The sequence below is a fragment of the Rana temporaria genome, chromosome 13 (genome assembly GCF_905171775.1).
Source record: "Rana temporaria chromosome 13, aRanTem1.1, whole genome shotgun sequence".
Classification (NCBI taxonomy): domain Eukaryota; kingdom Metazoa; phylum Chordata; class Amphibia; order Anura; family Ranidae; genus Rana; species Rana temporaria.
The window spans coordinates 69,412,892-69,679,660 of record NC_053501.1 but is presented as its reverse complement, the minus strand read 5'-3'; the positions used below and the strand labels follow the sequence as shown (position 1 = coordinate 69,679,660).

General features: G+C 45.3%; 2 protein-coding genes across 5 annotated transcripts; both read right to left on the bottom strand.

The window, feature by feature from the left end:
- Nucleotides 1-23,448: 23,448 nt before the first annotated feature.
- Nucleotides 23,449-192,895, bottom strand: LOC120920285 (serine/threonine-protein kinase PAK 6-like). Of its 4 annotated transcripts, none has more exons than XM_040332274.1 (10): nucleotides 192,456-192,895; nucleotides 101,404-101,519; nucleotides 46,876-47,096; nucleotides 43,806-44,420; nucleotides 36,329-36,793; nucleotides 32,369-32,502; nucleotides 31,429-31,555; nucleotides 29,101-29,226; nucleotides 28,645-28,779; nucleotides 23,449-24,807 (listed from the first exon to the last, which is right to left on the bottom strand). In XM_040332274.1, the coding sequence occupies exons 3-10, from the start codon at nucleotides 47,077-47,079 to the stop codon at nucleotides 24,640-24,642; spliced, it is 1,974 nt and encodes a 657-aa protein (XP_040188208.1). In that variant the 5' UTR covers nucleotides 47,080-47,096; nucleotides 101,404-101,519; nucleotides 192,456-192,895; the 3' UTR covers nucleotides 23,449-24,639. The 4 variants fall into 4 exon arrangements, with proteins under 4 accessions (XP_040188208.1, XP_040188209.1, XP_040188210.1 ...); XM_040332275.1 differs by lacking the exon at nucleotides 192,456-192,895 and adding an exon at nucleotides 130,113-130,202; XM_040332276.1 differs by lacking the exon at nucleotides 101,404-101,519.
- On the bottom strand, nucleotides 126,518-128,257 carry LOC120920060 (piggyBac transposable element-derived protein 4-like). The gene has a single exon (XM_040331974.1). It carries the CDS (start codon nucleotides 128,255-128,257, stop codon nucleotides 126,518-126,520), a length of 1,740 nt encoding a protein of 579 aa, XP_040187908.1.
- Nucleotides 192,896-266,769: the final 73,874 nt, after the last annotated feature.

Genomic DNA, 266,769 nt, shown 5'->3' with positions numbered 1-266,769 from the left:
GATCATTTTGAAAAAAAAAAAGAATATTTTTTACTTTTTGCTATAATAAATATCCCCAAAAATATATCTAAAAAAAATGTTTTTTCCTCAGTTTAGGCCGATACGTATTCTTCTACCTATTCTTCTAAAAAAAGCGTTTATTGATTGGTTTGCGCAAAAGTTATAGCGTCTACAAAATAGGGGATAGTTTTATGGCATTTTTATTAATATTTTTTTTTTACTAGTAATGGCGGCGATCAGCGATTTTTATCGGTACTGCGACCTTATGGCGGACACTTCGGACACTTTTGACACATTTTTGGGACCATTTGCATTTTTATAGCGATCAGTGCTATAAAAATGCATTGGATTACTTTAAAAATGCCACTGGCAGGGAAGGGGTTAACACTAGGGGGCGAGGAAGGGGTTAAGTATGTTCCCTGGGTGTGTTCTAACTGAAGGGGGGGTGGAACTGAATTGGGGAAATGACAAATCGCTGTTCATACATTGTATGAACAGACGGTCAGTCATTTCTCCCCCTGACAGGACCGGGAGCTGTGTGGTGACGGGACCGGGAGCCGCGCGCGCCCTGATTGGCTGAAATGCGAGATGACATATAGCTACATGATCTCGTGCAGCCGAGCTGACCTGCCGCTGTATAACTGCAGCGGCTGGTCGGCAAGTGGGTAATCTGTGTAGTTATATTGTTCATATGACAGACACCCTTATGCCTTTTGGGTGTTTCCTATATACTACCTATAATTGTACAGCACTAGAAACCTCATGACTTCTTTAAACACAAGGCCTTATTTAACAATACAGTTGAACCTCCGATTACGAGCATAATCCGTTCCAAAGCGAGTTTTACCATTGAAGTCAATGGAAACGAAAATAATTTGTTCCGCATTGACTTCAATGGGATGCAATAGCGAATGCGGCCAGAGGTGGGGGGCGCCAGAGAGCGCCGAAAACGGCCAAAAAGACCGAGGACACTTCAGGCTTGTTTCCTGCGCCCCCGTACCTCAGGTCAAATCAGGTACTGCAGGCCAGTGTTTGGCTTTTATCGGCTCCTGCGCCCCCGTACCTCAGGCCAAATGAGTTACTGCAGGACTATTTTCAGCTCTGCTCGGCTTCTGCGCCCCTGTACCTCAGGCCAAATTAGGTACTGCAGGCTTATTTAGTCAACACTCGCTAACCGAGTCAGAATTTAAAAAAAAGGTTGCTCGCAAATCAAAACGCTCTCAAACCAAGTTACTCTTAAACCGAGGTTTCACTGTATAACACAAAGAGGAATGGTGTACAGTTACTCGTTTTTATCAAAGTCCTACCTGATAGTGGCATCACAAGGTGTTTAATGCCTTTATTAGCCAACAAGTCCCTCCTATGTCCCTTTTCTAATTTTGGTTTACTTTGATACTAGGAACCCAAGTCTTTTAACTTTGTGTTGAACCCTTACCTCCAGCCACCTTCCCCATCCAGTAAGAGTACTTCATTGGCCGTTGGCTGTGCTCTTATTGGACAAGGAGCACGTAGTGGGGTTTATGCCAAAGTCAGAGAAGTCTGACCCAGTATCAAAGTGATTTAAAAAGCAGCGGTGTGTCCCTACCACAGGCTATAGTGCTGCTTACAAGAAAGGGCCTGGCACATTTTATAAAGCACAGATGTGTGCCTTAGAATTGTACTTAGGATTCTGCAAGTTTTGGAATTCTAGGGCTTATCAAGTACAGTGGAACCTTGGATTACGAGCATAATCTGTTTCAGGAGAATGCTTGTAATCCAAAGCACTCACATATCAAGGCGAGTTTCCCCATAGAAGTCAATGGAAACGAAGATTATTTGTTCCGCATTGACTTCTATGGCATGCAATACCGCATGTGGCCAGAGGTGGGGGGCACCGAAGAGCCTCGTAAATATTCGGGACAGCTCGGCTGATCTCGTAATTCTTCGGAAACACATGGGACTGATTCAGAGTATTTCCGAACGGCTACCTCATTTTCGAGTGACACCGGCGCCCCCACACCTCAGGCTAAATGCGGTACTGCACACCCCATTAGCTTGAATTCGTTTTGCGAGACAACACTGAATTAAAAAAAAAAGTTGCTTGTCTTTCAAAACGCTCGTTAACCGGGTTACTCGTAGACCAAGGTTACACTGTAGTTCTTTTTGCTGCATTAAGCAGGCAGAATTCCACAAGACACTGCTGGCTCTGTGTAATGGTCTGCATTTTATGAATGGACTGTAAAATGTAGGCTGTGGTGTGAAGTAACCTTGTGAAATATAATGATATCCGCTCTCTTTTATAAATTGGCCCCTAAATCAAAAAGGCCCAGAGTTGAGGTCTTTCTGGTTATTAAGGGTAATGGCATAGATCTTGTATCTACTCCCAGGACCCATTCACACTATTGTGTGTTGTGCTGTGCAGTAATGTGCAATGTGTTGAGGCCGCCCATTCATTCAAATGTGCTGTGTAACAAAACCCCAAAAATCTTTGGCAGCACAGGATAGTACATTTCCTTATGCTGTGCTGCAAAGTGCATTGGGAGTGGCACCACATTGCGCATAAGGCATGTTACTGTGCATCAGTGTTGCCAACCATCCATATTTTTACGGACAGTTCGTAAAAACTGGCACTTTTTCCCCCCATTCATAAATATCCGTGGTTGCGGGAATGTGCCAGTAAAAATCGGTTCGTCTTGGAACTGCGCATGGAACTGCGCAGCCGGCGCATGCGCAGTGGGTGCCCGGCCGTGAAGCCGAAAGCTGTCACGGCCGGGTGCCCACACTCAGGATGAAGACGCCGGCTGGGGGGGGGGGGGGGGGGAGAGGAGCGGAGCCCCGGCCGGCGAGTCGCTGGAACGCTGGAGCAGGTGAGTGTCAGTTTATTAAAAGTCAGCAGCTACACTTTTTGTAGCTGCTGACTTTTAATAAATGTAAAAAATGGGTGGAAAACCCCTTTAAAACACATTGCTATTTGCCTAGCGTACTTGTTTGTAGCCTAAATACTGAAATTTGCACCTAAAAAAATAATTTAGTAACTTTTGGGAAATGCCAGTAAAAACGTGGCTTCGCCAGTAAATTTCGGGTGTCGTGCCAGTAAATTTCAATCTAGTAGGTTGGCAACACTGGTGTGCATTGTGTTAATGCAAAATTGTGAATGGGCCGTTGTGTAGGATTAGTATGTGTAACAAGTCGAAATGACTGATAAGTAAACTTTGTATCTATGTAAAGTAATAATATTATATTTTCAATTTGTTTTCATAAAACTGTTTATATTTCTTTGTGTTTTATATAATCAGGCTGCCTGGTCTTATGCTGCATATCTCCTACAGACATTGTTCATTGCCGCTCTTCAGTGAATTGTACACTTAGAACTTTTTTTTTGTTTTGGGATATCTTCCTAAATGCAATTCTTATAGGAAAATATTTTATACTGATTTGCAAAGTTAAAAGAGAAGTTTAGCCATTGCCAAAGCTTTTTTGCCATACTTCTCTTGTGGGTGACAGGAATGCACTTTTGTTCTCCTGTGACCCAGAGTCAGCTTATTGGGAGCTGTTGCCTGTTATCAGCTGATGTCACTCCAGGCTCTAGGAAGGATCCCGACCATATTGTCGGGATCCACCCAGCTGCATGATTGGCAACTGGCTCTTGCATGTGGCTGAGCGCCAAAGACAGCCATGCCCTCTCCTGCCTGGCGCTCCGGTGAGTGCTGGAGGAGCAGAACGGAGAGGGGGACCTCCGCTTTAATTGAAAAAGCTGAAGTTAGAAGCTGATTGGCTACCATGCACAGCCGTACCTGGATTTTGTACTCTCCAGTTTTAGTAAATCCACCTCCCTGTTTTCATTGAAAATCAAACATCTCTTTGCTTGGTGTGTGTTCTACTTTCTGCTTTGTCCGGAGTTGGTAATTAATCTGTAATTTTAGTGCCAGGCTACAAGACCAATATAATATACAGTCAGACTGGCCACATGGGACCTGCTCCAAATGTGTTAGACTCATACAGCGAACCACACTATAGATCTCTTATTACACAGCAATACAGAAGGGGCCCTTAAGGTACATTAGGGTTTATTGTATGTATCCTAGATCTGAGGAAATTCCACTAACAATGTGGTGTCTATGAATGTTATAATGCGTATGGTAATACAGCAATGTGTATATATAGATATGTAATGCACCAAAGTGATGTATGTTAAGAATATATAATATACACTTAATTTGTTAACAATGAAATATATGATGCAAGAGGTACAATATATTGTAGTGGTAATAGAAGAAAATAATCACAATAATACAAACAAGTGTGTTAGTTGTCACAAATAGTAAATTGTTCAAAAATAAACACAGTCACGTGTTATATGTTTTATGCCGATTCGGTTTTTATTTTTATTTATTATTGTAGTGCTTATGAAGATCACCATTACATCATTGGAAATCATCGTGATTTCGCTTTCTTCTGTTCAGTAGAAGGCTGATAGTATTCTTGAGATCGGAAATGTCTTTATTAGCCATTGGGGGTTATTTACTAAAACTAGAGAGTGATAAATCTGTGGCAACACTCCACTGAAACCAATCAGCTTCCAGGATTTATTACCAAAGCTTAATTGAACAATCTTAACTTAGAAGCTGATTGGTTACCATGCCATTTTTAGTAAATCCCCCCCATTGGGTCTCAGTCTTCTTCATGCCTCTTGCCTGCTTAGTGACGGTCGGCAGCCAGGGACTCTTTTTTCTGGGTGCCGGCACTGAATGCTCCCCCCCCCCCCACAATTTCTCTTTTTGCCCTCCCTTTCATCATCAATAAAGTATGTTTCACCTACAAATGTTTTAATGTATGTGCGTTTAGTCTAGTTTAGTTATTTGTAGTTTTGTTTATTTTGAATTCACTAAGACCCCTTTCACATTGACACGTTTTTCAGGTGGTTCAGCGCTAAAAATAGCGCTGCTATACCGCCTGAAAAAATCGTGCCCTGCAGGCTTCAATGTGAAAGCCCGAAGGCTTTCACACTGAAGCGGTGCGCTAGCAGGACCGCTCCAAAAGTCCTGCTAGCCGCATCTTTGGAGCGGTATAGGAGCGGGGTGTTTTCCTGCTCCTATACCGCTCCTTCCCATTGAAATCAATGGGAAACCGCGGTAATACCGCCCGCAATGCTCCTCTACAGAGGCGCATTACGGGCGGTATTAACCCTTTTTCGGCCGCTAGCGGGGGTTAAAACCGCACCGCTAGCGACCGAATATCGCGGTAAATACGACGGCATATCGGCGCTAAAAATCGCGCCGCTATACCGTCACCGCGCCTCCACTGCCCCATGTGAAAGGGGCCTTAACCACTTCCATACAGGGCACTTACGCACCTTCCCGCCCAAGCCAATTTTCAGCTTTCAGCACTGTCGCACTTTGAATGGCAATTGCGCGGTCATGCTACACTGTACCCAAACAAAATTGGCGTCCTTTTTTCCCCACAAATAGAGCTTTCTTTTGGTGGTATTTGATCACCTCTGCGATTTTTCTTTTGCGCAACAACTAAAAAAAGACTGAACATTTTGAAAAAAAAATACGTTTTTATTTTTTCTGTAAATTTTTTTGTAAATAAGTACGTTTTCTCTTTCAATTACGGGCACTGATATGGCGGCACTGATGGGCACCGATGAGATGGCACTGATGGGCACCAATGAGATGGCACAGATGAGGTGGCACTGATTGGCGGCGCTTGTATGCGGCACTGATGGGCACACATAGGCGGCACTGATGGGCACACATAGGCGGCACTGATGGGCACACATAGGCGGCACTGATGGGCACTCATGGGCGGCACTGGGCACTCATAGGCGGCACAGATGGGCACTCATGGGTGGCACTGATGGCTACTTATGGGTGGCACAGATGGGCACTGATAGGTGGGCACTGGGCATGGATGGGCACTGTGGGGTGGCACTGATGGATACTGTAGGGTGGCACTGATGGACAATGTGGGGTGGCACTGATGGACACTGTGGGGCGGCACTGATTTACCTATGTTGCCAGTCAGTGCCCATTTGTGGGCACTGATTGGCATCTTTTTTTTTTTTAATGCTTTTTTTTTTAGCCTTTTTTATTTATTTTTTTTAGGCTTTTTTTTTTTTTTATCTGCCCTTCCCTGGTGGTCCAGGGTGGGCTTCCCTGGTGGTCCATGTGGCGATCCGAGGGGGGGCTGCGCTGATAAACAATCAGCGTGAACCCCTGTCAGGAAAGCCGCCGATCGGCTCTCCTATACTCGCGTCTGTCAGACACGAGTGAGGAAGAGCCATCAACGGCTCTTCCTGTTTACATCGTGATCAGCCGTGGTTGGACACGGCTGATCACGTGGTAAAGAGTCTCCGTGAGAGACTCTTTACCGAGATCGGTGTTGCGGGGTGTCAGACTGACACCCTGCAACAACGATCGCCGCGATGCGCGCCCCCGGGGGCGCGCAGCGGCTCAGAATCCCGAGGACGTCATATGACGTCCAGTCAGGATTCTACAACCACTTTGCCGCCATCAATCTGTCATTGGCGGGTGGCAAGTGGTTAAAGCGGGGGTTCACCCTAAAAAAAAATTCTAACATTACATTGAGCTGACTTCTGACACTATGCTGATCTTTTTTTTTTTTTTTTTGCCGTACATACCGTTTTATCGCTATTTTACCCCCCGGCTTCCGGGTAGTGAATCCCGCGGGAGTGGGCGTTCCTATTCACAGGCTAAGTGATTGACGTATGACAAAAGCTTCCCACCGGCGCATAATGCGCGTCACGAGTTGCCGAAAGAAGCCGGACTGCGAGTCGGCTCTATACGGCGCCTGCGCACAGACGTTCAGCTTCTTTCGGAAACTGGTGACGCGCATTATGCGCCGGTGGGAAGCTTTTGTCATACGTCAATCACTTAGCCTGTGAATAGGAATGCCCACTCCCGCGGGATTCACTACCCGGAAGCCGGGGGGTAAAATAGCGATAAAACGGTATGTACGGCAAAGAAAAAAAAAAAGATCAGTATACTGTCAGTGTCAGAAGTCAGCTCAATGTAATGTTAGAATTTTTTTTTTAGGGTGAACCCCCGCTTTAATGCGTTGATCCTGCCAATCCCCACCTTTTTTTTTTCTTACTTTTGGGGCAATAAAGATTTATTTATTTTTTTATTTAACGTGCGTTGGTCTCACGAAGGTTGAGAACCACTGATTAGAGGTATAACTATTTACAAAATAAATAAAACTCACTCCACCCAAAACGATCTTTCAGTTCTAGGTGGACACTACTACTGGTTTGACTCTCTGGCAGCTTCTTATAGTATATCTAAGGCTAGGCTTGTCCGTGGTTGACCAGTTTTCAGTTTTCAGAGGCATTCGACAGGCAACTTTCTCAGCATCTGTTTTAACCCTATATATGGGGGTAATTTTTGCCCCAGCCACAATGATACAAACCTTTCCCTGGCCATTGCAGCTTAAGAGAGTGGTAAAACACAGTTTAACACAGTTTGACCTCACAAAAGGCGCTTCTGGAAGAATGGTCAAACATTCCCATAGATACACTCCTAAACCTTGTGGACAGCCTTCCTAGAAGATCTGAAGGTGTTATAGCTGCAAAGGGTGGGCCAACTCAATATTGAACCCTATGGACTAAGACTATGAGGCCATTAAAGAGGTTGTAAACCTTGGGGGGGGGGGGGACATACCCTGCAAGACAAAGGCATACTAGCTCATTATGAAATACTTACCTTAGAAGGATGTCCTGGATTGGCGTCAGCCCTCCCCGAGTACAGCGTGGACATCTTCCACCCGAAGTTACATCCAGGTTCGCAGCTCTGGTGCTTTGATTGGCTGAAGCCGTGATAATGTCACTCCCACACATGCGCAGGGGAGCCGCCGATCACAGCACGAGTCCTGAAGAAACGGCACCAGCGACCTGTTTCTTCAGTGCTCATGCGCCGATGACATCAGCAGTAGCACATATACTGAATATCTTCTAAACTGTGCAAGTTTACGAGATATTCAGGGTGCCTATAGGTAATTCTTGTTATAGGCGTACTTACCTGTAGGTAAAAGTGGTGTAACAGGGTTTAAAACCACTTAAGGCCCCTTTCACACGTGCGGACTGTATGTCCGCTTTTTCATCCATCCGCTTGCGGATGAAAAAGGGACATACATTGATCCCTATAAGATCACGGATGTCAGCGGATGAACATCGACACCCGATCTCGTCCGCCTCCGCAATGATCCGATTCTGCAGACGGAAGAAAACCTTATTTTTCCTTCCGTCTGCGGATCGGATGAACACGGACATACGTTCCTTTTATATCCGATTCCCCATAGGGGAGAGCGGAGAAAAGACAGGGCGGTCCCTGCACAGTGTGCGGGTACCGCCCTGTCATCCGCCGGCTCAGCGGGGATCAACCGAGCGAACCCGCTGAGCATACGGAGGCGGATCATTACTGATCTGCCCCGTGTGAAAGGGGCCTTAGGCTGGTTTAACACTATTGCGAATTGGAATGCGGAATCTCTGCATCCAATTTGCAATAGCAAGAGATTGTGACCGTCTCACTATAGAACTGGTTCACATATCTCCAATGCAGCTTCGGTGCGAATTTGCACAGGAGCCCTGTGCGTCTTTTGATCCTTTTCAGGTCTGAATTCAGCCAACAATTAGGGCTGAAATCAGACCTGAAAAGATGAAACAGAACGCATGGGAGCCACATTGGTATTAGGTGTGAACCGAGCCTTAAAGTTCATCTGTGTGTAAAGGCAAGTGTCCCAATACTTTTGAAAATATAGTATATATATATCAGTCAGTTTTTTACTTTAGTGTTTTCTTTGTGAGTGAGCGAGTGAGTGACTTGTATAGCGCTACAAATGCGAACTGAATCGCCTCAAGGCGCTTTGTCCAATTTCGTCCAGGTCCTTCAGAAGAGTGGGGTCTTAAGTTTTTTCCTGAAGGCCCGATGGTTTTCTTTCATGCGGATGTTCGTGAGTAGAGCGTTCCATAGCCGTGGTCCTTGGACTGCGAATCTTCGTTCCCTCTTTCGATTTGTAACGGGACTTGGGGATGTGGAGGAAATTTTGATTTGTTGATCGGAGGGCCCAATTAGGGGTGTAGTGTTTTATTTTCTCACATAAATATTGAGGCGCATTTCCTTGTGTGCATTTGTGGGTGAGGCAGAGGGTCTTGAATGTAATCCAATCCTTTACGGATAGCCAGTGGAGAGTCTTCAAGGCCGGGGTGATGGATTCCCATTTTTTTCCCCTGTTATCAGTCTTGCGGCTGTGTTCAGGACGACTTGTAGACGAGAAATCTGGTATTTGGGTAGTCCTAGGTAGAGAGAGTTTGTGTAGTCGAGTCGGGAATTGATGATTGTTCCAACTACTGCGGCTGTGTACTCTTCCGGGATGAACGGGATGAGTCTGCGCAGCAAGCGGAGAAGATAGTGACATTCCAGGGGTGTTTTTGGGCCGTAAAAAAATAAAAACAAGCGCGTTCCGAGAAGAGTTTTTCAGCTGTAAAAACGCAATAACGTCAAAAAACACAGTTAAAGGCTAAAAAACACAGCTCACCTGCGGTTTTTAACATTTTTGATTCAATTGATTAAATAAAAAAAAGCTTAAAAACGCTAATGCTACAAAACGCTGAAAACCGCTATTGTAAAAATGCTGAAAAACTGCAAAGCTACTGGCATTATTATAACGTCCAGTGGGCATGAGGGCTTGATAATAATCACAGCGGGCAGCACTATCCTTGGGACACGCAGGCCCAGATTCACAAAGGACTTACGACGGCGTAACTCCACGTACGTCGTCGTAAGTCCGAATGTGCGCCGTCGTATCTATGCGCCTGATTCTTAGAATCAGTTACGCATGAATTTTGCCTAGATACGAGCAGCGTAAGTCTCCTACGCCGTCGTATCTTGGGGTGCATATTTACGCTGGCCGCTAGGGGTACTTCCGTATATTTCCGAGTCGAATATGCAAATGAGCTAGATACGCCGATTCACGAACGTACGTGCACCCGGCGTATCAAGATACGTCGTTTACGTAAGGCGTCTGACCGGCGTAAAGTTACCCCTCATAAAGCAGGGGTAAGTCATGTTAGGTATGGATGTCGGAAAAGCGTTGTATTTTACGTAGTTTGCGTAAGTCGTCCGTGAATGGGGCTGGGCGTAGGTTACGTTCACGTCGACTAAGCATTCAGCGGGCGTAATTTACTTTGAAAATTCGACGTAATACTGAGCATGCGCGCGCATGCGCCGTTCATTAAGCGCGTGATTTACGTGGGGTCACGAATCATTTACATACAACACGCCCCCTACCAGCCTAGTTTGAATTAGGCGGGCTTACGCCAGCACCATTTACAATACGCCGCCGTAACTTAGAGCGCAAGTTCTTTCTGAATACGGGACCTGCCGCTCTAAGTAACGGCGGCGTAGTGTATCTGAGATACGCTACGCCCGCCTAAAGATAGGCGCTTCTTTGAGAATCTGGCCCGCAGTGTTTAGAAAGGACCTTGCACATTCTATTATAGAGGTTTGGATCCAGCTGGAAGTTTTCTAGCGGCGGTGGAATGTGGATGAAATCTCCTAATCTTTCATGGACTTCCTGTCTGCGTCTGAAGGCTGCAGAGGTTTATAGAAGACAAATGATTTCTGGAGAATGTCTTCATCCAAGCAGAGGTCTGGCTCAGGAAATAGGAACTGGGGACAGGCAGATTCTAAACATTCAATTCATACAATCAGATAGGTGCAGGGGCCTTGACAGACCATCAAAGCTTTATTAAGAAAACATTTCTGTTCAAAGTGCTTGCTATGGAAATAAGAACATTTGACAGCAGCAGCAGCGCGGGAGCCTTATGCTTTCCAATGAGACAGTAAAGCTGGAGATTTATGGTGTATTTCCACTTCAACTATAGGTTTGTTATGTGTTCCCGTTCACACAGCATGCCTAAAAAATTTTTTTTAATAATTTTTACATTTTAGATGTTTCCCAGGAGAAGGTGTCATGTCTGGCTGCACGTTTTTTCTTTTTCGAACAATGTTATGCCCCGTACACACTGAAAATCATACGACAGATCATCTTTTTTTTTTGCATGCTAGTCGTATATCGAACCTGAAGAGTTTACTTAAGTAAAAAAAATTCTCATACGACAGAATAAAAAAAAAATCGGAAGTGATGTTGTGTTGTAGTGTATTTGTATTGTATTTTCGGACAACAACTTTACTGGTTAACCACTTGCCGACCAGCAGCCGCAGTTTTACTGCGGCAACATGGCTCGGATGGGCGAAATTAAATTATGTTACGTTGCTTCACCCTGTGGCCACTACCCAGCCACAAAAAGGACCCGATCGCCTCCGGTCTTCGCCAATGACTCCAGTAAGCGGCGGGAGAGCCGCGGGAGGGGGGCCCCCGCTCCCGCCACCCATAACGGTGATCTTGCGATGAATCCACCACCATTATTGTAAACCGGACCGCCGGCTGAAGAGATGAATACCTGGGTTATGGCAGAAAGCTGATGCCATAACAGAGATATCCCTCTTCAAAGTGCCAACGTACAGTGCCTTGCGAAAGTATTCGGCCCCCTTGAACTTTGCGACCTTTTGCCACATTTCAGGCTTCAAACAAAGATATAAAACTGTAATTTTTTTTGAAGAATCAACAACAAGTGGGACACAATCATGAAGTGGAACAAAATTTACTGGATATTTAAAACTTTAACAAATAAAAAACTGAAAAATTAGGTGTGCAAAATTATTCAGCCCCCTTAAGTTAATACTTTGTAGCGCCACCTTTTGCTGCGATTACAGCTATAAGTCACTTGGGGTATGTCTCTATCAGTTTTGCACATCGAGAGACTGACATTTTTGCCCATTCCTCCTTGCAAAACAGCTCAAGCTCAGTGAGGTTGGATGGAGAGCATTTGTGAACAGCAGTTTTCAGTTCTTTCCACAGATTCTCGATTGGATTCAGGTCTGGACTTTGACTTGGCCATTCTAACACCTGGATATGTTTATTTGTGAACCATTCCATTGTAGATTTTGCTTTATGTTTTGGATCATTGTCTTGTTGGAAGACAAATCTCCGTCCCAGTCTCCCGGTCTTTTTGCAGACTCCATCAGGTTTTCTTTCAGAATGGTCCTGTATTTGGCTCCATCCAACTTCCCATCAATTTTAACCATCTTCCCTGTCCCTGCTGAAGAAAAGCAGGCCCAAACCATGATGCTATCACCACCATGTTTCACAGTGGGGATGGTGTGTTCAGGGTGATGAGCTGTGTTGCTTTTACACCAAACATAACGTTTTGCATTGTTGCCAAAAAGTTTGATTTTGGTTTCATCTGACCAGAGCACCTTCTTCCACATGCTTGGTGTGTCTCCCAGGTGGCTTGTGGCAAACTTTAAACACTTTTAATTGATATCTTTAAGAAATGGCTTTCTTCTTGCCACTCTTCCATAAAGGCCAGATTTGTGCAGTATACAGGGACTGATTGTTGTCCTATGGACAGAGTCTCCCACCTCAGCTGTAGATCTCTGCAGTTCATCCAGAGTGATCATGGGCCTCTTGGCTGCATCTCTGATCAGTCTTCTCCTTGTATGAGATGAAAGTTTAGAGGGACGGCCAGGTCTTCGTAGATTTGCAGTGGTCTGATACTCCTTCCATTTCAATATTATCGCTTGCACAGTGCTCCTTGGGATGTTTAAAGCTTGGGAAATCTTTTTGTATCCAAATCCGGCTTTAAACTTCTCCACAACAGTATCTCGGACCTGCCTGGTGTGTTCCTTTTTCTTCATGATGCTCTCTGCGCTTTAAACGGACCTCTGAGACTATCACAGTGCAGGTGCATTTATACGGAGACTTGATTACACACAGGTGGATTCTATTTATCATCATTAGTCATTTAGGTCAACATTGGATCATTCAGAGATCCTCACTGAACTTCTGGAGAGCGTTTGCTGCACTGAAAGTAAAGGGGCTGAATAATTTTGCACGCCCAATTTTTCAGTTTTTTATTTGTTAAAAAAGTTTGAAATATCCAATAAATTTCGTTCCACTTCATGATTGTGTCCCACTTGTTGTTTTTTCTTCAAAAAAAAATTAGTTTTATATCTTTATGTTTGAAGCCTGAAATGTGGCAAAAGGTTGCAAAGTTCAAGGGGGCCGAATACTTTCGCAAGGCACTGTATATAGTCGTGTGGCATTCCGGAAGTGGTTAAAAGAGCAGTTCCTCCTTTAAAAATAAATAAATAAATGCACATATTTTGCTGGTAAACTTGGAGCCTGGAAAGCATTGCACTGATGATCAGCAGATCGCAAGTGCCATGCGGGACTCCTGCAGACTTCTCAGTGTATCTGCTCGTACAGGCAGGCAAATACAACACTAACAGGAAAAGAGAATGAACTACCAAAGTGCTCAACAGTGCCCCCTGGTATTCATTGATACTATAAGCTGACAGCCACAAAGGCTATTGGGACTTTAAGTTTCCCATTTACAGAGGACTGTGAGCCCACGTTCACATTAGCGCGATCTTAAACATTGCATGTGAATCGCACCCACACTGCATGTGCCGATCAAATGTGATGTCTGAGATGCGAGTTCAGCCATACAGCTGTATGGCTGAACTCGCATTAGATGATTCGCAAGAAAAAAGCACAAGGACTCCCCCTCCCCCCAGCACTGAAATCAGATAGCATGGGTGTTCTCACCTATGCAATGCGATTCCTGTGCAAGTTCATAGTTCGCACTGCGATCTGTGAACCAATCTGGGGTGTCATTAATTTTGTAATGACACCCGCAGCGGTTCGCAGAGGGCAGTGTGAACTGCCTGCGAAGAGGTGCGATGCGGGAAGTAGCGCTCTAATCGTGCTAGTTCCCGCATCGGATCAGTGTGAACCTAAGCTTAATGAATAATGTGGCTGAGTGGGCCACGTTTTTTTCAAATCGTGACAGCGGGCACCCGGAGAAGATGACTGCCCGCTGTCACTTGGGAGAGGCTGTAGCTGCTGGAACAGGCATTACACCTGTAAGGGCCCGGTGACCTCGTCTGACTTTAACAACTCGCGGCAGGAGAGAGAAGAAAAGACTTGAGTTGACTTTGCTTTGTTCGTTAGCACCAAGTGCTGATACCAAGTCAACTGTAGGTTCTAAAGCCTCGTACACACGACCGAGAAACTCGACGGGCAAAACACATCGTTTTGCTCGTTGAGTTCCTTGTGAAGCCGTCGAGAAACTCGACAAGCCAATTTTCTCCATTCCCATCAAGGAAATAGAGAACGTGCTCTCTTTTTGGCTCGTCGAGTTTCTCGACAGTTTCCTCGACGGAAATGTACACACGACCGGTTTCCTTGGCAAAAAAATATCTCCCAGCAAGTTTCTTGCTGGTTTTTGCCGAGAAACTCGGTCGTGTGTACGAGGCCTTAGACTGTTGGCATTGAAAAAAAATAAAGTTTTTAGGGTTACCAGCCCATTTAGGAAAGCATCTTGGAGGCAGAGTAGCAGACCACATCCTTCTATAGCTTTGGTAATATCACAATTCTCTCTTCTTTTCCGTTTATAATACAGAAAGAAGTAGATGTGAAGACATCATTAAAAATGACCCAATTTGCCCAATCTTCTGATTAGCATCCATACGCACAGAGATCAATGATCTCCAGAAGAGTCCCAGTCTACTGTGTTTGTGAATTATATATTCATTCAATTTATTTTAAAAGAAAAGATAATTTGTCCAAAATTTAGGACATAGCAGGACGTAGTTTCAATTGTCAGGGATTAAAGTCCTCACAGTTTTTTTTACATTTGTTGAATCAAAAGGGATTACAAAGTTGTTAGGTGTTTTGTTTTTATATATATTCTTAACTTTTGTCATGTAGCAACAGAAGACAGGGCGATTTCTTGCTCTTAAAGAAAAAGGCCATTGTGGACATCTATTATTGGTATACACAGTGCCATTGGGGTCAATTCACCGAGTTAAATAACGGACAAAAAAATGTGGGAAAATAACACTTGCAGGAAATCAGTTGTGAAAGTGAAATTCACCAAGAATTTTGCGTTAAATGCTGAATGCAGTATTTGTTCGATATAGTGGTAAATTACGGCACTATTTAATGCAGTAATTTACCGCATTGAGCTAGTTGCTAAGGAGCAGGCCGGCAAGCCAGCCGCCGACCCCTTAACAATGGATGAATCATCAGCTGTCAGTGGGTTGCTGTGTCTGGTATGGTTTTTAAGGGGAACCAAGCAGAGAGCCCTCCTGCCCCAAACCACCCACCCCCCCTCCCCATATTGAGGGCATGGGGCCTAGTATGGTTCGGGGGGGGGGGGAGTTCTCACTCTTCCCCCCTTTCCTGACATGCAAGGCTACATGCTTGGATAAGGGTCTGGTATGGATTTTGTGGGGGGACCACACCTTTTTTTTCCTAACCTGTTGGGCTGCATTTTCGGATAAGGGTCTGGTATGTATTGGGGGGGGGGGGTGGGATCCCATTATGTTTTTTTCCCCATCATTTTTAAATTGTTGGCATTGTTTTTACATTCAACTGTCAGTGGGGAAGCCCGCCGACAGCTGATGAGACATCCGTTGTTAAAGATGCGGTGGCCACCTTCCCGACCCACTCATTAGCAACCAGCTATTTGTCAAAAAACAACATAGGGGTTTCCTGACCCCCACGCTGTTTTCTGCCAAATACCGCATGTGATACCAACAGCAAAACTCTGGTGGTAAATATTGCATGTTTTTTTACTCTCTGGTCCGTTTGTGAATTGGACTGAAGAGCTTTTTAAACAATATTTACCAGCACATTTTTCATTTTGCGGTAAATGCCGCATAATCGTTATTTTAATTTTTTTGGTGAATTGGTCTTTTTTTTTTTACCACATGCAATAATTTATGCAAATGAGTCAAGTGACAGCGTTATCACATGCTGTAAAGTTTAGTAAATTTACCTCATTGTATTATTGGAGGATCCATCATCTACACTTAATATCACCAGCAGTTGGTGCTGCTCACACAATTGTAAATAAATTGCTATATATATTTATTTCACACAGGTGAAACTCGAAAAATTTGAATATCGTGCAAAAGTTCATTTATTTCACTAAACTTAAAAGGTGAAACTAATATATGAGATAGACTCATTACATGCAAAGCAAGATAGTTCAAGCCGTGATTTGTCATAATTGTGATGATTATGGCTTACAGCTCATGAAAACACCAAATCCATAATCTCAGAATATTCGAATATTACATGCAATTAGTAAACAAGGATGGTACATAGACCAATATCGGACCTCTGAAAAGTATAAGCATGCATATGTACTCAGTACTTGGTTTGGGCCCCTTTTGCAGCAATTACTGCATCAATGCAGCGTGGCATGGAAGCTATCAGCCTGTGGCACTGCTGAGGTGTTATGGAAGACCAGGATGCTTCAATAACGGCCTTCAGTTCTTCTGCCTTGTTCAGTCTGATGCCTCTCATCTTTCCCTTGGCAATGCCCCATAGATTCTCTATGGGGTTCAGGTCAGGTGAGTTTGCTGGCCAATCAAACACAGTAATCCCACAGTCATGTGACCAGGTTTTGGTGCTTTTGGCAGTGTGGGCAGGTGCCAAGTCCTGCTGGAAAATGAAGTCAGCATCCCCATAGAGCTCATCTGCGGAAGGAAGCATGAAGTGCTCCACAATCTCCTGGTAGACGGCTGCGATGACCCCGGACTTAATGAAGCACAGTGGGCCAACACCAGCAGATGACATGGCTTCCCAAATCAACACAGACTGTGGAAACTTCACACAGGACTTCAAGCATCTTGCAGTGTGTGCCTCTCCATTCTTCCTCCATTCTCTGGCTCCTTGGTTTCCAAATGAGATGCAAAATTTGCTCTCATCAGAAAAGAGGACTTTGGACCACTGAGCAACAGACCAGGTGTGTTTTTCTTTAGCCCAGGTAAGACGCTTCTGATGTTGTTTGTTGTTCAGGAGGCTTGACAAGTGCAATACGACATTTGAAGGATCCGTCTGTGTGTGGTGCTCTTGATGCACTGACTCCAGCCTCAGTCCACTCCTTGTGAAAGTCCCCAACACTTTTGAATGGCCTTTTCCTGACAATCCTCTCCAGGCTGCGGTCATCCCTGCTGCTTGTGCACCTTTTTCTTCCACACTTTTCCCTTCCACATAACTTTCTATTAATGTGTTTTGATACAGCACTTTGGGAATATCCAACTTCTTTTGCAATTACCTTTTGAGGCGTTCCCTCCTTATGGAGGGTGTCAACGATGGTTTTCTGCACATCTGTCAGGTCAGCAGTCTTTCCCATGATTGTGATTCCTACTGAACCAGACTGAGAGACCATTTAAAGGCTCAGGAACCCTTTGAAGGTGTTATGGCCTAATTGGCTGATTAGAGTGAGACACTTGGGCCAGATTCACATAGAAAGGCGGCGGCGTAATGTATCGTAGATACGTTACACCGCCGCAATTTTTCATCGCAAGTGCCTGATTCACCAAGCACTTGCGATGAAAACCTACGCTGGCGGCCTCCGGCGCAAGGTGGGCCAATTCAAATGGGCGTGTGCCATTTAAATTAGGCGCGCTCCCGCGCCGGACCTACCGCGCATGCTCCGTTTCCAAACTCCCGCCGTGCTTTGCGCGCCGTGGTCATTTTTTCGAACTGCGAAAGCGTAATTCCGTATTCCCGGACGGCTTACGCAAACGACGTTATTTTTTAAATTTTAACGCGTTGGACGGCCATACTTTATACAGCAATACGATTGCTGTGTAAAGTTAAGGCACCAAAAAAAAACGACTAACTTTGCGACGGGAAACTAGACTAGCGGCGACGTAGCGAACGCGAAAAACCATCGGGAATCGCCGTAACTCCTAATTTGCATACCCGACGCTGGTTTACGACGCGAACTTCCCCCAGCGGCGGCCGCGGTATTGCATCTTAAGATCCGACAGTGTAAAACAATTACACCTGTCGGATCTTATGGCTATCTATGCGTAACTGATTCTATGAATCAGTCGCATAGATAGAAACAGGGATACGACGGCGTATCAGGAGAAACGCCGTCGTATCCCTTTTGTGAATCTGGCCCTTTGAGCCTAGAATATTGCACCTTTTCACAATATTCACATTTCCTGAGATTGTGGTTTTCATGAGCTGTAAGCCATAATCATCACAATTATGACAAATCACGGCTTGAACTATCTTGCTTTGCATGCAATGAGTATTAGTTTCACCTTTTAAGTTGCATTAGTGAAATAAATGAACTTTTGCACAATATTCAAATTTTTCGAGTTTCACCTGTGTGGGTATATATATATATATATATACACACACACACACACACACACACACACACGCACACACAGTATATAGCAGCAGGAAGGGTTTAGGGAAAATATTTTAAAAACACTTTCAAACTGACTATACAGAATTATTTGTATCTGTAAAGGACCTATACTTTAGAAACAAGAAATCTGAACTCAGTTCGTTTGTGCATTCAGGTCACCCCCCTCATTCTACAAACAAGAAAAATAGAATATACTGCGCTACTAAACACATCAAAATTTAAATGCCGCAGCTCATAATGTAGGACCATACATAAAAAAATAAATAAATAGAGCTGCGCAACACAAAAAATTATAAAGTGAACTACCATGAGTGCCAAAGCTGACAAATCAATAACCAATGTGATGTGAAACAAATAAAAAAACATATAATATATATGTAGCGCCCCCTTACTTTCAGTATGGGCACTACGCTAAAGTTAGTGGGGAATGGGAGAGTTACCTTGCTCCCATTCACTATTTGTTCAAATTGTGGGACTTCTGTCATTCCAGAAATGTCCACTGGGTCAGTCTGTGGTCCAGGGGATGCAATATCATCCCTGGCCAGCAGTTGGCGCCAGAGGGGTTCTGGCAGAGTAAGTTTCTCCAGCAGCCAATCAGAGGAGTTTTTCCCTCAGGGGGCGTGCTGGAGAGGAGTATATCTGTGACAGGTGTCATGTGTTCTAAAATCTTTGCGGAGTCCCGTTCCAGATGTGGCATGCACCTTCAGGGTGCGCACATCCATGGACCCCGCCGGCGTGGCCCACCTGGCCATGATTGCAGACTACTTGGGACCTCACCCGGAGGTACCAGGGGGCCCCAGCGACTTGCTGGGTTCCCGATTTTACTGAAAGGATCCCAGGCTGGGTGCCGTTCCATTGGGGAGTCGGTTTGAGGGGGACCCGGAGGCAGATCGTCCAACAGAGCCTGAACAAACCAATTGGGGATCCGGTGACCAGAGTACTGACTGGTATGTTTGCTGTCATCTGGTAACCAATGCAGAAATCTACTGGGAGGATTCGCTCCATCTACCTATCTAGCTCAGTTATTGTAATTGGCCTGTGGCAAAGGCCCGAGCCGGGCCTGTAAGAGTGGCCTGTTCCTCCCAGAAATCCTAAGTGGCGTCTCGGCTGCCAGGCCTGCAAAGAAAGGTCTGTCCGGGGGCACTTTACCCACTCAGTTGGAGTGGCGACCAGTTACAAATTGGTACTATGCAGAGCAGTACTGACTGCTCTATTTAATATTCAGGCCTGATACTGCAAGGTTCTTCCTCTCTCTCTATTCATCAACTTTGTCCTTTCCAATTGATGTTGATGTTGGCCGTGTTGGCCTGGAAAATAAAGCATTGGAAAAAACCTTTATTCACTGTCTGGACCTCCGCTCACGGGTTGTCTCTGAAATTGCACCCCTAGACAACGCCAGGGTAACTTAAATAGGCCGATCCCAAATTCAATCAGCGGCTCCTTCGGGGGTAGCGCTATATATATATATATATATATATAAATCACAGTGCATATATAGTCCATATGTGAACCAACACAAAAGGAAAAATGAATATCCAATCACTGATGAATCGATATGATAGTCCTATAGTAAGTTACACAGTGCAGCAACCAGTGAGCAAATAGAAATCCTGTGGGAGGAAACAGCAGAACCACAATGTGTCACCAATCACACCTGTGCACCACCACCTATAAAGTTGTATGCTTACCAGAGGTAAGCTGTAATGGGCCAAAAAGCATTGGACTTGTTCCCAGTAGATAGCGGTCTCCAATGGCAGGGAAAGCGAGCGATCAGATGGAACGAACTCAATAGGCACAAAGGCCGCGAAGCTCAGCGTGGATACCCAAAATGAAGAGAGACTCACATAGTGTGTATCGTATGGTGAATCAGATTTAATAACCAAAATGGCAACTTACAGTTTAAAAGAGTACCAAACATCCATATAGGACAATGGAGAGCCGGCCGGCATGCGATCTCCCGTTCAGAGCGATGACGTCAGCACGTCTACCTCCCGACGTACGTTTTGCTATAAGGTTATTTTGGGTATCCACGCGGAGCTTCGCGCCCTTTATGCCCATTGAGTTCGTTCCATCTGATCGCTCGCTTTCCCTACCATTGGAGACCGCTATCTACTGGGAACAAGTCCAATACTTTTTGGGCCATTACAGCTTACCTCTGGTAAGCATACAACTTTATAGGTGGTGGTGCACAGGTGTGATTGGTGACACATTGTGGTTCTGCTGTTTCCTCGCACAGGATTTCTATTTGCTCACTGGTTTCTGCACTGTGTAACTTACTATAGGACTATCATATCGATTCATCAGTGATTGCATATTGCTTTTTAGTTGGTTCACATATGGACTATATATGCACTTTGATTTATATATATTATATGTTTTTTTCTTTATGTTTCACATCACATTGGTTATTGATTTGTCAGCTTTGGCACTCATGGTAATTCACTTTATAATTTTTTGTGTTGCACAGCTCTATTTTTCTTTTTTTTACTCATTCTACAAACCAATGACAGTGCAGCGCAACCCAGCTCTGAACCTCAGTATGTGTCTAGGATGAGGAGGGCTCTAAGGGCACACATTAGAAAATGTGACTATTTCCCATTCGTATTCAGCACCAACATACAGTATTAACCAGCACTTTAGATAATGCATAGAACCATTTACACCAGTCCCTACCAATTGTATACAGACTCCATTGTCTGGTAAGATGCCAACTAGTTTAGGAAGCATTTCAAGCATTTAAAATAATTTAATAGTTAAAATTGAGGTAAGGGGGACATGTAAACTCCATGTAGGGGTTGTCCTTGGAGGAATTTTGAATCCCAGAGTTCTATTTAAGACGGGCAACAATAAAAGAATAATGGCTAATTATAAAGTTATTAGTAGACACCTTGTGGTTCCTGCAAAAAAAAAAAAAGCGAAATTCCACCTTTGTAATTCAATGTATGGTAAAAATTGGTTCATAGCTTACTTAGTTCTTGGTTAAATACCACACCTAGTGGTTCTTAAAAGAGAGAGAGCTCTCTTTCCTGTGATGCTGTGGGCACACCTAACGTACAAGGACTCCAAAATCTTGGACACGACAGGATGGATCACTCCCAATGCCAATTTTTCATCTAGGTAGTGGGGAAGCCAAGCTTGGCATACAGGTATAGCATTTCAACTAAGTATCAGTTTTATGCACTGAGATAACTTGACTGCATAGTACATTTTATTACAAAGGTGAACTTCGATAGAGGGCATTTCTCAGCTTTCTTTAAGTTATGGTTAAGTGCTGTTATCTGCATGAAACGCGTTAACATATTTATCCCCCGGTGCTCACTGCGCTGGATATGATTTCAATTGTTGATCACTACAATAAAGATGATGGCATCCTTCCGGAGTGTGCAGACATTCATCTATTTTTCCCCAAAGGTGACCTTCGCCTTTAAACTGTAATGTTGGGTATGAATTGTATTTGGAAGTGACATTCCCAGTTTAAAAGAGAACAGAGAGAACAGGCAACATATAAAGATTTATGAGCACGAATGCAGGATCACTAATGAATTTTGATTTTATATAATGCGATGCTAAAATAACATGAACCGTGTCATTTTTAATTTATAAATATTATAAATTCTGACAATATTTTATGTTACTCATATAAACACTGATAAAACAGTTTGTGTGTAATAATTCAGATTCAATACATCACTGAAGTCTGCCAGGCAGTTATGCAAACAGTGGCTTACTCAAAGCAACACAAAAAGCAACAATGTATAGTAACCCATGGTACCTAGTGAAATCCTACGTATCATGTTAAAGCAGCCATTCTCAGCCAGCGTTCTGTGGAAACTTGGGGTTCCTCCAGAGGTTGCTAGGCATTTAAGATGTGATTGACTTTCTGATGATGCCTGCATCGTTCCGGAGCGAACTCCCCTTGGCAAAGCCAGCAGCATGACACCAGAGATCTTTATAGCTATCTGTAAGTGGGGCATTCTTTCAACTGGCCACTTAGATAAAGGATATTTTCCAACTGGCCACCAGTGTTAGGAACATTCTTCCCTCTGACCACCATTGCAAGAGGCATTCGTCCAACTGCCCACCAATGTAAAATATTTTATTAAAGTAGCCACCAATGTAGAGGACATTCTTTCAACTGGCCATTATGGTAAAAGACATTCTTCCAACTTGCTACCAATGTAAGGGACATTCTTTCAACTGGCAACTATAATAAGGAAAAAATGTCAGACATATTCTTTCAACTAGCCACTAATGTAAAATACATTCTTCCAATTGACCACCAATGTAAGGGACATTTTTCCAGCTGGCCACCAATGTAGGGGACATTCTTCCAGCTGGCCACCAATGTAAGGGACATTTTGCCAGCTGGCCACCAATGTAAGGGACATTTTGCCAGCTGGCCACCAATGTAAGGGACATTCTTCCAACTGGCCACCAATCTAAGGGACATTTTTCCAGCTGGCCACAAATGTAGGGGACATTCTTCCAGCTAGCCACCAATGTAAGGGACATTTTGCCAGCTGGCCACCAATGTAAGGGACATTTTGCCAGCTGGCCACCAATGTAAGGGACATTTTGCCAGCTGGCCACCAATGTAAGGGACATTTTGCCAGCTGGCCACCAATGTAAGGGACATTTTGCCAGCTGGCCACCAATGTAAGGGACATTTTGCCAGCTGGCCACCAATGTAAGGGACATTTTGCCAGCTGGCCACCAAAGTAAGGGACATTTTGCCAGCTGGCCACCAATGTAGGGGACATTCTTCCAGCTGGCCACCAATGCAAGGGACATTCTTCCAAATCTACAACAATGTAAAGGATATTCTTCCCACGGACCACCAATGTAAGGGGCATTCTTCCCATTGATCACCAACATAAGGGACATTCTTCCCATTGATCACCAACATAAGGGACATTCTTCCCATTGATCACAAACATAAGGGACATTCTTCCCATTGATCACAAACATAAGGGACATTCTTCCCATTGACCACCAGCGTAAGGGACATTCTTCCAACTGGCCACTAATGTAAGGGGCATTTTGGTTTTTAGCTGGAGTTCTGAAAATGATTTCAAGGGTTCTACTACGGTAAAAAGGTTGAGAAAGGCTGGTTTAAAGCATCAAATAAATGAAAAATGTGTGGTTATGAGTGGCTGCATACTGGTTCTGCTTTATTAGATAAGCCTAAACATGTGGAACATTTAAAAAAAAACTCAACTTTGTACAATGTTTTCAAGTATTAAAGTGTGAAATACCAGTGCACTGGACCACCACAGACTTGAATACATTTGTCTACTTCTAAATCTTAAATGCCACATGGATGTTTACCAAAACAGACCACACACATAACAGCTCCACAATAGGAGCAGACATCATAAGGAAAAGTGCAACAGATTCATATTGTGTTATATGTGTCACAAATCGGATAATGGTTACTGGCTTTGATTCATCAAGCTACGGAGTTGCCTCTCAAGCAGTTTTTAATCATTTATTATTGCTCGAGGGGCTACTTTTGCATACCTAAAATGCTTAAGCAGCTTGATGAATCAGCCCACTGTCAGAGATGTGTCTTCACAGCTACACATTATTTGTGTTGTTCAGTTTGCTGTTTAATGCTATAAATATGAAGAAAATCTCTTTTAAAACTAGACTCTTATGAATTGACAGCTGTCACCATAGTTATTAAATGGAATCAAATGTGGCTTTTCAATGGAAAATGTTTGCAGCCAACATATTTGTTGCTCTTGTATAAAAGTCTGTCAACAGCTATTAGCTCAGCTTGATCTTATTTTGGATTGTCTAAAAATGCTGAAGTAAACAGCACACTGCACATCCCAAAGGTGTTATTACTGATTGTCATATAGTGTTTATGTCTGTGTAACCATCCCCCTCTGCTGGTTATCTGAGGAAGTGCGGCAGTACAATAGCAGCCAGATGCTGTGTTTGGGTATAAGAAAATAAGGTGCCTCTGCTCTCGTCCATTGTATGTCTCTTGTTTCCAGTGTAAAAATAAATGCTTTACCATTTTCTGTCAGCAATAAAGTTTGCCCATTCCAGCAGTGAAATGGTTAGTAACAATTGTAAACAATCACATTTAACCCTGTTGAACGGAGGGGGGGACTTGTGTTCTCCAGTCTCGGAAGTCCAAGCAGCTTTTCCACCATCATTCCGCAATAGAATTGTTATTTACGTGGCTGCATTTACACTTTGGAAGTCTCTCTCCTGTCTCTGCACACTGGGGAGTCAGCTTTTAGCAGTCCCTTCATTGCTTAGAAGGCAAAGACAGTGTAATACATTATAAAATGAAGCAGAATATTGACTTCCCAAGACTAGCAGGTAGAGTTCCTCTTATGGTATTGCTGGATCAGGGGCACCAGACACTCTGGCAGGCCGGCCTGAAGGAGGAAGAAGTGGTCTAGAAGTTCCTTGGCTGTGGCACGTTCTGCGGCCTCCCGTGTCAGCATCCGATCCAGGAAATCTCTGAGAACCGGGGAAACCTAGGAGAAACGTAGGAGCAATCAGTGCTTAAAAATTATCTCATCCACTGCTTCATCCTGAAGCTTGTTATTATCGTCACTTCAATATACATTTTCCTGCTTAAAGTGGAACTAAATTTGCATTACTCCATTGCCCAATCCCGGGCTTTTTCTCTCACCGGCATAAACTAGCCGCATACCTTTTATCGCTGCCAAACGAACAATAGCAAGGGCCTGGAAAAAAGCGTCTGTCTCATTTTCAGAGGTAAAGAATACCTTGACGACCCTTATGGTTCATTAAAAAATGTCCAGCGTCCTCTACGACTCCCATGCAAAATTCCTTGAAGGGGTTGTAAAGGTTAATTTTTTATCTTCATTTTCATTTTTTATCTTCTAAATAGGTTCCTTTAAGCTAGTGCATTGTTGGTTCACTTACCTTTTCCTTCGATTTCCCTTCTAAAAAAAAATCTTTCTTTGTTTTTTTTTGTCTGAATTTCTCACTTCCTGTTCCTCCTCAGTAAGTTGTTCTGGCTGACTAACCCCCAGCCAGAACGGCTCGGATGATGGGGGCAATCTTACTGAGGAGAAACAGGAAGTGAGAAATTCAGACAAAGAAAATAAACATTTAGAAGGGAAAATCAAAGAAAAAAGGTAAGTGCACTAGCTTAAAGGAACCTATTTAAAAAATAAAAAACACAGCGCGGAAGAAGCCGGGAGGAAACCACCGAGGCCTTAGACGAACGCCGGACCGGACAAGGCCGCCGATGGACGCCGGGCAAGACACCAAAACTGTAAGTAGTAAAATGTAATAACATTTTTTTTACAGGAAAAACGGGTCAAAATTAGGGGTGCACGATATACGCCGGAGCGCGCAATACCCCAATAAATACGGTAGTTTGAAAAAGAGACACAAGTCTATCCAAGTCAACTACTAGAAAAAATAAATAAATAGAAAACCTCCATATACAGGACCCTATAAACATGGTTGATCCAGAGGAAGGCGAAAAAACGATATGAAGCATGGTCCAATTTGTTTCAGTGTGGGGGAGAGATTATTTCTGATCACCAAAGACATGAAAGTATAATGATCACTAGGCAAATAATGTGCGCACAAAAATAAAATATGTGATGGAACCTAACTATGCAGTACACACAGTAATGCCGCGTACAGACGACCGGACATTTCAACAACAAAGCCGTGGATTATTTTCCAACGGATGTTGGCTCAAATTTGTCTTGCATACACACGGTCACACAAATGTTGTCGAAAATTCCGAATGTCAAGAACGCGGTGACGTACAAGGCGTACGACAAGCCGAGAAAAATTAAGTTCAATAGGCAATTGCGGTTCTTCTGCTCGATTCCGAGCATGCCTGGAATTTTGTGCTTTTGAATTGTGTACACATGATCGGAATTTCCAACAACAAAACTTGTTGTCGGAAAATTTGAGAACCAGCTCTCAAATTTTTGTTGTCGAAAATGTCCGATGGAGCTTACACATGGTCGGAATTTTCAACTTTAAAGGTCAATTAAATCATTTTACTGACAGCTTTAATGGGAAAAAAAATAGATAAGATGAGAATTAATCGTCTATTTTGACCATGCTCCTTGCTTTATTGTTTTTTTTCTGTTTGTTTTTTTGCCTTCCTCTGAATCAAATGTGGGTATAGGATTGTGTCTATGGAGTTCTATTTGTTTTTTTTGATGGACTTGTGTCTTTTTTCAACCTGCCTAGCTTTGTAACTATTTAATGCCAATCCAACTGTAAGCGATGTTTTAAACATTTCCAATATCTATTGTTCATTTTGTGACCTTATGCCACGTACAGACGGTCGTTTTTTGTAATGAAAAAAAACAACGTTTTAAATCATGAAATAAAACGTCGTTTTTGAAACTTAATTTTCAAAAACGACGTTGCCTACACACCATCGTTTTTTCAAAATGCTCTAGCAAAGCGCGGTTACGTTCAGCACTCTTTTCCATTGAAGCTCGCTTCATAACTTGCTTCTGAGCATGCGCGGGTTTAAAAACGTTGTTTTAAACGTCGTTTTGCCCACACACTATCATTTTAATTGACACAAAAAACGACACAAAAAATTCAAGCATGTTCAAATTTTTTTTTTGTCGTTTTTCAGAAGACATAAAACAACGTTTTGCCCACACACGGTCATTTTAAAGGACGTTTTCAAAAATGACGTTTTTTTTCATCACAAAAAACGACCGTCCGTACTCGGCATTACTGCCTGGAAACATGATACACGTGTGTTTTACATACATTTGCACTTAATGCATATTTGCATGAGCAAAAACTGTATCCATTTCAACCCAAGTCAGAGGTGACTTAAAGAATAACTCTGCTTCTGTGAAAAAAAAACTACAGCAAACAAAAAAAAGTATAATAAAGCATAAACACGTGCTATAATAGCCATATTGTATACCTTCCCATTTTAATCTGCAGAACTGTAATTTTCTCAAAAACAAAATTGGCGTCCTTTTTTTCCCCCCACAAATAGAGCTTTCTCTTGGTGGTATTTGATCACCTCTGCGTTTTTTTTTGCGCTATAAACAAAAATAGAGCGACAATTTTGAAAAAAATGAATATTCTTTACTTTTTGCTGTAATAAATATCCCCAAAAATATATATAAAAAAATATTGTTTTCCTCAGTTTAGGCCGATACGTATTCCGCTACATATTTTTCGTAAAAAAAAAACGCAATACGCGTTTATTAATTGGCTTGCGCAAAAGTTATAATGTCTACAAAATAGGGGATAGTTTTATGGCATTTTTATTGATATTTTTTTTTTACTAGTAATGGCGGCGATCAGCGATTTTTATCGGTACTGTGACATTATGGCGGACACTTTTGACACATTTTTGGGACCATTGGCATTTTTATAGCGATCAGTGCTATGAAAATGCATTGATTACTATAAAAATGCCACAGGCAGGGAAGTGGGTTAACACTAGGGGGCGAGGAAGGGGTTTATTATGTTCCTTGGGTGTGTTCTAACTGAAGGGGGGTGGGACTGACTAGGGGAAATGACTGATCGCTGTTCATACATTGTATGAACAGACGATCCGTCATTTCTCCCCCTGACAGGACCGGGAGCTGTGTGTTTACACACACACTGCAACTTTTCTCATCAGAACAGAGTACATGAGCTGATTATAATGAACCAGCCCGCCTATTCAGAATCAGTATGCAAAGGACATGGTCAATCAAACAGATATTCCTTCAGAGAAGAAACAGGTAGGAATCTGTAACAAGATTTTTTAAATCCTATCCTAATGTACATTGATTGTTTTTTTTGTTTTTTTCTTAACAAAAGTGGAGTTACTCTTTAACCGCTTCAGCCCCGGACCATATTGCTGGTCAATGACCGGGCTCCTTTTTGCGATTCGGCACTGCGTCGCTTTAACTGACTGGGAGCTGTGTGTTTACACACACAGCTCCCGGTTCTCGCTCTGTAACGAGCGATCGCAGGTACCCGGCGGTGATCGGGCACGCGCGTCGGCACCAGGGGTGAGCGGGGGGCGCGTGCCCCTATTGGCTGAAATGCGAGAGGACATATAGCTACGTGATCTCGCGCAGCCGACCTGCCGCCGTATAACTGCGGCAGCTGGTCGGCTAGTGGTTAAACCTGTGCAATATAACAAGCTGACCTCCCTAGCTTACAAATCTTTTTTACCTAATTACATATTTAAAATGTCCCTCCCCTTGTGTATGTAAATATAACCCTTTTCCTGAAAAACAAGATTGTACACATACAAGTATTAAATTTAAAATAAGTCTTAATATTTCTGATATGACATGCATATGTAAATATTTCGGATCCAATCAAACGATATCACTTACTTTGTGAGAGTTCCTCATTTTTGGAGGTGGGCTGTCCCGCAACCTTTTCATGGCCTGCACAGGAGAGTCACTGAAATAGGGAGGTTCGCCATCAACCATCTCGATTACCATGATTCCCAAAGACCAGATATCCACCTATGGAGCCACAGAGGAAATTAAGGGCTAGTGTATACAGGAGCAAGTCAAACCCAGGAGCAGACTTGTAGTTGGGAGATAACACACATGCATCTAGATTGATTTGTATGAAAAAATAAATAAAAGCAAAGCAACTTAGTGCAAAGCAAAAACAGCATCATTCCATTAAGATGCCCTTTACCTTAATCCCTAAAATATCTTATGCTTCACAAACATCAAGCTACTAATCCTACAAACAATTGGTACTACTTCCATTTCTAAGATTTCTAGGAACCTATCTAATTAAACACCCCAAGACAGTTAAGTCTTATATGAATTTACCTCTGTGCCATATGCAGTCCTCAATATGACCTCTGGTGCCATCCAATATGGAGTACCCACCAATGACTTCCTCTTAGGAACATCTTTGCTAATTTGAGCACAGAACCCAAAGTCAGAAAGCTTCACCTAGAAACAAGAAAACATTTCCTCAGTATTGACTGTGCTACAAAACATTTTTTTGTGTTTTTTTCAAGCAGAAAATGTGTTAAATTTGAACTAATTATTTGTATTACACACGTACATTGGTCCAGCTTTACAAGATGTAACCATATCTCAAACCTGATGGTTTGCTGGGAAAGCTGAGAAACCACTGTAGTATTATGTGTAGTCACAATCTTCAACTTGTTCAAAGAATTAGTTATATTCAATGAAAGAACCCAAAGTGCTCTATAAATGCAGGGGGCTGAGCAAGTGACCCCCCTGTGCTCTGTGTGCAGAGGAGAAGTCCCTCGAGCAGAGCACACATTGGACCGGAAGACTGCGGCTATTGCTAGTAGCGCTTACTACCTACAGTGGTTTTCAGCTTCCCCAGAAACCTATCGGGTATGAGATATGCATACTTGTATAATAGACCAATGTAAGTATGTAATTCAGATCATTCCTGAAGTTCAAAGCCCAATTGAGCTTTCAGGCCCCGTACACACGACCGAGTTTCTCGGCAGAATTCAGCCAGAAACTCGATCGGAGCTGGATTAGTGTCAGTGTCGTGTGTACACTTTTCACCGAGGAAGCCGACGAGGAACTCGTCGGGCCAAATAGAGAACATGTTCTCTATTTCCTCGTTGTTCAATGAGGAAAGTTGGCCCGCCGAGATCCTCGGCGGCTTTAACACAGAACTCGACGAGGAACTCGATGTGTTTGGCACGTCGAGTTCCTCGGACGTGTGTACGGGGCCTCAGTTGAAATCAGGTAAATACAGAAGGACACTTGTTGTGTGAAATCAATGGTCTCCTTGCAGGGGTCCGACGCACCCATCTACTGAGTCAAAGATAGAGCTATCCAATTAATAGGGAACTATAATGTCCGACAGGCTTTTTTTCCTCGGAAAGTCCGGCCGTGTGTAGCCTCCATCTGACTTTTTTTTGTCAGAAGTCCGACGGACCTTAGATAGAGGATCTGTTCCCTTTCTTTCTGTCGGACTTCCGACAGACTCACAGCTGACTTTTGCACGGTCAAAAGTCCGACCGTGAGTACAAGGCATTAGTGTAACTCAGTGTGACTGATGCATGTGACAGATAGAAATGAAAATAGGTTCTGGTGAATCTACCATAAAGTGATTTTTTTCTTCAAAGATGCAGATCCATGGTTAAAATATAGCATAGGTGGACCCTGTTCTGGTCCTAAGCTGCTACCTCTCTGATAGCGGCAAAGGAAGTGCTTGCCAGATGATACATTTTTGGATATGTACTGAGAAGAGCCTGGTACAAAAGTTTGTTACAGTTCAAGGACTTTTTGGAACATTTACTGGTTAAAAGCTTTAAAAACAGCCAATGTGTTTTGAGTAGTCAATGGTAATAAAAGCATGAAAGAATGCATTAGGGGACCTGTGTTAACCTTTTAAATGTTTTAAAAAGCCTTTTGAGAGGGTCCTCCTCTGCAACATGCAGGCAGTGGATGGGATTTTGTACTCAGGCCGTGGCTCATTTCTAAAGGAAAACAACTGCAAGACTTTGTAGTTCTTTTGTTACAAATATGCAGGAATGTACTTCACTAATTAAGGCCCCTTTCACACGGTCGGACCGTTCAGGTCCACCTGTCAGTTTTGTTGGCGGACCTGAACGGCCACTCCATGCAAGCCTATGGAGCGCTGGCATGGCGCCGACATTCAACCCGATCCGCCAAAATCAGACGTATGGTGATACGTCGTCATCCATCCATGGCGGATCGGGCGAGATCTGATGAAAACGGACATGCTGTCCGTTTTCATCAGATCTCTCTATAGGGGACAGCTGCGTCGCACAAGCCCCTCCCCGCTCAGTGAGCAGAGAGGGACTTGTCATCTGCCGCCTCAGCGGAGATCAGCGGAGAGATCTCCCGCTGAGCTGGCGGACTCATTAGCGATGGAGTCCGCCTCGTGTGAATGAGGCCTTACACTGAAAGTTCAAGTTTACTATAAATAATTTCCAGTATACAGCATACAAAAATGGCAAAGAATTACTGAAAGTTCTTCCTGGGTGTAATTCTGTGTCCCATGTAATTTATCTCCCTGCTTACCTAAAACATCTGTTTCTTAAATAACTAATAAATATATTCTTGTTATTAATATTGTGTTACAGTTATAAAATGTATAATGTAATCCTAAAGCTGAAAAACGCAATGGCTGCTCACCCGTCCATCCAGTGTAAGAAGGATGGAGTCACTCTTGATGTCTCGGTGTATGACCCCCTGGGAGTGAAGGTACTCAAGAGCTTGCAACACAGACTTACAGACAGTAGCAATTTGCTCCTCATTCAGCCTAGAATAGAGAACAAAGGTGTAAGACCTTGTTTAAATGTACAAGTGGATCATATATTATAATGTATAACGCATTATAACATAGAACGTCAGAGGTAACAAGCATTGCTTATCGAGTAAAAAGAAATACAATAGGATTGGTCACCAAGGCTAACAACTCTCTTTTCCCATCCTCTTTTTGTCCAGGGATGGACTGGCCATAGGGACTACAGGGAGTTTCCCGGTGGGCCTATGGCTCAGTGGGCCGTTTTTTAAAACAGAGATGCTGCTTGGTGGACTTTTTTTAATGCCCTGGCAGCGCCCCAATGTGAAAGCACTCAGGCTTTCACACTGGGACTGCAGCAGAAGCGTTTTTCGGTCGCTTTACAGGCGCTATTTTTAGCCCAAAAGCGCCTAAAAAACGCCTCAGTGCAAAAAGGAGTCCTACACTCACCCCCTCTCTTTTACACTCACTCTCTTTTTCTTACACTCACCCACCCCCTTTCCCTTAACCCTTCCTCTCTCTCTCATTCCCCTCTCTCTCACCCTCTCATGATATACAATAATGGATGTAGGGGCCTTTTGGTGGGCGTGATTTTTAGGGGGGGGGGGTAGGGGCAGCATTTTATTGAATTAAAGTGGGCCGGTCTGGATGAAGTCCAGGGCCAAATTTTTGTCCCAGTCCAACCCTGTTTTTGTCTCATTTTATTTAGCCAGATAAGTATATTTCCTTAATAAATTTCCAGATAAAAGATCCCATGCCAGTCCTTGTTCGGATAGATTTCAAACATTCTCAATGCCCTAACAGCAAATGTATGTATGAGCTTTCACATACCTGGTCTGTGACACAATGTCTGTCAGAGCACCACCTTGCACATACTCCATCATGACCCATAGTTCTTCTCCTACAAGATAGCTCTTGTACATTTCCACAACACTGGAATGCTGGTAGTCCCTCATGATTACAACCTGTGTGCCACACAAGGAACAAGATTATGGCTCCAACTCCAGACCAAAACATAACCATAATTATATAGCAGCTGTCCCGTATGGTAATCACAATAAGGAGAACTTGAATATTTAAACACAGAATTAAAATATGTTAATTTACTTAATTAAGTCTACATAAAACTAAACAAATACTTCTGGTAACTTTGGCAAGGTTTCCCAATAAAAGGAAATAAAACAATTAAAGTTGCTCAGATCATTAATACATTCTGACTGTAATTTTCAAATTTCATTGAACTCATCTGAAAATAATTTTTTTTTTTTAAATGTTTTAGCGTTGTGGATTAAGCCTATTATGTTTTACCAATGATATTGTAGGATGCCAACTGCAGCCCAAGCTAAAGACGTTAATAGGTGAAAAGTTGGTATATGTAGACTAGAGATGCACCAATACCATTTTTTTACAATGAGTACTTTTTTTTTTAGCACTCACCAATATCCATTACCAATACCTACCGCAAAGGTTTTGTTTTCACTTCAGCTGTCAGCAATGGTACAAAGCGTTGAAAAGTGATTTACAAATGAAATAAACATTTTATTTTTTTATTTTGTGCTTTTTCAATGTGAAATGTGAAAATATATGTTAATATACAGTACAGACCAAAAGTTTGGACACACCTTCTCATTCAAAGAGTTTCATTTATTTTCATGACTATAAAAATTGTAGATTCACACTGAAGGCATCAAAACTATGAATGAACACATGTAAAATTATACATAACAAAAAAGTGTGAAACAACTTAAAATATATTTCATATTCTAGGTTCTTCAAAGTAGCCACCTTTTGCAGCAGACACATCTCTAGAACTGGTAAGAGGAGACTGTGTGAATCAGGCCTTCATGGTAGAATATCTGCTAGGAAACCACTGCTAAAGAAAGGCAACAAGCAGAAGAGACTTGTTTGGGCTAAAGAACACAAGGAATGGACATTAGACCAGTGGAAATCTGTGCTTTGGTCTGATGAGTTCAAACTTGAGATCTTTGGTTCCAACCCCCGTGTCTTTGTGCGACGCAGAAAAGGTGAACGGATGGACTCTACATGCCTGGTTCCCACCGTGAAGCATGGAGGAGGAGGTGTAATGGTGTGGGGGTGCTTTGCTGGTGACACTGTTGGGGATTTAATCAAAATTGAAGGCATACTGAACCAGCATGGCTACCACAGCATCTTGCAGCGGCATGCTATTCCATCCGGTTTGCATTTAGTTGGACCATCATTTATTTTTCAACAGGACAATGACCCCAAACACACCTCCAGGCTGTGTAAGGGCTATTTGACCAAGAAGGAGAGTGATGGGGTGCTGCGCCAGGTGACTACCTCTTGAAGCTCATCAAGAGAATGCCAAGAGTGTGCCAAGCAGTAATCAAAGCAAAAGGTGGCTACTTTGAAGAACCTAGAATATAAAATATATTTTCAGTTGTTTCACACTTTTTTGTTATGTATAATTCCACATGTGTTAATTCATAGTTTTGATGCCTTCAGTGTGAATCGACAATTTTCATAGTCATGAAAATAAAGAAAACGCTTTGAATGAGAAGGTGTGTCCAAACTTTTGGTCTGTACTGTATATGTGTAAAAATATTCACTAACAAAGCAAACATTTTTTTTTTCATTGTTTGGCATTTATAAAATAGTCGTGAACAAAAAAAAAAAAAAGAAAGAAAAGCAGAAAAATAATAATTCAATGGAGGAGAATAGGGAGCTAATTAAGGCTGATTAGAGTAAATTAAGGGTTAATAAAGGGGTTAAATGAGGAACATTTGTTCTTTGATCTGCAGATGAAGAAATAGAAAGATACAAAAAGAAACAATGGTGGTTATTTATTAAAACTGAAGTGTTGTTAAAAATCTGGTGCAGCTCTGCATAGAAACCAATCAGCTTCCAGGTTTTATTGCCAAAGTGAACAAGCTGACGTTAAAAGCTGATTGGCTACCATGACAGCTACAACACATTCTCAGTGTACCAGTTTTAGTAAATCTCCCCCAGTTTCTTTTAAAAGCTCCAATTACTAAACTTCTTTAACACTTTAGCTGTCAACAGGGGAGACCCACCGACAGCTCAAAGAACCAAGCCTGAAAACATCGGTTTTAGGTTTCGGTGCATTTGCACGAGTACCGATACTTGTGCAAATACTCGGTATTGGCACCGATACCAGTATCGGTGCAACCCTATTGTACTTCAACAGCTCCACAAGACAAAGAAATTTTGTTTGATGGTCACATGACTGCAATTTAGGAAGCAACTTTAAAGCCTTTAGAGACACTTTTCTCCATCAGGTTTCCTCCAGAGGTTGCTAGGTGTTCCGTGGGCGATGAGCAATTTCTGCCTCTCACTTATTCCCATTGACCATATATTTAAGGAGCATTCTTCCCAGTGATCATCACACTAATGTGCCATGAGCTGTATATATAGTATTTGTTTTTAAGGGTTCTCTGGACCTGGAAAGTAATTTAAGAGTTCCTCCAAGTTGAAAACATAGACAGTGAGCAGATGCTAATAAATGTTAAAACTGAGGAAAAAAACGATTAGATGTAAACAAATATATTCAGAAAAAAGATCTATTCACTAGATGGGTTTACATCATAGTAGGTCATTATGATATTCCAATCATGTAGTGAGGAAAGTACTGCATCAACAAATATGGATATATAAACGTATTTTGGCAAAGTGCAGCAAGGCAACTTGAAATATGCACCCAACTTTAAAGGCCAACAAGAAGATGATGGCACTATATCTCTGTCCCAACAATGTATAAGATACTTTGGAGGGTTTAGAGAATAAACCTATGCAGTATAAAATTGGATGTCCAAAAAAGTGTTTTTCATGTGTTTGGTAATATTTGGATTAATATTTTGAGAAGATACCAAGTACTGTATTTGGTGGCGTATAAGACTACCTTTTACACTTAAAGAAAAACTGGTCAAAAAGCAGGGGTCGTCTTATACGCCGGGTCAGCTGCTCGGATGCCTGCTGGAAGTGTGGTAATACTGTATGTAACTTTGGCTACATACAGTATATACCGCTTAGCCAATCCTGATGAGCGATGTATTCAAATGAATACAGAGCCTGCTCGGATTGGGGTAACAACCTCTGCCAATCCAAGTGCCTACATACAGTAGCCTGCTCGGATTGGCTTTGAGAGTCAGAGAGGCGTGGGCTGATGATGTTACAGCTTCTGCCAATCCAAGCAGGCTTTGTATTCATTAATAGAATACATTGCTCGCCGTAATTGGCTCCAGCTCCAGCAAGAATGAAGAATATGGCTCCAGAAGAAAGAAATATGAAGCATCAGAATGGGGGTCTTCTTATACGGCGAGTATAGGCAAAAAATCTTAAAAAAAACTGTATAATTAGGGGGTCGTCTTATTTGCCCGGTCGTCTTATTCGCCGGCAAATACGGGTATATATGCAACAGTAATATTTGCTTTGGCATAGGTTCCAATTGCCTGATTACAAGGTGGCCACCCATCAAAATGTTATGTAGGAGGAGTGTTTTTAGAGCAGGCTTTTTCATTCAGTATGCCCAGGGTGCACACCTACCAATGGGTGGTTTGTCACAGAATATCTTTTGGAGCCTTGAGCCTCTAGAAATTCTTTGCCGTTGCAGAACTCAGGCTGCTGTTCCTTTATTAACTGTTATAATTGTGAAATACGGTATGATGGCAGTTGAACACTAAACAAGACTAGAAATACTAAGTTCTACAGCATTTTGTAAGTACCACACAGGTGTTTAATACATATAAAATGCCTGAATCCATCACATACCCACATTGCCGTTGAAAAACTCACCTCATTAAACAGTAGTTCTCTACGTTGCTGTTTTCTAAGATCCATCATTTTAACAGCTACTTGACGCCCACTGTGCTTTTCTCTAGCAATGCAAACCACTCCGGTAGACCCTTCACCTATTTTCACATAATCCTCTAATAGCAAACGTGGATCTCCCTTGTCTACCACCATGCGAAGTGCTGTTTTGAATTGTTCATGAGTCACTACCGTAGTGTCCTGATTAGCTAATACGTTCTTGTTGAAGGAGTCCTGACACAAATGGAGGTTGGAGGAGCTGGTCTGGATGGGACGGCTGCGAGGAGAACCTGCTGGAGAAGGTCTACTAGGTCGAAGAGGGGAGATCCGCTCTGATGGTGTCCCTGAAATTACCCTAGAAAAGTCTGGAGATAAATGGTCTGGTGGAAGAGAAGCCGCTTTAGTCAAAATCCCCCGAGCCGTCAATAAGGGCCTCTGATAGCCCTCATTCTGAAAAAAAAAAAAACATATTTTCAGTGGCTTATCATTGTAAAACAATTTATTTAAATTGGCAAAACAAATCTAGTGGCATTTAAAGGTCGATTCTGCTGACGAAACACCCTTTCAGAGCAAATCAGTAGACATGGTATATTTTGTATTGGTAGGTTTCTTAGCTTAAAACTATGAATGGAGACCTTTTATGAAAAAAAAACACCTTTGGAATGAATTTGAGTGGAATCTGCGAGCCAGACCTTCTTGTCCAACATCAGTGCCTGACCTCACAAATGCGCTTCTGGAAGAATGGTCAAACATTCCCATAGACACACTCCTAAACCTTGTGGACAGCCTTCCCAACTCAATGTTGAACCCTACGGAATAAGACTGGTCAATACTATGATGTTTTCAATGCACCCAATGGTATCAAACCATACTGCTAACCAATGATCCCTTAACTTATGTATTACTTTCCACTCAAGTCAAAATGGTATCAAACCATACTGCTAACCAATGATCCCTTAACTTATGTATTACTTTCCACTTAAGTCAAAAATATACTTCATACTATATTGACTTTCTTTCCTTCACATGCTAGTTGTTGACCCGACTGCCATCCATCTACTATATACTTATTACGGCTTATCCTTAGACCTAGTACCATCAGTCTGTTTTCAAACTATACTAACAAGTGGTTTACTGTCATTTTTATTTTCTCTCACTGGCCAAAAGTTGCAGTCACTTGTATTGTTAACTGCATTCTCAAAATTAAAAAGAAAAATACATATATTTAAAAAAAAAAGGAATCACGTTAAATATGTTTTCAGCACCATCTATCAGTCAGGACATACATAAATACCAGCAAGTCAAAAAAACTCTAATGTTGTACATCAACACAATTTTTGAAAAATTGTTGTTATTTATTCAACAAGCCTGCAAGGTCCAAGGTCCCCAATAATGTAAATAGGTGTCATGAAGGACATTTTGAAGCCTTGAGGCCTTATCTGTCTGGTGCTGGATTCATAACACAGCTGGAGCCGCCACTTTGCAGATTCCCTGACGGGATTCAAGGTGCTGTGTATTTTGTGCAATTTATTTTTAATTAGCACAGTTTGTTCAGCATCCTGACTAAAAGTAGCTGGTACAGAAGAGGGTTCTTCTTACCTGCCTGAACTAGAATAGTGTAGACACCTGCCTGCCTGTCTATACTGGAAGAGGTGAGGCCCAATAGAATGCCTTCCCTTAGGATAGGTCTTTATAGTGCAAAAGCAACATATTTCTTTATGTCAACGGCTGTAAAATGCCATGCGAGAAAAAAATTCCTCAAACGTTATTTGTTGTAATATCCCGATACGTTTTTTCACCGAAAGGCACTTTCTGTCAAGCTTACATAAGAGAATAGTAGTAAACGTTGACTAGAGGAAAATACAGATACATACATTCAATATTCGTTTTCCATGTATTTCAGCATATTTTTACACACATTTTGACTGGAAACTGCGAATATATATTTTTTTATATCAGAAAAAGGTGTTTAGAGAAAAACCTAGTACTATGACAAACAGCAGCATACATATGCTGTGCATTACATTGTGGCATGTGTGTGCTGTTACCGATACACATTACGTAAGTAACTTATAGAAAATGGCCCATACACACGATCACTTTTTGTGATGAAAAAAAAATGACATTTTTAAAAACGTCATTTAAAATGATCGTGTGTGGGCTAAACATCATTTTTTGTCTTCTGAAAAACGACCAAAAAAAAATTTGAACATGCTTCAATCTTTTATGTCATTTTTTAAAATGTGATTTTTTGGTGGGTTCCCTGGGAGAAATCCAAAACCTATCAAATAATTTGCACGCCATGTAAAGTAAGCGCAATATCATCACATATGCATTTAGAATTAAATATATAATCTTTCAGAGCTCCCAACAGACAGACAACAGGAACTTTTTTTCTGGTAATTGTAATCCTGGGATATTGTGGATATAATCGCCGTCCAATATCGAAACAGCTTTGGACATCTCCACAACATGTGCAGTAGGTCCCCATGTTCTCGTTGGCACTTTGGACATAAATAACTATCTCCACAACCCCACTTATGCAGCTGCTGAGGTGTCCTGAAAGCTTTGTGGAGCAAGAAAAGATGAGATAATCTCTGTGTGGCCAACACTGACACCAAAAGGAGCAGTGGATAGGCAAGCTTCACATATATCACCATCTATAGTACCCACATCTCTCTCCCATTCCCTCCTACAAGGCAGGTCCATGTCACCAAATGCATCAAGCTTTAGCAGGCGTAGCCTTGAATCTCAACATAGCATGCTGGTGTGAACATGGTGGATTTTTACAGGAACTTGCTTTTTGATGTGGTATCAGCGCACATGTATGTCATGCAGGAAGTGCACAAGATAATCTGCTCTCTACTCAGCAACTTGTAACAATGTCAGTGTCAAAACATTTCAGCAGATTGAGGTAGACGTGCACACTGAAATATTTTGTTTCGGATTCGTTTTGTTATAAAATGCATTAGTCCGAAAATCCGAATTAAGGTCGAATCTGTCATTGAAGGCTTAAGGTGTCTGTCGAATGTTCTAAGAAGATTCGACGGAGCAACTAAACTGTACGACGCCGCAATCATACATTTCCGGTCGAATGTTCCGCCCACAAGCTATAGAAGAATTCTAATGTTGTATGACACTAGTAATAATTATATTTATAAATTATTATTACTAGTCAACTAACATTCAAATTCTTCTATAGCCTATGGGCAGAGGATTGCGGCGTCGTACAGCTTAGCTGTTTGCCGAATCTTCTTAGAACTTTCGAGAGACACCATAAGCCTTCAATAAAAGATTAGACGTTTGTATGTTTTTCTCTGCTTTGTTAAATCTTCGTCGTTCATGGCGAATGGTCTACCCCAACACTGTCTATAATGTAGAATCTTTTCTCTTTATGTCGACTCTTTCCTCTCTATGTAGAATAATCTTGTAGCTGGATTCAGGATGGCGGGCGCATAGTTGCGGCGGCGTAGCATATGGCATTTACACTACGCCGCCGTAAGTTTGCAAGGCAAGTACTGTATTCACAAAGTACTCGCCTGCAAAGTTACGGCGGCGTATCGTAAATGGTGCCGGCGTAAGCACGCCTAATTCAAATGAGGATGTGGGGGGCATGTTTTATGTATATGAAGTGTGACCTGACGTGATTGGCATGCGCCGTCCCTGTACATATCCCAGTGTGCATTGAGGCTAAGTACGCCGCACAGACGTATTGGTTTCGACGTGGACGTAAATTACGTCCAGCCCTATTCACGGACGACTTACGCAAACAACGTAAGACGGCCATACTTAACATTGGCTACGCCACCTAGCGGGCATGTTTATCTTTAGGCGGCCTATCTCTTACGGAAACGGCGTATCTTTACTGCGACGGGCAGACGTACGTTCGTGAATAGGCGTATCTAGTGAGTTACATATTCTACGCCGAACGCAATGGGAGCACCCCCTAGCGGCCAGCCTAAATATTGCACCCTAAGATAGGACGGCGCAAGCCGTCGTATCTTAGATAGGTTTAAGTGTTTCTCTGTTTGAGAATACACTTAAACTTAGGACAGCGCAAATTCCGAGTTAGGTCGGCGTATCTACTGATACACCAGCCTAACTCTTACTGAATCCAGCTATTGGACTAATAGAGTTAGGTTAGGCACATTCAACCACAGGTTCGATAGACACAGATTGCCATTGTCAGCGTCATGTCGAATCTCCCATCTAAAATGCATTCGGAGAAAACAAATGCACATGTCTAGATTGAGGTTCATTTTATTTTTGCTCAAAGAAAAAGAAAACTGATATCCAAGAGTCAGGTCATTTTTCTTATAGACATCATTTATGTTTTCAAGCTGAACTCTTCGGACCTTCAGCCTTGCACAGCTGTACTGACTTGGTCCTACTTCTGGGGATCACAGGAGTGCACTTTTTGTGCACTACTGTGACCCATATTCAGCCTACAATGGGCTAAGCCTGCTGTCCGCTGACATTACTAAGCTGGTCCCCACTCTAGAGAGATCTCAACCTTCATGTCAGGATCCATCCATATGCCTGACTGAGAGCTGGCTCAGCCTCTTAGCGCTCTGCTGAGAGACTGAGCAAGCCGATCCCCCCTCCTTCAGAGCCCAGCGTGCCAGTGAGCACTGGAGGGGAAAAGCAGAGAGGCAGTGTCTAAAAATCTACCTCTCTTCTTGGCTGGAGGACATCCATAATTATATCTTATTTCCTCACAAGCCTGGTCGTCTCTGGTCCACCCCTTTCAATCATTGGAGTTTATTTTTTTTTAATCATGAAGGTTCAGTATCATATGTGGGCTTGTTGTTTGGGAAGGAACTAAAAACAAACAAACAATCGATCAAACTGAGGAGTTGCCTTTGAAATGTATGGTGTGTCTAGAAACAGATTAGGGTCATCAAGTTGAATGAACATCACATTTCTTCAGTTCGCCAAAGATGCCCTTTATGACTTAAATAGCCACTTAAATAGCCTATCTTTGTATCACCTCTACACTGGGGAAGTGGCTAATTTGACATGTATTCAACACGATCCTGATCCGCTTTTAGACACACCACACCACACATTGATACGGGAGCCTCTGCAATTCGATCGACAGGACATTTGTTCCTTCTTAACAAGCCAAATATTCCCCCAATGGCTTCTTCAAGGACCTAGGACCAGGTCCCAAGGCATTGAGAGTAACCAGCCCTATCCTGCATGGATGAACCACTCGGTGTGTCCAACATCTGTGGCTTCAGCAAAGTTCCCGATCCTCCATGCCGTCCTGAAGCACTGGGAGTCGATCTCTGGCAAGATGGTCATTCGGCTTCCAAAATCAGCATGGAGCGCAAGCGGGGGGAAGCGATATCACAGGACAGGGGTCCCAATGCTGTAGAATGGCATGAAGGATTGGGAACTCTGCTGAAGCCATAGACGTTATACACATTGAGCGGTCTGCTTAATCTGGTGAGCCTTTACACCGTTTACATTGTGAATGTTTTTAACCCCTGTTGCTTTTAATACATTTTTGCACTTAAAAGTGCTTTTTTTTTTTGTACACAGACATGAATCAGTGGAAGCAGAGATGGTCATGGATCATTTTTAACTTCTTACTCATACCCACTTCTACACCCCTTTTTTGCAGCCAACTACTTTTCTATATACAACACATAAAATATAGTATATTACTTCTATACACTGACTTAATTAAATATTGTGGTCAAAATCTTTATGTCTTGACATTATACCAATGTTGGTTTATATTCACAACTTTTTAATAAAATATTGCCCTGGAGGATGATTGCTCTAACTCATAGCAAAATACCTTTGTCATTTTGAAGACACCAGCAAGTCACCATTATTGTAGTAAAAAAAAAAACTAAAACATGTCTACACAAATCGAATTTTTAGGTCTTGGCGTACATTCTTGTTGATAGCCGCAAGAAGGTAGGCTGATTTACTGAAAACAGGCTTAAGGCTAGATGCACACTCCGCACACGCTCCTGCTATACACAAAAACAGCCAGCCCTTTTGCAGACATGCAGTCATGCCATTAATTCTTAATTGCATCCCCGTCATCCTGATAACGCGCACACCAAATCACATTGTAACTATGCGTTTTGGTGCAGCATGGCTTTTTTTAAAGGGTCATGCACTTTCATGACTTTTTGCACAAAGGGCAGTCCATCATCAAAATGAATGAGCTGCCCTAAACAAAGCACTTGAAATTTCACAAAAATGTGTATACTCCATTGCACTCACACCCAAGAGGAAACATATATATTGCCGCATACCAGTCCTTAGATGTGGTGGCTACATTAGTGTTCTTTTGTGTTTGTTTTTTTAGTTTGAAGGAGAAGTTTAGTCAAAGCTATTTTGGCTGTATTTCTCCTATGGATCACAGGAGTGCAGGTCGTTCTGCGCTCCACTGACCCGTTCCAGCCAACAGCAGGCCAAAGCCCACAGTCATGTGATGTCTCTCAGCTGGTCCAGGCTTTGCATCAATTCTGAATTTACAGTTTGGATCCATCCAGATGCCAGGACCAGCAGCTGGCTCAGCCTCTCAGCATGTCACTAAGAGCGTGGGCCAAACACTTCTGCCTCCTCCACAGCCCAGCACTCCAGTGAGGATGTAGGGGCAGAGCAGAGAATGGGTGACTGACAGTCACCGGCTCTCTGCAGCCTGAAGACATAGATGAGCAATCATCGGTCTTTAATTGCTCAGTTCATGGTCTTAGAGGCAGCGGTGAAAAGCAGGATGACAACGCTCACTCATCTTACTATATCTATGGGAAGCTGCATTTTCACCCTAGGACAGAATTACAGAACACTTCCCTCTCTCCATACCATAGGGGCAGGTGTTACATAGTCTGGTGATGTGTTCTTTAGTCCTCAGAGATAGCTGGGAACAGTGTAATTATTAACAGTCTGCAGGCATACAGAGCTCAGGTATATTTCATGTATCAAAAATAAAGAAAAAAACACTTTTAATAGTTTAAGACACCAAAAGGGAACAAATAAAGGACGTTCCCTTTTAGAGTCCCACTCTCTAAAAAGTAAATAAACAGAATATTTCAAACAACATGCATACGGAGAGATTGACTTTAGTGTAAATAGCATGTCAGACTCATCTGTAGGGCTAGTGGCAGCTAAAATTATATGCAAATCTTGGCTTTTCCTGTTGTGCCTCCACTCAGAGCCTCATTATTGGTTCTCTAATGTGAAATCTGGCCTAATTAACCATCAAGATGACTTAGAAGGTAAAAGGGGATAAGCTAAATACTTTACAGGGAAAGTCAAGAGTTGTACATAGATTGAGCTTCCTATATTTTTGACTTATTAATTGTTTTTACATTCAGTTTTCTGTAAAGGTAACCTATGCTGATGAATGTTCCATCATCTGCTCAGTTTGAATTGCCCAGGTTTATTACAGGTAAAATGTAAATAGAAGTATAAGTAGTGAGGAAAACAATCAAACCTTTATCTTTTGTGCTGGAATAGGCTCTTCTGAACTCTTCCCATCAACTGAGGATGTGAAATAACTCTGTAGATGTTCAAGTTTTGAAATGTTCTCTGCGGGTTTTGGCACAGGTCCTTCTTCTAGGAGTGTTTCGTGGGATAACTGTCTCCTTGTTGATGTATGTGCACGTGTGGTTTCATCAAAGCTACGACCTCCACTTATGATTTTGTGAAGATTACCAGGTGTTGTTTTGGCCTGGGAAATATGATCCACTGTATCCTGAAAGTCTCCAGGATCTAGAGACTTTGCTTTGCAAACAGGACCATTGGGTTTGGATGGGCTGTCCTCTGTAGGTTTGTAATCAGGCCACATAGTCTGCCGCCTGATAGCCTTAGAGTTACCATTACAGTTGACATAATTGCCATACTTGTCCGATATGTTCTGCTCTGTAATAATATACTGTCCATTGTTTAGCCTTTCCTCACTTAGAACTCCCAAAGATTGAGCTCTCCTTCTCGTCAAAGGGCTTCGTCCTCTCAGGGTGTTGGAACTGCTTGCAGAAAGTTTTTGAATGTCATTTAATATCCCTGAGATATATCCTTCCAAGCAGATGGTACTACCACGGACAACAGTCTGTTTAAAATAAGAGAGATATTAATTAATGTTCTATCTACTATTTACAAAAACGAAGGCACATAATACAGAACACTACTAACACACAACTGTTACCTATTTGTGAACTGCAGGGGGGCATTGGGACAGCTGCTTGCCTCAATCTAATGCACTGAGTGTGATTTATGTCTGCAATTTGGCCCCTCTGCTATGTGTAGGAGTCATTTAGGAGAGACTGTGCTGACTCCAAGGGATTTACGGGGAGGGGATCTCCAGCACACTGCAGATGATTGACAGCTTCAGTTGTGCTTTTTTACATATAAGACTGAGTAGAGGGTGGTGCGTTCATTCCCTCCACTCTGGTCTCAGATTACACTCAGCTCTCCTCTCTGAGCTACAGTATGTGCCATCAGATCCCCATACCCTGCCCCTGTAAGCTCAGAAATCTATGTACATTTTGTGAATGGATGAAGAAAAGAGTAAATACATATATCAACATTAAAAAACAGTAAAATTATACAACTTGAGGATCCTCTAGGCATGTACAAAATTGGAAAACTTGTGACTTAAGCAATAAAGTGCTGTCATAAAAGGTTGGGTCTAAATTGAATAGACATGGGAGGGGGACACATTAAGAGGTTTGAGCTTTCCCATGCCACTCTAGCCTGTGTGACCATTTCTTGGGAGATTGAGTGAACATGCGTTCATAAGAGCCATGGGTACGAACAGGGCTGTCTTTAAGGATGGGCAAAATGGGAATCTGCCCTGGGCCCTGTCATTGTTGTGGGGCCCAAACCAGCTGCCTTATACTTGCCAACTATCTTAGTTTAAATTCCCTTGTCCCTTGAAGTTTTAGTCCTTTGCTGTGTCCTGATATCTCAGTGTGAAGTGCTGCTACTAATGCTGCCCAGTTCTGCTCTATTGTTGTGTACAGATGACTCACCTGCAGACCCCTGTGTTTACATGTAAATAACCATCATTCATGTAAATAACAGGATCATTTATATGTAAATATCTTTATTTCATATGTAAATAAAGGCAGCATTCATATGTATATCATGCCCCTCTGCAGTGAAGAGATGATGTGCTGTAACCTCTAGCAACCAATCAGTGAGCAGTATTACTGTACAGTAATTTCTAGCAACCAATCAAGAAGAAATCATGTGCTGTAACCTCTAGCAACTAATCAGTGAGCCGTAATGTGTGCTGTAACCTCTAGCAACTAGTCAGTAAGTGGTAATGATATATTGTAACCTCCGGCAACCAATCACAATCACTGCCTGATCCGATACAGTAAACTGATTTTAAGTCTAGCTGATATTTATAGTATGTCTCAGAGCAGGTGGAGGGCAAAATTGCATGGGGGGGCCCCCCCATGAAAATTTTTGCCCAGGGTCCAATCAACATTAAAGATGGCCCTGGGTATGTACAAAAGTAACAGTAGTTACAGTCAATGCAATTTTCTCTTGTGATGCTGGTTGCTCTCTTAGTTGAAATCTGAAGTTCTCTGCCCCCCCCCCCCAATACCACCACAAATGTGGACACATCTCTTTATAGCCATGATAGCTTTCTTACAATAACCCATGTTGATTGTGCATATTGTTTTCATTCATGTGACATTACCAATTGTTATTGCATTAGGCATTATTTCAACGTAGTCTTGGCTGTAACCAAGATTTGGCTGAATGATCCTCGTTTTAAACCTCTCATCTCAAACAAGTAAAGTCAGAGAGAGTTGAAACTATTTGCTTTGTGTCTGTGTGTCATTTAAAAGGTATATACAAGATGTCTGAACCCAGAGTGACAGAGGGGCTGGAGAGTTCACAGGGTCATGGCGGTACAAGAGTACATGCATTATCAAGCAACCCTTGAGGGGGCAATGCTACATATATATTAATATATAAATGTATTTTTTTTTATGGCAGACAGAAGGGATGTTGGACAAATATTCCTGCAATTTCTATAGCTTTTTCCATCAAGATAAATCAAAATCTCTACACTGGATCAAAGAACAACGGCTTGGGACAGCCCCGCCTTTTTCAAATTCAACAGGTGTTAACTGTTAGAATTGAAATGTAGCAGAAACAGCCATACATGCATAAATACATACAAAAACACTACACCATCCTGGGTTTCAGTGGTTAAAAAAATGTCTATTATGATCATTTTCGCAAAAAGGCAATTTATTTCTTTCCGTGCAAAAGCTATTTTGAGTATTTGAGTCTTTTATGATCCTTATAGCCTCTCAAACAAATATTGTTTAAATTATAAATGATGGATCTTATTAAGCCAATTTCCCCAAGAGTGTTAGCTTCACTTTTGCTGAACCATGGCATAGCAGTTAATGATGTATTTAGGTTTCCAGGTATCAAACATAATAATTTATCTCCTGTACAAACCTAGTACACACTGAGATATCTGACTATTATGAAGGCTGTGAAAAGTGATGTTGGAAAATGCCATTCCCACAACTCACCTTCATAGGCTTTAGCTGCACTTGAGTGATCCTGGAAGGGTCCACTACAGGTTTGGGACGTCGAAGGGTATCCAGTACATTTTGCCATTGTGCAGGTAAGCCAACAAACTTCCCTTCCTTGGCATCAAAGGAGGTATGTACACGATGCTGAAAGTTCAGAGGAGCAGAGATCTCCGGTCTTTTCTTTTTCTTCTTTCGAAACATGATCTCAGACTGAAACGCTAAAAGCAAAAACAGGTATAGTTGGTGAGCAAACAGTCTTCTAAAATCATAACATAGCATGTATCTGAGCAGTTCTAATCAAAATCATGCTTGAATTATTATTATTATTGTTGTTGTTGTTATTGAAAACTAAAGCCTAGTAAATGGGCCAAATGTCAGCCAGCATCGGGCAGTTCAATAGAAACCAGTCAATATTCGGCCCTGTGCATATGGCAGCTGGTCAGCCGGCTTCTGTCGAAGGCTCGCAAACAAAAAAGATCTGCGGACTGGCTCCCAATCAGCACTCTCAGCCAATGGCTGAGAGTACTGACCGGACTGTTCTGATGGGGGGGGGGGGGGGCGCCACCCTGTCAGAACACAAAAGCACAGCAGAAGGTGTATGCCTTTCCAAATGATGTCCAATCAATTTATGTAATTTACCACAGGTGGACTCCAGTCAAGGTGTACAAAGATCAAGAGAAATTGGAGGCACCTGAGCTAAAATTTCATTATGGGGTACTGAGTGTAGATAATTAAGAGAACAATATAATTTAACCTCTTGCCGACCAGCCGATGTCATTATATGGCAGCAGGTCGGCTCTCCTGGGAAAACTGTTGTAGGTGTACGTCGGTCTTTGCACAGGAGATAGCAGGTGCGCGCTCAGTGGGGAGCGTTCCCGGCGGACATTGAGTCCCGCGAAACCCGCGATTGTGACGTACAGAAGTAGAATAGGAAAACTGTGTGTAAACAAGGCGATTCCCCGTTCTACCAGACGACATGTCAGAGATCTACAGTTTCCAGTGATCGGGAAAAGCGATCTCTGTCATGTCCCTGGTAGCCCATCCCTCCTACATTTAGAACACACCCAGGGAACACACTTAACCCCTTGATCGCCCCTAGTGTTAACCCCTTCCCATTTGGGGTCAGATTTGTCCGCCTCAAAGTTGCAGTGAAAAGAAAGATTACTACCTACATTCTCTGGAATACATTTGCACATCTATGGCCAGTCTAAGAAGAGAAGGGTAAGAAGAAAGAACAGAGTTTCACCCAGGGGCGGATCCGGGGGGGGCAACAGGGAAATTGACACCCCCGAGAAATTGGTGGTAGTTGCAGAATTGTGGCGCCTAAGAGTCTGAGCAGGCGGTAGTTGCGGAACTTGCGGCGCCTGAGAGTCTGAGCGGGCGGTAGGGGCCACAGGATTCAGAAGCTAGTGGAGATCATTTTAGTAGTTAAAGTGGATGTAAATCCTCCATACACCCAATTTAGTGAACAGCCTCAGATGATACACAGATTAACCAAATCTCCCTACATAGGTTTTATATGTATATCTGCTGTGTTCACAGTTATATACAGTTTAGAAAGTTGAGATCGTGTTAGGAGATTTTCTCTTCCTGGTTAACACAGAGTGTGATTTCTGGGCATACAGCAAAGATAGCTAACATTGCTCATTGGAGGAAAGGCACACACCCCCTCTCATCATAGGCAGAGACTCTCAGAGCTGTTTTGTAATAGGAGCTGCTCTCTGCTACTCTATTTTAGCAACCTCTTTTGACAAAAGATTCAGGCTGCTTTTGTCTAAAAAGTCAAAAAATATGTCAGGAGTTCTCAGGCTGATAACAGAGGAACCGGTCAGAAGAGAGCTATAAGACTTAGCTCATTGAAAAGAGATAACAAAATACTGCAGATATATGTGCCCAGCTCAAATTTCATGAATCGGGTTTACATCCACTTTAAGCCTACTACAGTGATAACCAGTTTCATCCTACAGGTATGGTATATGCAGAGTTACATTGGTCCAAGCTGGATAAATGTAACTATGTAAAAATATCCATTCCTGGAATTCTTTAATAAATTTGTGACTCGGGACTTTCATTTTACAGGAAAATATAGAAAAAAAAATTCTAACAGCCTACTGACCTTGAGTTAAATGGTTTCAAATGTGAGTATGAATGATACTCACAGGCTATTTGTATGAACTAATCCTATAAAAGGCAAACAAGAGTTGGTTATAGCTAAAAAAAAAAAAAAATATTCCAATGTTTCAAACACAGTAATTTGTTGCTAAGACATAATGAGGACTAATTAAACCTCATACACAATTCATAACCATAAAACAATACATTGTTAAAACAATGCGTCACAAAAACATTCTAATACTTTAATGAACCCCACATTATAAAAGTTTATTTATAGTGATAATAATTGCTTAATATTCAACATTAATGGTCAAAATATTCAAGGCATGAAAGTCCAGTAATAACCGAACACGTCCACCAGCTAGAACCTCTCATTATGCATTATTTATGTAGGGTCAGCATAATTCACTATACTTTACAATTATACTTTACAACAGTATAGCAGGAATGCAATAATAACAGTACAGAATCAAGACCCCCAAGTTCTCTGTGGACTGCAAACCTACCCCTAGGTTACAGAGATGACAAGAGGGGTTTGTAGTCCAAACCAGGAAAGCAGGCGATGGGGACAACTCTAATCCACCATAGATGAAGTACAGTGAGCGGTGTCACCCTATACCAGGAAGTGTGTTACTGACAGGGTCACCAAGTGAAAATAAAAATAAATAAGTGCATAAATGAAGAATCTACCACATCTAAAAAGGAATGGTACACAGTGACCTGCTCTGACAGCTGTCAAAAAGACTGCCAACAAACAGTATTCTGTGCCATTACCTAATGCCTCGGGATGACCTCTACGTGCTAGGGCAAAGAGGGGGAGCAGTAAAATGTTTCAAAGGAATCCCTTCATTCTCAGACCTGTTCTCGAAACATGTTATCGCCCCGTTTCCACCAGCATGTAGAGGTCGCCATGAGGCGCAGAACGCTGTTTGTTGACAGTCTTTTTGACAGCTGTTAAAGCAGGTCCCTGTGATGCCGGGCAAAGAATCTGGAGCTGCCATTCCCGCACACAGTCTTGCTTTGTATCCATCTTGGCAATTCCTACTACCCATGCTGATTTTTAAGAAATGTAATTGTACATTTTGCCATTTTATTCTCTCAATAAATGGATGCGGTCATGCTAATGAGGATCCTGCTCTCCTGTTTTCTTGTTTGAACTGCCTTGAATCATCCCAGATCTCCTCTGGAAGCTGCGAGATCCTCTCATTAGAAGCCCCTTGATCATCTTACTGATCGGATTGAATTTTATTGGTGTTACTGACAGTGGACGTTGAAAGCTGGGACTTGTAGTGCACTTTGCTGGTTTGTGGATCTACTTTTACTTTTGGCCCTTCCCATTTAATTGGAACAACAAATCCACTGGTACTCGGCACACAAGAAGAAGGTTATATTAACATTTCTCACAATAATAATTCAATATTCCAAGTATTATTCCAGTAGGGCCCCGTACACACGAGAGGATCGATCCGCTGAAATTGATCCGCGGATCGGTTTCAGCAGATAGATCCGCTGGTGTGTACGATCCAGCGGATATTTATCCGCGGATATATTTGGGGCCGACCGATTTCCAGCGGATAAAAATTTCTTAGCATGCTAAGAAATCTATCCGCTGGAATCGGCTCCAGCGGATCGATCCGGTGGTCTGTACAGACTCACCGGATCGATCCGTCCGAACCCATCCCTCGCATGCGTCGTAATGATTCGCACAAGGGTCCTGTGCGTCTTTGGCTCAGTTTCAAGTCTGAATTCAGGCATAAATTCGGGCCAGATTCATCCCAGAAACTGAAAACAAGAACACACTGGACACCTGTGATCCTCATCTGCATACAGTGTGAACCCAGCATGTGTACAGGGCTTTATAACTGGTTGGGTCTAACCAATTTTTTGTCACGCACGCAGATGGTTAAACAGAGCCATTATCCGGTTTTCAAAATAAGTTTTAAAGTGTATTTACTTAAATGCTTTCATACAATAGAGAAACAATTTCTTAGATGTCTATAGTTTCACAGTTAATGAATGTGAACGCCAACACGTAGCTATAAAATTGCATTAATGGTAGTGAGAACGTAATAGTTTGATGGATAAATTAATTGGAAAATTTAGCATGTCAGCCAATGTTTGAGGATTAAGTGTCTGAGCAACACACACAAACCACAGATGCTGCAGGCTAAAGCCCAAAGACAAAGAAAGGTGACTTCATTGTTTTATGAGTTGGAGAGAAGTCACTTCCTCGTTCCATGATGAATCAGCCATGTGATTACATTAAGACTAGAGGCAGTACAACGGGTGATACCTAATGACTACTTTTCTAAATCGCTGTGCAAGTGTACAAATACCAGCACAGAGCACCTCTTTGGGTGGAATCTTCTTTTTTAAGTGTTTTTACAGTTATAATTTGTACCGGTTTTGGAATTACTTATTTACTCTTATGCTGCGTACACACGATCAGGCTTTTGCCTGTCCAAATCACATCGGAATTCCATCGGAGAAAAATAGAACATGTTCTATATCTAAACGGATGGAATTCATTTTCCGATGAAAAAACTCAGATGGGGCTACACACGATTGGAATATCCAATGGAAAAAGTCCGTCTGACTTTTTCCATCGAAAATTCCGATCGTGTGTACAAGGCATAAGAGTCTAAGGTGACCTACAGGCTACATTATGAAATGTTGGAATATGATTTTCACATAGAAACAGCAGTTGAAATTGTTTGCTATAATGCACCCTAGATGTACAACTAGTAATAACACAAGATTGTACAAAACCAAGCCGTCAAGCATGCCAAGGACAAAAATACAGCCCTACCATTACACTTTCAATTTCACATTTTGTATCCTCTTGAAATGCTAGTCTAATGCTACATGTTACAATTAGGAAAACATTCTTAAAGAAAATCAGAGTGCAAGTGAAAAGGAGATTAAATAGATAAAAGCATGTCTAAATCCAAATGCAAAAAGGTAAGGTGCTTACATTCATTTTTAATTTTCAGGCTGAGCCTGCACCCACTCCACCAGTCCAGCGCCCTGTTACCTTACTCCCATTAACAGCATGGGCTCCTACCGAGCACATAGCATGGACCACATGTCTGCTCATTAACTCCTTCCTTCCCTTACCTTGTGATCATGCCTGAGATCTCCGTAACGCTAGTCTGCTCCGGTGACCATGGGAGATGGACTGCAGAAGAGGGAGCCAAAACACCGACCCAACCGCTGCCGTAGGATCTCACACCTACCAGATACCAGGGATGGACTGGCCATCGGGACTTCCCGGGTTTCCCGGTGGGCCAATGGCTCAGTGGGCCAGCTTCAGTGACAGCAGACCGACGCGCCGCTCAGCTCCTCTGGCTCTCCCTCCCCGCAGCGCTCATCTCCTCTCCCTCCCTGCAGCGTTCACCTCCTCTCCCTGGCTAGTTACCTTCAGCATGACTGAATACAGACATGCTCCTCGGGAGTCGCACTGAGAAGCTCATCATACGATCCGGAAGGACGGCGGCCACACACAGCTGTGACATAAGCTTCCTCGGCACTCGTTCTCCTGGTCTTTCCTTCCCCCGCTCTCCATATAGATTCTTCGCTGCAGCAGACAGCAGGTTGGAAAGCAGGGGAAGGAAAGACCAGGAGAACAAGTGCCGAGGAAGCTTATGTCACAGCTGTATGTGGCCGCCGTCCTTCCGTTTTTTTCCGTCCGCCATGGGAGAGACCTGTCAAAGTGGGCCAGTCTGGATGAAGTCCAGGGCCAAATTTTTGTCCCAGTCCAGCCCTGCCAGATACCGCACCTAACATATGGTTGCTTTTTAGTGTGTTCTTCCCTTTGGTTACCCATGGCAACTTCCTCTTTCTTGTCTTGCCAAGTTGACCTCTTGTAGTGAGGTCATACCCCATAGTGCTTTACAGACCCAGGTTCTTTGAAATACGCCAGAACCAACATGCACCCCTTTGAATAACTTCAGACCAGGCTCAAAGTGGTTGAAACAACTCTACTGTTGGTTAACAAAACAGCATGACAGGCAAAAGTCCTTCTCCTATCCAACCTTATCCGGGGGAGGCGGTAAAAACATTCCACCTTCCCGCTGGCTAGAGCAGACAAAGCTGACTAGCTCACAGTAGGCAACCTGCCTACACGCTCGTATCCGTCAGCAAATTTATGGCCTTTTGACCCAATAAAGCATACCAAAGATCTTCACTGTAGTGCCGGATTATTTCACCTTTTTTATATGGTACTTTCTTTGGACTGGCTTATGGAGGGTAAATTTGTGCACGGGTATTCCCCGCCAAGTTGTTTGGATGAGGTGATCGAGCACTGCTTTCCTTTTGCTTAGCTGACTGGATTACAAATATGTCTACCTTTGTTTTTTATCTACTAATCTCTATTACATGGGGTATGAGAAGATTAGTAGTTTAGAGAACACATTCAGTTCAACTCACAGGAGGTGACAAGGAAACTGCATTTCTGGCAAGATCAACAGCTATTTTTTGTACTTGCTGAAAATGTCCTTAATTTGAAGGCAGAAAACTAACTCAGCCACCACATCTAAGGACTGATAAGCTGCAAAACATTACATTTTGTCCTTGGGCTCAGTTACTCCTTAACCACTTCCTGCCCATGCTGTAGCTAAAAGACTACAGCACGGGCTTAGTTTGCCGGGAGGGCGTCCAGGGACAAGGGACAATTCTCAGCAGTCCTTTACCTTGTGATCAGCTGTGTCCAATGACAGCTGATCCCAGGATGTAAACACAAGCCGATTATTAGTCGATAGGCAGCTTGTTAACCCTTTCGCTGACGGTTTCTTACAGCATACGGACCTGACAGCAGCGGGTATTACACACAATTCGGTAACTGCAACCATCGGGACTGTGTGTGAAACTGACAGGCAGACTCATGCCTGTCAGGTGAGAGCATTCGTGTGGTGGCGCTGCCACGTGATTTCTCTCAAATACCCCTGGTGCCAGCGACATCTCCCGTCGCTATGCCCTGCCATGCTTACCGGGCTCCGCTGGTCCTTATGTGGGCCCGGAAGCACCATGGCGGGTGCCGGTGGCTGGAGGGGAAGGAGAAGAGCAGATACATGTCCACTCTCCTTCCCTTCTTCTTGTGACCTGACATTACTTCCGGGTCAAGCTCTCTGTGTCCCTGGCTAGCTCAGCCAGGAAATAATGTTTTGCAATGCATTGCAAAACATTTAGTAGAGCACAGGGAAGACATGCAGGGTATATTTCAATAAAGAGAATCTGTCACCAAAAAAAGAAAAATAAATCACATTGGGAATTTTGTGTCCCCTATGTGATGGGAAAAAAAAGTAAAAAAAACAAACGATTTTGCAAAAAAAAAAAAAAAGTTACTCTAGCACATAAAAATCCCCTCCCCCAAACATTTTGAGGCCCCCACCCCTACATATACACACGCACGTAAGTGCATGCGTTGAGGGCGCCTATGTGTGAAAACATTAATTGTGATACACGTTACATATCGCCGCACACGCTTGAGTGAGAGCAATAATTCGAACACTAGACCTCCTCCGTAAAAAACACTAAACTGATACCTATAGCAGGCTTTTGAAGCGTCACCTATAGAAAATATAGTGTACTGAAGTTTGACGCCATTTCACAGGCGCAAAAAAAGTAAGGTTTAGCATGTTGGGTATCTATTTACTCGGTGCAACCTCATCTTAGATTTTACCAACAATTTGGGTAATTTATTGTGTTTGTTTGTCCTAAAATTATTGTGCTTTTTACTGAGATTTTGAGTTTCCCAGGCCTTGGCGGTAATATGGTGCGACAAAGAAAAAAATCTGGAACTACCACTATTTTATTCTCTAGGGTATCTGCTTTCAGAAAATATATAATATTTTTCTATAATATTTGTGGGTTTGTGTAATATTCAGGCCTAATTTTTTTTTTAAACAACATGTGTGCAAAAAATGCAAAAACATTTCTGGCAGTGAAAGTTGAAGGGAAATCGGCACTGATTATCAGTGTCCTGATTATCTGTGTAGTGCCCACCAGTGCTGCCAATCAGTGCCTCCTAATGAGGGTCACCCATCAGTGCTGCCTATTAGTGCCCATCAGTGCAGCCTCTTCAGTGCCACCCCATCAGTGCAGCCCATCATTACCCATCAGTGAAGGAGAAAAATTACCTGTTTGGTAAAAAATGTAAATATGATTTCCATCTTTTTTTGTTTGTTAAGCAAAAAATAAAAAAGCCCAGTGGAGATTAAAAACGTTCAAAAGAAAGCTCTATTTGTGTGAAAAAAAATATAACTTTATGGATACAGTGTTGCATTACCACGCAATTGTCATTCAAAGTGTGACAGCGCTGAAAGCTGAAAATTGACCCGGGCAGCAAGGGGGTAAAAGTGGGCAGTAGGCAAGTGGTTAAAGAGCAAAATCCAATATAGCAAAAAAAACCATATGTACCATTGTCATGGAATCAGCAAACAAGATATACGCGACACTACACCAGATACTTAATCTAGCTGCTGTCACGAGAACGGAGTTGTTGCAAATGTACACAGATGGCACAGCTCAACTGTAATCTGGTGTAGACAAACATGTGTGTGTTTTCATATGTCACCATCTCATTGTTTATGTTCTGTTGCAATGCTGTCCAACTTTAGTGCTCATATGCTGTGTACAGGCCAGAAAAATGAAGGAAAAAAGCATTCATTTTATATGGTGTACTACTCCTGTCTTCCTTGCTAATTGAAGGCACTGACATCTAGGTGGATTGTGACCCTGGGGGACTGAGTTAGACAATGATGCTTTAATAAACAGAGAAACAACAGTGTGCGATCAATAATATTGTGTTCATATACAATGCCTTGGGATTCAGGATCTGCTATGGGGTCTCCATTATCTAGCTGAAAAATCTATCACTGTACATCTTCCTATATCTGTGCTGCATTTATACCTGAAAAGATTTATAGAGGACAATTATTATGGTTACAAAACATCTTCCTGAAGATATAGTAGCTAAGGATGTTTGTCCACCACAAACACCCTCTAATTGGCAGACCTGGTAGAGTCTAGCGTTCATTATTATTGAGTATTCGGCTTAACAGTTGCGGAACGGTAAACTTACTGACCTTCTTTAATTTCCTCTGTGCACTTTCTCTCCTCTCTTTTATTCCTGCATCAGTATGACAACATATGATAAATGAGCTGCTTACACTACAATTTCCAAAGTTCACTATTTCCGAGTACCAATGTAAATGAAGAGAAATGAGGAAGGGAAAAATATAGCCCAATAAATCAGCATTATCGGATTGGGATTTCATAGGTTTGTACAGAATGATACAAACAACATGCTGCACAGCATACGCTGAGTAGCATGATCAAATGACCCTTGTGATTTAACACCCAAGATCCCTATTGCCATGTTTTGATCGTATAGGTCAGTGTTGCCAACCGTCCGTATTTTTACGTACAGTACGTAAAAACAGGCACCTTTTTCCCCCGTTCGTAAAAAATTTCAGTGGCTGCGGGTATGTGCCAGTAAAAATAGCCGAAATCGGTTTGACTTGGAACTGCGCATGGAGATTGGAGGCAGGGGGTGATGGTGGCTGCAGTGGTACCACAGAGGGGGATGGAGGCAGGGGGAGATTGGAGGCAGAGGGAGATTGAGGGCAGGGGGTGTTAGTGGCAGGGGGTGTTGGTGGCACCGCACAGGGGGGTGGAGGATGGAGACAGGGGTTGTTGGTGGCACCGTAGAAGGGGATGGAGGCAGGGGGTGATTGGAGTCAGGGGGCCTGGGGGAAATTGGAGGCATGGGGAGATTGTGGCACTGCAGAGGGGGGTGAAGGCAGGGGGTGATGTGACTAAATAATTTGCCCTTATTATATCGAAAATAACAAAAATATGTTTTTTTTACCTTCATATCTACCTTAAATCACATTGCTATTTGCCTAGTGTACTTGTTTGTAGCCTAAATACTGAAATTTGCACCTACAAATTTAATTTAGTAACTTTTGTGAAATGCCAGTAAAAACGTGGCTGCGCCAGTAAATTTCAGGTGTCATGCCAGTAAATTTCAATCTGGTAGATTGGCAACACTGGTATAAGTAGAAGTGGTGGAAAGGAGGTTGTCCACAGGTGGCTGGCCTGGTGTTTCAGGAAAATAGATAACGGTCATCTGATCAGAGAGATTCTGACAAACTGAAATGATTATTGACAGACTCCACAACTGAAGAAACTATGACCTTTTTAATTAAAAAGATATACACAGAGAAGCTAAGCCCAGGCAGAAATAGCCTTAAGCCTTGTATACATGCACATTTTTCTCGGCCAGAAACAGCAAGAAAACTGCTGGCAGAGCTTTCTTGTCAAGTACACCGTGCGTGTGTACGAGGCTTTGAGGTCTCTCGTCGGGAAAACTGTCCAGAATCTCGACGAGAAAATTAGAGAACCTGCTCTCTATTTTCTTGTTGTGATTCTCGGCAGTGTTTTCCTGCCGAGAAACCCGATCGTGTGTATACTAACCTGTCTCCATGGAAACCCACGCATGCTCGAAATGACTGACGCAATCGCGTTAGCTTCCAAGGCATAGGTAGGGTGAAGCAAGATGACAGGGACGGCATCCTGACGAGAATCCCGGCTGTGTGTAAAGGGCTTTATACAAGATTCTTGAGAGCAAATTGAAAGTTAGCAGAGATGCAAACACCAAAATACTAAAAAGAAATAATCAGGTATAAAGCCTACACACCTAGGAGATGCTTGCACATATAGAAGCTTTCATTGCCTTCCCCTATGCCCACCATTCTGATCGGACAAAGATTCAAAGCTTCTGTTGAAGCTTGCCTGCTTCCTTCCATTCCCTCTAGATGTTTTTACTTTATATATGCTTAAAGCTCTTATTTTCTACACACGATCGAAATTTCCGATGGACTTTTTCCATCTGATTTTCCGATTGTGTGTAGCTCCATCAGAGTTTTTTCATTGGAAATTCCAATGAATTCCATCGGAGTTTAGATATAGAACGTGTTCTATTTTTTTTCGATGGAATTCCGTCGGAATTACCATGTCATTTGGCCGGGCAAAAGCCCGATCGTGTGTATGCGGCATAAGGGGACCATTTATAACAGGGAGGGGGTCTTGCCATCTGATCTCGTTATACACCGCAAAGATACTTCAAATCAAAGTCTGAATTTCATGTCCCAATTACCGGTACATGCAGGCTGCAGTGTGGTACCTTAGGTGTGTTTCAGAGTTCTCATGGCCTAATGCAGAAGACAACTGTAACTGGAAGTGAGGCCATCACATGCCTGACAGGTTATGGGATTAGACTGAATCTGTATACTGACTGAAAGCACTTGAGACAGATTGGATCTCCAAGGGGTTATACACACACCTTAGGAATTCATACATTCCGGTTAACAGTTGCCCTCAGAATTGGTTACACTCTGTTCCGGGTAGCCAGTTTTTAAGATTGCGACGTAACTGTACTAAACTTCATGACTTTGAAACACAAGCAATTACAGTTCAGTAAACATTTTTAGAAAAGGGATACCTCCCACTAGATCTTGATTTAGAAATTGATAAAATATGTGAGCTAGATAGAAGTGAACTATTCCAGAACACTTCGCTGCATAAAAACAGCAAATCCAAAGACCCCAAGTGGCCTTTACATCTTTTTCAATTCAGCATTGTAAAATCAAACATATTTTCATTACGCATTGCAGAGTCTTGAAGAATGATTGTGTCATAGGACCACTATTGCCCGACTAGGCAGATGTTATATATAAGGGTGCTCCATCACTCCAGATGAAAATCGCTCCCAATATCATTAAACCCACCTTCTAGGCCCACGTTTTCACAACTTAACAGTGTACTATCCATGTAAAAAAAATTAACGTATGCCATCACAATACTCACGGGATGAAGAAAACAATCTTTTACATCAAATGTTACCCAATTAAGCCGTTTATTACGTGCGCTACAACAAATGTAGTCTAATAACTTGCCCTTGTGGTAAACACTATGTGGGCAGGACTGAGTTTTTCCACTAGGGTTAACGAGCACATTTCAAACATAAAAAAATGAAAAAGAAAGTGTTGTCAAACATTATGCTCGATTTCACCATAGAGATCCAATGGGTACCCAGTTTTTGGCAATAGACTGATATGTTCCACCCTGGCGTGGGGGTTCTGTCATGATTGGAGACCTATTGGATGTACAAGCTCAAATCCTATTTCACCCATGGTATGAACGTGGAGTGGGACATCAATGCCTTTATCACTAGGGCTTGATGTTCCCATTCCATGTCGACCTACTGCCTATTTATTATCAGGTCGGTGCTCGTTATTTTCAATTAATGCTTGGTTGTACCTATAATCCTTAACCTTGTTACTCGGAGGGGCATGTGAGTAGTCTCTTGATCACATGCCCCCTCTGGCTTTTATCCATTATAAGGCATGGAGCACATGGTGTTCCAAGGAGTCTCTTTTCTGATTATCGGGAAAAGACAGCGTGACGTATAGCGCGTGCTGCTGTTGGGCTGACGAGTCTCGGCCCAGAACGAGGCTTAGACCACATTGTGTCACATGTCCTTTCTACGGCTGACAATAAAGCTTGAGCCGCACTGCGTCATATCCCCTTTCTCACCCGTTTACAGCGGCATTTGAAGGTGAGGTGTGGAACGCATGCCAGCGCCATATTCGAACACCCTCCGGGAGGGAGGGTCCTGGGTTTCCGTCCTGGGTTTTCTGGCCTTATAGGGGGCATGCAGACCACATCGCTCGGGACCCGATTGCCCGCGATCACAGCAGGACCATGGATTTGTGTGTGTAAACACACAGATCCATGTCCTGTCAGAGGAGAGGAGACCGATCTGTGTTCCCAGTACAGAGGAACACACATCGGTCTCCTCCCCTTGTGAGTCCCCTCCCCCTACAGTTAGAAGCACTCCCTAGGGAACATATTTAACCCCTTGATCACCCCCTAGTGTTAACCGCAATGTCACGGTCACAATAAAAATTGCAGATCGCTGCCATTACTAGTAAAAAAAAAAAAAAAAAAATGCCATAAATCTATACCCTATTTTGTAGATGCTATAACTTTTGCTCAAACCAATCAATATACGCTTATTGCGATTTTTTTTTAAAGAAAATTGTGATATTTATTAAATCAAAAAGTAAAAGATATTTATTTATTTTCAAAATTGTCGCCGTCTCTGTGTGTGTTTGGGGGGGATTCTTAGTGTTGGCTTTGGACAGTGTGAAAGAGAGTTTAACAGACACTCTCAGCTTAGACAACAGCAGCCAGCAACCCTGCTGGGAAGCCATAGTCTGGTCTGAATAATGTGTCCGGGAATCGGAATTCAGGCGGTCTGAAACCCAGACACATGATTCCAAACCCGAACTGTCCGGGTGAACCCTGGACAGGTGGCAACCCTAGGTGTAGGAGCGCTGAACCTTACGGTTAAAACATGATGAGTGGTGTGCGGTTCTAGAAGCTGCTGACCAGCAACCGTAGTGTCTTTCTGGACATTTGATTCAGTGAGCAGCATTTGATCTAGCCAGATAACTTGGTTCCCTTCTGCTAAGCAGCAGCCAAAACAAATGACAGAGGACCCTCCAGAAGAATGCATATTAACAGATCCAGTCCAATGCTAAGAGAGAAACTGCAAGGTAAAATAAAAATGTAGAAGAGAAAATAATTTTAGATATGAACAAAAATTACTGTAAATCACAAAACCAGTCTTTTGCAAGTAACTGCTATTTTTCTACAATGCAGGTGTTCACAGAAAATGCTAAAGATGGTTCCTGAAGGTCAGTGGTTCAGAAAAGTGGTACATAGGAAAGATGTCCTAAAATAAGAATTGCAGGGCAAACTCTTAGCTTAGAGAGTGAAGTTAAACAGATTTTAGGAAAAGAGATGTTCAAAGATAAGAGTTAATATGATAGTTTTTTAACGTGTTGCAAAGCTACTAAGACCCCCCCCCCCCCCCCCCGGTGAGTTCACCGCTGCTAATGCGCCCTACCAGCACACCGCTCCAGTGTGAAAGCCCTCAGGCTTTCACACTGGAGTGAATAGAGCAGCTGTTTAAGGGTGGATTGCAGGCTCAATTTTTAACGCTATAGCGCCTGCAAAATGCCCTCAGTGTGAAAGGGGTCTAATGCCGCATACACATCGGCTTTTGCACGGCCAAATCACATCGAAATTTCGACGGAATTCCATCGAAAAAAAATAGAACATGTTCTATATCTAAACTCCAATAGAATTCATCGAAATTTCCTCTGAAAAAACTCAGATGGGGCTACACACGATTGGAAAATTCTAAGGAAAAAGTCAGATCATGTGTATGGGGCATAAGTGATGGAACAGGGGCAGTTCCAGACCACAGCGTAGAGATTATATTTCAGAGCATACACGGTAACACCTTGAAATAGATAATAAACAGCTTAAAGCGGATGTGCCATGGGAAAAAAATATTAAAAGCCAGCAGGTACAAATACTGCAGCTGCTGACTTTTAATATTAGGTCACTTACCTGTCCTGGAGTCCAGCGCCGATCGCAGCAGAGGATGAGCGATCGCTCGTCTCTCTGCTGCTCCCCCCGCCATCCACGCTGAGGGAACCAGGAAGTGAAGCGCTGCGGCTTCACTGCCCGGTTCCCTACGGAGCATGCGCGAGTCGCGCCGCGCCCGCCGATTGGCTCCTGCTGTGTGCTGGGAGCCGAGTGTTCCCAGCACACAACGGGGGGCGACGGGATGTGACGGAATGCCCGTCTTTTGCCCGTGAATGCCGGGCCGGAAGTGGGTGCAAATACATGTCTGTAGACAGGTATCTGCACCCCCCTCCCCCCTGAAAGGTGTCAAATGTGACACCAGAGGGGAGGAGGGTTCCGATCAGCGGGACTCCACTTTAGGGTGGAGAACCGCTTTAAGTTCAAAATTAATTGACATCTGGAATAAATTGCTCAGTCCCCACTAGACCCAGTGCATGGAAGAGAAGAATCATCAGTGATTATGATAATAGAGATCCTTGCACTGACCTGTGCAGAGAAGTAAAGACTTTCTTAGGGTGGCTTGATCAGTACATGAAAGGGAATCAATTTAATATGTAACACTATATCTGTGAAACTATGCAAAAGGCACCAAAGAAAAAATTATATCTGATCTACACCCATGGGAGACACAAGAATCTTGTTCAGCAGGTATGTTAATGAACCAGTTCAGTATCTTATAACCTGAAAATTAGATGCCCACAAGGTCAAAAACGGAATTGTTGGATTTGTATACAGTTTGCAGTTTAAAAAAAAATCGCAAAAGTTGTATAGGTTTAAGACCAGCAGAGTTAGGCAGAGTTGCAAGATCTGAAGAAATTATTTCTTGTTGAGTAAAATAGTTTTTCCATTTTTGTGAAATTTTATTTTTACATACCGTATTTATCTCCCTATTACGCGCTCTGGCATATACCGCGCACCCCTAATGTAGCTCTGAAATTCATGAAAAAAAAAAAAAGTTTTATACTTACAGTTTTGGTGTCTTGCAGGGGCGTCCATCGGCGGCCTTGTCCGGTCCGGCGTCCTTCTGCGGCCATCGTGGTGTCCTCCCGCGCTGTCTCCGAGTCTAATCCCCGCTTCCCGCGCTGTGTTTGAACCACTCCGCCGACATATACCGAGCGCAGTACACTCGGGTATAGTCGGGCAGGCTCGGCTCCTCTCGCGTAAAGGACGTACAGGACGTGACCGCGAAAGGAGCCGAGCCTGCCCGAGTATACCCGAGTGTACTGCGCAGTGGTTCAAACACGGCGCGGGAAGCGGGTATCAGCGTTCATCGCGCACCCTCGATTTTGCCCTGATTTTAAGGGCAAAAAAGTGTGCGGTATACGCCGATAAATACGGTATATGATATATGCATACACACATAACAATGTAGTAACATATAAGCACATTAAAAATTCAAAACATGGAAACTGCATCAGGTGCTAAAGTAGACCTAATTCGAATGTTAACATGTATGAATCCCAACAATTAATATTTCATTTACTACATTTTGGCCTGTTAAATATACCATTTGATGTGTTATGTTATCTGTTGGATGAGTGCAAAAAATACCTGTTGATCATGCCAGGAATTCAGAGCTGTCCTGTGTCTTGCAATGAGTCTAATTAGCCCTCCAAGTTCTTGCCTTGACTAATTAGGGTCTTTGATGAAGAGGATTTGAGTAGTTTAACACAACAGGAATTTAGGAGTTGAGTGCATTTCTGACAAATCACTGGAAAGGTTTCCGCACTTGCGTATGTGTAGCGGTACCCCCGTAGGGGCTGCTAAGTAATGTGGCCCACCTGTCACCCTGCCCAGCCCGGTGTTCACTCCTCGGTCTCAGGCAAAAAACATTTCTTATTTTTTATTAGCGAATTTAACTTGGATGGGGTAAGGGATTTATGAGATGCCCAGAAAATTGTATATCAGTCAATTGGTAGATGGTATATTAATCAATTTGTAGATGGTATATCAATCAATTGGGACAACTATATACAATTCTCTGTACAAGTTACTAATCCAGTCTCCTCCAGCACCTTCCTTGTTTACAGACTATTCCTCTTCCTTTTATCTCCCAGGAGCAGATAGAACATGTTTAGGCCCGACACTGGCTCAGCCAGGCCTTAGCAATTGCCTTTTGCAGGCAGGGACCGCGGGCCCCTATGGTGTAGCAATAAATTAAAAGTCCTTAGCACTAGCTGTCCTACTGCTCCCAGTTAGCCCACTTAAGGCCCTGCTAGTCCTCCTGGCTGCAACTGCAACTGCCCAATTCCACTGCCCATGACATTGCAGTACTCCTCATTGGCTCTGCACCCATCTCTGACTGCATGCTCCCAGTCCTCTAATGCAGTGGTCATCAACCCCCGGTCCGCGGCCCACTACCGGGCCGCAGCCCTTCTGCAGCCAGGCCACGTGTGCGAGCAGGCGGCATGAGACTTTTCTTTCTCCTGCCGTCGCTCTGTAATCCTCACAGAGCCGACAGCGGGAGGTGCAACAATTCTGGGTGGAGGGCGGAGCTGCCCGAGGTTATCAAACAGGCGATTGGCTGCTAGGACTGTCCTTCATCCTAGCAGCCAATCACCTGTTTGTTACCTCGGCCCTCCATCCAGAACTGTCCCGCCTCCCTCCTTGCAACGCCTCTCCTCAGTCTCCTGTCCCTATCCAGACATGCTGTGCACAGTCCTCTTCACTGCCCACATCGGCACCGCCTCCTTCGGCACAAGCAGGGACTAGTGTGACTGTGATCTCTCGGCGGCATGGAGAGGGTGTGACAGCAGCAGGGACATGGTCGTCTGGTGTCTGTTCTGTGTACCTGCTGGATCGGATCAACGGCTGCCGACCGAGTGCCCGACTCCTCACCCATAGCCCGACTCACTGAGAGACCATACACCAGAGGGTGTGAAAGGTAAAGAAATAAGTCACACAGATGGACACTGATGAAGGTGACAAGTGAAGTTACTGAGGGGAAGGTTATACAGGGGGACATGGGTGGCAAGTGACATGGCTGCAGGTGGCAGGCTGTGGTGGCAAGTGACATGGTGGCAAGTGACATGGTGGCAAGTGACATGGCTGCAGGTGGCAAGTGACATGGTGGCAAGTGACATGGCGGCAGGTGGCAAGTGACATGGCGGGAGGTGGCAGGCTGTGGGTGACAGGCTGTGGTGGCAAGTGACATGGTGGCAAGTGACATGGCTGCATGTGGAAAGTGACATGGCTGCAGGTGGCAAGTCACATGGCTGCAGGTGGCAAGTCACATGGCTGCAGGTGGCAAGTCACATGGCTGCAGGTGGCAAGTCACATGGCTGCAGGTGGCAAGTCACATGGCTGCAGGTGGCAAGTCACATGGCTGCAGGTGGCAAGTCACATGGCTGCAGGTGGCAGGCTGTGGGTGGCAAGTGACATGACTGTAGGTGGCAAGTGACATGGTGGCAGGGGCAGGCTGTGGGTGGCAAGTGACATGGCTGTAGGTGACAGGCTGTAGGTGGCAAGTGACATGGCTGCAGGTGGCAAGTGACATGGTGGCAGGCTGCAGGTGACAAGTGACATGGCTGTAGGTGGCAGGCCTGGAGTGTGGGGGGAGGGACTGGGGACTGTAATGTGGGGGGGCCTGAAGAAGTTAAATTGGTGTGACCAAGAACTGTCGTGTGAGGGGGCTGAGACAATTAAAGTGGAGGTTGGGAATGTAATGTGGGGGGTAGGCTGCCACTGATTCTGCATTATGGTGGGTTTAACTATTTCATTTATTACTACAATGTAATAGAAATAATGCGCTGACAAATTGCCCGCGAAAAATCGCTTAACCCCTGCATGCCATCCCCAACCTCCCCCCAACCAGGCCTTGGCAAAATTTTCTTTCACACAGCCGGTCCCCGGTGCCAAAAAGGTTGGGGACCACTGCTCTAATGTGTGCCTCCCCAGTCCTCCTGACTGCACATGTCACTCATTAGCCCTCCTGGCTGCAACCAGTGGTTCCCTTCTGAAGACTTGTCTGGCAGTACTAGCTCATGCTGTCCTCTCTTGCTCCTCCTGTACAAAGCCTTAATGCTTTCCTGAAAGGCTCCGTCCTGCAACCGAGCCCAGGCCCAAGGTCACCCCCCCCCCCACAAACTGGGGAGCTGCCTCAAAGGCCCAGACAGCCTAGTACTCCATGTCCAGTTCTTCCACCTGACAACGTCTACAGCTAGGCCTGCTTAAATTTGCCTACACGTACAAAAAAATGAATCTAGCACCTACCTACGGGTGCTACACATGGGTTTACACATTACAAACATTTTAATTGACATTAATAAAATAATGTTTTATTACATTTTTGATTATGTTTTCTCAGATTCATTGTACAAAAACCTACAATATACTATACATGTATAAATCTGAGGATCCTTGCTTCTTATGCTTTACCTAAAGAACCTTCTGTTTTATCCTTATTCTATAGTGTTATGTAATATTTGATTACAGGTCTAATATACTGTAAGGTTAATGAGCAAATATTAAACACACATCCTCCTGCTTTCCATATTATTGGTAAGTGGGTGTTCTGCAGGCAAAGGGTTTGCTGGTTAAGTAACCCAGATTTCAGGGAATACTAAAAGATACCTGCAGGCATTTTAAGTATTTGAATGTAACTTCTGCCATTTAGAACATTTAAACTTTTACAGTCAAATTTGAGAAAACCTCTACTATACAGTTGGTTTGTTTGTTATGTGTTTCCTTTTCACACAGCATACCTAAAATAATTAAAAAATTTTTTCCCTTTCTAGTGGTTTCTTCAGAACAGGTTTATACATAGGACTTTATAGTCAGCTTCTATTGTTTAGAATAGCTTGCAATGTGCAATGGGGGGGCCGAATGAGGGATATTTTAGAGTCCCTCTTTGTTAGGAGACACAGGGGGTTCAGTGCAATTTCAAGTGCACTTTGCACTTGTAGTTTGCACTTGTAGGGCAAAGTGGATTTGCCTTTCGTACATAAGCCCCACAGTGTGCACATCAGTTTACAACCGATAATGAGATCCGATGACTGGATTAGAAAAAAGAAAGCTAGGTAGAATTTTTTAAGGATTCCAGCTATGAATATTTTTACATAGTTACATTGGCTATTGAGCTTGGATCAATCTATGTATGCATATACTATACCTGTCGGAACACTCTAGAACAGTGATGGCGAACCTTGGCACCCCAGATTTTTTGGAACTGCATTTCCTATGATGTTAATGCACTCTCCAGTGTAGTTGAGCCTCATGGGAAATGTAGTTCCAAAACATCTGGGGTGCCAAGGTTCGCCATCACTGCTCTAGAAGCTGGAAATCACTGTAGCAGACGCAGCTTCTCCAGTAATCGCCATTAGCTTCCAGGTCCTGTGCCCAATGGTTGCCCTGCTGCATTTCGATAACAGGAGTTTGGTCGCTGGACATGGGCGCCATTTAAAAGGATGCATTGCACTTCCTCAATTACTGCACAATGTTCTCTGATTGAACAAGGTAGAGAGAATCAAATAATATGTATAACAGCGCCACAACACTCACTAAGTAACCTAAAACTGTAGAACTAAGCTGGACATCCGATCCCCTAATTTTGTTCAGCCATCAAATCATAATCATATACAGCAAAAGGCAGCGCTATTCAAACCACCCCCCTCTAATCCATAAACCCCCCCCCCCCCCCTACACACACACACACACACACACACAATTAGATTAGTGTGCAATGGCAAACTATAAAGTGCTAGTGCAAAGAATTGGCAAATATTGCATCAAAAGAATTGTGCAAACATAACAGGTTTTATATATATATAAAAATGTGCTGAAAATACAAGGTAATGTGCCAAACAATTTATAAAGTGCTAAAGTTCAATACACATTACAGTAAAACCTTGGTTTGCGAGCATAGTTTGTTCCAGAAACATGCTTGTAATTAGGGTTGTCCAGATACCGATACCAGTATCGGTATCGGGACCGATACCGAGTATTTGCGGGAGTACTCGTACTCGCGCAAATACCCCCGATACCTAAATAGAATACTTCCCCCCCCCCCACCGCCGCATCGCGTCGCCGCATCGAAAGCCGCCGCATGGGTTAAACGCTGCGCGGGAACACCACAGCTTTCATTTGAATAGCTATAGTGTTCCCGCGCGTATAGACACTCCCCCTTGCCCGGGATTGGATGGGTGATCGTGATCTGTCCAATCCCGAGCAAGGGGGAGTGTCTATACGCGCGGGCAAAACAGCTATTCAAATGAATGCTGTGATTTTCTCCATACGGCGGCGGCGGCTTTCGGCGGCAAAGGTATGGGGGAAATGGCTGGAGGGACATGGCTAGAGGGACATGGCTAGAGGGACATGGCTGCATATGTGAGGGACATGGCTGCATATGTGAGGGACATGGCTAGAGGGACATTGCTGCATATGTGAGGGACATGGCTAGAGGGACATGGCTGCATATGTGAGGGACATGGCTAGAGGGACATGGCTGCATATGTGAGGGACATGGCTAGAGGGACATGGCTGCATACGTGAGGGACATTTCTAGAGGGACATGGCTGCATATGTGAGGGACATGGCTAGAGGGACATGGCTGCATATGTGAGGGACATGGCTAGAGGGACATGGCTGCATATGTGGGGGACATGGCTAGAGGGACATGGCTGCATATGTGAGGGACATGGCTAGGGGGACATGGCTGCATATGTGGGGGACATGGCTGCATATGTGGGGGACATGGCTGGGGGGACATGGCTGCATATGTGGGGGACATGGCTGCATTTGGGGACACATTTAAAAAAAGTATCGGTATTCGGTATCGGCGACTACTTGAAAAAAAGTATCGGTACTTGTACTCGGTCCTAAAAACAACCCTACTTGTAATCCAAAGCACTTGTATATCGAAGAATTTTTAATAGTTGCTAAATGTTGTACCTTCATGAAGTATAACCATATTGCTACACTTAGAGGCACCTCTCTTCTTTTTTATACTCCGTTGTGACATGACTCTACTCTTATATCAAGACATCGCTTGAATATCAAGGCGCTTCCGTCGAATTCCACGTGGAGTATGCAAATTAGCTAGATATGCGAATTCCCGAACGTACGACCGGCCGACGCAGTAAAGTTACGCCGTTTACGTTAGGCTTTTCCCGGCGTATAGTTGCCCCTGCTATATGGTGGCATAAGTGAGGCGTAACAATGTTAAGTATGGCCGTCGTTCCCGCGTTGAAATTTGAAAAAATTACGTTGTTTGCGTAAGTCGTCCGTGAATGAATGAATGAAAACTTATATAGCGCAACACATGCGAACTTAATCGCCTCTGGGCGAATGGGGCTGGACGTCATTTACGTTCACGTCGAAACCAATGACGTCCTTGCGGCGTACTTTGGAGCAATGCACACTGGGAAATTCCACGGACGGCGCATGCGCCGTTCGGGAAAAACGTCAATCACATCGGGTCACAGTACATTTACATAAAACATGCCCCCCTGATCCAAATTTGAATTAGGCGGGCTTACGCCGGCCGATTTACTCTACGCCGCCGCAACTTACGGAGCAAGTAAATACAGCACATGCCCGTCTAAGTTGCGGAGGCGTAACGTAAAGCGGATACGTTACGCCCGCACAAAATTACACCTCTGGATGAGAATCTGGGCCATTATGTTTATATACTATATGTTGTTGGGACTTCATTATTAGTAACAAGGACTCTTTTCATTTTTTTATTTTTAATACGTTATGTGTATTGCACTTTATAAATAGTTTGGCATATTACCTTGTATTTTCAGCACTTATAAACACACACACACACACACACATATATGTCTTTTGATGCCATATTTGCTCTACCACTTTATTTTTTGCACTAGCACTTTATAATTTGTGGGTGGTATGGATTAGAAGGGGGTAGTTGGAATAGAGCTGACTTTTTCTATATATGATTATAAGGTAGAAAGAATGATGGTATTGCCCCAGGGATATCCCAAAAATATCCATACCTAGAATTCCTTTTTTAAGCCAGTTAAAAGGAAGCTGCAAATTTTAACTATTTTGCTTAAGTTATGCAATTTGCAAAAGCGGAAATAAACTTTAAGTTTAGCACAGGTTTGCAGTAATTATGCTGTGCTGAGCTAGACAAGTGACATCAGATCCAGTCTATCAGGCAGCAAAGTTGAAGGACAGGCCCTGAAGCTAAAAGAATCAGTAGGAGATTATGTGGCAGATCTTGTGTCATGTCTTGTATAACCACCTTTTTGCATTTGACGTTGCAAGTCCAGTACACAGTCATGATTTCAATACAGGTTCATTTAGTGGTTATCAGAATGTGGGAAAATATTACTACCTTGCCATTTCTTTGTTATCATACATCTAAACCCCCCCCCCTTTTTTTTTTCCTGCTAGAAATGGTAAAAACTGTTTAGATACACTATTATTGTTACAATTTTTTTGGGTACATTCTATTTTTGTCTGAAACCTCTAATGCAGCCTTTTTCAACCTTGTTATCTCAGAGAAACCCTTTAAATATTTTCAGGTCTTGGGGAATCCCTACAAAAATATTGTTCAGTCCATGATACATTACCATTATCACTAAATTGTGAAACATTTTATTATAAAAATATATAATATGGTATGCCTAGCATATTTCACACTCTAGGTAGGCAGATAAGTTTGACACCCCGATACCCATGTTCTCTTTTTTTCTCGTCGAGATCCACCACAGTTTTCTGGACGAAAAACATACACACAACCGTTTTCCTCTGCAAAAAAGCTCTGCCACCAATTTTCTTGATGGATTTTGTCGAGGAAAATGGTCATGTGTACGAGGCCTGAATCTTCCTAATGGGTACAGACCAAAAAAAAAAAAGACAGATGCTCTAATCCCTCTCCATTCTATCCCAAAAAAAAGAAAGGAAGATATTTTGCCTTTAGTTTACAATCTATAGTTTTTTTTTTTCAAGTTAACACCAGGTGTGAAAAAAATGAGCACACAAAAAAGTGCACCTAGACCCTGGCCCTCTGGGCCATAAGAATCCTAATGGGGACTGGGGTATTTATGGTCCACCTGGCCGAAACAAGACGGTGCTCATTTTTCAGGTGACCTGCCAGAGCAAGGTCCCTTTTATGTGCGAAGTGGTGTTCCCCCAATAGAAGACCCCATAGGAGGGTGAGAACCTAACCAAAAGGCCACATGCTCGCTAGTCTGGAGAACTACACCCTACTAATCAAGAGCATAGAGCTGAGCAAAACATACAAACATAACAAAAGGGAATGGGGATAAAGGTAAATGTGATTCAGGTGCCAATGTGCTACACAATGGCTGGCCTTCTGGCTAGTATAAAAATTCCTCCAGTCACGGCCAAAAATCCCAGCTCAGGAGGCAGTGTGAACAACAAAAAAAAAGAGTTTAATTGGTGATATGACCAATGTGCCATACTAAAATAAAAGGGAGCTTCCCCAAAGTGAGTTGTTTGGGCACTCCTGGACAGCCACTGCAGGGGCACAAGCACCACAGGCTAGTAATAATTTAGTAACATTTACCTCCCATCCAATACCTATTAGGCACTGCTATTGAATTGGTGGCAGAGGGAGTCTGGTTGGGCTCTACTTTTTTATATCATGGAGCTCTACCAATTCAGCGCTCCCAATTACTTATACATTACCCGAGTATGTTCAGAAAAAAAAAAGATAATAAATCTGAGGTAGTCAAAACAGCCACAAGAGGTGGACATGCTCTTTAAATCTGCTGTTTGAAATTCTAATAAGTACCTAGGAACACTGACAAAGGGAGTATTTTATGCAAATGTCTAGTTCTAGATTTTAACAGCACAAAGACATAGCATTGGCTTAGCATTTATGACCATGCATCACCATAGCAACAGAAAAGTACATGTGGAAAGAGGAAGCGACTTTATCATCTTTACTGATGACCTTGAGAAGGTTAGACTATGCATTGCTCCAACTGCAATAACCAGGGAGATGTATTGTTCCAGAACTCACACGGAATGTATGCACTGTACACTCTATTAGGAAAAACCTTCTCACAGATAAGACAAGACAGAAAGGTACATTGTACAGATTATTACTATACAGCTGCCTTATCTAGGATTGCAAAGTCTACCTGTACAGTCTTTCTATAATGTGACCCAAATCAGCCAGCTTGTATTTTCATGATGATGATCTAGATACCTTGTTACTGCCCTAAATGCTTAATCATCAACTCCAATTACCATCTTCTATTATTTTTTTATTGTGACTAATAGCAATGTCAGGTAAAGAGCAAGCAAGACATGAAGCATGCGTATCTTTATCCTGTCCCAGAAAAGTCACACATGCTAATTTTCTTTATGTGGGTGAATGCATTGTTCCCAACTGTCCTTAATTTCCACCGACAGCCCTAGATTTTCATGATTGCTTTTTGTTTTTTAAAATCACTGACCAAATGTAGCAGGAACCTTTTTTTTATTTATTTTTTACATTTTATCTTCCCTCTTCATAGATGCAGGACTATATAAAAAATTAAAGCATATCCAAGCTCAAATGCAAAAATATAATTACATTGTATTACCATACCTTAGATGTTGGGTTGCGTTTGTTTTTTTTTGTTTTTTAAAGCTAAATAACGTTTTAGACATTAATATCTGTGTGTTGAGTTATTTTGAGGGGACAGCAAATTGACACCGTTATACTAACTGTACACTCACTACTTTACATTGTAACAAAGTGTCATTTCTTCAGTGTTGTCACATGAAAAGATATGATAAAATGTTTGCAGAAATGTGAGGGGTGTACTCACTATTGTGAGATACTGTATACACACACACTAAATTTATTTATAATATATATATATATATATATATATATATATATATATATATATATATATATATATATATATATATATATATATATATATATATATATATCCATTGGAGAAATTTTACCATCAAAATGCACCACAAAAAATAAATAAAAATTCAACTATATATTGACTTGTCTGACTTGCTTTACTTACAATTATTAAACATTGTAAATGCTAAAAATGCCCCTTGGTCTTCCAAGACTAGTTTACTTGCATTCACTTGGTGGAAAAGCCTTTGAATATTACTGAAATGTAGCTCAGCCTGAACAAACTGAATTTGTTAGCGTTACTAAATGTTACACTTGTAGTGTTACTAAACTTGTTACTATCTGAATACAATGACTAGGAACACTTTCCTTTGTTGCATCCTTTGCCTGTAAGCCAAGCCACTCATACTGAAATAGGGACATCCAATGACATTAATTACAACTGTCACAAAACACTTTATAAAACATGATTGTTGTTGTATAGTTAGGTCATAAATAGCAAACATGTTCATCCTATAAAAAGAGATAAAAACGCAACAAATGCACAGGCGCTAAACAGGGATAACAAAGTTCCTTGTAAAAGTAATTGCTTAATTAGTTCATAAATTAGGTGTTGAAAAGATGAACCAGAGCTGCGAAAATAATGGTACCCAGAAGTACCGATACAACAAAAAATACACCAAAAATCGCGCTCATGGCACTCAAGAGTTCATAAAAACAAGGATTTGAGATGAAAAATATTATGTAATAAAAAGGTCCATTTATTGTAGATAAACTCCAGATATATCTTTAAACAGTCCGTATGATATATAAAACAGCTTAAAATACTGGCTCCACAGACAACTATCATAGAGCTCAAGAGGTTAAAACTCTCCCAATTCCAGAGAACAATCCCTCTGATGGAAGTAACTGTTACAGTACCTTTAGAGGCAGATGGTGAGGTAGCAGTGATGGGGAGATGGCGGTAGGATCCTTAGGCAAAGCCTATCTCCAAGCATTCCACATGGCTGGTGAATACCAGAGGGGAGGGAACATCGGGGTTTTCCGATGAATAAACCGATCGGGGCCACGACCCAGCTAGATCTAAAGAGAGGCGTGCAGCCGCTCGTTCTGTCCGTCAGGGATGGCGTCACGCGCCACCGCTGGGTCTGGAGGGAGGCGTACAGCCGCTCGTTCCATTCGTAGGGGATGGCATCACGTGTCACCGCTGGGTCTGGAGGGAGGCATACAGCTGCTCGTTCCATTCGTAGGGGATGGCGTCACGCGTCACCGCTGGGTCTGGAGGGAGGCGTACAGCCGCTTGTTCCGTCTGTCGGAGGTGGCGTCACACGTCTGAGACTCCGCTCTCCTATCGGGTCATAACACAAGCCGAAGCTGACAGTGTCGAATGTACACTGTCAGAGCACATACGAAGCTGTTGCTGCCCTCTGGTGGAGAACCATAAATCCTGAGCTAAGATGTAATATGGTAAATGAAACCACTGGAAAAGTCAAAAAATTAAGTGATGAAGTAAATCTTGATGAATTGAGCAATGGGTAAAATAAATATTAAAAAGGTAGTAGTAGCCTTGACGACGCGTTTCGCGCTTCAGAGCGCTTTTTCAAAGTCCTTTCAAAGTAGCCTTGACGAAACGCGTCGTCAAGGCTACTACTACCTTTTTAATATTTATTTTACCCATTGCTCAATTCATTGCTACAATAAATTGACCTTTTTCTTACATAATATTTTTCATCTCAAATCCTTGTTTTTATGAACTCTTGAGTGCCATGAGCGCGATTTTTGGTGTATTTTCTATAAAAAGAGAACTTGCATCCTTAGAAACCTTAACCCATAGCTGAACCAGAAGCAAAACTTCAAGAAAAGTGTGTTTTGCTTCTGACCCGATTCCCAAATACTATCAGATGGCTACCTGGAACAATCCACTACATATTTTTTTAACAACTATAGACCAGGGGTATAAAAAGTCATGAAGGTCCAGTCAGTAAAATTTTCTTCCAGCCGAGGTCCAAAACATATGTTTGACACTCAATGGCACCTCTGCACGATGGCAAATGTGGCGCATTTTTGCAAGTGCCACAGCTTGGTATGGCGCAATAAAAAAAAAAGGAAAGGACTTATTTTTCTGCGTCTCTTTTTATAAGGCAGCCCACTGCAATAAAGGGGCCGCCTACACACAGTACGCAATAATGTGAAGCTAGCCTCAGATCCTTCACATCACAATCCTTTTTATTACATCAGTGTTCTCAGTCCCCCTGCACATCACTCCCGCCTCACATTACAGTCCTCAGCCCCCCTTACATACTTGTTGGTGATCCCCCTTTATATTACCCTCTCCTTCCCATTGCAGTCCCCAGCCCCCTTCACATTCCTGTGCTCATGCCCTTTATAGCACCTCCTTCACATTCCTGTCTTCACCCCCTTCATAGTTCCCCCCCCCCCCTTCACACCGCAATCCCCAGCCCCCCTTCACATTCCTGTCCTCACCATCTTTATAGCACTACCCTTCACATTCCTGTCCTCACCCCCTTTATAGCACCCCCTTTACATTCCTGTCCTCATCAAATTATGAATGGCTAGACGACTGGATGTCTATAGCGTCACACCACTGCTAAGGAGTTGAGATACAACTCTATTCTAATAAAAGCCAGGACAACAATCCAAAAATAATCTAACATGTTTCAAGGGTCCAAAAACACCCCCCTTCATCAGTGCTTTGGGGATTGATAACAATGTGAATGGACTAGAAGTCAACTGGACCTTTAATGTAATTTCATTGAGTTGGACTACAAGCACAGGCCTTGTCAGCAGCTGGCTTGGCTGCCATTTACCTTTTTGGATTGTCCCTCTGACTTATATTGCAATAAAGTTGTATCTGGACCTCTTAACAGAGGTATGGTGCCTCATTGTCCATTTTTGTTACCATAATAAATCAGTATGCATTTTCTTAAATGGTTAAATGGTCTCCTGAAATTCTGACAGCTGAGTCCGTTGTATTTTTAACCATTACAAGAACAATTCTGAGCTCAGGGCCTAGACACCGCCTCACATTTCCTAACTGTCCCTAGATATTTGGAGGTTGTCTGAGAAATACAACTTTTTGAAATAATGCTACGTTGATGAATATGAGTCTGCTATGTTAACATTCCAAGATGACACATATCAAGTGATTGCTGGCAGTGCTGCTCGCTCTGTTACTATAATTACATTATAATTACAATTTAGATAGGATGTTTAATTACTCTGCCAGAAATAATTTTAGGAGGTATATTTAGTGAAACTGCTTTCCTATTTTTTTTCTAAATAGGTTGTATGAATTCAGCTTTAAGAAATGCTAAGTATTCGTATAACAAAATAATAACAAAGCCATATGGGTTCTTATCTTCAGCTTTAAATTACCAATTACCAGTTGAACCTAATCATAAGTGCCGGTTCACACTGGGGCGACACTCAGCCGCTTGACGAGTCGCGTCCCATTCTATGCAATAGAACTGTTCTAATAGGAGTGACGCAAGTCGCTGCGACTTAGAAAAAGGTTCTTGTACGACTTCAGGGGCGACTCGGGGCGATTTGCATTGAAGTCATTTGGCTAATCGCCTCTAAAGTCGTCTTTAGGACGACTTGCAGAGTCGCCCCCGAAGTCGTGCTGCCGCAGTGTGAACCGGCTCTAAAGCAAATTTGTTTAGTAAATACAAATTAGGGCCCATTGAGATAATGGTGAGGTTATGTTGGGTAAAACGTATGTTACCCAACATGCAGTGACATATGTGTTGCGGTGCCACTCATCTTAAAAATGGCACCCTCATGTGTTGATGTGAACACAGGTGTGTGTGAATGGACCCTAAATATACTTTAGATTTAAAAATATAAAAAAAATTGTACATGAACCCTAATAAACTTCTATTTGCCACTTGCCGACCGCAACACGTATAAAGTCACTTCGCGGTTTGCAGGTGGTTTACCAAGATTATGGCTTAAGATATCAGCCATAAACCCGATACCGTTTTATTCAGCAGGCATACGGTTTTCTCATGAAACCTGTGCAAGCAACTCATATGCTGCTAAGCTGGTTTCAGAAGTGGCGCTCTTTGATCGACTATGGCCTTGGAGGACTGGAGCAATGTCATGACATGAGCCGCTGGGCTGGTTTCAAAAGTGGCGAGAGCGCTGGTGCTTCTTGGGCTTACCATTACCGCCAGTTCACCCGAGAAACCATCCAACGGTGACGCGATCGGCTCCCATAGTAAAAATTATAAAAATAAAAAAAATGTAAACGCCTTATCCCATGGTGCAGAAGCAAATGCATATGTAGGTCATGCATGCATGAGCGAGTCACGCTGCACATCCCAACTGGTCCCCGCTGTCTTCTGTGACCTGTGTGTTTCTCAGAAGACAACGGGGAGGGGACAGGGGTGCCAAATGTGACATCGGAAGGGGGGGGGAAGGTTCCGAAAAGTGGAGGTTCACTTTTTCTGTGGACCGCTGCTTTAGAAGTGGCTAAGCAGAGTACACAGCAACAGAAAATCGGACAGTTCAACAGGAACTGACTGAACTTTGCTCTGCTAAACCCCTTTCTGTTTAACAGAACACAGTCAAAACCTGCTGGTTGATTTTTTTTTTAAAATAAACTCAAGGTATATATACAGCTTTAGTCTGATAAGTAAGCAATTGAAGACATTTTGTTTTGTTGATCATGGCCGTAATCCAATGCTTTCCGGCATCTTGTGCAATTTGCAGTGTTATCCCAAGTACTCTTTTCAGTTCTACTCAGTTCACCTCTGTGCACTACAGAACACCTAGGCACTATGTTATAAAGATAAGGGAGAGGGGGTGGGTTTTGTAGTCTGAAACACTTCCTGCCCTAAGGTGGCAATGCAGTCTTAGGCGCCTTTAGCTTGCATCACAAAGCTAACTGCACAGAGCTTCAGATTGTTTGGTAGGCCAAATAATTTCTCTATATATTTTAATTTTGTATGTGGCTGCTTGTCTGGAGTTGAGCTTTAAATCCAATTGTGGACAGCAAATATCCATTAAATGCTTTGCCCTTTCTTCTTCCTTTTCTATTTTTGTTAAAGTTTTAAAACAGCATCTCCCCATCTCCCCGAAGGATACATGTAGTGCTATGGCTACAAATAGGTTTAGGGTTGAGGATAGATTCCATGTTATTGGCAAGTTTACGGCGAATATAGTTACATGGGGTATTTCTTTTTGGCTGTGCCATAGCAATTTGTGATGCCCTCTTCCTTTAACATCACAATGGAATAAGTTTTCATGACATACTAGAATTTACATAGTTCTTGTTAAAAAAAGACACACGTCCATCTACTTCAACCAATAAAAAGGGGGGGGGGCAGGGCCGATCCGCCCTATAGGCTCACTATGCAAGCCGCTTAGGGCCCCGCAAAGTTGCGGAGGACCCCCCAAATTACTAGAGGTGAGAAGGCATTTTCGGCCCCTCACCGGCTTCTCAACTCGCTGGCTGCATGGGAGAAGAGGTAAGAAGTCAGCACCCCCCGCTTCTCACTTTAATGTAAGATGTAATTTCCGACAGCAGAACACCCCCCGCCCCCCCCCCCGCTTCTCAACTTTAACCTTTAATGTGACATGTCACTGTCGGCAGCGACCCCCCCCCCCCCGCACGCTTCTCAACTTTAATGTGACATGTCATTTTGCTTAGGGCCACACGGAGGTCAGGATCGGCACTGGGGGGGGGGGGGGATGGACACAAAACAATCATACAATCCTATACCCACATTTGATCCATAAAAATGCTCCAGCAGGGGAAAAAAATCCTTCCTGATCCCCCGAGAGGCAATTGGATGTTCCCTGGATCCACTTTACCTATAAGGCCCCGTACACACGACCTAGTTTCTCGGCAGAATTCAGCCAGAAACTCGGTCGGAGCTGGATTCTGGCGAGAAACTCGGTCGTGTGTACAGTTTTCAGCGAGGAACCCGTCAAGGAACTCGTCGGGCCGAAAAGAGAACATGTTCTCTATTTCCTCGTTGTTCAATGAGGAAAGTCGGCCCGCCGAGCTCCTCTGCGGCTTCCACACTGAACTCGACGAGGAACTCGATGTGTTTGGCACGCCGAGTTCCTCGGTCGTGTGTACGGGGCCTAAATGTTAGTATCCAACTTAACCACTTAAGAACCACCTCCTGCACATATACGTCGGCAGAATGGCATGGCTGGGCACATGTACGTACAGGTACATCCTGTAGTAGTACCCGGTCACGGGCGCGTGCCCACGGTGCCCTCCCGCAACCCGGTCTGAAGCTCCGGGACCGTGGGACTCGCGGACCCGATCGCCGCTGGAGTCCCGTGATCGGTCCCCGGAGCTGAAGAACGGGGAGAGCCGTGTGTAAACACGCTTCCCCGTTCTTCACTGTGGCGGCACTATAGGGGGACACTATAGGGGGACACAATCGATGACGTCACACCTACAGCCACACCCCTCTACAGTTGTAAACACACTTCAGGTCACACATAACCCCATCAGCGCCCCCTGTGGTTAACTCCCAAACTGCAATTGTCATTTCCACAATAAACAATGCATTTTAAATGCATTTTTTGCTGTGAAAATGACAATGGTCCCAAAAATGAGTCAAAATTGTCCGAAGTGTCCGCCATGATGTCGCAGTCACGAAAAAAATCACTGATCGCCGCCATTAGTAGTAACATTTTTTTTTTTAAAAATGCAATAAAACTATCTCCTATTTTGTAAACGCTATAAATTTTGCGCAAACCAACCGATAAATGCGTATTGCGATTTTTTTTACCAAAAATAGGTAGAAGAATACGTATCGGCCTAAACTGAGGAAAAAAACGTTTTTTTTATATATTTTTGGGGGATATTTATTATAGCAAAAAGTTTAAAATATTGAATTTTTTTCAAAATTGTCGCTCTATTTTTGTTTATAGCGCAAAAAATAAACCACAGAGGTGATCAAATACCACCAAAAGAAAGCTCTATTTGTGGGGAAAATAAGGACGCCAATTTTGTTTGGGAGCCACGTCGCACGACCGCACAATTGTCAGTTAAAGCGACGCAGTGCCGAATCGCAAAAAGGGGCAAGGTCTTTTAGCTGCATTTTGGTCCGGGTCTTAAGTGGTTAAAAAAAAATAGAACTCACTTCCTGTGCTTTAAATCGAACTAAAGGCAATACTTGTGTTTTCTTGTTGATGGAGGAGAGAGGAATCATTTTTTTAGTGCTGTCTGTTCCCTGATTAGGAAAATTCACCCCATTTGTCATTTTTACCATTATCTCAAAGTGAAAGAAAATCCTACATTTTGGGTAGAACTCTGACTAGTAATAGAGGGGAAATCCTCCAATGAGGACACTAGTTCTGGTGACAACTAGGGATTCCCTCACTTTGAAGACATTTCCTCTAACTTTCTGTTTTGGCTATGGGACAGGAAGTGATGGAAAATCTCTTCAATGGTACACAGATTAGAAAAAAAGATATGTTATGGCCTTCCCTTGTTCTATCCAAAACGGGAAAAGAGAAGATTTGCCTTTAGTTCTACTTTAAATGTCTGAATGATACAGCTTTATAAAATGCTGTTAAAGAGGAACTGCAGTCTGCTCACATAATCTGTAATAAAAACATCTTTGTCATTCTGAAGCTGCCCTCCAACCACTTTGCATATTATTTTATATATACTGTGATCCTGTACTTGCCAAATGTGCTGCAGAAATCTCCATCCATGGAGTCTGGCTGCGACCGTTTTAACTGTGGGCAGCTGAAGCTGCTGCCTGTTCATTTCTTGGATTTACACAGACACACACCTCCAGCCCTGCAGCTTTCATTGGCCCTCTTGTGACTCACCCCCCCCTGCAAACTCTGACGAGAGTGAGAGAGAGCTGTGCATGATGTCATAAGTCTAGGCTAATGACCAGACAAGAAGCAGGAAGTGGGCTGTATAAGGTATTTACTGGCAGAGAAAAAATGTTTTACTATCCAAAGTTAAAACAAGGGCAGAAGATTTAATAGATGGAAAGTTGAACAAACTATTGAACTTCCGCTTTAAGGTATTAAAGGGGTTGTAATGGAAACATTTTTTCCCATAAATAGCTTCCTTTACCTTAGTGCAGTCCTCCTTCACTTACCTCATCCTTCAATTTTGCTTTTAAATATCCTTATTTCTTCTGAGAAATCCTCACTTCCTGTTCTTCTGTCTGTAACTAACCACCGTAATGTGAGGCTTTCTTCCCTCCCCCCTCAAGCCTCTTGAGGGGGGAGGGGGCAGGAGTGTCAGGACGCTCACTAACACACAGCTCCTTTCTTTATCTGCAAAGTAGAGAGTGTCCTGACTTGCCTGCTCGCCCCTCCCCCCTCAAGAGGCTTTTTCCACACCAGGGAGAAAGCCTCGCATTACTGTGTGTAGTTACAGACAGAAGAACAGGAAGTGAGGATTTCTCAGAAAAAATAAGGACATTTAAAAGCAAAATGGAATGATGAGGTAAGTGAATGAGGACTGCACTAAGGTAAAGGAAGCTATTTAGGGAAAAACAAATCCTTTACAACCCCTTTAAAGGCATTTGTAGGTGTGCTTGTGTTAGCCGAACAACTTAAATTTTATATACATGTATTGTGACAACGAAAGAAAGAAAGAAAGGGTTACATAGTGAAAATTCTGTTCCCGCAAATAATACTGTCAGGGGATAATTCTCCTTAAGCCTAAATTACCACCCCTCAATCACTTAAAGGGTTTGTTAACCCACATGATTTACTTTATATAATCCGCTCTGTCTTTTAGTGATATGACCCCTGTGTGTGTGCTGAAATAAGAAGCAGCAGCCATATATACACCTCATCTCTGAGCGCTTATCAGCGGTCATGTGATGCGCTGCATCTCTGCTCTCCGCCGTCTCACAGATGCCGCAGGAGGGGTTGAGATTCCCCCCCGCCGACGTCAGCCTGGAGGGGAGGAGAAGAGAACTGATGCATCACGTGACCAGTGATCAGCGCTCACAGATACGGTATATACAGCTTTTTTTTTTATACAGCACACACACAGGGGGAAATATCCTTATAAGACAGAGTAGATTATATACAGTCAATTATGTGATTGCAGCAGCTGGGGGGCGGGGGTGTGCCCTGACACAGGAGACGACAGGCAGGGAGGGGTGGGGGGGAGGAGGACACAAGAGCAGAGAGGAAAGACAGCAGGGCTGTGGCTGACGGAGACACGCAAACTGACCACGGTGTCAGGGCTCAGCAGCCTTGATTACCGTGGTCAGTTTACATAGGGGAGGGGAGAAACTGACAGTATTTTTTTTTTTTTTTTAGGTGTTACAGGGGTCCAAATGACACAGGACAAGCACTGGGTTATATAACATGCTTTAAAAGGAGCAAGATCCATTATTATTATTTTGGGGGGGGGGGGGATAAACATACGTTTTAACCTTCCAACATCTGTACTCCTTTGGATAAAAATGCCATGTAAAAGTACAGAAACATTTATAAATGTCTGCATTGTTTATTCCAGATCTCTCCCATTGCCTCATGCCCAGACAATGGAATTGGGGAATGAATTATAATTATCACCATCTTCTTGCTGAAGAAAACAGCAGAGAGATGGAGCACAAACCCTTGCATTACTACTGACCCAAGCAGCCGACATCGGCCTCCAGAAGTTGAAAGGACAGGCTTTTTGGACAGTGATACTGGAGTTAACATTTTCCAACTTGCACTGTTTGTTTTGACAAAAATGATATGACTGCAGGGCTGCCTTTCCCCGACTGCATTAATAAGAGGGAAACATTCCATACCACGATTCTTTCAACATGTTCTGTCAGTGCAACATCAGTCAAATAAACGTGCTGCGTGAACATCAATAGATATCATGAGGAGCATCTACACACAAGGTTTTATCCCAATGAATGCTTTATACCAGCCATTCTAAACCTTTCTAACCTCCAGAGGAACCCTTGAAATTATTCCAGGTCTTGTGGGTCAGTGGTAAAATGCCCCCTTACAGTGGTAGTCAAAATGCCAGCCTTACAGACAAACATCTAAAAATATCATTGGTGTCCTGCAGCTGGCTCTGCCAATCAGTGTTGGCCCCACAATTATGAGGGCACCATTAAGTAGGAGATCAGCCAGAATTTAAGAAACCCCCAGTAACCTCTTGAACAAATCTACAGCTGCTGGTAAGAGTACTAAAGAGAAAATAATCAGTAATACCGACAGCATTCCATACCTCATTACTATCATCTGCCTTTAATGTTAGATGTACTGTCTGGAAGAAATAAAATATACTTGGCCAAGTTTTGGCCTCCAACAGGAACAGACGCCTTCCTGTAGTGCCATCCTGCTTCTGTGAGCTGTAGTCATTAAAGCGTAATTCTAGCCAAAATAAATAATGACATATGTGATACAGTCCATCACTGGCATTGACACAGCAGTATGTTTTGATGAGTCCCCCTATAACCTAGTTTATTACCTAGTGATCCAGCCAGTATTGATTGAACTAGATGGACTAGTTTTTTTTTTTTTTCAACCCAACTATGCAAGTCTGTTTTTCCACTTCCTTTATTAGACCAAGCTGTCCAGCAAAAATCGCAAACCATTTAACACGGACAGAGGTGGTTACGATGGTCAGTTTTTATTCATTTATAAAAAAAAAAACGTCATCCCAAAAGCGACTGCTTCATAAGTATTAGCTGGAGTTCAACTTTAAATTGTTATTTAAAAGTGCATCTAAATCTACTAGTCCGTCTAACACTACCCTCTCCAGTGATTGGCAATGCTGTTATCCAAGGGTCACTCCATTGTTCTTCCACAGATGCAGTGGAGGAGTGAATGTAGCCACCCTAAGACAAGAAAAGGGGTGTTACTGGCAGATAAAAGCTTAAAAAGGAAAAAGAAAACAGATGCAGCCACTACATCCAGTGATTGGTTAACTACATCATATAAAACATTTTTGTTTTTGGGTTAGTTATTATTATTATTATTATTATTATTATAATACAGGATATATATAGCGCCCACAGTTTACGCTGGCTTAGTTATGGTTTAAACCAGGGGTCTCCAAACATTTTAAACAAAGGGCCAGTTTGTCCTTTAGACTTTAGGAGGGCCGGATTGTGGCCAGCAGGGGCAAAGAACGTCGGCATCAGTGAGAATAAATATGGCCTCAGGATTGGTGGTCAATTGGAGGGGTAGTAGGAGGAATAGTATCCCATCATTGGTATCAGTGAAAGAAAGAGTGCCCCATTGTTGGCGTCAGTGGAAGGAATAGTGCCCAAAGGGCCAGATAGACGCTGGCTAAGGGCCACATCTGGCCCTCAGACCTCAGTTTGGAGACCCCTGGTTTAAACTATAAGTCAAGGCAAAGCTGAGGTTTTTACTGCCATCTAGGGCTTCTTTAGAGAAAATGTACCCTTGCTTCCTGTCCTTCTAACATTTAATATAGGATGTGAAGGGAGCTCTTTAACAACACAACAGAGAAACAAAGAATGCTTTTTCTTTACTAGAGTATGGGAAGGCTAGAACCCATGTAAGATTTCTTATTATGTCTGTATGTGTTCCTGTTGCAGATTTTCAGATTTTGCAGATTTTCTCTCACTTCCTATCAGGTAAAATGGTTCTCAGTGGGACAGGAAGTGAGAGAAATCACTCTTATGATATCAGCAAAAACACGACAAGGGTTCTAATCCCTCACTGCTCCAAAACAAAAAAAAGTTTATACATTGACATACACTTTGGATGTGTAGGGATCTGACGCCGTATACTCTTAGCTGCTAATGTTAAAGTGTTATGTATAATAATGTATACGCATTTCCTGTCTCTTGGAGGCTCCAGTGCCAAACCACAGTTTCTGCCTGCGATAAGCTGAATTCTAGGCTGGTTGGACAACAGTTGGAGGATCTTCCCATTACCAATGGTTTTGTCTTCAAGTCTCCGACACAAAGACAGCCGCCTCATTGTGATCATCCTTAGGGGCCCCTGCAACTAAACTTTGCTGCAACATTCACCTGGAGGTATTTCTATTGAGAACTATATATATACCCAGGTAAATGTGCACAACTAGGGCTCCTATTGGGCACTTTGCTGATAATACCGGTTTGTACTTTGGATGCATATATTATGAAGAATCTTTTTGAATATAAAGCTTGCTATATTTCCATACTGGTGGGCATCTATATACTTGTGGATAATGTTATATGAAGGTTGCAGTAGTTACTCAATTACTTTGACTAGAATACTGGTTAATTTCCCAGGAAGGGAATCCCCTCACAGAGGTAATGTACTGAGTGGAGGCACCATCAACATTATTATCAAGCCCACTCTTCCACTTAGAGAAAGTTCTGGTTCTCCTATTTATCTAGGTTTAGCGCATTATCCTGTTTGGAGAGAGTCATTTCTCATAACCCCCACAATAGAGGGCTACACATGAAATATATTTCAGTTTTTGATCCTTCCGTAAATGCAAAGAGGCAATATTAATAGGATTTATTGTCTTAACACAATATAGTACTTCTCAGACATAACACGTTCATAAGTAATGAGATGTAAATCAATGCACCTCATTTGCAGTACTGTAAACATAGCAATGCATGACTATATATTGCTGGCTACAGCCAAGTCATTGCATTTGTTTTATCACTCATTTGGTTGACGTTACAGAAATGAAGGTAAGTCCACCCATCTTTAATTCCTGCACACAAGTCGCAGTGCCTAATATAATAATGACCCCTTAGTGACTAATTAGGAATAGAGGTAAATGTGGTTTAACTTCTTAAGTAGTCATGCTGGTTCTTCAACTATACCAACCTATTCTTTTAAGCTGTTGGGAATTCCTGGTGTAGCAAGCATGCATGCATTAGCACTGGGAACTTGCAGCTGTCTAATGCCTTGTACACACGATCAGAATTTCAGATGGCCGGAATTTTTTCATCGGATATTCTGACCGTGTGTGGGCCCCATCAGACTTTTTTTCCGTCGGAGTTTAGAAATAGAACATGTTTTTTTTTTTTATATGGAAAAAAAATCCTATCGGAAATTCCAATCGTCTGTGTGGTACTCTGACGCAGGAAAAAAACATACATGCTCAGAATCAAGTCGACGCATGCTCGGAAGCATTGAACTTAATTTTTCTCGGCTCGTCGAAGTGTTTTACGTCACCGCGTTTTGGATGCTCAGAATTTGGTCTGACAGTGTGTATGCAAGACAGCTTCAGCCTAGGTTCACACTGCTGCGAATTCAAAATCGCGGTAAAAGGCGCAATTTTACCGCGATTTCGGCCGCAATTTAATGTAAATCGCGGCCCGAAATCGCAAAAAGTAGTACAGGAACTATTTTTTGAAATCGCAGATGCGGCGTCGCACCGATTAGGACAGTGCCATTGCCGACAATTGCCGGCAAATGCCGCCGATTTGAGATGCGATTTGACATGTCAAATCGCATCTCAAATCGTTCCAAATCGTACCCAGTGTGAACCAGGGCTAAACGAAATTCTGACGGAAAATTCCACCAGATTTTATCCCTTTGGAAATTCTGATCGTGTTTACAGGGCATTAGATGTAGTGCATTCCAGCACCAGCGTCAAGCAGTACATCATTTTGTGGCAAAAATAAATAAAAAATCAGGTGTATTTTCTGATGCCAGTCCTTTTAGGGCCAGATAATCCAACATATAAAAACCATGTGGAAAAACTGGGTTATTGCAACAAAAACAATTTTCCATTCTTAAAATACCAAAATTACTAAAAATCCTGAATCCCTGACCCTTAACCTAAGCAGTTGCCTAAACCTATTAATAAAGCTTAACCGAACTCTACTGTAACCCATAAAAAATTACTTCTGAGCGTTAACTGAAACCAACTTCTTTACCCAACACAAACTGAACCCTAACCTGGACCTACCCCAAATGTTACCGTTAAAACTTAAATGCTTAACCTAGTAATGATAACGAAGAACAAGATCATCATGATGAAAACTGTACTTTCACATATCTAATCATTTTGAAATTATACAATACAATGTGCCAAATCCCTGAGCCTAAAAATACAGCATTGAAATACTGTGTAGAAAACTCAGGTTCTGCCTGGAGGCGATCCAACCACACAGCCTACTGCTGGCACTCTCGTTAAAGAAGAAATGAAGACCTTGAAACTTTTAGGCCCCGTACAAACGAGGGGATCTCCGCTGGAAACGGTTCGCCGGACCGTTTCCAGCGGAGATTCCTCCTCCGGATTTTGATCCGATGGCTTGTATACACCATCGGATCAAAATCCGCGCGGAATACATCCGCGGTGACGTGTCGCGCCGTCGCCGCGGCGACGTGCGCGACGCTGGAAGGTAAGTTCTTCCACGCATGCGTCGAATCATTACGACGCATGCGAGGGAGGGGAGCGGACGGATGGATCTGGTGAGTCTGTACAGACGACCGGATCAATCCGCTGGACACGATTCAAGCGGATAGATTTCTTAGCATGCTAAGAAATTTCTATCCGCTTGAAATCGATCGGCCAGACGAATCTCCGCGGATAAATATCCGCTAGGCCGTACAGACGACCGGATTTGTCCGCTGGAACTGATCCGCGGATCAATCCCAGCGGATAGATCCGGTCGTGTGTACGAGGCCTAAGAGAGAGCTCTAAGGCACCAATTGTATACTCTGAATATATAACAATTTTAAACATGTGGGGCCAGATTCATGTAGAATCGCCCTACGCTGCGGCGGCGTAACGTATTACATGTACGTTACACCGCCGCAAGTTTTCAGCGTAAGTGCTTGATTCACAAAGCACTTGCCTGTAAACTTGCGGTGGCGTAGCGTAAATCCGCCCGGCGCAAGCCCGCCTAATTCAAATGGGGCGGGGACAATTTAAATTAGGCGCGTTCCCGCGCCGAACGTACTGCGCATGCTCCGTCCCTAAAATTCCCCGACGTGCATTACGCTAAATGACGTCGCAAGGACGTCATTGGTTTCGACGTTAACGTAAATGGCGTCCAGCGCCATTCACGGACGACTTACGCAAACGATGTGAAATTTTAAATTTCGACGTGGGAGCGACGGCCATACTTAACATTGGCTAGACCACCTAGGAGGGCAGGTTTAGTTTTACGCCGCGTATCTCTACGGAAACTACATAAATTTACAGCGATGGGCAAAGTGTACATTCGTGAATCGGCGTAACTAGTCATTTGCATATTCTACGCCGACCGCAATGGAATCGCCACCTAGCGGCCGGCCTAGAATTGCAGCCTAAGATCCGACGGTGTAAGTAACTTACACCTGTCGGTTCTTAGGCTATCTATGCGTAACCTGATTGTATGAATCAGGCGCATAGATACGACAATTGTATCTCAGAGATACGACGGCGTATCAGGAGATACGCCGTCGTATCTCTTTTGTGAATCTGGCCCGTGGTACTTAAAAATAAAACGGCACATGATATTATAAAAAAGGTAATATATTGGGCACATTAAGTGAAGGAAAGCATAGAAATATGTTTTCAGAACATAAAAAAATACAGTATTTGTTACCCTCTCTTATATACTGTATTGCCTTGGCCTTTCTACTTGTCAACAGATCTAATGTACCCTTCTTGTGTTGTATGGAAAACTTTAGGTAGATTCAGAGAGAAGTGCCTACAGTTACGGCGGCGTAGCTTAGTGTGTTTAGGCTACGCCGCCGTAAGTTAGCTAGGCAAGTACATGATTCTCAATGTACTTGCCTGCTAAGTTACGACGGCGTAGCCTAAATCAGTGGGCGTAAGGGCGCCTAATTCAAATGTGCTGGGGGGGGGGGGGCGTGTTTAATGCTAATGAGGCTTGACCTCACGTTTTTTACGTTTTTTCTAAACTGCGCATGGGCCGGGCGCCTACATTTCCCAGTGTGCATTGCGGCCAAGTACGCCGCACGGGCCTATTGATTTTGACGTGGACGTAAACGACGTAAATCCCGATTCGCGAACGACTTACGCAAACGACTAAAAAATATCTCTGTTTGAGCATACGCTTAAACATAGGTCGGCGTAGATTCTGAGTTAGGTCGACTTATCTACTGATAAGTCGGCCTAACTCTTAGGCCCCGTACACACGACCGAACATGTCTGCTGAAACTGGTCCGCAGATCGGACAGGTTTCCAGCGAACAAATGTTTCTTAGCATGCTAAGAAACATGTCCGCTGGAAGCCTGTCCGTCGGACATCTTCGGTCGTCTGTACAGACTCACCGTACATGTCCGCTCGGCCGAAAGCCCTTGCATGCGTCGAAGTGATTCAAAGCATGCGTGGAAGCATCGACCTTCCAGGGCCGCGCACGTCGCCGCGTCATCGTCGCGGCCACATCACCACGTATCGTGTCCGCGCAGATTTCTGTTTGATGATGTGTACAACCATCAGACAGAAATCTCCGAGCAGACATGTCCGATGAAAACGGTCCGGCGGACCGTTTTCATCGGACAGTCCGTCCGTGTGTACGAGGCCTTACTGAATCTACCTACTTGTCTCCAACATATGTCACATTAATATGGTCTGTGTCAAGAATCTTTTGGTTGCATCAAAATTTTTCTTCTCCCAATAGAAGAATGTAAAGGCAGCTTGATGAAGGTTGATGCAGCTAAGGAGGAGATCAACTGCAGGTCAAATGTACCCGTTGAACCGTGAATGATCTAAGAAGTGTCTCAAAATGATCTCAAATGCCTGATAAATGCACCTTGAAGTATCTCCTTCGACTATCTTTCTTTCATTTCTCTCCTGTTTTTTTTCTTTTTCCTTCTTTTTCCCCTTTTTCTTCAACTCTCGCCCAACCTTGGGTCACTCCCCCCTACTTTCTTCCTGTAGCGCCCCCCCTTTTTTTTTTAGTTAGTGGGGCGCTACGCTAAAGTAAGTGGAGTGGGAGATTTAAGTTGCTCCCACTCACAGATGTTTAGTTTGTGCTGTTGCCAGTTTGGGACTGCCTCCTAGGTCAGTCTGCGTGCCAGGGGTGTGTGGTCACCCCTGGACGACAGTTGGCGCTAGAGGGGTTCTGATGGACCTCTCTTTCCCCAGCAGCCAATCAGAAGAGTTTTTCACTCTTTTGGGCATGCTGGCGGGGGGTATATAAGTAGATGTGCTATGCGGGGCCCGAGTCCAGGTGCGGCATCCACCTTCAGGGTGCGCGCATCAATGGGCCCCGCCATCGAGGCTCGCCTGACCGGAGCTGCATACCAGGCAGAGTCTCACCTTGATGCTGAGAGGGATCCCAGCGGCTTCCTGGGTTCCAGATCCTAAGCTGGGACCTGTACGATGAGTTGTCTGCTCGGGAGAACCTAGATACAGAGGTTGTCTGCGAGGTTGGGACGTACCATCGGGGATCCGATCACCACGCCACATGACAGGTACATTGCAACTGTCCATGTGTGACCCTAAATTGTGCTTACTGGGAGGATTCGTCAATCCTAATCTTTAACCATTTTCAAATACCTATCAGGCCTGTCCAGAGGCCCTGTTTCCTCCCAGTAACCTTATTTGCAAGTGACCCACCGACTGCCAGGCTAAAGTTAACTACCTGTCCGGGGACACTTTACCCACCTCGGCGGGAGTGGCGACGTTTGAGCTATTTGTACTGAGAGCAGGCTTGCTATCCATGCTTTGATATCCAAGGCCTGATACCACAGTTCCCTCTTGCTCATCAACCCTTTCTCTACTGTGTGCTAGGTTGATGTTGGCTATGTCAGCCATGGAATAAAGCATTGGAAAATCCACGCTGTTGTCTGGACATTTGCTCATTATCCACACTCACAAGTTATACCCCTAGACAAGAGAACTTGGTAACTTAATACGCCGATCCCTAACTTTTCAGCGGCTCCTTCGGGGGTGAGCGCTACATTCCCTTTTTTGCTTTCTGAAATTTTTTTGTATACTATCTTACTGTGGACAACGGGGCTCCCCTGACTGGAGTCGTTCTTTACTCCAAGTGACAGTCGTCGATGTTAATTGTTACTGTATGACGATAGGAGTTATGCTGCGGGCAATAGCCAATGGGCTGACTCAATACACATGTTCGCTTACGATTGTCACTAGTATGTAACACTGGACGTTGTTTTTTTGTATTGTTACACTATCAATAAATATATTTTCAACCCTAAATGCACCGTGAAGTAAAATTAAGCTGCTTTTTCCCCAGGCGGATGTTAACAGAAGATGGGGAACAGTGTAATTACACTCATAAACCTACACCAAGGGCAGTTGCCTGGAGACCCAGGGCACTCCACCCTGATGAAGTTAAGTGACTAATGAAACACGTGCGGGAACGCAGGGCACCGGAAGTGATATTGGACGAGTTTGCGACTCGTTTTTGATATCCCCGTTTGATACTTCACATTGTGAGTACCTGTTTATATTATCGTTGCATCCCCCTATGCCCCAATGTGAGGATATCTGATAGACACACCAGGGACACTTAAAGGGGACTTTGATGCCAAAGTAAAGATACATACCAGTGGAGCCTGAGACGTCAGGAGCCACCAGGAGATTAAAAGACACACTCATACGTTGTGACCTTACAGCGGTAAGGTAAGGGGACACCTATACCCTAAGTTGCACAGAGAACCAGTAACCATCTATCAGTAGCACTCCATACCAGAGATCGACTACTAGCACCTTCACCCTGATCACTGTGCACACAGCCATCCATCCAGCTTGCACCTTATGGACATTATCTGCACTGCGTTTTTGTTTTTTTTCAATTTTATGGAATTTAAGTGTGAATTTATCTATTTATGGTAGCATATGTCACATGATGATGCCATTTTAAAAATTTTATGAGTCTTATTCTCACATCTATTTTGTGGTACACTTTTCACAGTATTTGGACATTTTATTAGTCCATCGTTTATACTGTTGCAGCTGAATATTCATATTTTATTGTTGCTATTTTGACTATTCACGTATTGCCTTTCAAGTGTACCTGTCACGTGAGCACATCTGCACTTTATCACTTATTTATGCACAGCGCAGCACTACTTCTACATTTATATCTCACTGTTTAGTTGCAGCTTTTTTGCTTACCATTAGCGCGGTATCCTGTTTTTCCCACTTTCACTGTGTACGTGCTATACAATATTGAACTATTCAGGACAAAGTAGCTCAGGGAAACATGATCACCATGTAGTAAAGGTGTGAAACGTATGTCATGAAAGAGTTAATATTACTTGGTCAATTTAAAAAGGTTTCAAAAAATGTATACAAATGCATACATTAAAGGGTTTGTAAAGGTAATTTATTCCCCTGAAATAGCTTCCTTTACCTTAGTGCAGTCCTCCTTCACTTACCTCATCCTTCGATTTTGCTTTTAAATGTCCTTATTTCTTCTGAGAAATCCTCACTTCCTGTTCTTCTGTCTGTAACTCCACACAGTAATGTGAGGCTTTCTCCCTGGTGTGGAGAAAGCCTCTTGAGGGGGGAGGGGGCGAGCAGGAGTGTCAGGACACACTCTACTTTGCAGATAGAGAAAGGAGCTGTGTGTTAGTGGGTGTCCTGACACTCCTGCTTGCCCCCCCCCCAAGAGGCTTTCTCCACACCAGGGAGAAAGCCTCGCATTACTGTGTGTAGTTACAGACAGAAGAACAGGAAGTGAGGATTTCTCAGAAGAAATAAGGACATTTAAAAGCAAAATGGAAGTATGAGGTAAGTGGAGGACTGCACTAAGGTAAAGGAAGCTATTTAGGGAAAAAATGTTTTACCTTTACAACCCCTTTAAAACAAGTGTCGTGTCTTATGTATGGAAAATACGTACATAATAAAAATATCAGGTAAGAAAAGAAAAAAAGAAAAAAACATTTAATATAAATGGTCACACAGCATGCCTTTGCCTCCAACACCAACCACAAGACCTCTACCCATACTGAGCAGGAGATCCTCACCCTGACCTCTGTACATCCAATATCACACAGATTGTAGGGATTTATGTACATAGTAGGCATTGACTTTATACAATGTAGACTAGAACAATAACTACGTAGAGTAGTAGTTAAAAAAAAAGAAATACAAATTACAACATAAAGTAGTCAGTGTTAGAGCGCACACAACCAGCCTTTGCCTCTAGCACAAGTTCTGGGATTTCCACTCGTACTAAGCTTGAGCTCTTTGTACTGAACAGACAGGATATATGTTGCAGAGTCCAGCAATATTTACCTATACAACATAAAATGCCTACAAGGCTGAAATCAGCTTGCACAGACTGGGAGTAAAACGCTTACCTGGACAGCGTAGCCTATGCCTGATCACTCACGTGAAATAATCCCACACACTGGAAGGAAAGTTTGGAAAGACAAGAATAGAGGAGGGAAAGAGCGCGGGAGAGCGGGGAGGAGAGAGGAAACTTGACATGTTTGTACAATCTTTTTTTTTTTTTTTTCTTACCTGGCTGGGAGTTTGATTACAGGGTGGGGCCTATCTGACACAGGTAGAAAAACCTTGAAGATGTATGACTGTCTACAATGCAGTCTTAGAGGATCAGTGGCATGGCTGGAAGGTCATTGCATAGTCATTGAAAACAAAGCCCTATAGGTAAAAGACAAATATTTATGACAAACATGACTGATCCTTTGTGGAATGGCCTCTAAGTAGATGAGATTTAGGAGATAGCTTAAAATCTGTATTAAAATCCCTGCCCCAAACAGAGATCTCAGTTGGACATCAGTAGGATTAATCACCTGCTACGCCGGTAACAGGATTTTTCCCACAATAACCTGTCTTTCCTGGACCCAACAATGTCATAATGAAGGTGCCACTCCACTGCACTGCATTCATTAATAATGTCTTTCTTCCACGCTATGGAGGAGAACAGGTCAGGATGATCTGGCTTTGTAATGATTGCAGCAGTCAGGTAGAACTTGGATTTTCGATAGGGATATCTCACTCTACTAGATCCTCTGAATATATTTGAAATATAAATATTTCCTATTTTACATATATGCCCTGAAACAGTCTTTATTCTGGTATGATGGTACGTAAAGGTTAGGACTGCAGTACACAGGGAGCCTTGACGGGGCCTGCAGCTTACGCATGTATTTGCAAATGCGTGCAACTAAACCCCTGTTTTTAACGCACTGTTAGACAGGTGAATTTGGTTGGTTGCTGATTGGTTGGTAAGTTGAACTTGGTTATTCTGTGTGTTTGTTGACATGCGTCCGCCCTTCCAATGCTCCTTGCTGTGAAGACCAGTCATAGGTAGGGGCAGTGACAGTTGTCTTTTCTTCTTTACTAAAGGGCTTAAAAAAACTGAAAATAGAGATTGAAGATCGATGGAAGGCCAAGTATATTTCTCAAGAGAAAGATGAAACATGGACTTTAAAAGGCAATGTGTACACAAATCATAATTTCATAAAAAATATCTATGTATTGAAATTTTATTAAAATAAATATAAAGCCTCGTACACACCAGGAGAGCATTTGGCCGGGAATCCCAGCCGTGTGTATGCTCCCCAGCAGTTTTCCTGTCATGAAAACAGCCGAGAATCCAGATGGGAAAATAGAGAACCCTGCTCTCAATTTTCTCGTCGGGTTACCCGGCAGAGTGTTTCCTGCCGAGAAAAACGTTCGTCTGTATGCTTACCTGTAAACCCACACATGATCGATAAGAGTTTGACGCATGCTCGGTAGCATACAAGTTTAGTGTGGGATGTAGCAAGATGGCGGCGACGGCGTTGAATGTGACGAGCGCCGGCTTGTCGTAGTCGATGACGTCACTGCGTTCTTGCCATTCAAAAGAACGGCGGTTCTTTTGAATGGCCGTCTGTATGCACGGCTTTGCAAGACAAGCTTGTCAGGAATCCCGTCAGGAAAACCAAAGTTTTTTTCCTGACGGATTCCCGACCGTTTGTACAGGGCCTAAGAAAAAAAATAGTAAATAAATAATCTAAAATCCCAGAATAAAAAATCCCATGCAATTTCCGTGCACTAAGTGCATGACAAAATACAACATCAAAAATGTGCAACACTAAGGTGCATGATAGGTAATAAGTGCTAATCAGGTGCATCCATGCATTGAAAATAAATTCAAGCAAACGGCACTGGATGTGCAAAATAAGTCCAATGTAAACAAATATATATATATATATATATATATATATATATATATATATATATATATATATCTTCATGCAATTGTGCAAAAACGCATTAAAGGTGCAAAATTCCAGATCAATTAAATAAGTGCTAATCAGGTGCATCCATACATTGAAACTAAATTCAGCAAACGGCACTGGATGTGCAAAATGAGTCCAATATAAACAATAAAAATAAATATCTTCATGCAATTGTGCAAAAACGCATTGAAAGTGCAAAATTAAAAAAAAAAAAAATAATCCAAACATGCAAAAAAATATGTAAAAAGTAAAGTCCACAGCGTTTTCCAAATGTGCAGTGCTCAGAACCAGGGCAGGTAGTAGGTGAATGTGTTGGTGCATTGTTGAGTCCAGTGGAGCAAAATTATCCAATTTCTCCCAATATATCAGGGAGACCACAAGGTGTTCTTTTCGATGGATTGCACTTTTACACGGATATTACAACTGCATATTCTCATATGGCTGGATGCTTTGCTGCCCTCAGGGTTACACTGCCTTAGAATCTGAGTGTTGCCTCCATGCTGGGGTAAGGCCAAGTAGTATCCGAAAATACCTATGCACTATGCAAAAATGAATTTCTTTAACTCACACATCAGAGCTGAACAGTGGCAGCTGGAGGGTTCTTTGTTCGGGGGGCGGCAAACAACCACAACCGGCAGTGCGCCACTAACAAATAGTGTCTGCTGGTTGGTCTGGCACTTACCTGGATAAATAGATTCAGATGGGGGGTGTCATCTAGCGCGGCGGGGTGCGGGCAGCGGCTCAAGGCTAGCTGGTGCCGGGTCTGGGCAGCGGCTCCAGGCCAGTGGGTGCGGGGTCCGAGCAGTGGCTCCAGGCTAGCGGGTGCTGGGTGGCAGCTCCAGGCTAGCGGGTGCGAGGTCTGGGCAGCAGCTCCAGGCTAGCGTGTGCGAGGTCTGGGCAGCAGCTCCAGGCTAGCGGGTGCAAGGTCCGGGCAGCAACTCCAGGCTAGCGGGTGCGGGGTCCAGGCAGCAGCTCCAGGCTAGCGGGTGCGGGGTCCAGGCAGCAGCTCCAGGCTAGCGGGTGCGGGGTCCAGGCAGCAGCTCCAGGCTAGCGGGTGCGGGGTCCAGGCAGCAGCTCCAGGCTAGCGGGTGCGGGGTCCGGGCAGCAGCTCCAGGCTAGCGGGTGCGGGGTCCGGGCAGCAGTTCCAGGCTTGCGGGGTCTGGGCAGCAGCTCCAGGCTAGCGGGTGCAACGTCCAGGCAGCAGCCTTCAGGGTGACGGGTGCGGGGTCTGGGCAGCAGCTCCAGGCTAGCGGGTGCGGCGTCCAGGCAGCAGCTCCAGGCTAGCAGGTGCAGGGTCTGGGCAGCAGCTCCAGGCTAGCGGGTGCGGCGTCCAGGCAGCAGCTCCAGGCTAGCGGGTGCGGGGTCTGGGCAGCAGCTCCAGGGTGACGGGCTTGCTCTGATGGGCCCGACGTTTTGGCCCATCAGAAAACAGGTCTCACACCTGCTTGCTGATTGGTGGGCAGAAGATTTAGTGTGAAAATAGCAAAAATGCATTCGCTATCGTCACACAACTGGGTGGGATCGGAACGCAATGCTCTGCGCCCCAAGCCCATTCATTTTTGAAGCCTATTAGAGCCTCTGGCTCTAATCATGTGCTTCAAAAAAACAACTTACTGGAATCCATCTGCCCTTAGATCAGGCATGCAGGCAGGAGGGTGTGCTTAGCTGAGAAAGCCCCTCCTCCCCTCTAGAAGACTCCTGGATGTATGACATAATTTGCCTGGGCATGGAAGCCAGGAAGTAACTTTAGAGCAAAGTATATCATATTTACTTATGTTAGCAGCATAGGCTTAGAAATAGTCAATGTTGATTGAGAGAGTGAAATTCCAACCACTGGGATACAGACCAGCAACAAGTGTTGGATGCTGAAGATTCTTCTGAAGTGGTAGCTTTGCTAAGGAGCGAAGGGCAAAGATCAAAGTCATCAGCATCAAGAGTGGCATATATATATATTGGCTATTCGCCCCCTTCGTGTTTTTGGAGGATCCCACTAGCCGGTGGAGGGGAGGACGAGGTTTTGAGGGGAAATTAGGTGATAGGGTCCTCTTTTGGGACACTGGAGTGGGATGGAGGGTTTTCTGAGTGGGGGAGTTGTTTGGGTAGGATAGGGGGGTCAGGGGCTGGGGTTCCCCCTCCATTGGTTAGCTGACTGACCTGGTCTATGCGTTTGTGCCATTTTTTGTACTTTTGATGTCCAATAAATTTTATACCGCATTACAGTACTAGCCTTGTAATAGGCATATATTACTCTTCTATTACAGACTGCCTTTTTATAGCAATCAATACATTTTTATAGCACTGATTGCTATAAAAATGCCAATGGTCCCAAAAATGTGTCAAAAGTGTCCTCACAGTACAGATAAAAATCGCTGATCGCCGCCATTACTAGTAAAAAAAAATATTAATAAAAATGCCATAAAACTATCCCCTATTTTGTAAATGCTATAACTTTTGCGCAAACCAATCAATACAATAAACGCTTATTGCGATTTTTTTTTACGAAAAATATGTAGAAGAATACGTTTTGGACTAAACTGAGGAAAAAAATTGTTTTTTTTTATATATTTTTGGGGGATATTTATTATAGCAAAAAGTACAAAATATATATTTTTTTCAAAATTGTCGCTCTATTTTTGTTTATAGTGAAAAAACTAAAAACCGCAGAAGTAAACTTTTTTTTAAGCTTTGGATACAGTAAGTACAGGCATACCCCGCTTTAAAGCGGGGGTTCACCCTATTAATAAAAAATATTTTTTTTTTTTTCCTCTAGCATAAAATGAGGCATAGTAGCGCGAGCTACAGTATGCCTGTCTTTATTTTTTTTATCCCCGTACTCACTGTGCAATCGTAGAGACAAGATTACGACTCCCAGCGGGGAATGGGCGTTCCTATGGAGAGGGAAGATGATTGACGGCCGGCTCTGGCACGTCACGCTTCTCCGGAAATAGCCGAAATAGGACTTGGCGCTTCACGGCGCCTGCGCATAGTCTGTGCGCAGGCGCCGTATAGCGCCGTGAAGAGCCGAGACCTGTTCCGGCTGTCTTCGGGGAGCGTGACGTGCCAGAGCCGGACGTCAATCACCTTCCCTCTCCATAGGAACGCCCATTCCCTGCGGGGAGTCGTAATCTTGTCTCTAAAAGTGCACAGTGAGTACGGGGATAAAAAAATAAAGCCTCATGCCTCATTTTATGCTAAAAAGTTGTTATGGAGGGTGAACCACCGCTTTAAGTACACTCACTTTACATACACTCGGGGGTATGTCCTTACTCGTGAGTGTATGTAAAGTGCCTTACAAGTACTGTACAGACATTTTGTAGCCGCAGAAGAAGGAGCTGAAGCTTCAAGAGCATAGCCCGCCCTGTTCCAGTGTGCCCCAGACACCCCCACTACAGCCCCTGAGACCTCAACTACAGCTCCTGACACCCTCACTACAGCCCCTGACCCCCCCACTACACCCTAGAAGTGAAAAAAGGCATTGTTTAACTTTAAGTACATTTTCGTTTTACATACATGCTCTGGTCCCATTGTGTACTTAAAAGTGGGGTATGCCTGTAATGGTTAAAATCCTGGTTAATGTTTTCATCCCTGTCTTATTCAGAGGTTTCCCTGTTACTTTATGCCCAAGAGAAATTACTATGAAAATCTTTCCATTCTAAGGGGAAAGACATTTCAATATTCTGCTCTCTCAATGTATGGCATGCTGTCCAGTGAGAGAGCTGTGCCACGGCCATGACTCCCATGTGCGGGAATGACATCATCACAACTCGGCCATTCAAACGATCGAAGCCCACAAATCCAGAAGGAAGCCACAGTGAAGATGGAGTCCCTGGCAGTGGTGACAATGCGGTGCTGGAGGGCTTTGTTTTAAGGTAAGTCTGCCATAATGTGCTAGTATACAGTGCATGCTAGCACATTATAAAATTATTCTGCAGGGGTCCAATGTTTTTTTTTGAGGTTTACTACCGCTTTAATGCATTCTCTGCAGGAGTGAAGAGCGCTGGCGGGGGATCCCAGAAGAGAAGTTTCAGGGTGCTCTGTGCAAAACCATTGCACAGAGCAAGTAGAATATCTTTTTTATAAAAATAAAATAAAAATTAGTTTTACAATTACTTTAAATGTATATGAATTATCGAAGTTATTTAATAAAAATGTTAACATTCCCCACTGTACCAATTTCAATCAAAGTCTACTGCCTTTAGTTTTCGGTGCACATTGCTGTAATTAGTGTCTGAAGATCAGACAGGGTCACATTCCTCTGCAGCAGGTATAAAGAACAATTAACTGGAACAAGTAATGTGTACTGGTGTCAGATTCACAGGTTTTTATAAACACTGCACATAACAGAAACCTATTAGGACTGTTAACAGCTCTACTGATCCCACGTGTACCATCCTGCTGGATATTCTACGTCTGTGTCACACCGTTCCATGACTCACTTGGAGGCTATGGAATTCAGCATTATACATGTGGATGACCCAGTTTGATGACTGGATAAAATGCTGACTCCTCACAGAGTAAACATAAATTTGAAGTGACTCAGGTCCTTCTCGTTTAACAGGGAGAAGACCGGATCCAGGATTTTGTGTAGACTTGTATTACCCGTTCCACATGACTCACTTCCATGCAAAAGAAAGCAAAAATCCAGTACAATCCAATAAAAAGTTTGAATATCCCTCTATACGGGCTATGTAGCTACTTTTACAGAAAATTTTACAAATCGTCATTCCATTACAATATTTCTCTAACCACTTGTCGACCATCTAACGACATACGTTGGCAGAATGCAGGGCAGCCATCAGAAATTTTGGGCCCCTTACACATCTTTAGGTCTGGGCTCCCCTGGGCCTGATCACAAACATTCCTCAAGGCCCACCCACTATCTGTCCCACCAAATCCACCCACTGGCCATCCCACCAACTCCTTTAGTACACCCACTTATTTTAATACTCTTACAACCCAATATATCCTCCACCCCATGTCCTCTTCCACCTCCACTCCCATATCCTCCATCCCATGTTCTCCTCCATCCCATGTGCTCCTCTTCCTCTTTCAGTCCATTCTCCCCATCCCATGTCCTCCTCCTCCATCCCATGTCCTCTTCCTTCTCCAGTCCCATCTCCTCCATCCCATATTCTCTTCCTTCTCCAGTCCCATCTCCTCCATCCCATGTTCTCCTCTTCCAGTCCCTTCTCCAGTCCCATCCCATGTCCTCCTCCTTCTCCAGTCCCATCTCCTCCATCCCATGTCCTCTTCCTTCTCCAGTCCCATCTCCTCCATCCCATGTTCTCCTCTTCCAGTCCCTTCTCCCCCATCCCATGTACTCCTTCCTCCTCCATCCCATGTCCTCATCCCATGCGCTCCGCCCCCTCAGCACTGGTGATCGAAGGGAGGGGGGTTGAGTCAGATCTCACAGTGCAGGAGACATGGGGGGGCAGAAAGGAGCTGTGGAGATTCTAAATACATATACCTCAGCGCAGAGTAAGTATTTAGAAGTAATGACACTGCTGCTGTCCCCACAGTGGCAAATATACCCCCCACTTACCCTGGGTCCCCAGTCTACCCCTGGTCAGAATGGAAGAGCCTGGACTCCATTAGCTAGGTGTGTTGTTACGATAGGTCAGCTGACATCTGTCAGAGAGCTTCACTGCAGCGCCGGTCCTCAGAGAATATGCAGGGAAAGCGGCCAAAGAAGCAGCCCCCTCTCGGGCCCCTAGGGACGCCGGGGCCCCTTACAGGTGTATAGGCTGTACCCCCGATGGAGACCCTGGCAGAATGCCTCGGCTGGGCAAAGCAACATACCTGTACGTTGCTTTGAATAATCTGCCATGTGGGCGCCCGCCGCAAGCTCTGTGACCGTGCCCGTGGGTCCCGCTGACGGGTTGTCCACCGGTGTCCCGCAATCGTGTCACAGAGAGGCAGACTGGGGGGGTGCCTATGTAAACAAGGCATTTCCCTGTTCTACCTAGTGACAGGATAGTGATCTACTGCTCCCTGTCAACGGGAGCAGTGATCACTGTCATGTCACTTGTATCTCAGCCCTCCCACAGTTAGAATCACTCCCTAGGGCACACTTAACCCCTTCCTCGCCCCCTAGTGTTTAACCCCTTCCCTGCCAATGTCATTTACACAGTAATCAGTGCATTTTTATAGCACCGATTGCTATATAAATGACAATGGTCCCAAAATAGTGTCAAAAGTGTCCGATGTGTCCACCATAATGTCGCAGTCACGATAGAAATCACCGATCGCCGCCATTACTAATATATTAACATATTAACAAGCTGGTGATTGGTTGTTTAGGACCTAGCAACCAATCACCTGCGGATTAACTTGAAAATGTAACTTGGCCAGCTCCTCCCCTTGCACTCCGTTCTGAATTGTGCTGCCTCTCGCTCCCCGCTGTTCACTGATGACAGCAGCGGAGGCAGAGATGGGGAAGGGAAAAAGAGGAGGACCGAATGTGATGCAAGGGAGGCAGGTAGAGAAGGTGGGGGTTGTCGGCGCAGACCCGTTCCACTTGTCACCTACCCGCGGTTGACAGGTAGTCCACGATCAACGGGTTGCTGACCCCCCGACTTTAGACCATTTAGAGTATAAATCATCAATCACTACTCTCTGAATTCGGTCTTTTAGCCAGTTTTGGAATGAAGTTTCTAAGCCTGTAGACTTTACCTTACACATTAGCTGCGTGTGGGAATTTATTTCAAATGCTTTTGCAAAATCCAAGTAGAATATATGCACAGCCACTCCTTTAAGTTTTTATTTACTTCCTCAAAAAAATAAATCAGATTTGTCTGACAACTTAAATCTTTTGTGAAACCTTGCCGACTATTGCTTAAAACGTTTCTTTCTAGGTTACAGGCAATGTGGTTATCTGATGTGCTTTCAGCTTTTTAGGGACTTCTCAATCATGTATCAAAGCAAAACCATGGTAATAATCACCCACTTGCATGGATCATGTATTAAATCACATTTACACAACGCTTAGCTTTGTGAACTGGGAGTTGTCACACTACCTGCTCCTAAGATTAGAAATCACTTCCCAGCTGGTGAATTCAGGTTTTCAGTCAAGGCACTTTGTTGATGGCGGGAGGTTTCATCATCAGATGGCACTGCATTGCATTTCATAAATCTATAGCAGAGAAAAATGATTTAGTAAGCCTTACTATACACTTAATACTTTTTGCAATATTAGTTGTTTCCCAAATTTGGATTGTAATTAATAGCAATCTAATTAATGTACACTTAAAGTGATAAAGTCTATTTTTTTTTCTTTAAAAATAACGTTATACTTGCCTGCCCTGTGCAGTGGTTTTGCACAGAGCAGCCCAGATCCTCCTCTTCTCTGGTCCCTCTTCAGTGCTCATGGCTCCTCCCTCCTGTTGAGTGCCCCTACAGCAAGCAGCTTGCTGTGGAGGCACCCGAGCCAAGTCACAGCTCCCTGTGTCCATTCAGACAAAGAGCCACGGCCCAGCTCCATCCCCTCTCTCTCCTGATTGGCTAACTGACAGCAGCTAAAGCCAATGGCGCCGCTGCTGTCTCAGCCAATCAGGGGGGAGAGTCCCGGATGGCCGAGGGACTCATGCAACATCTCTGGATCGAGAAGGGCTCAGGTAAGAATTAGGGGGGCTGTTGAACACAGAAGGCTTTTTTTCTTAAAGTGATACTATGGGTTCCAATAAAAAAAAAAACAACAAACATGTCATACTTACCTCCACTGTGCAGTTTGTTTTGCACAGAGTGGCCCCGATTCTCCTGTTCTGGGGTCCCACGGCGGCTCTCGCGGCTTCTCCCAGCAATAGATAACCCCCTCTGGGAAGCTCACTCCCAAGGGGGTTACCTTGCGGGGCACGCTCCAGTGTCATACACTCGGCATCCATAGCCGCAGAGTGTCTGGCCACGTCATTGGATTTGATTGACAGCAGCAGGAGCCAATGGCTGCCCTGCTATCAATCTATCCAATGAAGAGCAGAGAAGCCGTGGGGATAACGGCGCGGGATCACGCCCACAGAAATGGGGGGGGGGGAGTCAGGTAATTAAAACGTGGGCTGGGGGGCCGGACACCACAAGGTGTTTTTTCATCTTAATTCATAGGATGCATGGGTTTACAACACCTTTAATGCATATAATGTATTAAGAAAGAAAAAAAAACTTCTGCTTTTACAACCACTTTAACCACTTAAGGACCGGACCAACATGCTGCTACATGACCCAAGGGGTTTTTACAATTCGGCACTGCGTCGCTTTAACAGACAATTGCGCGGTCGTGCGACGTGGCTCCCAAACCAAATTGGCGTCCTTTTTTCCCCACAAATAGAGCTTTCTTTTGGTGGTATTTGATCACCTCTGCGTTGTTGTTTTTTGCGCTATAAACAAAAATAGAGCGACAATTTTGAAAAAAATTCAATATTTTTTACTTTTTGCTATAATAAATATCCCCCAAAAACAAATATAACATTTTTTTTTTCCTCAGTTTAGGCCGATACGTATTCTTCTACCTATTTTTGGTAAAAAAAAATCGCAATAAGCGTTTATCGATTGGTTTGCGCAAAATTTATAGCGTTTACAAAATAGGGCATGGGTGCTCAACCTGTGGCTCTCCAGCTGTTGCGGAACTACAATTCCCATGAGGCATTGCAAGCCGCTGACAGGTACAAGCATGTCTCCCAAAGGCTGAGGCATTATGGGAATTGTAGTTTTGCAACAGCTGGAGAGCCACAGGTTGAGCACCCATGAAATAGGGGATAGTTTTATTGCATTTTTATTAATTTTTTTTTTTTTTTTACTACTAATGGCGGCGATCAGCGATTTTTTTCGTGACTGCGACATTATGGTGGACACTTCGGACAATTTTGACACATTTTTGGGACCATTGTCATTTTCACTGCAAAAAATGCATTTAAATTGCATTGTTTATTGTGAAAATGACAGTTGCAGTTTGGGAGTTAACCACAGGGGGCGCTGTAGGATTTAGTGTTCACCTAGTGTGTGTTTACAACTGTAGGGGGGTGTGGCTGTAGGAATGACGTCATCGATCGAGTCTCCCTATATAAGGGATCACTCGATCGATTCAGCGCCATAGTGAAGCACGGGGAAGCCGTGTTTACATACGGCTCTCCCCGTTCTTCAGCTTCGGGGAGCGATCGCGACGGAGCGGCTATAAACGAATACCCGCGCCGTCGTCCCGGATCGCTCCCCGAGGGAATCCGACCGCCGCATGTAGCGGGGGGGGGGGGTTTCCGATCGGACCCCCCCACCCGCTAGAAGGCAGGGACGTACAGGTACGCCAATGTGCCTGTACGTGCCATTCTGCCGACGTATATATACATGCGGCGGTCGGGAAGGGGTTAAGGCTAGGTTCACACTGCTGCGAATTCTATTGCGAATTTGAGCTGTTGCGATTTCTCAAATTCGCAAGTCATTTAAATTACATAGTTTAACATTAGTGTTGTTCACATCAATGCGTCGCGAATATAAGATAAGCTGTGGGAAAAAAGGGTCCTGTGCGAGTTTGATTCGTGTGCGATGCAAATTCAGCTCTATAGACTGGCATTCCCTGAAATCGCGGCAGCAAATCGCGGCAAAATCGCGTGAACCTAGCCTAACACTGACACATTTTAAATTCCAATACCACAATCAGGGAATTTCCTCTTCTTTCTTTTTTTTTTTTTTTTAGAACACAGACAAACATATGGTTGTACTGGCAAATAACTAATTGCTTGCAGCTCAGCCCACTCACTACTTAATGTCACCATTATGTATTAACCGTGTTTAACAGAGCATTTTTCAAAATATAGTGAATTTACAGCTTTCTACTCAGCAGTTCAGGCTGTAAAAACCTTGGGCCAGATCCTCAGAGCGAGTACGCCGGCGTATCTAATGATACGCCGGCTTACTTTCAAATTACCTGCGTCGTATCTTTAGTTTGAATCCTCAAACCAAGATACGACGGCATCTGGGTATGATCCGACAGGCGTACGGCTTCGTACGCCTTCGGATCGTAGGTGCAATACTTTGGCGCCCGCTGGGTGAAGTTCGCGTCGTTTTCCCCGTCGGGTATGCAAATTAGCTTTTTCCGACGATCCACGAACGTACGCGCGGCCGTCGCATTCTCTTACGTCGTCTCTAGTCGGCTTTTTCCGGCGTATAGTTAAAGCTGCTATTTTGCGGCATATAGATAGACTTGCCATGTTAAAGTATGGCTGTCGTTCCTGCGTCGAAATTAGAATTTTTTTTTTTTTTTTGCATAAGTTGTCCGTGAATAGGGATGGACGTAAGGGAAACGGAGCATGCGCAGTTCAATCGGCACGGGGACACGCTTCATTTAAATGAATCATGCCCCCTACCCGCCGATTTGAATTCCGCCGCCAGAAATACACTACGCCGCCGTAACTTGATCGTTTTTTATTTTCTAAATAGGTTCCTTTAAGCTAGTGCATTGTCCTTCCATTTCCCTTCTAAATGTTTTTTTTTGCTTTGTTTTCTTTGTCTGAATTTCTCACTTCCTGTTCCTCCTCAGTAAGTTGTTCTGGATGACTAACCCCCATCCAGAACGGCTCGGATGATGGGGGCAAGCTTACTGAGGAGAAACAGGAAGTGAGAAATTCAGACAAAGAAAAAAAAACATTTAGAAGGGAAAGCAAAGGAAAGTGAACCAACAATACACCAGCTTATAGAACCTATTTAGAGAATAAAAAAACAAACCTTTACAACCCCTTTAAGCCCTGATTTACATTGGTATGATTTGACATGCAATTTGACATGTCAAATTGGGGGCAATTGCCGGCAATGGCACCGTCCTAATCGGTGCAACGCTGCATTTGCGGCACTGCACCGATTTCAAAAAGTCGTTTCTGTACTATGTTTTGCGATTTCAGGCTACGATTTACATTGACAACTGTACGGAAAGCCGCACAGATGTCTCTGAAATTGCGACTGCGGGAGTGAAATCGTGCGAGTTCAGCTCAACGCGTAGCGCTTCATTCCCGCAGCTCAGTGTGAACCTGGGCTTAGGCTTCATGCACACTGTGCTCCTTTGGACGCCTTTTCTCCTTACATGAGAAAAGCCACGTTTATCACAAACCTTTATGCACGAACTGGTTCTCAAATTTTCAGATGGGAAACATTCTTGTTGGAAATTCTGATCGTCTGTATGCAATTCCAATGCCCAAAAAAACACGCATACTCGGAATCAATTTGATGCATGCTCGGAATCATTGAACTTTATTTTTCTTGGCTCGTTGTAGTGTTGTACGTCACCGCGTTCTTGGCGGTAGGAATTGTGTGTGACCATGTGTATGCAGCAACACAAGTTTGAGCCAAATTTCAATTGGAAAAAAAATACAGTTTTCTTGTCAGAATTTCCGATCGTGTGTACGTGGCATTACAGTGAGCTAAAACAATCATTAGCATAATGCCTCTGGCTCTGCCCAGTGGCAATGGACTGGAACTATGAAAAATATCCCTACCTGGAATTCTGCTTGAACCACTTAAACCCCAAAAGAATTGGCTGCCCAATGACCAGCCAATTTTTGCGATTCGGCAAGGCGTCGCTTTAACTGACAATTGCGCGGTTGTGCGACGTTGCACCCAAACAAAATTAAGCTTTCTTTTGGTGGTATTTGATCACCTCTGCGGTTTTTATTTTTTGAAAAAAAAAAGCTCTATTTTTTTTAATTTTTGCTATAATAAAATATCCCCCAAAAAAGTATATACAAAACATTTCCTCAGTTTAGGCCGATCTGTATTCTTCTACATATTTTTGGCAAAAAAAAGCAACTACAAAATAGGGGATTGTTTTATGGCATTTTTATTATTTTTTTTTGCTAGTAATTGTGGCGATCTGCGATTTTTATCGTGACTGCGATTTTGCGGCGGACACATCAGACACCTTTGACACCATTGTTATTTATACAGCGATCAGTGCTATAATAATGAATGAATGAATGAATGAAAAACTTATATAGCGCGGCACATGCGAACTGAATCGCCTCTGGGCGCTTGTTGTTCGTGTCTCATGACATCAAAAGAGCAGAGTTTTGATCTGTCTTCTGAAAGTCAGGTGGTTTTCCTCCAACCGAATGCTGGTTGGTAAAGCCAACCTTCTTTCTCCTTTGGACTTGTATTTGGTTTTTGGAACCTTGACCAGATTTTGGTCGGTGGATCGCAGAACGCGATTAGAATTGTGAGGTTCTATCTTGTCGCAAAGATATTGCGGAGCCTTCCCATGGATGCACTTACGGTATGTGTCAGACAGAGTGCTTTAAATGCAATTCTGTCTTTTACTGGCAACCAGTGAAGGGTTCTCAGCGAAGGTGAGATTGATTCCCATGTCCTTTTCCCAGTCACCAGTCTGGCGGCCATATTCTGAACGACTTGTAGACGAGCGATTTGGTACTTAGGGAGCCCGAGGTAAAGGGCATTTGCATAGTCCAGTCTGGAATTCACGATTGTTCCCACCACGACTGCTACGTCTTCTTTGGGGATAAATGGAATAAGTCTGCGTAGTAGGCGCAACAAATGGTGCGATCCGCTGACTACTGACCCCATTTGTGCGTCCATTGTCATGAAGGTGTCAAAAATGACTCCTAGACTTTTGACTTTGGAGCTAGGGGCGATGATTTGGCCCAGAATGGGCGGCGGTGTCCAGGTAGTTGCCAGTTGACTCTTTCGGCTGGCGTGAAACATAAGAAGTTCTGTTTTGGAACTGTTGAGTTTAAGATAACTCTTAGTCATCCAGTTTTCTATCGAAGAGAGACATTTCTCTAAACTGAGATGATGATCCTTTTTGTTGCAGATGCGAAAATACAGTTGCGTATCGTCTGCATAAGAGTGATAAAGTAGTTCTTGGCTACTGATAATATCAAAGAGAGGGCGAAGATAGATGTTGAACAGCACCGGTGACAGGGGGGATCCTTGGGGGACTCCACATGGCACCGTGCGTTTTTTCCGACGTGAAAGATCCCAGTTTCACTGTTTGTGATCGGTTTTCAAGAAAGGAGGAAAACCATGGTAAATCACCTTCTGCGACTCTGGCTACCTCGGCCAGTCGCATCAGTAACATTTTGTGGTCTACGGTGTCAAAGGCTGCGCTTAGGTCCAGCAGAACCAGGAGACAGGATTCTCCCTCGTATTTTGAGTAAGGCCGTTTCTGTCCCGTGTCCGGGACGGAAACCTAATTGAAATGGATTGAGTAGATTGTGGGTATCCAGATGCTGTTGCAGCTGTTGTACCACTATTTTCTCCATTATCTTGGAGAGCACATTTAGGCCTGTTATGGGGCGGCGGTGAGTTGGGTCCTTGGGATCCAAGTTAGGTTTTTTCAAGATGGGCTGGATTGTGCCCTCTTTCAGCAGGGATGGCACTATGCCTTCCTTAAATGATTGGTTTATAAGCTGTGTGATGGGAGGCGCCAGGATGTCGGCACAATCCTTCAGCAGTTTGGTGGGGATGATATCATTGGGTGCTGTGCTGTTTCGCAAGGCACCAATGATATTTTTTGTGGTATCGATGGAGATCGGTTCCAGAGAGAACTTTGTTGATTGTAGAAAGTTTCTGTTGGTGTTTTGCGGTTGATTGAAGGGGGGGTTGAGGGGGGTGTTTTGCAGAATACTTTCCCGGATTCTTTCGATTTTGTTGATGAAGAAATCCGATGGTTCATTACAGAACTCTTGGGTGTCTGAATTGGGGACTTCAAGACATCCCGGATTCATGGTCTGGGTGACCATCTTGAAGAGTTCTCGGGGGCGGTTCATGGCGCTGTTGATCGCCATAGAAAAATGATGTTTCTTGGCTTTGAAGATTTCTTTATGATATTGTGTTGTTGTTGCCTTGTAGATGATGAGGTGCTCTTCTGAAGGGCTTCTTTTCCAGGCGGCTTCCGCCCTTCTGCGCTCTTGCTTCAGTACGGAGAGCTGGTTGTTGAACCAGCCGGACTTTTTTTTCCGGATGCGGGCTTTGCGTTTCGGTGCTACTAAGTCGGCTGACTGTAGCAGAGCTGCATTTATGGCATCCAGTGTATCTGAGGCTGCTAACTGAGGATGAATAGTTTCGATTCGATTTCCCAAGGTAGATTTGAACAGTTCCGAATGGAGCTTCTTCTGAGATCTAGCCCAGTGTATTGTCACCGGCTTGGGTGCTTTTATAACTGGTGGAATTTTGGAAATTATGAAACTAATTGCATGGTGGTCTGTCCATGGCAAAGGTTAATTTCCCAAAATGTTTATTTTCAGATTTTGTCTGAAAATTAGGTCGAGTGTGTGACCTGAAGCATGCGTGGGTCCGCATATAAGTTGCTGTAGTCCTAATCCTTCCAGGTGATCGATGCAGGCATCCGCAATGGGATCCTGTGCGGAGTTGGCCCACAGATTGAAGTCCCCGAGCAGCAAAAGATGTTTGCTGTTAAGGGTATAAGTGGATATGAACTCCGTTAATGATGGTAGAAACTGCGATTTTGGCCCAGGTGGCCTATAGCAGAGGAGAATGTGAACAGTCTCCTGGGGGTTAGTTTGAAGTTGAAGAGTAAGGGTTTCCATAAATGGAAGAGGATTTTGAAGGACCGGCTTAGTGATTGCAATATGAAACTTATGGATCACCGCCAGGCCTCCTCCTCTTTGCCCTATTCTGTTTTCCGTTATAATTCGATAATTTTCTGGCACCAATTCTCCGAGAATGGTGTTGCAGTCGTCTGAAAGCCAGCTTTCTATAATAAAGAGGCAGTCTAGATCGTTTTGTAGTAAGAAATCGTGGATTTCTGATCGGTGTTTTACTGCCGATCTTGTGTTGATCAAAGCACATGATATGTGCTTGAGCTGGGTTAAATGGTTGAAATTTTTGATCGTCGATCGAATCTCAAAAGTTGGTCTATTTTTAAGGCCTTTTTGGTGATGGCTGGTAATACTGTTGCGAATTGTCTCAGACCCCAAATCGTTTCCGCAGAGTATCGCAGTTTAACCATTGTTGCCAGTCACCGGGGGGATTAATTACGATAGAGGGAAGATTCGCTGAATCCTCTCGCTTGAGCCTTGGTCCAGAGGAAGGCAAAAAAAACCCTGGCAGTGCCAAGCCAATGTGCTGCCACAGGGAAAAAAATTGCTTCCTGATCCCTGAAAGGCGATCGGACAAAACCCTGGATCAAGTATAATGCACTGATTACTGTGTAAATTACACTGGCAGGAAAGGAGTTAACCACTAGGGGGCAAGGAAGGAGTTAAGTGTGTCCTAGGGAGTGATTCTAACTGTGAGGGGGCTGGGCTACAAGTGTCACTGCTCCCGATGACAGGGAGCAGTAGATCACTGTCCTGTCACTAGGCAGAACAGGGAAATGCCTTGTTTACATAGGCATCTCTCCAATCTGATGCTCCATAACACGATCGGACGTCGAGTCCCGCGGGCACAGTTACGGAGCTTGCGGCAGGTGTATGCGCCCGCTAGGCGGCAGATTCAAAGCAACGTACAGGTACGTTGCTTTGCCTGCCCGTGCCACTCTGCCAACGTATAGCTACGTGAGGCAGTCGTCAAGTGTTTAACTTTGCAAGTAGGACCTGCTACTACTGTACATGCTAATTTAAGGGATGCCACAAAACATCATCTAAATTAAAATGTCATATAATGACCCCACATTTCATACAGAGTTCAAGGTTTACTAGGTGAGGCTTCTAAACCTCTTTGTTTTTAGAACACTGGTTAAGGCACCGTGTAACAATGCAAGTAAAAAATTCCCCTAAACTGCTTAACAAATATTAGGATTGCCAATAAAAATACTAGACATACTGATTGGCGTTACATATTTCTGCCTCAGATGTATTGAAGTGTACTTTACTTGAACCAATCTGTTCTATAAGGCCGCGTACACACGATCAGTCCATCCGATGAGAATGGTCTGATAGACCGTTTTAATCAGACCAAACCGATGGTGTGTGTGCCCCATCGGTTAGTTAACCTTCGGTCAAAAAAATGAGAACTTGCTTTAAAATTGAACAGATAAACGCCTAACCGATAGGTCAAAACCGATGGTTAGTATGCAAAAGCATCGGTTAAAAATCCACGCATGCTCAGAATCAAGTCAACTTCGTTTTTTTAAGCACGTCGTTGTGTTTTACATCACCGCGTTCTGACACGATTGTTTTTTTAACCTATGGTGTGTAGGCACATCAGACCATCAGTCAGCTTTATCGGTTAACCGTTCTCATCGGATGGACTGATCGTGTGTACGCGGCCTTAGTTTGCTTGTAGTGAATTCTACAGATTGGTTTGCTTCCAGTCGCTAGACACAGTAACACGCTGCGGTCAGCAGTTCAGGTGAGATAATGGAAAATCAATAAATATACATCCAACAAAAATAGTAGTGCAAAGTACTGAAGGCTGATGATTATCTCCCACCTTTTTTTTTTTTTTTTTTTTTCAGACAGCAGGAAAAAAGTTCAGATAAGAAAATGGGATAGGCCCTTTAACCCACTGCTTTACAACAATGTTAGGTTCAGGCATATTTTGCTAGAAATTAAGTAACATAGGGTGGACTTAAGTACATTGGGCCTAATCCTCAACAGAGATACGACGGAGTAACTGCTGTTACTCCGTCGTATCCCTGGTCCTAACTATGGAACTGATCCACAGAATCAGTTTCCCATAGTTAGGACGAAGATCCGACATGTGTAATTGAATTACACTGTCGGATCTTAGGATGCAGTACCGCATCCGCCGCTGGGGGCATTTTGCGTCGAAATGCCGCCTCGGGTATGCAAATTAGGACTTACGGAGATCCACAAAGCTTTTCAGCTTCGTTTTTTCTCCGTAAGTTTTATTTTGCAAACGCAAAATTAGGGCTGCTTTTACAAGGTGTAAACTGTTTACACCTTGTAAAAACAGACCTTTCTTGCTAGCGACGCGATTTTTTTTTAATTTAAATTTTTTTTTTGGCGCCGTATCTTTTTTTTTTACCCGACGCAACTTTATTGTCCCGTCGCAATCCACAAAGCCCGACGTAACGTAATTTCGCGCTATGCACGTCGGGGAAATGACGTCACGAGCATGCGCAGTACGGCCGGCGCGGGAGCGCGCCTCATTTAAATGGGAATCGCCCCCTGGAGAAGAGGAACGCCTTGCGCCGGCCGGATTTAAGTTACACCGCTCAAAATTTCTAGGTAAGTGCTTTGTGGATCGGGCACTTAGGTAGAAATTTTGCGGCGGTGTAACTTAAATAGGAAAAATTATGTTACGCCCGCTGGCTGAGGATTTGGCCCATTGTATCCCTAACTAAATGCCATTTTGGATTGCTATGGCATTGTGTATCAAACAATTGCCATTTTTTGTAATGTAAATTACTTTTCTGGCTTTATTACATCCTTTGATAAAGTGGTTCTAAAGCCTTAGGGCCCTTTTCACACGTACAGACCGTATGTCCGCATTTTCATCCGTCCGTTTGCGGATGAAAACGGGACATACATGGGTCCCTATGTGATTACGGGTGTCAGCGGATGCTCAATTTGTCCGCCTCCGCAAAGATCCGCATTTGCAGACGGAAGAAACCCCCCCAAGTGCCTTTCCCTGGGGGCACCCAATGAAGAGGAGGAGCCAGGAGTGCCAGCGGAGGACCCCAGAAGAATAGGATCTGGGCTTCTTTGTGCAAAACCATTGCACAGAGCAGATAAGTATAACATGTTTGTTATTTTTATATAAAAAACAAAAAATAAAGCTTCATTTAATTTCAAAATTCCTGCGTCGTATCTTTGTTTTGAATCCTCAAAACAAGATACGACGGCATCTGGGTTAGATCCGACAGGCGTACGTCTTCGTACACCTTCGGATCTTAGATGCAATTTTTCCACGTCCGCTAGGTGGCGTTCCCGTCCTAATCCGCGTTGAGTATGCAAATTAGCTATTTCCGACGATCCACGAACATACGAACGGCCGTCGCATTCTTTTACGTCGTTTCCGTTCGGCTTTTTACGGCGTATAGTTAAAGCTGCTATCTGGTGGCGTACTCAATGTTAAGTATGGCCGTCGTTGCCGCGTATCATTTTGAACATTTTACGTTGTTTGCGTAAGTCGTCCGTGAATGGGGCTGGACGCCATTTACGTTCACGTCGAAAACAATGACGTCCTTGCGACGTCATTTGGAGCAATGCACCCTGGGAGTTTTGATGGACGGGGCATGCGCATTTCGTTCGGCGCGGGGACGCGCTTCATTTAAATGAAACACGCCCCCCTACTCGCCGCATTTGAATTCCGCGCCCTTACGCCGCGAGAGATACCTTACGCTGCAAATTCTTTAAGGATTCAAAGAATAGCAAAGTAAGTTACAGCGGCGTAGCGTATCTCACATACGCTGCGCCCACGCAGATGTATGTGGATCTGCCCCAATAACTTTTGCGCAAACCAATCAAAATATGCTTATTGCGATTTTTTCTTTACCAACAATATGTAGAAGAATACGGCCTAAACTCAGGAAAAAATGTGTTTTAAAAAAAAAAAAAATTATATTTATTAAAGCAAAATGTATAAAATATTGTTTTTTTCAAAATTGTCGCTCTTCTTTTGTTTACAGTGCAAAAAATAAAAACCGCAGAGGTGATCAAATACCGCCAAAAGAAAGTTCAATATGTGGGGAATAAAGGACGCCAATTTTGTTTGGGTAGAGCGTTGCACGACAGCGCAATTGTCAGTTAAAGCAACTCAGTGCCGAATCGCAAAAAATTTGATGGTCCGGTCATTGGGCAGCCAATCCTTCCAGGGCTGAAGTGGTTAATTATCTACGCTGGTACCTCTTTGAACCCACTTCCTATCAACACGCACTCCATAATGGCTTCATAGTGAGGGTTTCCTCATGCTGAAAGTGGAACATGCCTATGCAGTGTGCGCCCACACGGATGTTTGTAGTCTTCACTCAAAGAGGGTGTAACAAGGTGACAACTCAAGTTGAACAATCAGGACACAGAGACAGAGGATTATCACCCATCACGGGAAGTGCCTGTACAAAGACCTTTCTGGCAGGGTCACCAGTTTTTAATGGATACTGAAGGTTTCAAAACTACATTAACTCCTTTCTGGCCAAACTTAGCATCCCTGTAGTGGGCCTTTATGCACAGGGGGTGGGATGGACTTCTAAATTATGTGTAATTGTCTGTCACAATGGTCACATGACCGGAAGCCAGTCCTGCTATCTCTCGATCATGACTAGAGATAGTGAGCAGTCTAAGTGGTCACTGTGCTAGAAGCATGCAGCGAGGCTGCTCTTCACACAGAAACCATGCTCTTCCATGAAATCATCTGTGTGCCTCTTCGTGCTGCACATAAGTTAAGGTGACCAGATTTTTCAAATGAAATCCGGGGACATATTTTCTTTTTTATACTAGTAATGGCGGCAATCAGCGACTCTCTGCCTGTCGCCGCCCGCCTCACAGCCTGTCAAGTCTTACTCTCCAGGCCCCGGCTACTACTGGGTGGGGAGCGGAGGAAAATCACTCCACCAGGGAAGGCAAGAAGATAAGCAGGCAGGCGGCTGGCCGGGATTTGAGCCAAGGCAGAAGAACATGCGAGAGGAGCTGAATGGGCATGCACCCGAAACTGAAGAAATATTCCCTCCGTGTAATTCTGATTTTTTTTTTTATTCTGCACTGACTGTCTTTGAAATTGCCCCAGCCCCTGTTCAAATCCAATCCGGGGACAGACTTGGTCCGGGGACAGTGTCCTCAGTCGGGGGACTGTCCCCAGAAACCAGGGATGTCTGGTCACCCTAACATAAGGGTTACATGGGCGGCAAGAGGTTAACATGTTAAATCATAATACACATTTAGCAATGGGTTCAGATCTTGTATCATTAACTAAGAAATAATTTGTTTGCGAATAGATGAAGATCTCCAGTGTAAGTTAATGACCTGGAAACACACTACATGCACTTAAAGCTGCAATGAGATTGGCTCAGCGTAGGCTGCCTAAAAAAATAACTATTCTCTGAGTTTCTTAGTACGGTACTCTCTAAACGCAGACAAAGATTGCTGGCCATCAGCAAAGCACTTACAGTGCCATGCAAAAGTACTCACCCCCTTGGCTTTTTACCTATTTTGTTCCATTACAGCCTTTAGTTCAATGTTTTTTTTTAATCTGAATTATATGTGATGGATCAGAACACAATAGTCTAAGTTGGTGAAGTAAAATTAGAACAAGATATAGATAAATCTATTTTTCAGAAATAAAAAAAATGATTATTGGCATGTGCGTATGTCTTCACCCCCTTTGTTATAAAGCCCATAAAAAGCTCTGGTGCAACCAATTACCTTCAGAAGTCACATAATTTGAGAAATGATGTCGACCTGTGTGCAATCTAAGTGTCACATGATCTGTCACTACATATACACACCTTTTTGAAAGGCCCCAGAGGCTGCAACACCTAAGCAAGAGGCACCACTAACCATACACTGCCATGAAGACCAAGGAACTCTCTAAACAAGTAAGGGACAATGTTGTTGAGAAGTACAAGTCAGGGTTAGGTTATAAAACAAAATGGCTTGTTTTGACTTTGCGAAAAGGCATGTGGGAAACTCCCAAAATGTATGGAGGAAGGTGCTTTGTTCTGATGAGACAAATTTTTTACTTTTTGGCCATCAAAGAAAATGCTATGTCTGGCATAAACCCAACATCAGCAGTTGGGACTGGGAAACAGGTCAGAGTTGAGGGAAAGGTGGATGGTGCTAAATACAGGGATATTCTTGAGCAAAACCTGTACCACTCTGTGTGTGATTTGTGGCTAGGACGGAGGTTCACCTTCCAGCAGGACAATGACCCCAAACACATTGCTAAAGCAACACTTGAGTGGTTTAAGGGGAAACGTGTAAATATGTTGGAGTGGCTTAGTCAAAGCCCAGACCTCAATCCAATAGAAAATCTGTGGTCAGACGTAGGCCTTGTACTCACGGCAGGACATGTCTGATGAAAACGGTCTGCAGACCGTTTCCATCGGACATGTCTGCCCGGGGACTGCCCGGGGACTTCTGTTCGATGGCTATACACACCATCGAACAGAAGTCCGCGCGTAAACAATACGCGGGGCGTGTCTGCGGTGTCGCCGCGTCGATGACGCGGTGTCGCCGCGACAATGACGCAGCGACGTGGGCGGCCTGCCTTTAAAATGCTTCCACGCATGCGTCAAAGTCATTCGACGCATGCGAGGGATGGCGGGCGGCAGGACATGTACGGTAGGTCTGTACAGACGACCGTACATGTCCGGCCGGACAGGTTTCCAGCGGACTGTTTTAAAGCAAGTCCAGGAAACAGTTGTCCGCTGGAAACCTGTCCGATCCGCCCGAAAATGGTCCGCTCGGGCCAACACACGGCCAAACATGTCTGCTGAAACTGGTCTGCGGTCCAGTTTCAGCAGACATGTTTGGTCGTGAGTACGGGGCCTTAAAGATTGCTGTTCACAAGTGCAAACCATCCAACTTGAAGGAGCTGGAGCATTTTTGCAAGGAGGAATGGGCAAAAATCCCAGTGGTAAGATGTGGCAAGCTCAGAGACTTATCCAAAGCGACTTGGAGCTGTGAGCAAAAGGTGGCTCTACAAAGTATTGACTTTAGGGGGGGTGAATAGTTATGCACATTGACTTTCTGTTACTGTGTCCTATTTGTTTGCTTCACAATAATAAAAAAAAAACAACCTTCAAAGTTGTGGGCATGTTCTGTAAATTAAATTATGCAAATCCTCAAACAATCCATGTTAATTACAGGTTGTGAGGCAACACAACGCGAAAAATGAAAAGGGGGTGAATACATTTGCAAGGCACTGTAGGTGCAATGAAGGATGCCCAAGATTTGAGAGTTTTGGCCAAACACCTGCATTTAGGGAACACATAGAGGTTTCCTGGCAGAAAGTAAGTTTTATTTCATCTTTCTAATGAATGTTTTCTCTTGTGATTTTGTTTAGTGAAATCATTAAAATAACAGTGTTCACACAGTTTACTTTTCGCAAAATTATCTTCCTTGTAAATAGAATTACATCATTTTTAACAGTAGCAGTTAACTTGTGACTTTTACACTTAGAAATTATAACTGTAATTGTTACAGGCGATCTCCATAACTACTTTCTGGCATATATAAAGTATCAAATCTCTTTAGAAAAAGAGCCCTCTCTAGCCTTCTTATTTGTACACTTAACATCACAAAATGTATTCAGAAAAAAATCTCTATGTAATTATTTGCTGCATGTAATTACACAATAGACTTGGCCATGGTAGCACTGTAGGTCTGTCTGAGTGTCTGTACTCCATGGTCTAGTCTAGTGGACATAGATGGATAGATATTTTGCAGATTTTCTCTACTTCTATCTTTTCAAAAACAATATACCGTATATACTCGAATATAAGACGAGGTACTTAATTTTATCCCAAAAAAACTGGGAAAACTTATTGACTCGAGTATAAGCCCAGAATGAGAATGCAGCAGCCACTGTAAGCGGAAGAGAGGGTCAACAATGCCCATTTTAATGCCTCACTGTGCCCATTGCAACCTCACTGTGGCCATTGTAACCTCACTGTGCCCAACCTCACTGTGCCCATTGCAACCTCACTGTGCCAACCTCACTGTGCCCATTGCATCCCCACTGTGCACATCCTCACTGTGCCCATTCTCAGTGTACCTGAAATTGACAGGCTGTGGGCATCCATTCATTGTTTAAAACTCGCGGTCTCCTCCTGGTCCCTTCCATGATAGGCATTTCTCAGCAGACACAGTTCTGCCTATCACAGACATTCTCTCATCTTCAGACTCAGTTACCCAACAGACACTGTATTCAGTGGTCGACCAAACACGGACGTCCTCTTGTCCGAGGATGAAAAGGCGTCCATGATTGGCGGAACACTGAATACAGTGTCTGCTGGGAAACCCGAGGATGAGAGAATGTTTGTGATAGGGGTTTCTTAGCAGACACAGTTCCGCCTATCACGGAAGGGACCAGGAGGAGACTGCGAGTTTTAAATGATAGATACCCGCAGCCTCTCAATAACTTCAGGTACACTGACTCGAGTATAAGCCGAGGGGGGTATTTTCAGCCTTAAAAATGGGCTGAAAAACTCGGCTTATACTCGAGTATATACGGTAAGTTTGTTTCAGTTGTAAAGCTTCTTTTTTCTGACCAAGCCTTTCTCAACCTTTTCACTCCTGAGAAACTCTTAGAATAATTTTCCAGTCTCAGAAAGCCCATACTAAAACTAATTCATCAGAGGTGAATGGCAAAAATCTCTCAGGTTGGTGGTCTGTGGGAAGAATGTGCACCTAACAATGGTGGAGAAAGATCTGGGTGTTATGGTAGATCATTGATTTTTACCTATAATAAGGCTTACCTATTAGGTACACCAAATCTCTCCTAAACTTGCACCGTTTAGGAGAAATTTACTTTAGAAGCAGCCAGTGAAATCAGCAGCGCATGTACTCTGAAGGAGCAGCATGCCCGTGCCGTTCCTTCAGAGCCCTGTGCCATTAATAGTGACTCCCGTGCACATGTGCGAGTGTGTCATCACAGGTCGGCCATTCATATCCCTGAAAAATGCAAACCCAGAAGGAAGACCAGGTGTGCAAATATGTGAACTTTGTGCTCTATAAATATGGTATCTGCAATTACCTATAGAATGACAATCAGATTATACATGTCATTAACAGCAATTATGTACCAAATTCTTTCTACAATTTATAAAAGTGTAAAAAAAATGTAAGTGGTGGAGATCGCTGTACTAACATCGGATAATTAGTAGAGAGAATATGTAGCCGCACACCACCATGAATCCAATGCCAATATATTGCATACATGAACAAAGACTGCCACCAGGACACAGGACACAGCCAGGTGATGACGCGTTTCATACTTAACTCGTGCTTCTTCAAAACCTAAGGGACAACTGAATCAATCATTGAGCCTTAGGCTGCTTTCACACTGAGGCGTGCAGCCGCGGGAACGGTATAGCCGCGCTATTTGTAGCGCGGCTATACCGTCGTATTTACCGCGATATTCGGGCGCTAGCGGTGAGGTTTTAACCCCCGCTAGCGGCCGAAAAAGGGTTAATACCGCGCTTTCCCATTGATTTCAATGGGAAGGCGCGGTATAGGAGCGGTGAACACACCGCTCCTATACCGCGGTAAAGATGCGGCTAGCAGGACTTTTGGTGCGCTCCTGCTAGCGCACCGCTTCAATGTGAAAGCCTTCGGGCTTTCACATTGAACACTACAGGGCATGATTTTTCATGCGGTATAGCAGCACTATTTTTAGCGCTGTACCGCATGAAAAACGCCCCAGTGTGCAAGGGGCCTTAAATAGAAGACTCCCTCCCCCACACACAGGTGTCGGGTAATGAAATAAGTGTGCCAGGTAATTGACAAGTGAAGTATAATCACATATGAATGTTATCCTGGGATATACACAGGTGGTATCCTGAAAAATCAGTTTTTAAACATATAGGGGCAGATCCACAGAGAGAGTACGCCGGCGTATCTACTGATACGCCGGCGTACTTTCAAATTTCCGGCGTCGTATCTTTGTTTTGTACGCAATTTAGCTATTTCCGACGATCCATGAACGTACTAGCGGCCGGCGCATTCCTTTACGTCGTCTCTAGTCGGCTTTTTGCGGTGTATTGTTAAAGCTGCTATTTCGTGGCGTACTCAATGTTAAGTATGGCCGTCGTTCATTTTTTTTTTGCGTAAGTCGTTCGTGAATCGGGATGGACGTAATTTACATCCAGGTGAAAACCAATGACGTCCTTGCCACGTCATTTCGTGCAATGCACGGCGGGAAATTTAGGGACGGCGCATTCGCAGTTAGTTCGGCGCGGGGACGCGCTTCATTTAAATGAAACACGCCCCCTACCCGCCCAATTTGAATTCCGCGCCGTTACGCCGCTTGAGATACACTACCCCGCCGTAACTTACGGCGCAAAATCTTTATGGATTCGAACCAAAGCCAGGTAAGGTACGGCGGCGTAGCGTATCTCAGATACAATGCGCCGGGGCAGATCTTTGTGGATCTGCCCCATAATATACATGATAATGTTAAAAAACAAAAAACTGATAACTTATTTATACATAAGTGACAAACTAAAGAAAGAAAAATAAGAAGAATGAAACATTATATGAAAAATGTAAAAAGTGAAAAAAAAAACCCCTCTGAATTAAATGTAAATAATAAAGATAATAAACAGAAATAAAAAAGGAAAATATAAAAATGAAAAAATCCAATACACAAATCCATATACGTATATAGTCACAGTGTTAGGCCCCAACTAATTACAGTGCCTTGCAAAAGTATTCACCCCCCCCCCCCTGGCTTTTTACCTATTTTGTTCCATTACAGCCTTTAGTTCAATGTTTTTTTAATCTGAATTATATGTGATGGATCAAAACACAATAATCTAAGTTGGTGAAGTAAAATTTGAAATATATACATCATACAACTATTTTTCAGAAATAAAAAACTGATAATTGGCATGTGCGGATGTATTCACCCCCTTTGTTATGAAGCCCATAAAAAGCTCTGGTGCAACCAATTACCTTCAGAAGTCACATAATTAGTGAAATTATGTCCACTTGTGTGCAATCTAAGTGTCACATGATCTGTCATTACATATACACACCTTTTTGAAAGGCCCCAGAGGGTGCAACACCTAAGCAAGAGGCACCACTAACCAAACCCTGCCATGAAGACCAAGGAACTCTCCAAACAAGTAATGGACAATGTTGATGAGAAGTATAAGTCAGGGTTAGGTTATAAAAAATATCCAAATATTTGACGATCCCTAGGAGCACCATAAAATCTATCATAACCAAATGGAAAGAACATGGCACAGCAGCAAACCTGCCAAGAGATGGCCGCACACCAAAACTCACGGACTGGGCAAGGAGGACATTAATCAGAGAGGCAGCACAGAGACCTAAGGTAATCCTGGAGATGCTGCAGAGTTTCACAGCAGAGACTGGAGTATCTGTACATAGGACGACAATAAGCCGTACGCTTCATAGAGTTGGTCTTTATGGCAGAGTGGCCAGAAGAAAGACATTACTTTCAGTAAAAAAACAAAATGGCAAGTTTTGAGTTTGCGAAAAGGCATGTGGGAGACTCCCAAAATGTATGGAGGAAGGTGCTCTGGTCTAATGAGACTAAAATTCAACTTTTTGGTCATCAAAGAAAACCCTATGTCTGGCGCAAACCCAACACATCACATCACCCAAAGAACACCATCCCCACAGTGAAACATGGTGGTGGCAGCATCATGCTGTGGGGATGTTTTTCAGCAGTCGGGATTGGGAAACTGGTCAGAGTTGAGGGAATGATGGAAGTTGCTAAATACAGGGATATGCTTAAGCAAAAACTGTACCACTCTGTGTGTGATCTGAGGCTAGGACAGAGGTTCACCTTCCAGCAGGACAATGACCCCAAACACACTGCTAAAGCAACACTTGAGTGGTTTAAGGGGAAACGTGTAAATATGTTGGAATGGCCTAGTCAAAGCCCAGACCTCAATCCAATAGAAAATCTGTGGTCAGACAGGGTAGGAGCCGAGACAGCCACCGAGGGACCTCAGAAGACATGGATCGGGGGCCACTTTGTGCAAAACGAGCTGCACAGTGGAGGCAAAGTATAACATGTTTGTTATTTAAAAAAAAAACCATACAACCCCTTTAATGTCCATCCCAATCCCACATAACTACATGGTGAAGACAAATCTATACAGAAAAAAGATCCGGACAGATAGAAACATATCAATTGTGTAAAAACGTCAATCCGATAATATGTACAGTGGCTCCTCCTGAGTGCTTGTTTTTTTTTTTTTTCGTTCAGCCCGCTAGTGTGTACCAGGCTTTAGGCCCAATAATGCTAATCTAACCATAAACTGTAATTTGAATAAACACTTATTTTATATTGTTTATTTGACCAAATGTTACACCCATTCTTATTGAGACCATTGGCTCCCACTGCAGTTAATCAAATCCAGTGACGCAGGGGGGCAGGGCTGAGTCCCACTGTCAGTGTAAATGGACGCAGCAGCAGGACTAGGGTGCATGCCCGAACAGGTGCCTCCATGAAAAACGGCTCTCCATGGGGTCACTCGATAAAGAGGAGGAGCCAGGAGCGCCTCGCGGGGACCCCAGAAAAGGAGGATCAGGGCTGCTCTGTGCAAAACCCTTGCACAGAGCAGGCAAGTAAGACATGGTTTCTTTTTCTTTTTTTATAATAAAGAAAAAACAAAACCTTTACATTCACTTTACTCTCTTCTTCTCAAGCAAAAATACATTCAGTATAACTTTGGAATAAATTACCGAATCAATAATAGCGCTAAAATAAGCTGCCCTGTACCATAATTGACCGGCATGGTCAGAAATCTTAGAAAACCATAAGCCTTTTGTATTTACCCAACCTTTGGAACCATGTCATGTTTAATGTAAGAGTCATATGGGTTAATTTACTTTGTAAGGGAATTTTCACTTTGTAAGAGAACTCTGCCTTACGTTCGTGATCGAGGTAAAGCTCTGCTGACTTCCATCACCCAGCAAGCAAAATTACTGTAATTGTTATTTTTTTTGTACAGTAAATGTTCACCACAATCATAAAGCTAAGGCCTCATACACACGACCGGATCTATCCGCTGGAATTTATCCGCGGATCAGTTCCATCGGACAAATCCGGTCGTCTGTACGGCCCAGCAGATATTTATCCGCAGACACGTCACCGCGGATGAATTCTGCGCGGATTTTGATCCGATGGTGAGTACAAGCCATCGGATCCAAATCTGGAGGAGGAATCTCCGCTGGAGACGGTCCGGCGGACCGTTTCCAGCGGAGATCGCCTCGTGTGTACGGGGCCTCAGGGAAATTCCCTTAGCCTGGGTTCACGCTGATGCAGTGCGGGGCACCACATGTAATTCAAACAGGAATCGCAGCACATTCCTGTGCGAATTACATGTGGTGTCTCTGGGCAGTGATTTGAGCCATGGATTTGCATGGCTCAAATCGCACCGCATCTGCACCAAACTCGTGCACTACCCTCTTTTTTCCCACACCAGAATCGGAGGAGATCAACCGATCAGATACTTTAAATTGCACTGCGTTTCGCAAATAGATTTTAACATTAACATACACTCCACAATTGGTTCGTACGAACGGGTTACAATTTTGATGCAGTGCGGAATCCGCAGTGAATTTGCACTGCATCTAGTGTGAACTGAGGCTTAAAGAGAAAATTCCTTGCAAAGTGAACATCCTATTTGCCTTTAATAAAGCAACCACATTATATCTGTAGCGCTACCCCCAAAGGAGCCGCTGATTGTTTTGGGATCGGCGTATTAAGTTACCCTGCAATGTGTCTAGGGGTGATAGCAGTGAGCCAAAACAGTGAGCGAATGTCCAGACAGTGAATAATGGTTTTTCCAATGCTTTATTTCCAGGCCAACATCAACATTAAGTGGGAAGAGCAGGTTGATGAAGAAAAGGGAGAACCTTGCAGCATCAGGCCTGGATATTAATTGAGCATTCCTCGCTCAATAGAGTGTAAAATTATAACTCGTCGCCACTCTTAACTGGAGTGGGTGAAGTGCCCCCGGACAGACCCCTCTCACAAGCCTGGCAGCTGAAGCATCACTTAGGATTTGCTGGGAGGAACAGGTCTCTCACACAGACCTGGCTCTAGGGCCTCTGCCACAGGCCAATTACTTTAAGTGAGCTAAATGGATGAACAGAGCGAATCCTCCCAGTGAATTTTTAGCATTAGGTCACCGGGTGACAGCAAACGTACCTGTCATCATATCCCCGATTGGTTCGTTCAAGCCCTGTTGGACACCCTGCCACCGGGTTCTCCTCAAGCCCACCCCTCAATCGAACGGCACCCAGCCTGGGATTCTCTCAATAGAACCGGGAACCCAGTAAGTCACTGGGGTCCCCTTTTACCTCCGGATGAGGGTTTGTGTAGCCTGCAATTCTGGCCTGGTGGGCCGCGCTGGCGGGGTCCATGGATGCGCGCACCCTGAAGGTGGATGCCGCACCTGGAACGGGGACCCCGCGAAGACTTTAGAACACATGACACCTGTCACAGATATACCCCTCCCCAGCATGCCTTGCGAGGAAGAAACTTCTCTAATTGGCTGCTGGGGAAAACTTGCTCTGCCAGAACCCCTCTGGTGCCAACTGCTGGCCAGGGATGGTACCGCATCCCTGGAGCACAGACTGACCCAGTGGACATTTCTGGAATGACAGAAGTCCCAATTTAAATAAATTGTGAATAGGAGCAAAGTAACTCTCCTATTCCCCACTAACTTTAGCGTAGTGCCCATACTGAAAGTAAGGGGGCGCTACATATCTATGCAATGGTATAGTTGGGGGCGGATCTAGGGGGCAACGGGGAAATTGCCCCTTTTGAAAAATTAGTGATGGGCAGGCCAGTCAGTGCATGTGTGAGATTGTACGGGTTAACGAGCGGGCAGGCTAGTCAGCCGGAGTCAGCAGGTGAATGAGCTCCTGAATGGGCAGGTTGGCGGATGAGTGAGGGAGAGAGAGGTCAGCGGGCAAGTGTGCAGGCAGGGCAGTTATCGAGTGAGTGGGCGGGCCGGTCGGCAGGTGAGCAGAGAGACTGGCAGTCAGCGAGCCGGCAGGCGGGGAGCAGACAGATGACATCTCTCACCGCCCGCCCTCACTGTGCAGCCGCTGGCAGAAGAGAGATTACATCATCTCTCTGCTGCCTGCCTTCACTCCAATGACAATCAGTAACGTGTGGCAAGTGACAATCAGCAATGTGTGGCAGGTGATGGGGCAAGTGACAATCCGCAACGTGTGGCAGATGACGTGGCAAGTGAAAATCCGCAACATGTGGCAGGTGATGTGGCAAGTGACAATTGGCAGCTTGTGGCAGGGACGTGGCAAGTGACAATCCGCATCTGAAGGCAGGTCGACGTGGAAAGTGGCACACTCGGGGCTCCCACTGATTCTGCATTATGGTGCGTTAAACCACTTAATTTTACTTTACAATGCAATAACAGAAATAATGCTCTTCAATCATCCTGACACCATAACAACCATGGTGCAGGGATGAAAGCACTCACACCAGCCATTGCCACGATAAATTGCCTGCAAAAAAAAACGTATTTTCTGGCATTGTCCCTCCCGAGACTAGACTCTGGATCCACCCCTGGGTATAGTCTTTGGAAATGATTACCCTGTGCTTTAAACATATGACTCCATGCATTGGTTTAAAGTTTGGAGTTGAGTGGAATTAGATATAATGCCTTATGTGAAATCCTAACAAACCTTACACACTTATATAATTTTCTCGATGATGATGACTACAAAAAAATGATGTGTACCTGTATCGTCTCTAATTTCCATTAGTATTGACCAGAAAGAAGTCCTTTAGGATGGGTTCACACTAATGCGATGCCAGACATTGAATGCGATTCGCACCGCATTGCGGTGCACATCACTTTTGTGCAATGCAAATTCAGCCATACAGTTTGTATGGCTGAAATCGCATCACATTCGCACAAAATTGGTGCAGGACCCTTTTTTTTGGTCCGCACTAGAACCGGATTGCACGGGTTGCCTTTTAGGGGGTGTCAATAACTATTGACACCCGCAGTGGTTTGCAGAGAGCAGTAAGAACTGCTTGCGAGTCAGATGCGATGCAGGAACCCGCACAGAAATCGATAGTTCCCGCATCGCACCAGTGTGAACCGAGACTCAAAATACAAATAGCGTTGTGATTTCTTTACATTAATAAAAATAGATTGAAACATCTGAAACTTGTAAAATTTTATTTTTTTATTTATTTTTTCAATTTCTATTAACCACTTCAGATCCTGCCTATAGTAATATGAGGTCCACAGATGGGATCTCCCATCCTGGGTGGACGTCATATGATGTCCTGGGCTTCCCGGCCATCTAGGGGCCCGATGCGCGTGCCCGGAGGCCGCGATGTTCGCCGGGCAACTGCGATTGTAAACACACAGATCCATGTCCTGTTAGAGGTGAGGAGATCTATGTGTGTTCCCAGTACAGAGGAACACACATCGATCTCCTCCCCTTGCCAGTCCCCCTCCCCCAACAGTTAGAATCACTCCCAGGGAACATATTTAACCCCTTTCTTCGCCCCCTAGTGTTAACCCCTTCCCAGCCAGTCACATTTACACAGTAATCAGTGCAGTTTTATAGCACTAATCGCTGTATAAATGTGAATGGTCCCAAAAATGTGTCAAAACCGTCCGATATGTCCGTCACAATGTTACGGTCACAATAAAAATAGCAGATCGCCGCCATTACTAGTAAAAAAATAAATAAATAAAAATGCCATAAATCTATTCCCTATTTTGTAGACGCTATAACTTTTGTGCAAACCAATCAATAAACGCTTATTACGATTTGTTTTATCAAAAATATGTAGAAGAATACATATCAGCCTAACCTGAGGACATTTTTTATTTTTATTTGATATTTATTAAAATCGAAAAGTTAAAAATAGTTTTTTTTTTTTCAAAATTGACGCTCTTTTGTTTATAGTGCAAAAAATAAAAACCGCAGAGGTGATCAAATACCACCGAAAGATATCTCTATATGTGGGAAAAATAGGACGTCAATTTTGTTTGGGTGCAACATCGCACAACCGTGCAATTATCAGTTAAATCGACGCAGTGCCGAATCGCAAAAAGGGTTCTGGTTTAGGAAGGGGGTAAATTCTTCCGGGGCTGAAGCGGTTAAAGAATAAAAAATAAAAAAACTGTAAGACAAAGGCTACTTACCTTATTAGAGGCTCACCTATAGGTAAATGTCAGCAGAGGAAGTTTACTTCCTCTTTAAGAGAAAATAAAACGTTTGCTTAACCTCCCTAGCGGTATGATTCTGTCTGGAATTTTGTTCCAAAAGCGGTACCATTTTTTTGTATGGAAATTTGGTGTTATTTATTGTAGGCCTGCAATTCTTAGTAATTACTTACTTAAACCTGACCAAAGAAGACTCTAGTAGACCTCTCAGATGTAATAACGTTCGAAAAAATAAAATCATGAGTTATAATCTAATAAATAATATCATTTTATTCAGTAATGTAATAAATAATGCAATTTGTCAAACAGAAGAAAATTCAGTAATAAATAATGCAATTTGTCAAACAGAAGAAAATTCAGTAAACATCCTGGGTGTGGTAAATTTTGAAACATGGGACTGCACATAGACCAACGTCACAATCAGAGCAATAGAACCTTGTTTCCTTTCGGACTTTTTTTCCATTCCCATCTCGCTTTGAGCAGCAAACTACACACATTCTTGTAGGTGCTGCCTTTTTTGCGCTTGGCGGGATGTAATCCGTAAAGTGACGACCAGTCAGCCTCTCTGGGTTTACAATGTCAACAGCGCGACGTCCAGATCTGTTCACGGCCACTGATGGCGTTTGGTAGTTCAAAAAAATTTGCTCCACCACCTTCCAGATGAAGTCGGAGTGAACAAGAGGCTTGTCACTCCTTCCCTTGTGCAGTATATAGGCATTCCACATACATTGTTCCAGGAGATGCCTGAATATTTTTTTATAGTATTTTTTTTGTTGCTTCCGCATAGCTGGATAGAAGGTCATCGCCTGATCGGCTCTATCGACTCCTCCCATGGTGTTGTTGTAATCGATCACAAGTTGTGGCTTTTTGACATCTTTCCCACCTCTTGTGTGGACCATGGCAGTGGAGGTGGTATGTACTGTACTCATTAGGCACACGTCTTTTTTGTCACGCCAACGCATTGCCATCATCTTTCCTTTCTGCCAGGCCACCATTTCTCCTGTTTTCAGTTTTTTCTTGGAAAACATACATGGCAGGTCACGTCGGTTGGCTCTAGCGGTTCCATATGCGTCAGTCTTGTTTTTTAGTAGAAACTCGTACAGCTCAGGCGACGTGTAAAAGTTGTCGGTTGTTACACAATACCCCTGATTGAGCAATGGTTCAAGCAATGAAAGGACTGATGACGTTGCCATCCCATAGTCGCTGTACCTGGGGTTGAATTGTGTTCCTTTGCCGGTGTATATGATGGAATTCCATATATAGCCAGTTGTAGACTCGCAGAGCATATAGGATTTTATTCCAAACCGCGCTCTCTTGGATGCGATGTATTGAATCCAGCTGAGGCGTCCTTTGTAAGCCATCAGACTTTCATCAATGCTGATGTCACGGTCTGGGACATAGGCCTGCTGGAAATTTGTTATAATCATTTGGAATACTTCCCAGATTTTCTTCAGTTTGGGCGCTGGATGTGTGGCTTCGTCAAAGTCCTCATTGTTGGTGAAGTGTAGATTCTTCATTATGAGGGAAAATCGGTACTCGGACATGATGGTGCCAAAAAATGGGGTTGCCAGCAATTTATTTTTAGTCCAGTACCATCTCTGCAGGGGTTTACCCACCACCCCTTGGAGAAGTATTAGCCCCAGAAATTTCCATATGTCCTCCTTACTCACAGGTTCCCATTTTCTGGATCTGGAAAACTTGCTGTGCAGAGTAGTGGATTGCTGCTCTTTGTAGCGGTTTGTCTCCGTGACAATCTTTTCAATGACGTCATCTGTCAGAAATAATTTTAGGTACGCCAAAGGATCATTGTGATCAACTTCTACCTTCATCCCAGGCGATCCTGTAAACGGGAATCTTGGCGGTGGTACTGCATCCATACCGCAATCAATAGGGCACCAAGTGCGCACCTCACTGAGCTCAAGTGGAGATTCGTCGCTGTCGCTACTTCTCTGGTCAGAGTCGGAGTCGTATGACGAATCTTGCCACGAATCGCTATCGCTGTCGCTCAATTCTGCGAGGAACTCTGTGTCGCTGTCGCTGTCACTTATCTGATCCAAAGCCGCTTTGGAGGTGCTAAAGTGACGCTTTGATGCCATTTTATTTTTTTTGGTTAGATAAAACAGCAAAAAGGGCAGCCAGGGCAGTGTAGAATAATCTGAGGTGAAATCTGAGGTGATACAGTGAAATCCTGTCAGATTACACTGTATCATGTAACTTTATGTGTGTGTTTTACTTTTTTACATTGTAACATTGTAACTTTTTTGAATCTCCCGCCCACTTCCGCCACTGTGAGGCGCTGCGGTTCACAGAGACGGAAGAGAGAGGAGACATCAGAGAAGACATCAGCGGGGCTCTCACCGGGATTAGGTAAGAACACCGCTGCGCTCACTCTGCAATACATTCTGCCGGGGCTCTCACCGGCGATCACAGCGGGAAACCCCGCTGGATCGCCGGGATGTCACCACACCACCGCTGCGCTCACTCTGCATTTCCCCTGACTCATCTGACCGGCGATCCAGCGGGAAACCCCGCTGGATCGCCGGGATGTTTAGCCACCGCTGCGCTCACTCTGCATCCCCCCCAGCGGGACTAGTCTGACCGGCGATCCAGCGGGAAACCCTCGCCGGATCGCCAGGAATTTTTGGGGGAAAAAAAAAATGCACCCCGAGCGTGACTCGGGGTTACCGCTTCTGGCACTGAATGTTAACCCCGAGTCACGCTCGGGAATACCGCCAGGGAGGTTAAAGGATCACTAAAGGAATTTTTTTTTTTAGCTTAATAGCTTCCTTTACCTTACTGCAGTACTGGTTTCCTGTCCTCATTGCTCGTTTTTGCTTTGAAGTAGCTGTAATTCTGCTCTGATCTCCACACTTCCTGCTTGTCTGGCTCCTTATAACCATCATACTGGGAGATTTTCACGGTGGTCTAAGCTGTCATTACTGTGTGTCTAAAACTCCTCAGAACCAATCAGATTCATTTTAAAAACAAAACACTGCCCTGGATTTGTTTGTTTTTGTTCTGTGGGTCTCTTTACTTCACAGAAGCATGAAACCAGTTTAAAACCGAAAGTGAAACTATATGTACATTATATGATTGTTTTTTATCTATTTTTAATCATTTTTAAAAGGAATCAGTTAACTTTTATGTCTCTATACCCTGTAAACAGTCATTTCAGCAAAAAATTTTTTTTCCTTTAGTGACCCTTTAATTTTCTAATCACTTGTATTAATTCCTGCAGTGATCTGGGCTACATTAATGCCTTTCTGAAAATATGCTTTGCATAAATTATTATATTCAGTTCAGGTTAAAACATTCAGATGATGAAGTATGGAATGGGAACATTTTGTTCGGGGCAGTGCAAGGCACAGAAGGTAACGATCCATGGCGGCAGGACAACTCATACTTCTCATCGAATGTTTCCAGCATTTCTATGCCAGGCCTAGCTAGATCTGTGTATTGGGGTTGAACAACCTTTTAGCTGCCAAGGAACTGCTGCAAGTCTGCAGTACCGGCAAAGGGCGTCCTGAGACTAGTAGTTCCCCAGCGGTTTGAGGGTAACAACTTACAAGACTATTTTATAGATGGTTGCTAATGATGAGAGCATTTACTGTGACATTGGAAAGGGAATCCCAATGTAAGGGTTAAAAGTAGCACCTTATTCATTAATAGAATAAAAAAAATGCCTGAATGTTAAATGCTAACAATTATCGATAATCCATTAACTTGTTAAATGCACTTGTTAATGTAAATAAATAAAATACCATACCAGCCTGCTGTAAATAATATGATTATAGGTTGTGTTGTGCATGCACCCATTTCTATTCAGATTTCAGATCATAGCATGTTACCCATAACAGCATACACCGGTGCCCAGGTGAGACCTCCCTGACCCGCGTCTGCTCCACCTTACCCCCTCAGTGTGGTCTCACCAGACCTTGTCATTTTACTTACCTGAAATACGAGGTTTCAGAGCATTCGCTGAGCGGCTACAAAGTGTAATCTGTAGATTGTTGAACTTGGCTGCAAGCTCCAGCCTGTCTCTGAGTAAGAGGAACGTCAAATAACTTCACACCCTCAGGGGAGACAACTGCTAAACGTCTCTTCTTAAAGGTAAAGTGAACAGCCCAACGCTTTCCCGGCCTTCACACCTTCCAAGCCACAAAATCATCATTTTAAAAGCCGCTTGCAATTTTAGATCTTACTAGATCTTTGCTGCATACATTGTAACTGTAATATGTGGAAACCACACAGCACCATCAATGACTATCTGGAAGGGTGCTTACTACTCTATTCTTACATAGGTACATAGTAGGGGAGGTTGAAAAAGGACACAAGACCAACCTGTGTGTGATTATATGTCAGTATTACCTTGTATATCCCTGTATGTTGTGGTTGTTCAGGTGCTTATCTAATAGTTTCTTGAAACCATCAATGCCCCCCCGCTGAGACCACCGCCTGTGGAAGAGAATTCCACATCCTTGACGCTCCTACAGTAAAGAACCCTCTATGCAGTTTTGAGGTTAAACCTCTTTTCTTCTAATTTTAATGAGTGGCCACGTTTCTTGTTAAATTCCCTTCCGCAAAAAAGTTTTATCCCTATTGTAGGGTCACCAGTACGGTATTTGTAAATTAAAATCATATCCCCTCCCAAGCGTCTCTTCTCCAGAGAGAATAAGTTCAGTGCTCACAAACCTTTCCTCATAACCAATATCCTCCCGACCCTTTATTAGCTTTGTTGCCCTTCTTTGTACTCGCTCCATTTCCAGTACATCCTTCCTGAGGACTGGTGTCTGTAAGGACCAGTACTGGGACATACATAGTACTGACCGCAGAACTTACCTAGAGCTTAACCCAGGTTATCATAAAGCAGAGCTCCGCTTTTAATCCCAAGGCCTCTGATGTGTGGCAGTGCATGTGATCTGCAATGGGTTCACTTTTCAGAGGCATTTGGACAGGCAGTGATTTGGTGATGTTGCTGCTTGTTTTAACCTGAAAATGCCGACCCACTGTGGGAGTTACACATGGTTGCAGGTCAGTTGTTGGGGCCCCATTGACATGAATGGGCCAAGTTCGGTGGTGGTACAGGGTAGTGTTTGAAATACGTTATTTCCTGTCAGCTGGAACGCGGTTGGAGCGCTAACTGGCAATTCCTATACAATATATGCTGATCCTCGTCTTTTTTGATGCAAGTGCAATACAACCTTATTTTTAAATAAATGATTTGATTTACTGCACCATGTGAGTGTATTTTTGCTCTCCCTCTCTATATGGCAAAACTGGAGCTTTGAATACGCTATCTCTATAAATATTGAATGGATGACAGCAGCGGTTTGTATTCATTCCTGTGACCTCATGTACAACATTTTGGATTTTCCCATATGCCTAATTTGATAGGGGGTCAATTAAGTCTGGTGAGTGCAATGTGTGTCTGCATGCGGGTGGAGAGGAGCCTTTCCTATACTCACTGAGGACATTTATTCACGTATGGGATTTATACATGGACTTCACAATTTTTATTTATTTTTTAAAATTCAAATGAAGATTTATTTGTTTATTCACTATGGTGATTTATTATACAAGAGCGCTGTTTCGTTTTTTCCAATGGTGGTACTGTCTGCAAAATTTAAGATGCTGTTTAATTTTTTCAGGACCTGCAAAGCAAAGCATCAGGGCCATGGAATGTGTGGGAGGTAAAACCACTGCTTAACTGCCTGCTTTTACTGCCCCTGATCACCCATGCGAACAAGCCCTAAATGAAAAATATAGTACCCAATGCACTTCACAAATAACAAAAGCAGCTTTTTCTGCAATACTTACCTTATTCCCGATGCTGCCCCCCAAGAACACTCCACTCTTTACTGCTGGCTCTGCTGTTCTTCAGGGTTGAAAGACTCCCAGCATTGGTTTTGTGTTCTAGCAGCTGCTAGATTCTGAAATTGATGGACATCATGCTTTTTTTTAGCCATATTAACTATAATTATGTAGCTAGGAACATTCCAGACTACATAGAAGAGGCCAAGCTATTACCTGGCAATGCAGCATTTCTAACATGCCTTCTATGGTACCAAGGGCAACAAAGTATAACAGTGGAAACATGGCTTATGTAACATGGCACCAAGTCATGACCTTTTATCATTTAAACACAAAAAAACTTCCCCATTAGAAGATTTTTTCAATTTGCTCCTATTCTGGGGATTACACATAGAAATAAAATCTAGCAGAGGCTCTAGGCCTCACTTACTAAAAAGAAAAGGTTTTGGCTTTATTTTCCCACATCAGACTCAACCAAGAAGCAGGACAGCGAGACATGCTCACGGTAACTCCGCCCTTCACATCTCCTCTGTGGTCTTGCATCACATGTGGTTTATCAATTTATTTACCTCCTTTTTTTTTTTTTTATTATTTTATATTATTGTTTTTTTTTGTTTTGTTTTTATATATGTTTTTTTTTCTTTCAGGTTTTGGCTTTAGATTTACTTTAACATGACACTGGTAAGTAAATTAGCCAGAATAACATTTTTCCTGTAGTGACACATATGTGCAAAGTTTAAACTTTCTCTTGCTCACACTGAAGTTCTGGTATTTGAGAAATGTCTTCAGGTCAGTACCATTGTTCTGATATAAATGTAAAACCTGCAGCATTTTCTAAATACACAGTCTAGTTACAGCATATACATTGTGTATTTAGTTATGATTTTAAAAAGGTACTTATTATAAAAGTTGAAAAAACTGGATTTAAATATATTACTAAGTAGCCACAAAGGATATAAATCAATTTTGTGTGCATAAAATGCCTTTGTAAACACAGATATTGCCTTGTAAATGTATCAGTGACATCATCACTGTGTTCTACAGGTCCTCCTAGTACAGGATGCCTGCAGAAAACTACAGAAAGAAGTTTATACAAAACCAGTCACCGTGCACAAGGCCGAAAAGAAGCAGTTACCACTGTGTAGCAGCAATTATACATCAGACAGGAGGCTCATATCTTATGCATTAATCCTTCTTTATTAATGCTCACAGCAGAAGTGTAAAACCTTTAACGAATGTAATAAAAGAAAAAACTGGTAGAACCACACCTCCCAGCAGTCCCATGGCCTAAACCACTCCCATTCCAGTCTCTATAAATGGACTGCTCTCACTAGAATCTTCCTCTTTCTTTCTGCTCACGGCGGAGCATAGATAAGTATACATGGATTATTAGATATTGATATTACTTATATATTTATATTGTATATATTTCTATGTCTTTGTGGTGCGATTTTGAAGAGATCCCATATCTCCTTGTCACCTAAGCTTTCTTCCAAGCTCTTTTATTTTATGTACTATATCTTACTTTATCCTTAACATTTCTTCTGTGCCCATATATTTTTTCCTTACCTCCGTTCCGCTGACACCGCTGATTGTCAGTTCTGTCAGCGATCTGCGCACCCCTCCCTCTCTTTCCTTTCTCCCATGCGGCGCGCCATCTCGGGCAATCTTCCCCTTCTCTCCATAGGACGAACGTGCGTCGCCAGGTAGGCGGGGCCTCCCCTCACTTCACTTCTGCAGAGCCGCCCCCGCCGTCCTATCGCATCGCGCTCTGGACTTGAGAAACGTGCTCTCTCACACCTTCCAACCAATAGACGCCTGGGGGCCGTAGTCTCGCGAGACTTCGCCCCCAGAGCGCTCTCACTTACAGGCTCTCCTCCCGTCGCGTGTCAGTCGGCGCTGGTGACCGGAGGGAGAGCCTGGTATAGTTTTCTGTCACCACATTTCTCCTGGGAATTTAATTCCCATCCTACCCTGTGCCCACATCCTACCGCCCCAGAACCTTTAGATGATACCTGCCATATATATATATACACATTATTTTTCAGACATCTGCAAAATTTCTGTGCATCATTAACCCTTGCACCGCTGTCTCTCTCCTTCATCATCATGACTGAAGAGGGCTCCCCCTCCCCCACAGAGCAGGAACTAATCCTGGAACCTACTCATCTTCTCAGTACTTCCCAATTACAGGACATCATTAACCAGTCTGTCCAAGCAGCACTAGCAGTAACTACCGCTTCTGGGGCTTCTCAATCCAACTACCCCCCTGTGTCCGTACCACCCGGCACAGAACCGGCCACAAAGAAGGGAAAATCTTCCTTTAAAAGGAAGAACGTGGTAACGGTTTATGACTCCCCGGCAGGGGAAGCTAACAATATGCTACGAGCAGATCCTTCCACGGACTGCCACCCCACGCATCCTACAGACCCTTTTCAACCTCTGAGCCTCAGAGAGTCAATAAAAAGGCACGGTTCCGCTAAGAGAGCCAAACCAGACTCTTACATCATAGAGTCAGACGACGATTCATCCGCCGAGTCGGATAAATCACAGGTCTCAGGGTCCGATGATTATTATGAGGAAGAGGATGCGGGGGCTTCGGCAATCCTCCCGGATGCCAACCCTGACAAACAGGACAAAGACATATTAGACGCCACTGGGGAACCTCTTTTCAATCCTGACACTATCTCACATCCCCGCTCAGGGGACTGGTCTCCCCTGCCCCATGTGTCCCAGTATGTAGAGCTCTGGGCACGGAGACAATTGGATAAATCCAATCGCAACAAACTTAGAGCGGAGTGCCCCCGCCCGCATATCCCTATGAAGGCGGTTGCCACACCTACAGTGGATCCTATACTGATGAAATACCTGATTAAAACAGGAAAGATGCCTAAGAAAGGGATCGATCGGTCCTTCAATAATATCCAGGATCGTATCCTGGACCTGTTTGGCCCCCTGACAAAAATTCTGAATCTGGCGGAACAATCCGCAACAACTGGCCAAGGGGTTGACTTAAATCAACTGCGCGGTTGGGCCCAAAGAGCCATATGCCTTACGGGCAACGCCAACACCGCCTGTTCAGTCGAGCGCAGACGCTCAATTCTCATGCGCCTCGACCCGCAACTGGCCCACTTAGCAGAGTCCGAGCCAGGCCCCTCGGCAGAGGGCATGCTTTTTGGTGAGTCCTTAATAAAGGACATTAATAAATTTGTTGGAATGTTCAACAGCCTGGACAAGGCTCAAACATCTCTGAAGAAAACCAATAATACCAGAGTTTTTCCCCGGGCCGGCAGAAACAGGGGCCGTTCTGCCGGCCGATACAACACGGGCAGACCCTTCCAGAGGTCTTCTGCCCAAACACACTATAACCAGGCTCCCGCCCACTATACCACCACCGCGCAACCGGCACCATTCTTCCCCCCCCGTGGAAGACCCTGGAGAGGACGCGGCCAAAGAGGATACCCTCGTTCACGCCCGTATTCCGGTGAGTACCATTCTCATTCCCTTTCCCCTCATACCGGTGGGAGGCCGCCTAATGTTTTTTACGCACGCCTGGTCTGCGATTACGGCAGATCCCTGGGTTCTGAACACGGTAACGGGTTTCCAGATAGACCTGGTCTCTCCACCGACTCTGGGGATAATACCTCCCCCTATCCATTTTTCAGAACAAAATGTGACCCTTATAGACACCGAACTTCGAGAATTGTTAGCCAAACATGCGGTCACCGAAGTCATCACCCCTTCCCCGGGTTTCCTCAGCAATCTCTTCCTGGTCAAGAAGAAGGGGGGGGGTTATCGCCCGGTCATAAATCTCCGAGACTTGAACCAACATGTCGCCTATCGGCATTTCAAAATGGAAGGCATCCACTGCCTCCGGGACCTACTCACCCCAAGGGACTGGTTGGTGAAGGTAGACCTGAAGGACGCCTACCTCACAGTTCCCATGCACCCAGAGTCTCAGCACCTCCTCCGCTTCAGATGGTGGGGTCGCATCTGGCAGTTTACGTGCCTACCGTTCGGCCTATCCTCAGCCCCGTGGTGCTTTACCAAGCTCCTGAAACCGGTCGTGGCAGCTCTGAGGAGCAGGGGAGTTCGTCTGATCATTTATCTGGACGACCTCCTCATAATGACTTATTCCAGAAATCTGGCGTATCGTCACATGAACTGGACCATCGACCTGTTACAAAGCCTGGGCTTTGTAATCAACCGAGAAAAATCGGTTCTCGTCCCTGCACAGGAGATGGAATTCCTGGGTTTCTCTATAGACACCCAACTCGCTATCCTGCGACTCCCCAGCGAGAAATTGGCTCTAATCCGGAAAGAGATCAGGGCGGTTCTGCGCAAGGGCTTCTTATCCCTACGCATTCTAGCACGCATAGTCGGCCTACTAGCTGCATCCATACAGGCCATCTTCCCGGCTCCCTTACATTACAGGGCCCTACAGAGGTTAAAAATCTTACACCTGCGACGGGGCCTCCGCTACGCGGACGAAGTGTCCATATCCCCAGAAGCTCAGGTCGAGTTACGCTGGTGGCTCCGCCACGCCACCGAGTGGAACGGCCGGACAATTTTCAATGCACAACCAGATGTTGTCATCGAGTCGGACGCGAGCCGACATGGCTGGGGCGCCCGCTTGGGGCTACTGTCCACAGGAGGGATCTGGTCCAGGGAGGAATCCCTGTTACATATCAACGCTTTGGAACTCTCAGCGGCTCTGTTCGCCATTCAGAGTTTCCTGACAACACGGACCAACTGTTGCGTATTATTACGCATGGACAATATTTCAGCGGTTCAATACATCAACCGCCTGGGAGGTACCAGATCCAAGATTCTAGCGGACATCTCCGCGGAGATCTGGCATTTCTGTCTGTCTCGAGACATCTCTCTGCTAGCGGAATACATCCCGGGGGTCTCCAACACAGTAGCAGACTGGAACTCTCGATATCTGGTGGATTCCAGCGACTGGGGCTTGGACCGTTCGGTTTTCACCCAGATAAATTTACTTTGGGGACCTTTGGGCATAGACCTTTTCGCCTCCCGCCTCAATCACCAACTGCCCCACTTCTTCAGTTGGAGACCGGACCCAGGGTCCTCGGCAGTGGACGCTTTTCGCCACTCCTGGACAGGGGGCACACATTATGCGTTTCCCCCCTTCTCAATGATCCCCAGGGTCCTTCGGCAAATCGCCAATCAGGGAGCAACGGTGGTTCTGATCACACCGTGGTGGCCGGCTCAACCTTGGTTCCCTCTACTGCTGGACTCGATCGTCGACCACCCCAGAGTCCTTCCCCAGTTCCCTCGGATTCTGTTACACCCGACCAAGGGCATTCATCCCTTAGTGGAAGAAGGCAACCTACTGCTCCTAGCATGGCTGGTCTCTGGATGCCAGACCCGGGTGACGGCCTTTCAAGCTCGGCTAGAGATCTCCTCGCCATGGCCTGGGCCCCGGGGACTCGGTCGGCATACCGATCAGCCTGGCTGCTTTGGGTACGTTGGTGCGACCAACGGCAAGCTGATCCCTTGCATGCCCCTATAACCATCATTGCGAACTACTTAGCGGAGTCTTTTGCCTCTGGCAAGGCTTACAGTTCCATCAATGTTTACAGGTCGGCCATATCGGCCTATCACTATCCAGTGGATTCTAGGCCTGTCGGCAAACACCCCCTGATCTGCAGACTCCTGCGAGGTATCAGGTTCAAACGACCCCCGCGGCCTAAGTATCAGTCCACTTGGGACGTTTCCAGGGTCCTTGCCATGCTCTCGAGCTGGGAAGACAATGAGTCACTGTCTCTTAAGTTGCTGTCATTCAAACTTACCATCCTGCTTTGTTTGATTTCTATAAAGCGCGTTTCCGACGTTAGAGCCTTGGACATCTCTAGGCGACAATTTTCACCCCAAGGCGTCAAGTTCACGATAGTCCGCAGGACAAAGACCGGCCTACACTCGGTCTTTTATCCCTTCTTCCCTTCACATCCACGACTTTGTGTGGTTAGATGCTTACAAGCATACGAAGCTAGCACCGTGGATCTACGTAGTCCGGATTCCTCCCAACTATTAGTTTCTTACGTCAGACCTCATCATCCGGTCACAACCGCCACTCTAGCGCGCTGGGTTAGGTCCACCATGGCGTTGGCGGGTATAGACATCACGCTGTTCGGAGCACATTCGGCCAGAGGGGCCATGGCTACCAAGGTGATGGCGACCGGAGGCTCACTCTCTGAGCTGTTAATGGCGGCTGATTGGTCTTCTGAATCAGTCTTCCGTTTTTTCTATTTCAGACCGGAGGATCATGTTGCCATGTCTGTTTTATGATGTTTGATTGCTATGTAATGTTTTGACTTTTCTTTGGTATATATTCATGCTGTGTTAGCTTTGAACTTGCATAAGATATGAGCCTCCTGTCTGATGTATAATTCGAGATTTTCCTAGCTTGTGACGGAAAATATTGATTATATGAAGACAGGAGGCGAGTATCTTCCCTCCCTTCCCAACCCTTTCATGTTTTGGGTCTTCTATTTCAGGCTACTGATTTTCGTTTACCCGGAGTCGTTCGTTCGGTTGACCTATGGTTAGGGTGATGTTCCCCTGTTCGGTTCAATCAACAAGTTCTGTGAGTCGACACAGTCGGGTCCTGCGACATTCCTCCTTTGAAGGTCTTCGGTTACAAATCGCGGGCTGGCTGGCCGAGGAGTCGGTAATCGGAGAATAAGAAACGACACCTCCTATTCACGCAAGAAAGAGGAAGATTCTAGTGAGAGCAGTCCATTTATAGAGACTGGAATGGGAGTGGTTTAGGCCATGGGACTGCTGGGAGGTGTGGTTCTACCAGTTTTTTCTTTTATTACATTCGTTAAAGGTTTTACACTTCTGCTGTGAGCATTAATAAAGAAGGATTAATGCATAAGATACTCGCCTCCTGTCTTCATATAATCAATATTTTCCGTCACAAGCTAGGAAAATCTCGAATTACTCTTCAGTAAAGAGCTGGCAATCCAGGATGCCTGTTTATCAGAGGAGGTAGTTTATGTTCTACATGGTTTATTAAAGTTGAACCTGAAAGCAAAATGTTTTGCTTTTGTAACCTGTACTGTAGCTGATAAATACTATGGAACTTTGTTGTTGCTGTATTATCCTTCTGCAGTGTGGACAGGGTTAAACTGAGTATTCATATATGCATAAATGCAGCAGCCATCTTTAAAGGAGACCACTTTGCAATGCTTGTTTATGGAGTGTCTCCAGTGCAGGAGGCAGTGATCCTGGCCTGGTCTGGGTCGATTATGGACTGTGATTGGTATGACCTAATCAATAACTCAAACAAGGGCTGCTTGCGGCCTAGTTGATTGACTATAGATCAAAGGGGGAGGGGGAGTTTGTTTGGGATTTTCGAGGCACTGATATGCAACAATATAAAAAGTAGTATAAATATTTATTTAACAAATTATACAAAAAAATACAAGGCATTTGGGACAAACCCCACTAATCAGATAGATCAGAAGACCGTTGGTCTGATCGGTGGAGTCGTAGTCTCGACCGGTTTCGCAGTATACAACTGCTTCTTCAGGAGAAATGTCTACAAGTATACAAATAAAATATAATAAAGCAACAAGCAATTGTGTACAATAATTTGATAAGAAAGAAAAATACATAAAGTCAAATATTGTGCTTTGTAGGAGAGTCACAAGACTACTCACCTTGGTTTGCCAGAGTGATCATGAAAAACGCTCGGGCTGGACTGTGATTGGCTTGTGCAACAAAGCAAAGAGGGTCTGCAGGCTTCTGAGAGGAAAAGAGAGGACAGTCTTAAAAGGAGGTGGGGGTGAGAAAAAGAGGCTGCATTGGTGGCTGGACTACTGGCTAAACAAAAATTTGGCATAGCTGACCACAATCGGGTGAGACCTCAGTGAGACTGCTCATAGCACAGGACCTCGCCTCAGAGACAGGAACTTTCCCCCTGGCATCGTGTGAGATGGGATTTGGATGCCTGGTGAGATCAGGCTGTACTACAGAGTACTCCTATCACTTATAGGGAAGGAAAAGAGGGATGGTCCACAGCAGGATTGAAAGAGAGAAATCACAGCAACTCTTATTTCTTATTTCAAGGTATTCACACCCCTTAAAATTTTCCAAATTTTGTCATGTTACAGCCAAAAACGTAAATGTATTTTATTTGGATTTTATGTGATAGACCAACACACAGTAGCACATAATTGTGAAGTGAAAGGAAAATGATAAATAGTTTTCAATATTTTTTACAAATAAATATCTGAAAAGTGTGGTGTGCATTTGTATTCAGCCCCCTTTACTCTGATACCCCCTAACTAAAATCCAGTGGAACCAATTGTATTCAGAAGTCACCTAATTAGTAAATAGAGTAGGGCTGTTACTGATCAAAATTTTTGTGTTTGATTAATCGATTTTTTTAAAATCGATTAATCGACTAATTTCGATTAATTATAACGCACATACATATCCAACCACTTTTAGCTGATCTTCTTGCAGGCTGATTCCCAATACAGCTACCAACCACTGGAAAAATGGATAGCAGGATACAAAAAACACACAAAGGCGGCACTGGATGGGAATAGCATTAAAACTTTTATAGTCTTCAAGTAGGTAACAAAATAAATATTGCACTGGAGATAAAATCGATGTAGCTACATAAACTGTAAAAATGTTGCGAGTATTACCAAACTATAGCAAAAGCAGTCATAAAAACATGTAGTCAAGTATGATACTGGTATAAAAATGTGTACAACGATGCCACTGCTGAATCCAGATGAGGAGAAGTTAACATCAGTCCGTCGGCATGTAGATGTCCCATGAAGGGAACTATCACAACTCCCAGTGGATGGTTGTAGAATCCCAGGTTGATAGAGGGAAGTGTAACAGCCCTTGCGTGTGGCAGATAATAAGGTCCCGCCGGCATGCAGATATGAAGGCACAGCAAAGGAGCCCTTCAGATGGATACGCCAAACCCCGCCGGTGTCCGTGACTTCACCGGATCTCTGACAGAACTCCCGGAAGCCGGCGGAGAGGTGAGTACCCATCAAAATAATTTTGATCGATCAAAAAAATTAAAGATTAATCGATGAATTAATAGTTAATTTCCACAGCCCTAAAATAGAGTTCACCTGTGTGAACTCTATTTTCATCTATTCTGTAAAGCAGCATCATGAAGGCCAAGGAACACACCTGTCTAGGTCAGGGACAAAGTTGTGGAGAAGTTTAAATCAGGGTTAGGTTCTAAAAAAAAAAATTATCCCAAGCTTTGAACATCTCACGGAGCACGGTTCAATCCATCATCTGAAAATGGAAAGAGTATGGCACAACTGCAAACCTACCAAGACATGGCCGCCCACCTAAACTAACAGGCCGGGCAAGAAGAGCATTAAATAAGAGAAGCAACCAAGAGGCCCATGGTAACTCTGGAGGAGCTTCAGAGATCCACACCTCAGGCAGGAGAATCTGTCCACAGGACAACTATTAGAAGTACACTCCACAAAGCTGGCCTTGAAGAGTGGCAAGAAGAAAGCCATTGTTGAAAAAAAGCCACAAGAATTCCCATTTGCAGTTTGCGAGAAGCCATGTGGGGGACACAGCAAACAGGTGCTCTGGTCAGATGATACCAAAATTAAACTTTTTGGCCTAAAAGCAAAACACTATGGCCTAGATTCACGTACTGCCGCTCTACGTTGCGTGGGCTTAGCGTATCGTATTTACGCTACGCCGCCGCAACTTAGAGAGGCAAGTGCTGTATTCACAAAGCACTTGCGTCCTAAGTTACGGTGGTGTAGCGTAAATGAGCCGGCGTAAGCGAGCGTAATTCAAAGTAGGCTGGTAGGGGGCGTATTGTATTTAAATGAGGCTTGACCCCATGTAGATGCATGGCCGAACGGCGCATGCTCAGTATCACGTCGTATTTACGCCCAAGGATACGTCGGCTCAATGCCTGTGACGTGAACGTAACTTACGCACAGCCCTATTTGCGTACGACTTACGCAAACAACGTAAAAAGATACGCTTGTTCCGACGTCCATACTTAGAGACATGCTTTATCTTTACGCCGATGTATGTCTTATGTAAACGGCGTAACTAATTGCGACGGGCGTACGTAGGTTCGTGAATCGGCGTATCTTGCTCATTTACATATTCGACACGGAAATCAAGGAAGCACCACCTAGCGGCTAGTGTAATTATTGCAACCCAAGATACGACGGCGTAGGAGACTTACGCTGCTCGTATCTTGGCCAAATCTATGCGTAACTGATTCTATGAATCAGGCGCATTGATACGACGGCGGCCATTCAGACTTACGACGGCGTATCTGGAGATACGCCGTCGTAAGTCTTTGTAAATCTGGGCCTATGTGTGGCAGAAAACTAACACTGCACAACATCACCCTGAACACACCATCCCCACCGTGAAACATGGTGGTGGCAACATCATGTTGTGGGGATGATTTTCTTCAGCAGAAATAGGGAAGCTGGTCATAGCTGATGGGAAGATGGATGAAGCCAAAAATACAGTGCAATCTTAGAAGAAAATCTATTAGAGTCTGCAAAAGACTTGAGACTGGGGTGGAGGTTCATCTTCCAGCAGGACAACGACCCTAAACACACAGCCAGAACTACAATGGAATGGTTTAGATCAAAGCATATTCATTTGTTAGGATGGCCCAGTCAAAGTCCAGACCTAAATCCAACTGAGAATCTGTGACAAGACTTGAAAATTGCTGTCCACAGACGCTCTTTACTGATACTTGATATTTGTCATGTTGACCACAATGATAGATTTAGGGGCAGTCCAAAACTTTAATCACCAGAACAGGGGGTGAAGATAAAACTGGCCATACAACAAAGAAATCTAACAGATTTCTCCATCCATGCCAACAGCGCAGATAGATTAATTTCTTTGGTCAGGCTGTTGTATTCTGACAGCCAGTACCACTGCAGGTACAATTTGGCCGATGATTTTTCAACAGTTAGCAAGAATTGGTTGAAATTTGAGTAGTGTATGGCCAGCTTAGATCTTCCAATGAGGACACCAGTTATGGTGACAACTAAGAGGGCATTATGATTATGTTCTGAGCAACCTGTAGCGCTATCGGCAATGCAACACACCCAACCTTCCCCCGATTTAGCCTGGAATGAAATATGTAAATTTTTAATTTTGGTGAGAAAGTAAAAACTCTCCCTGCCCTATTGCATGTAACCACTTCCTCAACAATGTCACATACAGTATGTGTCATCCTTTCACCATCTTCCCCCTACAAGGAGAATCTCACAAAATTTCAGGCAACCTGCAGAAACCTGCAGCAGAAGAGAAGACACATGGGAACCTGGCTTTGATTGACAGCCTGCACACACCTCCAACCTATGACACCATCATGACAATACCAACAGGAAAAAGTAAAAGGGGCTCCAGACAGTAGTAAGGAACACTTTTTAGATGTACAAATTACAGTGCTAGGCCGGGTATTACAGACAATTAGAGAAAGTGGTGTTGACTTGAGAAAAATTTTCAGATCAAATTGCTTTAAGCATTAATAGGGTGCGGTGACTTTTTCTTTTGAGGTGAATTGTTAAGCTGGTTTGTTAACTTGTCTTCGAAGTATTGCAAATCACCATTATTTTGTCCTTCTTAAATATCTCCCCAGGGGAATCGAAAATGACTCAGTCTCAACATAGGATACCTGAGAGTAGTTTTATAAATAAACACAACTTTCCCAGAATGGTTCTAGACAAGGAAAAGAATCTGATAAAATGCTATATATATATATATATAATAAAAAAAATAACTACATGAAGGGAGTTACAAGGCTCTCAATGAGTACCCTTTCCAGTCAAAGAAATGTCATCTTTATAGCTATAATATATAAAATAAAATATACTATTTAGATTGGATAAACAATGCATTTTATTTCTTGTACACATCCTTAATGAATATTATTTTTGACTATATGTAATGCATTTATGTATGTATTTTTTTTCCCTTATGCTTCAATAATATGTTGTGCAACAAAACAAGAAATAAAAAAAGAACCAAACATACTTAACCCCTTCCCCGCCCCCTAGTGTTAACCCCTTCACAGCCAGTGGCTTTTTTATAGTAATCCAATGCATTTTTATAGCACTGATCGCTATAAAAATGCCAATAGTCCCAAAAATGTGTCAAAAGTGTCCGAAGTGTCCGCCATAATGTCGCAGTACCGAAAAAAATCGCTGATCGCCGCCATTACTAGTAAAAAAAATATATTAATAAAAATGCCATAAAAATACCCCCTATTTTGTAAACGCTATAACTTTTGCACAATCCAATCAATAAACGCTTATTGCGATTTTTTTTTACGAAAAATAGGTAGAAGAATACATATCGGCCTAAACTGAGGAAAAAAATGTTTTTTTAATATATTTTTGGGGGATATTTATTACAGCAAAAAGTAAAAAATATTCATTTTTTTAAAAAATGTCGCTCTATTTTTGTTTATAGCGCAAAAACTAAAAACCGTAGAGGTGATCAAATACCACCAAAAGAAAGCTCTATTTGTGGGAAAAAAAGGACGCCAATTTTGTTTGGGAGCCACGTTGCACGACCGCGCAATTGTCAGTTAAAGCGACGCAGTGCCGAATCGCAAAAAGTACTCTGGTCTTTGACCAGCAATATGGTCCGGGGGTTAAGTGGTTAAAGTAGTGGTTTTCAACATCAGTCCTCAAGTACCCCCAAGGTCCATGTTTTCAGGTTTTCCTTTACTTTACACAGCTGCTTTAAATCAATATTAATGACATGGTATTGATAAGAGCTATTTTATCTAAGGGAAGCTCCCAAAACATGGCCCGTTGGGGGTACTTGAGGACTGAGGTTGAGAACCACTGCCATAAAGCATGTCTGTTGGCACATTTTGCAGGTCTTCTTGGAAATTTTGGATTATTACTATACTTTGGCCCTCACAGTGACTGCACAGTATATAGACAAGTGCAATAAAACAATACAAGTACACATCTGCTCACAAATTGCAGAATAAACGATTTGGTGGCCAGAGTGTATATGCATGATTATGTCTCGGCTTAGGTTAAGGATTTTGCTCTGTAATGCATAATTTGTGGGAAACCACATAAAAGATGCAGTGAGCAGCACTTTTTTCCCCCAACGTGTAAATGAGAACAGAGCCTAGAAAATGGAAGCTTCTCAAGCAAAATTGAATAATAGGTAAAGATTGAGAAATTTTACGCTGGAGCCCTGAGACTTTAATGCTTGTTGGCAGAAAATCTAATTTAAAGCGGTTCTCCACCCTAAAGTGGAGTCCCGCTGATCGGAACCCTCCCCCCTCCGGTGTCACATTTGACACCTTTCAGGGGGGAGGGGGTGCAGATACCTGTCTAAAGACAGGTATTTGCACCCACTTCCGGCCCGGCATTCACGGGCAAAAGACGGGCATTCCGTCACATCCCGTCGCCCCCCCCCCCCCCCGTTGTGTGCTGGGAACACTCGGCTCCCAGCACACAGCGGGAGCCAATCGGCGGGCGCGGCGCGACTCGCGCATGCGCCGTAGGGAACCGGGCAGTGAAGCCGCAGCGCTTCACTTCCTGGTTCCCTCAGCGTGGATGGCTGGGGGGAGCAGCAGAGAGACGAGCGATCGCTCGTGCTCTGCTGCGATCGGCGCTGGACTCCAGGACAGGTAAGTGTCCTAATATTAAAAGTCAGCAGCTGCAGTATTTGTAGCTGCTGGCTTTTAATATTATTTTCCCGTGGCACATCCGCTTTAAAAAAAGGAGAATGAATGTACAGTTTACACCATCACTTTCAAGTTTCATATTTTTTATAATTTGGATTCCATTAAAATTTTTCAAATAACTCTTTCGAAACGGTCAATTTATTGGCCAGTTTCGACATATCGATCAACCAAATTCAGACAGCAAACATAGGTGAGTATAACTTACATGACAAGGTCAGAAAAGAAACAGGCAGGATGGGTAAGAAGGGGTGGAAGGGAGATAAAGTATTGATGGAGGGGAGCTTTAAGCATTATGTCACTGCATTTAAAGTACAGCTAAAGGCTCATAGGCTCCTGTGTGACTGTTTAAACAAGAGCGGTCAATCCTGAAAGCAGTGTGCAGAACTAGGTGTGGCCCAATTCTGATTGACACGCTACAGGCTGGAGACTCAGTAGTGAATACACTTATAGCCGTACCCTCTGCAACCGTTTTCATTCCATTTTAGTGCAAGCAGGCACATCGTACATGAGTGTGGCAACTTTGCTCTAAATTCAGTAGCAGTGCAGCATTGTTGCCACACTATAATGGGAAGCTGTATTAACTGGACTTCATTGGTAGGGTCAGTGGGTATTTATAGGACTTTGCAGGGACATTAAGGCCTCGTACACACGATAGGTTAACCAGAGGACAACGGTCTGATGGACTGTTTTCATCGGTCAAAACCGATCGTGTGTGGGCCTCATAGGTTATTTAACCATCGGTTAAAAAAAAGCCAACTTGCTTTAAATTTACCGATGGATTCTTAACCGATAGGTCAAAACCGATCGTTAGTAGGCACAACCATCGGTTAAAAATCCACGCATGCTCAGAATCAAGTCGACGCATGCTTGGAAGCATTGAACTTAGTTTTTTTCAGCATGTCGTTGTGTTTTACATCACCGCGTTCTGACACGATCGGTTATTTAACCGATGGTGTGTGGGCGCGATGGACCATCAGTCAGCTTCATCGGTTAACCGATGACAACGGTCCTTCAGACCGTTCTCATCGGATGGACTGATCGTGTGTATGAGGCTTGAGGCCTCGTACACACCACCGGATCTATCCGCTGGGATTTATCCCCAGATCAGTTCCAGCGGATAGATCCGGTGGTGTGTACGTCCGAGCGGACATTTATCGGCGGAAAAAATTCCAGCTGACGGATTTCCAGTGGATAAAAATTTCTTAGCATGCTAAGAAATCTATCCGCTGGAATCCTGTCCAGCGGATTGATCCGGTGGTCTGTACAAACTCACCGGATCAATCCGTCCGCTCCTCTCCCTCGCATGCGTCGTAATGATTCGACGCATGCGTGGAAGTCTTTATCTTCCAGCGTCGCGCGCGTCATCATCGCGGCGACGGCGCGACACGTCACCGCGGATGGATTCCGTGCGGATTTCGATCTGATGGTTAGTACAACCATCAGATCAAAATCCGCCAGAGGATTTATCCGCTGGAACGGTCCGGAGGACCGTTTCCAGCGGATAATCCTCTCGTGTGTACGGGGCCTAAGAGAAACCTAAGTGCAGATGCAATTATAATTAAATGCTGCAGCATATATGTTTGTTACTATTGGGAGGCCATAGTTCGACAACATAAAACTTACTTTACCTGGGTTATCATTCATGTTGTAACAAAGAAAGATATTATGTGCCTTCTACACTTTGTTTCCCACAGTATGTACACACACACACACACACACACACACAACTGTGTATTTTAAAGTGTACAATTATTCCCCTGTTCATTCCCAATCTAATAATATTAGAAATAGATAGCATGCAAATACAAAAGAAATTATTTGTTTCCTCTAAAACTCTACATCTAGTATGACACATTCATATTACAAACACGTCTCAAATGCACATTTAGCTGCTACAAATTATGTTTGCCTTTACGTCACTGTCCTATTGCTTGTACACCTATTTTATTTACCACCCGACAGCTGCTGGATACACATGGTTATGTACACAGTCTTCTAAATTAATAGCAAGTATCACACTAAGAAACATTGTTATGAGCTGTAAAAATTCCTTTCACGTTCGGACTACAACCAGTGTCTAATAAAATACATTTGTGAAAAAGAATTGTGCTTACCTGCATTCACCGATATTCTGCATGGCTAAAGCTGGTCGTACATGCATAGACTTCTCTATCCTCGCCAAACAATGCAATCCAATGAATCTACCCTGCTGGCTATTGTATTCTGGCTGTCAATACCCAATTAGCTGCAGTCACTGTTCAAACAACAATTTTTGCCTAGCTACTCCAATCATCAGATCGAAGTTTGTTGAGCTGGGTGGTGATGGTAGCCCCCCCCCCCCCATTGATCAAATTGATGGTCCGATGGAAACTCGTCCCCTCCATTGAGTTCCTTTATCGATTACACTGCCTGTACCCTGTGCTTGGGTGAGAGGCTGATCAGTCACAGATCTTCCACCATCACAGAAGATGTTACAAGCAGTTTAATCATTACAGGTAAGTAATGAAACTAAAGCTATAAAAAGAAAAAAAGTAATGTTTTCAGATAAACTTCGGCTTTAGAAAGAGTGGGACAAATGTCAGTTTAAGTCTTATTCACAGCTACAGAAAGCACTTAATTGCAGTTACTGGCTTACAATGTTTGTGCTACTATATATTTAATTAGATGCATCAATAAATTATGTCCATGTTATATTCATTTGTTTTATTATTTACAAGAATGTTGAAAGTCATAATGCAAAAGCACAATGTCTGCTCTATGGACTGGAAAGTAGCAAAGGACGGATGGACGGCCGCACACCAAAGAACTCTTGAGTTGTCTTTATTGAAGGAACATGAGCAAACACACCGCAAATACACAGCAGAAATCAAAAACAGCCGACGCGTTTCACACTTAGTTAGTGCTTATTCATGTTCTTTGGTGTGCGGCCGTCCATCTGTCCTTTGCTACTTTCCATTGCCTAGTGCATTGCCAGCACCCACATCCACCTGGACTTATCCACAATTGCACTTGGGATTTCCCTGGAGCGGTGAACCCCACCTGGCTCTGCTCTATGGACTGTTGGATGCAGAATGAATGTTTCTATTTACTTGTTAGGTTCAACTTATTTGATGGAAATTTGGGACTTTTTGGAAAAAAAAGTGTGAGGTATTCCAATACTTATTGCCATGACTGTATATGCTTATGGTTTTACACACCAAAGGTTTTTAAATTGTAAACATATATTATATAATCGTTTGCACACACACACTGAGGGGGAACGGTTAAGTAATTGTACACAGCCAAATTTGTGATTTGCGCACATTTGCCACACTGCACAGCCAAAAAGTTGACAAAAAGCTCCCTGTAATACGGCTCCCACTGCCTACCTCGCTGATCTTTGCTGTACTGAAAAGAAACCTCTGCCCATATAATCCAACACCTCCAGAAGACAGATTCTGAAGATTCTCCAGGTCACGGTTTTATCTTCAGTACAGTGAAGATCAGGGGCACATGAAAGGTAAGTATTAACGGTCTTCTTTGAAGGGAGCCCTTTATTGTCCAGTTCATTTTAGAATCATTTTAACAATTCTGCCTTATTTCACCTGCCCACCTCCAGCCTCCTGAATTCTGATTGCGAAAATCAATCAGCAGCAGGGCTGCTGGGTTTGAGTCACTTTTGGCCCTACCTTCTATACATTACATTAAATAGAACAAAATGATACATACACAAGCTGTGTATTAGAGCTACACAATTCTGGATAAACTGAGAATAAAAATAGAGATCATGATTCTGAACAAACTAAACAAAATTTGTTTTTGTTTTTTAAGCACGCCACTTTGATACCGTTTTTCCGCCATTACATCACTGTCTAATGCAGACAGGTTTTCACAACGGCAGTAAATGAGGCACTACGGGCCATATTCTCCTACATTTGCGGCGGCCGTAGCGTAAGCCATTTACACTACGCCGCCGCAACTTACTGGATCAAGTGCCGTATTCCTCAAGCACTTGCTCCGTAGTTTGCGGAGGCGTAGTGTAAAAGGCCCGGCGTATCCCCGCGTATTTCAAAGGGGGCGGCTTATATTTAAATTAAGCGCGCCCCCGTTTCGATCGAACTGCACATGCGCCGGGCTAAAAATAGCCCAGTACGCATGCTCCAGTTCTCGGCGGAAAACGTCAATGACGCCGACGTGTGCGTCATTGACGTAAAGACGTATTCAAGAACGACTTAGGAAAACGACATACCCGACGGGAAAAGACAACGTGGACCCGACGCCATACTTAACATGGCATACGTGGGACTGGCGTAAGGTTACCCCTGCTATATGAGGGGTAACCTTACGCTTACGCAAACGATTTCGTTCGTGAATCGGCGTATCAGGCTCATTTGCATAAACAAATGAGACCTGAACGTAAACGCCACCTAGCGGCCGGCGGCAAATTACCGTATTTATCGCGGTATAACGCGCTCTGGCGTATACCGCGCACCCCCAAAGTGGCCCCCAATCCTGTGGGAAAAAAAGATTTTTTGTTTTTTTGTACTTACAGTTTTGGTGTCTTGCGCGGCGTCCATCTGCGGCCTCGTCGGGTCCGGCGTCCTTCTGCGGCTTCGGGTGTCCTCTTCGCGGGTCCGGCGTCCATCTTCGGCGGGTCCGGTGTCCATCTTCGGCGGGTCCGGTGTCCATCTTCGGCGCGTCTGGTGTCCATCTTCGGCGGGTCCGGCGTCCTTCTGCGGCGTCCTCCCGCTCGTTTCCCGCCACGACTTTGAATACTGCGCCCGCATATAGCGAGCGCAGTACACTCGTGAATCTTCGGGCAGGCTCGGGCGCCTCTCGCACTGACGTCCTGTACGCTCAGGACGTCAGGACGTCAGTACGAGAGGCGCCGAGACTGCCCGAAGATTCACGAGTGTACTGCGCTCGCTATATGCGGGCGCAGTATTCAAACTTGTGGCGGGAAAGCGGGTATCGGCGTATATCGCGCACCCACGATTTTGCCCTGATTTTCAGGGCAAAATAGTGCGCGGTATACGCCGATAAATACGGTACATTTAAGATCCAACAGTGTCAGTGACTTACACATGTCGGATCTTCAGCGTATCTATGCGAAAATGATTCTAGGAATCACTCGCATAGATACGTGAGTCAAAAAACAGAGATACGACGGAGTATCCTGAGATACTCCGTCGTAACTCTTCTGAGAATATGACCCTACGTAACTGCCAATAACCAATCAGTAAACCTCAAGATGACTGACATTTAACCACTTCCTGACCGCCGCATGTAGATATACGTCGGCAGAATGGCACGGACAGGCACATCAACGTACCTGTACGTGCCTGCCTAGACGTGGGTCGGGGGTCGGGACCCCCCCCGCTACATGCGGCGGTCGGGTTCCCTCGGGGAGCGATCCGGGACGACGGCGCGGCTATTTGTTTATAGCCGCTCCGTCGCGATCGATCCCCTGAGCTGAAGAACGAGGAGAGTCGTATGTAAACACGGCTTCCCCGTGCTTCACTATGGCGCTGCATCGATCTAGTGATCCCTTATATTGGGAAAATCGATCGATGACGTCATTCCTACAGCCACACCCCCCTACAGTTGTAAACACACACTAGGTGAACACGAAATCCTACAGCGCCCCCTGTGGTTAACTCCCAAACTGCAACTGTCATTTTCACAATAAACAATGCAATTTAAATGCATTTTTTGCTGTGAAAATGACAATGGTCCCAAAAATGTGTCAAAATTGTCCGAAGTGTCCGCCATAATGTCTCAGTCACGAAAAAAAAAAATCGCTGATCGCCGCCATTAGTAGTAAAAAAAAAAATTATTAAAAATGCAATAAAACTATCCCCTATTTTGTAAACGCTATAAATTTTGCGCAAACCAACCGATAAACACTTATTGCGATTTTTTTTTACCAAAAATAGGTAGAAGAATACGTATCGGCCTAAACTGAGGGGAAAAAAAATGTTGTTTATGTTTTTGGGGGATATTTATTATAGCAAAAAATATTGAATTTTTTTAAAATTGTCGCTCTATTTTTGTTTATAGCGCAAAAAATAAAAACCGCAGAGGTGATCAAATACCACCAAAAGAAAGCTCTATTTGTGGGGAAAAAAGGATGCCAATTTTGTTTGGAAGCCACGTCGCACGACCGCGCAATTGTCTGTTAAAGCGACGCAGTGCCGAATTGTAAAAACCCCTTGGGTCATATAGCAGCATATTGGTCCGGTCCTTAAAGCGGTGGTTCCCCCTTAAAAACAACTTTTTTTTATTCCACTGCCCCCCCACATTCCATCACGATTAAGGCTCTTATTATTTTTTTCCTGCTGTACATACCTTTGTACAGCATATTCACCCGTGCATCCGGGTTGCGAGTCCCGCGGGAGTGGGCGTTCCTCACATGCTGTTGATTGACGTTTTGCCCAAAAACGAGCTCACCCCCCGTCGCGTAAGCCGCGTCACGATTGACGAAAGGAGCCGAACGGCGATGCGCATGCGCAGTATAGCGCCGACTCGCCGTTCGGCTCCTTTCGCCAACCGTGACGCAGCTTACGCGACAGGGGGGAGCTCGTTTTTGGGCAAAACGTCAATCAACAGCATGTGAGGAACGCCCACTCCCGCGGGACTCGCAACCCGGATGCACGGGTGAATATGCTGTACAAAGGTATGTACAGCAGGAAAAAAATAATAAGAGCCTTAATCGTGATGGAATGTGGGGGGGCAGTGGAATAAAAAAAAGTTGTTTTTAAGGGGGAACCACCGCTTTAAGTGGTTAATTTAGCTATTTAACCACTTCCAAACAGGGCACTTATACACCTTCCTGCCCAGACCAATTTTCAGCTTTCAGCGCTGTTGAACTTTGAATGACAATTGCGCAGTCATGCTACACTGAGTCTGTACCCAAACTAAATTTGTATAATTTTGTTCCCACAAATAGAGCTTTCTTTTGGTGGTATTTGATCACCTCTGGGATTTTTATTTTCTGCAAAAAAAAATAAAAAAGACAGAAATTTTTTAAAAACAAATGCTTTTTTTTTGTTTCCCTTAAAAAACGTTGTAAATAAGTATGTTTTCTCCTTCACTGATGGGGCTGCACTGACGGGCACTGATAAGGCGGCACTGATGAGGTGGAATTGATGGGCACTAATATGCAGCACTGATAGGCGGCACGGATGGGCACAGACAGGCGGCACGGATGGGCACAGACAGGCGGCACGGATGGGCACAGACAGGCGGCACGGATGGGCACAGACAGGCGGCACGGATGGGCACAGACAGGCGGCACGGATGGGCACAGACAGGTGGCACGGATGGGCACAGACAGGTGGCACGGATGGGCACAGATAGGCGGCACTGATGGGCACTGATAGGCGGCACGGATGGGCACTGATAGGCGGCACGGATGGGCACTGATAGGTGGCACGGATGGGCATGGAGGGGCACTGATAGGTGGCACGGATGTACTGTAGCACGGATGTACTGTATTGTACTTATGGATGCCAAACAATACCTGCCAATCAGTGATGCCCATTGTGGGCACTGATTGGCATCCATTGTGGGCACTGATTGGCATCCATTGTGGGCACTGATTGGCATCCCTGGTGGTCTAGGGTGGCATACCTGGTGGTGGGCATCCCTGGTGGCATCCCTGGTGGTCTAGTGGCATGCCTGGTGGTCTAGTATGGGCATCCTCGGGGGGCTGTGCTGATAATTGATCAGCACAAACCCCCCCCCCCCCCCCATCTGACAGACGTGAGTGAGGAAAAGCCGATAACCGGCTCTTCTTGTTTACGTCGTGATCAGCCGTGATTGGACATGGCTGATCACGTTGTAAAGAGTCTCCGTCAAAGACTCTTTACCTAGACACCCTGCAATAACGATTGCTGCATCAGGATATTGAAACCACTTTGCTGACGTCTTTTTGTTATAGGGCGGGCGGCAAGTGGTTAAATATATTAAATGTATTTTTCATTGCAGGGCAGGGCCAGGTAAAAATGCCATGAAAAAAAAAGCAAAAACATCCACCAGTATATTAAATGCGCAAAAAGGAGAGGCACAGAGGGAAGGTCAGCGTATCCAAAATTCCAGGATCAGATTCAATTATACTGGTACAGTATAAGCAACCCATAATGAAAAGTGGAGGGTACAGTTCTCCCACTTCAAAGAGGTATGCCTAGGGAAGCAAAACAGCATAAAATGCATGAGTGTATGAGGATAAATAACCCAATATCACCACAAAGAGCCTGGCAAGGAAAGAGCTTCCGCTATACCTGTCAGATGGAGAGGCATCATATAATTCCGCTGTATGAGCCGTCGCGTGACTGTCCGTTGGTAGCTGCCGCAGCTATAGAGTCATTCGGATGACCAGGCACATGCGCAGAAGAATGACCGGGCGTAATGACGTCATTGTGACCACGTTGCATAATGATGAGGCGTAGTCATCAATAGTAAACACAGCGTTGTCCTAAAGGACATGATGTATACTGCGCATGGGCACAAAAAAACACAAGTCAGAGTGCAATGTATTCAAAGGGCAAATCCAGCAATTGGAGCCAAAGTAAAATGCCACATCCAGCAAAAGGACAGACACCAGGCATAATATTGCAAAAATAGCTTCACAAGGGTAATAATAAAAGAAAGACAGTTTGTCTACTTGGACGGAGGACAAAAATGATCAATGTCCCTAGAACAGGTAAAAATGCTAGAAATTAAAACAATACCAAAATAAATCGCGAATGGTAAAAGGAGTAAAGAAAGTTGAAAAAACAGTGAAGGACTATGTATATATGCATGTATATGGATGCACTAAATAAATTATTGTGAGGGAACAAAAAATGAAAAAAAGGGAGGGAGAGAGGGAAAGGAAAAGAAGGGAAAAATAAAAAAGGAGGGGAGGGAGGAAAAGGAGAGAGAAATGAGGAAAAAAAAAGGGGGGGGGAAGAGGGAGAGACGAAAGGATGAGGGGAAAGAGCAGGGAGGGAGTATGGACAGGAAGGGGAGGGGAAGTGAAGGTAGAAGGGTACAGAAAGAGGGAATGGGGAAGAAAGGGGGAGGAGGGGAAGGGCTGGAAGGGCAAAAGGTACAAAACAATGGTAAAAAAATGTTAAATCAGTGTGAAAGGGAGTGTTTTATAATAACAAGTGATATTCCACTCAAAGTTTTGGGGATCCTGGTGTACAATTTAAAAATACAGAACACTTCCTTTTTACAAAAAGGAGTAAAAAGCGGTCACCGCCACAGTCAGGACAATCTACTCTTTCAATAAATTTGAACCCTGAAAGAATATTGTACCCATGGAGATGACTAAAATGGGTTTGGTGTGTTGGTATTGGAGAAGTGATCCCTCATCCTGTCACATAGGCGTCTTGTTGTCCTTCCAACATTCTGGACATGGCATAAAATACATGTCACCAAGTACACCACAAACTTTGTTGGACAATTGACTAGCTGTTTAATGGTAACAGAATAGCTATTGAAACAGGAGGTGATAACATGAGGGCCACCCAAATGGTCACAGCATGAACATCTTGTAGCACCACATTTACAAATGTGGAGGTAAAAAACTAGGTGAGGTCACGTTGCCAATGGTTCGTGCTTTAATGGCTATGACTCTAACCCCTTTCTTGAGTACCACTTTGTAATGAGGATGTCCATGTAAAATGGAAAGAGATCTATAGAGAACGCGTTTGACCTCTTGAAACTGTGGACTGTAGGATGTTGAAAACACAGTGGAGATCAGTCTTCTTTGCAGGAAGCCCTTTTTTTGTCCAGTTTGTTTTAGCATCAGTTCAACAATTCTGCCTCATCTCACCTGCCCACCTTCAGCCTCCTAAATTGAAAAGTATATCAGCATTATCTGTCGAGGGAGAAGTATGCCAAGAGATCCCCATGATTAGAAGAGTACCATCAGAATGGCAGGCCAAATTAAAACCCTTTAGCAGGTAAAACAGTATGCATATAACGTTTCAGCTGTGTATCTAGCCGATTGAATTCAGGAAATGTTTACTTCAAAGACTGAGCACTTTCACCCAATCCCCTGTTGTCTGCCTAACATTAGATACATTTTTTTCTGCGTGGATTTGAGACGGTAGAATATGCCAAATATGAATTTTGGCCAGCATTTGTCAGGGGTGGAGGCCCAGTAAGTTGTGAAATGCTGTTGAAGAAGCCAATAACTTTGCCAAGCTGGATGCAATTATGATGGGAATGTTAACATTTAAACTGCTGTGCTGATAATAGGCAAAGATCTACTGTCAAAGTTCAGTACAGTGAAACCTCGAATTGCGGTAAACGAGCGTTTCGCAATACGAGCACTGTTTTTTTTTTTTTAAATCCTGACTCGGTTTGCGAGTGTTGTCTTGCAAAACTAGCAGGATTCTAGCCACAGTGGTGTGCAGTACCGCATTTGGCCAGCGGCGGGGGGCGTGGGAGCCGAGTGGAGCAGTGTTGCCAACCTACTAGATTGAAATTTACCTACTAAGGATGTGTATCAATGGACTTTCTCGGTACGGATAACATGAGTTCCTCTGTTACTCTCCTAGGGCTGAATGCTGGGACGCTGCATGGCAGTGTGGTAACCTGACTGTTGGTTCCCCTATATCTCCACTGTTTAAGTGCTGGGGAATTCTCTGCTGCAGTCTTCAGCTGATTATCTTCAGCTGTTTGCTCTTTAACATCAATTACCTGCCTTGATGCCTGCTCCCTAGCTGCCCTTAGTCTATTGCTTTTACCAGCATAGACTTTTACCTACTTTTGTTCCCCCTTGTTCGCTACGGTGGACCTTGGTCAGCGAAACTTGCACTGCGGTCCCTGACTCCGGACTATACCTCCTGAAGAAGCGGTTCGCCGTGAAACTGGTAGAGGTTCTTCTAGGACTCCCCCACACAACTGCTGATACCTCACGGCTTCTTCCGTTTGAAATAACATCTTGTGTATCTCTATGTATCTCTATGTGGGGTTGTTAGTCCTAGCCTTGTTTTATATATGGAACATTGTATGTTTTTATGTATAATAAACGTAATTTTTTACTATACCGACTCATGTTATCAGTACCGAGAATGTCTATTGATACACATCCTTACTAGGTAATAGTTTGTGTGAGTCTGTGGTACTAGCAGCCACTACCCCTCTATTCCTGGTGTCCCTTTATTTCCTAATTCATTTCGGATGATGGTACATTTAAATTTTTTCCATTAAATCATCTGAGGCTATACTCAAACTCTTTGCAGATTGAAATTTACTGACAACACCCAAAATTTACTGGCACAGCCAAGTTTTTACTGGCATTTCCAAAAGTTATAAAATTACAGTTTTAAGTGCTACAAACAAATACAATATGCAATTAGCAATATGATTTAAGGTAGCCGATTGCCTCATGCCCATGCCAAGAGAACCAGTTGAGAGACAAAACAGCTCACTGGTATGTATCACTCAAGTGCAAGAATCATATAGACATCCTCTGCATTCTAAACAAACACTGGCATATACTGCTGTCAGATCCATTATAAAAGAAAACTTCCCCCTAGATCCAGTCTCATCCTTCTTGGAGTCAAGACTCAAGAACCTGAGAGCCCTAAGCCATGATCAATAAAGGACTCTTCTGGTCACCAAAACAAAACTTTTAGAAACAGGCTGGATATAAAACAACAGCCTTTCTCACCATTTTGCAAGTATGCACAATAGAGACTTTGATCTATGTACAACGGATTAGAGAAACTATGTCCAAAGAGAAACTTGATGGATTTTCCAACTCCATACTCGATCACTTTTTGTCATGAAAGAAAATTACATTTTTCATCATGAAAAAAAACGAAGTTTTTCCAACTTCATCATAAAAAACGACGTTGCCCACACAACATCGTTTTTGAAAAATGATGAACAAAGCGCGGTGGCGTACAACACGTACGACGGAACTCTAAAGGGGAAGTTCTATTCGCCTTTGGGCTGCTTTAGCCGATTCCTTGTTAGTAAAAGACGATTCGCGCTTTTTTGTCTGTTACAGCGTGATGAATGTGCTTACTCCATTATGAACGGTAGTTTTACCTGAACGAGCGCTCCCGTCTCATAACTTGCTTCTGGGCATGCGCAGGTTTAAAACGTTATTTTAGCCCACACACGATCATTTTTTACAACACAAAAAAACGAATTATTTTTTTTGACGTTTTTTTAGAAGACGGAAAACGATGTGAAGCCCACACACACACGATAATTTTAAATTACGTTTTTAAAAATGTCATTTTATTTCATGCCGAAAAATGACCGTGTGTATTACACCTGATGGTTTAAATGAAAAAACATAAAAACCTCTGCTAAACTAGTTCCACACCCTAAAGGTTCAGTCTATCAATGTATTCCTGTATCCATTAATTCTGTTTTTTTTTCTTTATCCTGCCCCCTATCTCATGACATTTCTTAGCCATTTCCCTCTCCATAGTTTCTGCTCATATGTATTTAATTTATTTTTAGCCCTGCCTCCAACCTTCTGACCTATCTAGCCTCAGTATGGTCTTTCTCAAACTATCATTTCTTATCCCACAGTGATATAGGCATATCATAGTTTCTGCTCACATGCATACATTTTACACATACATACATATAAATTTCTTCCTTTGCCCCATCCCTCTAACTCTTTCATACCCTGCAATTTCTTCCTTAGATCTACCACCTCCCCCTCACAGTGATGCTGGTATAGCATAGTTCTTGCTCACATTCATTTTATTTTTTTTTGTTTTTAACGAGCGGCGCATGCGCGGTCCGTGGACATATCCCAGTGTGCATTGCTCCAAAGTATGCTGCAAGGACGTATTGGTTTCGACGTGAACGTAAATTACGACGTCCATACTTAACATTGGTACGCCGCATGTACACCACCATATAGCAGGGATAACTTTACGCCGGGAAAAGCCTAACGTAAACGGCGTATCTGTACTGCGTCAGCCGGGCGTACGTACGTTCGTGAATTCACGTATCTAGCTGATTTATATATTTCTAGGCGTAAATCAGCGTACACGCCCCTAGCGGCCAGCGTAAATATGCAGTTAATATCCGACGGCGTAAGAGACTTACGCCGGTCGGATCTAATAGAAATCTATGCGTAACTGATTCGAAGAATCAGGCGCATAGATACGACCGCTCAGACTCAGATACGACGGCGTATCTCCTTTGAGAATCTGGGCCTTAGACTCTAGGCAGTCCCAGCTTGGTTAAGGAGCCCATTTATACACACACACCACTAACAGACAAATTATATCTATAAAAAATATGCATACAGTACATATATACATAGCCAAAAGATGGAACGAGACGAGAGAAAGCTTGTTAAAAGATGAAGTAGTAAGTTAACTTACAACCATCCCAAATACAAAGCGTTTAATTTTTGATGCTATGCATTTTGACACTTCTCAAGTTAAAAGGGCATGCAGGTGATGCCTCTCTTCTTATTAAAACGGCAAGCTTACCCAGATTGTGATAATGAAAACACACCCTCCCCTTTCCCAATTTGAGAAACAACATGGTAAGGCATTTTAAGTTAGTTTGCTAAACAAATATGCATGGTTATGTATAATTTACCTGGAGATGATTGTGGGTTTTTTTGTTTTAATTTTTTTTTAACAAAACTGGACTTTCAGTTTAAAGCTGCATAAAATCTAAGAGCCAGTTCACACTACCGCGACCTGGTCGCACGACATGACAAATTACCTGGAAGTGATTGAGAGCCGTCTTAATGCACACTACTGAAGTCGCTCCGACTTCAGAAAAGGTTCTTGTACTACTTCAAGGCGATTTGTACCCATTGATTTCAATGGAAGTCGCCTCCAAAGTCGGATCCCCTGTCTTAACTGAATCAACTTTACAGGGTGAGAAACTCGTTTTCTCAGGCAAACCCCTCCCTCCCACAGAGCTGATTGTTGTTTGATTGGCCACTGGCAAAGTTGCCTGTCCTGGAGGCGACTTGAAGTCGCGTTGTAAGTCGCCCCAAGTTGTGCTGAAGTTGCCTCGCAAAGTCACGCCCAGAGTCACGTTTCCCCTGTGTGAACCGGCACTTAAATAAACGTATACAATTGCATAATATGGAAGGCCTACTAACAAATGACTCAAGGCATTTATGGTAAAGCCTCAGCTCACTTGTGTCTCGGCACAGTGGGTAGGAGATTGCAACGGCAATAGAAAAGGAAAGATGGCGCAAAGATAGGTGTAAACACTGCGTTATGAGGCAAAATAGGATAAAACAAAATGTACATACAGTACCAATGATTTAAAAATAATATACACAATGTATAACATTATCTGTAATAATGATTATAATTGATCAATCTGAAGAGAAAGTCCCGGTATAGAACAAAAAGTTCATATGGTAAAAACAGCAACACTGGTGGCAGCTCCCTTAAGGGTGAAGCAGACTCTGGAAGGCAAGATAAGAAACAATTCATGGACCACACAATGACCCTATATGCCACATAGAGATACCCTTGCTTTTTTTCTCACAACCTTCATGTGAGTAGCCATTTTGTAGCACACCTTGTTCCTTTCTCTATTGTGAAGGCACCTACCCTGAAATAACATCATGCCCAAGTACTGGAATACCTGGCAAGTCATCTAATTTTTTTTCCTCTCTAGGGGCTTTTGGTCTGCTGTTTCTTAATGGGGAACCAGACCTTTTTTGGGGCAAATTCTCTTACTTATATTGTATGTTTTAGTTCACAAGCCACACACATTCAAAAGGATTCAAGATAATGAAATGTCACAATAATGCGTGGAATATAACCATGCAGCCTTCGGTTCTGTATTAAAGGTTAAGGAGGCATCCAAATGAGTTGCGTCTTTTCTTCTATAGGTTACGGAGAGGATGTCAGTTGTAAGTTAAACACAATCTGCAATACAACCTTCATTCTAAATATATTCTGGTAGAAAAAACATCCTGAAACTATTACATATTAACTTGGGAATGCCAATAAAACCGCTTTTAAATTACCAAGTTTGTAAAGATTATATCATTCATGTCTACCGGCATTTTGAACTCTGTTATTTAGCAATTATAGTGTAACGAAAGCCAAACCTTTTTTAATTTTAGCTTTGAGTAGAGTTAGAATATAAAACCTGGCGATTATTGTCACCAACAAAATGTAATGAGAACTCTGAGGCTGGATTCACACTTGTGCGGTGCGAATTTCAGCTCTCTTATCTCTGCAGAGAGATAAGAGAACTGTTCAGCAGATCATCTCCGTTTTAGCTGCAAATTTGGAGACCTGGGAGAGGGGAGGGGGAGGGTGGAAGAGTATTGAGGTGAATGAGAGAAATCCTGAAGAGAAATGAACACATCTGCGAATCAGATGTGTGCCCATAGAAGATAATGGGCTTGAATTCGCACCTGAGCCGCACCGCAATGCCTAGAAAAGGCACACGTTTTTTTCGGCAATGCGCAGTGCATTAATGTTATGCAAATTGTATGCGGTTTAAGCCGCAACCAATTTGCATAGGTGTGAACCCGGCCTAAGTTTAAAATGGTCACCAAAAGAGGAGAAATATTCTAATATGGACACCTGTTCTTGTGACAATGGGTAGAATTCCATTTGTTTGTTGTTTCTCCAGGACAGAAAGTGAAGAAAAATCCCCTCAACAGGCCACAGACAGACAAAGTAAAATGAATGCCATTCACCATTCCCTACTTGATCCAAAACTTAAATAGTTTTGGCTTTAGATATACTTTAAACAGCTGACCACAACATCATTATGTTATTACACACTATATTAAGCTAGCCATACACTAGTATAATTCGTTTTCAAGAATGTTTGTTCGATTTCCTAGTTGACAACCAGTTTGGCCATTGTGACAAGATAAAAGAGAAGGATGGAAGGTTTTTTGCTACCAAAATTCTAACTGTGAAAGTGATTTTTGCTAAAAAAAAGAAAATCAGCCAGGAAATATTATATTATAGATACATTCTTCCTTCCTGCAACCTTGTTCACATTTTGTTATAGCATCAGTTTACTAGCCTAAACAAAAGATTTGGTTTTCAGAATGAAGGACTGGTAATAAATTGTAACACATTCCCAGTAGTCGTATTCAAACCGGAGTTTTGACAACATACTGCTGTGTTTCACCCTGCTTTATCTCACAGCAGAAAGCACCTTTCATTATTCTGAAAGTTTTAAGCCAATGAGAAAGGCCTATCATTTTAGTACATGAATGACGCCGTAGGGGCTGGTGTCAAAGACTATAATATAGGAAGGATTTCGTGTTACTCAACAATCCTTAATTTTCAGATATAAGCTGCAAAAGTGACAAATCAAAGCAATTTTTTTTCTATAGCATATATGTCATGCATGCACAATGCATGTTAAATAGATCTCTCCCTTTACAGTACTGCTGCAAGCTTCCACTCTCAGTGAACCAAAAGGGTGAAACCCATTTATTACATTGAGCCATAAATCTTAACTCCAGCCAAAGGGTTTTTCCTATGCCGCGTATACACACGACCATTTTTCGTGTCATGGGGAAAAAAAAAGTTTTTCTCGACGCGTTTCCTCTCCTTGCATGCCTTGCATACACAGGATCGTGATAAAAAATGCTCGAGCAAAGCGCGGTGACGTACGACACGTATAACGGCACTATAATGGGGAAGTTCCATTCGAATGGCGCCACCCTTTGGGCTGATTATGCCAATTTCCCGTCTCATAACTTGCTTCTTAGCATGCACGTTTTTTTCCCGTCGTTAAGGCGTACACACGACCATTTTTCATGACAAGAAAAACGTAGAGAAAAATGCTCTGGAGCCTGCACACGACCGTTTTTAATGACCAATTTAAATAAAAAAAAATTCTCGTCATGAAAAATGGTCGTGGGTACCCGGCATTGGAGTTTAAAGAGTTGAAAGGTTTAGAACCTCTCTCGTGTTTTTATTGCTGCCGTTGTCCTCAATGAGGACATTTCCTTGGATTTCCTATGCACACAACAGAAAATGTAAGATATCACCAGAACAGGAGTGGGGAGATTTGAAATTCCTGCTCACTTTCTTCCCAAGTGACAAAGATCTCCAGAACAAATAGTGAGGATAGATCTCCCCTATGGAGGCATAAACCTTAAAGTGGATGTAAACCCAAAAAATTTTTTTTTTTGATGTCACAATGTAGAGAATAAGATTTCCTATCATCTGTGCCCAGTCTTGCCACACAGAGTTAATCCAGCTCTGAGCAATCCTCTTTTCTTTTTTCAGTGAAAATGAACAGACTTCCAGATAAAAACATGTCTAAATAAAAAGTCATTTCCGTCCCCTTGCTTCGAGTGACAGTTTTTTTACATATCTCGTGCACTAGCTTGGACACATGCACATTCCTGGATGTTTATCATAATATGGGGGGTGATCCACAGTTCATTGTGAGAGGTAATGTATGTCACTCAAAGCAAGGGGACGGAAAGGACTTTATATATAGACAGGTTTTTATCTGTAAGTCTGTTAATTTTCACTGAACAATAAAAGAGGATTGCTCAGAGCTGGATTAACAGATGATAGGAAATCTTGTTCTCTACATTTTGACATAAAAAAAATGGTTTTAGAACAGATGGCTCTAAAAGTGGTTGTAAAAAGACGGATTTTTTTTTACCTTAATGTATTATGTGTTAAGGTAAAAACAAAACTTCTGTGTGCAGAGATTCTTCTGGTGTCCAAGGCCCCTGCATGTGTAGCACCCTCCTAGTATACAATGCTAAGTAAATGTTGTTGTTGGCTCCTCTGTAACCATTGGAGCAGCTAATGATTTTTGGGCTGTTCTAGATTTCACAGGCTGCAGGTTTCATTGTTCCCCCATGCAGTCCGAAGGCTTTCAGAACACAGAGGGCTGGGAAAGTCAACTAGGCAGCTTAAATACTTATTGTATTTCAGCCAATCCCTGAGGAGGTGTGACCAGTAGGTGGCTGGGGGAAAACAAAATTAGTTGAGGTTCTGGAAAAGCTAGGGTCTAGTCCTGCTGGAGAAGTTTTCAGCCTCAAAGGCTGCTGCCCCTTTAAGGCAGTCCTGCTTAAGTCTGCTGATGGTGATCAAGGTCTCAGCTATAGTAGACCTGGGGGCCTATTTTTAATAACTCCTGGAGCTAACAATTTGATTTGAAAAACCCACTGAATAGTGCCTGGTGGGAGCTGGGAGGTGTGCAGCTGCCATGGGAAATTGTGAGTACTGATTTAAGTTCAAGAATCCAGTGACTGTATGCCGTTTTATTTTGGGGGCCAGCGGTAGCTTTTTATCAGAGATTACTCCTATAGGGTCTAATTTCTGGCTTTCTTCTTGGTTACTGGTTTAAAGTATACTCAAAGGAGTTGCAACTGGTGAAGTGTGTCGTCCTGTTTCAAGTTAGCATTTATGGAGTATCCCATACCACCCAACCCCTCTTTAACAAGTTCTGCAAGCAATAAAATCATAAAAAGATATCCCCTAGGACTGTTTAATGGAACCAGAGTGAATGGACTGTTACCTGTGTGAATGGTGGCCTCCAGGGGTCAAGTCCTGGGGAAAAAAGTGTGGGAACTCCCACCCAAGATCCACTCCCCCACCAAAAACAAAACAAAAAAAAAAAAAAAAAAAAACAGTATATTTTTTTTTCCGATCCACTGTACCTTAGTAATCCTTTATGTCTGTCGCAAGTTATCGCCGGATTTAGAAAGAACTTTAAGCAGGTTCTTTCTAAATCCCGCGATAACTCGCGGCAGACCTCCACAATGTCTCCTGGGAGAAATGACACAAGCTCCCAGGAGGCATTGCGGCATCGAGGAAGTGACGGAATACCCGCACACTACCGATGAATCCATATACAGGAAGCGGCCAGTAACAAAGGATTACGAAGGTTCGCCTGCCCCTGACAGTGACTCGAGCTGGGCATCACCGCTTAGTGAAGGATTGATTTGGGCGGCTTGGCTGCTCTAGTCCTGCAAAGGGAACTGCGTTCCTGCTGTGAAAAAAGTGCAGGAACTCCGTTCCCACGTGTTTCCGCAGGACTTGAGCCCTGGTGGCCTCTGCACTTTTTTGGGGGGGAATGAACAAGTTAATCCAGCAGCCCCTATGGAGGTAGCACTACACATTAAGAGCTCATTTCCCCAGCCCTATAGGCTAACATTTGGTGTTAGGGTTTTCTTGACCCATGTATCATTCACAGACCAGAACCAATAACTTGATGTTCCCTGAATGACCTCAAAACGAATTTCCACCTTCTCGTGGTACAGGTCAGCTAGTGTGTGTGACTCTGACCATACAGTATAGCACAGCCATGTTTCAGTCTGTAGAAGTTATCCTTGTATTTGAAATGGGTGATGTTGAGACAAAGGTCCAGCAAGAAACAAACTTGGTTTGACTTGAGTTCTGCCTGACTTTATCATTTCGGATGTTTTCTTACAGTCTTAACATCTTCTGCATTTGGTATATACTGTAGGTGAAAAGGGCTTTGACAATAAAGTGCTTATATTTGTTTGAAAAAACATTTAAGACAATGGGCCAAAACTTTTATTTTATGGTACAGTTATTATTACCAGAAGGGTGCATCAACTGAAATTTTCTTTTGGTAGATTTTGTTTCCATGAAAGCAACATACCAGCAACACAGATAAATGTCCAGGCACCAAACTGTGAAAAAGACAATAACAAAAATCTTCCCTTCAGTATCAGAGTCTATATGCAAGTTTAGTGTTATAGATGTAGCGCCCTGCTCCTGATGACCAGGCGCTATGTTTAAATTTAGTGGGTGTCTGAGCTGGTAGTTAGCTCAGACTCTGATGATTAAGGGTACATCAGCCTCTGTCCTGGCTATGGCTGTGCTCAGTGGGTTTTCCCATTGTTTGCCTGTAGGTGGCGTGACCACCACAGGCCAATGTTGGAACACAGGCAAGCCAGAGTGTATTGGGTGTCTTTCCCCGGGAACAGCCCAGTGGGAGCGGTCTCCCCGCTGGGCATGCTGGGGAAGGATACTTAAGGGGCAGATGCCATTTGCTTAGTTCCTTTTGCCTCGTGGCCCTCCTGGCTCAAGGTATGTGATGGTCTTGGTTGGGGCCTGCACTTTGACGGTGATCCTGTGCTGTCTGTCCTGCGGGAGAAGGAAACTCAATGGAGGAAACCAGGGGAGGACCTGTCCTGGAGAGGACCAAGCGGAAGGCTGGTATCTTGGGAGAGGCCTGGTAACTTTATTGGAGGATGCACCGTATTCTATGATGCCTTACAGTGTTGCCGGGTCGGCTTAAAGGCTCTAAACTGTACAGCTGGAGATCCAGGTACTAAATCCTGTGGCAGAGGATTCTGGAAGTTTATTTCTACTTTCAAAGAAAGGTCTGTGGCATGAACTATATTCTTTTTGTCTGTGCTTCATCCCAGCTGCTAGGCCTAACCGGGTGAGCAATACCCTTTCTGAGGAAGGTGGCGAGTTGACTTTTGAAACCATAGAAGTTCCCCAGTGATCTGAATTATGTGCTTGAACCTTCCCCTAACCCTCCGTCCCTCTACCTATACAAGTTTGTGTGAAAATGTAAATCCCTTTTCTGTAAGGTTTTTAACTTGTGTGGACATTGAAGTTTCTTAGACTCTCATCTCATCCCCTAGACCAGTGGTCATCAACATTGTCCTGCAGGGCCCAATAACAGACCAGGTTTGCAAGATAACTGAAATACATCACAGCTGATATAATTTGCTCCTCAGTGATTGCAGTATTCTAGACTGCATCTCCCCAAGGTAATACATAAAACCTGGCCTGTTAGTGGGCCCTGCAGGACAGGGTTGATGACCACTGCCCTAGACAACGAAGAGCGAGGTAACGTGCAAAGCCCAAAACCAAACCAGCAGCTCCTACGGGGGAAGTGCTACATAGACTTTATATGAACTATTTATAATACATTACATACCTGCAGATGTCAATAAAAAAAAGTGGTAAAATAAGGGCAGCTTCCAGTGTTGCCAACCGTTTGTATTTTTACAGACAGTTCATAAAAACGGGCACTTTTTTCCCCAGTTCGTAAATGTCCGTGGTTGCGGGAATGTGCCAGTAAAAATAGCCGAGATCGGTTTGGCTTGGAACTGCGCATGGAGATTGGAGGCAGGGGGTGATGTTGGCTGCGGTGGCACCTCAGAGGGGGATGGAGGCAGGGGGCAATGGAGCCAGGGGGTGTTAGTGGCAGGGGGTGATTGGAGGCAGGGGGTGATGGTGGCACAGCAGAGGGGGATGGCGGCACCGCAGAGGGTGGGGGGTGGAGACAGGGGTTGTTGGTGGCACCAGAGGGGGATGGAGGCATTGGGCAATGGAGGCAGGGGGTGATTGGAGGCAGGGGGAGATTGGAGGCAGAGGGAGATTGGAGGCACCGCAGAGGGGGGGCGATGTGACTAAATAATTTGCCCTTATTATATCGAAAATAACAAAAATATGTTTTTTTACCTTAAAGGATCACAAAAGGAATTTTTTTTTTTAGCTAAATAGCTTCCTTTACCTTACTGCAGTACTGGTTTCATGTCCTCATTGTTCGTTTTTGCTTTGAAGTAGCTGTAATTCTGCTGTCATCTCCACACTTCCTGCTTGTCTGGCTCCTTATGAAAAATCTCATGGCAGCTTCTCACTGTGGTCTAAGCTGTGTGTCTAAAACTCCTCAGAACTCCTCCATCAGATTCATTTTAAAAACAAAACACTGCCCTGGATTTGTTTGTTTTTGTTCTGTGGGTCTCTTTACTTCACATAAACATGAAACCAGTTTAAAACCGAAAGTGAAACTAGAGGCACATTATATGATAGAATTTAATCTATTTTTAATCATTTTTAAAAGCAATCAGTTAACTTTTATGTCTCTATACCCTGTAAACAGTCATTTCAGCAAAAAAAAAATATTCCTTTAGTGACCCTTTAATATTTACCTTTAATCACATTGCTATTTGCCTAGCGTACTTGTTTGTAGCCTAAATACTGAAATTTGCCCCTAAAAATGTTGTAACTTTTATGAAATGCCAGTTAAAACGTGGCTGCGCCAGTAAATTTCGGGTGTCTTGCCAGTAAATTTTAATCTGGTAGGTTGGCAACACTGGCAGCTTCACACTGCCCTACTGCGCTTTGTCACTCCGATTACTGAAATGTTGTTCCTCCGACAGGTAAACTGCTCTCAATTTGTTGATTAAATACAGGTGATTATGATTTTATAATCTTTTGGATGCCATCTAGAATTGCAACCCAAGCACGGACCAAGGGAATCTTCACATTTTGGCTAAACCCACGGTTTTTGTGTGGGTTGACTGCACTTTCCCATAGACTTCTACAGTGCCTTGAAAAAGTATTCATACCACTTGAAATTTTCCACATTTTGTCATGTTACAACCAAAAACATAAAAATTTTATTGGGATTTTATGTCATAGATTACGTAGAAGGGACAAAACACAGAGTGGAGAGAGTATACTGCTCACCCCGAGATATATATATATATATATATATATATATATATATATATATATATATATGTGTGTGTATATAATGTCATAGATTAACACAAAGGTGGCACATAATTGGGAAGCGGAAGGAAAATTATAAATGGTCACCTAATTAGTAAATCGGGGTTCACCTGTGTGTAATTTAATCTCAGCATAAAATACAGCTGTTCTTTGAAACCCTCAGAGGTTTGTTACAAAACTTTAGTGAACAACACAGCATCATGGAGGCCAAGGAATACACCAGACAGGCCAGGGATAAGGTTGTGGAGAAGTTTAAAGCAGGCTTATGTTTTAAAAAAATATCCCAAGCTTTGAACATCTCACAGAGCACTATTTATAGTTACATAGTTAGGGCCCTTTCACACTGGGCGGATCAGTAATGATCCGCCTCCGTGTGTCCGTAAGCTCAGCGGGGATCGCTCCGTAAATCCCCGCTGAGCCGGCGGCTGACTGGGCGGTCCCCGCACACTGTGGGGGATCGGATGAACGCGGACCGTGTGTCCGTGTTCATGCGATCCGCAGACGGAAGAAAAAATAGGGTTTTCTTCCGTCTGCAAAATCGGATCTTTGCGGAGGCCGGTGATTACGGGTGTCAGCGGATGTTTATCCGCTGACACCCGCAATCACATTGGGACAAATGTATGTCCCTTTTTCATCCGCAAACGGATGGATGAAAAAGCGGACATACGGTCCGCACATGTGAAAGGGGCCTTAGTCAGGTTGAAAAAAGACACAAGTCCATCCAGTTCAACCACAAAAAAATAAACAAACAAAATAAAAAACACAGTACAATCCCATACACCCAAATCCAGACCCACAGTTGATCCAGAGGAAGGCAAAAAACCCCAGCAGAGCTTGATCCAATTTGCTACAGCAGGGGAAAAAATTCCTTCCTGATCCCCCGAGAGGCAATCGGATTTACCCTGGATCAACAATTCAATACATCATCCGAAAATGGAAAGAGTACGGCACAACTACAAACCTACCAAGACATGGCCCTCCACCTAAACAGGCCGGGCAAGGAGAGCATTAATCAGAGAAGCAGCCAATAGGCCCATGGTAACTCTGGAGGAGCTGCAGAGATCCACAGCTCAGGTGGAAGAATCTGTCCACTCCACAAATCTAGGCTTTATGGAAGAGTGGCAAGAAGAAAGCCATTGTTGAAAAAAAGCCATAAGAAGTCCTATTTGAAGTTTGAGAGAAACCATGTGTGGGGACACAGCAAACATGTGGAAGAAGGTGCCCTGGTCAGATGAGACCAAAATGTAACCTTTTGTCCCAAAAGCAAAAAATGGTATGTGTGGGGGAAAACTAACACTGCACATCACCCTGAACACCCCATCCCCACCATGAAACATGGTGGTGGCAGCATCATGTTGTGGGGATACTTTTCTTCAGCAGGGACAGGGTATCTGGTCAGAGTTGATTGGAAGATGGATGCAGCCAAATATAGGACAATCTTAGAAGAAAACCTGTTAAGAGTTTGCAAAAGACTTGATACTGGGGCAGAGACTCATTTTCCAGGAGGACAACGGCCCTAAACATATAGCCAGAGCTACAATGGAATGGTTTAGATCAAAGCATATTTGTGTGTTACAATGGCCCAGTCAAAGTCCAGACCTTAATCCAATTTAGAATCTGTGTCAAGACTTGAAAATTACTGTTCACAGACACTATCCATGCAATCTGACAGAGCTTGAGCTATTTTGCAAAGAAGATTGGGCAGAAATGTCACTCTCTAGATGTGCAAAGCTATGAGAGACATCCCAAAAAGACTTGCAGCTGAAATCGCAGAGAAAGGTGGTTCTACAAAGTATTGACTGAGGGGGGATGAATACAAATGCCCCCCACACTTTTCAGATACTTATTTGTAAAAATAATTGGAAACCACTTATCATTTTCCTTTCACTTTACAATTATGTGCCACTTTGTATTGGTCTATCACATAAAAGCCAAATAAAATACATTTCTAACGAGCAGGGCCCTCTGATTCCTACTCTATTAAAAAGTGTATTGTATTTATACTGTCTACCCTCAAGTTGTAAAGCGCTGCCTAAACTGTCGGCCCTATATAAATCCTGTAGAACAATAATTTACGTTTTTGGTTGCAACATGACAAAATATGGAAAAAGTCAAGGGGTGTGAATACTTTTTCAAGGCACTGTATTATGCCCTGTGGTTTTGGTGACTCCTGCATGCAGGACTTTTGGTGTACTTACTAAAAGTGGACCAAAACCGCAGGACATAATTGGAGTCTATGGGATAATGCAGCCAACCCGCCGTAATATCATGGGTTAGTTGTGTTTTGGCCCAAGTGAAGTAGCTCTTAGTCTGTGCTTGGGTTGCCGTTATAACATCCAAAAGATTATAACCAGAGGATTGCAACAGCAGGTCTGGTGACTTGAAGGATGTGCAGCAGTATTCCTATGCAAGTACCTTACACTATCTCTCGCCATAAGGGTGTCCTATTTAAAAGGGTTGCTCCACCTAAGATGGCTGTCAAAGGTCACTGAGGATTACGGTATTAATTCGGCACTTTCCTTTTAAGGACTACGGAGCCTACAGATTCCTCTGAGCCTCTGCAGCATCCGTACAGTGACAAGGCGCCACCTGCCGGATGGAGCGAGAACTACACCTGCCTACAGACTGGTGGGGCTATCTCCCTCCTTTCTTCTCTACTCAGCATGTGCCTCATCAGCATATGTGCTTCCAATATACTTGACCAGCTAAGTTCTGACCCTTTAGGGTAGATTTACACTTTTGCTGTCAAATAAAAAAAAAAAAATCCACAATATGATTGTTATGTATTCCCATTCACACAGCATACCTAAAAAATATATACCTAAAATAAATATTTCTTACCTTTTAGGAGGAGGAATTGTGGCAGATTGCAAGGTTTTTGAACAATGTTAGAGTGGCCTTAACTAATGTCTATTCTTAGACTTCAGCTTGTTCAATTAAGCTTTGACATAAAAAAAAAAACTGGGATTGGAAAGAAATTCTGGCAGTCCAGGATTTCTTTCCAACCCCATGCATTTGTGCAGAGCCAGCACCTGTGGGCCTCAGTAGGGCAGGAGTCACTCAAGGGATCAGCAGCTTTTTCAGAGCGGTATCACCTCTTCATTAAAAAAAAAAACTGGAAGCCGATTGGTTTCTATTCACAGCTGCATCAGATTTTGCCTATAGGAGCTTTCTTAACTGGTCCGACACATGTCGGTCCGACTTTGAAAATGCTCCCTGCACTACTTTGGTCCGACTTTGATCCTACTTCAGCCCATTGAAAATCGTTGAAGTTGGAACGCCGTCTTGCATGCTCCGACTTTGGCATGCGACTTGTGCTCTGCTGATCTTGAGGGGGAACTCCACGCCAAATTTTAAAGGGGAGGTTCACCCTAAAAACGACTTTCCCTTATTACACTGCCCCCCCACATTACAATACGATTATGCCTATTACTTTCGTACAGCTATTCACCCGCGGCTTCCGGGTTGCGAGTCCCGCGGGAGTGGGCGTTCCTAACATGGTGGTGATTGACGTTTTGACAAAAAACTAGCTCCCCCCCGTCGCGTAAGCCGCGTCACGATTGGCGAAAGGAGCCGAACGGCGATGCGCAGTATAGCGCTGACTCGCCGTTCGGCTCCTTTCGCCAATCGTGACGCGGCTTACGCGACGGGGGGGAGCTCGTTTTTTGTCAAAACGTCAATCACCACCATGTTAGGAACGCCCACTCCCGCGGGACTCGCAACCCGGAAGCCACGGGTGAATAGCTGTACGAAGGTATATACAGCATCAAAAAAAAAGTAATAGGCATAATCGTATTGTAATGTGGGGGGGCAGTGTAATAAGGGAAAGTCGTTTTTAGGGTGAACCTCCCCTTTAAATAAAAAAATGGCAGAAAAAAACGGCATGGGGGTCCCCCCAAAATCCATACCAGACCCTTATCCGAGCACGCAGCCTGGCTGGTCAGGAAAGGGGGTGGGGACAAGCGAGCGCCCCCCTCCTGTACCGTACCAGGCTGCATGCCCTGAAAATGGGGGGGGTGGGTGTTTTGGGACAGGGGAGCCCTGCGGCCCCACACCATAAAGCACCCTGTCCCCATGTTAATGAGGACAAGGGCCTCTTCCCGACATCCCTGGCCGTTGGTTGTCAGGGTCTGCGGGCGGGGGGGCTTATTGGAATCCAGGAGCAAGGGGGCCCCCAGATCTTGGCCCTCCCCACCCTATGTGAATGAGTATCCCTACCCATTCACCTGGAGGGAAAAAAAAGTGTAAAAAAATAAAAAACACACTAGGTTTTTAAAGTAATTTTTTAGGCAGCTTCTTCCGACTTCTCCGCTCTCTTTTCCCACTCTCTGATTTTTCTCCCAATATCCAATGCCTTCTGCCGGGCTCCTCCACTATCTTCTTCCAGCTCTTTTACTAGCGTTGGCCCAGTCTTCTGTCGTCTTCTTCCCTGTTTTCTTCCGATGTTGACAACGCTCTCTCCCGCTGTAATGCCGTGTGCGCCGTGCGCAATGACTTCTATAGGCATGGGGCAAGGTCACCGGGTGATGTGAACCCACCCCTTATGTCACAGTCCCATCATGGCCCGGGACTGTGACGTCATAAGGGGCGCGAAAAGAGGCCGAAGAGAACGGAGAAGTCGGAAGAAGACCCCCGAAGTTGGAAGAAGACCCCCCCGGAGCTACCTAATAAATGACTTTAAAAGCCTGTCTAGTGTGTTTTTTTTCTTGACACTTTTTTCCTCCAGGTGAATGGGTAGGGGTACGATGTACCCCATGGGTTGGGGGCCGGGATCTGGGGGCCCCTCTTATTAAAGGGGGCTCCCAGATTCCTATAAGCCCCCCGCCCGTAGACCCCGACAACCAACAACCAGGGTTGTTGGGAAGAGGCGCTTGTCCTCATCAACATGAGGACAAGGTGCCTTATGGTGGGGGGCCGCAGGGCGCCCCCCTGCCCCAAAGCACCCACCACCCATGTTGAGGTCATGCGGCCTGGTACGGTTCAGGAGGGGGGGCGCTCACTCGTCCCCACCCCCTTTCCTGACCGGCCGGGCTACATGCACGTTAACGGTCTGGTATGGATTTTTGGGGGACCCCCACATCATCTTTTCGGCATTGGGGTTCCCCTTCAAATCCATATCAGACCCAATGGCCTGGTATGCTCTTGGAGGGGGAACCCATGCCGTTTTTTTATTTAAAATTTGGCGTGGAGTTCCCCCTCAAGATACATACCAAACGCAGTGCCTGGTATTGGCGGGGATCCAAGTCGGATTCCCGTTCATTGAAAGTCGACGTATGTCGGCTTCAAGACGCAGGGCAAAGTCGGATCCGGTTGTCGTGTCGCATCAGTGTGAACCCATCTTTAGTGTTCAAATCTAGTTACAGACATAGTTAATTATAACAAAACGCAGGTGCTCAGCCCCCTCATAAACAGAGAGAACTACCTAGAATTGTTCCTTGTTGGAGGGCCCAAAAAACAGCTTCTAAAAAAAAAAAAAAAAATGTAGGCTGCAATTTTCCCATTCATGTGAATAGGGACATCAAATATAAAAGTAGGTGTTATCCCAGTTTGGCTGCAAAAGTGAAAATAGACTTTATGCTCTGCTATAGATAAGATTATAGGAAGCGGATATGAACGTGCATACAAAAAAAAACATTAAAAAAAAGGGAAGATGTACATGTATTGATTTTTAATGGATTACATAACTGCATTCTTTTTCCTATATCTGCCTCCAGGTTAGGATTAGATTCCATAATATTCTGACACAGAGGTCTCGACTTCAGATCCAACAGTTTGTTGCCGATAGCTCCGTGCTTCAAATCAAGCTTTGCACGCTTAGCATAGGTTCACACTTTAGCGATGCGGGAACCAGTTTTGCCAACCGCCAGTAATTTTACTGGCAGACAGTAAAAAATGGGCACTTTTCTCCAGCCAGTAAATGCCAGTAAGAGAAAAAAGGTTGCTAGTAAAAAAATGTCTGTGACACTCGGCTCGGAACTGTGCATATGCAGTTCGGGTCCGCAGCTGGCTCAGACCATCCAAGTGTCTGCTACAGTGTGTTAGGGTGGTTCCGGCGGGGGGGGGGGTTTGCGGGTCTGGTAGAGGCAGTGTCGTGTGATGTCATGGTGCAAGGGAGCCAAGTGAAGCGGCCTGAGCCTCGTGTGTGGATCTGCAGGACGGGAGTAAGGCAAGCCAGGAGCTGGACTGTCAGTGCTGTTTGAACTGAAGGGATCACCTGGCACTATGACTCAGTAGTGGACGTTTCATGTTGGTGAGGTGTCATAATCATCATCTGTGCTGCTGCACACTGCTGTCAGTATCACTGTCAGAGTCCGTTTCATGAGTGCAACGCCCATAGCTACTTGCTTACTATATCAAAAATAAAATACGAAATATGCTATATGCCTTAATACCGTGTTTCCCCGAAAGACATCCCCCGAAAATAAGACCGACTTACAGTTTTGCCTCTCGCTGAAATATAAGGCATCCCCGATAATAGGGCCTCCCCCAAACATAAGGCATCCAGATAATAAGGCCCCCCGAAGCTACCGTAACTCTTACTACCCGGGGGAGTGTTTGGGCCTGTGCACCGCCTTTTGAAGGTGAGCGGTCCCCTGCACTTGCTTCCTAGTCATCCATACATGGCGTTGGGGGCAGAGCCTCTCAAGCTCCTCCAGGGGTATTTATTGGAGGTGTGGCACAGCATGGATTTAACTTTTTGCTTTCTCTCACTGAGGTCAGACACACTAATGCAGGTCTCCTATTGGAACCCATTCCCTCCAGACTTTCTCCACTCAGGTACACATATGTCTGCATATGACTCATTTGGAGCATTCATCTGCAGCTTGTTTTCCACTACAGTCTTTACTATACATTCGCACCCAATTTTACCCTCACTCTCTTTTCTTTCCTGCTTTCTCACTTGATGTTTCCTCCATTCTACTAGCCAGTTTCTGGCATTTTCTTACCACTGTTCTCTTCAGATTTTATGTTCCTACTATTCTTGGCTCAGGTCTTTCATCCATATTTAGGCATACATGCATCTTTGTATGCCTACTTACCTTACTATTTCAATTATTTATGTACACATTACATGTTTGCATATAACTTATTTGGAGCATTTACCTGCAGCCTGTTCCTTCATTACTATTTTCACCATAAACCTGCACTCTATTCCACTCTCACTCTCCTTCTCTTTCTGCTTTCTTATCTATTTTTTTTTCTCACACCAGCCAGTTTCTGTCATTTTTCACTATATTCCCCCTCAGTCTCTATGCTCACCACTCTTGGCTCAGGTCCTTCATCTACACATAGATACATATGCGTTTTTGCACGCTTACCTACCTTAAATCTGGTAGGTTGGCAACACTGGCGGGAACCGCATCGCATTTCTCTTGCAGACAGTTCACACTGCCCTCTGCGAACTGCAGCAGGTGTCAATACGATGTTAACGACACCCCCAGATCGGTTCACAGATCATAGTGCGAACTGTGGATTCAGACAGAAATCAGATCGCATGGATGTTCTCACCCATGCGATCCGATTTCAGTGCAGGGAAAAAAGTCACTGCACCTTTTTTATGTGAATCCAATGCAAGATCAGCCATACAACTGTATAGCTAAATTCACATTGCACAGACATCGCATGTGATCGGCACTGCAGTGCGGGTGCGAATCACATGCGATGTCTGACATTGCACAGTAAATAATACCAATACCAAACAATAAAATTACCAGTCTGAGGGTGCATATGCAGTCCTTCCTTCAACACTTATAGTAGCTAGAATAATATGTCAGGACGAATAAAATAAAGCCTTGCATGACAAAAAAAAATAAAAAAAAAAGGAAGTGGTTGTTGTCATAGCAGCAGAAAACAGGAATACACGCAAAAGGTTCAAAAAGCAATGCAACACACAAAGCTTATTTTTTTAAAAAAAACTCTGATTTCAGTAACTGGATTAGACTGCTAATGCTCATCAAATGCAACATCCCAGCACCATTTGGTGTATATTGATTTTTCTATCATTTATAATTTAAAATAGTCCTGAGAGGATAAAGCTGGCCATACATGTTAACATTTCTCTTGTTCAGCTCCATGGGCTAAACAGGATAAATCAATTGATTTCCCCATCAAGGCTAAACAGCATGGATGGACGAACCGGTGGTGCCAACCATCGTATTCTGATTGCTGGTATCCTTGGCTGTCAGAATGCTCTACTTCTTGTTCACACTAGAGATTTGTTCTGCATTTCTCATCACACAGTGATGCAGCACAAGGGAAATCACATTTTCTATAATGCCTGTTCACATTAATGCAACATGGGGAAGTGCAATGTTGAAAAGATGAAGGTGCTTCTCTTTGGTGCATCATATTGCGTTTTTAGCCCAATAGACTTTAATAGTAGGTCATGAAAATGCCTGTACATGTGTTAATGGCAAGTTTTAAGAAGGTTTTGTGTATTACAGCCAGTCTCCTACACTTGCAAACAATTGCACAAAGCATGAAAACGCATAAAAAAAAAAATTGTGGAGAATTACGCTACAGAAACACTGAAAACGATTTAATTTTGCAGCAGCACACGCATGAACCTAGGTTAACTGTGCCTGCACCTGATTGGATGCAGCCGCTGTTCAGCCAAGAATTTCCTGCCCAACTGACAGGGCCACCCATGGAATGAATTTTAGCAATTCAGCAGAATATGGTTAGCCTAAGAATATAGGAACTGTCTTTAATGATGCAGACTGTAAATGGGTCATCCTGATAGGATTTTATACTTCGCAGCCTAGCCAGTCATTAACTAGGATTTTCATCAAGCCAATGAGGGCTGTAAAGCAGGGCTGTCTTAATGAGAGGGTACACCTGGGCACTGCCCAGGGCCCCCAGCTGCATGGGGGGCCCCTGCACTTTCCCCAAAGCAGCTGGTCCTTGAACCCACACTGCCCTGAAATTGGGGGCACCATGATGGCACTGAGAGTGATGGATGCAAAGGGGAGGCAGTCTGCCTCCTACCTACTTAATGTCTGTTTACCTGCACTGTCATCATTGTAGGGGCCCCAGAGCATTACTTTGCCCAGGGGCCCATGATGCTATTAAGACGGCCCTGCTGTAAAGTATAAAATCCTATCATGCATGGTTGTCATTGACTTACGAAAAAGTGAAGCCTGGGTCATCAACAACATTGAACCTGCACTTTTAAGACTAGTCAGAAATGGTAACTTTCATATTCACTTTAAAGCATGCCACTTCATTCTTGGGATAGTTTCTTAGGAACGTTTCTTGGCATTTTGATATTGTTGATTGGCAGTGTTTACAAACTAAAGACTTCCAATTAATGTAAGGGTTTTTTAAGTATCTATGGCTGTAGCCAAGTCCTCTATCAGGAAGAATTTAAGTCTGTTGTATGAAGACAGCAACATATGCAACCCAAGATATTCCAGAAGCTACTGGAGAAGACATTCCCCTTTAGGTTTACTGGATAGGACATATAAATAGGCAAAGAGCTCTGAACCCTTAGCAGTCAATCAGATACAGTATATGTTTGGTGTAGTCCCTGCCTAGATTTACATATATTGCTTCTTCTGTATTGCTTTTGGGCTCTTTAACCACTTAAGACCCGGACCAAAATGCAGCTAAAGGACCTTGCCCCTTATTGCGATTCGGCACTGCGTCGTTTAACTGACAATTGCGCAGTCGTGCGACGTGGCTCCCAAACAAAATTGGCGTACTTTTTTTTCCCACAAATAGAGCTTTCTTTTGGTGGTATTTGATCACCTCTGCGGTTTTGATTTTTTGCGCTATAAACAAAAATAGAGCGACAATTTTAAAAAAAATTCAATATTTTTTACTTTTTGCTATAATAAATATCCCCCAAAAATATATAAAAAAACATTTTTTTTCCTCAGTTTAGGCCGATACGTATTCTTCTACCTATTTTTGGTAAAAAAAAAATCGCAATAAGCGTTTATCGATTGGTTTGCGCAAAATTTATAGCGTTTACAAAATAGGGGATAGTTTTATTGCATTTTTCTAAAAAAAATTTTTTACTACTAATGGCGGCGATCATGCAATTTTTTTCGTGACTGCGACATTATGGCGGACACTTCAGACAATTTTGACACATTTTTCGGACCATTGTCATTTTCACAGCAAAAAATGCATTTAAAATGTATTGTTTATTGTGAAAATGACAATTGCAATTTGGGAGTTAACCACAAGGGGGCGCTGATGGGGTTATGTGTGACCTCAAGTGTGTTTACAACTGTAGGGGGGTGTGGCTGTAGGTGTGACGTCATCGATTGTGTCCCCCTATAAAAGGGATCACATGATCGATGACGCTGCCACAGTGAAGAACGGGGAAGCTGTGTTTACACACAGCTGTCCCCGTTCTTCAGCTCCGGGGACCGATCGCGGGACTCCAGCGGCGATCGGGTTCGCGGGTCCTGCGATCCCGGAGCTTCGGACCGGGTTGCGGGCGTGTGCCCGCGACCCACGGCTGGGTACTAGCACAGGACGTACCTGTACGTGCATGTGCCCAGCCGTGCCATTCTGCCAACGTTAATGTGCAGGAGGCGGTCCTTAAGTGGTTAAGGCTTCTTTAGAATTCAACGCCTGTCTGAAAGTGTCTTAATGCCCCTTTAGCAATAATGAGTGTTTTGGTTGTGTTGAGCAGGCGTTCATGTTGTGTCAAGCAGTAATATTTTTGCAGTCCGGCAACGCCAATTTTGCTGCGTAAACACCCAAATCTGCTTATTTTAACAGTTTTGAGTAGGCATTCAGGAAGCGGTAAAAACGTGACCCAACTGCTTATTTTCAACGCCTGTGTGAAAGGACCCATGTGCTTACGGGACCCTTCCATATCTCCTATGTGGTTACAGGGCACACAGCTGTTCCTTAACATTTTAGGTCTTGACTGCAGGAGAGAGCAAACATTATTCAGAGAAGCCCACAGGCTTGGTCTTTGGGGGGGGGGGGGCAGATTTACCATTAGGCATAGTAGACACAACATGCCTATAGTTGCAAAAGGTGGAGAGAAGAGAAGGCTTTTCCCTGTATAGCTATTGTCAACACATTTTTGGTTTCCCACATCAGTAGTAATAGTCATCTCATATAAATTCATTAACACATTATTCTAAGCCAGGTAAGGAGCAGGAAAACAAAGGTCTTGTGTACAAGAGGTGGTTCAACCAGAGGGGTGTCACTTGGATGGCACTTGCTTGCCTACAGGATTCGGTAATAAAAATATGTTCCTGGTTGAGCCAAGGGACAGATCTACCATTAGACGCAGTAGAGACTTGCCTGTATGCACCAAAGAAAATTAGATATACTTTACCTGGATAACTATTGTCAACACATTTTTGGTTCCCAACACTAGTAGGAATAGTCATCCCATATAAATTAATGAACACATTATTCTAAGCCAGGTTAGGCTTAGAAAATCAAATAATGTCCTTTGCCTACAGGCTTCGGTAATAAAAAATCTGTCTGTGGTTGGCCTGAACTTTAATCAGAGTCAGTCCCAAAAGTTAAATGATGTCTGTAATGGGCTTAGCCATCTTGTTTTGTGAAACTTATGTAGAGCTACAGTGGATATAAAAGGCTACACACCCTTGTTAAAATGTCAGGTTTCTGTGGTGTAAAAAAATGAGACAAAAGATAAATCATTTCAGAACTTTTTCCACCTTTAATGTGACCTATAAACTGTACAACTCAATTGAATAACAAACTGAAATCTTTTTAAAAAAATGGGGGGGGGGGGGGGGGGTGTAGAAGTAAAAACTAAAATAATGTGGTTACATATGTGTGCACTCTTATAACTGGGGATGTAGCCGTGTTCAGAATTAAGCCATCACATTCACACTCATGGTAAATAGGAGTCGATACACGCCTGTCATCATTTAAAGTGCCTCGATAAACCCCAAATAAAGTTCAACTGTTCTAGTAGGTCTTTCCTGACATTTTCTTAGTTGCATCCTACAGCAAAACCCATAGTCCGCAGAGAGTTTCCAAAGCATCGGAGGGATCTCATTGTTAAAAGATATCAGTCATGAGAGGGGTACAAAAGAATTTCCAAACCATTAGATATACTATGGAACACAGTGAAGACAGTCATCATCAAGTGGAGAAAATATGGCACAACAGTGACATTACCAAGAACTGGACGTCCCCCTCAAAATTAATGAAAAGACAAGAAGAAAACTGGTCAGGGAGGCTGCAAAAATATCTGGCAAGTACTGGCTGTGTGGTACATGTGACAACAATCTCCCGTATTCTTCATGTCTGGGCTATGGGGTAGAGGGACAAGACGGAAGCCTTTTCTTACAAAGAAAAACATCCAATCCCAGCTAAATTTTGCAAAAACACATCTGAAGTCTCCCAAAAGCATGTGGGAAAATGTGTTATGGCCTGATGAAACCAAGGCTGAACTTTTTGGCCATAATTCTAAAAGATATGTTATGTGCAAAAACAACACGGGACATGACTAAAAGAACACCATACCCACAGTGAAGCATGGTGGTGGCAGCATCATGCTTTGGGGCAGTTTTTCTTCAGCTGGAACGGGGACCTTAGTCAAGGTAGAGGGAATTATGAACAGTTCCATATACCAATCAATATTGGCACAAAACCTTCAGGCTTCTGCTAGAAAGCTGAACATGAAGAGGAACTTCTTCTTTCAGGGTGACAATGATCCAAAGAATGCATCCAAATCAACAAACGAATGGCTTCACTAGAAGACTATTAAAGTTTTGGAATGGCCCATGCAGAGCCCAGACCTGAATCCAATTTATAATCTGTGTGGTGATCTGAAGAGGGCTGTGCACAGTACAGGTGCTACATCGATGCATCACGATCCCGGGTGACGTCATCCCGACCTGCCCCTCCCGGGGAAGCACTCCAAGCGTATAGCTGTTAACCCCTTGGCGCTGAGCGTATGCTGCCTCGGCTTTAGGGGCTATAATGGGATGATGCCCACAACTCCAGGCATCATCCTGATACCATTTTTTAGAGCGGGTGATCGGCTTTCCAGGGATAACAACCGATGCGGCTAAAAGCCGCTCAGCTGTTATACTGGAGGAGTGGTAGGGGACACACCCCCTCCCCCTGCCGCTTTTACTGGGCCTTTTACTGGACTCGATCCACCACTTTCCGGGGCTGGAGGCAGACTGGCACGAAGCCGAAGACGGCTTTGTTCCAGTCTCCTGTATGTAAACACAGAAGCGACATCACAACGTCACTTCTGGTTTACAAAAATAAAATAAAATACGGTATTCAGAATCGCAGTTTTTGGAGTCTTTTAGACCCCCAATCCCTCCATAAAGAGTACCTGTCACCACCTATTACGATCACAAGGGATGTTTACATTCCTTGCGACAGCATTCAAAAAAATATTTTTTAAACAAAATGTAAAAAAAAAAAAAAAAAATTATTTATATATCGCGAGCTTGCACAGCAAAGAAAATGCATTTGCAAGTCGCGCCTGCATATGTAAACCATGTTCAAATCACACATGTGAGGTATCGCCGTGATCACCAGAGGAAGAGAAATAATTGTAGCACTAGACCTCCCCTGTAACTCTGACCTGCTAACCGTTAATTTTTTTTTAAAGCGTCGCCTATGGAGATTTTTAGGTGCCGTAGTTTGTCGCCATTCCACAAGTGTGCGCAAAAAGACACTCACCTGTCCCACAATCCAGTGACGTGGCTACCCAAACCCTCCATTCTCTCCCCCGCCTGTCCATGGCAATGGCAATACTACTGTGGGCATTCAGCTGTGACAGCTTGCAGATTCCCAGCCGGGTGCGCATTTCTTACTGCGCTGTCCTGTATAGCCTGGCAATCTTCTGGGACCTGGGATGTGTTCCAGGAGATTGCAGGGAGGAAGGGACGCATAGGTGGCTCAAGCAGAAGTGGGGGCTCGTCAGAAATCGTGATGCATCACAGAATCGAATCGTTGTTTTTGCAAAGAAGAGTGGGCAAATATTGCCAAGTCAAGATGTGCCATGCTAATAGACATATACCCAAAAAGACTGAGTGCTCTAATAAAATCAAAAGGTGCTTTAACAAAGTATTAGTTTACGGGTGTGCACACTTATGCAACCATAATATTTTACTTTATTATTTTTACTTCCCTCCACCTAAAAGATTTCTGTTTGTCGTTCAACTGAGTTGTACAGTTTATAGGTCACATTAAAGGTGGAAAAAGTTCTAAAATGACTCATATATTTTTTTTACATCACAGAAACTAGACTTTATACATCCTCTGTACCCCCAAAAGAGTCTCTAGTTAAGATGGGTCTTCTTTTGCTGGCCTTTATCCACCCAAACACCTCAGCCCCTCTGACACACCACGCTGAGTACACAAACATCCAATTTCACAGAGAAATCACTGACAGTAACAATAGTATCCAGCTATAATGTTATTTTAACCACTTAAATATCAGGCACTTACACCCCCTTCCTGCCCAAGCCAATTTTCAGCTTTCATCGCTGTCGCACTTTGAATGACAATTGTGCGGTCATCCTACACTGTACCCAAACAGAATTTTTATAATTTTGTTCCTACAAATAGAGCTTTCTTTTGGTGGTATTTGATCACTTCTGCGTTTTTAATTTTTTGCTAAACGGAAAAAAGACAGATTAAAAAAAAAAAACAATTTCTTTTGTTTCGGTTATAAAATGTTGTAAATAAGTACGTTTTCTCCTTCACTGATGGGCACTGATAAGGCAGCACTGATAAGGCGGCACCAATGAGGTGGCACTGATAGGCAGCACCGATGGGCACTTATGGGTGGCTCTGATAGGCAACACTGATATGCAGCACTGATATGCATCCCTGGTGGCACTGGCAGGCATTGTGGATGGGCACCGATTGGCAGCTGCCTGGGCACTGGTTGGCATATCACTGGTGGTCTAGGGTGGCATACCTGGTGGTTCAGTGTGGATGGCCATCCCTGGTGGTCCTGGCGGCATGCTGGTGGTCTTGGGCGGCCATCCGAGGGGGGCTACGCTGATAAACAATTAGTGCAGGCCCCCCTGTAAGGAGAGCAGTCGATCGGCTCTCCTCTACTCGCATCTGTCAGACGTGATTGGACACGGCTGATCACGTGCTAAAGAGCCTCCATCGGAGGCTCTTTACCGAGATCGGTGTAGCAGTGTGTCAGACTGACACGGCGCATCACTGATCGCTGTGACGCGCCCCCCATGGGCGCGCGGCTGCCGTTATTCTGCTGGACGTCATATGATGCCAAGTCAGGATAACAGAACACCGCCCGGCCGTCATTCTGCTATAGACCGGGCGGGAGGTGGTTTTAAAGAACGCATGCACCAGAACATTTTGTAAAATACACTAAATATATTATCATAAAATAAAGTAGGTAAAAGTAAACAGAAATAAGGAGTGAAATAAACAACAATGGTAGTAATACAAGATAATTATGGGTAACTGGACCCAATCACCCTAAATTGTAATACAGTTACCTAGACTATAATAAGGGCAGCCAAAAATGGATAGTATAAAACCTCGGGGGCTATGCTGCTTTAGGCCCTGGAGTGACTTTGCCAGTTCCAAGTCTGCCTGAAGGACTTTAGTGATCCCTGAACATAAATAAGTAATTATATATGTAGCGCCTATGTACTTTATAGTACTGGTGCTAGTTAAATTTAAGGGTAGATCAGAGTGTAGTTAAACTCTGATCCAGATTGTTAGTTGCAAAATGCGGTCTCTGTCTTAGCTTGGCTGTGCTGTGGGCCCATTCTGCTGTACTGGGGTGTTCTTCCAGCCCCGGCTCTGCAGGTGGCAGCAGTGGAGTCAAGGTTTGGGTGCTCTTTCCCAGCAGCCAATCGCGAGGGTTTGTCCTTGCGGTGCATGCTGGGGAGGGGTTTTTGTGGGGCAGACGCCATTGGTTCTGGGTCTTCTTTGTCCAGTGTGGCACGCACCTTTAGGGTGGCCACATCACGGCGCCCCGTCGTTATGGCCTACCTGGCCGGGGCATGCGTGCCACGCGGTGTTCCTGGTTCTGGGACCATGTTGGCCCGGAGCATCTGAACAGCGACGGGGACCCAGTGAGTGACTGGGTTCCCACCTTTGAGGATACCAAGCTGTACTGCTGTTCGGTGGGGAGTCAGTCTGAGGAGCCCCATTGAGAGGCTGGCGGTCCAAAAGGGCCTGGACAAACCACCGGGGATCGAGGTAACCGGACACTGAGGGATTGATCACCTGTCGATCGGTACCTGGGCGACAAGTTGAAGGAGATCCAGACGTAACTCAATTAAGGAGGCATATCTCTAAGAATTCAATCCAGAGGGGACCTGTGGCAGAGGTGTCTTTCTGAGGCTCATTGAGAAGGGTCTGTGGCAGAGATTTTCTCCAAAGTTCAAGTTCACCAAGCAGGGTCTGTGGCAGAGACTTTATCCTACAATTGTCTGAGTGATACTCCGGCTGCCAGGCCCGGGTACGCCAAGCCCACTTCGGTAGGAGTGGTGCAAAGAAGTGTTACGTTTGCGAGCAGGACTGTTTCCTATCATTACGCCTGAATCTGCTATTCTCCTTTAACTTTATGTTCCTCACCACAAGTTTACTGTTTTACCCGGCTGGGTAATAATGAGCACAGCAAAGGGCACCTGTCGTGGACATTCCTTTACTTCTACTATATGCAATAAGCATCATTCACCCCTAGGAATTTCGGAGGAGCCAAGAGGACACACGCCGCCCAAAAATCCAGCAGCTCCACTGGGGGTAATGCTACATATATTATATATACACATACATACATACATACATACATACATACATACACACACACACACACACGTAAATACTATGTACAAGAAAAATGGATTCCCTTAATTTGCATAGGGGGCAGGAAGTGAAGGGAAATCTCTGCAATGGGACAGGGATAGTAAAAAATAAACTGACAGGGGCTAACCCTCGCTTACTCTATCCAAAATGAAAAAAAAAAAAAAAAGTGTTGCCTATAGTTCTACTTTAAGCACAGATGTAACTATGCCAATGGTGCAGCAGAAAACATATAGCACAGCAAGGAAGGTTTGTGGTCCAGGATGATAGTACAGTCAAAATTAGAAGCAGCGTCCCCTCCCACAGTTGCAGAATTCCGGCCGCCTGCATACCGGAAGCAGTACAGTTGCTTTATGGGGGCGCTAGACGAATTTTCCTCTCAGCCCAGTCTGCCCAATCAGACTGGCGCTGCACTAACAGTGTAGCGCAAGCCGGCGGGGACTCTTTCCGTGCTGCCCCCCTGCAAAGTGCTGCCCTAGGCCTGGGCCTTGCTGGCCTAGGCCAGGATACAGCATTGATTGCATGTCTAGAACACATTCATTGTACAGCTCCAAACTTTGTCTAAAACAGGATTTCACTGAAGTGGAAATTGACCTGTATCAGAGTCCCCTGAACTCAGTTAGTGCAGGAGGGCCTAAGTTCAGAATTTGGGAAATTTTTAAGCATTTTGCAAAGGCTCCCCTGAAGAACCCTGAAGGCACCTCAGGGTGCCTGGCACCCTGGTTGAAAAAAGACTGGTCTATTCCCTTGATATAGCCATAGGGCCAGATTCAGAATGAACGGCGTATCTTTAGAGCGGCGTAGCGCATCTGATATGCGCTACGCCGACGTAACATAGAGAGGCTCGTACTGTATTCACAAAGCACTTGCTCCCTTTCTTGCGCCGGCGTAACGTAAAATGCCCGGCGTAAGCCCGCCTAATTCAAAGTAGCAAGGCAGTGGGCGTGTAGTATTATAATGAAGCGTGACTCCATGTAAATGCATGGCCAAAGGAACGGCGCATACTCACGCATGCTCAGAATCACGTTGCAAATACTCCCTAAGATACGTCGGCTCAATGCTTTCGACGTAAACGTAACCTACGCCCAGCCCCTTTTTAAACTGAAAGGGTTGTTCGACAAGGTGATCATTTACAAACACTTTAAAGAGGAAGTAAACCCTGATGTGGTTTACTTCCTCTAGGTCTACCTGCAAAGGTAAAGCATAATGGGCTACTATGCATCGCATAGTAGCCCATTATGTAACACTTACCTGCAGGAGAAGCCTGCGATGTCACTGTCTTCCTCCATGGCAGCAAGCATCCATTCTTCACCCCTCTTCTTCTGGGGGCCGCAAACTCTGGCTCTGTGACAGGCCGGAGTCTCGTGACGTCACTCCCAAGCATTTACACAGGAGCAGCTTTTAACGGCATGACCCCAGCTTGAAACGACACAGCTTGCCCTTTCAAGATGGTGCATGCGCCTTTGAAGGCATCGCTCTGGGGAAATTGCAAATATCTCCGAGACAGTGTAGGCTTCTCTGTAGGTGCAAGTTCTCCCTGAGGGTTTACAACCACTTTAAGGTAAAGATAAAAAACAAAAACGATGTGCCACTTTGTGTTGGTCGATCACATAAAATCCCAATAAAATACATTTACTTTTTGGTTGTAACATGACAAAATGTGGAAAATGTCAAGGGGTCTGAATAATCTTTCAAGGCACTGTACCCAAAAAACTTTTTGGATAGAGTGGCGGGGGATTAGAACACCTGACAAGTGTTTTTTTTTTTTTTTATAAAGATGCTTTTCATTATTCTGGGAGATTTTTATTGTTGTCTGTACTCTTGCTAGAGAGTCGCCCTCCCTTTTTGTCATGTTCACCATTATCAATCAAGTGAAAGAAAATCTCAACTTTTGGGTTCACGCCAAAACAGAAATAGTGGGGATATCTTCCAATGGGGACACTAGTTCTGGTAACAACCAAGGATACCCTAACTTTTTTCTCATTTCCTGTTTTTGCTCAGGGACAGGCAGTGAAGAGAAATCTCCCAACTGGGGCACAGGTGGCAAAAATAAACCTTAAAAGGAGTCAGAACCCTTCCTTACACTATCTAAAATGAAAAAAAATAAAAAAAAAGTAGCCTTTAGTTTTACTTAAACAAGCAGTCATACATAATAAAGAGGCTAATGATTGTACACAAGAACCTTATGGTACAACCGTATATACCATAAAGACAACTAATATACATCTGTAGCACCCTCTAGTGTGCTACTAGTGTTGGAGAAGCTAAAAGCATATTGTGATTAGGGATGAGCTGAACACCCCCCCCATTCGGTTCGCACCAGAACCTTCGAACATACCGACCGTTCGCGCGAACATATAGAACCCCATTGACGTCTATGGGACTCGAACGTTCCAATTCAAAAGTGCTCATTTTAAAGCCTAAAATGCAAGTTATTGTCGTAAAACGTCTTTGAGAACCCGGGTCTTGCCCCAGGGAACATGTATCAATGGAAAAAAAGGTTGTTTTTTCTGGAGCAGTGATTTTAACCACTTGCCACCCGCCTTATGCAAAAAGACATCGGCAAAGTGGTTTCAATATATTGAGTGGAGGTCATATGACGTCCTCAGGATATTGAGCCGTTGCGCGCCCCCGGGGGCGCGAATCGCGGCGATCATTGTTGCAGGGTGTTAGTCTGACACCCCGCAACACCGATCTAGGTAAAGAGTCTCTGACGGAGACTCTTTACCACGTGATCTTGCAGGGTGTGAGCCTGACACCCCGCAACACCGATCTAGGTAAAGAGTCTCTGACGGAGACTCTTTACCACGTGATCAGCCGTGTCCAGTCACGGCTGATCACGATGTAAACAGGGAAAGCCGGTCATCAGCTTTTCCTCACTCGCGTCTGTCAGACGCGAGTAGAGGAGAGCCAATCGGCTGCTCCTCTGACAGGGAGGGTTTGTGCTGATCAATTATCAGCACAGCCCCCCGAGGATGCCCACACTGGACCACCAGGGATGCCACTAGACCACCAGGGATGCAAAACACAGGTATGCCACCCTAGACCACCAGGGATGACAATGACAGAAATAATGGATGCCAATCAGTGCCCGCAATGGATGCCAATCAGTGCCCACAATGGGCATCACTGATTGGCAGGCATTGTTTGTCACTGATTGGCATCCATTAGTACAACACATACGTTCGTGCCACCTATCAGTGCCCATCTATGCCCATCCGTGCCGCCTATCAGTGCCCATCGCTGCCGCCTATCAGTGCCCATCCATGCCGCCTATCAGAGCCCATCCATGCCGCCTATCAGAGCCCATCCATGCCGCCTATCAGAGCCCATCCATGCCGCCTATCAGAGCCCATCCATGCCGCCTATCAGAGCCCATCCATGCCGCCTATTCGTCCCGCCTATCCATGCCCATCAGTGCCCATCAATGCCACCACATCAGTGCCACCTCATCGGTGCCGCCTTATCAGTGCCCGTCAGTGCAGTACCATCAGTGCCCATCAGTGAAGGAGAAAACGTACTTATTTACAATGTTTTATAACTGAAACGGAAAAAAAAAAAAATTTTCAAAATTTTCAGTCATTTTTATATTTTTTTTGCAAAAAATAAAAATCTCAGAGCTGATCAAATACCATCCAAATAAAGCTCTATTTGTTGGTATAAAATGATTAAAAATGTTGTTTAGGTACAGTGTAGAACGACCGCGCAATTGTCATTCAAAGTGCAACAGCACTGAAAGCTAAAAATTGGTCTGGGCGGGAAGGTGTATAAGTGCCCTGTATGGAAAATTGGTTAATGATGCTTAAATTAAAAAAAAAAAAAGTGAAAAATTCCTTTAAATATTGTACCTGCTGGGTGTCTATAGTATGCCTGTGAAGTGGCACGTGTTTAGAACTGTCCCTGCACAAAATGAGATTATTACTGCTTGCGGCTTTAATGTAATGTCTGGTCTCTGCAATATGGATGAAAATCACTGAGAAAAATAGCACAGACACAGACAGTACACACACTACGTAGCTTTAGGTGCAATCTGCAGAGGACACGGGCAGTACACACCAAGTAGCTTTAGGTGCAAACTGCAGAGGACAAAGGCAGTACACACACCATGTAGCTTTATGGTGCACACTGCAGAGGACACAGGCAATACACCATGTGAGAATACTGCAGCTAGCACAATCACCTGCCTGCCAGTAAATTAGGAAGAGCTGATCTAGCTAAACTATACAGTGTATAAATATATATACACACAACACCTGGGATGCATATATATATCCTCTACACACTGTAACTTTAACTGACTAGCCTGCCTGCTCTATCTACCTACTAAAAATGACACTCTCCCTCTCTTTTAACCACCGCAACACACTACACAAGGCCGACCTGCAGGCGGCCTTTTATATTGTGGGGCTTGAACTAAACCCCCTGAGCCATAATTGGCCAAAGCCACCCTGGCTTTGGCCAATTATGGCTCTCCGTTTTTTTTCAAGCTGTGATTGGCCAAGCATGCGGGTCATAGTGCATGCTTGGCCAATCATCAGCCAGCAATGCACTGCGATGCCGCAGTGAATTATGGGCTGTGAAACGTAACTCGAATTTGGAGCGAACGGCCAAAAACGTTCGTAATTCGACAAACGATCGAACATGAGTTCGACTCGAATACGAAGCTCATCCCTAATTGTGATTATTGTTTAAACCCTGTGAGCCTGGGTTACTAAAGTTCAGGGCTGCTCTCCGGTACCTCCCCCTGAATCTGTGAGTTTGGAGCAACTTCTAGTAGATAGTGGGCAGAGGCTAGGCTGTCTTAAAGCGGAGTTCCACATAAAAATGGAACCTCCGCTTTTCAGAACCCTCCCCCCCCTCCGGTGTCACATTTGACACCTTTCAGGGGGGAGGGGGTGCAGATACCTGTATAATACAGGTATTTGCACCCGCTTCCGGAAATGACTCCCACGAGAGTCACTCCACTTCCGTCCCCCCCGCTGCCTTCTGGGAAACACACTGGTCCCAGGAGACAGTGGGGACACTGGCATGCGCAGTAGGGAACTGTACAGTGAAGCCGCAAGGCTTCACTTCCTGATTCCCTCACCAAGGATGGCAGCGGGGGCAACAGAGAGACGAGCGATTGCTCTTCTTCTGCTGCCGACATGGCGGGCTGGACAGGTAATTGTCCATTTATTAAAAGTCAGCACCTGCAGTATTTGTAGCTGCTAGCTTTTAATATATTTTTTTTCGCTGGACCTCTGCTTTAAATGTTTAAGGTTTAAGGGAGCTTGACCAATTCCTGGGCAGTGGGCCTGGCAAGGAACTAAGCCAACCCTTAAATATGGATGAGCCATGCAAGGGAAGTTGGGTAGAAGATGGAGATGCAGTGCTAAGGGAGACTGGCGGTGGCCTTAGAGGGACCCGTGCCAGGAAGCGGCTCTACCTTGGGCCGGAGCTCAGGTGGCTGGCCTGGAAGGATCCTACCACAGAAGAAGTTGGAGGAGGCTTTCCTGAGAGACAAGAGGGCAGTGTGAGTACTACAGCATGGTGCAGGGAAGATTGCCACATGTATGTGCTTAACTCTTCCCTATCTTACCCTGGGAGATCTCCAGAGAGTTATTTGGGAAGACTGGTGAAGAGAAGCAGCCAGGTGGGCTAGCATTTCCTTCAAGTGCTAGAGCTGGGATCAGTAGCCCGGATTCAGGTAGATTTGCCCCTTTCTTGCGGAGGCGCAGGGCAAAGTTTTTGCCCTGCGCCCCCGCAAAATTTACTGCGCTACCCGCGATTCACGGAGCAGTAGCTCTGTAAATTGCGTGTGCGCTGTGTAAATTTGCCCTGCGTAAGGGCGCCTAATGTAAATGATCCCGTGGGGGGCGGGAATCATTTAAATTAGGCGCGCTCCCGCGCCGAGCGCATGCTCCGTCGGGAAACTTTCCCGACGTGCATTGCGGCAAATGACGTCGCAAGGACGTCATTTGCTTCAAAGTGAACGTGAATGGCGTCCAGCGCCATTCACGAATCACTTACGCAAATTACGTAAAAATCAAACATCGCAACGCGGGAACGTCGGGTATACTTTAGCATTGGCTGCCCCTGCTATTAGAAGGGGCAGCCTTACGCTAAACACGCCGTACGGAAACGACGTAAATTGCGCACGCAGGGCTCGCGCAACATTGTGAATAGGTGTTAGTATGCAATTTTCATACTATACACTGAGCACAATGGGAGCGCCCCCTAGCGGCCATCGCAAGAATGCAGCCTAAGATATGCGTGGCATAAGAGCCTTATGCCACGCAGATTTTAGGCTGCAGTCGGCGTTACGATGTTCCTGAATCAGGAGCATTCGTAACGCCGGGGCAAGTAAGCAATTGCGCTGTGTAACCTATGGTTACGCAGGCGCAATTGCTTCTTGAATCCGGGCCAGTGTCTACAGGGGAGTGGAGGTACTCCAGGATGCAGTTCACACTACTTTTTGCTACATTCTAAAATGGACTGAGAGCTCCTAGCCTGTAATGGGCTGTTGCTGAACTAACGGAAACAATTAGATACCACAGAAGAAGAAACTGGAGTTGTACAAGAAGAGCTGTAAATAGGGAGGAAGTTGTCCCTGGTTTTGTTACTGTCAAGGTGGCATCCCATTATTCCCCTACCTATCCAAGTTATTATCCCCTAATAAAACATAAAATCAAAGCTCAGGGAATGTTCACTGGCTGTAAGCTGAAAATGTTATGTGCCTGGCTGTGCAGCAGTGGGGAACCCTATCACCTACAACCCCTACAGGGGCAGTGCCACCCATCCCTAGGGTTGCCATCTCATCCCTTTAAAACAGAACACATATGAATTACACAGGTTCTGTGGCTAATTTAATGCAGGTAAGGCACCAAATGAGTCTAATTACCACCTTAATTAGCCTCAGAACCTGTGTAATTCATATGTGTTCTGTTTTAAAGGGATGAGGTGGCAACCCTACCCATCCATGCAGGAAAGTTGGTCTCCGCGAGAAGCCTTTGGAATAGTAAAATAGAAATAAAAATCTAATCAGTAAAAAAAAAGGAGGCATGAGCACACCGCTCTTCACAACACTTATATATTACTTCCGTCCTGTAACTGGTACCAATCACCTGACACAATGGCCCATTACGTTTTTGGGGCCTAGACGGTTTTGTGAAAACTACTAAAAGCTGAGCAACCCACGACACATTAAAATAAAGCATGCGATTGGTTGCTATGGGTAACCTCTCCAGTTTTCATAACCCTTGTGATTCATAGCAGAGCACTTTAAAATTAAATAATAACTTTTCATGGTTTCTGTAGCACCGACAAATATAGTAGCATTTACCATGTAATAAGGCAGGATTATGTAAATCATTTAATAACTACACACCCTTTAAAGAAAATAAAAAAAATCTTGTTATATAATGAATACATAACCTGCTCTAATAAAGATCATTGTTGTACATTGTGTTTAGGTCTGGCATGCTGTTATCATCTTTATTGCATTGAATCATTCAAGAAAAGAAAAGGCCACCCATCCATCCATCCAGTGCACTGTACCTGTGTCCCAGAAGACTGCAATGAATCATGGGGTGCTGGAACCCCTACACAGGCTGCAGGCTCCCCATTCTTACACCACAAACAAGTGATGTGAAGACAGAGCTCAGGAGTGCAATCCAGAGATGGTTCCTCATCCTGAGACAGAACACCTGCTGAGTTACTTCTCTCCAGGCAATCAGCGAAGGTCAATCCACCTTCCTTCTACTGGGAACAAAGCAGACACAGCCTCAAATCTTTTCCTTAAAGGACACAGCACCACGCATCTGTCCATCCACTCCAGAGGCGCATCCCTGGCCGTCGTTAGCCAATTAAAAAAAAATCCGCTTTCTTTAACGACTCTTCTCCAACCTGCTCTTTTTTGGCATCGTCTGACTCAAAAGGTTGCCTGGGAATTTTACTACTGCCTCTAGTTGCCATGGGGAGGCAGCTGATGTCATTGGCATGAATGAGACCCTGCAAATTCACAACTCAGACAGGAATAGAAAACGTTCAGCCTCCACTTAACCCCCTCGCTCCCTTTCCTTGGGGGGTCTGCAAAGCCATTGTCTGGAGTGAGCCATTGTCACTCCGGCACTGAATGGGTTAAGCCGTGCTGACCCCCTGGAATACTGAGGTATAGTTCAGTTCCCAATGGCGTGCTTGTGACTGCAATGGTGCACTTTTCCATAGACATCACAGAAAAATAAAAAAATGATCATTTTTATTTTTTTTATTTTACACCAACCACAAGAATATGGTTCTTATCTGTAATATTTAGGCGTCGTCATAAAAAAATGTATTTCTGAAGACAGAGGTGCCTTGTCCGTTCTTTTTTACACACTGAACATGGAACACCGAAAAATCTTATTCTCAATAGAGAGTTAAATTGTGAATTTAAATGTACAGATTAATGACATTCAAAAAAAAGAGTCGCTATCTGGATTTTTAAGCCTATAATTACATTACAAAAAATCCACTTGACACAGTTTCTGGGCTGTTTCTATAGTAACCACTGGCAGATACATAAAGTCAGCAGTTGAATATAGAATACACAGATGTATTGGTATATATTTTATACATCACATGGTGCAAGACAACAGGAGAGGAAGGGGCAGGCAGCTTGTGAATGTTATTTTCATTATATATATATATATATATATATATTTTTAGCTCCCGATACAGTTCACTTAGTCAGACCTAACCCATATTCATAAAATGTGTGTGTATGTATATGTGTAATAATAGGATTTTTGTACTCACCGTAAAATCCATTTCTCTAAGTTCATGGATGGACACAGCAGCCTTTGACCTTAGGAAGCGGATATAACCCTAAGGTCAAAGGCTGCTGTGTCCGTCCATGAACGGAGGAGAAATATATATATATTAATCTGACAATGAGGTTGGTTTACTATAGGAATAGAGGCTGTTCACTTAGAAAAGTGAAGGTAAGGTGAACCTGTGTATTGGGAAAATTAGAAAAAAAAGAATTTCTGTAAGTACATGATTGGTTGGTTGCAATTGACATAGAGAGGGGGAAATAGAATTGAGAGAGACTACAGGGATCATCAGACCCAGCAGTATTGGTTTTCCAGGAGAAAGCGAGGGAGGGGGGGGGTGCAGTTTTCTGGAACACAGTGGTGTTTCACCCGTCTTGAACATTCAACACAGTGGAATCCTTGAAATAACCCTCAGGTCTCAGGGAACAGCTGCTGATAATTATTATATCTACAGTACATGGACTTTAGGCTCTATTCAGATAGTTGCGGCCACGTTCTGCATGTAGGACAGCCCAGTCATTTCAATGGGCTGCCCTGCTCGCAGAAATGCAGGGAGAGAAGTCCCCAACCCTTTTTTAAATTGCGGTGTACCAAGCTGCATAGTGCTGCCGTGCTGCATTTGTCAATGTGTGGGAGTGCCATTAAGAATTAATGGCACCCCCATGTGTTGGATAAAGAGTAGCGCATTTGCCTGCATGTTGGAAACATATGATTTTGCGCAGTAATGTGAACCTAGTCTTGGCATGAACAGTGAGTTGCAGATATAAGAATAAATAAAAGAATAAGACTTGTGACCCACTTAGCATATTTGACATCCACAGCTCCTCCAGACTTAATTTTTTTCCAGTCATATTCATGAAATTAACCACTTCCATACCAGGCACTTACGCAGCTTCCCACCCAAGCCAATTTTCAGCTTTCAGCACTGTCGCACTTTGAATGACAATTGCGCGGTCGTGCTACACTGTACCCAAACAAAATTGGCGTCCTTTTTCCCCCACAAATAGAGCTTTCTTTTGGTGGTATTTGATCACCTCTGCGATTTTTTTTTTGTTGCGCAACAACTAAAAAAAGACTGAGAATTTGGAAAAAAAAATACGTTTTTATTTTTTTCTGTTAATTTTTTTGTAAATAAGTTTTCCCTTTCAATTACGGGCACTGATATGGCGGCACTAATGGGCACCGATGAGATGGCACTGATGGACATCGATGAGGTAGTACTGACGGGCACAGATGAGGTGGCACTGATTGGCGGCGCTGGTATGTGACACTGATGGGCACTCATAGGCGGAACTGATGGGCACACATAGGTGGCACTGATGGACACACATAGGCGGCACTGATGGGCACACATAGGCGGCACTGATGGGCACACATAGGCGGCACTGATGGGCACACATAGGCGGCACAGATGGGCACTCATGGGCGGCACTTATAGGTGGGCACTGGGCATGGATGGGCATTGTGGGGTGGCACTGATGGACACTGTGGGGTGGCACTGATTGGACACTGGGGTGGCACTGATGGACACTGTGGGGCAGCACTGATTTTGCCAGGTTGCCAGTCAGTGCCCATTTGTGGGCACTGATTGGCATCTTTTTTTGAATGCTTTTTTTTTTTTGATTTTTTTTTTTTTACCCACCCTGGTGGTCCAGGGTGGGCATCCCTGGTGGTCCAGTGTGGCGATCCGAGGGGGGGGCTGCGCTGATAAACAATCAGCGCGAACCCCCCCTGTCAGGAGAGCCGCCGATCGGCTCTCCTCTACTCGCGTCTGTCAGACGCGAGTGAGGAAGAGCCATCAACGGCTCTTCCTGTTTACATCTTGATCAGCCGTGATTGGACACGGCTGATCACGTGTTAAAGAGTCTCCGCCGGAGGCTCTTTACCGAGATCGGAGATGCAGGGTGTCAGACTGACACCCCGCATCACCGATCGCCGCGATGCGCGGCCCCACGGGCGCGCGCGGCATGAAATCCTGCAGGACGTTCTGGAACGTCCTGTCAGGATTTCATAACCACTTCCCGGACGTAAATCGGCTATAGACCGGGCGGGAAGTGGTTAAACAAATATAAGTTGTCAGAAAAGAAAAGCTGACTGTACAAATTGTAGTGAAAATGGCACCCTTACATTGGTGGTCAGTGGAGAAGGGCCCAATAGGCTGGTGGTCAGTGGAAGTAATGCTCTTTACATTGGGGGTCAATGGGAAGAACGTCCCTTACATTTGTGAGAAAAAATGTATTTGTATTGGTGGTGAGTGGGAAGAATTCCTCTTACATTGGTGGTAAGTAGAAAGAATGTCTCCTTAAATTGGTGGTCAGAGGGAAGAATGCCCCTTACATTGGTGGTCAGGGGGAAGAATGCCCCTTACATTGGTGGTCAGAGGGAAGAATGCCCCTTACATTGGTGGTCAGAGAGAAGAATGACCCTTACATTGGTGGCCAGAGGGAAGAATGCCCCTTACATTGGTGGTCAGTGGGAAGAATGCCCCTTACATTGGTGGTCAGGGGGAAGAATGCCCCTTACATTGGTGGTCAGAGGGAAGAATGCCCCTTACATTGGTGGTCAGAGAGAAGAATGACCCTTACATTGGTGGCCAGAGGGAAGAATGCCCCTTACATTGGTGGTCATTGGGAAGAATTCATCTTACATTGGTGGTCAGTAATAAGAATGCTTCTTACAGTGGTGGTCAGTAGGAGGAATGTTCCCTTACATTGGTGGTAAGTAGAAAGAAAGCCCTCTTACATTGATGGTCAGTGGAAAGAATGCCCCTTACATGAGTGGTCAGTGGGAAGGATGGCCCTTGCATTGGTGATCAGTGGGAAGAATGTCCCTTACATTGGTGGTCAGTTAGAAAAATGCCCCTTCCATTGCTGGTTAGTGGGAAGAATGCCCCTTACATTGCTGGTGTAGTGCTTGATTGCTATTAGTATCTAACATCCACCATATCACCCTGCTGGCAGACCTCCATCTATCACCTCAGAGACAATGAACAGTCATTTGCGTTGTTTTGTTTATTTTATTGGAGATATAACTTGGTTGGGGAAAGGGATATGGGATGCCCATAGAACATGTTGCTTTGCCATCATATTAAAGAACTTGAAATCTGGTTGAGCCTTGAAGTACTGATGCACAGATAATATCTACAGTCACTTCCCCTGCATCACCATGCAGACTATTTCTCCTCCTCTGTGTACCTCCTGCAGACTGTTGCTCCCAGGACTTCTCTCCTCCTGCACAATCTGTAGATCCTTATCTTTCCTGTCACATCCTCCTCATGTGAGCTAAAGACTCCGCTCCGAACAGTCCCAATGGCTGGCTATCAAATGCTGGCTGTCTGCAGTACCTCTCCCCAGTGGCCTAGTCATTTAGTAGCACGTGTTGCTTGGTGGACAACTTTCCCAGCCAGTCCAGTATGCAAATCCTGCGCCCTCAGGCTGCATCTATATGACACATTTCCCACAGTCTCTGCTCTGGCCTCGCACCCAGCTCCCCTGGCATGCCTCATCCAGAAATCCACTGTGTTCCACTCACCGACCTTTTCCTGCCTCGAGTTCATGATGAAGAACTTTATCTGGACACATGTTCTGACAGCTTCTACAGCCCCTCTGTTCCAAGACACTCCACCCATTACTGTGTAAGGATGTAGCTCCCTCCCAGCTCTCCCATGCTCCTGGAACCTGATTTTATATGGGAGGCCTTCCCCCTGCTAATATCAAGTGGGGATTGGTCAGGGCTCCTCACATGAGCTCCCTGTCACTCTAGTCCTGTGCCCTGCCCCTCTTCCAGATCATTCTCCCTGGAAGCAGGGGAGGCACCCCAGAACTAGAGCACAGGTGGTCACACCCACTGCTACACTAACCACTCCCTGCCCCCAGATCAAAACAAGCAGGACTAGCCTGAAGCATAGGCCTGCCTAAATGTACCTGCACTGACAGTTTCCCTAGCAAAAATCCGATTCTAGCACCTACCTACAGTAGTGGGTGCTACATTGGATAATGGGAAGAATGCCCCTTTCATTACTGGTAAGTGGGAAGAATGCCCCTTACATTGGTGGTCAGTGGGAAGAATGCTTCTAGCATTGGTGGTCGTTGTGAAGAATTACCCTTGCGCTAGTGGTCATGAGGAAATCCTCTTACATTGGTGATCAGTGGAATGAGAAAATACAGAAAGCTAAGAAAGATCATTGATATCACTTTATATGAGAGTTAGAAGTTGTTGAAGGAAGCCCAAGTAACCTCTGGAGGAACACTAGGGGTCCACAGAACATAGCTCCCAACTGTCCCTGGTTTTGAGGGACTGTCCCTGATTTGGAGCAATGTCCCTCTGTCCCTCATTCCCCCTCATTTGTCCCTCATTTTGGTCTAATCTATATAGATGTATATAAAATGCACTTTTTATCTATCAAAACGTTTTTTTTCCAGCACTAACCTCTTGACGACCGCGCCATAGCCGAAAGACGGCTACAGCGCGGTCAAGTTATTCTGGTAGGACGTCTATGGAAGTCCTCCCAGAATCTTGCTCCCGCGCGCCCCCTGGAGCTTTCTCCTGGAATCATCCGTGACCCGGCGCATCACGGATCGCGGTAAATTGCCGCTGATAGCAGCCGTTTACCACGTGATCGCTCCGTCCAATGTCGGAGCGATCACTTGTAAACAAACCGGCGTCATTTGATGACGCCGGTTCCTCCCTCCCCTCTCTGTACCGATAAGTACAGTGTGAGAGGAGAGGGGGAGAGAGCGGATGGCAGCAGCAGTGCTCTGGGCTGGATCTGTGACAATTGCAGTCACAGATCCAGCCATCCATCCATCCCTGCCCAAACTCTGCAATACAGTGTGCAATACTCTGCAATACAAAATACCCTGCAATACCCCTTGCCAATACTCTGCCAATACCCCCTGCCAATACTCTGCCAATACCCTGCATACTCTACTAATACCCTGCCAATACTCCACAATACTCTGCAATACCCCACAATACGCTGCAATACCCCACAATACGCTGTAATACCGCACAATACCCCGCAATTCTCCGCAATACCCCGCAATTCTCCGCAATACCCCGCAATACTCTGCAATACCCCGCAATACCCCGCAATACTCTGCAATACTCTGCAATACTCCGCAATACTCCGCAATACCCTGCAATACTCCGCAATACCCTGCAATACTCCGCAATACTCCGCAATACTCCGCAATACCCTGCCAATACTCCGCAATACATTGCCAATACTCCGCAATACCCCGCAATACTCTGCAATACCCTGCCAGTACTCCGCAATACCTTGCCAATACTTAGAAATACGTACCCCGCCCCCTCCCTCCGGTGTTTCTACCGACTCACCGCTACGATCAAAGCCAGGATCATTTTTTTTTATTTCAGGCTTCCCAGCCTAGAGGTGAGATGTGGGGTCTGATTGATCCCACATCTCACTGTAAAGAGGACCTGTCATGCTATATTCCTATTACAAGGGATGTTTACATTCCTTATAATAGGAATAAAAGTGATCAAAAAATGTATTTTTGGGGAAAAAAGTGTCAAACTAAAATAAATAAAGTAAAATAAACAATAAAATGTTTTATTTATTTTTAAAGTCCCCCTGTCCCTGTGTGCTCGCACGCAGAAGCGAACGCACACAGAAGTCCCGCCCACATATGAAAACGGTGATCAAGCTACACATGTGAGGTATCGCTGCGAACATTAGATCGAAAGCAATAATTTTGGCCCTAGACCTCCTCCGTATCTCCAAACATGTAACCAGTAAAAATATTTTTAAGCGTCGCCTATGGGGATTTTTAAGTAGCGAAGTTTGGCGCCATTCCACAAGCGTGTGCAATTTTGAAGGGTGACATGTTGGGTATCTATTTACTCTGCGTAACTTCATCTTTCATATTATGCAAAAACATTGGGCTAACCTTACTGTTTTGAGGTTTTTTTTTAAGCACAAAACTTTTTTTTTTTAAACGCGTTCGAAAAATTGCTGCGCAAATACCGTGCGAGATGAAAAGTTGTAATGACCACCATTGTATTCTCTAGGGTCTTTGCTAAAAAAGCATATACAATGTTTGGGGGTTCTATGTCCTTTTCTAGCAAATAAATTATGATTTTTACATGTAGGAGAGAAATGTCAGAATTGGCCTGGGTGCTCCAGATCGCCTGATGGTGCTCCCTGCATGTTGGGACTCTCTATGTGGCCATGCTGTGTAAAAGTCTCACACATGTGGTATCACCATACTCAGGAGTAATAGCAGAATGTGTTTTGGGGTGTAGTTTGTGGTATGCATATGCTGTGTGTGAGAAATAACCTGATAATATGACAGAAACTAGAAAAAATAGGATTTTTGTACTCACCGTAAAATCCATTTCTCTGCGTTCATAGACGGACACAGCCTTCTTTGACAGTAGGGTTATGCTTCTTCCTACCAGGAGATTTAGGCAGAATTTTACAATACTTAAGGTGTTAAAACCTTTCCTTCATGCCGCTCCTCCCAGGGGGCGTGGCTCCCCCAGGCATAACCCCACCCTGCTCTAGCAGCCTTCAGTTCGTAACAAGCAGTACAAACAAAGGAGGGGTGGGTGCTGTGTCCGTCTATGAACGCAGAGAAATGGATTTTACGGCGAGTACAAAAAAACTATTTTCTCTTTCGTTCATAGACGGACACAGCCTTCTTTGACATTAGGGACGTCCCCAAGCAGTGTCAAAAAATTTCGAGGGGTGGGAAAAATAACACAGCAAACCAGGTTATACCCCAACAAAACCGGAGTTACTCAACGGAGGAACTCCAACCTTAAACTGCCGCCTGTAACACCCTGCGGCCGAAGGAGGCATCAGAAGATGCACTCACATCCACCTTGTAAAACTTTGAAAAAGTGTGGGCCGACGACCAGGTCGCTGCCTTACACACCTGTAACACAGAAGCTTGATGTCGGAAAGCCCAAGAGGCCCCGATCTCCCTGGTCGAATGCGCCGTGACCCGAAAAGGAGGCGCCCGCCCCTTCAGGGCATAGGCCTGAAGCACAATCTGTCGGATCCACCTGGAAATGGTGGCCAACGAGACTGCCAGGCCCTTACTGGGACCGGACACCAGACAGTGAGTCCGACTTCCGGAGAGGAGCCGTCGCCGACAAGTAAACTCGAAGGGCCCGAACCACATCCAGAGAATGTAAAGTGGCCTCCTTCTGTTTTTTCGGCTGAGGACATAAGGATGAAAGAACAATGTCCTCGTTAATGTGAAAGGCCAAAACGACCTTTGGAAGAAAAGAGGGCTGCGGGTGCAGCACCGCCTTATCCTGATGGATGACCAAGTAGGGGGCCTTGCAAGACAAGGCCGCTAGTTCAGACACACGTCTGATAGAGGTAATAGCTACCAGAAAGACCACCTTCTGTGACAGAGTCAGCAAAGGGATCTTCCGAATGTCCTCAAAGGGGGCACGCTGAAGCGCCGAGAGGACCAAATTCAAGTCCCATGAGGGCAGTGGAGGGCGCACCGGAGGGGCCACATGGCGGACCCCCTGCACAAATGTGCAAATCAAGGAGTGCGCCCCCAAGGGACGCTGAAAGTAAACAGCCAGAGCAGAAATCTGACTCTTGATAGTGCTCAAGGCAAGAGCCTGGTCCACTCCCCGCTGTAGGAACAGCAGGATCCGGGACACCACGTATGTACGGGGGTGCCACTTCATCTCCTCACTGTAATGCCTCTGTCATTATCTCTTTTGTTTCTCGCTTCCCCCAACATGTCCTCACTTATTCTCAAGCAGATTCTTGTTTTCAGGCTCCGTTAGACCAATGCGCCGCGTCACTTCCGGTGCGCGCGTGTTTGCGTTCCACCCTGGAACGCGGAAGTGCGCCTCGTCGTTCTCCGCCTCCCTCACACGCTGGCTCCCTATTTAAACCTTCAGACATGGCGGCAAGGTGTTCCACTATTCTGGTAGGACGCCTGCCGCCTCCTGGATATCTGAACCTTGCTTCACCTCCTGGATTACCAGGCCCTGAACCCGGGACATGCCATTGCTATCTTCAAGGACTGAATCACCTAACCGCAAGTATACTGGTTACCAAAGTTTAAATCATACTAGTAGCATATGTTACCCAGTGACTGATATTGTGTTAAATCATATTCTTGGCACATGCTATTTATTGACTGAACATTTACAGCCACGCCGTTAAAGCCAGTGACCGTAAAGCAGGATGGAAGATCGGACCCTGAGAGAGGAGATCTTCTCTCAGAGGTAGACGCGTCTGCCACCAGACGTACCAGGTCCGCGTACCAAGAGCGACGGTCCCAGTCCGGGGCGATCAGGATTGTCGGAATCCCTTCGGCTCCCACCCTGCGCAGCAGGCGAGGGAGGAGCTTTAGAGGAGGGAAGGCGTAAATCAGGCGATAGTGACCCCAGGGAGCCACCAACGCGTCTGACGCGTCCGCCCACGGGTCTTTTGACCTGGCCACGAACCGTGGCACCTTCCGATTGAGACGGGACGCCAGAAGGTCCACTTCTGGAGTGCCCCATTTTTGGCACAGGTTCTGAAACACCTCCGGGTGGAGAGACCACTCCCCTGGATCCAGAGTCGTGCGACTTAGGAAGTCGGCTTGCCAATTCTGAACTCCCGGAATGTACACGGCCGACAGAGCCGGAACGGACCTTTCGGCCAACCGAAGTATGTGTGCGACCTCTGTCGCTGCAGCCGAGCTCCTCGTGCCGCCCTGATGATTGACGTACGCCACGGCCGTGGGGTTGTCGGACTGGATCCTGACCGGACGGTCCATCAGCTCCAGGGACCACCTGGCAAGGCACAAACGCCCCAAACGCCCCCCCAGCCGGAGAGGCTGGCATCCGTCGTGACCACTGTCCAGCGGCACGGTAGAAAAGACTTCCCGGACCGAAGCACCGGAGACGTCAGTCACCACGCCAGGGAAGACTTGGCCAGATGGCTCAATCGAATCTGGTAATCCAGAGAAGATGGGACCTTGTCCCAACGTGACAGAATCTCTTTCTGTAATACCCTGGTGTGGAATTGGGCATACAGGACCACCTCGAAGGAGGCTACCATCAGGCCCAGAACTCTCATGCAGAAGCGAAGGGATGACCACTTTCGGGTCGACAACTGCCTCACCGCAGATTGCAGGGTCTTTAGTCTTTCCGACGGGAGGAACACTCTCACCTCCACCGATTCCAAGACTTAGCAGGGCTAGTATCGGGGCGAGCACCTTGGTGAAAACCCGCTGTGCCGAAGCCAGACCGAACGGGAGGGCCACAAATTGAAAGTGGTCCTCTCCGATCGCAAAACGCAGATACCTTTGGTGTCAAAGCAATTGAGGGTCTTGAGGTCCAGGATAGGGCGAACCCCTTCCTTCTTGGGGACCACAAACAGATTGGAGTAAAACCCCTGAAACCGTTCCTGCGAGGGAACCGGCACAATCACCCCCCTGTCCAGAAGATCCTGGACAGCCCCGGACAGGGCCAGCCGGTGAGCCGGAGGAAGCTGGAGGTTGGAGGGAAAAAATCTGTTTGGGGGACAAGAGAGAAACTCTATCTTGTACCCCGAGGCAACCACCTCGCAGACCCAACGGTCGGATAGAAGAGAATTCCACCGATCCGCAAATTCGCGAAGTCGTCCCCCCACCCGAGACCCGGGCGGGGCAGACCTTCATGCGGAAGCAAGTTTGTCCGCAGGCTTGTTGGGCTTGCGGAACCAGGTGCGCTTCTGCCCTGCAGCGGGGGCTTTAGCACCTTGCGGACCCTTTCCCGCTGTGCTGGGCGCACGAAAAAAACGCTTAGGGGTAGTAAAGGTAGGGCCTTGCTTGCGGCGAGGTTCCTTACCCTTCCCAGACTGTGGGAGCAACGTGCTCTTACCACCCGTGGCATCCTTAATGATGTCATCCAGGGATGCCCCAAAAAGGCGTTCGCCCTTAAAGGGCAAATCCACCAAAGCCTTTTTAGAGGACTGGTCAGCCAACCAGCATTTAAGCCACACAAGGCGGTGCAGAACCACTGCGTAGACGGAAGCCCTGGAAAGCAAAGGTATCGTATCCATGGCCGCCTCGCAGAGAAATTTAAGACCCTGAACCAATTGTTCAGCCAGGTCTGTAGAGGACTCGGGAGCGCCCCGGTCTTCCAGCTCCTGCAGCAGGAGCTTGGCCCTTTCAGTCAGGGTCTGTGCCCCCAGGGCCCCGGCCAGAGCCGGCCTCACCGCCGAACCCACCACCGTGAATAGGGAGCGGGCCACGGCCTCCACTCTCCTATCAGCAGGATCCTTAAATGCAGGAGCCCCTTCCACAGGCAACATGGTAGCTTTGCTTAGTCTGGACACGGGAGGGTCCACTGACGGAGGAGAGACCTCCTCAAGGGGGTAACGGGTCGCAATGTTTTTTGGAACAGCAAAAACCTTTTGCGGTGTATCCCATTCCTTGTATAACATATTGTCCAAATAAGGAACACAAGGAAAAACTTTAGCGGTGCGTGGCGGTTTGCGGAACCCAAAAGGTACTGACACGGCTGGTGTCTCCGCCACATCCTCAATATTTAGAGTCTCACACACCGCAGAAATAAGAGCTCCAACAAATTCCTTGTCAGCAGCTGACTCTGCAGCAGAGTCATCCTCACTGTCCACGTGGGCTAAGCCCGTATCCTCTGACATTACAGAACCAGAAGCAGCAATAGCATTATCAGATTCTGTGTCAGAGATATCCCCAGAAGCAGGCTCAGGGAGGGGGCGCTTTTTACCCCCCATCCGGGCACTAGCTGCTTCAAACCTGGTGAGAAAGGACTCCAGGACAGCCGACATTGCCTCAACAGATGTGGCAGGGGAAGGGGCATCAAGGGTTAACTCAGGCATTGCTGGCAAGGAAGTACCTGGTTGAGGCTCCATAATGCCAGCGATGTGTAACCCCTACTGCCAACGCAGGGAAAAAAAAAACACTGGTCACCTCCTGGCCGCTAGATACAGAGTATGGGGGCCCCTGGGACTCACCACCCCTCCAGGTGCAGCACGGTCTGTGAAGGACAAGGTGTGCTGAGAGCCGTGCAGCGCTGCGTCTGTGTCTCCTCAGACGGATTCGCTGTCTTTTTGCAGCGCCAAAAGCCGTCACACGAGGCCAAACGAAAAAGCAAAATGGCCGCCGAATGCTGAAAAAACAGCATAGGACCACAAGAAAATGGCCGCCGAGCCATATAGAGCGCGGCTCCGGCAAAATGGCGGCTGTTGCGCAGCAATTAAAGAAACAGTGACACAGCAATAGCCACACAAAAAAATCACCTCCTAGCACACAGTAAAGGCCCTGTAGTGAACACCACAGCCCCCTGCAGTGACAACACACAGCCCCTGCTACACACACGGGTCCAGTGACATGAGCCCCAGAAACCCCCCCCCCCTCACAGCCGTAACCCAAAAGGGAAGGAGGGAGAGAAATAAGGGAGAGAGGAAAGCAGGGAAAAAACCCTCAGTCGACCTCCCCTGGGAACATTCCAGCCAGACCACTTACCTGAGTAAGGGGCCACTACTTACCCGTCCTGCGACTACCCGGCTGGAGGTATCCCAGACAGAACCAACGTCCGTAAACGGCATGGCTGTTGGCCAGACACACTGTGACCAAGCCATAGAGACCGGTCATATGTGCGCCCTAGAATCGAAGTTCCCCGGCCGCCCCTGGAGCAACGGGGCCTGTCGTGGACGTCCCAAAGCTGAGCTAAGGGCCGGCACATGCTCGATGGCCGAACATGGGGGGACTACAAGAGTCGAGGACCCAGCCTGTCACCCAGTCGGCTGTTGATAGAAGAATCGCAGGATTCAAAAATGCAGGAACAAAAAAATAAAAGCAAGAAAAATCGCCAGAAAAAAACTCCAGAGTCCAGGACTCCAGAGAGCGCCTGACTCTCCTGTCGTTAGGCAGAAAAAGACTGAAAGCTGCTAGAGCAGGGTGGGGTTATGCCTGGGGAGCCACGCCCCCTGGGAGGAGCGGCATTAAGGAAAGGTTTTAACACCTTAAGTGCTGTAAAATTCTGCCTAAATCTCCTGGTAGGAAGAAGCATAACCCTAATGTCAAAGAAGGCTGTGTCCGTCTATGAACGAAAGAGAAATGTATTTATTTTTACAGAATTTTCAGTCTTTTTTCTTTTATAGCGCAAAAAATAAAAAACCCAGAGGTGATCAAACACCACCAAAAGAAATCTCTATTTGTGTGAAAAAAAGGACAAAAATTTCATATGGGTACAATGTTGTAGGACTGAGTAATTGTCATTCAAATTGTGAGAGCACCGAAAGCTGAAAATGTATCTGGTTAGGAGGGGGGTTTAAGTGCCCAGTGGTCAAGTGGTTAAACCTTTCATCTGATTTCTAAATTGCTGCATTTGTAAATTCAAAAAGCCAATATAAAGGAATAGTAGTGGTAAAAAAAAGCACTCGCGAGTTTAACCAATCTTGCTTTTATGTACACTTCTCCTTTAAGGGGGCGTGGCAATGGGTGTGTCTTATGCCTGCACACTTTTGATGATAGGTGTCCCTCATTCCCATCTTAAAAAGTTGGGAGGTATGTACAGAGTACTGATTGAGAAAGACTATTGTAGAGAGTAATACTTCCCTGCAGATAGATCTTGATCTGTTTGACACACAGATTTTTTATTTTTATGAGAAGATATACAGTAATAGGTCTCTGCAAGCCAAAGGTTAAGCTTGCATCTGTCCTTATAATGGCTTAAAGCATTTTGGAGCAGTTTCCATAGTAACTCCTTTAGCCACAAGAAATAACAAGAATAAAGGTGGCAATAAAATATGTTAAGTTTTCTTTTTCCCACCCTGACAACCTCCATCCAATTCATTTTATTTTAATAAGAATTTCAAGTAATACTGATGTCATTGAACCCAATCTCTTCTCTTTTATGATGAAAGCCTTTCTCTGTCCAAATGACCGTCACTCAGCAGTTTGCATATGAAGCTGACGCATCGTCTAGTCCAAGTGATGGAAAGGGTTTTCGCTTAGCATGCTTTTAGTGATTGTCTTCAAGTATTTATTATAGGGGCAAACATGTTACTCCTCGGAAAACTGTGCTAATTGAATGTCTAGTGTGAAATGGAGTCCTGAGAGTTTGTATCTGTCAGCGGTTTCTTTAAAGATAAGTAGATGTTAAGAATCCTGGCCTACAAAGCCTGACATTGTATTTCTAGCACCAAACAAGGTGGTAGAAGATCAGAACAAAGTAATCATCTGTAATGTGAAGTCACCCGTTCAATTTTTCCTGTGCTCTTTGCATTATTAAAGCTGATCTCCAGGCACAATGGGCCAGATCCACGTACAGCGGGCTTAACTTAAATATTGGGATTTAAGTTACACCGCCGCAAAATTTCTACCTAAGTGCCCGATCCACAAAGCACTTACCTAGAAATTTGCAGCTGTGTAACTTAAATCCGTCAGGCGCAAGGCGTGCCCAATCAAATGGGGCGAGTCCCATTTAAATTAGGCACGCTCCCGCGCCGGACGTACTGCGCATGCTCCCGACGCAATTTTCCCCGACGTGCTTTGCGCGGATTTACTTTGCGTCGAGTTTTGAGAATCGCGACGGGTGTAAAAGAAAAAAAAAGAGTTGCGGCGGGAAAAAAAATAAATGTAAAAAAATTTTGACAGCGACGCGGGAAAGAAGGGTCTACTTTTACATGGTGTACTAAGTTTACACTTTGTAAAAGCAGCCCTAATTTTGCGACGGCAAACTAACACTTACGGAAAAAAACGAAGGGAAAAACCTTTGTGGATCTCCGTAAGTGCTAATTTGCATACCCGACGCGGAATTTCGACGAGAAATGCCCCCAGCGGCGGCCGAGGTACTGCATCCTAAGATCCGACAGTGTAAAACGATTACACCTGCCGGATCTTAGGAAAATCTATGCGTAACTGGTTCTCTGAATCAGCCGCATAGTTAGAAACAGAGATACGACGGCGTATCAGCAGATACGCCTGCGTATCCCTTTTGAGGATCTGGCCCAATATTTTTAATATCTTTCGATTAGATAGTTGGGATCGATGGGAACGAAAGACACCAATTAGAAAAAGTATGAAGTAGGCATAGAACACACCACCTGCCACACACCCTTAAGGCCTGGTTCACACTGGTACGATTTGAGATGCGATTTGAGATGTCAAATCGCATCTCAAATCGGCGGCATTTGCCGGCAATGTCACCGTCCTAATCGGTGCGACGCCGCATCTGCGGCGCTGCACCGATTTCAAAAAGTAGTTCCTGTACTACTTCTTTATATTTATTTGCTGAACGTGATAAAAGAATAAAATAAATAGTTGAAGAGGTGGAATAGGCAATAGGTTCAGGTGCACAACTTCTGTCCGGAAACACTCCTGCTTCCAGCAACGTAGCTTTCGTCGCCACTCTAGCCAGAGCGGGTGTTGCGCACCCGGATAGGATTCTCTCACTAACCTAGCAGCCAGGATGGCGCACGGAAAATTTGGTAAAGTCTCTGACACAGACCTTCCCACAAATGGAGATATGTTCAGGACCAAATCCTCTCAACACAGGATTAAGCACCCGGATCTCTCCCCTTGTGAACTTAGAACTGACAGGCGACCATCACTCAGCCTCTCAGTAATAGTGCGTCCTTCGATGATGTTCAAGGCTTCTCCTGAGATACCAGCCTCGTGCTCGGTGCTCTCCAAGATAGGTTCTTCATCGAGTGGCTTCCTCCCTCCAGGATGGACAGCTCAGGACCACTCTGCAAACGTAGACCCAGTCTGACTACCGGGCCTACTTAGTAGATCACAACCCTGGACCAACCCAGGAACACTTATACACGCACCCTCGGCCAGGAGGGCCACACACAGGGGTGGTGGGACGACAGACCAGCGATCGACGACCCCGGGCCAATGGCGTCTGTCCCTTAAATACTCCTCCCCAGCATGCACAGCGGGACGACCAACCCCCACTGATTGGCTGCCGAAGGGGAACACCCAAAACACCTTGACTTGACTGCTGCCACCTTTGGCCTGGGGTGGTAACGGCACCCCAGACAACAATAGTGGTCACTAACAGTGGAACAGAGGCCCAAATTTGGAAAAAATTCTCTGCGTTCATAGACGGACACAGCCTTCTTTGACATTAGGGTTATGCTTCTTCCTACCAGGAGATTTAGGCAGAATTTTACAGCACCTAAGGTGTTAAAACCTTTCCTTCATGCCGCTCCTCCCAGGGGGCGTGGCTCCCCCAGGCATAACCCCACCCTGCTCTAGCAGCCTTCAGTTCGTAACAAGCAGTACAAACAAAGGAGGGGTGGGTGCTGTGTCCGTCTATGAACGCAGAGAAATGGATTTTACGGTGAGTACAAAAATCCTATTTTCTCTTTCGTTCATAGATGGACACAGCCTTCTTTGACATTAGGAACGTCCCCAAGCAGTGTAAAAAAATTTCGAGGGGTGGGAAAAATAACACAGCAAACCAGGTTACACCCCAACAAAACCGGAGTTACTCAACGGAGGAACTCCAACCTTAAACTGCCGCCTGTATCACCCTGCGGCCGAAGGAGGCATCAGAAGATGCACTCACATCCACCTTGTAAAACTTTAAAAAAGTGTGGACCAACGACCAGGTCGCTGCCTTACACACCTGTAACACAGAGGCTTGATGTCGGAAAGCCCAAGAGGCCCCGATCGCCCTGGTCGAATGCGCCGTGACCCGAAAAGGAGGCGCCCGCCCCTTCAGGGCATAGGCCTGAAGCACAATCTGTCGGATCCACCTGGAAATGGTGGCCGACGGGACTGCCAGGCCCTTACTGGGACCGGACACCGACGCGAACAGTGAGTCCGACCTCCGGAACGGAGCTGTCGCCGACAAGTAAACTCAAAGGGCCCGAACCACATCCAGAGAATGTAAAGTGGCCTCCTTCTGGTTTTTCGGCTGAGGACATAAAGATGGAAGAACAATGTCCTTGTTAATGTGAAAGGCCGAAACGACCTTTGGAAGAAAAGAGGGCTGGGGGCGCAGCACCGCCTTATCCTGATGGATGACCAAGTAGGGGACCTTGCAAGACAAGGCCGCCAGTTCAGACACGCGTCTGATAGAGGTAATAGCTACCAGAAAGCCACTCAGTAACGAAAAGTGTAGAGGTCCTCACTCGGGAACTTCCGACAGATCTCGTACAGCAGACTCCTCCCCCACGCGTTGCGTCACTTGCCACGTGACTTAATCATGGGTAATGTCCATAGAGCAATGATTGCTCTATGGACATTACCCATGATTAAGTCACGTGGCAAGTGACGCAACGCGTGGGGGAGGAGTCTGCTGTACGAGATCTGTCGGAAGTTCCCGAGTGAGGACCTCTACACTTTTCGTTACTGAGTGGCTTGATTCAAAGAAGGGGAGAGCGTGAGTGGATCGGCGCATAGCATTGGCAGCGGTATTGTCGTGTCTGGCTGTATTACACTATTGTGTTTCCCTTTTTCTTACATGTCCCACACCTGTTGTGGTGTATTGAAGAGGGGGGCTGAAGCCTGTTTTTTGCACCATCGCTAATGACCAAGGCTGTGTCGTTGGAGCTACTGAAGTGATTTGAAGCTGAGTATAAGATACCTGTTTCACAGAGCTGTTGTATCCAGTGACACTCTCACGCTGCTGCTAATCAACATTGTTTAACCCTATTTTACCATCTACTCTACAGGGACGGTATTCTGAGATTGAGTACTATTTGATGCTCTGAATTAATTAGCTCTGTATTAATTTATTAATTAATTTCTATACACTAATTATTTTATATATATTTTTTTTCCTCATCTATATATATTTTGTGTGCTTCACCCCACTGTGGCAACAGGACTAATCCCCTATTCAGGGTTTTGAATTATTATCATAATTGGATTGATCTTAGTAAGGTATCACATAAATTAGTTGTTTTTAGCGCATATGTTTATTTTTTCACATTTTGTTGTTTGGTTGGTAACCTGTTTCACATACTGCAGCTTTTTACATTTATTTATTAATTGTGTGGTGTATTTTGGATTTAGTAGCGCTGTAGTTTATCAGTTATAGCTACCAGAAAGACCACCTTCTGTGACAGAGTCAGCAAAGGGATCTTCCGAATGTCCTCAAAGGGGGCACGCTGAAGCGCCGAGAGGACCAAATTCAAGTCCCATGAGGGCAGTGGAGGGCGCACCGGAGGGGCCGCATGGCGAACCTCCTGCACAAACGTGCGAATCAAGGAGTGCGCCGCCAAGGGACGCTGAAAGTAAACAGCTAGATCAGAAATCTGACTCTTGAAAGTGCTCAAGGCAAGAGCCTAGTCCACTCCCCGCTGTAGGAACAGCAGGACCTGGGACACCACGTATCTCCTCACACATAGAGATGTATGCTTTCCATGTACGATGGTAAATCTTCCGAGAAGTGGACTTCCGTGCACGCAGCATGGTAGAGATCACCGGGTCCGACAGGCCCCGGTCCTTCAGTACCTGGCTCTCAACAGCCACGCCGTTAAAGCCAGTGACTGTAAAGCAGGATGGAAGATCGGACCCTGAGACAGGAGATCTTCTCTCAGAGGTAGACGCCAGGGGGCGTACCAGGTCCGCGTACCAAGAGCAACGGGGCCAGTCCGGGGGCGATCAGGATTGTCGTAATCCCTTCGGCTTTCACCCTGCGCAGCAGACGAGGGAGGAGCTTTAGAGGAGGGAAGGCGTAAATCAGGCGATAGTGAGCCCAAGGAGCCACCAACGCGTCTGACGCGTCCACTCACAGGTCTTTTGACCTGGCCACGAACCGTGGCACCTTCCGATTGAGACGGGACGCCAGAAGGTCCACGTCTGGAGTGCCCCGATTTTGGCACAGGTTCTGAAACACCTCCGGGTGGAGAGACCACTCCCCTGGATCCAGAGTCGTGCGACTTAGGAAGTCGGCTTGCCAATTCTGAACTCCCGGAATGTACACGGCCGAGAGAGCCGGAACGGACCTTTCGGCCCACAAAAGTATATGTGCGACCTCTGTCGCTGCAGCCAAGCTCCTCATGCCGCCCTGATGATTGACGTATGCCACGGCCGTGGCGTTGTCGGACAGGATCCTGACCGGACGGTCCTTCAGCTCCAGGGACCACCTGGTAAGGCACAGCTTGATTGCACGGAGCTCCAGAACATTGATCGGGAGGCGGGACTCTTCCTGAGTTCAGCGCCCCTGGGCTGACTGGGTGCCCCAAACGCCCCCCCAGCCGGAGAGGCTGGCATCTGTCGTGACCACTGTCCAGCGGCATGGTAGAAAAGACTTCCCGGACCGAAGCACCGGAGACGTCAGCCACCATGCCAGGGAAGACTTGGCCAGATGGCTCAATCGAATCTGGTAATCCAGAGAAGATGGGACCTTGTCCCAACGTGACAGAATCTCTTTCTGTAATACCCTGGTGTGGAATTGGGCATACGGAACCGCCTTGAAGGAGGCTACCATCAGGCCCAGAACTCTCATGCAGAAGCGAAGGGATGACCACTTTCGGGTCGACAACTGCCTCGCCGCAGATTGCAGGGTCTTCAGTCTTTCCGACGGGAGGAACACTCTCGCCTCCACCGAATCCAAGACTAGACCCAGGTGTTCCAGACGCTGGGACGGCACCAACACTGACTTCCGGAGATTCAGAAGACAGCCAAACTCTCGGAGGGTCTGACACGCGATAGACACGTCCTCCTCTAACTCTGAGCCTGAGAAAGCTCTCAGAAGGTCGTCCAGATATCCCACGATAGCGATCCCTTGCTGCCTTAGCAGGGCTAGTATCAGGGCGAGCACCTTGGTGAAAACCTGCGGTGCCGAAGCCAGACCGAACGGGAGGGCCACAAATTGAAAGTGGTCCTCTCTGATCGCAAAACGCAGATACCTTTGGTGTCTTGTGCAAATGGGAACATGCAGGTATGCGTCCATGATGTCCAGGGACGCCATGAAGTCCCCCTGGTGGAGGGCCGCAAGGATTGATCGAACCGACTCCATCCTAAATTTTTGCACCCTGACAAAGCAATTGAGGGCCTTGAGGTCCAGGATAGGGCGAACAGATTGGAGTAAAACCCCTGAAACCGTTCCTGCGAGGGAACCGGCACAATCACCCCCCTGTCCAGAAGATCCTGGACAGCCCCGGACAGGGCCAGCCGACGAGCCGGAGGAAGCTGGAGGGAAAAAACATGTTGGGGGACAAGAGAGAAATTCTATCTTGTACCCCGAGGCAACCACCTCGCAGACCCAACGGTAGGATAGAAGAGAATTCCACCGATCCGCGAATTCGCGAAGTCGTCCCCCCACCCGAGACCCGGGCGGGGGCAGACCTTCATGCGGAAGCAGGCTTGTCCGCAGGCTTGTTGGGCTTGCGGAACCAGGTGCGCTTCTGCCCTGCAGCGGGGGCTTTAGCACCTTGCGGACCCTTTCCCGCTGTGCTGGGCGCACGAAAAAAAAAAACGCTTAGGGGTAGTAAAGGTAGGGCCTTGCTTGCGGCGAGGTTCCTTACCCTTCCCAGACTGTGGGAGCAACGTGCTCTTACCACCCGTGGCATCCTTAATGATGTCGTCCAGGGATGCCCCAAAAAGGCGTTCACCCTTAAAGGGCAAATCCACCAAAGTCTTTTTAGAGGACTGGTCAGCCGACCAGCATTTCAGCCACACAAGGCGGCGCAGAACCACTGCGTAGACGGAAGCCCTGGAAAGCAAAGGTATCGTATCCATGGCCGCCTCGCTGAGAAATTTAAGACCATGAACCAATTGTTCAGCCAGGTCCGTAGAGGACTCGGGAGCGCCCCGATCCTCCAGCTCCTGCAGCAGGAGCCGAAGCTCCCTTTCAGTCAGGGTCTGTGCCACCAGGGGCCCGGCCAGAGCCGGCCTCACCGCCGAACCCACCACCGTGAATTGGGAGCGGGCCACGGCCTCTACTCTCCTATCAGCAGGATCCTTAAATGCAGGAGCCCATTCCACAGGCAATGTGGTAGCCTTGCTCAGTCTGGACACGGGAGGGTCCACTGACAGAGGAGAGACCCACTTTAAGAAGTCCTCCTCAAGGGGGTAACGGGTCGCAAAGTGCGTGGCAGTTTGCGGAACCCAAAAGGGACTGACACGGCTGGTGTCTCCGCCACATCCTCAATATTTAGAGTCTCACGCACCACAGAAGAAAGAGCTCCAACAAATTCCTTGTCAGCAGCTGACTCTGCAGCAGAGTCATCCTCACTGTCCACGTGGGCTAAGCCCCGTATCCTCTGACATTACAGAACCAGAAGCAGCAATTGCATTATCAAATTCTGTGTCAGAGATATCCCCAGAAGCAGGCTCATGGAGGGAGCGCTTTTTACCCCCCATCTGGGCACTAGCTGCTTCAAACCTGGTGAGAAAGGACTCCAGGACAGCCGACATTGCCTCGACAGATGTGGCAGGGGAAGGGGCGTCAAGGGTTAACTCAGGCATTGCTGGGAATGAGGTACCTGGTTCAGGCTCCATAGTGCCAGCGCTGTGTAACCCTCACTGCCAAAAAAAGCAGGAAAAAACCCCCACTGGTCACCTCCTGGCCGCTAGATACAGAGTATGGGGGCCCCTGGGACTCACCACCCCACCCGGTGCAGCGCGGTCTGTAAAGGACAAGAAGTGCTGGGATCCGTGCAGCGCTGTTTCTGTGTCTCCTCAGACCGATTTGCGGTCTTTTTGCAGCGCCAAAAGCCGTCACACGAGGCCAAACGAAAAAGCAAAATGGCCGCCGAATGCTGAAAAAACAGCATAGGACCACAAGAAAATGGCCGCCGAGCTATACAGAGCGCGGCTCCGGCAAAATGGCGGCCGTTGCGCAGCAATTAAAGAAACAGTGACACAGCAATAGCCACACAAAAAAAATCACCTCCTACCACACAGTAAAGGCCCTGTAGTGAACACCACAGCCCCCTGCAGTGACAACACACAGCCCCTGCTACACACACGGGTCCAGTGACAAAAAAAAAAAATCCCCCTCACAGCCTTTACCCAAAAGGGAAGGAGGGAGAGAGGAAAGCAGGGAAAACCCCTCAGTCGACCTCCCCTGGGAACATTCCAGCCAGACCACTTACCTGAGTAAGGGGCCACTACTTACCCGTCCTGCGACTACCCGGCTGGAGGTATCCCAGACAGAACCAACGTCCGTAAACGGCATGGCTGTCGGCCAGACACACTGTGACCAGGCCATAGAGACCGGTCATATGTGCGCCCTAGAACCGAAGTTCCCCGGCCGCCCCTGGAGCAACGGGGCCTGTCGTGGACGTCCCAAAGCTGAGCTAAGGGCCGGCACACGCTCGATGGCCGAACATGGGGGGACTACAAGAGTCGAGGACCCAGCCTGTCACCCAGTCGGCTGTTGATAGAAGAATCGCAGGATTAAAAAATGCAGGAACAAAAAAATAAAAGCGAGAAAAATCGCCAGAAAAAAAATCGACTCTCCTGTCGTTAGGCAGAAAAACACTGAAGGCTGCTAGAGCAGGGTGGGGTTATGCCTGGGGGAGCCACGCCCCCTGGGAGGAGCGACATGAAGGAAAGGTTTTAACACCTTAGGTGCTGTAAAATTCTGCCTAAATCTCCTGGTAGGAAGAAGCATAACCCTAATGTCAAAGAAGGCTGTGTCCGTCTATGAACGAAAGAGAAAATCATACGGTAAACTAACTCTCAGACTACCCTCCAAATTTAAAGCAGCGCTGGCTAAAAAGTAGCAGGCCGCTACATCAGCAATTTAGAAATTGGATGAAAGGTTTAGCACTGGGAAATACTTTTTGATAGATAAGCAGTGCATTTTAGATACAACTATATAGATCAGACCAAAATGAGAGACAAATAAGGAGGAAAGAGGGACAGAGGGACTTTGTTCCAAATCAGGGACAGTCCCTCGAAATCAGGGAGCTATGGACTCCGCCACTGGATCCGACTGCTCAGCGGGGAATCGCTGATTCCAGCTTAGCTGATGGATGACAGATCCGTGTCTGCTCCGCTTATGCAGAGCAGATACAGACACAGCCCACTGTCCCCTATGGGACATCTGTCCATTTACATCCAACTGTCATTCGATCCGCCAGACAGATGGGTAAAGGTTCCCCTATCCATCTGTTTTTAGGATTGGATGTTGAAGGGTTGTAAACAGACACATGTCCATTTACATCCACCACTTAATAGAGGGCAATAGATGGTCCAATCAGGTCCACCAAGAAAAATAGGATTTTTGTACTCACTGTAAAATCCATTTCTCTGAGTTCATAGACGGACACAGCCTTCATTGACATTAGGGTTATGCTTCTTCCTACCAGGAGAGTTTAGGCAGAATTTAGCAGCACTTAAAGTGTTAAAACCTTTCCTTTGTGCTGCTCCTCCCAGGGGGCGTGGCTCCCCCAGGCATAACCCACACCCTGCTCTAGGAGCCTCAGTCCGTAACAAGCAGTACAAACCAAGGAGGGGTGGGTGCTGTGTCCGTCTATGAACTCAGAGAAATGGATTTTACAGTGAGTACAAAAATCCTATTTTCTCCTCCGTTCATAGACGGACACAGCCTTCATTGACATTAGGGACGTCCCCAAGCAGTGTCAAAAAATTTGAGGGGTGGGAAAGTAACACAGCAAACCAGGTTACACCCCAAACAAAAACCGGAGTTGCTCAACGGAGAAACTCCAAACATAAACTGCCGCCCGTAACACCTGCGGCTGAGGAAGGCATCAAAAGATGCACACACATCCACCTCGTAAAACTTTGAAACAGCGTGGATTGACGACCAGGATGCATCCTAACACCGCTGTAACACAGAGGCATGATGCCGGAAAGCCCAAGAGGCCCCGATCGTCCTGGTCAAATGTGCCATTAACCCGAAAGGGGGGGCGCAAGCCCCTTCAGGGCATAGGCCTGAAGCACAATCCGTCAGAACCACCTAGGAACGGTGGCCGACGAGACTGCCAGGCCCTCTTGTAGGGCCAGCCACCGACACGAACAGTGAGCCCGACTTCCGGAACGGAACCGTAACATATAAGTATACTCGTAGGGCCCGAACCACATCCAGAGGATGCAAAGTGGCCTCCTCTTGGCATTTCGGCCGAGGACATAAGGATGGAAAAACAATGTCCACATCCAAGTGAAAAGCCGAAACGACCTTAGGGAGAAAAAGCAGCTGCGGCCGCAGCACCACCTCATTCTTACGGATGACCAAGCAGGGAGCCTTGCAAGACAAGGCCGCCAGAACAGACAGACACCCGTCTGATCGAGGTAATTGCTACCAGAAATAAAATTACCTTTTGTGACAATAAACAAAAAACCTCCCGAATGTCCTCAAAGGGAGCATCCCGAAGCACTGAAAGGACTAAATTCAAGTCCCATGGGGGTAATGGAGGGCGCACCGGAGGGGCCACCTGCCAGACCCCCTGACCCAACGTACGCACCCAGGAGTGCGATGCCAAGGATCGCTGCAAGTAAAAACAGCCAGAGCAGAAATCTGGCTCCTAACCGTACGTAAGGCGAGAGCCGGAACCACTCCCTGCTGCAAAGACAGCAGAACCCTGTACACAACGCATGTACGAGAGTGCCAGTTCATCTTCCCACACACAGAGAAGTAGGCCTTCCATGTATGAGGAAAAAACCTACGTGAGGTAGACTTCCGTGCAGGCAGCACGGTAGAGACCACCGAGCCCAATAGGCCTCGGTCCTTAAGCCCCTGTCTCTCAACAGCCACGCCGCTAAGGCCAGTGGCTGTGAAACAGGGTGGAAGATCGGACCCTGTAACAGAAAATCAATTCCCAGGGGAAGACGCTAGGAGGCGTCTGCCACCAGACGCATCAGGTCCGCGTACCAGAAGCGACGCAGCCAATCTGGGGCAATCAGGACTGATAGAATCCCTACAGCTTCCACTCTGCGCAGCAGGCGAGGAAGAAGCTTCCGAGGAGGGAAGGTGTAAAGTAGGCGACAGTGACCCCAAGGAGCCACAACGCGCCTGACGCGTCCGCCCACGGGTCCTTAAACCTGGTCACGAACCGTGGCACCTACCGATAGAGACGGGACGCTAGAAGGTCCACGTCCGGAGTGCCCCACTTTCGGCACAAACCCCAAAACACCTGCGGGTGGAGAGACCACTCTCCTTGGCCCAGTGCAGTGCGACTTAGGTAGTCGGCTAGCCAATTCCGTATTCCCGGAATGTACCCGGCCGATAGAGCCGGAACGGACCCTTCGGCCCACCGAAAGGATGTGCGCGACCCCCGTCGCTGCAACAGAACTCCGTGTGCCTCCCTGATGATCAACCTACGCCACGGACGTGGTGTTATCGAACAGGATCCTGACCGGTCGGCCCTGTAGATCCAGGGACCACCTGGCAAGGCAATTCTGCCTAAACTCTCCTGGTAGGAAAAAGCATAACCCTAATGTCAATGAAGGCTGTGTCCGTCTATGAACGGAAGAGAAACTGAAAGGTCAAAGGGGCCTAAGCAAAGAATATTAAATCAACAATATTTTCAAAATGTTGGGCCAGATTCACGTATCCTGGCGTATCTTTTTGCGGGTGTAGCGTATCCTATTTACGCTACGCCTCCGCAACTTAGGCCCCGTACACACCATCGGATCTATCTGCTGAAAACGGTCCGGCGGACGGTTTCCAGCGGACAGATCCGCTGCGTCCGGCTGCCGGATTTCTATCTGATGGTTGTACACACCATCAGACAGAAATCCGCGCGTAAACAATACGCGGGGCGTGGCCGCGCCGATGATGCGGCGACGTGGGCGGCCTTGTAGTTTAAAGCTTCCACGCATGCGTCGATTCAGTACGACGCATGCGGGGGATGGCGGTCGGTCGGACGTGTCAGGTGAGTCTGTACAGACGACCGAACACGTCCGACGGATAGATTTCCAGCGGACAGATTGGTTAGCATGCTAACCAATTCTGGTCCGCTGGAAACTGTCCGATCCGCTGGACAATTGTCCGCTCGGGCCTACACACATCCGGATCGGTCCGCTGGAACTGGTCCGTCGGACCAGTTCCAGCGGATAGATCCGGTCGTGTGTACGGGGCCTTAGACGGGCAAGTGCAGTATTCACAAAGCACTTGCTCCTTAAGTTGCGGCGGCGTAGCGTAAATGGGCCTGCGTAAAGGTGGGCGTGTTTTATGGAAATGAATCGTGACCCCACGTAAATGACGCGCTTAACGAACGGCGCATGCGCGCGCATGCTCAGTATCACGTCGAATTTACTCCGTAATTTACGCCGGCTCAATGCTTAGTCGACGTGAACGTAACCTACGCCCATCCCCATTCACGTACGACTTACGTAAACGACGTAAAAAGATACGCTTGCCGACGTCCATACTTTGCATTGGCTGCGCCTCATAATAGCAGGGGTAACTTTACGCCGGACGTAAGCCTAACGTAAACGGCGTAGCGGGCACAAATACGTTCGTGAATCGGCATATCTACCTAATTTACATATTTGACGCGTAAATCTATGGAAGCGCCCCTAGTGCCCAGCGTAAATATGCACCCCAAGATACAACAGCGTAGGAGACTTACGCCGCTCGTATCTAGGCAACAGTGAGGCGTATCTGATTCAATGAATCAGGCGCAGAGATGCGACACCTCACATACGGACTTACGATGGCGTATCAGGAGATACGCCGTCGTAAGTTTTTGTGAATCTGGCCCGTTGTGTCTGGAGTTCAGCTTTATTGTGAACCTGTACTGGTAAACTATCCTCCTTGCAAGACATCTGGTTTCCTTATATACTGACAGGATAACTGTTTTTGAGATTGGGACTCTGGAACTCCCCAGGAGTTCTCTTTTATGTTCTTTTGAAATTCTAACTTTCACTAAGTGCAAGCATAGATGTTGCCCTTCCCCTGATCCCACATGATAGTACTTTTGATAACAGAAAACAAAATGCCCCTGCGAATGAGTGGATTGTCAGATGATCAAAGAGTCTATGGCGGTAACAATAATAACGATGACACTGGCCTTGCTGCCCTTCATGAATGGGGGTATCCTAGTAAGACAACAAAAAACAACAAAGGTGCACCAGGCCTGTTCTGAGGAGAGCCTGTCCTGTTATACTGCTGTATGGTCTTGGCCACTGTTCTGCAGCTCAGTTTCAGGGTCTTGGCAATCTTCTTATAGCCTAGACCAGTGACGGCGAACCTTTATGAGCCCGAGTGCCCAAACTGCAACACAAAAACTAGGGTTGTCCCGATACCACTTTTTTAGGACCGAGTACAAGTACCGATACTTTTTTTCATGTACTCGCCGATCAGGGGTCAAGTCCTGGGGAAAAAAGTGTGGGAACTCCCACCCAAGATCAACTCCCCCCATCAAAAAAAAAATAATTATACACTCATATGCATAATTACTAAACCGCAAGTTCTTTCTAAATCCCGCGATAACTCGCCGCAGACCTCCGCAATGTCCCCTGGGAACAGTGACAAAAGCTCCCAGAAGACATTGCGGCATCGAGGAAGTGACGGAATACCCGCACACTACCTGATGAATCCATATACAGGAAGCGGCCAGTAACATAAAGGTTTACTAAGGTTCGCCTGCCCCTGACAGTGACTCGAGCTGGGCATCGCCACTTAGTGAAGGATTGGCTTTGGCGGCTCGGCTGCTCTAGTCCTGCAAAGGGAACTGCGTTCCTGCTGTGAAAAAAATGCAGGAACTCTATTCCCATGCGTTCCCGCAGGACTTGAGCCCTGTCGCCGATACAGAATACCGATACTTTTAACATTGCATTTTAAACTTAAATTAAGCACTATAGGTGTAATACAGAATAACTGTCAGCGGGTGGCACTATCCTCCTTAAGAGTTAATTTTTATCTTCTTATTCATGAGAGAAAGGCAGCCCCCCCCCCCCTGGGCCATGCTTGCTGAGCTTATCAAAACTGAACTTTGCTTAAAAAAAATCAGATCTTAAATAAAAAACAAATCTACATAAATTGATCCATTTCTTTTAAATGAATAATAACGTTATTTAGAATAAAACTATGCATTCCTAAAGTACAATAAAGTGCTGCAGCTCAGTTTCAGGGTCCTGGCAATCTTCTTATAGCCTAGACCAGTGACGGCGAACCTTTATGAGCCCGAGTGTCCAAACTGCAACACAAAAACTAGGGTTGTCCCGATACCACTTTTTTAGGACCGAGTACAAGTACCGATACTTTTTTTCATGTACTCACCGATCAGGGGTCAAGTCCTGGGGAAAAAAGTGTGGGAACTCCCACCCAAGATCAACTCCCCCCACCAAAAAAATAATAATTATACACTCATATGCATAATTACTAAACCGCAAGTTCTTTCTAAATCCCGCGATAACTCGCCGCAGACCTCCGCAATGTCCCCTGGGAACAGTGACAAAAGCTCCCAGAAGACATTGCGGCATCGAGGAAGTGACGGAATACCCGCACACTACCTGATGAATCCATATACAGGAAGCGGCCAGTAACATAAAGGATTACTAAGGTTCGCCTGCCCCTGACAGTGACTCGAGCTGGGCATCGCCACTTAGTGAAGGATTGGCTTTGGCGGCTCGGCTGCTCTAGTCCTGCAAAGGGAACTGCGTTCCTGCTGTGAAAAAAGTGCAGGAACTCCGTTCCCATGCGTTCCCGCAGGACTTGAGCCCTGTCGCCGATACCGAATACCGATACTTTTAACATTGCATTTTAAACTTCAATTAAGCACTATAGGTGTAATACAGAATAACTGTCAGCGGGTGGCACTATCCTCCTTAAGAATTAATTCTTATCTTCTTATTCAAGAGAGAAAGGCAGGCCCCCCCCCCCCCCCCTGGGCCATGCTTGCTGAGCTTATCAAAACTGAACTTTGCTTCAAAAAAATCGGATCTAAAATAAAAAACATACATAAACATAAATTGATCAATTTCTTTTAAATGAATAATAACGTTATTTAGAATAAAACTATGCATTCCTAAAGTACAATTGATAATGCTCTATTTTTTATGTGACTCCATACTGACACAGAAATAACATGCAATGCTAGACAGTCAGTGACACACGGCACGCAATTACTTCTGGCATCTACAGTACCAGGGCTTTTTTTCTGGCGGAACACACCGGAACGGCGTTTCGTCACCTATTTTCAGTCAGTGTCTGTGCTGTAATTATACTCGCTCAGTAAGTAGAACAGACCAGTATAGTCGGTGGCGCGCCCGTAAAAACCTCTGTAGCGCTGTGTAGTCCCAGGCCGGCTCCTCCTCCTGCTCCTCCGTCTGCCCTGAGAGTTTGTGTGAGCGGTAGGTGGAGTTATCTGTACTCCGCGGCACTGCCCCGCCCCTCAGTGCTGTGCGGGAGATCGCCGTGAGATGGCTTTGAATGGTGGCAAGACGACCCTCTGTAGCCCTGTGTAGTCCTGGGCGACTCCTCCTCCTGCTACCCTGTCAGTCTGTGTGCCCACTGCCCTGAGTGATCGATCGAACAGAGCTTGCAAGGGTGGTAGTCGGAGTAATCTGTACTCCGCGGCTCTGCCCCGCCCCTCAGTGCTGTGTGGGAGATCTCGGTGAGTCTGAGGAGAATGGTGGCGGTAAGTAGCCTGTCAGGTGGTCTTCTTATTCCTCACTAGCCCCAGGCCAGGTCTGTGTGTTAAAAAAAATAAAATAAAATGCTCAATGAGGTTGTGCTGGGTGGTCTCCTGACTGGGTTGGACACTCTCTTTCCTGGGCACTGTTTTCTGGGCACTCTCTGTCCTCGGCAGTGGGCACTATTTGCTGGGCAGTCTCTTTCCTGGACACTCTTTGCTGGGCAGTCTCTTTCCTGGACACTCTTTGTTGGGCAGTCTCTTTCCTGGACACTCTTTGCTGGGCAGTCTCTTTCCTGGACAGTCTCTTTCCCTGGGCACTCTTTTCTGGACAGTCTCTTTCCTGGGCACTGTTTGCTGGGCAGTCTCTTTCCCTGGGCACTGTTTGCTGTACAGTCTCTTTCCCTGGGCACTTTTGCTGGGCAATCTCTTGCCTGGGCACTGTTTGCTGGGCAGTCTCTTTCCCTGGGCACTGTTTGCTGGGCAGTCTCTTTCCTGGGCACTGTTTGCTGGACAGTCTCTTTCCCTGGGCACTGTTTGCTGGACAGTCTCTTTCCCTGGGCATTTTTGCTGGGCAGTCTCTTTCCTGGGCATTGTTTGCTGGGCAGTCTCTTTTCCTGGGCGCTGTTTGCTGGACAGTCTCTTTCCCTGGGCACTTTTGCTGGGCAGTCTCTTTGCTGGTCAGTCTTTTTGCTGGACTAATCAGGGGGGTCTCTTTGCTGGGCTGGGCAGTCTTTTTGCTGGACTAATCTGGGAGGTCTCTTTGCTGGGCAGTCTTTTTGCTACACTAATATGGGCAGTCTTTTTGCTGGACTAAGTTAGGCTGTCTCTTTGCTGGGCAGTCTCTTTACTGGGCAGTCTTTTTGCTGGACTGGGTTGGGCAGTCTTTTTGCTGGACTAAGTTGGGCGGTCTCTTTACTGGCCAGTCTTTTTGCTGGACTGAGTTGGGCGGTCTCTTTGCTGGGCAGTCTCTTTACTGGCCAGTCTTTTTGCTGGACTAAATTGGGCAGTCTCTTTGCTGGACTTATCTGGGCAGTCTCTTTGCTGGACTAATCTGGGCGGTCTCTTTGCTGGACTAAATTGGGCGGTCTTTTTGCTGACAGTCTCTTTGCTGGGCTAGACGGTTTCTTTGCTGGGTAGTCTCTTTGCTGAGCTGGGCAGTCTCTTTGCTGGACTAAGCTGGGTATTCTCTGTGCTGGACTGTGGCTGTCTCTAATGCACTGGGAATGTCTCCCTGCTGCACATTTGGGAATGTCTCTGTGCTGCACATTTGGGAATGTCTCTGTGCTGCACATTTGGGAATGTCTCTGTGCTGCACATTTGGGAATGTCTCTGTGCTGCGAATTTGAGAATGTCTCTGTGCTACACATTTGGGAATGTCTCTTTGCTGCACATTTGGGAATGTATTGGCTGCACATTTGGGAATGTCTCTTTGCTGCACATTTGGGAATGTATTGGCTGCACATTTGGGAATGTCTCTTTGCTGCACATTTGGGAATGTCTCTTTTCTGCACATTTGGGAATGTATTTGCTGCACATTTGGGAATGTCTCTTTTCTGCACATTTGGGAATGTATTGGCTGCACATTTGGGAATGTCTCTTTTCTGCACATTTGGGAATGTCTCTTTGCTGCACATTTGGTAATGTCTCTGTGCTACACATTTGGGAATGTCTCTGTGCTGCACATTTGGGAATGTCTCTGTGCTGCACATTTGGGAATGTCTCTGTGCTGCACATTTGGGAATGTCTCTGTGCTGCACATTTGGGAATGTCTCTGTGCTACACATTTGGGAATGTCTCTGTGCTGCACATTTGGGAATGTATTTGCTGCACATTTGGGAATGTCTATTTACTGCACATTTGGAAATGTCTCTGTGCTGCAAATTTGGGAATGTCTCTGAGCTTACTTTTGGTAAGCGTTCCAATTTTTTTGCACATTTTACTGCATTGCTAATTCCATACAATTACTTTTATAGCCCCCCGCCAAATTTTACTTGCATCCCTGTTCTCGAAAGGGGCGGTTCTAGGGGCGGTCCTAAGGGTGGGTAAGGGCGTGGCCAGGGGAGGGGGTGAGTTCCACCACCTTTTCTCTGAGAAAAAATAGGATTTTTGTACTCACCGTAAAATCCATTTCTCTGAGTTCGTAACAAGCAGTACAAACAAAGGAGGGGTGGGTGCTGTGTCCCTCCATGAACTCAGAGAAACGGATTTTACGGTGAGTACAAAAATCCTATTTTCTCTTCCGTTCATGGACGGACACAGCAGCCGTTGACAGCAGCCGTTGACCTTAGGGACGTCCCCAAGCAGTGTAAAAAATTTCGAGGGGTGGGGAAAAACAACACAGCAATCAAGCTTACACCCCAAACAAAAACTGGAGTTACTCAACAGGGGAACTCCAACCTTATACTGCGGCCACTAATATCTTGCGGCCGAAGGAGGCATCAGAAGATGCACTCACGTCACACCTGTAACACAGAGGCTTGATGTCGGAAAGCCCAAGAGGCACCGATCGCCCCGGTCGAACGCGCCGTAACCTGAAAGGGAGGCGCCCGCCCCTAAGGGCATAGGCCTGAAGCACAATCTGACGGATCCACCTAGAAATGGTATCCGACGAGACCACCAGACTATTTTCAGGACCCGACACTGACACAAACAGTGAGTCCGACTTCCGGAAAGGAGCCGTAGCAGATAAACACACACGAAGAGCCCGAACCACATCCAGGGAATGTAAAGTGGTCTCCTTCGGGTTCTTTGGCTGAGGACATAAGGATGGAAGAACAATGTCCACATTAATGTGAAGGGCTGAAACAACCTTTGGGAGAAAGTAAGGCTGCGGTCGCAGCACCACCTCATCCTCATGGATGACTAAGTATGGAGCCTAGCGGGACAAGGCCGCCAGTTCAGACACCCGTCTGAACTATGTAATAGCAACCAGAAAAAAACACCATTTGTGACAGAGTCAACAAAGGGATCTTCCGAACGTCCTCAAAAGGGGCATCTTGAAGCACCGAGAGGACCAAATCCAAGTCCCATGGGAGCAGTGGAGGGCGCACAGGAGGGGCCACATGCCGGACCCCCTGCACCAACTAGCGCACCAAGGGGTGCGCTGGCAATGGTCGCTGAAAGTAAATAGCCAGAGCTGAAATCTGACTCATAACCGCACTCAAGGCGAGAGCCTGATCCACTCCCCGCTGTAAAAACAGCAGAATCCGGGACACCCCGTACGTACGGGGGTGCCACTTCATCTCCTCACACATAGAGATGTAGGTCTTCCACGTACAATGGGAAATCCTAAGTGAAGTATACCACCGTGCACGCAGCATGGTAGAAACCACCGAGCCTGACAGGCCCCGGTCCTACAACACCAGGCTCACAACAGCCACGCCGTTAAAGCCAGCGACTATAAAACAGGATGGAAGATCGGACCCTGCGACAGAAGATCTTCTCTAAGGGGTAGACGCCAGGGGCGTCTGCCACCAGATGCACCAGGTCCGCTACCAGGAGCGGTGCGGCCAGCCTAGAGCGAACAGGATTGTCGGAATCCCTACGGCTTCCACTCTGCGCAGCAGGCGAGGAAGAAGCTTCAGAGGAGGGAAGGCGTAAATTAGGCGATAGTGACCCCAAGGCGCCAACGCGTCTGACGTGTCCGCCCACGGTACCTTCGACCTGGCCACAAACCGTGGCACCTTCCGATAGAGACGGGACGCTAGAAGGTCCACGTCTGGAATGCCCCACTTTTGGCACAGGCTGTGAAACACCTCCAGGTGAAGTGACCATTCTCCTTGGTCCAGCTTATGGCAACTCAGGTAGTCGACCTGCCAATTCTGAAAACCCCGGAATGAACACGGCCGACAGAACCAGAAAGGCTGACATCCGTCGTGACCACTGTCCAGCGGCATGGTAGAAATGACTTCCCGGTCCGAAGCACCGGAGATGTCAGCCACCACACCAGGGAAGACTTGACTAGATGGGTCAACTGAACCTAGGAATCCAGAGATGACGGGAGCTTGTCCCAACGAGACAGTATTTCCCTCCGTAGCTCCCTGGTGTGGAACTGGCATGTGGGACCGCCTCGAAAGAGGCCACCATCAGACCCAGAACTCTCATGCAGAACCGAAGAGACGACCACTTCTGGGCCGACAACTGCTGCACAGCAGATCGCAGGGACTTTAGTACCTCCGTCGGGAGGAAAACCCATGCTTCCACACAATCCAGGACTAGCCCCAGGCATTCCAGTCTCTGGGACGGAACTAACATTGACTTCTGGATATTCAGAAGCCAGCCGAACTCTTGGAGAGTCTGACACGCGATAGACACGTCCTCCTCTAACCCTGAGCCTGAGGAAGCTCTCAGGAGAAGGTCGTCCAGATATCCCACGATATCGATTCCTCGCTACCTTAGCAGGGCCAGTATCGGGGCGAGCACCTTGGTAAAAACCCGTGGTGCCGATGCCAGGCCGAACGGGAGGGCCACAAATTAAAAGCGGACCCCCCCCCCCCCCCCCGACCGCAAAGCGCAGAATCTCTTATGCTTTGTGCAAATGGGAACATGCAGGTACGCGGCCATGAAATCCAAGGACGCCATGAAGTCCCCCTGATGGAGTGCCGCTATCACCGAGCGAATCGACTCCATCCTGAATTTTTGTACCTTGACAAAACAATTGAGGGCCTTGAGGTCCAGGATTGGACGGACCCCTTCATTCTTGGGGACCACAAACAGATTGGAGTAAAACCCCTGAAACCGTTCCTGTGAGGGAACTGGTACAATCACTCCCCTGACCAAAAGATCCTGGACAGCCCCGCCAGAGCCAGCCGGCGTTCCGGAGGAAGCTGAAGGTTGGAAGGAAAGAATCCGTTTGGTGGACAAGAGAGAAACTCTATCTTGTACCCCGAGGAAACTACGGCGCAAACCCAACGGTCGGAAAGAAGAAACCTCCACCGAGCCATGAATTTGCGAAGTCGGCCCCCCACCCGAGACACGGGCGGGGGCAGACCTACATGCGGAAGCAGGTTTGTTCGCAGGCTTGTAAGGCCTCGTACACACGACCGGATCTCCGCTGGAAACGGTCCGCTGGACCGTTTCCAGCAGAGATTCCTCCTCCGGATTTGGATCCGATGGCGTGTACACACCATCGGATCAAAATCTGTGCGGAATTCCTCCGCAGTGACGTGTCGCGCCGTCGCCGCGACGATGACGCGGCGACGTGCGCGACGCTGGAAGGTAAGTACTTCCACGCATGCGTCGAATCATTACGACGCATGCGAGGGAGGTGAGCGGACGGATTGATCCGGTGAGTCTGTACAGACCACCGGATCAATCTGCTGGTCCCGATTCAAGTGGATAGATTTCTTAGCATGCTAAGAAATTTCTATCCGCTTGAAATGGACCGGCCGGACGAATCTCCGCGGATAAATATCCGCTAGGCCGTACAGACGACCGGATTTGTCCGCTGGAACTGATCCGCGGATCAATCCCAGCGGATAGATCCGGTCGTGTGTATGGGGCCTTAGGCTTGCGGTACCAGGCGCGCCTCTGCCCCGCAGTGGGGCCTTGCGGATTTTTACCCGCCGTGCTGGGTGCATGAAAAAAACACTTGGGGTAGAAAAGGAGGGCCCTTGCTGACGGCGAGGCTCCTTGCCCTTCCCGGACTGTGGAAGCAGCGTGCTCCTACCACCCGTGGCATCCTTAATGATGTCATCCAGGGATGACCCAAAAAAGCCGCTCACACTCAAAGGGTAAATCCACCAAGGCCTTTTTTGAGGATTGGTCCGCAGACCAGCATTTCAGTCACACAAGGCGGCGCAATGCCACCGCACAGGCGGAGGCCCTGGAAAGCAAGGGGAGCGTTTCCAGAACCGACTCACAGACGAACATCATACATAGTTACATAGTTAGTCAGGTTGAAAAAAGACAAGTCCATCCAGTTCAACCACAAAAAAATAAACAAACAAAATAAAAAAACACAATACAATCCCATACACCCAACTCCATACCCACAGTTCATCCAGAGCAGTGGTTCTCAACCTTACTAGTGTCGTGACCCCTTGATAAATTTTCCCAAGTTGTGGGGACCCTAACAGTAAAATTATTTTCGTAGCCTGGGTTGTCAGCACCCAAGGCAAGACAGGTAATTTGTGCCCCTAACCTATGGACATTTAGCGCCCCCTGAGTCCCTTCCACTCGTACAGTACAGTGCTGGTGGGGAGTTGGGATGAGTGGCAGTGCTGGGAAGAGTTCTGATCGGCCAACATAAGTGCTCTTGATCAAGGTCATCTGCTGATCTCAGAACTGTAGTTGGGACTTTTTGTGGCAACTATAATCACAGGTAGTGTTATTCACTGTGTCTCCAACTTTGTGGTGTCTCGTAGCAGTGACACCTATGCCAAAATCAGGAGATAGGGTCTCCTCCAGCCCCTCCCACTTCACATTCATCACCAGTCAGCTGACCTCTAGTCTCTGTCCCCCAGCCATGCCGTGAACTAAATGGGCGGCTGCGAAGAGGCTGAGTGGGTGGCCGCGGGCTCCAGGGACATCCCTGCTGGTCGGCTGCAAAAAGACTGGGGGAGTGGTGCGGGCTTCAGGAACAGCCCATGATTTGGTGACCCCTGGCAAATCATCATTCGACCCCCAAGGGGGTCCCGACCCCCAGGTTGAGAACCACTGATCCAGAGGAAGGCAAAAAACCCCAGCAGAGCATGATCCAATTTGCTACAGCAGGGGAAAAAATTCCCTCCTGATCCCCCGAGAGGCAATCGGATTTACCCTGGATCAACTTTACCTACAAATCTTAGTACTCAGTTATTTTATGTACATTTAGGAAAGAATCCAGGCCTTTCTTAAAGCAATCTACTAAGCTGGCCAGAACCACCTCTGGAGGGAGTCTGTTCCACATTTTCACAGCTCTTACTGTGAAAAAACCTTTCCGTATTTGGAGGTGAAATCTCTTTTCCTCTAGACGTAAAGAGTGCCCCCTTGTCCTCAGTGTCGACCGTAAAGTGAATAACTCAACACCAAGTACACTGTATGGACCTCTTATATATTTGTACATGTTGATCATATCCCCCCTAATTCTCCTCTTCTCAAGAGTGAATAGATTTAGTTCTTCTAATCTTTCCTCATAGCTGAGCTCCTCCATGCCTCTTATCAGTTTGGTTGCTCTTCTCTGCACTTTCTCCAGTTCTCCGATATCCTTTTTGAGAACTGGTGCCCAAAACTGAACTGCATATTCCAGATGAAGGTCTTACTAATGATTTGTACAGGGGCAAAATTATATCTCTGTCTCTGGAGTCCATACCTCTCTTAATACAAGAAAGGACTTTGCTCGCTTTGGAAACCGCAGCTTGGCATTGCATGTTATTATTGAGCTTATGATCTACCAAGACCCCCAGATCCTTCTCCACTACAGATCCCCCCAGTTGTACTCCCCCTAGTATGTATAATGCATGCATATTCTTAGTCCCTAAGTGCATAACTTTACATTTATCAACATTAAACCTCATCTGCCACTCAGTCGCCCAATTAGACAGAGCATTGAGGTCGGCTTGTAAATTGGCGACATCCTGCAAGGACGTTATTCCACTGCATAGCTTGGTGTCATCTGCAAAGACAGAAATGTTACTTTTGATCTCAGACCCAATATCATTTATAAATATATTGAAAAGTAAGGGTCCCAGCACTGAACCTTGGGGTACACCACTCATAACATTGGACCATTCAGAGTAAGAATCATTAACCACGACTCTCTGAATTCTGTCTTTCAGCCAGTTTTCTATCCATTTACAAACTGATATATCCAATCCTGTAGACCTTACCTTACACATGAGCCGTGTGTGCGGAACTGTATCGAACGCTTTTGCAAAATCCAAATATATCACGTCCACAGCCACGCCTCTGTCCAGGGTTTTACTTACCTCTTCATAAAAGGAAATCAGGTTTGTCTGACAACTTCTGTCTTTCATGAATCCATGTTGTCTGCTGCTTAAATAGTTTTTTTCCAGCAAGAACTCATCCATGTGGTCTTTTATTAAACGTTCCAGTATCTTCCCAACTATAGAAGTTAGACTAACAGGTCTATAGTTACTTGGTAAAGACTTTGTTCCCTTTTTAAATATAGGCACCACATTGGCTCTACGCCAATCAAGTGGTACTATTCCTGTCATTAATGAGTCCCTAAATATTAGATACAGTGGCTTTGAAATGACAGAGCTCAACTCACCTAGGATCCGTGGGTGGATGCCATCAGGTCCAGGTGCTTTATCCACCTTTATTCTGTCTAAATATTTCTGGACCATATCACTTTTGAGCCATTGTGGATTTGGGGCTGTGTCACTCCCACCCCCATTTTGGACATGAGCTCCCCCATGCTCCATTGTATACACAGAGCTGAAGAAAGCATTTAATAAATGTGCCTTCTCTTTGTCCCCAGTCACCCACTCTAGATTATTTTGTAAGGGGCCTACATGCTCAGACTTCACCTTTTTACTATTAATATATTTAAAGAATTTTTTGGGGTTTGTCCTACTATCTTTTGCAATCTGTCGTTCATTTTGAATTTTTGCATCCTTGATTTCCTTTTTACATATCCTGTTATATTCTTTGTAACATTTAAACAACACTAGTGTTCCTTCATTTTTATATTTTTTAAAAGCTACTTTCTTATTGTTTATAGCTTTTTTAACTTTGACCGTGACCACATAGGTTTTATTTTTAGCCTTTTAAACTTATTGCCCATGGGAACATACTTTGCCGTGAGGTTCCACACAGTCTTTTTGAAGAATTCACATTTCTGTTCTGTGTTCATTGGTGTCAATAGTCCCTCCCAGTCCAAGTCCTGGAGAGCAGCCCTCATCCTTGGAAAATTTGCTCTCTTAAAATTTAGTGTTTTAATATTTCCTGTATGTATTTCTTGCTTATAGTTAACATTAAATGAAATCATGTTATGATCACTGCTACCCAGGTGTTCTTTTATCTGAACATTAGTAATAAGCTCTGCATGGTTTGAGATTATCAGGTCCAACAGAGCATCATTCCTAGTTGGGGCCTCAATAAACTGCACCATAAAATTGTCCTGCAATAGGTTTTTAAATTTTTGTCCTTTAACTGTCCCAGAAGTGCCATTAATCCAGTCAATTTCTGGGTAGTTAAAACCCCCCATTATTATCACCATCCCAGCCCTTGCAGCCCTTTCCATCTGTGCAAGGAGCTGAGTCTCCACCTCCTCATTAACATTGGGTGGTTTATAACAAACTCCAATGATTAATTTTGAACTACGCACATCTGTATGCAGTTCCACCCATAATGCTTCAGCCTCATCACACTCTCCATCAACCAGGTTCTCTTTCACGCTTGCTTTGAGGTCACTTCTCACATAGAGACAGACCCCTCCACCTTTCCTTTTTACCCTGTCTTTCCGAAAGAGAGCATAGCCAGGAATATTAATAGCCCAGTCATGTGAGGATTGAAGCCAAGTTTCAGCAATACCGATTACATCATAGCTCTCCTCATGCGCCATCAGACCCTGAACCAACCGTTCAGCCAGGTCCTTACAGGTCTCGGAAGCATCTTGTGCCTCCAGCTCCTGCCGCAGGAGCTTTGCCCTTTCAGTCAGAGTCTGTGACACTAAAGGCCTCACCGCCAAACCCACTACAGTGAATAGGGAGCGGGCCACAGCCTCCACTCTCCTATCAGCAGGGTCCATAAAGGCAGGAGCCCCTTCCACGTAACGTGGTGGCTTTGCTCAATCTGGACACGGGAAAGTCCACAGAAGGAGGAGAGACCCAGTCTTTCACAAAGTCCAACTCAAAGAAAAAAAAAATTCTGCGGCGCCTTGTACAATAAATTTCTCAAATAAGGAACACCTTTGTAGTGCGCGGCGGTTTGCGGATCCCAAAAGGGACCGCACATCTGGTGCCTCCGCCAAAACCTCTCTGAGTTTCACGCACCACAGAAATAAGAGCTCCAACAAATTTCTTGTCAGTAGTTGACGCTGAAACAGAGGCATCCTCACTGTCCGCGTGGGTCAAGCCCGCATCCTCTGACACCAAAGAACCAGAGGCAGGGGCAATAGCCGGGCATGGTTCTGTGTCAGAGGCATCCCCAGAAGCAAGCTCAGGGAGGGGGCGTTTTTAACCCCCCATCCGGGCACCAGTTGCTTCAAACCTGGTGAGAAAAAACCTCCAGGGCAGCCGACATTGCTTCAACAGATGTGGCAGGGGGAGGGGCATCAAGGGTTAACTCAGGCATGTGTGGGGAAGAAGTACCTGGCTCAGGCTCCATAGTGCCCCACCGCTGTGTCACCCCACTGTAAAGCAGAAACCACCCACGGTCACCTCCCGGCCGTTACATGAGTATGGGGGCCCCCAGGGAACTCACCACCCCACCCGATGCAGCGCGAGCTGAGAGTTGTCTGAAGCGTGCTGAGAGCCGGCCGCGCTGCTGTCTGTCCCTCAGAGAGATTTGCGGTCTTCCATAGCGCTAAAACGGCCACACGAGGCAAAACAAAATCCAAGATGGCCGCCATATAGCAAAAAAACGCCATAGGACCACAGGAAAATGGCCGCCGAAGCAATAGAAAGCGCGACTACGGCAAAATGGCGACCGTTGGGCATTTAAAAAGACAGTGACACAACATTACAGCGCAGCACACACACACACACACACACAAAAAGACCCTGTAGTGAACACACACAGCCCCCTGCAGTGAACACACACAGCCCTTCCTGTCATTAGGCAGAGAAAAACTGAGGCTGCTAGAGCAGGGTGTGGGTTATACCCGGGGGGCACGCCCCCTGGGAGGAGCTGCACTAAGGAAAGTGTTGTTAACACTTAAAGTGCTTTTTTTTTTCTGCCTAAACTCTCCTGAAGGAAGCGGATATAACCCTAAGGTCAACGGCTGCTGTGTCCGTCCATGAACGGAAGAGAAAAAGCCCTGTACAGTACACATAGCTTGCAACTGTGATAGTGTGCACTACTGTAGACAGTTTTTAACTATTCATTCAGCTTGAATCACTTCACTTCACACAATCTTACTTGCTTACGGGGCTGCCTGCTACGATGTCCGTCCTGCTCGTTCTGCTCTCCTCCCATTCTTCGCCAGCTCTCCGCCCACTATAAGCACACTCTCAGGTCAGTCTCAGCCCCTCTCCGCCCACTCCCCGCCCACTCTCCACCCCTCTCATCATTTAGCAGCACAATCTCCGCCGCTCTCTCCACCCCTTCTCAGCCCCCGCTCTCCGCCCCCTCTCTGCACCCACTCGACGTGATGAAAACAAATTCCAGCAATTAGGATGATCTTTGCCGCTCAGTCTCCACCCCTTCTCAGCTGCTGCTCTCCGCCCCCTCTCTTCACCCGCTCGAGGTGAGGAAAACAAATACCAATGAGGATGATCTTTGCACGTCTCTCCACCCCCTCTCTGCACCCGCTCACCGCCCACTCTCAGCCCGCTCGAAAAATAAGTATCGGCAGAAGCATCGGGAGCATTTGCGCGAGTACAAGTACTCGCGCAAATGCTCAGTATCGGTATCGGGACAACCCTAATAAATACATAAGGGGGGGATATGATCTCTATGTATAAATACATAAGGGGGATATGATCTCCATGTATAAATACATAAGGGGGGATATGATCTCCATGTATAAATACATAAGGGGGGATATAATCTCCATGTATAAATACATAAGCGGGATATGATCTCCATGTATAAATACATGAGGGGGGGTGTGATCTCCATGTATAAATACATAAGGGGGGGATATGATCTCCATGTATAAATACATAAGGGGGGGATATGATCCACATGTATAAATACATAAGGGGGGGATATGATCCACATGTATAAATACATAAGGGGGATAGGATCTCCATGTATAAATACATAAGGGGGGATATGATCTCCATGTATAAATACATAAGGGGGATATGATCTCCATTTATAAATACATAAGGGGGGGATATGATCTCCATGTATAAACACATAAGGGGGGGATATGATCTCCAGGTATAAATACATAAGGGGGATATGATCTCCATGTATAAATATATAAGGGGTCCATATAGTGAACTTGGTGTTGAGTTATTCACTTTCAGGTCATCAGAGGACACTGGGGCACTCTTTACATCCAAAGGAAAAAAAGATTTAGTGGTTAACATTCTAACAATTGCTCCTAACTCTAACAGTTAACCCTAACCTTTAACCCTAACATACGACTTTGGAAACAAAGTTTTTCTCCACCCACCCCCCTAAATACAATGGATAGATTCATGCATAGCAGGGCACTGGGGCGCATAAATTACAGCAGCAAGGTTTTTTTTTAAGCACCTGCATAGAGCCAGAGGGTCTAAAAGTCTTTAATAAAGGGTGGGCTCGGGTCGCAGAGAATGCATTTCGATCCCTCCCAGGTGTGTTACAGCAGCGAATGAATATTCGCTGTTGCAACACTGATTTTTCTCCCGGCCAATCGGGAAGCAGGTATGAAACCCGTTTTCCGATTGGCCAAAACGTCAGGCGATCCTATTGGATACTTTTGCCTGACGAAGAGGTCCTGCGTGACCTCGAAACGTTGCTTTTTGGATCGCTATTATGCATTAAATTTTTGGACGTTTTTTAAATGATCCTTGGTGTGCTGGCGAATATGTGTACATGATTTGCTGTCCGGTTCCCAGCTGGTGATCGTTTCAGCACCCTTTTACTTATTGGCCATTTTCCTGGAAGGTGTGCAGTTGGAATATTTTGTGACTGGCCTATTGGATGCCTAGCGCCGGGAGGAGCAGAGAGGAGAGGCACCGTGGAAGCTGCTCCAGGAGAGAACACCGGAGCAACTTTCCCCAAGCCTGCCACAGGGGCGACCACGCTGGAAGATGGCCACATCAGCTCCGCACTCCATAAAGACCTGACCGATGCTCTCACCACCCACATCCAGGGTAAGGATGGGCGGGTGGGGGGGGGTTGGCCGCCGCCTCCCCAAAAAAAACACCAGCCACCATTGTCATAGACTGATTGATTTGAGGGTACAGTGCTGCATTTTGCAAAGCAGAGTGGGGACTGGTCAGGGATGGAATACTTTGACACAGTTGACCGGCATAAAACTTGCACTGCAATATATGTGAACTAAAAATCCCTGGTTTTTTTTCCGAAAAGTTTGCTACAAAGCACAGCAGTGTGCAGCAGAGGGTTCAACCAGAATTGTTCTAGTGTTGGCAAGAGGTCGGATTCCTTTATTACCTGATGAGTTACATATATGCATTCACTATTGGCACTATATTCACTGGATACTCCATAGGGGCACTATATACACTGTATGTTACATAGGGGGCACTATATCCACTGGATATTCCATGGAGGGCACTATATCCACTGGACATTCCATAGGGGACACTATATCCACTGGATATTACATAGGGGCACTATATACACTGGATATTCCATGGAGGGCACTATATACACTGGATATTACATAGGGGGCACTATACACACTGGATATTACATAGGGGCATTATATACACTGGATATTCCATAGTGGCACTATATACACTGGATATTCCACAGAGGCACTATATACACTGGATATTCCATAGGGGGCACTATACACACTGGACATTCCATAGGGGGCACTATATACACTGGATATTCCACAGGGACATTCCATAGGGGGCAATATATACACTGAAGCATTTGCATTTTGCAGAGTAGAGTAGGGACTCGCCAGAGAGGGATTACTTTGACACAGTTGGCTGGCTTAAACATGTATTGCAAAGTAATGGGATATTTAAAAGAAATGTAAAAAAATAAATACAAAATTGTTCAAAAAAAACTACATAACGAAGGGCTCATTCTCACAGGTACTCTGGCTGTGTAAATTAGTGTTTTTTCCATGCAGATGGAGCTGCCTGTCAGACTTGGTTCACACCTACAAGTGTGACCGTGACTGAGCATGTTTCCACACGTGGGGCAGCCTATTAATGTCAATGGGCAGCCCTATGAGTGAGAAACACAAAAAACAGTCCTTGTTGTGTAGGGGTGCATTAAAAACGAATGACAGCGCTGCGTTGTGTACTAAACAGTAGCGCATTTCTATGAGTGTCGGGAAAGGGAGCAATTTTTGCATGCGTCCCTGACATGCATTAATGTGAATGTAGGATTACTCTATGGAGACGCAGCGGCTGTCCAAACACGGCTGCAGGCTCTAATCTGACTGGTGTGCAGGTGAGCAGCCCCAAATACACACTGTCTGCGTTCGGGGGGACTTACACATTCTGGGGGTGGGCCCCTGTCAGGTAGGTTGTACGGGGCCCTGTGATTGCTAACAGTAGCCCTCGGCTGTTCTGCAGCTTCTCATTTCCCGACGACTAATGGAAAACAATACAGAAGCCAGAAAGAGGAAGAAAGTTCTACCATCGCCAACCAGATCTGTTCCAATAAAAATTTCCTCTTACGTCTACTTGTCTCTTTTCCTGTTTATTTTACAAACTGACTCCAATCCCTCCGATATTAATCAGCAACTTCCTGGTGTATGTGCAGCTTTCACTGCAGGGGAGGGGGGTCACAATACTTACCACACAGAACTACAAGTAGATAAAAACATTTTTGATTACAATGATCCCCCTAATCCTTACCCCCCCCCCCAGCCCTAACTGCTACCCTGTAACCCTGACCCCCCCCCCCCCCCATCCCCTAAACCCCAAATCTAATCCACTACCCAATCACAGTAATTTGTGGTCCATTAGAGGAGATTTACTACAAGTTCTTATTGAACCTGAACTTCCAATCGCGCTATTTTTACAAAATTGGCGACAGTTTCCGATCGCAACCAATCCTTCCTCAGGCCGAGCAAACTCTACAATCCGGTAATATATTCAGTGGACACAAATAGTACCGGAAATTACGGAAATATTGATCACAATTTGGAGGAGATTTACTAAAACTGGATTGTGAAATATCTGGTGACAGCCAATCGGCTTATAGCTTCAGCTTGGACAAAAGAAACTACGTTTTAAACCTGCGCATGCTCAGAAGCAAGTTATGAGACGGGAGCTTGAATGGAACAGAGTGCCGTCTTACGTGTTGTACCTAACCGCGCTTTGCTCGAGCATTTTCAGAAAACGATGGTGTGTGGGCAACGTCGTTTTTTATGATGAAGTTCGAAAAACGTCGTTTTTTTTCATGATGAAAAACGTTGTTTTATTTCATCACAAAAAATGACCGTGTGTACGCGGCATAAGAGTGGAGAACTGATGTGATGGCGAGTGTTGGTGACATCATCTAATATCAGAGATCTCATTCCCTACATAGACTGAAGGTTCCATTGCTGATTCTGATTATTTATCATACAGGGTCTTATGTGATGGGGGGGTCCTCTGATGTGATGGGGGGATCTCTGATGTGATGGGGGTATCTCTGATGTGATGGGGGTATCTCTGATGTGATGGGGGTATCTCTGATGTGATGGGGGTATCTCTGATATGATGGAGGGTCTTCCGATGTGATGGGGGGGGACATCTGGTGTGATGAGGGGGTCCTCTGGTGTGATGAGGGGTCCTCTGGTGTGATGAGGGGTCCTCTGGTGTGATGAGGGGTCCTCTGGTGTGCTGGGGGATACCTGATATGAAAGGGGGTTCACTGAATATAATGGGAAATCTTTAATGTGTTGGAGGGACCTCAGATGTAATAGGTATAGTTAGTATGATGGGGGGTCCACTGATGTGATAGGAGGTCCTTTGGTGTGATGGGGTACCTCTGATGTGATCAAAAGGACCTCTTAAGTGATGGGGAGATCTCTGATGTATTGGGGGTCCTCTGATGTGATGGGGACCTGTGATGTGATGGGAGGTGCTTTGAATTGATGGGGGTCCTCTTATGTGATGGGGGGTACTTTGATATGATGGGGGGGTCCTCTTATGTGACGGGGGTACTTTGATATGATGGGGGGTTCTCTGATGAATATGGGAGGTCCTCTGAGGTGATGGGGGATCTCTAATTTGATAAGAGAAACTCTGATGTGTTAGAGAGACTTCAGATGTGATGGGTATCGCTGATGTGATGAGGGGACCTCTGATGTGATGAGGGGACCTCTGATGTGATGAGGGGACCTCTGATGGGATAGGGAGATTTCTAATGTGATGGTGTTCCGCTGATGTGATGGGGGGACCGCTGATATGATAGAGGGACCTCAGATGTAATGGGAATCTCTGATGCGATGAGGGTTCCTTTTATGTGATGGTATCTCTGATGTGATGAGGGGAATTCTGATGTGATGGGGATGTGCTAGGGGACCTCAAATAAGATGGTGGATCCTTTTATTTAATAGGGACGGATCTGATGTGATGGGGGGTCCTCTGATGTAATGGGAGATCTGTAATGTGATGGGAGGACCTCTGATGTGATGGGGGTCCTCTGATGTGATAAGAGGATCTCTGATGTGATGGGGGGGGGGGGGGGGGTCCTCTAATGTCATGGGAGATCTCTAATGTTACAGGGAAATCGCTAATGTGATGGGGGGGGGGGGGGGGCTCTGATGTGATGGGAGTTCTCTAATAATGATGGGAAATCCTCTGATGTGATGGGAGGACTTCTAAAGTGACGAGGAGCTCTCTAATGTAATGGGGGACCACAGATGTGATGGGGGGCCTCTCATGTGATCATGGGGACCTCTTAAGTGATGGGGGTATCTCTGATTTGATAGGGGAAGCTCTGATGTGATGGGGGGACCTCTGATGTGATGAGGGGACCTCTGATGTGATGAGGGGACCTCTGATGGGATAGGGAGATTTCTAATGTGATGGTGTTCCGCTGATGTGATGGGGGGACCGCTGATATGATGGGGGAACCTCAGATGTGCTGGAGGGACCTCAGATGTAATGGGAATCTCTGATGCGATGAGGGTTCCTTTTATGTGATGGTATCTCTGATGTGATGAGGGGAATTCTGATGTGATGGGGATGTGCTAGGGGACCTCAAATAAGACGGTGGATCCTTTTATTTAACAGGGACGGATCTGATGTGATGGGGGGTCCTCTGATGTGATGGGAGATCTGTAATGTGATGGGGGTCCTCTGATGTGATGAGAGGATCTCTGATGTGATGGGGGGGGGGGGGGCCTCTAATGTCATGGGAGATCTCTAATGTTACAGGGAAATCGCTAATGTGATGGGGGGGGGGGGGGGCTCTGATGTGATGGGAGTTCTCTAATAATGATGGGAAATCCTCTGATGTGATGGGAGGACTTCTAAAGTGACGAGGAGCTCTCTAATGTAATGGGGGACCACAGATGTGATGGGGGGCCTCTCATGTGATCATGGGGACCTCTTAAGTGATGGGGGTATCTCTGATTTGATAGGGGAAGCTCTGATATGATGGGGGGTCACTCTGATGTGATATAGGTATCTCAGGCCTCGTACACACGGCCGAGGAACTCGACGTGCCAAACACGTTGAGTTCCTCGGCGAGTTCAGCACTGAAGCCGCCGAGGAGCTCGGCGGGCCGAGTTCTCCCATAGAACAACGAGAAAATAGAGAACATGTTCTCTATTTTCTCGACGAGTTCCTCGGCGGCTCCATCGGGCCGAAAGTGTACACACGACAGAGTTTCTCGGCAGAATCCGGCTCTGACCGAGTTTCTCGCTGAATTCTGCCGAGAAACTCTGTCGTGTGTACGAGGCCTCAGATTTGATGAGGATTCCTCTGATGTAATAGGGGGCTCCTATGATTTGATGTGGGGGACCTCTGATGTGCTATGGATTCTCTAGGGGACCTCTAATGAGATGGGGGATTCTCTGATATGATGGGGAGATCTCTAATGTGATGGGGGTCCTCTGATGTAATGGGTGTCCTCTGATGTAAGGGGGGATACTGTGATGTTATGGGGGGAACTCTGATGTGAGGGGGAACTCTGATGTGAGGGGGAACTTCGATGAGATGGAGTACCTCTGATGTGAGGGGGAACTTCGATGAGATGGGGTACCTCTGATGTGATGGAGGACCTCTTATGTGATGGGGGGCCTCTGATGTGATGGGGGGCCTCTGATGTAAGAGAGAATCCTCTGATGTGATGGGTGACCTCTGATGTGATGGGGGGTTTCTTATGTGATGGGGGGCTCTCTGGTGATGATGGGGTACCTCAGATGTGATTGGAGGAATTCTGATGTGATTGGGGAACTCCAATGAGATGGGGGCCGCTGATGTGATGGGGGCTCTGATATGATTAAAGTCCTCTGATGTGATGGGGGGCTCTGATATGATTAAGGTCCTCTGATGTGATGGGACGATCTCTGATATGATCGGGTACCTCTAATGTGATGGGGGGACCTCAGATGTGATGGGTATCTCTGATGTGATGGGAGGTCCTTTGATGTGATGGGGTACCTCTGATGTGATCAAGGGGGCCTCAGATTTGATAGAGGAAGCTCTGATATGATGTGGAGGACCTCTGATGTTATGGGGGGAACTCTGACGGGGTATCTCTGATTTGATGAGGATTTCTCTGATGTAATTGGGGGTCCTATGATTTGATGTGGGGGACCTCTAAAGTGCTAGGGATATTCTAGGGGACCTTTAATGAGATGGGGGATCCACTCATGTGATGGGGAGATCTCTAATGTGATGGGGGTCCTCTCATGTAATGGGGGTCCTCTCATGTAATGGGGTGACCTCTGATGTGATGGGGAGGTCTCTAATGTGATGGGGGTCCTTTGATGTAATAGGGGGTTCTTTGATGTAATGGGGTATCTCTAATGTGATGGGTGACCTCTGATGTGATGGGGGGTCCTGTGATGTGATGGGTATCTCTGATATGATGGGGGTCCACTGATCTGATGGGAGGTCCTTTGTTTTGACGGGGTCCTCGTATATGTGTTGGGGGGTCCTTTGATATGATGGGGGGGTTCTCTGATGATAATGGGGGTATCTCTGATATGATGAGGATTCATCTGATGTGATGGGAGGTTCTCTGATGTGATGGGGGAGGATCCTCTGATGTGATAGGAGTATATCTGATATGATGGGGGGTCCTCTGATGTGATGGGGGGTCCTTTGATGTTGATGGGATACCTCTGATGTGATCAAGGGGGTCTCTAAAGTGATGGGGGTATCTCTGATTTGATAGGGGTATCTCTGATATGATGGGAAGACCTCTGATGCGATGAGGATTCCTCTGATGAAATGGGGAGGTCCTATGATTTGATGGGGGTTTCTCTGATGTGATGGGGGATCTCCGATATGATGGGAAATCCTCTGATAATGATAAGGGACCTCTGATGTGATAGGGGTATATGTGATATAATGTAATGGGGGTTCTCTGATGTGATGGGGAGATCTCTAATCAGATGGGGGGCCTCTGATGTGTTGGATGGACCTCAGATGTCATGGGAAGCTCTAATATGATGGGGGGACCTCTAATGTGATGGGGGATCCCCTGATGTGATGGGGAGATCTCTAATGTGATGGGGGGTCCTTTGATATGATAGGGGATTCTCTGATAATGGGGGACCTCTGATGTGATAGGGGGATCTCTAATGTGATGGGGGGTCATTTTGATATGATGGGGGGGTTCTCTGATGATAATGGGGGACCTCTGATGTGATGGGGGGATCTCTAATGTGTTGGAGGGACCTCTGATGTAATGGGTATCTCTGATATGATGGGGGGTCCACTGATGTGATAGGAGGTCCTTTGATATGATGGGGGGACCTCTGATGTGATCAAGAGAACTTTTAAAGTGATGGGGGCATCTCTGATTTGATAGGGCAGGGCCCCTCTGACCCCTCTGATGTGGCTGCCGTGTCTTGCTCTCAGATGGCGGGTCGGCAATCCCAGATCCTGTGTTCCAGACCCGCCATCTCCGAGCATCAGCGTGAAGAGCGGAGCCGCCGCTACAGGAAGCAGAGCCGATGCTTCCTGTATAGCGCCGGCTCCTTCACCTTGATACCAAATGTACTCCGCCTGTGACAGGAAGCATCGGCTCTCTACTGCAGTTTCATGCTTCTGTCGAATTAATGCACGGGAACCCGCGATCTGGGACAGCAGCCAGCAGCTTTGCCAGTACCAGTATCATTACCAGTACCAGTTAGCAGTACAAGTAGCCACTAGTAGTACCAGCCAGCAATACCAGCCAGCAGTACCCAACAGCAGTACCAACCAGCAGTACCAGTACCAGCCAGCAGTACCAGTACCCACCAGCAGTACCAGCCAGCAGTACTCAACAGCAGTATCAGCCAGCAGTACCAGTGCCAGCCCTGGGGGACAGCCAGCAGCAGCCACCAGCCATAACCGCCTAGGGAACAGCAGCAACCAGCTGCAGGAATCCTGAGAAAGAAGTGAAGATCGAGGTCAGTTGAGGTAAACCGCTGTGCATCAGAGCGAAAGCAGCCTTAGGCCTCTTTCACATGATCGGTCCGATCGGGTCTGCCTGTCTGTTTTTCAGGCATACCCAATCGGACCCCCCATTTACCTCTATAGAGCGGCAGATGTAAACAGACTTGTGTTAGTTTACACCCGCTTATCTGCAATCCGATCTGCATAAAAAAACATAAGAGAATCTGTCCCCTTCTGTCTGGGCTGATCGGAGGGCCCTTAGGGTAGAGTAGCCTGCATCCGTGTCTGCTCTACATATGCAGAGTGGACATGGACCTGCCATCCGCCCGCTACACTCATTGTGGCCCGCGACCGGTTACCAAGTTGCTAAAGTGGCCCTCGCTCCTCAAAAGGTTGGGCACCCCTGTGATAGGGGAAGCTCTGATATGATGGGAGGTCTTCTGATATGATGGGGGGGGGGGTCCTCTGATGTGATGGGGAGGGTCCCCTGATGTGATGGGGAGGCTCCTCTGATGTGATAGAGGGTCCTCTGATGTGATAGGGGTATATCTGATATTATGGGGGGGTCCTCTGATGTGATGGGGTATATCTGATGTGATGGGGGGATGGTCCTCTGATGTGATAGGGTATATCTGATATTATGGGGGAGGTCCTCTGATGTGATGGGAGGGTCCACTGATGTGATGGGAGGCCCTCTGATGTGATGAGGGGGGTCCTCTGATGTGATGGGGGTCCTATGATATAATGGGGGGGGGTTGGGTCCTCTGATGTAATGGGAGGTTCTCTGGTGTGATGGGGGGTCCTCTGATATGAAGGGAGGCCCTCAGATGTGATGGGGTGTCCTCTAATGTGATGGGGGGTCCTCTGATGTGATGGGGGGTCCTCTGATGTGATAGGAGGCCTCTAATGAGAACTGGGGGGTCTCTGATGTGATGGGGGACCTCTGATATGATGAGGGGTCTTCTGATGGGATAAATTATATTAGATTATATAGAGTATATAGTAACAATGTATGATTGTCTATGACTAAATGTACCTAAATGGCTTGTAAACTGTGCTTTACATCACTAAAGTTTCCCCCTCCCCCCCCCCCCCCAAGTAAAAAAAACAAACAATGTATGATCGTACAAAGCTACGGTATATGTCAGTGCGATATGAAATGTATAGTAATAATAGTTCCTCTCTCCTCAGAAAAATGATAACAGGAAAGGTATATCATTCTTCTACGATGTGTTATCCTCCCAACTGTTTACCAAAAACACAAATATGCTGAAATGGGAAAGAGATCTGGACCAGATTTTTCCCCCCGATTCAGTGGATTAAAGCATTTCAAACAATAAGTAAGTCATCCTCTTGCATTGAACACTGGGATAATGCCCAAAAAATAATTAATAGATGGTACTTAACACCATACAAGTTATCCAAAATGTATCCAACAGCATCCGACATCTGTTGGAAATGTAACGAGCAAACGGGAAACCTCCTGCACACGCTTTGGAGTTGCAAGACTCAAAAAAGTTTTTGGAACTCTATCTCATCCTTTATCGCCAATCTTACTGGTAACCTTACCAAGCTTACCCCTACCAACGCATTATTAGGTATAGATCTAGACAAATACCCCACTTTGTATAGGACTATTGTCTTACATATTTTGATAGCCTCAAGAATTACAGCGGCCTCTCTATGGAAATCCGCAGACGCCCCAAACCTACCAATGGTCATCACCAGATTAAACACCCAAGCTCAATTAGAACTATTATTAGCCTATAAGAATGATTCTATAATCCCCTATTGTAGAAAATGGAAAATGTGGTTAACTCACCCAAAAGCTTCCAAATATTTAAAAGATTCCTTACTTTAATAATCTTCCTATAGTCTGAAAAATAACAATATAAAATACTGAATCTTTGGTGTAGATAATGACTAACGGCAGCCTATATTTCAGTTTTCTCCCTCCCTCCCCCCTCCTTTATTTGTATTTACTTTAGCTGTATAGGTGTACCACCGATCATCTTGGTGACCTCCCAGTCCTACAGTTTGTACCCAATTGGGGTAGGCTGGCCTAGGTCACCGAGTACCGTATTTTCTGTTAAATGTTTGCCTGTACAAGGTGATTATACTACTTAAAGCGGGGGTTCACCCTAAAAAAAAATATCTAACATTACATCCAGCATACTAACAACATGTAAAGTATGCTGGTATTTTTTTTTTTCTCCGTACATACCGTGTAATTGTTATTTTCGCCCAGGCTTCTGGGTTCTGATTCCCGCGGGACGCGTCTCCAGTTTTCCGTAAATAGCCGACCTGCGAGTCGGCGCTATATGGCGCCTGCGCAGTCAGCTCTACACGGCAGGCACAGGCGCCATATAGCGCCGACTCGCATGTCAGCTATTTACGGAAAACTGGTGACGCGCTTTATGCGACATGGGAAGATTTTCACCAGACGTCAATCAGCTAAGCTTTCAATAGGAACGCCCAGTCCCGCGGGAATCAGAACCCGGAAGCCTGGGCGAAAATAACAATTACACGGTATGTATGGAGAAAAAATAAATACCAGCATACTTTACATGTCGTTAGTATGCTGGATGTAATGTTAGAATTTTTTTTTAGGGTGAACCTCCATTTTAAGTTGTATATTGAATGCAACTACCTCAAGTGTTGTAAATTGATAAACCCAATAAAAATATATTGATTAAAAAAAAAAAATGTATAGTAATAATGTGTTATTGTACAACGCTACGGTATATGTCAATGCTATATAAAATGTATAGTAATAATGTGTTATTGTACAACGCTACGGTATATGTCAGCGCTATATAAAATGTATAGTAATAATTGTCATTGTACAACGCTATGGTATATGTCAGCACTATTTAGAATAAATAGTAACAATAGGTGATTATACCATGCTACAGTATATATCAGTGCTATATACAAAGTTTAATTATACAAGTAATATTGAGTGATTGTACAACGCTACGGTATATGTCAGTGCTATATAAAATGTTTAATAATAAATGATTGTACAAGGCTGTCAGTGCTTTAGAAATCTGTAATATTAATAATAATAATAATAATAATAATATGTAATTGTACAATGTTACAGAATATGTCAGTGATATTTAAATATATATTAGTAATAACAATAATAAAAGTTTTGAATTGCACAACGCTACAGAATATGTCAGAACTATATAAATGTATATGGATAATGTGTTAAATTGTATAACACTACAGTATATGTCAGCGTTATATGAATATATAGTAATCATGAGGGATTGTACAACACTACGGTATACGTCAGATCCATATTACATGATCTGGGCTGTTTACCATATATGGGCAGAAGTGTCAGTTAGTGTCAGTTAGAAGATCGGACTGTGGCTGGATATTTGAATAATAATAATATAGAATTGTACAATGTAACAGAATAGATCACAGCTATTTATATATAGATTAGTAATAATAATAGTTTTGAATTGTACAACGCTACATAATATGTCAGCACTATATATATGTATTTGAATAATGTGTAAAATTGTACAACACTTTGGTATAGGTCAGATCTGTATCACATGATCAGTGCTTGTTTACTTGTTCTGGGCTGTTTACCATATATGGGCATAAGTGTCAGTTGGAAGATCCGGCTGTGGCTGGAAATTTGAATTTGGTCATGTGATAGGTTATGACATCACAAAGGGCTGGCTCCCAGGCAATAAATAGATTTCCGGAGAGGAGGAGAGCCATTTGTGTACTGGAGACAGACGAGTGCAGACACATAATTCTGAGCTCTCTATCAGCATTCTATTATAGGAGAATATTCCATATATAACCTTCATATATAGATTGTATATATTGTACACAGCGCAGGAAGAGGAGTTTCTATTATCACTTTTCAATAGTATTTCATATCTAATTAAATTATAAAAGCTGGTATGCAAAGAGGACAGGAGATCAACAGAGAGGAACTTTGCATTGGAACATCCACAATGTCCAATCAGAGGAGCAGGAAGAGGAGCAGCGAGGAAATCTATTACAGCACCAGTGAGGAACTAGAGATGTTTGCAGGGCAGACAGGCCAGGTTCCCAGGAAGAGGAGGAGAAAGGAGGAAGGGAGCTCTACTGAGCAGACAGGTCAGACTCCCAGGAAGCGGAGCAGAGAGGAGGAAGCAGGGAGCTCTCCTGAGCAGGCAGGCCAGACTCCCAGGAAGAGGAGCAGAGAGGAGGAAGCAGGGAGCTCTGTTGAGCAGGCAGGCCAGACTCCCAGGAAGAGGAGCAGAGAGGAAGAAGAAGGGAGCTCTGATGAGCAGACAGGCCAGACTCACAGGAAGAGGAGCAGAGAGGAGGAAGAAGGGAGCTCTGGTGAGCAGGCAGGCCAGACTCCCAGGAAGAGGAGCAGATGTTACACAGCCAGTGAGGATCTCCAGAGCTGTGCAGAGAGAAAAGGAGAGAAAAGGAGATGGTCACAGGACACAGAATGTAAGAGCCATCTGAGGAAGAGGAGGAGGAGGAGTGACGGAAGAGGTAAGGATTAGTTGTGAATCTTCATATAGTACCTTTGAGAGAGATATATAGTACCCCCTCACCCCCCCCCCATATTGCTGGGCAAGCCAGTGAGTTTAACTCCATCATAATTCTGCCCCCCCCCCCAATTGCTAGGCATGGCACTTCAAGTTTAAACCCCCTATAATCTCCCCCCAAATTCCTTGCAATGGCACTGAAATTGCTGGCTAAAGCAGTTAAAGATTACCCCCACCCATAATCGCCTTCCTCCATTGCTGGGCATTGCACTGAAAGTTTAACTCCCCCATACCTCCTCTTCATTGCCGGGCATGGCAGAGAATGTCTAATTTCTCACCCCCACCATTGCTTGGCATGACAAGGAAAAGTTCAACCTCCCCATAATCTCCCCAAATTGCTGTGCATGGCAGTGAAAGTCTAACCCCCCCATATTATAAGGCAGTAAAAGTTTAACCCTATCATATTCTGCCCCATATTCTGGGAATGGCAGTGAACCCCCCCCCCCCCCCACACTCATTCCTAGGCATGTTAGTGAAAGTGTAACCCCCATACAATGACCTAGAACACACCTATAGACTTGGTCTAAGCCTGCAGTTTAGCCAGTGATTGGATGATAATTTCCCTGTGTAAATGTAAACATCCGGGGTCAGCTCTTCTCTCTTTATTGGAGACTTCAATTACCAGTAGAAATCAGTGATAAGACCTGTATGTGGGCGGGGCAATAAACTTTATTTCTCTTTCTTCTCTCTAGCAGACGACGGGACGACGGAACGCGTAGCGGGCCCTACAGAAAGCATTGCGGCCCCTACAGGACACAAAGAGACCAACTTGACTCCGGAGAGTTTCATCTTCCACAAGATACTTGGATCAGGAGCCTTTGGGACGGTAAGTAAGCCGAGATTAGTAATGAGGGGCCCATAGACACTGGGGGGGGCCATCCAAGGCCTAGGGCGGCACTTTGCGGGGGGAGGCAAAAAATCCATCCCCTGGGTGGAAAAAAGAGCAACACCATAAGCGGAGTACAGCTGAATACCAAAGCCCAGTGCCACAACAAGTTCCGGCACTGAGCTCCATTTACTGGCCAGACAGGGGTGTGCTAGCATGGGCACCTGGGACATCTGCCACCCGGGGTCCCGCAAGCGGCAATCGGCTTTCCGTAGCAGTCAACCCCCCTCTCAACTGCTCCCCCTGTTGCTGCGGGCATACGAATGCTTTCCTTCATTGCCGCGGCAGGAATGATACGCCCTTGTCATGCTCTGTGGCCCATCTTGACCCATTTGAATAAATGATGCTGTGTTGCACCCGCCCCCCACACAACCATGCACAACATGCGTGGTTCCCCGGTATTGCTGTCTAAAGTGCGATCCAACTGAGGGATGCATTTCAAACAGCAAAGTGGGTGTGAACCAGGCATAGCAGTTTGAACATACGGAAAAAGATAATGTACTAACCGTTTCTCTCTCTCTTCTACAGGTGGCGCTGGCGACTCACATTGACAGCGGTGTGCTGGTGGCCGTGAAGATCGTTCAGAAGTTGCATGTAGCTTCATACGGAGAGGACTTCGCCCTGTGTGAGCGTTGTGCCCTGGAGAGGGTGGGGGGCAGCCATTACTGTACCCACGCCTACGCCACATTCCAGACGAAGGTAAGTCTATTTTTAAGTAGAGAAATATAAAATGAACGGCATGTATATAAAATAGTAAAAACATTGCTACATAATATCTGGATGTCATCATCAGCCCAGTTAAGTGACATCACTGCTGGGTCAGTGACCTCAGCAATGTGATGTACATAGAAGGATATCGGCAGATATAGATGGATGGATATAGTGTAGGTAGATATAGATGGATGGATATAGTGTAGGTAGATATAGATGGATGGATATAGTGTAGGTAGATATGGATGGATATAGTGTAGGTAGATATGGATGGATGGATATGTAGGTATGTATAGGTAGACGTCATGCAGTATATTTGGGTAGAGATATATAACGTGTGACTCTGATTTGGACCTTCTAAGTGAAATGCATTGATTGACCTGTCTGTTTTCCCCCCAGAACCAATTATTCTATGTCATGGAATATCTAAGCGGAGGAGATCTAGTGGACAAGGCGGGAAGATGTGACATCACCACCCTCAGACTGGCCGCAGCGGAGCTCGTGTGTGGTCTGGAGTTTATTAACTCCAAAGATGTCGTACACGAGTAAGTACTATTTATTTACTTTATAACTCCCCCCCCTGTTGGCTGAACACCCAATGGTGACCCATTCCTCCTCCTCCTCCTTTCAATGTCCGCCCTTCTGCTGGACACACACATAAGGAGAGGAGGACGGAGGAACGTGGACCGGATCATAGGAAACGTTGGGTGGCACTAGGAAAGGGAGCTTTGTGATTGTTCACTCCTCTATGGATCTGTAATTCCCAGGATATATGGGAAGGATCATTGTCTGAACTGCAGAACTAACACTTTTTTTTTTTCTCCACAGAGACCTGAAGCTTGACAACGTTCTCATAGATAGCACCGGTCACATCAAAATCGCCGACTTCGGAATTGCAAGAGTCTACACGCCTGAAAGCAAGGTAAGTCCAATCCGCCCATACACAGGGCAATTATCAACCACACTAGGCCTGGATTAACCAGAACCTGTATATACAGAGCAATTATCAGATTAGGACTGGAATAAAGAGCTTGGAGGTCCCGTCCAGTTACCTATCTGGCTCTGGGTATCGCGTCCAGTCCTGGGGGCCTCACCCAGCCACTATCTGGTTCTGGGGGTCCCGTCCAGCTAACATCTGCACCTGGAGGCTCTTTCCAGCTACCATCTGACCCTGAGGGTCCTGTACAGTCCTGGGGGGCCCCGTATAACCATCATCTGGTCCCATCCAGCTACCATATGGCTCTGAGCTTCCTGTCCAGTCCTGGGGGGGCTCTGGCTACCATCTGGCCCTGTAGGTCCTGTTCAGTCTTGGGGGTCCTGTCTAATCATCATCTGGCCCTGGGGTTCCTGCCCACTCCTGGGGGTCACATCCAGCTACCACCCACCCCTGGGGATTAACATTTACACATTGAAACTGAATACTTGTTGTAATGTTGATGTTTCTTGATTTGTAGCCTGACCTTTCATCCTTATCCTTCTCTCTCTGATTTCCCCACAGATGCCGTTTGACCCAGCCATTGATTATTACTGGTTGGGGGGTACGTTACGTGATCTGGCCTTGGGTGCTGGGTCAACCTTAAGTGCACTAGACAACACCATGAACTGTCTAAGGCCACCGTACCTGGTGGACACCGACCCCGACTTCATGGACCTGCTGAAAAAGGTAAGTAGTGACAGTCCCAGTGGGACAAGGAGAGTGGACATATAGGCTCCGCCAGAGAGTCGACGCGCTTTGTGAGCCATTACTGTCATCTTATGTTTTTCTGTTTTCTTTCCCCCCGTAGCTCCAGTGCAAAAGCGAAAAGTTGCACAAAGAAACCATCAGGAACATCAGAAATCACCCGTTTTTCCGAGGAATAAACTGGGAGGAGGTGGAGGCGAGAGAGACACGCCCCCCATTCAATGTAGGACGAAAGGTAAGTATTTGTGTCAATAGGAGCCATTTTTGCATTAAAGTTAATAGGACGTGATTTTGCACCTTTTTTTTCTATCGGCAAAATGCAGATAACCCTATTCTCAGCTGATAATTTCCTGCGTCCGATATATCGGTGCATCCCTACATAGAGGGGTATCTTCTAATCATTAATGGATCCCATTGTTCTCTTTTTTTCTATTTCAGGGCCTCAGACACATTACAAGGCAGAAGATACCACTGGATGACCTCCTAGACGATGAGGACATTCCAGACGAGATGCAGATGCTATTCGATGGCTTTTCATTTGAGAGTGATCAATGGAGAACCATGCAGAAGCTGAACTGAAGCTGCAACACGCCAGGATGAAGCTTATGGAAACCGACATAAAACACTGCAAGGAATTTCACACCTGGTGTTCCCCTCTCAACCATCTACCACCACAATGGAGCCGTAACGTAGTCTCCAAGAGAGTCAGACTGAGACTGTGAGGAAGTCAGGACTGAGCCTACGATGGAGCAGGGAGGAGTGTGCAGAGGAGCAGAGAGGAGTCTGTGGGGGGACAGACTCCTAAAGCTCTCCTGCAGACTCCTCCCCCGATCCCTCTTAAACTTAGTCCCCTCTTTCCGACAGTCCCAGCCTGGCTCCGGGAGCCGGGACAGAGACTACGAGGGAGCCGGGACAGAGACTACGAGGGAGCCAGGACAGAGACTACGAGGGAGCCAGGACAGAGACTATGAGGGTGCCAGGACAGAGACTACGAGGGAGCCAGGACAGAGACTACGAGGGAGCTGGGACAGAGACTACAAGGGAGCCAAGACAGAGTCTACAAGGAAATCAGACTGAGACTGTGAGGAAGTCAGGACAAAGTCTACAATGGAGCAGGGAGGATTGTGCAGAGGAGAAGAGAAGAGTCTGTTGGGGGACAGACTCCTAAAGCTCTTCTGCAATCTACTCCCCCACTCCCCCGTAGACTTAGTTCCCTCTTCCCGACAGTCCCAGCCTGGCTCCCTCATAGATTTTGTACTGGCTCACTTGCAGACTCAGCCCAGGAGTCTACGGGGTAGCCAGGCTTAGACTGTCATGGAGCCAGGCCAGAGCCTACACTGAAGCACGGAAAAGTGTCAGAGAGTCGGGTTGTCTACAGGGAGTGGAAAGGAGTCTTCCAGGAAGAGGGGACTGAGTCTACAATTGAGCAAGGCTAGGTCTGCAGGGAAGCAATGGGAGTCTGTATGGGAGCAGAGAGGAGTCTGCAAAGGAGGGAGGGATGCATGGCGTGCAGACTTCTCTCTGCTCCTTTACAGATTCCTACAGATTCTTCCCCAGCTTTGGCATAGGTTAAAGACCTGGGGTTATGGTTGAGGGCTAGGGCTAAATTTTAGGGTTAAGATTTAGGGTTAGCATTAAGGACTAGGTTATATGTTAGGGTTGAGGGCTAGGGTTAGACTAGGGTTGGGGTTAAAGGCTAGGGGTAAAGGTAAGGGCTAGAGTTGGGGTCATATGTTAGGGTTGAGGGCTAGACTAGGGTTGGGGTTAAAGGCTAGGGGTAAAGTTAAGGGTTAGGGTTGGGGTTATATGTTAAGGTTGAGGGCTAGGGTTAGACTAGGGTTGGGGTTAAAGGCTAGGGGCAAAGTTAAGGGCTAGGGTTGGGGTTATATGTTAGGGTTGAGGGCTAGGGTTAAACTAGGGTTGGGGTTAAAGGCTATGGGTAAAGTTAAGGGCTAGGGTTAAAAGCTATTAATAGGCTTCAAAATAGGGTGGGCTTGGAACGCAAAGCATTGGGTCTGGCTCTAGGTTGCGCACATCGTTTTGTTATACAGGAAGTGGTTATACTTGCATTGCAATATATGTGAACTAAAAATCCCTGTTTTTTTGCAAAAAGTTTGCTAGAAAGCACAGCAGTGTGCAGCAGAAGGTTCAACCAGAATTATTATAGTGTTAGCAAGTGGTCACACCCCCCTAGCATCTGATGGGTTACATAATATATATATATATATATATATATATATATATATATATATATATATATATATATATATATATATATATATATTATGCACTGTATGTGTATAAGTTATTGGTACTATATACAATGGATATTCCATAGGGGCACTATATCCAGTGTATATAGTATGGGCAGCACAGTGGTGTAGTGAGTAGCACTTTCGCCTAGCAGTAAAAAGGGTCGCTGGTTTGATTCCCAACCACGACACTACCTGCCTGGAGTTTGCATGTTCTCCCTGTGTCTGTGTGGGTTTCCTCCGGGTACTCCGGTTTCCTCCGGGTACTCCGGTTTCCTCTCACACTCCCAAGACATGCTGGTAGGTTAATTGGCTTCTGTCTAAAATTGGCCCTAATATTTGAATGTGAGTTAGGGACTGATGTGAATGCACAATGTATATGTAAAGTGCTGCATAAATTAACAGTGCTATATAAGTAATAATAATAATACAGTGCCCCCTATGGAATATCCAGTGAATATAGAAGTATATAATATATATATATATAATATATATATATATATATATCCACTGGATTTTCCACAGGGACTTTCCATAGGGGGCACTATATACACTGAAGCATTTACATTTTGCAGTAGAGTAGAGTAGGGACTGGCCAGAGAGGGATTACTTTGACGCAGTTGGCCGGCTTAAACATGTATTGCAATGTACTGGAATATAAAAAAATATATAGAAATTGTTAAAAAAAAAAACTCTTTATAACGAAGGACTCATTCTCACAGGAACTCTGGCTGTGTAAATTAGTATTTCTTTATCGTACATCACGGGACACAGAGCAGCATAGCCATTAGATATGGGTTATATAGTGCACCTTCAGGTGATGGACACTGGCACTCTCCGACAGGAAGTTCCCTCCCTATATAACCCCCACCCATAGTGGGAGTACCTCAGTTTTTTTGCCAGTGTCTTAGGTGTTGGTACACGTTGAAGAGCTCTGCCTATAGTTGTCCTTGGGACCAGGGCAAGCTGACCGGATCCGTCCAAGGTGCTTCATAGCCAAAGTGGTCGGTACCCGGGCCCCAGTTCGTGGATGGGGTTTTGCCTATAACGTCTCTCCTTTAGGAGCGCTGGACTCTGGGTTCCAGGACTGGTTCTTTTATAACCAAGTAATACCTGTTGCCAGCAGTGCTGTATAGGTCCAGGTGTGTGGTGTTCCAAGCTTGGACCCCGGTCTTTGAAGGTCTATGACCATACCCACGGTGAAGGGGGAAGATTGGGCCTCTTGCACAGCAATACCCTGCGGCGTGGAGAAGGTAAGCAGGGGGCTCACGGAACTTGGTTTGTCAGTGGGCCCTCCACAGGGGACTCTGGGTCTAGCCCACTACATGCCTCTGTGCATGGGCAATTTACTCCACAAAGTCTATTTGACAGGATGGTTCAAGATACCCATGTATGTTTTTCCCCTGGCTGGTCTAGGAGACTGCTGCACTGCCATAAGGTTAGGAGATAAAGTCCTGGGGTTTTTCCCTTACTGAAGTATATGGAAGGACTTACCATCTGGGTCCAGAAGCTGTGTGAGCGTGTTTCCCGGAATCTGCGGGTGTCTCTCCCCAGCAGCTCCATGTGTCTCTCCCTGTAGGACTTCTTGCTTCCTCCAGCAGTGCCAGGGGCGCACGCGCTGTAAATAGACGCGGCGACGCTGCGTGGGGGGGCGGGCAAACGTCTGGGCGGTCCTGCTCCCTGCTCTGAAGCCTATATCAGGCTGTCAGTCGAGCAGGATCGCCGTGGGACACGGAGCAGCGGTGCTGTCTTGCTGCACGGACAGCAGAAGGTTTGAATACCTAGGTCCTTCTGGAAGAGAGTGACACCCGGTGGTCATTTTTGAGTACACAACTATACTAGAGCCTATGGCTCAATACATTTATACTAAAGCCGGTGTACTTAGCAGCCGTCTGAGCATTTAACCCACTGCTCTATACTAGACCAGCGTTTAAGGTGGCATTACTTAGCTCATTTATTGTGAGTGCCCTTGGGGCACTGTATTGCCTATCCTTCCTTAGGTTTTGGGAAGTTTAGATTTGTCTAGCATTACCCTAACCTATTATATTGGCACATTTAAGGTGGTGTGTTTTTTTCTCTTCCGACTTTAACAGTCAGTTGTGTTACAGCGGAGTACCTTGGGTTTGTATTATGGCTCCTAAGGGCGCGGGAAACACCAAAAATGCTAAAGGTACAAAAAAGCAGAAGGGTTCCCCATCGGGCTCTGAGGATCTCGGCCAGGCTTCGGCTGTGCCTTCCTCCACGGACAGACCAGAGGTCATTGCCCTGGGTGAGCCATCAGGGTTGCTAGGTGCTACGGCTGGCCCTACCCAACCAACTCCTACCTTTGTTACGGAGGAGATGTTGGCCTCCACCCTGGGTGGATTGGAACAGAGGATAGCAACTTTGATTGCATCCTCGTTGCCTGGGAAAAAATGGGCTAGGTCCCCATCCCCTAGGTTTGAGTCCCCAGACGAGGAAGTCCTTTCCGCAGAGGAATTGGAATTTCCAGGGGATCAAGTGGACGACCGCTTGGAGCAAGGTTCTGAGGAGTCAACAATAGAGGAACCTTTCTCAGCTTCCCATGCGGAGAAGCTATGGATCCAGTCCCTAGCAGACATGGTACGGTCTGCATTTAAGTTGCCTCTGCCTGAGCCTCAGGCTTCCGTATCCTCCCTAGGCTCCTTGAAGGCACCTCAGTCCAACTCAGTTTTCCCGGACCATCCTTTATTAAAAGACATGATTTTTCAGGATTGGGCGAGACCAGATAGGATTTTATTTATTTTTTTTATATATTTTTTTATTAGGTGATATGTCCTTGCTTTCTTGATGGAGATTACCCATTATCTGTTTTCTACCTGTGTTTCAACAGCGCGGTGCTTTATATTTATATTTAGAGCGTGCTGTTTTTGCTGTTTATTCTTTGGAGGGATCCTATGGTTGGTTTTATCTCCCGGGTATTTATGTCCCTTCAGGACTTTCTTTTGCCGTGCTACAGCCTTAGCATTAGGTTATTATGACAACCTGACACACTTCCTGCAACAACGTTTTGTTTTTGTTTTTTCTGTTTTTCCTTTCCTCCATTGCATTGGAATCTGCATTCGGGTTCCTTCATGCTTGGACACGCCCTTAGTACGCGCCTTTTGGGGGTGGGCTTAAGGGTATATAATGGTTACACCAGGTAAGCTCACTTGCCATTCACTCTGGACACTGCAGCGGATGGGTCTGCTATCAGACCATCCAGCTACTTCTGGCTATTTCTGCCTGATCTTCCAATTTATGGTAAGTTCCTGTCCATGGGGCTTCTTGCAGTGCAATTATTTATCTTTTTTGTCTTATATGAACCTTTATATTTGGGAGGTATTTTTTGGCTATTTTTTAGCTTTTCCTTTTTTCCATCTTTTAGGTCATTTGGCATACACTCTGCAATTCTGCATAAAAATATCTTCCTGGGATAAACTTCTTGGAAATTTATTTTTCTTATGGCATGTGTTTAGAATGAACTTTTGTTTATTCACTCTGAGCTTTCCTTGCTGCGGACGTCCACCCATGTGTGGAGGGAGACCAAGCCGGGTCCTTTTGGAGGAGGGGGATGGATCTCTTTTCTTCTAGATGACAGACGTATGCACCTGTAAGTTCTTCTTTTGGTGATGATTTTTTTTTTTTTTTTTTGCATTTTTGTAAAAACTATTTTTCAGATTATTCAATGTATGACCTTGTATCATGCTGTGATCATCTGTACCAAGTACATATATTATTTGTCTGTTTGTTCTTAATTGCAGGAACACTGTTTTCTTTTTTTTCCCGATGAAGACATCGAGTGTAAACTCACTAGTCGAAACGCGTCAAAATAAAACAGTCTTCTGCATTTTCCCTTGACCCCTATTGGGTTTTCGAGGTTCAATACATCATTCATCTTCTGCATTTATGTACTGTCATTTTTTGTATATGTTTTTATTTAGGATCTGCATGGTCCACACATTATGCAAACTAATTTGTTACAGCGATTGTTACAATTGTAAAACTTTTTGCATAACTTTTGTAAAGTAAATTAAATATTATATTTTTCTATGTTTACTTATACTTTTTTGTATATTATTTTCATTGCCCTTAAAATCCCATTTCTTTGAGGTATTCATTTTTCTATATACTCGGGATGGTGGCAATGCTCATGTCAGTTTGTTGGGAGTAAACCTTTTTCAGACCAGATAGGATTTTTCTTCCTCCTAAAAGGTTCTCGGTTCTGTACCCCTTGGAAGAAGGGTTCTCAAAGAAGTGGGTTGTCCCTACAGTGGACGCTGTCATTTCATGTGTTAATAAGTCATTAACTTGTCCGGTGGACAATATCCATATGTTCAAGGATCCAGTCGATAAAAGACTTGAAACCTTGCTAAAAGCCTCTTTTGCCACAGCAGGGGCAGTGGTTCAACCAGCCGTAGCCGCCATAGGGGTGTGCCGGGCATTGAAGAACCAGGCCAAACAGGTTCTGAGGGACCTTTCAGCCCAACAGGCTCGAGAGTTGGCCGATCTGCCTAGAGCCCTGTGTTTTGCAGTGGATGCTATTAAGGACTCCATCCAGCAAGCTTCCCGCCTATCTCTATTTTTGGTTCATATGAGAAGACTTTTTGTGGTTAAAAAACTGGGCTGCTGAGACCCCCTGCAAGAAGCTCCTAACTGGATTCTCCTTTCAGGGAGAGAGACTGTTTGGAGAAGATCTGGACAAATATATACAGAAGATCTCCAGTGGCAAAAGCACCCTCTTGCCTGTTAAAAGAAGGTCTCGGGATCCCTCCTTCAAACGCCCAGCCTCTCCAGTCCCAGGGCCCTCATCCTCTAGGCAGTATCGACGGCCTTCTGGACGTACATCCTCGAATAGGTCACAAGGGCGGGCTTCAGGTAACAAGAGACGTGGTCTCGCAAACCAGCTAAAGCTGCCCCTAAGGCGACCTTATGAAGGGGCGCCCCCACTCTCACGGGTGGGGGGAAGGCTCCGGGTTTTTCTCAGAGCTTTGGGAGGCCAGAATTTCCGACCAGTGGGTTCTGTCCTCAGTGGCTCAAGGATACAGGCTGGAGTTTCGGGAATTCCCCCCTCCTCATTTTCAGATGTCAAGCCTACCGAGCGATCCACTAAAAAGAGTTTCTCTCTTGACAGCCTTGGATCGCCTCCTGGCTCAAGGGGTGATCATGGAGGTGCCAGCTCGGGAACACGGACAAGGATTTTATTCAAATCTGTTCGTCGTTTCCGAAGCCAAACGGCGATGTCAGACCGATCTTGGATCTAAAGTCGTTAAACCGTTTCCTAAGAATCCGCTCCTTCCGAATGCAATCAATTCGCTCTGCGGTGGCCGCCCTACAAGGGGAAGAGTTTCTTGCATCTATCGATATCAAGGATGCATATCTCAATGTCCCAATTTATCCCGGGCATTACAAGTTCCTTTGGTTTCCATTAAACCATCAGCATTATCAATTTGTGGCCCTTCCTTTCGGGCTGGCCACGGCCCCCCGAGTCTTTACGAAGATTCTGGCCCCTGTGTTGGCCAACCTAAGGGCACAAGGTATCTTGGTCATGGCTTATTTGGACGACCTTTTGGTGGTCGATCACTCGGCAGCCAGCCTGAATCAGGCAGTACTCCTGGTGGTACAGTATCTAGAATCCCTAGGCTGGGTTCTAAACCAGGACAAGTCGGCCTTACAGCCAACAAGGAGATTCGAATATCTCGGATTGATCCTGGATACAATACATCAGAGGGTCTTCTTGCCCCAGACGATGGTCGATTCTATAAAGGAATTAATCCAGAAAGTTCTGAGCAGCGCAAGGCCAACCATCCGCCTTTGTATGTGCCTGTTGGGCAAACTAGTGGCCACCTTCGAGGCGGTGCCCTATGCCCAGATCCACTCTCGAAAATTACAGAGAGCCATTCTGATGGCCTGGAACAAAAAAGCCCAGGCATTGGATCTTCCAATAACCCTGTCCTATTCAGCACGTCAGAGCCTGTGCCGGTGGTTAATTCCACAGAACTTGCTGAAAGGGAGATCGTTCAGCCCTATCTCTTGGAGAATAGTGACCACAGACGCCAGTCTGTCAGGTTGGGGTGCAGTCCTGGAAGGATTGACTCATCAGGAAAAATGGTCAGGGGCAGAGTCAACATTGTCCATAAATGTCTTGGAAATACGAGCGGCTCGGTTAGCCCTAGCAGGCTGGACGACGGTGTTGCAGGGCTCTCCAGTAAGGGTGCAGTCCGACAATGCCACAGTGGTGGCATATATAAACCACCAGGGCGGCACCAGAAGCCGGGCAGCCCAAAGAGAGGTGGACCAGATCTTCTCTTGGGCAGAAGCTCATGTCCCCTGCATCTCTGCGATTTTTATCCCTGGGGTGGACAATTGGAAAGCGGACTTCCTCAGCCGCCAAGAGTTGTCCCCAGGGGAATGGTCCCTCCATCCCGAGGTATTTCAGGACATCTGCCGAAGGTGGGGGTCTCCGGACAAGGGATCCATTGGCTTGCGGGACGGATGCCTTGGTATGTGCTTGGCATCAGTTCGCTCTAATTTATGCCTTTCCTCTGCTACGAATGCTACCCCGTCTCCTTCTCAGGATCCAGGTGGAGGGCAAGCCAACATTTCTAGTGGCCCCGGCCTGGCCCCAGAGGCCTTGGTACTCCTTGATGGTAAGGATGTCAATAGAGGAGCCCTGGGTCCTCCCTCTGCGTCCAGACCTCCTCTCGCAAGGGCCGTTCTTCCATCCTGCCTTACAGGCTCTAAATTTGATGGCCTGGAGGCTGAATCCCTGATCCTCAGGGGAAGAGGCCTCTCGGGTCAAGTAATCTCCACTCTGATAAATGCCAGGAAGCCAGTTTCCAGGTTGACATATTATAGAGTGTGGAAAGTCTACATAGCCTGGTGTGAGGCTAAGGGGTGGCATCCCCGCAAATATGTCATTGGGAGAATTCTGGAGTTTCTACAGATGGGGGTGGATAAAGGTCTGGCTGTTAGTACAATCAAGGGGCAAGTCTCAGCCTTGTCGGTCCTGTTCCAGAGACCTTTGGCTACCCACTCGTTGGTGAAGTCGTTCATACAGGGAGTTTTGCGGGTCAATCCTCCGATTAAAGCTCCCCTGTACCCTTGGGACCTAAATTTGGTTCTGTCAACTTTACAGAGACAGCCTTTTGAGCCTTTATCCAAGATCCCTTTGGTTTTGCTGACTAGGAAACTAGCCTTTCTAGTGGCTATGTCCTCCGACAGAAGAGTGTCGGAGCTGGCAGCCTTGTCATGTAAAGCTCCCTATTTGGTTCTTCAAAAGGACAGAGTCGTGCTGCGTCCACATCCGTCTTTTCTTCCAAAAGTGGCATCTAGTTTTCACCTGAATCAGGATTTGATTCTTCCGTCCTTTTTCCCTAAACCCTCTTCGGAAAAAGGGAGATTGCTACATTCCTTGGATGGGGTCAGGGCGATTAAGATATATCTAAAAACCACGGCCCAGATTCGAAGGACCGACGTTTTATTTATTTTGCCGGAAGGCCCCAGGAGGGGTCAAGCAGCATCTAAATCCACCATTTCCAGATGGATCAGACAATTAAATGTACAGGCCTACGGCCTGAAGGGGAAAAGTCCGCCTTTATCTGTAAAGGCTCATTCTACGAGAGCTGTGGGCGCCTCTTGGGCAGCGTATCACCAAGTCTCCATGGCTCAGGTCTGCAGGGCAGCGACCTGGTCGTCAGTCCACACGTTTACGAAATGTTATCAAATGGAGGTCAGGAGGAACGCCGATACAGCCTTTGGGCGTGCGGTTCTGCAGGCTGCAGTATAGAATCCTCTTGTCCGTTGGCACCCGCTGTTTTTGTTTTTTACCTGGATGGTTTCCCTCCCCTCATTGGCATTGCTTGGGGACTGGATATCTGTGTATGCTCTGGATATGCTCTGTGGGACTGGATATCTGGATATGCTCTGTGTCCCGTGATGTACGATAAAGAAAAAGGGATTTTTAATAACAGCTTACCTGTAAAATCCTTTTCTTGTAGTACATCACGGGACACAGAGCACCCACCCCTCTTATGGGGAATTTTTTGGGATGCATATTGCTTGCTACAAAACTGAGGTACTCCCACTATGGGTGGGGGTTATATAGGGAGGGAACTCCCTGTCGGAGAGTGGCAGTGTCCATCACCTGAAGGTGCACTATATAACCCATATGTAATGGCTATGCTGCTCTGTGTCCTGTGATGTACTACAAGAAAAGGATTTTACAGGTAAGCTGTTATTAAAAATCCCTTTTTTTTTTTCCATGCAGCTGGAGCCGACATGTCAGACTTGAGTGATCACGTTTCCACATATAGGGCAGCCTATTCATGTCAATGGGCGGCCCTATGAGTGAGAAACACAAAAAACAGTCCTTGTTGTGTAGGGGTGCAGCAGCACGTTTCTATGAGTGCCGGGAAAGCTGCACATATTGCATGCGTCCCTGACATGCGTTAATGTGAATGTAGGATTACTCTATGGAGACGCAGAAGCTGTACAAACATGGCTGCAGGCTCTAATCTGACTGGTGTGCAGGTGAGTGGCCCCAAATACACACTGTCTGTGTTAGGGGGGGACTTACACATTCTGGGGTAGGGCCCCTGTCAGGTAGGTTGTACGGAGCCCTGTGATTGCTAACAGCAGCCCCAGCTGTTCTGCAGCTTCTCATTTCCCGACAACCAATGGAAGACAATACAGGAGCCAGAAAGTGGAAGAAAGTTCCACCATCGCCAACCAGATCTGTTCCAATAAATATTTCCTCTTACGTCTACTTTTCCTGTTTATTTTACAACCTGACTACAATTCCTACGATATTAAGTGGGGATTCACCCAAAAAAAAAATGTTTTAACATTACATTCAGCCGAGTTGTCAGAATGACATTAGGCTGTTTTTTTTTAATTTCATTGCCGTACATGCGTATTTTCACCGCCGCTTCCGGGTATGTAATCTGCGGGACTGGGAGTTCCTAATTGATTGACATCCTTCCGACCGGCGCATACAGCACGGCACGAGTTGCCGAAAGAAGCCGAACGTCGGTGCGCAGGCGCCGTATAGAGCCAAATCGCAGTCCGGCTTCTTTCAGGAACTCGTGACGCGCTGTATGCGCCGGTCGGAAGGATGTCAATGAAATGAAAATGAAATGAAAAAAAACAGCCTAATGTCATTCTGACAATTCGGCTGAATGTAATGTTAAAATACATTTTTTTTGGGTGAACCCCCGCTTTAATTAGCGACTTCCTCGTGTATGTGCAACTTTCACTGTGGGGAGGGGAGGATCACAATATTTACCACACAGAACTACAAGTAGATAAAAATAGGATTTTTGTACTCACCGTAAAATCCATTTCTCTGAGTTCATGGACAGACACAGCAGCAATTGACCTTAGGTATTATCCTTCCTTTTAGGAGATTGACTAGGCAGAAAAACAGCACGTTCAAAAACACTCCACACAGTACAGTACCTCCCAGGGGGCAGATCCCCCGGGTACATCCCTCTCTCTGCCTCATGCAGCCTCAGTTCGTAAACAAGCAGTACAAACAAAGGAGGGGAGGGTGCTGTGTCCGTCCATGAACTCAGAGAAATGGATTTTACGGTGAGTACAAAAATTCTATTTTCTCTTCCGTTCATGGACGGACACAGCAGCAATTGACCTTAGGGACGTCCCAAAGCAGTGTCAAAAATCGAGGGGTGGGAAAACACAGCAAATCAAACTTCACCCCAAACAAACCAGAGTTCCTCAACGGAGGAACTTCAACCTTAAACAGCCGCCTGCAAAACCTTGCGGCCAAAGGAGGCATCCGAGGATGCACTCACATCCATCCTGTAAAACTTTGAGAAGGTGTGGACTGACGACCAGGTCGCTGCCTTACACACCTGTAAGACAGATGCTTGATGGCGGAAAGCCCAGGAGGCACCAATCGCCCTGGTCGAATATGCCGTAACCGGAAAGGGGGGCGCCCGCCCCTTTAGGGCATAGGCCTGAAGCACAATCCTGTCGGATCCACCTAGAAATGGTGGCCGACGAGACCGCCAGACCCTTCTTAGGACCAGTCACCGACACGAACAGTGAATCCGACCTCCGAAACTGAGCCGTAGCAGACAAGTACACCCGTAGGGCTCGAACCACGTCCAAGGAATGTAACGTGGCCTCCTTCGGATTCTTCGGCCGAGGACATAAGGATGGAAGAACAATGTCCTCATTAATGTGAAAGGCCGAAACAACCTTGGGAAGGAATGACGGCTGCGGCCGCAGCACCACCTTATCCCTGTGGATGACCAAGTAGGGAGCCTTGCAAGACAAGGCCGCTAGTTCAGAGACTCGTCTTACCGAAGAAATTGCCACCAGAAAAAACACCTTCTGGGACAGAGTCAACAAAGGAATTTTTCGAATGTCCTCAAACGGAGAATCTTGAAGCACCGAGAGGACTAAATTCAAGTCCCATGGAGGCAGTGGAGGACGCACAGGAGGGGCCACATGCCGAACCCCCTGCACAAACGTACGCACCAGAGAGTGCGCCGACAAGGGTCGCTGAAAGTAAACAGCCAAGGCCGAAATCTGACCCTTAACCGTACTTAAGGCGAGAGCCTGATCCACTCCACACTGTAAGAGAACAGCAGAATCCGGGACATCACGTATGTACGGGGGTGCCAATTCATCCCCTCACACATAGAGATGTAGGCCTTCCACGTACGATGGTAAATCTTCCGTGAAGTAGACTTCCGTGCTCGCAGCATGGTAGAAATCACAGAGTCCGACAGGCCTCGGTCCTTCAGCACCTGGTTCTCAACAGCCACGCCGTTAAAGCCAACGACTGTAAAGCAGGGTGAAAGATCGGACCCTGCGACAGCAGATCTTCTCGTAGAGGTAGACGCCAAAGAACGTCTGCCACCAGACGCACCAGATCCGCGTTCCAGGGACGGAGCGGCCAATCCGGAGCGATCAGGATTGTCGGTATTCCCTCGGCTTCCACTCTGCGCAGCAGGCGATGAAGAAGCTTCAGAGGAGGGAAGGCGTAGATTAGGCGATAGTGACCCCATGGCGCCACCAACGCGTCCGCCCACGGGTCTCTTGACACCTTCCGATTGAGACGGGACGCCAGAAGATCCACGTCTGGAGTGCCCCATTTAAGACACAGACTCTGAAACACATCCGGGTGTAGCGACCATTCTCCTTGGTCTAGCGGTTGGCGACTTAGGTAGTCGGCCTGCCAGTTCTGTACCCCTGGAATGTACACGGCCGACAGAGCGGGAACATACTTTTCGGCCCACCGGAGGATGTGCGCGACTTCCGCCGCTGCAGCCAAGCTCTGTTTGCCCCCTTGATGATTGACATACGCCACGGCCATGGCGTTGTCAGACTGGATCCTGATCGGTCGGTCCTGCAGACCCAGAGACCACTTGGAGAGGCACAGCTTGATCGCCCGGAGTTCCAGGACATTGATCGGCAGGCGGGACTCCTCCCGAGTCCAGCGCCCCTGGGCTGACCGGACACCCCAGACACCCCCCAGCCGGAGAAACTGGCATCCGTCATGACCACTGTCCAATGGCACGGCAGAAACGATTTCCCGGTCTGAAGTACCGGAGATGTCAGCCACCACACTAGGGAGGACCTGACCAGACGGCTCACCCGGACCTGGTAATCCAGAGACGAAGGGAGCTTGTCCCAACGCGACAGAATTTCTCTCTGTAACACTCGAGTGTGGAATTGAGCATACGGAAACGCCTCGAAAGAGGCCACCATCAGACCCAGAGGGTCTGGCAGGTGATAGACACATCCACCTCTAACTCTGAGCTTGAAGAAGCTTTCAAGAGAAGGTCGTCCAGGTATCCTACAATAGCGATTCCGCGCTGCCTCAGCAGGGCCAGAATCGGAGCAAGCACCTTGGTGAAAACCCGTGGTGCCGAGGCCAGGCCGAAAGGGAGGGCCACAAATTGAAAGTGGTCCTCTCCGACTGCAAAGCGCAGAAATCTCTGGTGTTTTGCGCATATGGGGATATTCAGGTACGCGTCCTTGATATCCAAGGACGCTAGAAAATCCCCCCGATGGAGTGCCGCCACTACAGAGCAACCTTGAGGTCCAGAATTGGACGGACCCATTCCTTCTTGGGGACTACAAACAGATTGGAGTAAAACCCCTGAAACCGTTCCAGCAAAGTAACCAGCACAATCACTACCCTGACCAGCAGATCCTAAACAGCCCCCGGCAGGGCCTTCCCGACGTTCCGGAGGAAGCTGGAGGTTGGAAGGAAAAAATCTGTTTGGTGGACAAGAGAGAAACTCTTCTTGTACCCCGAAGAAACATAGTTACATAGTTACATAGTTAGTCAGGTTGAAAAAAGACACAAGTCCATCCAGTTCAACCACAAAAAATAAACAAACAAAATAAAAAACACAGTACAATCCCATACACCCAACTCCATACCCACAGTTGATCCAGAGGAAGGCAAAAAACCCCAGCAGAGCATGATCCAATTTGCTACAGCAGGGGAAAAAATTCCTTCCTGATCCCCCGAGAGGCAATCGGATTTACCCTGGATCAACTTTACCTACAAATCTTAGTACTCAGTTATTTTATGTACATTTAGGAAAGTATCCAGGCCTTTCTTAAAGCAATCTACTGAGCTGGCCAGAAACTACTTTGCAAACCCACCGGTCGGAAAGAAGAGACCTCCACCGAGCCGCAAATTCGCGAAGCCGTCCCCCCACACGAGCTACGAGAGGGGGCAGACCTTAATGCGGAGGCAGGCTTATCCGCAGGCTTGTTGGGCTTGCGGAACCAGGTGCGCTTCTGCCCTTCAGCGGGCGCCTTAGCACACTGGAAACGTTTTCCTGCCGCACCGGGCAGACGAAAAAAACGCTTGGGGGCGGTAAAGGAGGGCTCTTGCTTACGGCGAGGCTCCTTACCTTTACCAGATTGTGGGAGAAGAGTACTCTTACCTCCCGTGGCATATTTGATGATGTCATCCAGAGATGCCCCAAAAAGCCATTCACCCTTAAAGGGTAAGTCAACCAAGGCCTTTTTAGAAGACTCCTCCGCAGACCAACACTTCAGCCACACAAGGCGGCGTAACACCACCGCGTAGGCGGAGGCCCTGGAAAGAAGGGGAAGCGTGTGCAGGGCCGACTCACAGACAAACTTTAGGCCCTGCACCAACTGGTCGGCCAGTTCCACATAGAGCTCAGAGGTATTCTGCGCCTCCAGCTCCTGCAGCAACAACTTTGCCCGTTCGGTAAGTGTCTGCGACACTAGAGCCCCGGCCAAGACCGGTCTCACCGCCGACCCCACCACTGTGAACATGGAGCGGGCCACAGCCCCAGCTTTTCTATCTGCGGGGTCCTTAAAAGCGGGAGCCCCTTCCACAGGCAACGTGGTAGCCTTGTTCAGTCTGGACACAGGGGGGTCCACTGACAGAGGAGATACCCTTTTGAGGAGGATTTCCTAAAAAAGTGGGTAACGGACCGCAAAGTATTTTGGAACAGAAAAAAACTTTCTGCGGCCGATCCCATTCCTTGTACGAAATTTTGTCCAGATATGGAACACAAGGAAACACTTTCGCGGTGCGGGGCGGCAAGCGAAACCCAAAAGGGACTGGCATCTCTGATGTCTCCGCCGAATCCTCAAGTTTTTGAGTATCCCGCACTGCAGTGATAAGAGCTCCAACAAACGCCTTATCATGCGCTGACCCTGATGCAGAGTCATCCTCACTGTCCGTGTGGGCTAGGCCTGCATCTTCTGACATAACAGAACCAGGGCCGGACGCAGTAGCAGGGCCCGATTTCGTGTCAGAGACATCCCCAGAAGAAGGGTGACACCATATTTTACCGCACCAGGTGACACCAACCCTAGTGACGCCAATGACTGCGAGGAAATTCACACCTGGTGTTCCCTCTTAACCATCTCCCACCACAAGGAAGTCGTGACGTAGTCTCCAAGGGAGTCAGACTGAGACTGTGAGGAAGTCAGGAAGTCCCCTCTTTCCGACAGTCCCAGTCTGGCTCCGGGAGCCGGGACAGAGAATATGAGGGAGCCGGGACAGAGACTACGAGGAACCTGGGACAGAGACTACAAGAGAGCCGGGACAGAGACTACAAGGGAGCCGGGACAGAGACTACAAGGGAGCTGGGACAGAGACTACAAAGGGAGCCGGGACAGAGACTACAAAGGGAGCCGGGACAGAG

What these genes read in the sequence shown, in the direction of transcription:
- LOC120920285 (XM_040332274.1), bottom strand. Translation starts at nt 47,079, where the DNA reads ATGTTTCGAAAGAAGAAAAAGAAAAGACCGGAGATCTCTGCTCCTCTG. An exon ending in TTCTTACACTGGATGGACGG is followed by an intron (nt 29,227 to 31,428) that starts GTGAGCAGCCAT and finishes TCTTGTTTCTAG; the next exon opens with GTGAAGCTTTCTGACTTTGG. An exon ending in AAATGAGGAACTCTCACAAA is followed by an intron (nt 24,808 to 28,644) that starts GTAAGTGATATC and finishes CGTTTCTCCTAG; the next exon opens with GTTTCCCCGGTTCTCAGAGA.
- LOC120920060 (XM_040331974.1), bottom strand. Translation starts at nt 128,257, where the DNA reads ATGGCATCAAAGCGTCACTTTAGCACCTCCAAAGCGGCTTTGGATCAG.